This window comes from Sarcophilus harrisii, chromosome 5, assembly GCF_902635505.1.
Source record: "Sarcophilus harrisii chromosome 5, mSarHar1.11, whole genome shotgun sequence".
NCBI lineage: Eukaryota > Metazoa > Chordata > Mammalia > Dasyuromorphia > Dasyuridae > Sarcophilus > Sarcophilus harrisii.
This window is the reverse complement of record NC_045430.1, coordinates 206,028,409-206,316,766: the sequence shown is the minus strand read 5'-3', so window position 1 is coordinate 206,316,766 and position 288,358 is coordinate 206,028,409. Positions and strand designations below refer to the sequence as shown.

The 288,358-nt window shown below is 35.8% G+C and overlaps 2 protein-coding genes across 10 annotated transcripts; one reads left to right on the top strand and one right to left on the bottom strand.

The window, feature by feature from the left end:
* The first annotated feature begins 13,567 nt into the window (after window positions 1-13,567).
* On the top strand, window positions 13,568-25,899 carry SHH (sonic hedgehog signaling molecule). The gene is made up of 3 exons (XM_031939527.1): window positions 13,568-14,265; window positions 21,177-21,438; window positions 24,987-25,899. The coding sequence occupies exons 1-3, from the start codon at window positions 13,957-13,959 to the stop codon at window positions 25,856-25,858; spliced, it is 1,443 nt and encodes a 480-aa protein (XP_031795387.1). The 5' UTR covers window positions 13,568-13,956; the 3' UTR covers window positions 25,859-25,899.
* A 35,945-nt stretch (window positions 25,900-61,844) lies between these two features.
* On the bottom strand, window positions 61,845-230,323 carry RBM33 (RNA binding motif protein 33). Of its 9 annotated transcripts, none has more exons than XM_031939523.1 (20): window positions 230,038-230,323; window positions 211,461-211,539; window positions 198,402-198,450; window positions 196,331-196,407; window positions 194,368-194,680; window positions 190,770-190,886; window positions 181,451-181,622; window positions 178,575-178,783; window positions 174,976-175,285; window positions 156,381-156,439; window positions 138,354-138,486; window positions 137,450-137,793; window positions 136,126-136,560; window positions 133,399-133,686; window positions 128,984-129,625; window positions 100,393-100,605; window positions 95,103-95,291; window positions 85,639-85,676; window positions 69,333-69,421; window positions 61,845-62,385 (listed from the first exon to the last, which is right to left on the bottom strand). In XM_031939523.1, exons 1-19 carry the CDS (start codon window positions 230,084-230,086, stop codon window positions 69,355-69,357), a joined length of 3,783 nt encoding a protein of 1,260 aa, XP_031795383.1. In that variant the 5' UTR covers window positions 230,087-230,323; the 3' UTR covers window positions 61,845-62,385; window positions 69,333-69,354. The 9 variants fall into 9 exon arrangements, with proteins under 9 accessions (XP_031795383.1, XP_031795380.1, XP_031795382.1 ...); XM_031939522.1 differs by lacking the exon at window positions 61,845-62,385 and adding an exon at window positions 65,803-68,808; XM_031939520.1 differs by lacking the exon at window positions 85,639-85,676.
* Window positions 230,324-288,358: the final 58,035 nt, after the last annotated feature.

The window sequence follows — 288,358 nt, the reverse complement described above, 5'->3', positions numbered from 1 at the left end:
ACTTTAAATGCCAAAAATAGAAGTATGCATTTCATTATAGAAATAAAACAGGGAGCCACTGAGGTGCCTTAAGTAAAGGAATAATGGACAGATCTATGCTTAAGGAATATCAGCTATGTGCAGCTATATTGTAAATGAATTAGAAAAACAAAAGTAGATGGATCCACATCAAGGCCAATTAGAAGATTAGTGCAAAAGTAAGTGTAAAGTAGTGAAGGTCTAAATTAGGATAGCTGGAGAGAAGGAAATAGATGCAAAAGATGTTGAGGAATTAGAATCTACAAACCTTTGTGACTGATAGGCTATGGGGAGATGAAGGGGGATGAAGTAAAGGTGGTAATTCCTAGGCTTCAAATCTAGATAATAGAAAGAATGATGGCATCCTCAAATCAAATAGGGAGTTTATGAGGAGAGAGTTTGGGAAATAGATAATGAATTTGATGTTTATCCATTGTTTGTGATGCCTGTGACAAATGAAGATGCCCTTGAATTGGAAATGCAGGACAACATGCTCTCTGTGATCTCTTCCAAATATAAAATCCTATAATTCTCCTTAACAATCTGATCCTTGAATTAGAGTCCATTACCAAACTACCTGATAGTGAACATTTTTAAATAATATTGAAAGAGACAATGATAAAATTCCAGTGAAGTTCTAAGATCCTTTTTTCAATTCTAGAATACATAACAAAGGAAATTTATAGAAGTTTCAAATAATGGAGAATAAAGTGGTGTTGAGAAACTTTGATAAGTAAGGGGACATAAGGCATAGATGTGATATATTTGGGGTACATAGGCATGGACTTCCTTGAAGATGGGCAGAAAAGGATACCCAAGATCCCTGATATAAAATAAAAGATTTGCTATTATTCTAGTTTCCTTAGTACAATCCATGGTAGAATATGGCTTTGATTAATTGGCTGGTTAATTTTACTCCCATAAAGAAACAGTCCTTGTATTTCTTTGTGTCAGGGTTGCACAATTTTTTTTCTAGAGAACATTTGGACAGAGGCTGCAGTGATGATGTAAGCACAGTGCTGAATGCCAAGAGGGGTCATGGCCACCCCCATCCACCTCCACTCTTATAGAGAGAGGAACATGAGCTTTGTAAAAATAAAGGGCAAGAGGGACAAGCTGCCTGGAAAAGAAGAGATGGAGAAATAATGTGATATTTGGCTCCTCTGGTATTTAATCATCCAAGCTGGGGAAACAAAGGCAGATGGAAAATCAAAAATTCTCCTGCTCAGCCTCAGGGCTAGCTCACTGGACACAGGGAAATGATTGCAGGGCAACATTTTGAAAATGTGCTGTCATGAAAATGATGTTTTTCTTCTTTTAATCTTGTTCTTTTCATCTTATTTTTGAGACACAAGCTTTAACTGGTGATAACTTTACTATCAGTGCTCACTCTAGGCAAAATGGCAAAAAGGCTCCAGTTGATTTCAGTTGTCCCCACTCTGTACCCTTGGACCTCTTAAGGAGTATCCTGTGTCTCAGTTTAAGTACTCCTTTCACTCTTCTCACCCCTATCATAATCTAATCTCAGAAAACCAACAGTCAATCAATTGACATACATTTACTAAGCGCATTCTATATGCCAAGTACTGGATTAGGTGTTGGAGATGTAAGAAGAACTATTGGGGAAGACTACCTGCATATATATGAAAGGCATTGCAACACTTAGATTTTCTTCTCTTTTCTGCCTACAAAGGATCCCCAACCATCTACCCACTGAGAAGCCCACAGAAACTTCTGCCCATCACTTAAAAGCAGGAAAGAAAACAAGGTTAAATCACTGGGGCCTTTTGTATGCATGCTTAGCTCTAGGACAGAAGCCAATTTGCCTTACATGTGGTAAATGGACCAAAACATAGAATACTAGTGCATCCTTTCGAGTTCACGTGGGAAACTAGCTGAACACTCTTGGAATGCTCATGAGGGCTGGGTTTTTTTGAGTATGAGAGTAACATTGTCAGATCTGCAACTTTAGGAAAATCACTTTCAAGAATGGATTGGAGTGGGCAGAAAATTGTAACAGGGAAACCAATTAAGAGACTATTACAATAGATCAGGTGAAAGGTGATGAGGGCTGGACTAAGGTAGTTGTTATGTGGGTGGAGAGAGGGAAATGAAGATGCAGTGAAGGTAGAAATGATAAGATCTGGCAACTGATTAAATAATGTGAGGTGAGAGTGAGGAGCCAAGGATAACAATGATATTGAGAATGAAGTCACCCGGAAGAATGGCAGTGCCTCAACAGAAATGGGAAAGTCTAAAAGACAGAAGGGTTTTGAAGAGAAAGATAATGACTTCTATTTTGGACCTGTTGGGTTGGATATTCCTATGTGACATTTGATTCTAGAGGTACAAAAGGCAACTTATAAAACAGGACTAGAAATCAAGAGAGAAGTTAAATAAAAAAATGCTCTAAATCACTATTGATTAGAGAAATGCAAATTAAGACAACTCTTAGGTAATACTTCACAACTCTCAGAATGACTAAAATGACAGAAAAAGATAATGGTGAATGCTGGAGGGGATGTGGAGAAACTAATGCATTGTTGGTGGAGCTGTGAAATGATCCATTCTGGAGAGCAATTTGGCACTATGACCAAAGGATTATCAAACTGTGCATACACTTTGATCCAGCAGAATCTTCTGTTGGATCTGTATCCCACACGTGCAAAAGCACTTATATGCAAAAATGTCTGTAGTAGCCCTTTTGTAGTTGCAAGGAACTAGAAACTGAGCAGCTACCCATCAGTTAGAGAATGGCTGAATAAGTTATGGTATATAAATGTAATAGAACATTATTGTTCTATAAGAAATGTTGAGCAGGCTGATTTCAGAAAGGTATGGAAAGACTTCCATGAACTTATCCCGAGTGGTAGAACCAAAAGAAGATTGTACACAGCAACAACAAGATTATGTGATGATAAGCTGTGAAGGACTTGGCTCTTCAACAATAAGGTGATTCAAAACAATTCTAGTAGATTTGTAATGGAAAGTGCCATCTACATCTAGAGAGAGAATTCTAGAAACTGAATGTGGATCAGAGTATAATATTTCCACCTTTTTTGTTGTTGTTTGTTTGTCCTCTTGGTTTTGTTTTTCTCCTTTCTTGTTTTTCCCTTTTGATCTGATTTTTCTTGTGCAACACATGTGAATATGAAAATGTGTTTAGAAGAATTGCACCTGTTTAACCTCTATCAGATTGCCTGGTGCCTTGAAGAGAGGGAAGGAGGTAGAAGAGGGAGAAAAATTTGGAACATGACGTTTTGCAAAGGTGAATGTTGAAAGCTATTATTGCATGTATTTGGGAAAATAAAAAAGCTAATCTTAAAGAAAAGAGTCTTATAAAATTTAGAATTGCAAGAAATAAAAATAGTAGCTCATAACTATTTACTGATCAAAATACATTATCTCATTTATACGATAACCCCTGAGGTAAATAGGAGAAATATTATCATCATTTCCATTTTACAGATAAGGAGAATGAGGTTTAGACTGCCCAAGTGACTTCCCTGTGGCCATATAGTTGAAAAGTATCTGACCCAGAATTGAAACCTGGGACTTCTTGACTCCAGGCTTTCTAAGGAACCTCAGAGGTTACTTGGAACCCTTTATTTGGCAGTATGATTTTCTCATAATAGAGATTATAATAATAGTTTATGTTATAACATCTTAAAGTTTGCAAAATGATATACATGTATATATGTGCACACATATACATATATAAATACATACATATGTGACTATATACATATATACATACACAAAGATATAGATATATAATTTTTGTTCCCCAACATCTCTTTAAGAGGAATTACTTTAATTACTTTGAGAGGGTTGGATGACTTGGGGATTAGATTTATGATTTCATTAGTGAAAGGAACTCCTAGTGAAGACTATCCTCTATCAAACTTCCTCTGCTACAGAGGTTATTATCCCCATTTTACAGATCAAGAAAATGAGGCCAGTGAAACTAAGGGATTTGCCTTAAGTCACAGAGGTAGGAAATGAAATAACTGGATGAAAATGAAAGACTTTAAAACCAGTATCCCTTCTACCACAATAGTACTTCAAAGTAGAGGACGCAAACTCTGCCAAACTAAATTGAAGCTTTAGCAGGGAAATGAGGAAGTTGAGGGTACAATGCTATCCCAGCATTCTCCAAATCACAACACGCTTGTCAGAGAGAGACAGAAAGAGATAAAGACAGAGAGAAACAGAAAAAGAGAGACAGAAAGAGACAGAAACAGAGAGAGAAAGACAGAGAGAGACAGAGAGAGACAGAGACAGAAACAGAGAGAGACAGAGAGAGACAGACAGAGAGAAAGACAGAGACAGAGAGAGAGAGAAAGAGAGAGAGAGACAGAGAGAGACAGAGAGAGACAGAGAGAGAGAAAAAAACAGAGAGAGAAAGAGAGAAAGAGAGAGAGAGAGAGAGAGATGACTATGCTTTTCCTATGTGTAAAATTAATCCTGTTGGGATAATTGGTGCCACTGTGAGCATATTCCTCTAAAAGAAACTTTTCCTGGTTTTTATTCTCTCTAGGGAAATAAAACAGGCACAGCCAAAGCAGGAGCTCTCTTTAGTTCCCCCTCCCATCCTTACTACTTAGCACAGTATATGGCACATAGTAGACAGTTAACAAGTGTTTATTGACTGACTGGCTGGGCCTGCTAAGAGTATCCCCGGCAACCTCCAGAATTAATTGGCAGGGTTACCTGGGTAGGCCATTCTTTATTCTTCCTTTCTGGAAAATTCACAAGAACGCTACACAACACAATAAAGCAACATGATATTAGCATATAGCTATCCAGATTTCTCCAATTCTAGGATCTCCACTCTGCCACCAACCCGTTGCTGCCCTCAGGAATCTCCCTGGTATCTACGTGTACCTTAAATTCCCATGGGCGGCTTTCAGAATTTAGTCCTTTCCTTTTGTCCATGTATTTACAGCATCTAATGGTGGTGAGCAGTAATATTACATCCCCAGTAGGGGTGGTGTTAGGGTGTCATGGGATCATAAGATTTAACGCTGAAAGAGACATCTGAAATCATCCAAAGCAATCCCTTCATTTCACTGTTGAGAGAACTGAGACCCCAAGAGGCAAATGGATTCACCCAAAGGTCAGAGAAAGGTGTTGGGCAACATCTTCAAATCTGAAAATTCCATAAGTTCAAGATTTGAGGGTTACATAAGATTAGCTAATTTCTCCCAGTCACTTTAAAGCCTCTATCCCAAGTTTAATTAAACTCGTACTCAGTAAAGATAAGGGAGGGGCCTGTGCTTTAAACACATGTGCACAAGGCAGCATATTTCAAGTTGAGTGTTCATCCTTAATTATTTCCTGTCTTTGTTGGCCTGTTATTTCAAAGGGCCTCTTATATTTGTCACTAACAAGCTGTGTGGCCTTAAGCAAGTCACTTAGCCTCTATCTTAGTCTCCTTATCTGTAAAATGGGAACCTGCTCTACCTACCTCACCAGATTATTGTGTGGCTCAGATGAGATCACATCTCTGAAGGTGTTTTGAAAAGTGTAAAGCACCGTAGAAAAATAAGGTTTATGATCATACTGGCTTTACATTACTGGTTTAAGCCTCCCTCATGTATAATGGAGTATACTATGAGGGAATGGCAGATCTATTAAAAATCATACATCATAACCTTAATGAGTATGTATTTTCCAACAAAGGTCAGGTATTATTTCACAGAGGAGGAAACTGAGACTCGGGAAAGTTAAAATAGTTTTTCCCACTAGTGTTATGTGGGAGTATGTATCTGTGTGTGTGAGAGAGAGAGACAGACAGATATAGAGAGATAGAAACAGAGACAAAGAGAGAGAGAGAGAGAGAGAGAGAGAGAGAGAGAGAGAGAGAGAGAGAGAGAATAAAAAAAAAAGACAAAGACAGAGAGGAAGAGGGAGAGAGGAAGATGGGGGAAAGGATAAAAGAAAGAAAGAGAAAGAGACTCTGTGTGTGTGTGTGTGTGTGTGTGTGTGTGTGTGTGTAAGAAGAGGGAAAACAGAGAGAGTAGGAAATCAAGACTAAAATGCAGGTTTCCTCTCTTTTGGTACTGGATTTTTTCTGCCAAAACCACATTGTCCCTTAGTATACAATTAGCAAGCAAACACCACATAAACACAAACTGTAGGACCAATCAGAACCAGAACTCTTTTCATTGTCTCAGGCTTCAATAGAACTCTATCCCAGTACAAGTGGGAATGAGGGACTAACCTGCTGCTGTGATAACACTGTGTTCCATAGATGCTGCTGTTCCTAACAACTGCATCTCTGTGGTCATAAGAATGGGATACCAAGAAGCCGTTTGTGTCCAATTGAATCCCAACTATGGGAATGGAAGGGAGCAGAGCAGAGCTGTGTGACTGCTACAGCCCCTCATTTCAGTGGGAGTTAAAAGGAAAAGAGTATTACTATTTGCCTAGTTCTCAGCCACAGTTAATGAAGAGCCAAAACCACCCACCAATGGGTGATTCTCCCTAATAATCTAAAGTGCTTTGCATGTTTTTTTGACCTGATAGTGATGGAAGAAGTTCAGATGCAATAAGGACCGTTTGGAGGGGTTAGCTGCTTTAAAAGTCAGCTTATTCCCATTAAACCCAAGGACCAAGTGCTTAAAGAGCTCTTTCTAGGATACATGAAGTGTGATTCCATGGACAATAGCACTAGACATGGAGGGAAAGGAGTTCAAACCTCAGGCTGGTGACTGACTACCTATACTAGAAAGAGTTTTGGTAAGATCAGAGTTCTGGACCCAGAAAGTATCTCAGAGGACAGTTAAAATTAAAAAACTTCTTACATATAAAGAAACTAAGGCCCGGGGAAGTAAAACAAATTCCTTAAAAATCCAGTTAGTAAATATCAAAGACAGATTTTGAAGCTAGCTCCTTTGAACTCCAGATCCAGTGTTCTTTCTCCATGATAGCATACTGTCAGTTCTTTGAATTCAAGGACTGTTTCATTTCTGTCTTTGTATTCTGAGTACCTTTGTTTAAAAGATGGATGACCAATGGGACCCAGTTGAACAGAAGAAAAGAAATCTGGGTTGCCTTTATAAATTGCCAAGTTTCTTTAATGACTTCAAACTTCCTACGAAGACAAAAACCCATTTTAATACCAACATTCTACCAATATTGCAGTGTGGTAGAGATATGTAATAGCTCTTTCCAAAGAGTCAAAAACTAACAAAAAAGCAATGGAGATTTGCCTGATGGATGTGAGGAGGTTGCAAGAAATAATCGCTGATTGCATATGTTTAACCTATATCAGGTTTATATATATATATATATACACAGAGAGAGTAGGAAATCAGGACTAAAATGCAGGTTTCCTCCCTTTTGGCCCTGGATCTTTTCTGCCAAAACCACATTGTCCCTCAATATACAATTAACAAGCAAATACCACATAAACACAAACTGTAGCAGATGGAGCACCAGCCCTAAAGTCAAGAGGACCTGAGTTCAAATTTAGCCTCATCAACCAAATCATTTCCAATGGAGCAGTAATGAACTGAACCAGCTACGCCCAGAGAAAGAACTCTGGGAGATGACTAAAAACCATTACATTGAATTCCCAATCCCTATATTTATGCCCACCTGCATTTTTGATTTCCTTCACAAGCTAATTGTACAATATTTCAGAGTCTGATTCTTTTTATACAGCAAAATAACGGTTTGATCATGTAAAAAAAAAAAGAGAATTGTTTGGCATTGGATTTATGTTTGGAGCACACAATTAATACCATTAATAAGATGATTGCAAAGTTTCCCATAAAAAAAAATTTAGCCTCAGACACTTAACACATCCTAGCTGTATGACCCTGGGTAAGTCACTTAACTCCAATTGCCTCAGCAAAATAAATAAATAAAATTTAAAATAAATGTTGAAAACTGTCTTTACATGTATTTGGAAAAAATAAAATACCATTGAAGAAAAAAGGAAATAATCATAGAGAAATTCTGAAGGAAAAGAGTAAAAGATATTACCAAGGAATTGTAAGAAAGGAAGGATCTGGGCATGCTTTTATCAAGATGAAAATGGATGGTTGGAAAGCTCCCATAAGACCCTTATATTATAAGAAGAAGTTGAAGAAGGCCTCTAATACATTGGGCAAATTTTATGTGGATCAGAGTAGAACAGAATTGGCAGACATGAATGGGCTGCTCTCTGCACTATTGGAGGGAACTTCAAAATCTATGAAATCATAGATCTATTTGAGTATATTCAGCCCACCCCAGGAATATAGTTGGAACCTGCTAAATGTTTATGGATTGATTAATATATAAAATTAGAGGGATGGACTTGTAACCAGGGATTCTCAAACTGGGGTCTATGAATGTTTCTTTAATCATTTGGTGATTATATTTCAATATAATTTGTTTCCTTTGTCATCCTATGTATGTTATTTTCTGCACTTAAAAACATTAATATGAGAAGAGACCTAGATTTTACCAAACTGCCAAAAGAGCCCACCATGTACATAAACACACACACATACACATAAAGGTTAAAAGTTTTGGGGCTCAATTATCTCTGCCTTCTATGATCTTGGGACCTGTCATGGGTAGAGTATTGTCAAAATCATGAGTTCAATAGCACTTCTTCAATCTATGATTTCATTAATGTATTTCTATAGCCAATAAAAAATGTAGTCCCTTAGCAGACAGTCTCCAAAAGCCAAATTTCACCCAGACTGGTAAACAAGCCAGTCTTGCCGAATTAGTCAAATCACCACCACCTTGAAGATCACCTCCCCTCAGACCCCAGTGGGGGCAATCCAGGACTCTAAGACCAAGTTTAGCAATAGCAGTGCTTCCAACTCAGCATCTTCAACCAAAATCAGCCCATCATTCTGGGAAGAGGTCCTTATGGAAATGCAGCCTGGCAGCTGTTCGTACAAGAGCTACAGCCAAGCTATTAAGACCTAGTAAAGAAAGTTCTTAGCACCAAAGTCCTTGGCACTGTTGAGCAGTTCAACATCAGAAGTTGATATAATGACATTCGAGAAGAGGCATTAATGTCTACTTTGCTATGGCACCCTAAGGACTATGGGACCTTTCCATTTGACTTGAATCTGAAACTTTGAACTCCTTGAGATCAGTCTGTCTTTATTGTTTCTTTGTATCACACTATAAAGCACTTAATGAATACTGTATCCATTCATTTATAGCTGTAGTAAAAAAAAAAAAAAAAAAAAAAAAAAAAAGTATAACTTAGTATCCTCTCTGGAGATGATGAGTCTATCTAGACCTATCTAGATCCTTGGTTGATAGAAGCACTGAGATGGCTTTTCAACTTGGTGGGACCATCAAGGACTTCTTTCTGCTGGTCTAGCCATCACTTCTACACCAATATTGAAGCATGTATTTTAATGGAAGTAGGAATCAGTTACATTCTTCAGAAATCCATACAAGACATCCCTAAGAGTAGAGCTGAGGGGAAAGAAGTTTAAGATCCATGAAAATCAGAGCTGATGAAGCTGAGACAAGATTGAGAAGGTCATTACTGAAGGGAAGGGGAACAGAGAGAAGTAACGGGGAGATGCTAAAGGAGGGCACTTCAATTTATCGTTGTAAAGCTGGAGCTGGAGACTGAAGAATGGAAGTAAATGGCAAGAAGGATGGGAGCCCTCTAGAAAAAAGCCCGTGGCATAAAGGGAAAGAGCAGTTGACATGATGGTGTTTGGGGGTTACCCTAAATGAAGAGGGGAGGGGAAAGGGAGAGTTGATCTATCTTCCCAAGGCTTTCCATGACAAAGTCAGTCTTTCTTCTTAGGGCCTTCAGGTTACCTCAGGCACCTTGTTGTGGTTTGGAAAACCAGACCAAGGGTTGAGCCCTCCATGTTTAATTTGAAGGCAGAGTGAGGGGGCCATCTAGTGTCTGGGGCTGAAAGGGGGAGACAGAAGGAACTGTCCCAATGAAGGGCGCCATCTGGGGGTCTGGGGGTAGAACCCAGAGGGAGGTCACCTGTCCTCTAGTGGGATAGATGGATCGGGTGCATGGATGGAGGCATGAGGAGAACCCAGGTAGATTGGAAGCAGAGAATGGGATTTGGCTGACAGGCAGAGGGAATAGGCTGGGATTTGGGGCTGACAGTCAGGCAAAGGGAGGGGCCTGGTTTGTCTGGAAGTGGGTGGGGGAGGCAATGGGAGAGAGCCATCTGGTGTCTGGAGGTGGAAGACAGAAAGAGTGTCTGGTGTCTGGGAAATGGGAAGGGTGTCGGTGAGATGAAAGGGAGGGGGGAGAGAGACAGTAGGGGGAGGAGGTCTGGGACGAAGAGGAACTGTTTGCCCCTGCTTCATCCACCTCCAGCACTTCGGCTAAACGTCTTTCCCAAGAAACTGAACCAGACAATGAGAATGTGGCTATTTTTTCTCTTTTCCCCTTTTTTTTTACCCCCCCCCTCCTAAATTCATGACGGAGAGATCAATGCAACTGAAGAAAGCATCAGTTCTGAGTCCTATCGGGGCTTTCCCTTCCTCCTCATTATCCTCATCATTATTTTAAGACTTGACGGTCCATCCAGCTCCTGACATCATTGTTTCCCGGTCTAGGGGAAGGTGGGGGAGAGGAAGATGATAGGAGGGAGGGTTGGGGAGAAGGCAGGGATGTCGCATTGCTACGGACAGAAGCTGTGAAGGATCCTGGCGGCTTTAAATCAACCTTTGCGCAATCCGATGGGCCACGCCAAGACGGGTCTCCTTCCCGTTCTCCCCTGGGGAGGCAGACGAGGAATAGGCAATATAGAAAGAGTACTTGAGCGTTATAGTAGTGCTCTTTCCAGATCCGGGAATGTCTGGGCTGGGCACCCGAATTGAAACTGCACAGTGCTGAACCCCGATCCTTCCTCCTCCCATCCAGACCTCTCCTTTCTCTAACTTCTGACTTGAGATAAGACTAATTTTCAAGTCTTGGCTTTTACACACACAAACACGCACGCACACACACTTAAAAAAAAAAAAAAGCCAACCCTCTATGTTGTCGGTTTGGGGTTTTTCCACGTGCATTTATGATTTGCATTTAATTAATTCCTCCTCTGTGTTTCCTTGCCTGTTGCTCTCTGGCTGACTGCTTTGTATATATGGAAAGCCGGTTAATGAGGAGGTTCCCCGGGATTCTAGACTTCACTCCTTCACTGCCGGGCTCGAGGATATAGTGGCCAGTGAGGAAAACGATTCAGTGGTGTATTAATTAATTAATTTATTTGTGAAGTCGAGGGGCGGGTGGGGGGGGGGGACGGAGGAGCGGGGGTGGAAAAAGGGAGGGGAAAGGAAGAGAGACTTGCCAGGGCGGGGGAGGGTGATCAAAAGGTGTGCAATATTCCACACAGGCAGGATCACTTCTTATTCCCTGGCATTATTTAATCATATTACATCAACACGTGCTGCGCCAGGTAACCACATCAAACGATCCTAGCTTCTTTGGGATATAACGTTATATCTTTCTTGTATCTATTTTCACGAGTTGAGTACACACACACACACACACACGAAAAAAAAAGTTAAAACACCGACTTGTCAGCTGAGGTCTGTCTGAAGTTAACCCCGGGACTTTTAGAACTGATCAGTCCTTTACTTGATAAAGTTGGAAGGTGTTTTCCAGGTGCCCAAGGCCTGATCAAATCTCTTCCTGAGCTTTAGGAAAGGGGTAACTATAAGATAGGAGGACCAGGCTTTGTATTTTGTAAAGATCTGAATGGAGGAGACTATGAAAAAAGAGAAAAAGAGAGGAAAAAGCTTTTGTCCCATTTGGCAATAACATAAGAGTCTTGATTTCCACCATCACCCCCCCCCCTCAAAAGTTATGATAATGGAATATTTCCTAGACCTACTCAACATGCCGCATTGCCGAAGGAGTTAAGACTGCAAAGTTGGGGAAAGTTTACTTTCTTCTTCCTATTCCAGTTATTTGAGGTTCCGTTCTTTTTTGTCTCATTTCTTTCAGGGTATCTGATTATTTTTTTAGTTTACAATTCTACCTCTCTTGTATCCCCACGACCCTTCTTAACCTCGCAGCTCCTTCTACCCCAATAGATTACTTTTTTTAAAAAAAGGGGGTGGATAAAAAAGTCATGTTCTGCAAAGGGGATACTTAAAAATCCCACTTTTTTCTGATTTAGATGGAACTTTCTCTGAAAGATGTGTGGAATACATGGAACTGACTGTAAAGATTCAGAGATCTAAGACCAATACTTCTGGTTCGGGAGTTATTTCTTGTAAAGGGACATGACTGTTCCTTAGGAAAAAATGCTTTTGAATTGAGCCTCCTCCAGCCGCCCCCCCCCCCCCAGCCCCCACTAAGGTTCCTAGCGACCTGGCTTGTCTCTCGTCACCTTAGGTCTGGCAAATAATTTTGAAAACCCACAATAAAGACATCTCTGCACACCGCTGAAGAGAGCCCTGAATTTAACACTGAAGTAGTCCCCTTGCCCTGCACTTTGCTCCGATCGATCTGTGGGGCTGTTTGCGAAGCCCTACCAAAAGACTGCTGTCCTTCAAGAGGAAATGACTCTCTTCCCACACCGATCCCTCCCCCCCCCCAGTCCCCAGCCACGAGACGCACACCTCATATTCCCTTCTTCGTGAAGCTGGAGGGGGGGGTTCCCAATTCTCTAATACTTCTCAGCCTGAACAGACCGCTTTAAGCTGGGCATTGGAAGTCAGATCTGGTCCCATTGTATCTGTTCTCTCACCATCTTTTTCTGTAAGAATTATATATCTATTTCGACTCTGACCGTTTTTCAAGCATTTTGCATAACAGTTAAAGTATTTCAAGTAACAGTCCTCTTAGATATTACCAGTTATAATTACCACCCCCCCCCCAACACAGTCACACTTTTAAGTCCACAGCTAACCTTATTCTACTTCCGAAGATGCTTGCTTCAGTGCCCAAAGCCTCTTTCCTCTGTGGGAAGAGAGCTGATATTGTTTCTTTTTAAACACACATACGCCACAATGAAAGAGAGAAACCCAGAAACCTTTCCTTCTTGATAAAGTCACTAAAAGGGACTGGGATAAATCAGCAGTGTTGCCACTTATAAGTTTAACTGAACATTTGTCTGATGATCAAGGTTTGACTGGGGAGGGGGGGGGATCGAGTAATGAGACAGAAGGAAGTATGAACTGTCTTTTAAAACTGCAGTTGTATCAAACTTCTTAAAAGATTGTCTAACTGGAGCATCTATTTTTTTGCTTGACAAATTTACCTTTCCCAAGAAAGTTTAAGAAAAACCATGTAATTTGTGTTATGCTAATAAACCAGATTCTACCTCGCTGCTATACAACCCTTTTTGTATTTCCCCCCTTCCCCTTTCTTTTCTCTTTTTTTTTCTTTCTTCTCCCCCCCACCCCCACCCCCACCCACCCCCCCGCCCCAGCCCTCAGGTGAAAGTGCGGCGGCAGCAGCAGCAGCAGCAAGCTGCAGCAGCAGCAACAGAAGAAACATTTTGTTGCCTTTTTGAGGGTTAAATCAGAAGACAGGCTGTCTCGCCTCGGCCAATCAGATGTGGTCCCTGCCAGCTATAATATAGTGCTAAAGGCAGGCTTCTCTCACAAGCGTTTCTAGGCTTGCTACCATTAAAATCAGACTCTTTTTGTCTTTTGATTGCTGTCTCGCGACCCAACTCCGATGTGTTCCGTTATCAGCGACCGGCAGCCTGCCATTTCAGCACCTGTCTCGATAGGAATCGGTGGATAGTTGAAGGAACCAGCAAGGAAGCAAAGCTTTATTGAGACAGAGAGAAGGAGAAAAGAGAAAAGGAAAGAGGAGAGAGGGAGGAAGGGAGGAGAGAGAGAGAGAGAGAGAGAGAGAGAGAGAGAGAGACCAACCTAGGGAGACAGCCTGAGATAGACACGCGCACAGGCGCGCACACACACACATACACACACACATACACACACACCAAGGAAGCTTTGAAGTAACTGGATTCAATGGACGAGATGCTGCTGCTGACGAGATTTCTGCTGGTGGTCCTCGTCTCTTCTCTCTTGATGTCCTCGGGGCTGGCATGCGGACCTGGCAGGGGATTTGGGAAGAGGCGGCACCCCAAAAAGCTGACCCCCTTAGCCTACAAGCAGTTTATCCCCAACGTGGCGGAGAAGACCCTAGGGGCTAGTGGAAGATACGAAGGGAAGATCTCCAGAAACTCCGAACGATTTAAAGAACTCACCCCCAATTACAACCCTGACATTATATTTAAGGATGAAGAAAACACCGGAGCGGACCGGCTGATGACTCAGGTAGAAACCCATCCATCCATGTGTGGCGTTTAATGTGTTTCTTTGAAAGGCAAGGAAAACGTGTAAGGAAGCGCTCAGGAGCCTCTGTCCTTTATTTTTCCTTCTCGATTTTAAGATCATAAACCCTTTTCCTCCTCACCCACCTACCCCATCACCCTTCCTCTTTCTCAAAGAGCCCATATTATGAGTACAGCTAAAGAAGTTTGGGGATAGCGATGGGGGTGGGGAGAGTGGCAGTTGAGCTCGGGTTTTATGTCATTGATTTGATTTCTGTGTTATTGGTCTTCTACTCCCAACCCTGTCTCAGCCCTGTCATGCAACTTGCTAGAGAGAGCTCAGCTTTTAGGGCATTCGGCTCCTTGAGTCTGCCCTTATTGCTTGGGGGAGGAGAGGAAGGGGAGAGGAAACAGAAATAGGAGGGATGGGAGAAGGGGAAAATTCGCGGCCCCCCCTCCCTCCATCAATATATACAGTGACCACCAGATAGATAGCGATTACCGTCTCTGGGAGTATTAGATCTTAAGACACTTTTTTCCTGCCTCCTTTTTTATTTCCTTTCTCACCCCCACTCTTCCCACATCCCAAATAAATTCTTAATTCGCCAGGCCAGGAAGGCTGTTCTGACAAAAGGCAGTGTGGCTTCAGCCACAGCTATTGCTCTCCCATTTCTGTATTATGTAGCTTGTATTGCAATACCGTCTTTTGCAATTGTGCCCATCCGAGTGTGAATATATTGATATTTCTTTAAGGATGCTCTCTTTCTCCCGTCGCCCGTGGTACCTTAGGGGAGGGACTTACAACTTATTAGCATTGCATCACTCTCTTTTAAATCAGATTGCTCAAGAATTACAACCGAATAAATATTGGGTGGGGGATGGGGAGAGGGAATAGTGGAAAGATGGAATGCAGAACTATCTTAGGCTTGTTATTTATTTTATTGCAAAAAAGAAAAAGCAAGGAAGAAACCGCAAAACAAACGTTCCCTTCGTGCCTCCTTTCCCACATTGAGACGTCTGAGAAGCAAATTCGACCGCCAGTCACGGAGTTTCTGAAACTCCATGGATCTAACAAGCTAGAAATGGTTTTCCTTGCAAATATAGGTCAATATCATTTTTATTGCCCTATTAAAATATTTAAGTCCCACCTTTGGTGCTAGTAACGCAATGAGGTTGGAGGAGACGCACTAGTGGGGGTGGAAAGTTGGGGGGGTCGGAGTTGGCAAGGATCTTCCCCCCCCTTCCATCCCTACTCAATCCCCCAGGTCGTTGATTTATTGAGGGGCAGGAATAAGCCGGCCCTGGAAGATGACTCTATTTCATTTTCACGAGTGTCCTTGTCGGGCTCTCCTCCAGATCTGCTCTCGACCACCTTAAATCTTACCTAGAGCCTTGACGCGGGCTCTTGTAGGCAGATAAAAGCGTGAGCCTCAATTATGTACAGGCCACAGTGTGCAGGTTGAGTGCAGCGTGGTGGACTGAGTTTGCCAGCTTGGTTGGACAGGAGCTTCCACTCCCCCCCCCCCCATCCCCAACCTCTGTCCCTAGCCTGCCTCTGGCTGCTCATAAACCCGCTGGGGGCGGGGGGCTGGGCCGGGGTGAGATGGCTAGGGATCGGAGGTAGGATTGGGGGGAGGGGGGCCCGAGGGAGGGCTGGAGGTTCCTGGCTCCCAACACTGTTAACAGTTGCTCTTGTTTGTGGAAGACCGACTGACAGACAGCCCGAGCACCCGTTTCACCCATCCCCACCGCCCGCCAGATCTCAGTTCCCCCTGCTTACAGTCCTCAGTCATCGCAGCCTTTTTGAAAAGCTGCAAGGCAGCGGAGCTGTGCGCCAAGTCAGACGCATTTTCAGCTCCACTTACTCCTCCTTTATCGATCGCCACGGCTAGGGTTTCAGCTTGTATCCTTTCGAATACGACAGAGGCTGGGTCTGCTACTGCTGCTGCTACTGGCGCTGCCGCCGCCGCCGTCACAGGTCCAGATTCTCCTAAACCCGAAGGGAAGAAATCCTTCCCCTTCCTTAAAAGATCACGCCCGCGAATTAGCTACATAAGTAGGACGATGGTGATGATAATAATAATACTATAATGATAATAATTAAATAAGGCTGCTGGGGGAGGGGGCTGACTAGGCGAGGGTTGAGGAGGAGCAGGCAGCGGCGGCGGCGGCAGGAGGAGGAGGAGAAGGAGGAGGAGGAGGAGGAGGAGGAGGAGGAGGAGGAGGAGGAGGAGGAGGAGGAGGAGGAGGAGGGAAGAGGGAGGAGGGAAGAGGGAGGAGGGGTGTGGTGATGGTGTTTTAAAGGGCTGGGTGGGTAGCTAGAGAGGGAACTCCGAAGGAGTGCTTGGTGATAGCGTATCTTCTTTCTTTCACTCCTCTGTCTAGTCTGTCCTTCCCCTTCTTTCCTCTTGTGTTTCCTCTTCCCCAGCCTCTTTTGAATCTTGCTCTTCTCTCCCTTTCACGCTCACCCCACTAACTCTGTATCTCCCCCCAAACCATTCCCCCGTCTACCTCTGCGTCTCCTTCCCCGCCCCCCTAACTACTTGCCCTTCCCAGGGAATTCAGCGCGGTGCCTGCTACAGGCTTGACCACTCTCGCTGCCATTGGCTGGCAGCATTTGAACTTCTGACCTTCTGTCAACTTCCCTCAGACGAACGAAACGAAAACAAATAAGTCCCCCCCACACTCGCACACACACCCGAGCATTGGCTATTCCTGTTCCCGACACAAAAGATGGGGGGAGGGGGCAACAGCCAGACGGATTACTGAAGTAAGGGGAACCTAAGTCCCCGTAACCCTGTCATGCAAGTACCCCCCAAAAATGCATTGGTAGTAGGAAGAAGTAAGCGCTCTCTCCCACCCTACTCCCATTCCTAACATTCTGTTCTCTGGCTCCCCAAGTGAAAAGTGTGTTGTTGGGGGGGGGGAGAATGACAGGGAAGAGAGTCGGCATTTGGGGGGATGCTGTTGGTAGAAATAATACTCAGTTGATCTGAAAGACAGGGCGATGGAAGTGGGGGATGGGAGGACTAAAGTAATGAGTTTTCTGCAGAGACATCTTCTGAACTGGGGTTCAGCAGGCGATCTTCCTGAGTTAGATGCAACACACTATAGTGTGTGTGTGTGTGTGTGTGTGTGTGTGTGTGTGTGCTGCTTCACAAATCCCTCAACCATGGCGAAATCTTCCCCAGTGGAACTTTCAGAGCCGTTCCTGAACGCATTAGCTACTGGTTAATATTAACTCTAGGAAAGGTGGAAACACAGACGGACACACATGTACAGGCTCAGGCAGGTCAGCTTCCCAGTCTGAGGGTGACAATGGTCTGAAAAGGGGACAGCGGGGAACTAGTAAGGAAGCGGGATCTGCTCGGAAGGTTACCCGAAGTGGCGGTATTTAGCAAATATCCTGTCTGCTTTAGAGAATGTGGAAATATGGGGGTGGGGGGAGGCGCGGTGTGAGGAGAGGGGAGTTGTATTTAGTTAAGGAAGACAGGAGATGTATGTAGGTTATGATTTGGGGGGCTGTGGCTCTTTTACAGTTTAGGGTCCCCCTCATTATGGGAAACCCACCAGCTTGTTTACAGTGGCAGGTACCTGTTAAGTGTTTCCTCCGAGCATTCATTTGTGTAGGGAGAGGTTAGGCACTTGGCAGAGAGCTGGGGCGTGTTGAACAACTTTGCCTCAGCTGACACAAAAGCCCGAGCTGAGGCGGCCCTGCTGGGCTTCACGGTGAGTGAACAGAATTGGGCTTGATTCGTGGCACACGACCCAGTGAATTAATAAATTGTCTGAGCTTCACGGCTTTTGACTTCGACAATCCAACTCAGCCAGTATAGAGTGAGAGTCCTTCAGGCAGCAACAGCAGCAGCAGCAGCAGGAGGAGGAGGAGGAAGAAGATAAGGAAGTGGAGGAAGAGAAGAAAGAGGAGGAGGAGGGGGAGTGGAAGAGGAGGAAGAAGAGGGAGGAGGGAAGAGGGAGGAGGGAGAAGGAGGCGATTGCGGCGGTGGCGGTGAGGCTGTTGGTACTTCTCCTTTTGCCAGAAAGAATTCATAGGAAACCTGGGGCAGGGGAACGGGGTGGGGATGGTGTATTTGCCCCGTGTTACGCCACCACCGTCTCCATCCACACTCCTTACTCCCCCAACCCGAACCTTCTTTCTCTCCGCGTGTCTCCTGGCGCAGATTTCCCATTTCCTAGCGGCTCCAGCTAAGTCAGAGATCCCGATCCTGGAGTGGAAGCGTTTCCTCCCCACTTCCCTAGATTGCCCCCAGGCTCTTTAAAGCTTCTCTATCCAGTGCGGGCGGGGGTGGCGAAGTGCTGGAGGAAGGATCCGGGGTAGGAAGAGAAGCTGTGCGCGAGTATGTGTGTGTGTGTGTGTGCGCACGTGCACGCGTGACCGCGGGGAGGGCTTATTCTCTCAGTTATAAATCCTCTTGTTTCATCGCTTGTCTTCCACATAAAGTGCGTGTCATCCTTGTAGTGATCTCACTTAAACTCTCTTACGAGGAGAGGAGGGGAACAACAGGAAAATCCCGCGAGGGCTAGCTTTCTCGCCCCCCCCCCTCCAGCGGACTGCTACTTGTTTTTATTTTATGTTTTAACTCCCACAATTATATTACCGTTTTTATTGCTGCCAAATACTCAGACCTTTTCCTGTTAAGCAATCGTGTCAAGTTCCCTTGAAAACTGTAATAAGAATTCTCAGTTTCCTTGCATCTTCACCTCCACTCCCATCCCCACTCCGAACTAACATTCTCCCCCAAAAAAAGGCTTTCTGAAAAGCTGCTAAAAAAAAAAGGGGGGGTCCTTTGTGGTGGGCGATTTTATATATCGATAACCTCTTTGGGGAGAGTTGTCTGGGAAAAGGTCAAACATCTTCTCTATCCCTGGAAGAAGTTAACAGCAAACAGCCCTAGCAGCCGCAGAGAGCCAGTCCAGGTCCCTTGACTAACATCACCTCTGGTTTTCTCAATGTCTCTGCTTCTGCCTCTGATTTCTGACTCTAACTAGAAAAAAAGACATCCTGTCTTTTATCATCTGAAGACACAAAATCCACCATCATCCCCTCTCCAACCTCTTAATCATTATCCTCCATCACCAATTTCTCTTTCAATTTTCCCATTCATTCAGCTAACCTGACTGAAGAAAGAGGAAAGTTTGGAAAGTTATCTGGGAACCCCACTTCCTACACTCTAAAAGCATATTTCAGGTTTTTACTAGAATTCTTTTTGAACTGGTTCAAGACAAATATAAAATTGTAATAATCACAAAGAAAGCATTTTGGCATAAACTTTGTGTGGGGGACGAGGAGATGGATGGATGGATGGATAGATAGATGATAGATAAGTAGTAGACAGATGAAGGAAAAAGAAGCAAAAAGAATGTCATTCTACTTTCTAGATTTTCTTATGGAAACATTTTCCTTCCTTACTTCCTATTCTCCCAGCACACACACACACACACACACACACACACACACACACACCCCTCTTTATACATAGAAACACCACCCCCTCCCTTAAACTCTTCAGTTTGCTCTTCAAACTTGCTGGACACCATTCTAAACTGGGGCCAAGAGAACAAGAGAGGAGGGAAGGGAAGAGGTTAAAGAAAACAAGAAATACAATCAGACCACAGAAAACCTAAGCAGAAAAGAACTCCATAGAGTAAAAAGAATGTGGCTCTCCAGATAAAGAATGTTTGTCATCCTGCCCTAGCCCATATGGAAAATTATAACTCACCTGGTTACTTTTCTTTGTCCCCCGCCCCCTGCTAAACTTTGCTATCAACTTGCAAGCTTTATTTTCCTTTTTTACCTTTGGCTTAATCTTCCCCTTAAAAAGTCTTGAGGTGGGCAGGAAAGGTCCCAGAGATTAATCATGACTTTTCATTCTTTAAGACATGTACAGTGTATTTTGAGTCATATCAATGAAATGCAAGGCCTCTCTCCCATTTCACTATCTACTTCTAATTCTGAGGGCTTTAGGGGGTGATTTGCTCTGAAAGGAGAGTTGATTTTGGGGAGTGACTGGGGGATGCAGAGAAAGACGCTCGTTTGAGAGGGGTCCCGTCAGGGACAGATAAAAGACATGCAAATGTGTGGGAAGCTGTTGTGGCCATAGAAGAGGAACATGAAAAGTTTCAGAGACACATAGGGTGGGAGAGCATCAGAAAGAAAGGGGGGGGGGAGAATAAGGTATGCTTTCTGAAGTCTGAAAATCCAAACAAGTCATATTCTCACAGAGTTCCCTCTTTTTAAACTACTCTGACTTCAAACTGCTGGGAAATGGTATTTTGAAAGTCAAGATCTTAATTTGGAGTCAATGGACCTAATTCACCTTGACCTTAACTTCTCGGTGCCTCAGTTTCCTCATCTGTTTAAACTGAGGTGGTCGGCCTAAGTGATCTTTAAGGTCCCTTCCACCTCAAAAACCTGTCATTCTGGAACTGCTGCCTCAGTGCTTCAAAAAGCCACTCTTCCCAAAAGGAATTTGTTCTCTATAAATTTGCATCCCCAGATGTCCTACACTACAAAAGTGGATCATGAGCCAGTTAGTCCTGAATCCAGGACCTCAGCTCTCCATCCCATCCCCATCCCTCTGTTTTTTCCTACCCTGTCCCCAATACACACATACATGATTAAACTGAGTTGATACAAAATAAGGCCTCCCTCAGACTACCTAGACTTTCCAAATCAAGGAAGTTTTGCTACCTGAGACTACTGGACCCCTAGTGACAGGAAGTTAAAGAGCTGCTTCCTGGGTGTCAAGAGCCACAAGCAAGAGAGGCTGTTGAAAAGAGGGTGGGATAGGGAGAGGGAGGGTATAAGAAGCAGGAATAGTTCTCAGTCCTGTTAACAAGCTCTCCATCTGTCTTCTCCCTCCTCTATGACACCTCTCCCAATTCTATCCCCAGAGGTGTAAGGACAAACTGAATGCCCTGGCTATCTCTGTCATGAACCAGTGGCCCGGGGTGAAACTTCGGGTCACTGAGGGCTGGGATGAGGATGGTCACCACTCTGAAGAGTCGCTGCACTATGAGGGCCGGGCAGTGGACATCACCACCTCAGACCGGGACCGAAGCAAATATGGCATGCTGGCCCGCCTGGCCGTGGAGGCTGGCTTCGACTGGGTCTATTACGAATCTAAAGCCCATATCCACTGCTCTGTGAAAGCAGGTAAGGGAGCAAGCAAGCCAGTCACTCACCCTACCCTCACCCCTACCCTGGTTTCCTATCTCTCAACAATGCCCCCTCCCCCAATAAGCCCTCCCTAGCACCATCAGATCTGCAAGTGAGACTTCCTGAGTTATATTCTTGCCCTCCTCTAGGACCCTGGATACTTTCTATGATTGTAGCCTCTTCTGGGAAAAGATGGGAGGGGCGGAAGGAAGAGAGAGGAAGAGAGACAGACAGAAAGAGAGAGAGAATGTGTGTGTATACAAGAAAAACGAACAGAGAGATACACAGACAGAAAGAGTAGAGACAGAAGACAGGAAGAAAATAATAGAGAAATACATCTGGTAAGGGACTTGATGTCATCAGTTAACATCTCTACTTAAAACCTCTGGGTTTCAACTTCCAGTCCTACCATTCTAAGAATTGTCCCCAATACCATGATTATATGTTATGTAAACACCCAAATTATTTCCAAACACAATTCTAATGGGTCTTCAGCATAGTAGGGAAGTTCCCATCCCTTCCTCTGGTCTTTCCTTCCTCGACTGCTTCCTTATTTCCTTCCTTTCAACCTTCCTTCCCTTTTATATACCTATTCTTGTATTTCAAGCTTGTATTAAGGCAGCTCTAGAAGAGGACAGGGATAGGAACGGAGAGAAGACGGAAGCATTGAGATAGAGTGAAGGGAGATGACAGCTGCTCCAAGGATGTAAATATTCAGCAAAGATATTAAAATAGCAACCAAGCTCAGTGCAGCCACTTAAAGAAAATCCAGTCAGACTAAATTGGTTTTTTCCCTTCCTCTCTAAGAGGTTTAACAACCAACCTACCACACTCACGTCCACATTATGTCATAGTATTCCAGTTTACGGAGAAGATGAGGTCCCAAAGTTTCTTTTAAATGAACTCATATTCAAATCTGTGGATTTAGAAACTAGTGTAAATATATAAATGAATAAATAAATGGGAGAACTTTCGCATGCTCCCAACAAACATTAGTGCTTCCAAACATCTGGATGGCCACACGCTCGGAAGCCCTGATTATTATTATTAGCTCTGCTAAGATTACTTACTGCTGTGGGTGAGGGCCAAGAACTTTGATTTCATCTTGTGGTCTGCAGCTGGTATATCCCCAACCAGAGTGTATTTTTTTTTTTTTTTGGTTTTTTTTTTTTTTTTTTTTTTTTACTTGTGTGGTTTTTTTTTTTCCTCTGGGCTTGCAACGCCACATGCTGTTACAGAGGAGGAATAGCTGTGGGAAAAAAAGGGGGAAAAAAGAAGAAGAAGAAGAGGGCTGGAGGGTGGGAGAGGAAAGCACCCAACTTCAATTCATCACTTGGGATCTCTTTTTAAAGCTTTTTCCACCTATGAACATAAGTTGACACATTTAGTAAAGCAGTTAACGGTGAATTTCAGAAAAGTCGATTTTCTTCACTTTCCTGGCTTTGCCTGCTTGGTTTTTAAACTGTATTTTAATGGCATCTTTTAGTTAAGAAACATTTTAAAAGTGTCAAGACACACTTGGTGGGAAAAGAAAATAATGACTTTTTTTGTTGTTGTTGCAACAACAGAAGGGGGGAGGGAAGGAACCTGAAAATACATGGAGGGTGGTGATGACGTGTATTTATAGCAGAAGGAAAGGACTCACCAAGGGAAAGAAAATTAGCAATATTCACTTCCTTGGATCCAGAGATGAGAAAGTTTCTCACTTCCAAAACTCTATTGAAATTGGGAAGGGTGGGCTTGGGTGGTAGCTCTGTAGTTCACCCTGCAGGGGAACTGGTGAGCCTCTCTCTCTCTAGGCTCTCCTGTCTAGACACTGAAATGACCTCTGAGGCCTTCTCTGTTTTTCATAATGGTTTCCCACCCTTTCCCCTGCTCCTGTCCAAACCTCCTCCCCAATGTAAAGGCATAATCTACCGTGTGGATTTTTCCTAGGGAGAGGAAGAATTCCAAGGGACTAGAAAGCTACTCATTGAAATTCCGAACACACTTGGGGTTTGGGGGTAATATCTAGTGCGTGTCAGGCAGGGTCGTGTGATTCTACTATGGGGTTTTCTAGAGACCAGGTCCTATTTCGAAGACTAAAGCTGGTTTCCAATGGTCAGAGGCTCACTTCATGACGGAGAAACTGATGAGAAGATTAAAACCCCTGTAATTCCAGCAGGAAGATTCTTTATCTCAATCTCTATTTGCAAAAAGCATGATCCTGGAGATTGGAATGCAAAGAAGAGTACAGCCCCCTCTCCTCCGCCCCCTCCCCTTCCAGGCCCCCCTCTAGTCCTCCAAAAGCCTGAATTATTGTCATCTGGATAGAGAGAGACCGAGACAGAGAGGGCGAGAGGCTGGGGTGCTAAAAGGGGGCATTGAAAATGGGCCGCGTCTATCTGGTGCTTAGAGCAGGGTCCTCCATTTAAAATTCAAATACACATCTTGAGTGCCCTGCAAAAGTGGCTTTGCTGTGCAAATAGTGCTTGTGAGGGCCTGGGTTTTTGGAGAGTATGTGTGTGAATTGGCACATGGGGGGCTCTGCACCTGAGCAAATAACGGGGTGGATAGTGAGAGAGTGACACACACACACACACATACACACACACACACAAAAGAAGAAGAAGAAGAGGAGGAGGAGGAGAAAGAGGAGAAAGAGGAGGAGGAGGAGGGGGAGAAAATGGAAGTGTCCTCTCTTCCAAGAGTGCCTCCCATTTATTCGAGGAATCGAAATGACAATGCGTGAGTTCTTTATTAGATTTTAATTAGAGGACCCAAACAAACGCCGGATTTTCCCTCCCAGACCAATTGCCCGGTGTGTTTGTCGAGTTGCTACAACTATTTCAGTTATTTTTCATCAGAGACCCCATGCAACCGACAAACGCAGCGGGGCTTCAGCTCCAGTTCAGCGCTCTCTGTCTAGTCTAGCTCACCCACCCCGGCCCTCCCTACGCCCAAGAAACCCAGAACAGCCACCACCCAGACCGGCCCTTCCCAGAACTAGCCCTTCGCTGGGAATTCGTCCCAGTAAGCCTGGGTGCAAAATCACACCCCGCCCCTCCCCCTCCGCTGTTCAGAGCGCTCCCAGAGTGAGGAGTTGGTGATTGGAGAGTAAGCATCCTTGATTGGGGGGACGGGGAGAAAAAAGAGAGACTTCTAACGTAAAATGAAAAGCCCGACCTCTCCCCAACAAGTGGGAGATAGCTACCTACCTAATCCAGCGGTAAAGAGGAGCGGCGGGGAGGGGCAGGCAGGCAGGAGTCCTTCGGAGGGGAGACGTGACAAATTCCCACTGTGGAGCAATTCCATACCCTTGATGTCCCAGAAGATGATAAAGAATTTGTTCCCGGTCTTCGCGCCGTGGCGTAGGGAATTAAAAAAGGGGAGGGGGGGGAGGGGAGAGTGACCTGTGTTCTGCTCCGGGAACCTGCCCTCACCAGGATTTGCCCATCCCCCGCCTCATTTCTCCCCGCCAGGCTCACCTGTCCCGCGCTGCCTTCCTCTCGGTACTAACAGCCCTCCTTCCCCCCTTTCTTTCTCTTCCCCGCTCCCACCTGCAGAGAACTCAGTGGCCGCCAAGTCGGGCGGCTGCTTCCCGGGCTCGGCCACGGTGCACCTGGAGCAGGGCGGCACGAAGCTGGTGAAGGACCTGAGCCCCGGGGATCGCGTGCTGGCCGCCGATGACCAAGGCCGCCTGCTCTACAGCGATTTCTTGGCCTTCTTGGACCGGGAGGACGGCGCCAAAAAGGTGTTCTACGTGATCGAGACGCGGGAGCCCCGGGAGCGCCTGCTGCTCACCGCCGCGCACCTGCTCTTCATCGCCCCGCACAACGACTCGAGTCCAGAGCCGCTGCCTCCGGGGGAGCCGGGGCTGCCGCCGCCGGAGCAGCCGTCGGGCTGGGCCTGGCAGAAGCCACCGCCCGGGGTCGCGGCCGGACGCCAGTCGCTCTTCGCCAGCCGCGTCCGCCCCGGACAGAGGGTCTACGTGATGGAGGAGCGGGGCGGCGACCGGAGGCTGCTGCCGGCCGCCGTGCACAGCGTGTCCCTGCGCGAAGAGGCCTCGGGAGTTTACGCGCCGCTCACGGCGCAGGGCACCATCCTGATCAACCGCGTGCTGGCCTCTTGCTACGCAGTCATCGAGGAGCACAGCTGGGCGCACTGGGCGTTCGCCCCCTTCCGACTGGCCCACGCCCTGCTGGCCGTGCTCTCCCCCGCGGGCAGGGACTGGGGCCGGGGCGGCGGCGGCCCCGGCGGGGGCGGGGGCGGCCGGGCCGTCCTCCCCGCAGCCTCGCCAGATGTGCCCGATGCTCCAGATGCTGGGGCCACGACGGCCGGCATCCACTGGTACTCGCAGCTGCTCTACCAAATAGGCACCTGGCTGTTGGACAGTGACGCACTGCACCCCCTGGGGATGGCAGTCAAGTCCAGCTGAAACAGAAGGGGATCCTGGGCGGAAGGGGGGCGGGAGGGCGAGGGTGGGGGTAACAACAACAAAAAGAAATTATGAGAGCACGGAATGAGACTTTTAATTATAATAATAATTAATAATAATAATAATAATGATAATAAAGTAGGACAGTCCAAAGTAGACTTTAAGGAAACACAGACCCCGGGAAGTTTTGTTGTTGTGTTTAGTTTTTATATATATATTATATATATTTTAATTTTGTTGGCTTTTTGTTATTGTTTTATTTTTGTTATTATTTTTTCCTCCTCTCCTGGCTATTTATTTGTTTGGTATTTGAATAGATGTTTTAAATAATATGAACCGGACCTTCAAGAGCCTTAAATAGTTTTTTTTTTCTTTGATAACTTATTATTATCATGTGAATTGTACTCACAGGGGGGAAAGATTATTTTGTGAGGCCAAGCAAAACTGCTCAGAGTCTATTTTTCTACATGTCCCGCGTGTCCTGACTTTCAGAAAGCAAAATTCTGTACTTTCCACTCCTCCTTTGCATCGCTCCTGCTTTCCAGCAAGTGTAAAGTAAGACATGCTTCGTGGGGGTCCACAAATTATATTTTTGTACGCAGAATTGTAAATTAGATTTTTTGAGAGATCAATACTTAACAGAATTACATTTTGTTTTTTTTTGAAATAGTGTAAAATATGAGAATATATTATTTTAATTTAACTAGTTTCCACTGTAACAGCCATCTCCTGTATTGTTTTTTGCTTTAATATTTGCATTGTCAGCATCATTATGGCCACGTTCTTGGAAGTCAAGACTGTTACACTTTTTTTTTTTTTTTTTTTTTTTTGCAAACCGCAAGAACTTTGTTATTTTTAACTTCAAAGAATTTATTAGAAAATAATATTTTTTAAAAAAGCGCACATGGTAATGAGCCCACAAAGATGGAGCCTGTAGTTTGTACAGAGGGAAAAAAAAGGATGTTTTGCATTAATAAATTGAGAAATAACTACTGTAAATTTACTAAAATGTATTTTTAAAATATTTTGTAATAGTTTTAATAGTTTTATAGAAATAAAATGTGCCATGCACAATCTGGTTAGTATATAATAACTAAGAGTTATTGTTGCAGCCCTTTTTTTTTTCTTTTTGACTTCTTTGTTTGGGAAACCCCGATACTAAAAGGAATTCCCGATATTCTATTTAGATGTGTTGCTTATACTGTGAATTCAGATAAACTTAAGTAGGTAACCAAATACATCAAATCAACTTGTTTAGCCTCCTCTCTACAGAAACCTCAATCTGTTGTATTTATTTTGTGAAGTTATTTCTATACTCCCCATGGATGGGTGTTATGTGGTGGTAGTGGCATGTGTGGAGGGGCAGGGTTTCCTCTTGATCAAAAAAAAAAACTAATTTGTCAAAGAGGAGTCAACCTCAAAGGGACTTTCAGTGAACTTTCTCCCTTAATGTCCTATTCTGTAGTATATAGTCTGCTCAGTTGGCTCACTTTTGGGGGCCTACAAGTAGGCCCCAACCTGTCCTTTGGATGCCAGAAAATGTCTCATTGCACTTTCTCTGTTTCTGGGTTTTGTGATCCAGTCCCATTATTGCTTCTCTAGATCCTCAAGGCTACATAGCTCCATCCCTGCATGGAGAATGGCCTACTACTATCTGATTCTCCCAGCCACTATCCTTTAGAAATCTCCCAGGATCTCTGAACTAGAGGAAGAACATCCACTTTCTTGAAGAATTGATTCTGAAAGGGGTGGGCATTTTCCCCAATCTGTTCTGGTTTTTGTAGCAGATTCAGGAGATGCTGCTAGTCTTTTCCAGCTCTGTGGGGGTATTGGGGCAAAGACAACAAGGTCTCTCTTTTTTCCATCTGTCCTTTGTGTATGAACCTGGATGGCATGTCCCGGGGTTCTGTTGCAGACTGTTGTAAACAGTCGACAATGTCTCCAGACCTCCCCAAACTTTCATGCCTGGAGCAATGAGGCAGCCCTTTGCTTGGTCCGACTTAGCAGGGCCACTGGCTCCCCAGGACTCAGGATCTGAGGTTTTACAGAGTAGGCCAGCATTGATCCTTTCATGTTTGCAGAATCAGACTGTGAATCGACTTGAGCCTTGGCTATAGCTTGATTAGGGGTTTACCTTTGTCCGGTGTGTGTGGCCAAATCTTTTTGCTTTAGTCCCCAAGTCCTTGTGGTCATCTGGTCTGTGACTACATGGAATTGGAAACTTGATTCTACCTTATAGACAAACCCTTTCTGTTTCTAATCTTTTTCTTCAGATTATTCATGTTTAACTCATCTTCTGGAGTTGGCCCAAATTCCTCAATTTTCTACTGTTCTTCACCTAATTCCATTTGAAAGATGAGGATAGTGAAAGGAAAATGGGTAGATTCCAAGTTGGAAACCCTGAATTCAAATCCCAGCTCTTTCAGTTAATATGATATGATCTTAGATATTTCATCACTTATAAAATAAGAGGGTTGGATTAGATGACCTGCCAGTTTCCTTCCAGCCATAAATCAGTCATCCTATGATATGATTTTATTAAGCAAAGGATGCCATTTTTGGTCCTATGACCAGCACTTGGCCTGTGGGTGATATCTGGGGCATAATCATAACTGACCCATGCAATGAGTTAGTGCTAGAGGATTGGGCCTGTGTCTTCCCCTTCTTATTTTCATACTGGGCCTTGTGGGAAAGAGACTTTTATAGTTTGATAATATTCTATATATTAAAATATTATAGGGTTGGGTTAAAGCAATCAGTGGGAACAGAGGCATCGGGCTACCCACATGCAGTAAAGACAGGGTTGGGTTGGGCGCTTTATCTCTAGGAGGGGGACCCTTCCCAGATTCTGTAAAATTCTATTTCCTTCTCGAGATCATCATGTTTTAAAGACAGAGTTTACAAACTTAAGTGGGGCTTCAAGATTTTAATTAATGTGACTTACACTGACTCAGGACTTGGAGGCAAAAGAGCAAAACTGATCTGTGTGTATAGATCCAGCCAGATACAAGACTGGCAGAAACAGGTTCTTCGCTTCCTCACTCAGTGTGTCTCTAAAGGCTTCAGCAGAACAATCTCTGAGCACAGAATTCAGTTGTGCCATGTGGGCAGCAAACTCTTTTAGCCAGGTGTGTTCTTGTGGCTTGCTTCCCTTAAACACTCTTTATCTTTTCCCTCCATCTTTTAACAATATCTCTAGAGCTTTAGGCGAAAGAATCACTTTTCTTCATGGGCATTGAAAAGATTTAACAGCAAGGAGTCACATGGCAGAAAAGCTAGATGAGAGGAAAAGGGGCCACCATTTGACTTCAACGTGGCACCATCCTCAAGTTGACTCGAGGCTCTCCATGTTCACGATTGACAATGGCAATAGCTTGTATAAAATGTATGCATAATGGTTGCTGCCGACCTAGCGAATGATTAAATACATACCTGTTCTTGTTGAAAATATGTATACAAATGTACTTGAAGCTATTACCCTTGTGCTCTGTTGTTTGAATAATTAAAGAAATTATAGAGACGTTCTGAAATGTCTGTTATGTGGCAGAATTCTCCCATCCCATATTGTCAGTTAGAATTGTCTTTTTTTTTCTCATAAAATTTTAGTGGCAATTAGAAAAGGGGGGGAAAAAGTTCCAATGGAGAATTCAGTTTCCATATCCCTTCAATGAGTGGATAATCACCCAATTGAGGTGCAAAGTTGCAGGTGACTCATTGCATTAGAAACAACTCTGAAACATAAAACTTTTTTGCGTGAAAAGGGGGTGGAGGAAGATAAAGTGAAATGGGGAACATCCCTCTCCTGGGTGAATCCCTTTACACACTTCACAATACCCATGTGTGAAATACCAGGCTGATGTGTCAAGAAAGCCAGTTAGTTGTGAATTTTGACACGGAAGAAACAAAGAACCTATTCATACATCAGCAGAGAGTTACTAGAGCTAACTCTTCCTTTAGTTGGATGTGGAGAAGTCTCAGCAGGCCAGGATTCACTGTTAATGCTGAAGAAAATGTCTTTAGTCTATTCTTCCATGTAAAAAACGTTAATGTCCACTTGGGCTAGGAAGCCTATAGTGATAACCCAAAGAGACCCACCATATTTTGCTTCTTCAGTAGTAAACACATTTATCTGAGCACCTTCTCTATTCAAGATACTCTGCTAGTCCTGAATTTCCCTGGGGTCAGCTAGATCTTCCTCAGTGGTGAGTGTGAAGCTAAAAGTGAATCCAACTTTTGGGACAATATGGACCAGATGAAGTGGTTTGAAATATGATCATGATGTTCTTTCTAATGAGAGTCAAATCCTAATGGTAACCCCCGACCCTGTCATTACTCTAAAATGGGAAAGGATTCAAGTAGTTTTCTCAAGTTTATGACAACTTTTCTTATCGTTCAATCCTGTCTGACATTTCATGATTCCACTTGGGGTTTTCTTGACGAAGATACTGCTGTAGTTTGCCAGCTTGTTTTCCTTTTCCAGCTCGTTTTACAGATGAGGAAATTGAATCAAATCGAGTGAAGTGACTAGCAGAGTGTTACCCAGATAGTAAGTATCTGAGGCTGGATTTGAACTCAGAGAGATGATATTCCCAACTTCAGACTCAGAACTTTATCCACTGTACCACCTAGCTGCCCAACTTTGACAAGTTTGTAATCACTTTCACTTGGTGATTTACTTAACTAGGCAAATCTAAATGTAAACCGAGTTTCAGTAAAGCAAAACAAAACTGAACACACAAACAAATGGAAAGGAACTGGAAGTGATTGAATCTGTTAGAGTTGCAAGCACATGGACCTTTAGGATCTGGAAGAACTTAGAGAAAGAACCAAGGTTTATTCTAGACACAATTACTTCATCCTGAGAAACTAATCTGAATAGGAAATAACTTTCTTCTCTTCTCCCTCCAAATTAGGAGAAAAAACCCAAAAGCTGTGGCTTTGGTTTTACTATGTAAACAAAGTTCAAATCTTTTGAAAAAGCAAATTCTCTACTTTCAGTCTATCATCTTTAGGAAGAGAGTACCTGTAACTGGATAGAGAAAAAAAAAATGTTGGTTCACATCAAATGTCTTAGAAATATAAAATCTAGAAGGCACGCTGAATTGGGACAAATGTTATGCCGGAGAATACGTTAAGATTTCCCAGTGCAGTAGAGACTGAATGCCTTTGAAGAGTTTTGTTTCCTAGCCAAGGAAGGGCTCAGTGTGGTGGTCAATGGGTTTCCTGTGGCTGGGAAAGCTGTTACTTGGATGAGAAAACATGGAGCTCTGCCATTGGACCTCACCCAACTCCTTCTGCAAGAGAAGGGGATAACCCAGATGGGGAATTGCCTTTTCTAGAGGTCAGAGTACCAGCTAAGAAAGCCTGTAAAATACTTTGGGAGATGATTTCACCACAATTGAGGTCTATAGGCATGGAGAAGGACTTGGCCATCTCTGGAAATTACTTTAAGGCCCAGGGACTGCATACACAAGCATATATGCTACAAAAGTCTCACAGGGGTCCTCAAACTATAGCCCACGGGCCAGATGCGGCAGCTGAGGATATTTATCCCCTCACCCAGGGCTATGAAGTTTCTTTATTTAAAGGCCCACAAAACAAAGTTTTTGTTTGTACTATGGTCCGGCCCTCCAAAAGTCTGAGGGACAGTGAACTGGCCCCTATTTAAAAAGTTTGAGGACCCCGGAAAGTATCACATTCCTAGCCAGAATCACCGCTTCTCAATTACCAACAGTTCCTTCCCTAGCTTCTCCACACTGGGTATTTTTCTTTATGCAGTCAGGACTACTTTTTGCAGTTCTATTCTAATCAACAGGTGTCTTCACCCAGATCTGAGAAATTATCTTCCTGGTGTTTGGAGCCCCTTTCCCCAGAGGAGACGGGATATTTGTTATTATTTATCCACGCAATTGGCATTTATTGAGCCCCTCCTATATACCACGCACTGGAATAGGGACGGTGGAAGGAAGGGGGTCTGGTTTACTTGACAGGAGCCGAGGGCCGCATGCTCATGCGGGGGTTTCTGGGTACCCCGCCCTGCCCCAAATGGGGAGGTAGCGATTTCTGAGCCATTCCAAGGGACACCTGGGATGTGGGGGCACTTTTGCCAGCCCTGGCTCCTTGAGTGGAAGGAGCCGCTCACTGCTCCGGAGGGTCCCAGAGACGGTCCGGGGCGGTGGCCGACGCCGTCTCCCCGCTCCCGCCCTAACTGCTGCTGCCGGAGTCCGAGGGTCCGAGCAGCTGCCGGCCACAGCGGGGGAGGAAACGCCCACTCCGACCGGCTGGAGATTTCCCAAGCCCGAGGGCCGGTCTTCTTCCCTACTCTGGATGCTCTTCCTGCAGAACAGGTGGGCGGGATGAGTGGCGGACGCCGCGCCAGGCTCCTCTCCTGCCGTCTCCTCTCCCAAAAGAGGAGGTTTCAGGCAGCCAAGAATCCCTCTCAACCTAGGCAAGGCTGGGAAGGAGAACGAAGTCATCCAAGGCCCATCGGGGGACTCCCTTCACTGAGTGGAGTCCAAGCGCCCTCTAGTGGCTAAGCCAGCTCGTTTGGCGGCCAGGTGCTCAAGGTGACTCATCCAAAGCAAAGAGCGGGTCAGTGGGTTGCCAGGAGTGGTCAATGCGAACTTTTAGCAAAGCGGGCTTGGGCAGATCCCTTGCGTTTTCACACAGGCGGGACCTTATTTAACTGACCTTCAAGAGTCAAAAACAGCTTTAGCTCCCCACTCACTGGCTGAATGCACGGCTGACTGTGTGCTAGACGTGGGAGGGGGAGGAAGAGAGGTTCCTTCAGAAGAATATCTTCTGTGTCTGTAGAATTTCAAATTGACAAAAAATTTTCCTTATAACAACTCACTGAGGTCGATAGTGCCGTCTGCTCCCATTTTACAGATGAGGAAGCTGAGGTTCAATGAGGGTGAGTGACTGGTGCAAAATCATATAACTAGTAAGTGGCCAAATCTGGAACTCATATCCCAACCTTCAGGTTCCAGAACCAGAGTATATTCACCACATAATACCACCGGCTCCTAATTTATATGAGACCATTTTTATTTCCTAAAGGAAAAGTCGTGTTCTTGTACCTAACAGATCATTCCTTCTGGTTAAGATACTAAAAGCTAGGGTTTTAAAAGTCCTTGTTATCTAAGAGGGAGAATATATTACCCTCAGGAGCAATTAACACTTAAGTATTGGCTAGTTAAGTTAGTCTTAAAGATTCTGGAAGGAAGGTAGTTTTGCAGCTGATAGAGTTTGGAGTCAGGAAGAAGCATCTTCCTGAGTTCGAATCTGGCCTTAGAAACTTACTGGCAGTGAGGTCCTGGGCAAGCCACTTAAGCCTGTTTGCCTCAGTTTCCCCCTCTGTAAAATGAGCTGGAAAAGGAAATGGCAAATCTTTCCCGTATCTTTGTCAAGAAAACTCCAAAGAGTTGGACACAACTAAAAACACCTGAATGACGACAATCAGACACGAGGGAGTGACAGTAATTAAGATTCCATCTTTGAGTTAGTCGCCATGGAATCAGGTAGCACAGTGCTGGGCACATAATATTTACTTAATAAATGGTTGTTGATGGGTTGATAGAATGAGACCCAGAACCAGGAGGTTCTGGTGCAGGAAAGGGTAGAGGGAAAAGTCTGCCACATGATGGGAGAGGATTTGAATGATAATAGGGACTGACTAGTCCTGTGCTGCTCCTAGCATACTTAAGGGTTAAGTAGGATCAGCCAGTAAAGAGAAAACAAAATAGGAAAGACTTTTACAACAGGAGTTGTGGAATCCCGCTCCATAACACTTTCCTTCTCCATTGTTGTTAGCTCTCCTTGTATCATGGACCCCTATGGAAGCATGGTGAAGTCTAAGGATCCCATCTCAGGACTGCTTTTAATGTTTTTAAATTCAAACAATAAAATAGAAAATGATTTCAAAGGAAATCAAAGGTTAGTGAAAATAAAAATATAGGGGCTTTTTATTCCATATCCAAGTTCACAGACCCCTCAAATCTCTCCATGGCTCTTAAAGGTCTGTGGCTAGGAGAGAGAAGATGTTTTAATTGGGGCCAGCAGATTACAGATGATAGGATCATTCTTAGCTAGGTAATGAATATGCCAATCTTACTATAAATTGAATTCCCAACTAGATGGGCCATCAAGAGATTCATTAGCTCAATGACATGTAAATCTATCAATTAATGACTTGTACAGAATAAAAAGAGAACTTTTAATAATAAACCTAAATATATGTCACACAGAGGATTACAATGGATTATAATGGATACTTGTCCTCAACCCAATAGGCGCTGCCTGGATATAGACACTTGGATTTCTCAAGCCTTCTATAGACAGACAGAAGAGATTTGTAGGGAGCTCTAGATATGAGAGTTAGGAAAATTGGGGTCCACATTCAGACTTCAGACACTTATCAGCTTACTAGCTTCAGGCCCTGGGCAAAAATTTCACTTAATATCTTTCTGCCTCAGTGACTTCTTCTGTAAAATAATAGCATCGTCTTCACACATTTATTGTGGGGATCAAATGAGATAAGATGTGTGCAAACCTAAAAATGTTAGCTATTGTTGTTACTCTTACTATTTATAGGAAGAGAACCAGACCAAGTAGTTCTTACTCAACCTGAGGTGAGAGAGGTAAGGAAAAATAGGGGGAAAGAAAGAAAGAATTGGTACAAGACCTTCTGGTAGAGGGGGAAAGCAAGAGGGAAATTCAATAGCATGGAAGAGTCAAGATCAAAGTGAAGATCAAGCTACACTTCTTCCTACTTCCAGTTGTCCTAGGTCAGACACTGACTCATGTGGGACCCCCAGCTCATTCTGGAAGAAAGCGAGTCATCCCATAGAACCATGGAACCCTCTCCTCACCCCTTGCAGGGGCCACAGGACTACATCTAGTAGAAAAAGTCCCTTTTCTACCTCAGGAGACCATTTCTGTCCTGGCTGGGGTTTGGTGGGAAAAGGGACAAGGTTTTCTAGCCCCACTCCCCTTCATCCCAAATAGCCAAATGGTATCAAACTGCCAAGTAGGACTTCACCCAGGAAAGGGGAACTGAGGAGGCAGCTCTAAAGATATCAATTACTAACTAGGACACTGCCAAAGAAAATGGGGAGAATTCATCACACTTCCTTCATTGGGGGGGGGGGGAATGATATCCATTCTCATGCTCAGCGCCTGACCAAATAGGAGAAACCCCAAAGATACTTTTTAACAGTAACAACAGCTAACTTCTACGACATGTGCCCAAACCAAAAGGTCATCTCTAATAAATAGGGAAGAAAAATGCACAATTGCATATATTTATGGTTAATATTAAGGATGCATGAATAAAAACTCATATTTATATGGCACATTAATCAAAGCAGGGAGGTAGAGGAAGTTATTGTTGTTATTAATCTCATTTTGTAGATGAAGAAACAACATTCTCCAGAGCACACCATTAGGAATTGCTGGAAACCTTAGAAATATTCATCCTGACTTGAAGAATTTTCTTTGCCTATGAATAATTAATGTCTCTAAGAATAGTTGACCAACATTTATTAAGCACCTAATGTGTGCCAGGTCCTGGGGATGTAGAGGCAGGCAAGAAACAAGGATGTTACAATCTAATGGGAAAGACAATGTGTAAATGTATTGGATCAAAGATTGCATATTGGGAAATAAGGTTTAAGACCATTAAAGTAGGAAGGGGCCAGGTTATAAAAGGCTTTCAATGTCAAAGAAAGGATCTTATATTTAATCCTGGAAGCATTAGGGAACCACTAGAGTTAATTGAAGGGGGAGCTGAACAGGAACATGACTTTGACAAGCTAATGGGGAAGAGACTTGAGGTAGATAAACCCACCAACAAGTGATTGCAATAACCCAGGTGAGAGGAGATGAGGGCCTGCACCACTATGGTATCTGTGTCAGAGGAGGAAAGGGAGGTTATATAAGAGACTCTGAGAAGGTAGAAATGATAGAACTTGGTAACTGATGGGATATGGAGAGTGAGAAAGAATGAGGAGTTGAGGATGACACTGGTGACAAGCCCAGATGACTGGGAGTATTGCGGTGCCATCAACAGTAACAGGGTAGTTAGGACACGGGGAGGTTTTAGGGGAAAAGATAATGAGTTCAGTTTTGGAAATGGTGAGATTAAGATGACTACAAGACATCAAATTTGAGATATGTGAAAGATAGTTGAAATTTGTGAGAATGGAGGTCAGGAGAGAGGTTAGGTCTGGATACACAGAATCATCTATATAGAGATCCTAACTGAATCCATGGGAGCTGATGAGATCGACGAGAAAAATAGTATAGAGGGAAAAGAGAAGAGGGCCCAGGACAGAGCTTTAGAGGATTATCTCCCAGGTTATAACCTGGAAGAAGATCCAACAAGAGAAGCCAAGAAGGAGGAATAGAAAAGAGAGAGAGACAGAGTTAGAGAGACAGAGACAGAGACAGAAACAGAGATAGAGAAAGGAAGAGACAGAGAGAGAAAGAGAGATGGAGGGAGAGGGAAAGGGAAGGAGAAGGACAGAAAGAGGGAAAAAGAAGAAGAAGAGAAGAAAAAGGAGAGGAACAAGGAAAAGGAGAGGGAGAAAGAGAAAGGAGATAAAAAGAGGGAAAGGGGGGTAGGAAAAACGATGAGACAGGGTGAGAAAAGAGACAGAGACAGAAAAAGAGAGAGAGAGAGAGAGAGAGAGAGAGAGAGAGAGAGAGAGAGAGAGAGAGCGCGCAGTGTCACAAAAAGCTAGAAAGAAATATCAAAGAGAAGAGCATGTTATAGGTCAAAAGCTTCAGAGAGTTAAGAATTTTGAAAGACCATTGGATAGATGCATAAAATACTATAGATGTATATATTTGTAAAGAATTATAGATGAGAAAATCAAAATGTGGAGATGTTAATCAGACAGACGCAGAAACAGTAAATGGAGGACCCAGATCTCTGTCTCCATTCTTGTCAACTGTCTAATCTTTTTTCCTTAACACTATGCCACCTTTAAAAGTAAACTTGAAAATAAATAAAGATAGGAACACTTAGATGGCCCAGTAGATAGAGCACCAGTCATGGAGTTCAAATCCAACTTCAGACACTTAACACTTATTAGCTGTATAATCCTGGGCAAGTCGCTTAACCCCAGCTGCCTCTTAAAAAAATAAATAAATAAAAATAAACTTAAGCTTAAAAAACAAACAAAATTCTTTTAAGTAGTTAAACAATACCCTTCATGAACTAAAACCCTGTGTTAGTTTTCAAAACACTTTCTTCAAAAACACAGACTTCAGCCTTTCCCAGCTGCAGATCCAAAATGAAAAATTCCAATACAATGAATTTGAAGCATGTTCTTGTATGGAGGTACAAACTTGGGTTAAAACTAGGTCCTTGCCTTCTGTTGGACATTTTTCTTTCGAGGAGATAAGACTACAAGTAGATACTCTATGTATATGTTGTTGTTCTTCGTGGCTGTGTTTAGAGTTTTCTTGGCAAAGATACTGGAGGGGGCTGCCATTTTCTTCTCTAATTCATTTTCAGATGAGAAAACTGAAGGAAACAGGGTTAAAGTGACTACCCCAGGGTCACACAATTAGTAAGTGTCTGAGGCCAGATTTGAACTCAGGAAGATGAGTCTTCTTGACTCCATGTGTTGACTCCATTCTCAGGATTCTATCTATGGCTCTATCTGCCTTCAATGTATGTATATACATATGTATGTATGTGTATAAATGGTCATACATACATGAGTGCATCAGAAAGCAACCCAATAAAATATTATGTGAGATCAAAAGTCATTATCAAAGTGGGAGTGGGGGGTTAAGGAGGGAGAGCAAGAAAGGCTAATGACAATATTGATGGTGAAAAGTGCTCATGTAGATGGAATTAATTTATCACTGACAGGTTATAAGACCATCTTCAGGTCACACAGCAATTTGGAAGAAGGAGTTCCAAATCCCAGCCTCCCCTGCCCCCTCTACTTTCCTCCTCCCAGTTCTAATTTAAGAGTAATCAGTGCAACCTCTCAGACAGTAAAATCTGAGGGACTGATTCCCTGACTGCTTCAATAAACTCTGCCAATCAACCCAAGACTTCCCCCCAGACGCTAGCAGAAGCAGCTTGGGCCCCAGTGGCCCTCATCCTGCTGCCCCCTCCTCCTTTCTTTGAAGTACCAGAAGCCTATTTATAGGCAGGCTTTCTGGTGTAAGTCCTTAAAGACCTAGAGCACTCACCCTCCCTCCCCCTATCCCCCCCCACCACCAAAAAAAATGTCTTTTTAGGTCAGAGGAGTGAGTTTAAAAATACTTTCATTCTGTGAGCGTGCTGGGACCCAGGGCCACAAGTTTTATCTTCTTCCATGATGTGAATGCAACTGACAAACAGATCTCCCAAATTGTGCATGACAGTGGGCATCTTTTATGAGACAGGAAAGCTTTGAATTCCAGTTTCCTGACCCAAGACCCCAGATCTCTCTCATTGCCTCATTCTAACCCTGTGGCTATTCTTATATTTAGAAGAAGAAAGAGAACTTAGGGATTGCTTACACCAAATCTCTCATTTTACAAAAAGAAAGGTCAAAAAGGACCTGTCCAAGGTCACTAAGAAGCATACCTGTACCTTAGAAATGGATGGTAGAGATCTCTTAGGCAGGGATCCTGTGTGTGTGTGTGTGTGTGTGTGTGTGTGCGTGTGTGTGTGTGTGTCCTGCACCCCTTTTCAGACAAACATAAAAATCTATGAACCTCTTCTCAGCAATTTGTTTTTAAATAATTTAATGGAAAACTAAATTTCTGCTAGAAGTTAGTGAAAATAAAGATGTCATTCTCCCCACTGAACTTATAAACCCCATCTATCTGTCTTTCTATATGTCTACTTGTCTTATCTTTTTATCTACTTGTCTGTCTGTCTGATTATTTTTCTAACTGCCTATGTGTCTTTGTTCTATCTTTCTGTCTGCCTACTTATCTACCTGTTTGTCTATCTTTTTAACTATTTGTTTATCTACCTGCTGTCTGTCTGTCTTTCTATCTATCCAAAGACTCCTTCCCCCACTCCCCATCCCATGGACCTCAGGTTAAGAACCTCTGATCTGACAAGGGGATTCTCTTATTAAGAGGGGACACAAGAAAAAGAGTGAGATCATTGCCTTGTCTCCTTTTCCTCATTCATTTTCCCCCTGTCCTCTCCCACTCTCACTCATAGCTTATTAAGTGTCATATCTACTTGCCAAGTCGCAGTTTATACTTCTCATAATGTCTGTTTTGCAGGGGAATTTCACAATTGGTCGTGCCTCCCTTTCCATCAAGCCTCCCCTCTTGGGTCATGGCCAGCTGTATTCTGGCTCTCTAGAGCAGGACAACTTCCACAAAGCAGGCTGGGCAAATTCTTAGGATGCCAGGGGCCAGGGCAGATTTTCCAGGAGAGGCAAGCCACTGGTGCTCCCTCCTCCCTGCTGCCTAAAAAAAATATTAAAAAACTTGATTTATCCTCTCTAAGGGTTAGAGAGTAGGTGACTGGTAGTAGGGAAGGACCTATCTGGATTTAAAGATGAGTTTAAGAACATAAGTTGCTACAATCCTCTCTTCAAATATTTAATAAATAGGTGAGCTTTACCTTCCAGCATCAGTTTCTTCATTTGTAAAATAATAATATATAATGTAAATAATAATATGTAATGTAAAATAAAATAATAATAAGATCTACCTTACCGGGTTGTTGTGACTATCAAACAAAATAAAACAGGTAAGGTGCTTTGCAAATCTTAAAACAATCAATATTTATTAAGCACCTATAATGTGCCAGGCACTGTGCTAAGTTGTGGAAATACAAAAAAGAGGCAGAAGACAGTCCCTGTCTTCAAGGAGTTTACAATCTAATGGAAGCATAAATTTGCTAGCTAGTATTTAGTTAGAATATAAGTCTTCCAAAGAAAATAAGTACCCTACGCCCAATCTTCTTTAACCATATCCAAACATTGAAGAGCCTTCTCATTGTGGGCAGAACCTTCAATCCCCATGAGAGGAAATACAAGGATTTACCTTCTTGCTAAGAAACAAATGCCCCAATATCACAGCATCCCAGCATTTCAGTGCTGGAAAATACCTTCAAAATCATGCTATTCAACCCTTTCATTTTACATATGAGGAAATTGAGACCCTGGGTCTTTTATGAAAACAATTTTGATAGAAGAAAACGGAAAAAGAGGGGAAGGGACTATCCAAGCCTGAAAATAAGAAAGAGGATATCACAACCAGTCAAGAAGCCTTTATTAAACAATTTCCATGTATTCAGAGAGGGATCTTCCCTGATCCTTAAGAGCTTGCTGGGGGAAAAGGGAGTTAAACTTATTCAGAAATTAGTAAATGGAGGATAAATGCAGTTAGATGGATAGATAGACAGATGAAAGAGAGAAAAAAGAAAGAAAGAAAAAGAGAAAAAAGAAAGAAAGAAAAAGAAAGAAAGAAAGAAAGAAAGAAAGAAAAAAAAAGAAAGAAAGAAAAAGAAAGAAAGAAAGAAAAAGAAAGAAAGAAAGAAAGAAAGAAAGAAAGAAAGAAAGAAAGAAAGGAAGGAAGGAAGGAAGGAAGGAAGGAAGAAAGGAAGGAAGAAAGAAGGAAGAGAGAAAGAGAGAGAAAGAAAGAAAAAGAAAGGAAGAAAGAAAGAAAGAAAGAAAGAAAGAAAGAAAGAAAGAAAGAAAGAAAGAAAGAAAGAAAGAAAGAAAGAAAGAAAGAAAGAAAGAAAGAAAGAAAGGAAGGAAGGAAGAAAGGAAGGAAAGAGAGAGAGAGAGAGAGAGAGAGAGAGAGAGAGAGAGAGAGAGAGAATAAATTATTACAAGGTTCAAGAATACAAATCAAGGGAATCTCAGGAAAGTACTCTTGAAGGGAAAGGCATATGAGTTGAGGCTTGAGAGGAGGAATTCTGAAAGGTGGAAATAAGGAGGGAGAACATTTTAGGAATGGGGAATAGTGTTTGAAAAGGCAAGATGTCAGGAGATAGAATGGGTGAGAATGACAAGTAGATTAGGTTGCAGGGATGTAGAGTACATGATAGGGAGTGGAATTAATAATAGTCTACATTTCACCAGTAAATATAGTCTGGGCAAAAGATATCAATAAATACAAATTTTAAGTCAATAAAAATCAATATTTTTTAAATGAAAGAAAGCTAGGCTGGAAGAGCTTTCAGTACCAAAGAGAGCCAAAGGGGAGTCATGGAAGCTTCATAGCAGGAGAGCAGTGTCCAAACTGAACTTTAGGAGCCTCAGTTCTAGAGTTCTGGAAAGACTAAATCCTGAGACTCCAATCAGGACTGGAACATGCAGGTGAGAAGAGATGAGGGTGAGGGGAGAGAAGTCATTGAGTAATTGAGAAAATACCTCAATTTGGAGGGAAGCAGAAGGCTCAGGAGCCACCAGAAGACAAATTTCACCCCCTCAGCATCTTCCCAAGAAGACCATTGTTGCTGGGTAACTTGCATATTCTGCCTTTCTCTGTATCCCACGATGTCCAGCACACAGTAGGTGTTTAATAAATCCTTAGTGACTGACTAAAAGGCAGATATGGAGTGTGGAAAACCATCTTAGAGGCCGGAGAGTCAAGTGCTACCTCTCATCCTTCCTCAGCAGTCTTTTAAGCCTCTAGGCAAGTCTGATGATGTTTCTAAATCATAATTTCTTTATCAGTAAATTAGAACTGACAACGCTTTTACTAGCTGGCCTGGGACTTGCTGTGAGGAAGTCGCCAAAGGACTGTCAGGTAAGATTATGATTCTTTGGTCAGGGACACAGCAGCATCTAAACAAGACAGTGAGTACATTGTTCCTACCAATCTTGCCTTGGGAAAAGGGAGAGGAAGTGACCTAGAATGGTGCAAACTGTGGAATAGCCTCAAAGTCAGTCTATGAGCACTTATTAAACACCTACTATGTGCCAGGAAAGGCAAAAGACGGGACCTGAAGGGCCAGAAATACCAAATTGATTCTCTGAAGCCTGAGTCCCATGGGCAAAGAAATTAATACTAAATTGAAAAAAAAAAATTAAAAAAAAATACTAAATTGAATGACTTCAGACATCAAGATAAATCCCTACCAGGATTCTACAGAGCTGAAGCTAGTGAAAAGGTGTGGTCTGGGTGCTGGGCTAAAAGACTAGATAACCAAATGACAGGGAGAGTCTACCACCCACAGATTCGATTCAATTTGTGGGTAGTTTGTGGCTATGTGTCCACCTTCAGAAGCAGCTGGCAATTCCCTGGGTCTGGAGTCAGGAAATCCCAAGTTCAGATTTACTTTAAAAGCCCTCTTAACTTGTTTGCCTCAATTTCCCCATCTGCAAAATGGGAACAATAATAGCACCTACCTCACAAATGAGATAAGATTTGCAAAACATCTCTTAGTGGAGTGCCCGGCACATAGTGGGGCTATAGGAATACTTAGTCCTTTCCGTTTATGAGTAGGTTTACAGATTTAAATCTGGAAAGGAATTTCCTTCAATCCCTGAGTGAATTGTCCACAGTCACCCAAGCAAGGTAAAGACAGGACTTGGAGGGTAGGTCTCCTGTTGCCCAACCAGAGTTTCTCTTAAATTAGCTCCAAGAAGAGTGTGTCCATTTCACTCAGTCCATATTCTGGGAGGAGTGTTGGAAGGAATTAGCCTGGAAAAGGGAACACTGGTGGGAACCTATAGGGTTTAATTATAAAAGGATTCTGGAAAGAGAAGGATTAAATTTGATCTATCTGGCCCCAGGAGGCAAAACTAGCTTTCCCCATCTGCAGAATAGGACTGATAATGCACTTATTCTCTGCCTTACATGACTTCTGTGAGAATGAATGGAGATAACATATGTAAAGTAGTGTGAGGTTTCATTTAGTATCCCTTTTCTGGTGTTCTTTGCATATATTTAATTTTTATTAAATTCATAACAGAAAAGATGATTGAATCTTTTTCAGCTTATTTACCAATTATCATTATCATTACCAATTATTTATCTACGGTTGTTGTTTAGTCATTTTTCAGTTGTGTTCAATTCTTCATGACAAATTTAGGGGATTTATTGGCAAAAATACTGGAGCAGTTTAGCATTTTCTTCTCCAGCTTAGTTGAAGAAACTGAGATAAGCAGAGTTAAGTGACCTGCCCAGGATCACACAGCTAGTAAGAGTTTGAGCGCAGATTGAAATCGAGAAACAAAGGCTTCCTGACTTTAAGTGCAGTACTCTATCCACCACACCACCTGGCTGCCCACTTTACAGTTACATGGCATTAATATCCCTCAGATAACCAGAAAATTGGATTAGCTAAAACACACCTATTCTCTGACTACGCGACTAACAGAGTGTCCTGTACTTGGTGAGAAGATACTCAGCAAGCAGCTGGCAAACACTTTGATCAAAGCCAGGGAGAAATCTGAGGACAACAGGGCAGGTCTTTATCAGGATTTCAAGGAGGCTTCCAACAACTCCCCTCTGCACTGAGGAAACTCTGTGCAGATAAATGGCCAAGGAGGAAGTGAGCTTCAGGTGGCAGCAGACCCCAATTCAAGGCATTTCTTGCCCTTTTTTGACTATGCCACAAGAAATGCTTCCACAGTATTGAGTTCCCTCTCTGTCTCTCTCTCTCCCTCCCTCTCCCTTTCCCTCTCCATCTCCTTCCTGGAAACAGAATGTAAATCGTGTCTTTTTCCCCCCTCAGGCCTCAGTTTCCTTATCTGTAACATAATAGATAGTTTACAAGTCCCTTCTAGCTGTAATATTCCATTCTTATTTCTCATATATAAAATTTTCTCATATAAAAAAACAAATCAGTGGCACAAAATTACTTGCTTTCTCATACCTCAAAGAACTCTGAAAATTAATTTTAAAAAATCACCCTCCCAATGTAAACTACTCATTTTTATCAGTTTTGTTTAGCTCAGGTGGGAGACAGTCACATGAAGAATAAAACAACCCAACAAGCCTCTGATAGGACAAATTTCCAAATATCTGTTGGGAAGACAGAGGAAAACTACACTCCTCCCTTCTTTCCCATCATCAGGAGAAACACAGCTCATGCAGGTTGCTCTCAGATGTTGCTGCTTCTAGGTTTTCCTTCCCAACATCACTTTTAGTGGAATGACAGGCAATAGAGGAAACACTAAGATTCACATATCTCAGAGATCAAGACACAAAAGTCTGTTAGAGCCTTGGCTGGCCATTTAGAAATTACTTGATCAAAAATTTAAAAGAAAATCCTGGGTTTTAAAAGAAAATTTAAAAGAAAAAAAAGAAAAAAAGAAAAAAATTTAAAAGAAAATCCTTTTCTTTCTTTCTTTTTTTAAATAAAGGGAAAGGATTTAATCATTACTTTCCAAAAAGTATAAACACCTAAGCAAGCATGTCACACCTAATATCCGCTGGTTACTGTTCAATAATGATTATTAAGTTCAATCAATTGTTGTTAACTTATGATAGCTATAATTCATTAGTTGCTGTTAGCACATCAAATTTATGTTAGGAAGAACCTGGGATAGAGATATATTTATTATTTTGTTCCTAAGGCTATTTAGTAATGATTTTTTTTAAAACAACTTTTGATATGATAAAGGTCCATACTTGGGAAAGTTAAACAAAGCAACTATTAGATTGAGAATATATGTGTCAAAATTAACAAAATCCACCCATTTTTTCTGAGATCTCACATAAGATTTTGTTTTATAATTCTGTATGCATTCATGTAATATTCGTTTTAAAATGATTGGTAATGGTATCTTTTTATTTACGATTTTTTAATAATAGAAAAGAATTGGACATAAGATAAATCCCTAGAGCAATGGCAAAACAAGTTTTGAAATACCAATGTAATAAAATATTACCTATGCTATAATAAATTATGAAAACATTTAATACAAAGGAACATGAAAAGAACTACATGAACTTGGGCAAAATGGCATAATAAGAAACATAAAAATATATATGTGTGTGTGTGTGTGTGTGTGTGTGTATGTTTTATATAAGGACCCTTCCTAGTAAAACAGCTCATTTCAAAGGAAACTGAGGTTTTCTTAAGAGATTATTATGTGGCAGGAACTTTGGGAAGTGTTTTATAGATATCGATAAGAGCTAACATTTATATAATGCCTACTGTGTGCTAATACTTTATGATATTATTAGTAAGAACTTATTTATATAGCCCCTCCTATACTTTAGGTACTTCACTAAGTGGTTTCCTGCTATGATCTCACTGATCTCACAATAACCTTAGAAGGTAGGTACTCTTATTATCTATATTTTACAGATGAGGAAGGGGAGCTAGAAGGCATCATAGTACACAGAATGCTGGACCTTCCTGAGTTCAAATCCAGCTTTGGACACTTATTAGCTATCAGCCCTGGGCCAGTCACCTAACCCTGTTTGCCTCCATTTCCTTGTTTGTAAAAATGAGCAGGAGAAATGAGCTGGAGAAGAAATGGCAAACTGCTCCTGAATATCTTCCAAGAAAACCCCAAATGGGATCACAAAAGAGCTGGACGTGACTGAAAAATGAATGACCAACTGACCAACAATAATAAACGAGGAACCTGAGGCAGAGAGAGATGGGATGGTTTGTCCAGAGTCAAACAACCAGGAAATATGGGATGGAGGAAATGATCGTCATAACAACCCAGGGGGGTCAAAAAGATAAGGAAATGGAGTTGAGGTGATTTGATCAAGATCACACTGGCAGGAAATGGCAGATGCAGAATTCATCCTAGTGAATTTAGAATTCACTGAGTTTAGAATCTTCATATTTCTAGACTCTCAACTAGGCACTGTAGGCATCTTTCCAGTTGCCTGGAACCTAGTGGTCGTTCTATCATTCTATCCTTTCAGGTCCCTCATCTTCAATCTCTCCTACTTCTTTTTTTCTTCTCAAGCTGGTCTGACCTCAGACTTCTCTGCCAAGGTGGGTTTCATAATTAATGTTCCCTCCCCTATCCCCATCCCCTCCCAGCCTTCCCATATGCTTCCCTTTACTTCAGACTGGCAACCCCTTTGCATTATTTTCTATGTTGCCAGCCCTAGATGGGAGAAGAAATTAACCTCCTTAGCTAAACATCAGGATCACTCGAATCAATTTTGCTTCTCCTCAGTGTCATCTTTATTCCAATGGAGAGGAAAGCTAAGATGGGTTGGGTAGCTCCCTCCCTTCTTCCCTATCCAATTTGGAAGTATGAGCCTAAAGTACTTCCTCCCTGTTAGCCTGATATCAAACTTGGCTCCAGAAAAGGGCTAAATTGTGTCTGTGAATTGCAATTTTTCTCCTCATCCCCACTGGGCTTGAAACAAGAGTGAAAAAGCTCTGGCTCAGCCTTGAGACCATCCTCACAAACTGTAATTCAAGGGAGGGCTAAATTTTCACCCCAAACCCAGAAATCACCTGTTTCCAGCTTTCAGAGGTCCTTCCTCCACTTGGTCACTGGTCACTGCATGAAATTCCTTCTTTATTCCAGAGCACCATCTGCTGGAAACTTGTAAAATCATAATTTCACGGAGTCTCCTGAAGAAAGGAAATTATCATCTCTGCAATGACAAAACCCTAGGTTTTTAGAGCTGAATGGCCCTTCTGAATCACTTTTACAATTTATTTTTTCCCCACAGTTAAAGAATCCAGAGGATCCAAAAGGATGACTGATCCAAGCAATAAGCAGTAGGGTGAGAATTCAAATCTAGATCTTCTGATTCATCTTCCAAAGTTCTAGTCCCTACTCCACTGTTCCAGGGGCCTCCAGGGGAAAACAGCCAAAACCCCCAGTCCTTGATGGCTCAGTGAATGTCCAGGCCATGGCTCACATCATCATGGTAATCTAAGGTGTTAACCTGAAGCCCCAAAGCTGCTAGCATGGACTTTTGAGCCCATTTCAAGGAAACTAATGTTGAGGACTGTACAGAGGAGAAAATGATGACTAGATGGACCAAGGATTGAGATAAGGTGGAGGCAGAAAGGACCCAGCAATCCTGGGAATAGAAGCCATATGCATGCAAATATGGTAATAATTGGCAAGAGCTTGAATTAATTATTTCTGAGTTTTCAGATTTAAATATGGTCCATGGAAGGAAGGCCCAATAATATGAAAAAACAGGAGAATAATATCATATATTAGATACTGTAAATATTTGTAGACAACAGAACAATAAAGTCAAAAAATAAATTCTTAAAGTTTCCATGACATTACTATTAAATATTATTAATAATCATAAAATTTAAATAGTATTTCAAGGTCTCCTCCAGCGGGAAATGGTGAATCCCTATTCTACCCCTTTGAATATTTGAAGAGAGCTAGCATGTTTCCCCTTACTTTTCTCCATAGGAAACATCTCCATTTCTTTCAAGCGATTTGCAGGGTCCTTTACTCCTCAAAGGGAAAGTACAAGTTACTCAGTCTGATATTTAGGGTTTTCTACAATCTGGTTGCACTTGTCTAGCTTTATTTTATTCTTCTTTATGCATTGCACCGTCTAGACATTTCCTCCAGCTGAAACGGACAGGGTTTACTCATCGCCAGCTCTTCGAATTTGTTTTGAGACTGGGCTCAGGCCATCTCCTCCAGAAAGCCTTCCCTCATCTTCTCATTTGTTAGTGCCCTTGCTTTCCCCAAATTACCTGTTTGGGTATGTGCTGTGTCACCCAAGTAGAATGTAAGATCTCTGCAGACAAGCCCCAGCCCTGAAGTCAGGAGGACCTGAGTTCAAATCTGGTCTCAGACACTTAACATTTCCTAGCTCTGTGATTCTGGGCAAGTCACTTAACCCCAATTGCCTCAGAAAAAAAAACAACAACAACAAAAAAAGATCTCTGCAGTCAGAAATTGTTTCATTATTAGCCCGATCCCTTGAACCAAATAAATACTTAATCAATGTTAAATTGAATGGTCTCAAGTCCCTTCTCTATTCTCATCACACTCTCTTAGGGACAATTTATCGTTGATGTTGTGGTCTACCCCAGGGGTAGAGATAATGGCTAGAGGGGGAGGAGGGGGAGCAGCAGAATTTAACTGCCAACTATATGTCAACAGCTATAATAATCATTTTATAAATATTAATTTGATTTAATTTAATAATTTAATCCTCATCACTACTCCATGAGGTAGGTGCTGCTTTGCTTCCCACTTCCCATTTGAGGAAACTGCAGCCAACAGAAGTTAAAATTGCTCAGGCTCACGTGACTAGGATGTGGCTGCAAGTTGATTGAAATTCAGGTTATCTCCAGGCCCAGTGTTCTATCTGATGCTCACCCAGTTACCTGTCTCAATGATCTAATCCGGCCTGAGCTCCATCTGCCCAATGGTCCCAGGTGCAGGCCGGTCACTACAGCGAGCCTTGGATGCAACCATGTGGGGGCCGAGATGGATTTGGTTAGCAATGATGCTGCTCCCATAACACCCAAGGACTTGTCTCTCATTTAGAAAAGAGCCCAGAGATGTTTATTTGAGCCCCCCTCTAATTTGATTGGTTTCCCCTCCTTAAGTCAAGAAGAGTCAAATTCAGCCTCAAACACTACATAGCTGTGTGACTGGGCAAATCAAACCTCTGTATGAATTTCCTCATCTGTGAAATGGGATAATAAAAGCACGTACCTTCCAGAGTTGTTGTGAAGATCAAATAAGAGAATAATTGTTAAGTGATTAGCACACTGGTCCATAGTAAGTTCTATATATGTTTGATGATGATGATGATGATGATGATGATGATGTCTGGATAGTGTCACCTGAGTCACATCCTGCCCTTCACCCTCAACCCCAATGGAAATATTCTCCTGCTCTATAAGTAAAATCTGTATGGGATTCTCATGCTGGTTTTGCCACAGAGTTGAGGGACAGATGTGTCTGGGTAAATGACAGCTTTGTCAAACAACTAAGGATTGAGTCAAATGTTTATTCAAAAAGCCTGACGAAGGAGCACATCACCTCAAGCCAGCACGGGCTAGACATGTGCCAGTACCACCTTGGCCATCATTTCCCCTTGGGTATAGACAGAGACAGCCCCAAAGCATCAACCCAATCCTCTTGGGAATGGAATCGGCTTCCCAGACCATCGGAGCTGCTTCCTTCCAGCCCAAGAATACCACAGGCAGCAGCAAATGACATCAACAGCAGGTGGACACAACCCTCCAGATCAGCTGTCCCACCTCCAGGCCAGCCTTTGAAGCCAGGTCCTGTAGAGAAGGGCCCACCCAACGCCAACCAACTGCGATTCCTATGATAGGCAAGCCAGCCCAGCTGAAGAAGTAAGGTGCCCCAAAAGAGAGACAAGAGGCAGCTTGTACCAGGCAATTCACGCCACCTGGTCCACATCCCTCAGGTCTCATTAGAGACAGCCCAATATCCGGGGTGCAAAAGTCTTGGGAACAGCCCCACCATTATCCTGGGAAGCAGCTCCTGTAGAGATTCCATTGGACCTGCAAGTGTGGCCACAGATAGTGAAGACCCCAGAAAGGAAGTTCTGGTCACCATGGTCCTTGGAGACGACTCAACACAGAAATGGACAGTGGAAGAATGACAGGAAAGAAGAGGCAGGACCTTCTGCTTTTGCCCCATGGATCTTGGAATCTTTGCATTTATCTCACAGCTTCCCCCTCCCATTAAAATGGGAGCTCCTGGAGAGCAGGAACTGTCTTAATTTTCTATTTGTATCTTCAGTACTCTGTACATAGTAAGTACTGAATAAATGCTTTATTCATTCCTTTATAGTACATTTTCTTCCTTAATAGGCAAAGCCATCTCCAGATTTCAAGCAAGGTATTGAAGGATTTTAGAGGAGTAGATGAGAAATTAAGACTGTAGGAAGTTAAGTTGCTTGCCCATGGTCACATGGATAATGAGCGGCAACTGGGACTAGAACCCGCATCTTCTGACTCCTTGAATGCATTGCTTTCTTCATGTTCCCATGATTTCTCTCTAAATTGGTTTCTAAGGGAAAAGAGTCAAATTTACAATATTTGCATGGAGGAGAAGTAAATGGGGGATAACAGAATATCCATCCTGTGAATGACTAAGCTGGGGTGTATGTGGAAGCTGCAGCTGATAACTCTTAAAGAGAGCAGATTGATTCAGATTTCGGTGGTGTATTTTGTAAACTGGAAAGATGCCTACTGTACCTAGTTGAGAGTCTAGAAATATCAAGATTCTAAAGTCTGCACAAGATTCCCTTGGCTTTATCCAAAAGCTTGAGCTGATACCCTTGTGGCCTTGGCCATGATTCTGCCCAGGATGTGTCTGCCCACTAGTGTGCTCCCCCAACACGGATCCCATCCCCAACCCAAAGGATGCTTCTGTCCCCAGGATTTTGAACTCAAGCCCATGTTCACAGCTCCCAGTTCTCTGGGAACCCACCCACCAGTGGGTCTATAATAAAAACCATTCCTGTCTTCCTTCACCCTATCTATAGGTAATAGCTGGCCTGGCACTCTACCTGTATCTACCATGAGTCAATCTATTGTGCAGGATTTGGAGGATGTAAATTATAACAGCCTCTATTTACAGAGAATTAATGGTGGAGTTGGCCAGTCAATAAGACTCACATTCTCCCACACATTCTGGCTCAATGATCCCTTAACTACCCCACCAGGTGACTTTCTAAGATTACAAACTGCAAAACAGATAGATACTTAACCTGCACTGATAGAATTTTCTTCCTCTGAGTTTCTTATGTTCTAATTTATCCAATTTGGCTTAATTGTGCCTAATTATTTAAATGTACTCACCTCCATCAGGCTGGGAGCTCAAGGACAGGGATTGTCTTGCCAGGCTTATAGTAGGTGCCTGATAAATGTTTATTGACTAAAGTTGTACAATTAGATCACATCTGGCTTCACTCCCAACTCCCATGTTTGTAGTGGCAAATATTTTTAGTTAAAAAGGGCCGCTAGGTGATGCAGTGGATGGAGTACCAGCCCTGAAGTCAGGAGGACCTGAGTTCAACTCTGGCTCAGACATTTAACACTTCTTAGCTCTGTGACCTTGGGCAAGTCACTTAATCCCAGTTGTCAGAGAGAGAGAGAGAGAGAGAGAGAGAGAGAGAGAGAGAGAGAGAGAGAGAGAGAGAGAGAGAGAACATCTATACTTACATAGACCATCACAAGTCAATTCATAAAACCCATAACCAATAACACTTCCATAATTTACAAACAAATCCCATTTACTTATCTCCTCTAAGGCACGGGAGGATCAAATGTGAAGTCTTTGAAAGAGGCTGTAGAAAGTGCACTGAATTTAAATGCCATGAACTCTGAGAACAGATTGATGCATTTAAAAAAAAAAAAAAACTTTATGTTTCTTGCTTTTTTTGTTTTGTTTTTGCAACATAGTATGGAAATAGATATAGATATTGGTTGCTTTCTCAATGGGTAGGGGATGGGTGGGAGAGAAAGACAGAATTTGAAACTCAAAAATCTTTAAATGAATGCTAAAAATTAATAAATAATTTAGGAATTTTAGACCCAGGAACTGAATTCAAACTCCCAGCCCTGAATATGCCTTGCATAGAAATGGAAGGGGTTAGTATTATCCAATATCTAATAAATGCTTTTTGGACCTTATATAAACAAGGAGGGCCCAGGTCAGGAAGGGGGACTATCTTCTATGGAATTTAGAAAATAAACATTTATTAAGTGCCACCTGTATGCCAAAGCACTGAAGATAAGCTCCCAAAAGTCTGTTGGGAGGAAAGGTTGCTCCTTCCTTTCTCAGCAATTAATTATTTCTCAGTCATGGTCTCCCCGTCCTTACCTCCACAAAATGGGAAACACACTTCCACCATTCTAAAGAGGAGGATGGGAATGAGGAAGGGGATAGAACCTAACTGGGCTGAGTGGGTATGGGTTGTCTATCTACCCTCATCGCCCTGGCAAGGCCCCAAGGCAGGTGCCAGGCAGGGATTCAAGATCCTTCGAGCTCCCTGCAGCCCCATTAGCAACCCGCCCCCCTCCAGGAAAAAGGGCCAGACAGCCCAATGCCCCCGGACCCCAGAAGCACCCACTTCCATCTCCGAAGCTGGGCAGGGAGGAGGAGGGCCGGAGGGACACAAGGGGGGAATCGGGACCGGTCAGCTCTAGGAGGCAGGGAGGCCAGAGGCTCAAGGGCCCGGCCTTTGCCAAGAAGCCGGAGGCAGATGGGCTCAGCTCCAACAGCCAGGACTTTCCTCCGAGGCCCTTCATCAGCTGCATTCACCCTGTGAGGAGGTACTTCACCTCCGTGGAGTGGAGGCAATTACTTCTCACCAATTAGGCTCAATCAGGGCACCATAAACAGCTGGTGGTACGTAGCCGTGATCCTCATTTACAAGGCTGACGGCCTTTTAGCCTTTACGAGTCTGCAAGCCGACTCCGAGTCCTTCCCCTCCCCCCTGTCAATCGGAGAATCATAAAAATGTATGAGGACCTGCAGAAAGGCAGGGTGGGGAGCCTCTGGTGGGGACAGGAGAGGGGGCCCGGGAGGGGACCGGCTTCTCGAAACGAGGACAAGAGAGATCTACCACCAGCTGTTCGGGCTCCGTGATTGAGGGGCTAATTGATTGCGGGTGATTATGTCCCCACTGGGGGAAGGTGAAGTGGGCCCTCTGTCTGGGTGCCCCTGATTATGGCCTGTGGAGCCAAAGACCAAGACGGGTGACAGGTTCAATTGGATCTTAATTTTTTAATGGCTGATAGATGTGTTTTTTCAGGCTTTGAGAGCCCAGAAACATCTGGGGTGGAGTGGGGACGGGAGGGGGGAGAGGGAGAGAAGGAAAAGGGAGAAAGGAGGTAAAGCGTCTGCAAGAAGAATGGGCCTGGAAGCCGGTCCTCTGGAAGGCAGATGCCCTGCTGCCCCCTTGGGGTATCTGGCTTCAGAGAATGGTGACCCCAATGCCAACCCCCTCGTCCTTTTCTAGCCTCCTCAGCTCCATATAGCCATTTTCTTTCTGAACTTGTTCAACAATTCAATCCACAGCCCTCACCAGGTACTGGCTGCTTTGTGGGACTGGCGGTCCCCTCTGTAACTGGCTGTGGTGGAGCAGCCCATGCAGATATACCCCTATTCCCATATATACGCGTGTGATGCTCCCAGATACACACATCTACATACGTACGTGTATACACACAGACAGAGCCAGCTCTGCATCCACAAGCTGGCTCCAGGAGAACAAATCCCACGCAGGGGAACAAAGGAAAAGATTCGCAGGTTTGGAAAGTTTTTCAGCCCCAACCTCCCTTATTTTATATCATCTTACCAGGCTGAAGCACCCCTGATTTCATGATAAATTTATTCCATGTTTAAAAGGAATAGGATGTACATGATAGATTTGTAGTTTCATGTGCAATGATCTTTTTATTATATGCTTATTTTATTCCATAGAAAATTTTTTAAAAAAAATAACAATAGCGCCTATTGACATAGCTTTTATTTTTGCCAAAGCTCTTTTTTCCCCAGTGGCTCTCTGTGGTAGGTAGCAGAAGGGTTATTATCCCCACTTTGTACAGAAGAGGAAACCAAGATTTTTGTTCTTGTTCATGGTCACACAACTCCTAAGTGTTGGAGAGAGATCCCAGTCTTGGGCTATTAACTTCAGTTCCCAGGGCTCAGTATTTCTCTCAATAATCCCTGCCCCCAAAGGCTCTAAATCTTTTCCACAAGAATGCTAGGAGGAAAATGACCCACTCTTCTTCCAAAGGTAGAGAAAAGTCTGCAGAAGAAAGTCTGCCTCAAAATGAGAAAAGTGTATATGGTCACAGTTGTTCAGTGGAAACGGAGAGATCTCTTACTGGGCAGTTCCAAGATATCTCCATTAAAGGTCAGCTTCCAAGTGAAACAGGTGATTTCTTAAACTGGGATTGTAGATTTTGGGGATCAGCTCCGGAAGGAAGGAAGGCGGAAGGAAGGAAGGAAGGAAAGAAGGAAGGAAAGAAGGAAGGAAGGAAGGAAGGAAGGAAGGAAGGAAGGAGGAAGGAAGGAAGGAAGGAAGGAAGGAAGGAAGGGGAGAGAGAGATAGAAACAAAAACACAAAAAGACAGAAGAGAGAGAGAGAGAGAGAGAGAGAGAGAGAGAGAGAGAGAGAGAGAGAGAGAGGAAAGAAGGAAGGAAGGAAAAAGAAACAATCTCTATTCTTGAAAGAAAAGCTTACATTCTAATGAGAGAAATAACACAGACATCTATAAATTTATACATATATTTAACATAAATATAATCTGCAGGGTGGGATGGAGAAGGGGGAAGATATGAGCAACAGGGGGGCTCCATAAAGCTCCCTGTAGAAGAGATTACTAGATGGTTCACGAAGGGTTCTCCACGCCCTGTCCCACGAAACAACTTTTGTTATAACCCCACAGTTTCCTGCTTGGACCTCTAAGTGCCTTCCTTCCGAGCCTTCTTGCATGAGGTTCTTTGCATGTTTTCTTCTCTATTGGAACATAAGTTTCTTGAGGGCCATGACTATTGCTTCCTTTCTTTGTATTCCCAGTAAAGTCACAGTACATAATAGGCTCTTAATAAATGCTTGTTAACTTGCTGTTGACCTGCCTCTGAAATTTAAATGAACATGATGGGAGGAGGAGAGTCCAGAACAAGGAACTAGAACCATTCTGTCTGGTCCTACCTGATACCTGGTAGCAGAATGCGACCTTGGGATTCTCTATCCTCCCAATAAATGCCACCACTACCTGTTTCCTGAGTTTATCCTGTTTTATCTCTTTTCAAATCCTCCTCTTCCTCCAAGATCTACCTAGCTCAGGGGCCCCCTTCTCCATAAATCCTTTCCTTTCCTCACAGGGCTTAACATAATCTCTACCTTATCAGATTTATAGAGAATTCTTTGTGGCCTTTTTCTGTTTGTTTCTCCTTCTGCTCCCCTTTTCACTGTCCCTCCCCCACTCTTTTTTATCTTTATATTCTAATACCTTATATAAAGTAAAATAGATTTAGAAGATTCTAATTAGTTCAAACTCCTCTTTGAGTGATAGAAAACTGGAACCCGAGGTGGCTAAAAGATTTGGCCAAGTAATTGTATAGCACAAGTATTAATCAGGAATATCTGAGTTCAAAAACCAGTAAAAAATGTAACAATAATAATTAAGGGCTTATCTATCCCAGATTGAATTTGTGTTTTGACACATCTTTTCTAGACACACAATACCTTCTTAGTGTCCATCATAATGTCTTGCAAATAGTAGAAACTCAATAAATATTGATGAACAACTGTGATGGACTTGGCTTTTTTCAACAACATGGTGCTATGAGGCAATTCCAATAGACTTGGGATGAAAAGAGCCATCCCCATCCAAAAAGAGAACTAAGGACACCGGATATGGATCAAAGCATAGTATTTTCACTTTTTTGTTGTCGTTTGCTTGTTTTTTTTCTCATGGTTTTTTTTTTTTCTTTCACCTTTTGATCTGATTTTTCTTGTGCAGCATGATGAATGTGGGAATGTTTAGAAGAACTGCACATATTTAACTTATATTGGATTGCTTTCTGTCTATGGGAGAGGGTAGGAGGGAAGAAGGTAGAAAGATTTGGAATACGAGGTTTTGCAAAGATGAATGTTGAAAATTATCTTTGCACGTATTTAAAAAATAAAAAGCTATTTTAAAAATATTAAATAAATATTGATTAAATCAGACACTCTGGTAAGGTTAGCAATGAGTGTGAAGGCGGGAAGGGCAGAATCTGCCTCCTCCCCTCAGCCAATTGAAATGTGAGCTCTTTGAGGACAAAGAACTAAGTTTCTGATTTCTTTCATTCCCTATCCTTAGCACGGGAGGCTGCCGGCACTCAATAAATGCTTTTTTGACTTGAATCACTTTGATTCCTATCTATGGAAATCCTTTTTCATGTCAGCTACCTTTGCACTGCCTTCCATGTATATATGTAGCAAAATGGTCAGACCAAAGCATCCATTCTTTGTGAGAAAGTCACAGCATATATGGGAGAGTAGAGAAAAGCTCAGCAAGCTTAGAGAAGTCCATGCTTTCTAGTAGCAGTTCTTATGGCCTTAAGTTGTTGAATCTCTTGGGAAGGCTTCATCAGGTTGCATCCCATGTTTCCCAGGTGATACATGCATCTGGCTTTCCATCACTTCTATGACTGGGGAACAGCTTTATGACTTAAGGGAATATTGCAAGGGAGCTGCTAGGTGGTGCAGTGGATAGAACACCACCCTGAAGTCAGGAGGACCTGAGTTCAAATTTGACCTCAGACACTTAACACTTCCCCCAGTTATGTGACCTTGGGCAAGTCACTTAACCCCAATTGCCTCAGAGGGGAAAAAAAGAAAAAAGAATTTAAAAAAAGAGAGAATATTGTAGGGACTTTCATTGACTGATGTGGAAGATTTTTCTAGGCAAACACTATGTGGGTGGCTGCCAGTGCTGTTTAAATCTAGGGTGGATCTTAATCCCTTACATCATTAAGAGAGAAGAGAGTCTTTTCTGAAAATACAGTGAATTCTGCCCACCATGTTGTTCCACAGAACTATGACAATGGGCCTGGCTCTTGATTAATATTAAAGGCCTTTAATACACACACATTCACCCAGCATTTTTCACCACTGCTATGAATCATACTTATTTGTGTTTTGCTGTTAAATTGTAAACTCCTTTCAGACAGGGACTATTAGGTCATTAAAAGAAAATCTCAAAAGTTTAGCATTTATATAACACATTACACATATCTCACTTTATTCTCAACAGCTCTGGGAGGTAGGTTTTATGATCTCCCATTTTACAGGAGGAAACTGAGGCAGGTTTTTAAGTTAAATGATTTGCTTAGGTATTTTTTTTTGGGGGGGGGGTAAGCATCCGAGACGGAATTTGAACTCACTTAGCATGTTCATCACTTCAATGTCGAATTTAATTAGCCAATGCTTCTCCCACTTTTCCTGCTTCCCTGCTATTCTAAGGGCAGGCTATTCATGGAATCAGCCAAAAACACAGAGGAATCATGCTTGAATTCCTTATATTCCTTTGGTTTTTTGAAAGGATTTTAAAGCAGGTGATGAGGTCTCATGGAAAAAGCAATAGATTTGGAGTCAGAAGTAGTTGTTCAATGGTTTCAATCATGTCCAATTCCTTTAAGATCCCATGTGGAATTTGCTTAGCAAAGATACTGGGATTCCTTCACAAGAGGAAACTTGAGGCAAATGAGATTTTAAGAGACTCACCCAGGCTCACACAGCTAGTCATGTCTGAGGCTGGATCTGAACTGTTCCTGAACTCCAGGTCCAGCACTTTATTCACTAAGCCAAGTACTTGCCCTACCTGGTGCTTAACAAACATTTGTTCTCTTGCTTCTGAGTTCCCTTCTAGCTTTAAATCCCATGTTTTGTGAAGCCAAACTAATCATAATCTTATTAGTTCCTTGATCTAACCCATTAAACAGAGTTGAACTGTGCTGCAATATACAAATTTGCCACAAGCCACTTTAATATTATCTTACTATTTTCTGCATCTTAACTCTAGAGCCTGAGCACGATGTAGTTCTCGAATATTTTGGTCTCAGGACTCCTTTTTACTTTGAGGACCCCAAAGAATTTCTGTTTATGTGAGTGATATCTATGAATATTTAATGTATTAGAAAAGAAAACTGACACATTTTAAAAAATATATTCATTTGAAAATAATAATTATATTACATCTTAATATCAATAACTTTAATGAAAAATACATTTTCAAAACAAAATTAATAAGAAGTACGACACTGCGTCTTTTTGGAAATCTTTTTAATGTGAGACTTAATAGAAGGCAGCCAGATTCTTGTAGTGACTTCAGCATTCAGGCAGTTGTAATGTGTCTGTGTCGAAGGATCCTTAGAAAAATCTAACCACACAGATGTAGTGGGGGAAAAAAAAAAGAATTCTAAAATAAGCAACTAACATTCCATTTCATGTTATGTGTATATTATGGAAATAGCTTTGACCTCAGGGATTTCCCCCCTGACCCCCCAATACAAGGGTCTTCTTAGGGCTTACAGATCATACTTTGAGAACTGCTGACCTCTCTTTGTTGTCATTCAGTCTTTTAGTTGTTTTTAACCCTGAGACCCCCATCTAGGGTTTTCTTGGCAAAGACCCTAGAGAAACTTACTATTTCCTTCTCCAGCTCATTTTATGAGGAAATACGGATAAGTGATGCTAGGAAGCATCCAAGGCCACATCTGAACTCGGGTCTTCCTGATTACAGTCCTGGAGTTTTATTCCCGGCACAACCTAGCTGCCCTAGCACTGTAGTGCAGCAAACATTTGCTGACCAGTCGCAAACAGTCCTTGACTAAGTCTAAGGCAGTTGTGTAGTCACTGACCTAGAGAGATTCGATGGTTTGATGAGGTCACAGGGAGTAATGTTAGAGGGATTTTTCAAACCTGGGTCCTCCGACTTTGGAGCTATTTCTCTTTCCACTGCACCAGTTCCCTCCCGTAATGTGAAGTGGAGTGACCCTAAGGAAATTCCCAGTATTACCTGGGGCAGGTGAGCAGTTCTTGAAGATGATCACAAGGGAAATGCACTCTCTAGGTGGCCCAAGTCTTGATAAGCCTTGTCATCTTGACCGCTTCTCATGTGTGGATAATGGCCCACCTATCAGTTCACATCAAAGGCAGGAGATATCGGTTCAAATCTTGCCTCATATGAAGTAGCCCTTTGACCATGAGCAAAACTGATAAAATGGAAGCAACCTCGTATTGTGAAAGGGCATTGTCTCTGGTAATAAGGACCTGGGTTCATATACCAGCTCTGAGACCTAGCATTTGTGTGACCTTGAGAAAAATCACTTCATATTCAGTTTGCTTATCTATCAAATAAGGGAGTTGAACTACATGGCCTCTGCAGATCCATCTAGAACAATGATTCTATGAAATTACAGGTCCAGGAAAAAAAAATATTGAGCACAGTAGACATACATAAATCAGGAAGGCAACGAGCATTCATTAAGCACCTATTATCTCTCAGGCATTGTGCTAAGCATTTTAAAAACATTTGCTTCTCATAATAACCCTGGGAGATAGGGGCTATTATGATCCCCATTTTGCAGAGGAGGAAACTGAGGAAAACAGATTAAATCACAGTATCTGAGGTCAGCTTTGAACACAATGCAATTTTTGTGTTGACTACAGCACCTGTCCTATCACAGTGAAATGGTATTTCCAAGGGCAGAGGAGTCAAACTCTCATCCCTATACCCCTGTGCATTGAGTCAGATTAAAATGTAACTGGGAAATGTTTAACAAATCAAAATACAACATAGGCAATGTTCATTTAAGGTAGTCTTAGTCAATATGCAGCCATAGAGATCTGTTTCTATTTGAGTTTGACACTAGTATCCTAAGATAACAAACCTTGCCTATAATCAGCCCTGTCTTTCATTGCTGGTATATTAAACAATCCCTAGTTATATTCTTAGGGGAAAATAAGTTTAATTAGAAGGAAGGTAGTTTGCAAGAAGGCAGCATGAAGGCTGGTTGATGTCTAATAGAGTGAGAGTAAAAATCAGGAAGGCTTGGAAAATGAAGAAGCATTTCTAATGAATAAATGATCAATCTGATTAATTTGAGTAGGATTCAATTAGATTTTTCGGTAACCTAAATTACAGTATGATCAAAGAGAAAGTACATTTCTCACACCTCAGAATAAGCCAGTAGCCGTTTGTTTGAAATCTACCCTATAATTGCTACAAGCCCTTTAAATTTCTGAGGCTCATTTCTATGACACATAGACGAGTTGTTTCCAAAGGCTCCAGGAAGTTTCTGAAGGAACCTTTTCTTTCCTCTGTTTCTGTGACTCCCACTTTCTAGACATACTGTACACACAAAAAATAATGTGTGCCTTATTTATTTAATGTGTGAAACCTCTTCAGGATGGACAAAGTTTGGAGAAATTTCCGAAACATTCTATTTTCTCAAATCATTTTTGTCAAAATGCAACAACTAAGTCATGAACCTGACCAGAAAATTGCTGGATTTTTATCTGTTTCCAACTGTGATGAGATGGTACACTCAGTCTATTTTCTTACATTTAATGGATACATCTGAGGTTTTCTTCAGAAAGGAAATATTTCTAAAATAAATAACAGATGAGTTATACCCACAAGCTACAGTGCTGAAGGATAAAAATTTACAAATAAAATCCCAATCCAGATTAATTGTAATATTAGTCTCAGCAAAGAAAAGTTTGATACATGGATCTTGGTAAAAGTGAAGGACTTCTGCAGGCGTGAAATAATCTACTGTCTGATGTAGTCATTGTTGGTTGTTTTTCCTTAAAATTTTCTTTATTACAATGAAATACAATGGAGAAGGGTATGTTGGACAATATTATGCAAAAAATAAAAAATAAAAATGGGTGATTGTGGGGAAATTCAAGGCATTCACACTCATTAAAAGTTTGAAAAGACCTTAGCAGCCAGTTAGACCAACTAATAAAGGAATCCCTGATGCAGCATGCCTGATAAGATGGTTGATTCAGCTCCAGCTTGAAAACTCTAATGAAGTGGAACCCACCACTCTTCAAAGCAGCCCATTTTATTTATTAATAGGTCTAACTGTTAAAAAGTTTTTCTTGACAAGCCTAAATCTGTCTCTTTGCAATTTCTACTTATTCTTCCTGGTTCTGACCCCTAGGAATAAAGAGAAAAAAATATATTTCCTTCCCAGCCTAACAATCCTGTAAATACTTAGAGATAGTTGGATGCTTCATCTTCTCTGCTCTTCCATCTCTGGGCCAAACATTTCCAGTGTCTTTAACCAGTTTTCATCGAGTACAGACTCAAAAGGACGTCTTCAGATTCTTCCCAGCTTATTAGCATTCTTCCTAAACTTGAGGTTGCTCAAGAAATACTCCTGATTAGGTGTGACCAGGGCATGATTTCCCTTTGCCTGAAAAGTTTAACCTCATTTAATGTAGATTTGTCTACCTGCTTTATCCCACTGTTCATAATGAGTTTCTATTGTTGTTCAGTCGTTTTTTGGCTACATCCAATTCTTCATGACGCTATCTGGGATTTTCTGAAAATATCCTTCTCCAGCTCATTTTACAGATGAAGAAATTGAGGCAAACAACAAAGAAGAGACTTGCCCAGAGTCACCCAACCTGGAAGTATCAGAAACAGATTCCAATTCATCAAGTTTAGTCTTCCTTACTCTGGGCCAGGTACTCTAGCCAATGTACCCACCTGATTGCCCTGATCTTAGTTTTTCTGCCTGCTATATTCCACTGTTTATAATGAATCTTTAAGATCATTATAAAACCCCTATATCTTTTTTCAAGAAGAAAAATCTATCTAGCCATTCTTCTTATGAAATTAATTTCTTTTCTTTTTTGCTGAGGTAACTGGGGTAAGTGACTTGCCCAGGGTCACACAGCTAGGAAGTGCTAAGTATCTGAGGCCACATTTGAACTCAGGTCCTCCTGATTTCAGGGCTGGTGCTCTATCCCGCTGTACCAAATAGCTGCCCCAAAGTTATTTTTTAAAATACAAGTGTATTCTTTATTAAATTTTCACCATGTTAGATTTTTGCCCAATGTTCTAATCTAAGAACTCTTTGGCCTGGGGACCAGATTGAGCTTGCTGCCCCCATTTTTGTATAAACTCATGACTAAGTAGGATTATTCTCCATTCTATAGCCAAAGTGTGCCTCCCCCATATCCTCAACCTATCAAGACCTTTTAGTTAGCTATCCCTCCAGCTTTGTACCATCTGCAAATATGATAAGATAATAGAGTAAGAAAATGAATCTAAATCTTTAGATTTTTAAAAAGGGAAAAAATACCCTGACATGGGTTGTCAATAAAAAATTATAAAAAAATAAAAAAATAAAAAAAAAAGGAAAAAAAACTGGTTTGCATACCAGTTAAGAAGATTCACTTGAATAACTTCAAGAGTCCAGAATGAATTCAGGAAGTTGCCTATTAAGAAAAAATGACATGTAACCCCCATTATGTACAACTGAACAAATATGTAAGCAAATTATTACACGTGTTGAGTGCATTCTTGGTGACAATGTAAAATGAAACAACAAAAACCCCAACATTTTCAAAGTGGAAAATGAACATTTTATTTAGATGCCCATCAAGTTACAATATATTTCATTATACACAAACATTTTTCATCATGAAATCACAAATGATACAGTTGTACATTATCGATTCTCCCACTGTTACTTTTCACACGTATTCCTTGACAGAGTTGATACAATGGCTAATGCAAAGTGGAGAATATAGTTTAACATTATTTTTCTCAAAGGAAGCCATAATTTATTTCTGTAGGCTTTGGTTGGGAGAAAACATGAAATGGAGGAACCCAAAAGAAAGTCAGGGTTGTGACAAACGTTTCTCTTTATTTGTGAACTTTCAATGCACGCCCTCCCAAAAACATAAGCTTCATAGTCCATATCAGAATGATACCTCTGACGTAAATGCTCCCATCTACCCAAATACAGCATGTACACTGTACAGACATTACAGGTTAGGAAGGATCACAGTCAGTGAAAGTAATAGAGTAAGGTCAAATAAGCCATCACATCCAGTGGCAACAATATGGCGCACTAATCCTATCCTGAACTCAACAAGAACCAGAGCTCCTACAAAAGGAGAGGAAATAAAAACAAAGAAAATGGGTGAGTAATTACATCTTCATTGTTATACTTCAGACAAGAAGGTCCTTGCTAAAGGACCAACGCACAACCCTATAGAAAAAAGGCAAAACTGCAAAACAAGAGAATTAAAAATGTTACTCCCTCTACACGGCAACCTAGAGAAATCAATTAAGAGCAGAAACCTGTCAAAGCAATAGGTTTAGATGAAAACACTTAAATACTGCACATCAAAATTAAAAGCATATTTTTTGTTCAAATGAAGGGGAGGAATACAGTGGTAGTGAAAAATTATTTTTAACTGAAAAGAAGCAAAAATTGAGGTGAATGTGAAGCAGGCAGATGAGATAGATTCAGAGTGAGAAGTAAGATAGAAAGAAGGTCCAATGAGAATGAAAAGAGCCAAAATCAAAAAGAGAACTTCAGAATGAAATGAGGGGCTAGCAGAATGAAATGGTTGGCCAATTTCTGCAAGATGCCAAGTGGGTAAAAAAAGAAGTGTGAGGAGGGAGGCATCTTGCCAAGCTAACCCAATGAATGTTAGTGATGTAGCAAGAATGATAACAGAAAAGTCCAGAATGAAAAAAGTAAAAAACAAGTGGGAATAAATCAGAATTCTTGCATTTTCTTTGTTGTACCTGCAAATGAAGTAGGGGAGTTATAACTCTAGAAGTAAAAATCTTCAGAGGGGGAAAAAAATTTAAAATTCTGGATCCCCACCTGTGAAAAGCAAAGCTGAATTATTAATGTAAAGTTGCTATTTTATTCCATTTAAAAAGTCAAAACAAAATTCCTAAATATCAATTATCGCTATCTCCAATTGAATTTTATATATGTGTATGTATGTGTGTGTGTATATATATTCTTAAGAAATTGTTAAAATGAACTATCTGCCTGAATAAATTATGTAAAAAAGCAAAATCAGATCATAGGAATATTTCCTAAAATTAAAAACTAGATTTTTTTTTAAAAGTCATACTAAATGACTATATAAATAGGCTTGCTTATAGAACATATTCAATATGAAATCTACATGATGAAAACATCATCCCCCTAAGGGGTGCTGAGCTGAATGAAGCCCATCACATTTTCCAAATATTACTTTACTTTTACACAACTTGGTAAAATTTGTATCATCAAATCAAACCAAAATGACTCAATGAGCCCTTTCCATTTCATTTGGTTAAGATGTGAAAGGAAAATGTAAGCTCTCAACAGAAAGCCTTGGAGGGCAGCTGGTGTCCCTCCTCCTATGCTCAAAAGCATAAACTATATCCCCCCCCAAAACAAGAGCATAGAAATGGAGAGTGGATACCTTAACACATCTTCTACAAAAAGCAGGGTGAAACAAATGATCCTTCCCAACCATATTACACCCTAAGAAGGTGGTATACATGAGGATCCAATATGAATCAGTGTTTTTGTTTTGTTTTACACAATACCATGGGGCTTATGTGGCTAATATGTGGTAATTATTTTTAAGTTAAAACTTAAATAGGTCACAAAATACCTTACAAAAAATCCTTAGGATTTAATACTGAATTAAGGTTAAATACCTTTGGTGAATCCATATTAAAGAATGATCAACATAACATTTCATTCATATTAAAGGGGGTGGAGGTGAGGGGAAGAGAAGAATCGAGAGATCACATTGGACACTCTTTATTTGTATTAGATGCAATTTGGTTAGTGTCCTGTCCCTACAGAGTATCTCTGGTTCCATTTCCCTTTCCTCATGTCAACCTCCTACCCCCAGAAGATTTTTTGAACTATCTCACTTAGAGGGTTCTTTTTTTATCAAGTTTTTTATTTGGTTTTTTTTTGTTTGTTTGTTTTTAAGTACCAAAAACACCCTCAAGTATTTTATTGGAAGGGGAAAAAAACTGTGCTTCGTGAATAAAAGTAAGAGTTTGGGCTAATAAACTGAAACTTCTAAGAAAAAGCATAGAAAAGAAAAACTAGACTACTGGAGAAATTAATACAACTACTGTGGAGGAAATATCAGGGATAAAAAATTAAGTCACTTACTTGTTACTTTTAATACATAAAGCTCTCTTGACTCATATCTTATTAACATGTGGTGGGTAAACACAGGGATGGGGACAGGGATGGGGATGGGTAAGGGTGAAGTATGGGGTCAGAAAATAGTCATAAATAAAACTAATGCAGTTTCTAATATACTCAAAAGCATAGAAAAGAAAGCACTCAGACAAAAAAAAAAAAAAAAAAAAAAAAAAAAGCTTTTGTTTCCCCCAGTGTCACAAAGATGACGAATGTCCCATCTATGCCAACGCAGCAGTGAACATGGTGAGCTTACCTTCCAATTCAACAAAACAAAACAAACAAACAACAAAAACAAAACAAAACAAAACAAAGGTGATATGGAAAACAAACTCAGAAACCCAATCTTTGTGAAACACCCTTTTGGGGAAACAGAACAGCCCTGGGATTTAACACTCATTTATAATCCAACGTGGGCCCAAAGTATAAGCACTTTATTAAATGATTCAGTTAGAAAAACTGAAGAAGGTAAGGAGAATCCAGTTAGTCAGCTGGAGCCCTTTGCATTCTACATAGTAGGGTGCTAATTGGGACAGAACTGAGTCACTCATTCAATATCTGTTACTTTAAAATACCAATCCATATAGAGTTCTCATTTTCCTTTTGTGTTCTTAGGAACTTGTTTTCTAGAACTTATTTTATTCTAAATTCCTGATTTAGGATTTCATATTTCTGCAAATTTCTTCCTCCTGATCCCTATCCCCTCACTATAGGCATTGGAAAAGCCTTACATACTAACACTTTCTGTTCTTTTGATCAAAATTGAATGTCTTTAAAAAAAATTTTTTTAGCACCATGACCAGAAGGATGAAAACCTATTGTGTCTCAACTCAGAACTGTGGGAAAAGTAGACTGAAATGACTTTCCATCTGAGCTTCACAAAAATAATAATAATAATAATGAAAACCAACATAACAAGAACAACCCTCCCCATTTTTGTGTCCATAAATAGTTCAATCCAATAAAAGCCAGTTACCTATGAATTTCATAAATGGTTTGTGCCCCAAAGGGAAAACCCTTCAAAGTTTTTTTTTCCCCCAGAAAAAAAAGAGTACCCTCCCCCCCCCCCACAAAAAAAAAACCTCAAAGGAAGACAAACCTAAGAAATTCCCAAAGCACCATGGCCAAACCAATGCTACTGGACAGTTTTGCTTATTAAAGGAACAGCACAAGACCAAAAACAAGGTAAAGCCAAAAGAAAAAGGTGGGGTGGGGTAGAAGTGTGTGGACTGGCTCCACGTAATCACCTCATGTATTGATTGAATGAGATATATTGGTATTAATTCCTAATTAAGTTCAAGTTTCTGGATTTTGTGAACAAATAATACACAGGTCAGGATAAAAGTATTGACTTACTACCATCTTTATAAAAATCGAAGATACACACAAAAAACACATCCACATTTATGGAACGGTATCCATTCAACTTTGATATGACAACACAAAAACTAACAAATAGCTAAGAGGTTGCTGAATAATATCCATCTTGAATAACATTTTAATTTTAAAAGGTCCATATTTACAGAGTACAGTTAGATGCAACGACTTGCAATCTGCATCTCCCTTTAAATGCATGATTAAGAAAGAACAAAGATAATGGTTGCCACAGATCTTCCAAGAGGGTTAAGTTTGGGGAGCTGATTTCAACTGCTAGATGGGCTCCAAGAATGGAAACTGACATCCTTTGCTAATTCGGCATCCCTTCTACTTTTCCTTTATGAGAGAAATCACAACCAGGAATTGAACCTTGATTCTGCTGCTCAAGTTGCTTTATACCAGGAGAATTCATCTGCACTGGCTAGGTAGTGATTCTAACAAATATCTCAATAAAAATCCATATTTATTCTATCAATTATATTATTTGGGGGGGCAGGGAGGAGGAACACCTTGTTTAGGAATAGCCTGTTTATGGCTGTGTGCATATCACCGGCACATACAAGATAGTTCTCACCTAAAATACCCAGATAATACAAAAAATGGACTTGAAAACAACTACAAAATCTGTGGTGCATTTCCTATTAAGTTATTTTCAATGGTGACTTATAATCCACTTATAAGCTACTTACTAGACAGTGTCCAGATTATTTGCTAAACTGGAAAAAGAAAAAAAAATCTTCAACTTTCAAGAGACATTAAAACTAATCAAACTGTCTCTGGGGGATCACCAGGGTCCTCCAAAGTTCTGCTTCAAGTTCCCATTAAAATAAAGCTCACTAAGTTATACGCCAATCTATTACCTACGGTCAGTGAATTGAAAACTTTCAGGTGGCTCCTACCTAAAGTGTGCCTGCTATGCCTGCTATCATTACGCTCCTTTTAATGCAGCCCTCTGGACACAAGAATAATGTGGTAGGGCTCTCTTTAATGTCAGTGTGAGCATCCATTCTCACGAAAGGTACACCGGAGATAGGAAGTGATAATCTCTCTCAGGTAGAGCAAAGCCATGTGCATGGTCTTTCATATGGAAAGGTATAGTGAAAGCAGCAAGCTTCCTGTCCTGTAATGAACCTTGCCACTGCCAGGATTTGGGAGTGGAGGCGTCCAATTAAACCAAATGGACCCATAATGGTTGTGGAAACAGAGAGCTATCTATTAATTTCCCTTTTGATGGAGATATTATCCGTCTCGGTTAGTAAGTCCCTATGCTGAGATGCAAATTTTGGGACAAGAAGTCATCAAAAAAACAATACTTAAGACTACTTTCTAGTCTCTAACATCGTAACATGATGTTCTTTCAGAATCAACTTTATTGAAAGACTTAACAAGGTCTGAAATGTCATAATTCCAGGATATATAACCTTAAAAAAATTTTTTTTAATAACTTAATTTGAAAAATAATACAAAATCTACGCTGTGAGAAAACAGATGACAAAGGCTGTGTGAATTCTGTCTCCTCTAAGAAAGAATATGAGGCATAAAGGACCACTCATGTGTGGGGAATTCCACAGTCTGACCCTTTTGCCAGATATCTAGTGAATGTATCAAAGTACATTGAGTTATTTTCCACTTCTCTCATGTGATAGGCTTATTACCATGATCAGGGAGCTTTCAGTACAAAAACTAAATCAAAAGTCCAAGGATGTTGGTCTAAGTTTAGATCTCCATTGCAATATCAATCCCAAATGATAAAGATCCTTCACAAAATATGGGAGGAAAGATGGAACTAAGGCACTAAAGTTTGCCCAGAATCAACATATAGCTTGCTCCTCTGGAAAGAATAAGGTTCTTATCAAAAGAAAACAGGCCAAAATACTCACTAAAAGCAATCCGAGTGGGGGATTCACAGTTTGTGTTGTGTTGGTTATGCTTCCACAACAATTAGAGATTCATCTCTTTGTGTGGAATTACACTTCACATTAAAGTTATCTTTGCTGCTAAATCTATCAAATGGTGGTGCACACCAAGGCCTTCCCAAAAAGACTTGATGATAATCAGAACAGTGATGGCCAGTGTTATTACCCCAATGTGTTCCATCTTAGAAAAGAAGTGGCTCATACTAGTAGGGAACCAATTTAGGGATTTGCAAGTGAAGTTTTAAAATGATAAGCCAATGAGAAAAATCACAGTTATACCTATTTAATTCTGGGATTGAGAACTGAGGGGAGGGGATATTTCAGCTAGGAACCAAGAAAATGTGAGGCTGGACTTTCGCTTATTTACAAGAATAAGAACAAGAACCTGCCTCTTCAACTGGTACAACTCCCAACCCAATACCTCTTATCTCCAAGCCCTTTAGGCTAAACAAATATCAGACTTATCCCCCAAATTTTTGATCTGTGTTTAACATACAACTTCTGAGGTCTTTCTAAGAAGATATGAATGTGTGTAAAAGGAAATAATTTTCTAGCCTATCCTGAAGATAAGAGCAACCATTATCAAATATTCTTTACTAGTAAAAAAAAAAAATCTTGAGGATGGGGGACATGTTAATGTTCTTTCCTCAATCCAAGTCACTGTGATCACACAGTCAGATTTTGAAGAACAAAGTCTACATGCATCATAAGCACTTGAAAAAAAAAGAAAAACAAAACAGAAACAAAACAAAAAACCAAAACTATAGTTCCTTGTGGCTACAACAGTACAGGGAGCAAGTGGACACCAAACTCCTATTTGCTTCTGGGTCCTCTAAGTTCAGTTTTTCTTGGCATCCATTGCGCTTTTGGCAGCTCCAGACCACAGTTAAGCAAGATTGTAGACTGCCAAGTTCTTGGCTCCTGATGTGACTCTGCTCCCATCGCCTCTCCTTGGGAAAATTCCACAGTAGTTTCTATAGCATAAGGGTCGGTTATTCTTAGTGGAAATCATTCAACAATCAGTGCCACATTTATGTGGGACAAATCTATCATATGCCTGTGGAAGGTTAAAGAAATGGTCAATAATCAGTCAACTCTGAGTATCACCAGTAAAGTCACGGAGGCCAAAGAAAGCAATATTTTAATGGTGGGCCCTGTGTTAAGAAAACTTGAGATACAAAACCAAAACAAAACAAAAATCCAAATGTACAAAAAAAAAAAAAAAAAAAACAGATCAAGAAGTGCATTTCCATTTTACAAAACAGATTCCAAAAGTTCATACAAAAGTTTCACTGACTGGTTTTGGTTTTTGTTTGTTTTTGTTTTAAAATAATGGGCGCCTTGCCCCTGATCCTCTGCATTTAAGAAAGGATGATTCGGTGAACAACTCATTGGCCCCTGCCTCCCCCAAAACAAATGAAAAAACAAAAACTCAAATTGATACACAGCTTTACAAGAACACATCTATTGTGCAAAGCAAGGCAATGGATACAGAGCAGATCACATAAGGGTACGAGGTGTTCCCTCCCACCCTTAAGCCATAGTAACTTCAGAGGCTCCACTTAAGAATACGATGGCTACCTGTGGAACTTCTGTTGAAATGCTAAAGCGTGGGCTGGCTCCTTAAACTTCGCGATGGCTTTCCGTTGCTGGGGAAGCATCTGTAAACTCTGCATGGGGAAGGAGAGAAAGGGAGAGAGATTGTGAGGACAGCACCATTTTCATTGACAACACGATGCTTTTAAGAACAACAATATCTGATGGTTTAATTTTTAAGGTTGGCAAATGCATTCTCATATATGATTTGAGCTCTGCAACAAGCCTATAAGACAGGTGCTATCTGTTATTTTCATTTTACACTTGAGGAAACTGAGGGGCTGTCATTTACTCAGAATCCTATATGCAATTAGTAAGTATCTAGGATAGGATCTAATTCTATGTCTTCCAAGTCCAAAATATAGCTTTCTCTCCACTGTGCCATGTTGTCTCTCATCAATGTATTAGTAACCTCTAACCAGGGAAAGCATGTGTGTATGCCTTCAGAAGATACACTATAACCTGATGTGGGGATAACAACAATCTACCTTCTTAGGTCTACTGTGTGGGATATTTTATTTTGTTTTTCTCCATTTTTTTTTTTTGTTTATTTTTTTTTTTGCTGAGGTAATTGGGGGGTTAAGTGACTTGCCCAGGGTCACACAGCTAAGAGGTGTTAAGTGTCTGAGGCTGGATTTGAACTCAGATACTCCTGACTTCAGGGATGGTGCTCTATCCACTACATCACCTAGCTGAGAGCTAGTCATGGGTAAGGCTAGAAAGTTCTGACTCCTATACTTAAATGACTCTGTAACTCTGGTCAAATTCCAATTATTAACCAACTAACCAATTCTCTTCTAGAGAAGGTGCCGACCTGTATTGAGAGTGAGATATTTCCTCATTCAGGAGTTCCTTCTATCCAAGATATAATATTCTTAATGATAAACTATCTTATAATAATAGTTTGTCATTATTACAGTGTTGTAGATTTCTAAATGGATTTATGTGGGAGAGGTGGAGAAAGATATACTGGGAAACAAACAAATTCTATTTCAATTCTTGTTCTATTATTCTTTGTTTAAAACCCTGAGATATAATTCTATATTATTTGCAATAACAGTAAAGTGGAAAAACACCAAAAGCTTCAACAAGTTATCTCCCTCATAACAAAAAGAGGTGAATATGGTAAGACCCACTTACCACCAGAAATTCTTAACAGTCAATTTTTCAACAGAGTCAACTTAATAAAAGTGAGGTAGATTTTAAAACCCCTTAAACTTGAAAAGTCCAAGTTGTGGTTCCAGTACTCTGTTACTCTGAAATATCCTTGGATTAAAAAATTTTCTGGATAATCATTTATACTGAAAATAAGACTGTCTCCACTAAAGAAAAACATATTCTTGCTTAAAAAAAAAAATTAAATTATTTGTCAAGATTCCTAAAACTCACAAACATATAAACATTTTTGTAAAAAGTGATTTCTTACTCTGGAGCACATGGGAAACACTTTTTAATAAATCAAAATATTGATGTGGTTTTCAGCACACAACTTGATTTTTATGAAGTATTTCAGGGAATGTCTGAATTGTATATGTTTAAGTAATACTTTGATATTTGAATATTTAATAGAATGATAATTTTAAAGTTTGTAAAAAACTTTATAGACATTATTTCATTTCTTTATAACTCCATGAGGAAGGTACTATGCATATTATTATTCATTCCCATTTTACAAAAGAAACTGAGGTTGGAACAAGTCATAGTCATAGGTAGTCCCTGTCTGAGATTTTGAAATCAGGTCCTAAAATCCTGAAATCAGATCCTGATTTCAATTTAATCCTATCAATTATGTGATGCTTTCAACAAGTAACTTGAATACTTAAAGCAAAATCAAGTGTGATTTAAAGACTTCCATAAGCTTAGGAGTTCAGATAGGGAAACAAGCTGGAAGATACAAAAACTAATCTTGTTAACTTTCCCCCATTTGGAAAAATGTTCTGCTTAGGAGACCCAAATTCTTATCTACATGTGGGCCAAATATGTAAGGCTAAAAAGAAGCATATGGAGCTCATGGAAAAGCATAAAGGGAAAGAATTTTGACTTCAGAAAAACTGGGCTCTCCTTCTTCTTTCCTTACTTACCAAACTGATAAAAATCACACAAAAGTCAGAGTGCAGGGCAAAAATTAAGGAAGAAAAATAAAATTCTTTGAGATGCCTGAAGATGGGCAAGAGTAGCAAGATGTGGGCATTCAAAAGTGTTATTGCCATTCAGGAACTGTGTCAAGTTCATAAGCTGTTTTATTCCAAATATTCACATTCTAACACCATTGTCTTTAAAAGAAGACTTCTGAAGGCAGTTCTGAGGTGGTCTTAGAGCCAAAAAATATAGGTTCAAGTCCTCCTGCTGACACATATGGGGGTAATGAGTCCCTCAATCTCTTAAAGCTCTGAGCAATTCTTAACACTACCAATGCAGGATTGATACTGAAAGGCCTAGGGAGACTGTTTCTCAACAAGAACTATATATATATCTCAAGATATAGTTACCTATATCAATGGAACCCAAAACTCAGTCCCTTTCCTAGAATCATTTTATTGTAAAAGGATGCTTTTTGGTTCATTATATCTCTCCAAGATCTGTTGTGAGCTTAGGATCATAGACTGAAAGGTGGATGGAGCCTCCAAAATCATCCTGGATTTACAAATGAGGAAGCGAAAGACTTGTGGAAAGAGGCAGTGAGAAATGCAGGTGAGATTCAGACAAGGGTCCTTTAATGAAAAATCCAGCATTCTTTCCCAACTTTCAAAAACAAAACTCCTCTCACATGCCTGTGTCAAAGCGTTCTGCACTGGAAAAAAATCTGTATTGTATCATAGTATTCAGGTGGAAAAAGAATGCGATTCTTTGCCCGTTTTTAAAATCTTCCTTTGGTTCCTTCTCTTGCTTCCCAGGGGGCTGACTGCTCATTCTGCACAGAGAACTGCCAATCTAGACATCTACTTCCAACCCCTCCCAAGAGCTGAAAGCTCAGTTAAAAGGCCCTGAGAAATGAAATGACTTAATTAACAAGGGCATAAAGTATTTGTTAAACATTTCCCAGTTATATTTGGGGAGGGGGTACAAGGAGGGAGGGAAAAAGCAATTGGGGTTAAGTGACTTGCTCAGGGTCACAGAGCTACTAAGTGTCTGAGGCCATTTGAACTTGGGCTCTGGACTCCACAATTGTGCATTATCTACTGAGCCCACCTAATTACACTTTAATCTGGATGGTCTCACTTAGAATGCTGCCTTTGAATGTGATTAGCCCCAGTTTGACACCTCTGAGCTAGGTGATTCTCCAATTCTATATAAATTGCAGAAAACGTAGAAACCTGCATTGTTAGAGGGATTTCCTCATCAGGAATTTGTCACCATAACGAAATCACAAGCCCAGTTCCAATCCCTCTTTTTAAGGTTTGCAAAATACTTAATAACCCTATGAAGCAGGTATTATTATCCCCATTTTACAAATGAAGAAACTGAGACTGAGACTGACCTAAGGTCACAATACCACTAATGGTCTTCCTGACTGCAAACACTCTATTCTCCCTAGCTGCCCATCCCACCACAACACACTTGTGTCCAAGACCTTTGACTCATGAGTCTTCCCTTCTGCACTGCCACCTGTTATAGCTGGTTGACTATTTCTAAACCAATCTTCCTATCAATCACCCACTTCAAAGATCAGCACCCTCACTCAGGTCCTTATAAGCTCTTGCACAATTAGGAAAGGTCCAAAACAACATCCTTGCTTCAGTCTTTTACCACCCCTCGTGTTGCCCCCCTTACCCCCAGCGCCCCTACATGCTCTCCTCTCAGTCTCTTCTACATCTCATCCTTCAACTGGAACTATCCTCTCCATTTACCAGTGATCTCTTGCCAAGGTTTACGGCCTTCTCTGTGGTCTATCTCCAGAGCTCACCTCCACCAATATGCTCTCTCCTCTCAAGGTTTTTGTGACTCTGCTCTCCCCTGATTCTCCTCCATCTCTTTTGTAAGTCCTTCTTCATTGTCACACCCACTAATCACAGCTGTTTGATCTCTCTTTTTTATACACTCGCTTATGGCTTGTCCTTCCTTCTGGAAGAGGTCCACAACCTCAGGGAGGGGATGCCATGAAACACAAGTGAGTTGGATTTAAGGGAGGGAGAACTGGGTAAGGTGACCTGCCTCACTTCCTCCTGCACAGCCCTTTGGATCCAGTGAGCAGATACAAATCAGGATGACTGGAGATGGCCCTTGGTGATCTCATTAACTCCTAATTATCATCTCTTTGCATATGATTCACCAATCCAAAGACCCAGCCTCTCCTGAGTTAGTTACAAAGCACAGATTTGGCCCTTATACATCTCAAATTCACTCTGTCCAAAACAGAGTTCGTGTCCCCCACCTTCTCTACTTCCAAAATTCTCTTATTACTGTCAGAGTCACTACCATCTTTTCAGTTTAACCTCATCTTCTCTCATCACTCCACAGATCCAATCCATTGTCACGTTTCATTCTTTCTACCTTCACTACATCTCTCATATATCTCCCTCTCCATTCACATGGTCACACCACCAGTTTAGGCCCTCACATGGATGGGCAGCTTTTGAGAACCAATTACTAAATTTTCAGTATGAGATGGAAATCATCAAATGCTATACATTTGTTGATTGTCTACATGTAAGAAAATGGTAAAAGACTAATAATGTACATTAAACTTAAAGAATATCATGTGTACTTATTTTCCCCATCAGAGAATGTTGTTAAACATTTGCAGTGAATCGCTGGCCCTTCATTACTTCTTGTCTTATTATTATAATGGCCATTTAACTGGCTCCCCTACCTTAAATCTCTCCCCACTCCAATCTATCATTTAAAAGTGATTTTAAAAAAATGTTTAGGGCTAACTATGTCTCACTGCACACCCTGCTCCCAAAAGTTCCGTGTTGCCTCCAGGATCAAATATAAAATCTTTTATTTGAGATTTAAAGCTTGTTGTCATCTAGCCCCTTCTAATTTTCTATTCTAATTCTTAAACTGATTCCCCTCCATTCCTGGCATTGCTATAATCCACCCATCCCAGCCTGCTAGTTACTCCTCCCATGTGATGTTCCAGCTTGTCTCCTTGCTTTTGCAAAATCTCTGTAGCTAAAATGACTTCTGCCTCTTGGCTTTCAGGGCTTCAGGATTCTACTCAAATCTCCCTCACAAATGCTCTTCTCTTCCCTACAAATGCCTTCTTCTCTGAGATTATAGTGTTTATTCTGCCCAGAAACTGTATGATCCTTGATGTGTGCATGCTGGCTCTTCCCATAAGAGTGAGCTCCCCGAGGTAAAGGATGTTTTTGCCTTTCTTTGTTATTAATGCAGGAGTGGAGGGAGGTGAGTAGATGCTGATTTTATTCAGGTCCTCCTCATCTCACAAAGCCCTCTAATCATGGCTGAAAGTATTCTCTCCTCCTAAGTTTTCACAGACTTTGTCCAACTTCTGCTTTTGCCTCACTCATTGCTCTCTACCTGGGACTGCATTTATCTGTCGCTAACTTCTCCCCATTCCTCAAGATCAAGGACAGTTTACTTTTCCATCACTGTATTCTACTTGTCCAATCCACCTTAGGAAACTAGATACATTTTTTTGCTCAATGTCAAGGAGGCAGCTAGGTGCTGCTGCTGTGCACAGTGTTGGGCCTGGAGTGAGCTGGAAGATGTGGCATCAGGTACTTACTGGCTATGTGACTTGACAGGTCACTCAGTCACTGTCTGCCTCAGTTCCTCCACTTGTAAACGGAGTATCACTTACTTCACAAGGTTGTGAGGTTTAAATGCGATATGTGTAAAATGCTTAGCACAGCACCTCACATATAACAGGGACTTAATACTTGTTCCCATCCTTCCCCTCAACTTCTCTTTAAGTTTTCCAAGCAGTTATTCCATTCAGCAGAGATCCTGGGATACTTGGGTAATTATTGAATAAAAATGGAATTCAAATCAGTTTTTATTCTTTTATGCTTCATTCATCTAAACCACAAATTTATTTTAAGGATGTAATAACTCAATTGCTGTCAAAAGAGTAACATTTAAAGGGATGAAAACAATGTGGTACAAAGTTTTGTAGTGTAAGGTCAAAGAAAAAGTGCTGATGAGGACTAAGAGGACCTGGATTGTAGCTCAGCTCCCCATGACCTATGTGATCGTGGGCAAATCACTTTATCTCAGTAAGCCCCAGGAAATGAAAGGGCTTGGACTTTAGGACTCCAGAGCATCCCTCCATTTCCAAATTATGATTCTATCATAACGTGCTTTACGTCTGATTTTGGTCTCTAGCACATCATGGACAGAAAGAAATACTTTCCATAGAGAAAGAATACTTTCCATAGCTCAAAATTCTACTCTAAGTTCTAAAAGTGGGCAGGCAGTTTGCCAGAATGTGAGGAACCCCAATATGGGGTTCCTCATCTCCAGTTGAGGATCAGCCACTTCCCAAACCTACATCGTGATCAAATCCTTTAGCCTAACCAAGCAACACAGGCAATGCTGATGTGATTCTTTGGAGCTTTACAAACTACTTCACAAACCCAAGTTGTTTTTAACAGAGCTTCCCTCATCTTCAAAAGAGAACCAAAACAAAAGCTAATTTGTGTGTAATGGGTTTTTTTTTCCCCCTAATGCTTCATAATTCTTTTCTGTAAGACAAAATTCTGTTGACATTTCTACTTATATTAATAGTAATCAAGATCAGAGATTTAGTCATAAAAGTTCCAAGAGGCCATCTAGTCCCACCCTCCTTAATTTCTCACCTTAGGAGGGTTGCACCACACATATAGTAAATGCTTCATGAAGCTCAGATTCAAACTGAAGTTCTAAGGCTCTTTGGAATCTGAGGATCTCCACACTTTTTAACCACTGAGTAATGACATGAATTCTAATTGATGAATGAATGGTCTGTGAAGGCTCTTAAAGAAAACACTTTGGAAACTGTTCAAAAGTAGTAGTTCTGAAGGAAACATTAATTGATAGGAAACTGGGCCTTTCTGATATAACCTACAAACAAAATACTCAACTCTACAATGGAAAAGTCATAAATCTCTAATTCCTGATAAAGGAAATCTATCAAAACCACAAGTTGAGTTTTATTGTTGACAAGATTAGTACTGTTCTTATGGAATCAATGCAAGAGATCAATCAAACTTCTCCAGAGTAAAATGCTTAAGTGCTTTTGAGATTCTGCGTGATCCAAAGCTGGACGTTTGCAGTGAAGCAGGCACTTAATGCTCATTGATGATTGGCTTCTCCACGTTGCAGCTTTTAATGAACTTTTTACAAATCAGTTTTGGGTTCTAATGGATTGCCCACAATTTTTGTTTTAAGACTTGGGGCACCATTTGGCATGACTGAAATGTATCCCTTACCAGAAGAATCCCTTGTAGGCAAGGACTTTCATTTTTTTCATTGTTACCCCATCATCCCCTTGTAGATAGTAGCTGCTTAAATCAAATGTCTGCTGAATTGAATACAGACATGCAACCATAGATGGTATTCAGAAGATGATGAAGAATATAAGCCAATTCCAAAAGTACAAGTGTAAAAAATTGTCTCAATCAACAATACTGATGAAAAGTTTACAGCTTCTCAATGCAGACAATGAATGATAATCATTTTAAAGTGTAAAATTTGGTATGTTACCAAAAAATTTTATTTTAATCACACAATATGTGTATATGTGTGCATGTGTTCACTTCCAGTGATCCAGTATCAGATAATTTACATTTTTAATATTAAATTTCACTGCTGTTCACAAATGCTATTAATGTAAATTTCAATGACTGGCTTCATCAGCCCAGGAAGCTCTGTTCAGTTTCATAGACATAGATTACATCTGTATTCTCTGTCTCGTAAACAGAAGCAATTACTCAAAGGAACGCCAAGTAAAAATGTGGAAGGGTTTGTACAAACAAAGGAAAAATTCAAACGGCATGCCAGAGAGATAGAAGGCCAGCCACATTTATGTATAAAATCTTTTTTCCCCAAAGAGCTACTCTGGACTAAGTAATTTATGGAAAGAGGGAAGGCACTCAATTTCAATGAAGTACAGAGTCATAGGCACTCTCCCCCTCCCCAGCCCCCAGGTACTGTGTGTCAGATGACAAGAGGCTCTTTCTTGGCTTATGTCTTCAAAAGGTGGGTTCCTAAAAAAGTTGGGCATGGAACTAATTTTTTATTTTTTTTGGTAAATAGACTTATTTTGAACAAATGTGAACAGCTTACTAATAAAATATTGTGTATATTCTTTTAAAGCAATTAATCACTAATTATTTTGTAATATCTGAAAAATTAGGATTTTCACATATCCAGTGTCCTTAGATTGATGTATATAACTGAATCATAAAGAAGATGAGGAAGGAAAAATAATGTCTAAAGAATCTATCAAAATATTAATATTATATGTATATGTACATACATACACACACACATTTATTTAATCAAGAAAGACTTTGGAGGGGAAAAAAATTATAACACAAGTTTCCAATCTTTTTGGTGGATATGTTTTTTGGTAAAGGGTTGAATGAAGCCATGATATATGAAGACAACAATGGAAATGAGACAGTTAAATGCCTTCTGACTATGCTTCCCAGGTTCATCTTTACAAGCCTCAAGGAGAGGGGTAAAGAAATAAGGAACCAGTCAGTAAATGTATGTGTGAGGCTGTTTGATTCTAATCAATAGAATGAGGAATTTCAACTATAACTGCATTTGCACATATGGCACCACATTCACCTAACTGGGAAGAACAAAACTAGGTGCAAAACCTTTATTTTTTAAAAGATTCATTGAATTGAAGCTGTTACCAAAAACAAAACCAAAAACAAACAAACAAAAAAACCCAACCCAACTAACCAACCAAAAGAAAAAACACCCAAAGCTATTTATTTAATAATCTCCCAGTACTGGATACAGTATTTTCTTTCCTTTGTCCTTTCCTTTTTTTTTTTTTTTTTTGGGGGGGGGGGGCACAAATCATAACTTTGTTGCTCTTGATTTGTAATGGAAGAAAAAAATGACTGATAGAAATATTAACTTCATAACAAACTTTATTACTACATACTCTTGTTTAAATTTTACTGATGTAACATTTTATTTTAAAGCCTCAGCAAATGGCTTGCTGAAACAAGAAAACACAAGGTTAAAAAATGTTTGGTTCTTTGGTAACTACTATTAAAGTTCATAGTACAAAAATAAGTACATCAGGCTTTAATAACCATAGAAATCCTATCAATTACCATGACTAGAAGAGATCTAAAAGTACTAAAACATTTCCCCCAATAATGGCCACGTATAAAATTAACTTTTTCTCTGCTTTTATAAATCATAACATAGAAATAAAAAGTTTTTCTAAATTAAATAGCATGGATAACAATTTGCAAATTGGTTATCATTCAAAAGTTAAATGCTTTCTAATTTTTCCAGAGTATGTTACCAATATTAAAAAAAGAAGCAATACAAGTAATGAAGGCAGAAAAAAAAATAAAGGGCTTTTTTTTAAAGTTCATTCATTTACTTTAAAATTAAAGTCAGTAGAATCCCACCAAGCTTTCCTTTTCTTCCTAAGTAAAGAAAAGGTTTGGGAAGGAGGAAGTGTATATCAGAAGTCATCAGGATAGTTTACCAGTAAATTATCAGGTAAAGTAAAATCAATTGTGGTGCCTTAAATAAAAGTGTGTGCTCCCTCTGAATATCTCAGAGAAAAACTGTGCTATGGCCCTCAAGATTCTTCAATTTCCAACATAAACAGAGACAGAAGTCAAATTCTCTTTTGAGGCAACTGTCAAACTTCAAGATTACTCCTTCCCACAAATGACTTTAGTTTACTTCAGTTACATTTGAACTGTTTTAACCTAAGGATGCTATTCTCCCCGGCAACCACATGAGGGCAGTGGAGAATGTGAAATTGTCATTTCTCAGACAGCTTTAATGAATAATGATCAAATTCAAATCAATTTTGCCTAGTAAAACCTGCTCCTCTCCACCTGCTACTCTCATTTTCAAGTCTTTTTCTCTCACAGTTCATCTCTCTTTTTCACTTGTGTTTTAATTTTCTTTTTTTCTTCTGGCAGAATTTTTCCAATGCCTCTGTTACTTCAGGGGCTTAGGCATGTTATTGTTGCTAATGCTTATTTAAATTTAAGTTAAAAACTAAGTTCAAAAGAAGCAGTAGTGTTTGATAATTTATCTTAGACAACAATATGCAAAATTCCCAATTGAGAGGCCAACGAGAAAAAAGTATTATCTTATGATTTCCACTGAATGCTGCAGACTCACAGACTCACAAAGGGTCCTTGGAGATGCTGGTCTGCCCCCTTGGTCCATTCTCTAATAAATTAAGCTCTGTGATAGCAGGCATTAGAGAGTTTTTCACTTTTTGTCACCTCATGGTCTTGCAAATGATAGACACTAAAGGCACCTAATAAGTGGCAGCCAATTATGTGAGGAAATTGAATCCCAGAGAGAAGTGACTTGTTCAAGGTCAAGGCACCAGACAGTGGAAGAAATGGGTTCAGAATGCAGTCTCATACCCTTTACAATTATACATCACTTTTTGAATAATGGGTAATATAAAACCTGAGTTTAAACTACTGTGCTTCTCTTTCCAGGGGGGGGAAAAAGAAAATAATTAGAATCCTAATCATGAATTCATTTCTCCCAGTTTAAAGATTCATGGATTATTTTACTTTCTTGGGCTGACCAAGCACATACTATGAAAACGAAGGCTTGTAACATTCAATAATAACTGCTAGATGAAAAGAAGATAATTTAATTATTCATTATTTTAAAAAGATTTAACCAATTAATCGAGGAGGGTTGAGTCAAGAGAAAAAAAAAAATCATTAACCTTTTTTGAAATGGGAGTGGGAAGAGAGAGATATTCAAGTTTCATATAACCAATGAAAATGATGCCAGTAGCTTTTCTTCAGATGCTTTTTAACTGTTCTTGAGCTTCCTCCAGGATCTCTCTCTCTCTCTTCTGAATTTCTCCTCCCCTCCAATAAAAATTACTCTCAATTGTAAAGTATTAATGATTTTTGGTGACAAGGCCAATGTGAGAAAAAAAAACTGATTAAAACCATTTGCTTCTAATTAAAGTCATGTGACACTGCATGATTTTTGAGGGAAATTTTAAAGTTTGTCTATTTAAACCATAACAAATACTTTAAATGGCCCACTTCAAATAATTGGGTAGATGTGGCCAACAATACCTTATAGTGAAACTAAAGTTAGGAATTAAAATACTAATAAGTTCAGTTTAAAAAAAAAAAAAAAAAGGCAAGCAGGCCAGCTTAGAGGAAAAAGGATACAAAATGGCTTTGAATTTTGTCCTGATTTACATTTCATTTTTCAGACACCACCTCTCCAGATGATTTCTGAGAGTTTATTATACTAACATAAGCAGTAAAATGCTTAAAAGTGAATGCCACTTTAGTTAGTAACCTTTTGAATTTATATTCAATGATCCCAATTATAATCTGCACAATCATTCACTTATATGCTAAACTTCACCACTATTAACCATGAAAATCCTCACAATCTATAATTCTGTGTAATTTTAGGATAATTTACATGCTATTAAGAGTCTACGCTTATTCCTAATTTAGGGTAACTTAGTCCCCTTTGCTGTGGAAATCCAATCTATGTTTTTAGCTTGTTTTTGAATGGCCCCAATAAAATTTTACAAAAAGACTAAAGCAATTTTAATGTCTTGAACACCATTTCTTGCTAACACAACACCTCACTACATTAAGAAAACATCACTCTTACAGGAACAAAGCTGTCTATGCTGCTTAAAATTCTGTTTTAAAAATAAATAAGCTGCATTCTAAGGCACCTAGTTTTTTAGAAAACTGAAGTACAGATTCTACAGTGTCCATTTATCAGAATCTGAACAGAAGCTGCTTCGCTAGGGTTTCCTGGGACCAATGAGACAGATTTATATCACATATCTGAGGATAACGAACATCTCTCTTCCCTACCACATTTTAGTTACCTCTGGCAACATTTAAAAGTGGTATAACCTGGAGGAAAGAAAGTGAGAATCTTCGAGGAAGTAGAAAGAACAAAGTTAAAACAGATCCCACATGCTTATTATTATTACCCCCATCACTTTGGTGTCACTTACAGAGGAAAAAGATTTTACATATATGGGATCAGAAACTACACTAAAATGTTTCAACTTTTTTCTCCTCAATTAATACAGAAAATTACAATTATATACAATCAATACCTGCTTATCTAAAGTAGTTGGGAAGTAGAGTATTTTGGCTGAAAGAATTAGTATTGCTCCCGTTAAGGGATTTTAATAATTTTTTAAATCAACATACAGTAAAAATAAACTTTGAAACTACATGAAACATAATTCAACCTTTCATTTCTTTTTTTTTTAAGGATCAAAGGGCACTTTGGAATCTTACCATTATAATTGACATCAGTTATTACTGTACAATTGTGTGTGTGTGTGTGTGTGTGTGTGTGTGTGTGTGTGTGAGGGGGGGGTGAGTGTGTGTGTGTGTGTGTGTGTGTGTATGTATGTGTGTATGCGGGGGTAAGAGAGGAAATGAGTCTGCTTAAATGACTTTTTGATTTTTAAATTTTGGATAAGTTGTATTCTATTTTCTGACTTGGCACTCTCACCTTATCCATGTATCGGCACTAATTTGAAGGTAGCACTGTGGAACACTTAAAAACATATTTTATTGTAACAATCACTAATTTAGAGCATTTCTCAAACTTTCCCCACCTGTATCTATTACTAAGGAAATTTTCCACACCCCACTAAACCCATCAAAATGAAAATAAATTAAAAGCCTAGGAACACCATACTCTATGCTACTCACCACCCTGGACAGAGAAGAACTCTGCCATAAGCAGTTGCAGTTGCCTGAGGAAGACGCACCATTTGGGGAAAGATAGCATTTTGGCAGAAGTAGTTGGTACCAAGAGAGTAGTAGGCTCTAAGACTAAGAGTAGATGGGCCCTAATAGGCAGGAAGTCAGGCACAGCAGGCCGCAAGGAGCTGGTGTTCACAATCTCCTAGCAACTTCTTTTTGAAGGAATGATCCCCATTTTGAGAGACAATGATCAAGAGGAAATAAAAGATTTCTATCAATTACATGGCATTTACCATGGCAAAATTACAAAAGTAGGCTGACTTTGCAAATTAGTCACTATTTGGCCCTCTGTGAGAAATTATTTCTAGTAGGAAAAAACAATATAAATAAAACATGTCACTGTAAAACAGCCACAAAGTCTTTGCTTGTAATCACAGGTGCAGACTTTACAGATATTCTTAAAAAAAAAAAAAAAATTAAACTTAGAGTAAAAGGGAAGGGGGAAGAAGCTAATAATTACAAATAGGCATCTAAACAAACACATATTATTTCACTAGTTAAAAAAAAAAAAAGCCTGCCCATTTTAATACTTTTTTTTTTTTTAAGTTTTTTTGGGAAAAAATCAGAACCCTAGACCGTACCTTTGCTTTAAAAATATTGACATAGGACAGTGTGGAACTAGCTCATTTAACATTTGTTTAACATAGTCATAAATTCTGTTCTTAGAAACTGAACTTTTTTGGTATCTTAATAGTCACAAATGAAATATCATCTTGACCATTTAAAACTTAAAGAGTATCCCTCGCTAAAAAAAAAAAAAAAATACATTAAAAAATGCTAACAAGTAGTTTTATGCTTTCTTACCCTCTGTGCTGTGCTGTGTGTAATCATATAAGAGAAGCAGGTCATTTTATCATGCTTTTATTTGTAACAACCCTTTACAACAAAGAGTGCTACAAAAACCTTAGTCATTCAGAATTTTCCAACTGTTTTGGACGGAGAACTTATTTTTAAGTCAAGGGCACAAACAAATCAAATCACTGTCCATTCAGGATTTCTGAACTTCCAAGTTCACTCCTAGATAGGCACCATGTTTAGCCAATAAATTTAGAGTGATGCTTTGTTATCAAAATCTTTCTTGGTACTAATAAAGAAATCCCAAAGACAATGTTATGGTGTACTAAGAAAACTTTGAGCAAATTATTTTAAAAGTATCCAGAAAGGACTTTGTAAGTAAGATAAATTAGACAAAGCAAATAATCTGTCCTCATGTTATAACAACATTTCCTCACATTTGGCATATTTACATGAAAAAAAAAAAATATATATATATATATTTATATATATATTTATATACTGGTTTAGCTCACTGAGAGGATAAAACACAAAGGTTCTTTTTCTTCCAGGAAAAAAAAGGAAAATCTGAATTTTTGAGAGTAAATGTGAAAATCAGTTATCCAATCAGCTGCACTCTGTCAGTCCTCTGCCTTTGGCTGCTCTGCTCTCCCCTTCCTGAGCCATCTTCAGCTCTTTAGCTAATAACTGATCCTCACAACAACGTTAGGGTTCTTTGTCTCAACTACCGCAGGGCACTCTCCCAATGTTTTAGGCTCCAGCCTCCTGTCACAACCAATTAGGGAAAAAAGAAGAAGAAGCTATATTTAGCCACTGAAAATCTTAATACAATGTTGATGAATGTGATTACTTAGACAAATATCTCTATAATGCTTAGTCAATGTAACACAAAGCAATGAACTCTAAACTAGACTACATCCATTTGTGACTCCATCTGAATTTTTACACAGAAATGACTTGTCTTTATTAACAGAATAGATCATTTAAAATAATGGCTGATATACTTTTTTTTTTTTTTTTTGGGGGGGGGGGGAGGGGGTTCTCCTGAAGCTCAACCAGAAAGGATAAGTAGGCCAGAATTACATTGAATGTGGGGGTAAAGGTTAAATTCTTGAGAATGAGTGGAAAGTTAAAGCATTTCACAAGGCAGAGATGGGGAGAAAACAAAACAAGTAAGGTACATCTCTGATTCCACCATCCTAATTTTTAGGAAAAGTAATTATTTGCTACTAGGGATCAAACTAAGGATAATTGATACCTTCTCAGAACAAGCCATTAAATACTGTTTGTTAATGTGGGGAAGTTTAAGAGATGATCCTAAAGATTGATAGTTCATCTTCAGGTCACCTTCAGTCAGGAAATAACTTAGTAGAAGCCTATAAAAGGCTTGTTTCATTCAAAACTCAGACACACTGAGGGAGGGAAAGGGAAGAGTAAGATTAGTAGACCTTAAGGGTCAAAGGTATCAGAGAAATCTGTTCAGAGCTAATTGGGGTGGTAGTGACTGAGAGTTATAAAAAGCAAGCATGGAAAACATAAATAAACAAACTTGACTACACTTATATATTAAAATTACAAACTATGATGGAAATTCACTTTTAGCTAAAGTACTTTATAATTAAATGGGTTTAATAAAGAATAATTCTACTGCAATATAACTTCAGCATGCCTATCACACCAAATATTTCCTACTATAATGTGAACAAATGCAAATATTGTTTGTTTGGTTTTTTTTAAGCATAATAGATTTTTAAGGTCAATTATACAGAACCAATAACAAATTACTAAATGTATTCTGAAAATGCTTTAAACAGAAACATTTTATACGTTAAATGAATACATTAACATAAAACCTAATGAAAGCCACTTGCTTTTGCTAGTAAATATTTTATAGAAATCCAAATGGTAAATCTAAATATAACATTGCAGAAACCATAAATAATAAGAGAAGAAAATCTCTGAGCACAAAAGTTTACTTTAAAAAAGAGAACTGATATAGCCAAGGTAAATTATGTTATTTTATATTTCTTTAAACCTGGACCAAGCTCTGCAGGCTTTCAATTCATAAAAATCTTCTCAGTTAAGAATAAAAAGGGAGGGAGAGGGAAGAATTAAATTACACAATATCTTTTAAAAAACAAAATACCCCAAAACATATATATGTATAAATTTATATCTTTTACATATAAACTTTTTCAACTTTTGGAAATATTTCTAACTTAGGAATTATCTAAATAGTCTGTTGCACAGTCAACTTTTGATTATGTAAGAATAATCCCGTTACAGATTATTCAGAACCTTCTTTACCCTTTTGGATGTTTGCTTTCAGATGGCTTCACTGTTTATCAGCACATGGGCAGAAGACATAAAAAAGTGCCGAAATTCAAGTCAGAAATTTGTATCACTTGTTCAAAACTTTGATATAAGCTTTTTTTGGTGGGAGAGAAGACTAAAAATATTGCCTGTGGCTGAGGTTTGGGGATTTTTGTCAATTTCACTTATTTATGCTCTCACCTATTCCCCATTAATTCAAATAATCAAGAGTTGGCTGTACTTTGCTCCACAGCAGTAAAAATAGCCTAAAAACTTACTTCACTAGGTTCTGTCTTTTGGATTCCAAATACAGGTGCTAGGAAAATACACATAAAATTGATTAATTCCAAGGTTACTTAATTTGGAATTTAGAGTTTAACTTTCTATTTTCTTCCAGAAGATTTTCTTTCTATATTAATTTCACAGTAGTTACTCATTATTAGAACACATATTGACTTTCAATATTAATCTTATGTTTAAAGTAAGGCACATAGTTACAAAAACTTTACTAGTTATATATTTTTCTCCAAATAATGTTAAAAACCTCACATAAAAATCAGGTAAAAGTTTTAAGGTTACTGGAATCAATTTTACCTGCCACATAAAACTTACCTATTTTTAAACACCAGTTTTCATAAAATGCACATTTCTCATTAAAGCAATCCTATTTCTAAGGCCTACCCAATATTCTAATTAAACTTTTAAAAAAGTAGAGTTTCATTTAATTCAGCTTCTTTTACAGAATTCAAATGACATGTGTTCAAGCCATAACTGGCACAGTTAGAAAGTGGCAATCTATGCTAGACTTCCAAGAACCCTTGGAAAGCATTGCCCTGAGCTGACTGCCAGACCTAATCTGAAGGAAAGATTAGTTTTGGTTTGATTTGAAAAACTATTTAATGCTCTGGTTATGTTTCAATTCAACTATTTGGGGGGGAGGGGGGGGAGAAGAAAGCGAAGATAACAGCTTTGCTTATTGTATCACTGGGGTTTTGGTGAGAGGGTAAGAGAAACAAATCTTTGATTTGGTTAATGCCTCTATTCAGATCAAATAGTTAATGGTGCCATAAGTTGGGATAACTTTTTCTGAGTTTGGTTTTAGTACCATTCATTCTCTGATTCCTCAAGGTGAAGAATAAACAGAAAAAGAGCCAAGATGAAACTTCTCTTACTCTGCTGTTAGTCCCTACTTTCTCCAACATGGAGTCATTTATCTCTTACTAGACTTAAGAAAATCATGTACCATCAAAATAGATTTTTGGGTTTGTTTTTTTTTTTAAACTATGTAGCTAAAACCCAGGAGGGAAAAAAGAGTTAAAGGTACACCCTTCATAAGGTTGTCTTTTAACAATAGGGAATCTGTAGCTGTCAAAGAATAAAAGTGAATGGTCATCTGATAAGTATGATTTAGTGAACCTTAAACTTATCGATTCTTTTTCATACAAGTCTTCAAAACCAGACATGTTCTCCCCATAAAAAGGAAGAAAGAAAACTATGATGGTAGCAACCATCAAATTTAATGCTTTATAATTACAAAAGCATATACATTATTTCATTTGATAAACAATTGTAGTGATTTAATTAACCAGTTTATAATCCAGGGGGAAAGTATGCTTGCCTCTCCATTTCCTATTTATTGTTTTGTATGAGTAAAAACTCTCTCTTTTGGAGGGATTAAAAATATAAAACCTTCAAATTGTATAATTCATGACCTATCTTGGGCATGGTCAATAGAATTTTTTTGTTTTATATTATCTTTGAAAAAAAGCTCATAAGCTCTTCAAAAATATTGGGGCAAAAAACCCCAAGAAAAGTATGGATATGGAAAGTTCCTAGTTCTTTTAACACTTTTCTGAAGTGTTTTATATATATATAGTTATATAGTTATATAGTTATATATAGTTATATAGTTCTTCTGAACTATATAAAATAAGACTGGAAAATACTATTTATATAACTTAAATTTTTGGTTGGTTGATGAGAGGTAAGTGGAAAAATTAAATATTTATTTTGGAAAAGAGAGATACTAACATTTAAATGACTGACTTTTTTTTTTTAAAAGTCAATGTGGAGTGATGAGTTCAATTACACAGAAGTTATAATCTACTGTTATAAAGTCAAAGTCAAACTATAAAGTTTAGCTAATATTTAATTTAGTATTTTCCCTGAGAAAATCTTTAAATACTCATCTAGTACATGGTATTAATTGTTGTACTTATTTAAGATACAATGGAACAGAATTTCAACTGCATGCTTATCAACAGATTTCCACAAGAGACAATGTGATAGAGGAAAAAGAATCTTGGAGGGAAAAGACCGGGTCTTGTTCTAACTCTACCATTAACTACTATAAATGCAACCTTGAGTAAATAAAAACTATTCTATTCTTTAATTTCCTCATCTGTCAAGTGATAATTAATTATCTATATTTTATTACTTGAAAAAGTAAACTAAGAAAACAAAGGAATCAGATAATAATCCCCCCAAAACAACTCCCAAGATTCAGTAGAACTTGGTACAGAAATCAGAGTCAATGAAAACTCGCCACTCTGGAACCCCCGTGAATAAAAGAACATAATATCATTCAAACTATCCTTCTGAATATAAACATATTTTCCCATAAATACAAGGAATATAAACTAACCCAGGTTCCTAAAGTAGATTTTTGTTCATTTCTCAGGTTTGGGGATTTTTGTCAATTTCGATTTTGTCAATTTCACTTATTTAGGCTCTAAACAAACAAAGAGATTGAATCAAATTCAATCCAATATGCTACTGTAAGATTTTTTTTTTTTTTTGGGGGGGGGGGAGGCGTCACACTCTTATTTGGATGACACATGTAAAAATATTAGTTTGCATTTTAAGATCTTTTAAGGCTTCTCCGGATTGATTACATAAATGTAACTTCAGTTTTACAGAAGGTAGTGGTTTTTGTCACTTGATATGTCACAGATTTCAGGATCTTAATCTATCTTCAGGATTTCCAAATGTATTAAAACTCTGATCTGCTTCAAGGTCTGGTAACATGAGAGGGAATCTGGAGGGCCATATGCTATTACAGCACAAGGCTTAAAGAAACAAACAGAATTAATTGAATTCTGCCTATGATTAGGGAATATAGCTTGTTCAACTTGGGAATCACTCTCCAACACATGAAAAATTTATTTTTTTTTAAAGCACAGATCCTGAAAAAGGGACCTAGAGCTTCAAAGAAAAATCAGATATAAAGAAGATAGAACTACATGAGAATGGTAAGTGCTCTAGAGGATATTTAGACTAACCCAATGATATTTTACCAAATGAACCTGTCATCAGGAAGCTCAACTTTTATATGTACTGAAATCTCAAAGGTGAATGAAACTCACCAATGATTTACCAGTAGAAGCAATTTTCTGATCCCTTCCCCCCCATTGCTTTTTTATGATTTTCCTTTTTTTTTTCCTGGTTAAACATGTACATTAATTTTTTAAAAAATACACATTTCTTTATGAATCATGTTGGGAGAGAAAAATCAGATTAAAAGGGAAAAACCACGAGATCTCTGATGCTTTAAAATATCTATAGGACTGATAGACTACTGCTTCAAGGGCACAATTTATATGAGAACCATGCTGATCAGCATTCAGGCTGAGAACCAAGTCATTCACTTCTTACTCAACTGGGCAGAACATAAACTGTTAAGCAAAAAAACACTAAAATGAGGAAATGGGGACGATAATTACATGGACAGTCCTCTTCACTAAACAGGAGAGGCAAATGAAGGAGAACAAAGAAAGATATGAGGAAAAGGAAGGATTTTTTTATGTTTAACAAAAGTTTAAAAAAAAAAAAAAGTGCCAACAGCTATCATGAACATTAATGGGCTGTTGTAAAGCAGACCAGTAGCTCTAACAAAAATGAAAACTAGACAGCATATATGCATGCTGAAAGTCTACCAAAAAAAGAAAAAGGATTGTGAAAGCACAGTGATGCCTCTACTAACAAAATCCCTCGAACTAAGTTCTTTCATACAAAGTCAGCTGTTGAAAAAACAAAACAAGTCAAGCACAACAGCTGATTGCCATTTGCAGCAATATAACAAAAATATCAAAGCAAAGGGCAGAGCTTCTGCCTAGCTGACAGTTAACCAGGCTGGTCCTGGGAAAAGCAGTTTGCTTTGTTTTTTTAAGTATTGGCTTTCTTGATCAGAGTAGAGGTATATCATTACTCACAGGCTTGATTCTATAACCAATCAACGGAGGTTTTACCAGCTCCATTCCTGACCTTAACTGGGTTGCACGTCTTAAGTACTCTTGGTTTCAGATGTTACTCTATCATCGCTAGGCTCATCCAGCTTAGCTAATTGTACCTCACAAATTCTGAACTCAAGTAATAAACTAGCCCCAACTTACTTAAAGCAGTGTGCTACATACAATGCACAGCCCAGAAGTGTTATGAGTATAAGAGTATCTCCTATACCTAGTATCTAACCTCTTACAAATTCTCAATGCCCCATGCCCTTATGCTCGCTTCACCTTCTATTCCCTTTTGAAATAATACTCTACCCTTCAAGGAGTTTACTAATACCTGGACAATTATTTGATGATTGACTAGATGATTGTACAGCAGATACTTGAGGGAAGGGATTGTCTTGCTTTTGTCCTTGTAGTTCCAGAATCTAGCACAGGTTCAGGCACATAATAAATGCTTGATGAATTAAATTTATCAAGCATCTGAATTCTAAACATTGTGAAAATGCTTTAATCTCATTTACTTTCTATTTCGATCACTTCAATTTTAGATGTAAGCAAGCAATAAGAAGGTGGTTTAGGCAGAAATCCATGTTCTCCTCTCCTCCCTTCACCTCATTAGGCCATTTAGCCAGCCCTAGAGAAAAAGTTAAATCTTTTAAAATGTAATCTGAGGGTGGTATATCAAAAATGCATTCTATATCCACTCCTCACTTCCCAGACTCTTCCAGGACTCTGAAAATATATTTATACATCTATTGATAGCATGCTTGCCTCCAGGTACCCTTCACTCTTTTGCCCTGTTTTCAATTACCTTCCTGCCGACGCTGTCCTCGATGCTGCTCCCCTGAATTCTCTATCCTCTGCCTTGATGACTATACATATTTTCAATTTCATAGCACATTTGACATTTTTACTTAATATTTTATCATCTTAACTACTTTAAAGTAGTAAGACATATATCTAATGACATATTATGAAATTTCTTTATATTACAGATATATATATCTATATTATAAATATCTTTATATTAGTGGTGGCATTACTGTCTAAATTCAACCACAACTGGCAATACGGTATTGTAGAGAAAGCCTTAATAAGATCTGAGTTTAATTTATACCTCAGATAGTAACTATGTGATCTTCAGCAAATCATGACACTTCTGTGAGTCTGTTTCTTAATCTGTTGCTGTCATTCAGTCATTTCAATAGTATCCAACTTTATATGACTCCATTTTGGATTTTCTTGGCAAAGAACCATCTCCAAATCATTTGACAGATGAGGAAACTGAGACAGAGTTAAAGACTTGCCCAGGGTCACACTGCTAGTAAGTGTCTGAGGCTAGATCTGACATCAGATCTTCCTGACTCCAGGCCCAGTACTAATTTGTAAATGGGGAACAAAATACTTCAAAAAGCATTGAGGGTCAAATTAAAAAAAAAAAATACTAGGTATTAATGCTTATTATATACCAAGCATTGTTCTAAAGTATTGAAGACACAAAGAAAGGGAAAGACAAATTCTGTCCTAAGGGAGTTCACATTCTAATGAAGATGACTGTGTAAATAGGTAGGCATAGAAAGAGACTATGGACAGAGTAGACAGAAGGTCTTCTCAGGGAGGAAGGCACTAAGTGAGGGTGGCAATGGAGTCAGAAAAGTCATGAAGAGAGGAAGATTTGAGCTGAATCTTGAAGGGTGTGAGAGAAACTATGAGGTGGAGGTAAGAAGGGAGATCATTCCAGATATGAAAGTAAGTTATTGAAAAGGCAAGGTGACCAGAAACGCACTGTGATCTAAGAGGAGTTACAAGTTGGTGAGTGTAACTGGATTATAAAAGGGTGACAGGAACAGCAAATGTGTAAAATGTATGACGTCTGGAAAGGTAGGAAGGAACTAGGTTATGAAGAGCTTTAAATGTCAAATGGAGAACTATTCTATTCTGATGGTTCAAAAATAGGGAACCACTAAAATTCATTAAACAGCTTGGGAGAAGATGCCATAGTCTGTGCTTTAGGAAAAGTCATTCCAGATGAAGTGGAGGAAGGTCTATTGCTGTGGGATGAGATTTGAGGAAGAGAGATCAGATCCATTAGCCTGGGTGAGTGTGAGTGATGACTGTGTGAGCAGAGAAAGGGCTCTCAGATGACAAAACAACAACAGATTAGACTATAGAGTGAATGAGAGTTAGGAGTCAAAGATAACCTAGTATTGTAAAAGTCTAGGTAGTGCTCTAAGTAATAACAAAGAAAGTAGAAAAGGCAATTTGTAAAGCCTTAAAGTGTTATATAAATATGAGGTATTGTTAATATTAAAATTAAACTGTTATTTCCAATACTGTTCAGAGATGTAAAACATTTTAAACGTTTTATTCTCAACTATATTGGTTGTTTCTATCTACTGTAATGGAATAGTTCTTAGTTTTCCCATGCAAAACAATATAATCTACAAATTATTTAATTATTCAAGTTACTCTATTATTAAGATTTTCTATTACAGTAGTATTATCTAATTATGATTAATTATTAACATGCAATTGCCCTAAGTGAACACTAGGCAGTGCCATAAGCTTAAGGAAACAAAATATTTAATAGGCACACATTTTCCTTCTTAAACAACTTAAGTCAGGAGACGCTTACTGAAAAATCTGATGTTCTATGGCCTAAGATAATCTATATTTAAATTATAATGAGTTCATGTTACATGAAAAACTCAGTGCAGTACCATGATGAACCAAATTCTTTATCTGTTATAATAATAATGCTAAAAATTTAAATAAGCTTTTTTTGAGGGGGAGGGAAGAAGGAGAGAAGTCAACATCCTAGTGCAATAGAGTTGTGTTTTTTTTTTTAAATCTATAAAATCCTACTTAAGTTATTTTGCTGGGTTGACTGACAAAAAGATCACTCTGCTTTATTCTTAATAACTGACTTCAGAATAAGAGAAAAATAAATTCATCATTTTTTTTTGTTTGTATTTAGAACCAATTAGGTAAACTGGAAAACTGTTTTTGAAAATAATGTAGCAAATTTAGGTTGGTAACTACACATCAACACTTTTCTTCTTTCAGGAAGAAAGAGAAAGGAGGAGGAGGAGGGAGAGGAGAAAGAAGAGGAGAAGAGGGAGAAAGGACAAGAAAAGGAAAAAGGGCAAAGGGAAAGGAGAAGAGGAAGGGAAAAAAGAAAGGAAAGGAAAGAAGGGGGAAGAGGAGGAAGAGGAGGAGGAAGGGGAGAGGAGGAAGGAGGAGGAAGAAGGGGGAAGCAAGGTGGAAAGGAGAAAGGCAGGGGAGTGGGAGAAGGGGGAAGGGAAGGTGGAGATATTAAATGACTAAACACTAGCAATCTTGTTATGTATTCTCAATAGCCTGGTTACATATTTTTAGAATATAGTGTTTTCTTATGCTTTTCAATTGAGAGAATCGGTAGATTATGATGGAGAGGGAAAGGGAGTTAAAAGGGGAGTGGTGATCTCAAAAGGTAATTAGGTTACAAATATACATTGTTCTATTTACACAAAGATTTGTTCTTAGCACAAGCCAAGAGAGACACTAGAGAGATATCATTTTTACTTTAAGAGTTTTTAGTATTCTAAACTTCCCAGACTGTCACCCTGCGGGTTATCTATTTCTCATAGTCTAGAAGAGAGGAGAAGTACCTCCTTGGAATTTCAGTTACTCATTACAATCTGTGTATTATAAATACTTCCTTCAATTATATTGAATCCTTGCCTTTGGTCAGGTTAGAAGGTAATCCATCCTTGCTTCTGTCTCTGAAAGGCTCCATACTTTCTTCCAAAACTCAATTCAAGGCCCACCTCATTTTGACAGTAGCTAATGTCACCTTCCCCAAATGATTTTTTATTTTGTAAATATTTATATGTATATTGTACCCAAGTACTTGAAACAGTGTCAGGAATAATAAATACAAGCTTGTTGGCTAATTGATGGAAATTAGACCAGTTGATGTCAAGGTTCAAGGACACAACATATAAAAGGATGAGTCACCTCAAACAGGGAACATTGGTACTTTATCACAATTCAAAACTTTTAAACTGTATTCCAGACCTGGCTCTGTTGTAATCGCGCGTGTGCGTGTGCGTGTGTGTGTGTGTGTGTGTGCGCACGCGCGCACAAGCACACACACATACATGCATTGATGCATGTGTATTGCATGGACGTGTGTGTAAACTTGCATGTTTGTGTGTGTATGACAATATAAAAACAAGTTCTCAGTGCTCAATTTTGTTGTTGAAAACTGCTATTAGCTGACTTTGCTAGACACAAAATTATTCTTAAGCACACTCTTTGGATCACGATATTTAAGTATTGTTTTTAAGGCTAACTAGTAACAATCTCTACTAAATGAAGTTTCCAAAGGCATTTTAGATAACCCAGTCATGTAAGAACAAGTCATTATATATGATAGAAAAATGTAACATATGAAAGTAAGAGAATATTAAGTCACACTTAATATTCCACAGGCACAATTTGGAGAAGGGCTGTAGCTTTGAGAAATGTCAATAGGTAGATTTTTTTAAATTGTTATAAATTAATTGCATTTTTTACTCTGAGTAAGTTTTAAAATTCATCTAAATTACCTTCCTCAGATACTTGACTTCTTAATACAACATTCATATTCCACCTCCTAAATTTTATATTTATATATCTATGTTTGTTAATATTTTATAAATATTTACACAGATATATGAATTTATTATATTTATATATAAATATGTTTATATTATAGATGCCGCTTATTAAACTGATTCCACTCTCACAGATAAACATGAAAGTGGAATGGGGTATGTATTGGTAGACATGAAGTAAAGGGCAGATCCAAATCTAGAAAGGGTTTCTTTCAAGGAAAAATTCAATGGTATATATATTTGTACTCTCATTGACATAATGGTTGCTGTAGCTGTGCCGTGCAAGAGAATTTTGATGGCTAACTTTAAGTTTTCACTATAACAGTGCTGGAGAAGTTTTTATAGCTAGCTTACAACAATATAGAACAACAACAACAAAAAAGAGGTCTAAACTTGGGAAAATTGTCATAGAAGATCAAAGTGGATTCCTATAAACTTACAAATATAAAAGGAATTTTCTTATGAATGCACAGGTTAGACAGTGAAATATTACTTAAGAAAAAATGTTAACAGTAAAAAAAAAAGTTTTTTTTATTCTTCCACTACTACTAAATATATAATAACAAACATACTGAAGACCTTAATATAAAATTTTAGAATGGTCTTCTGTATAAAACAACTGATTTGAATTGATTTTTTTAAAAAAATCTTATGTCTAAAATGTGTGCCTGAATTTGTAAGTAATAAATGTTTCAACTGATTATCTAGTGTCTCAAAGTAAACTAAACATCTATCTTTCCTTTCTCAAAGATTATTTTAAACTAAAGTAACCAACCCTTAAAGAACATAGCATTTGATATCACAGAATTAATTTGGCTTAGGGGTATGTAAGACTTTTGGCATATAGATGATAAATTAAGGGTGACCTACCTGAATGGGTCCTACTGACATCAGCAGGTTTTTCAGTTGGACATCAGTAGTTGATGAAGAAAGCCCTTCAACTGACACAATACAAGGCTGAGGTTTGCACTCCACCACGCGCAGGTTCTGTTTATTTGGCATCAAGCGTCCCCGGCCCATCTGGCCTGCAACTCCTCTGCCTCTCCCATGCATAATGACCTGCCAACAACAAAGAGTAAGAGTGTTGTGATTTACTAAATTTGAGCTTTGGTTATTTTCAAAGATATCAAGATATGAAAAGTAAGCAATCAGCTCAGAAAAAACTGAAATACACAACAGCTGACAAAGGCAAGTGAGTTAATTTTCTCTTTGGCAGATTCCTGTCCACTGTCATTCAGCTTTCCAGACTATTTTACTATCTAATCATTAGTGTGCAGCACTTTGGAAGTGGAAGGAGTGTAAGATATCAGCTCTAGTTAGACTTACTTGTTTTGCAGGGGAAAAAAAAAAATCAAGGTCCGGAGTCAGAGTTAAAATTCCTGGATCACCCAAAGTTCTCTCTACTCTAACATACTGTTGCCTGAGACACATCAATACTGAAGACTCGATTTAAATTTGAGAGGTAGCCTAGTTGATATAAAATGCAGTTGTTTTAAGAGCAGAAGTCTTACTTAAAATTCCTAAGGAACTCATGAAACCCCTGTAAATTTCAGTGCTCTCATCTGAAAATTGGGAAAATGATAATGGCACTTTTATTGTCACACAGGGCTATTACCAAGCAAACATAATCTATCTCTTAAGCATTATATAAATGTGAGCTAATACAAGCTAATGAAAAGAGCTAAATATAATCTGTTCACAGGGGTTATCAGGTCATTTGCTTGATGGTTAAAGCCTATAAACGTGACTATGAACCATAAAAGTCCCCCAAATGAAGTCAATATCTGTTCAACTCTTTTTTAAAAATATTTTACCTGCCATGTTGGAAACTGGATTGGGAAGGAGTCCACAAAAACTGATAGTAGAGCAAATAGCATTTTTAAGCTTTTGGACCATAGTTCACTAAACAGAGCTCTCCTAAAATGCCTATGGTTAGGCTTTTTTAAGTATAACTTTTTAGATATAATTCAGTTGCCCTACTCTAGTAGGCAGTACTACTGGAGTAAAGAGGACTAAAATTTATTTAATAGCTACCTACTAAGAAAATCAGAGAAGAGAGAAAAAGAAATATAGTGGGGAAAATTTTAAATTGAACTCTTGAGACCTATGTGAGTTTCAATGAGAAGTAATAATTATATAAAAACACAATATTCCTTAAAATTTTAATGAAGTTATTTCATTTGAATTATGTGTAAGGGAAAATAAGGAGGTTTCAAAAGAAGTCAGAACTGTAGTTAAATAAAGGTGGTAAACAAGATTTAATGAAAATCAAATAATAATATTTTCATATGTAGGAAATTGGTTTCATTCAACAGTTATTAGCTACACGAAATCAACTATAAGATTTCTTGTGAAAAACATGTGAAATTTAAAATCCTCATTGTAATATTACTAACAAAACTGTAATTTTCAAAAATTTGGAAAAAATTAGTACAAGTGTTCAAGAAATAGCTGATTGCTAAAACAAAGCTCCAAGGTCAATTTAAGGTATATGATATTTATCACTAACATCAGGGATCCTCAACCAATGGATTAGGATCTATCATCAGAGAATGTGAGAGTTAAATGGGATGTCATTAAGTCTAAATCATTTAGAAGAAAGAAGAAGAAAGAGGGAGAGGGAGAGGGAGGGGGAGGGGGAGAGAGAGGGGGAGGGGGAGGAGGAGGAGGAGGAGGAGGAGGAGGAGAAGAAGAAGAAACCTCTACTATTACCTCGTCAACTGTTAACAGCAGACTTCAAGTGCTCAACTGATAGATGATAAAACCTGGTACAGATGTCATATGCTTTTATTTGTCCCTTCTCACTTGCTCTGCTAAAATGTTTTTCCTTGTGGTTGAACCATCTCTTTTTCTGAATATGATCAGGTATTTTCCTATTTCCAATAATCTCAATGTTTAAGGAAATACAATTAACTTTTCAGAGAAAGACTGGCGTCTACAGCAAACACCACATAATGTGAAAAATGAGTACTTTGTTATTTAGAAAAGGCATCAAGTTGCCAACTATGTAACTTCTTCACTTGGGAGACAATACATTTAGATAAATAATTTTTGTTTAATCAATTATTAGGAGAAAAGCAAGAAAAATACCAGTATAAGCACAGGGGAAGAATGATCGCATTATTAGGGATTATCACTCTCCTTGAATTCATTTAAAAATTATATAACTATATCAAGGGTACCATAAAGGTATATACATGAAGCTAGAATATTACCTTAATTCTAAGGAAATCCCAATGGCTCTGCACAAAGGATCAATGTTTTCAGGATTTATCTAAAGAAAGAAAATCTCAACCTAAATTTGGTAAATTATTAATAGGAACTTTAGAATTACAGAACCACAGAATTTTGAGAGTTTTGAAGGGGCTTTAAAACTGTGATGATTTACAATTATTTCCAAAGCTGAAGTCCAGAAAGGGAATGCCTCACACCATGATACAAGGGTCAGGTTTAGCAAAACCAGAACTAATAAATTATTGGTGGATTTGTGAAACGATTCAACCACTCTGGAAATCAATTTGGAACTGCATCACAACAAAATCATAAAAGAGGGAAAAAAATTAACATGTACAAAAATATGAGAGAGGGGGGGGGGGGGGAGACTGAATGTGGATCAAAGCATAAAACATAGTATTTTCAAACCTTTTGGGCTTTTTTTTCCTTTCTCATTTTTTCCCCCTTTTGGTCTGATTTTTCTTGCACAACATGATAAATATGTTAGTGTTTAAAGGGCCTGTACACATTTAACCTGTATTAGATTGCTTGTTGTCTTGGGGATAGGAAGGCGAGGGAAGGAAAAAGGTTTGGAACACAAAGTCTTACAAAAATGAATGTTGAAAACTTATCTTTACAAGCATTTTGGAAAAATAAAACACTATTGAGAACAAAAAAAAGAAGAAAAAGCCAGAACTAAAGTCAGAATCTGCTGATGCACCATACTTGTGCAGCATTCTGACCATTACTAAACAGTGACACATTTAACTTAAGCAAAAATTCAAATAGATGAATGGTTTTTACTCTGCCAAAGGAAGAAAACATATTTTAATACCAAAGATTGTTTAGAAACAATTCATAAGCCTTAATGGAAGAAATCATTAATTAATCATTAATTTATACAAAATTAATTTATACAAAAGTATAAATTTCAGCTAGAGAGACTCTCAGGTGAAGAAGAGGAGGCTAAGTATAAAAAGTTCCAAATGTGGGTGTTGAAGGCCAAAGTCAATGCCTCAAACTGAACACATTTTAAACTTAAAATCCATGTGGATACTAAGTTGGGTTGTCCCATTAGGAAAATGTTGAAGAAAACTTATCTATAGTCATTTTTAGGATCAAAGAATCATAGCTTTATATCTGGAAGAAATCTAAAAGACCATCAAGACCAGCCCTTGAGGAAATTGATAATGAGAGGCGTTATATAACTTTCCCAGAGTCAAAGATCAAACTTATGAAGAAGGATATGAACTTATTCTGATTTCACTGTATACCCCAGCTAGTGAGATGCATCATGGTGTAGATAGTGGATCTCGTAGAAGTATAAGAAACCTAGATTTAAAATATCCTTCTAACACTTAAGAGTTGTGTGATCATGGCAAAATCTGAAGCCTCAGGTTGCACAACTATAAAATAAGGATAACAAAACACCTGTAGTAACTATCAATCAATTAACAAGCATTTATTAAACATCCACAATATAGTAGAAACTGTGCTAGGATACAAATAAAGTAAGAGGTTCATGTTCACCTGGGGGGAAAGGGCAAATGTGCATGAATTGATGCTTTTAGCCTGTTGTTTATTAACAACTAGAGGAATGAAGAAGTGCTTTTATATGGATAGCAGTTCTTGAGCTAGGGCTTTGAAGAAGTAGAGGTAAGAAGGAAGGACCATCCCAGAATAAAAAGCATCCTTTCCAAAGACATGGAGGAAGGAAATAAAAGGCAGTGTGTGTTATGGGGAAGAAAATGGAGGCCTGGTGGAATGCAATGTCATGTATGTGAAAAATTACTATATAATCAATCAGTTTAGAATGGAGCCTGACAGTGAAGGGCTTCAAACTCCAAAGAGAAGTTTATTATTTTATCTTAAGTACAATGGATAATCAACAACTTCTTAAGGAAAAAAAAATTATAGTTAGAGGTATACATTAGAAATATCAAATTGGCAGCTATGTGAAGGGATGAGCTAGAGACGGGAAAGCCAGTATTGTGGTTAGACTTGGACAAATGGGGTCCTGGCCCAGACTAAATTTGTGGCTCAGCTCCCTGCCTGCTCTGGAGGACAACAGCAGCTTTTCAGAGTCCCAGTGATTCTGACCTGTGATTGTTCAGAGACCTAACTAATTTGAGACAAAGACATTATTACCAGAATTGACTATGTCCTTGACCTTAGCCCGGAATCTGACACTCCAAATTAGGTGGCTGAGAAAAGACTCTAGATATCCTGGCTACCCTGAGTCTTCTGGTTTAGATATTTGGGAATGGCCTCAGTAGCTGTCTCCTTCAATCTCACTAACTTTCATTATCTTTTCAGACCTGCTAAGAGGGAACAGCCACTACATGAACTTTTCATAGACCTATATACCTATAGACACCAACAAGGTTTCAAATATTTCAGCTGATGAGGCACACTTCAGCACAAACAACATCCAATCAGACCCTTCTGAGGAGGCTGGCCCCTTCGCACCCATTGAATAGCTTAAAGCTTCACCTATCTCACCCCACCTAGATACTCCAGGAATCTGTATTTCACTAATTGACTGGACATTAAACAAATATTTTATTTGGCATCATATTATTCTTACTCATTATTTTAAATCTTGGAAAAAATCAGTGTGACTCACATGGGCCCATGAATTTTACAATATATTTTTAACCAAGCTGTATTCAAATAATTCTCCAACACTATTCCTCTATCATCCACCCTTTCTACACACCCTAGGAGTAATTGTGAGGATAACCATCTACTTTATAAGATGGTGGGGATCAAGTGAGATCATGTATGCAAAATATTTTTCAAGCCTTAACACACTGTATCAAGATCAGGTAATAGATATTTCTAAATTCCTAAATGACTAGTTTTTTAAAAAAAAAAGTCTAGTGTTTATTAAATACATTCTTCACTTTGCTGAAAGGGCCAACTGATTCTAAAGAAAAAATGTTACCTTCTTTGCTGGGTGAATTCCTTGGATGTTTTTAACTCCTGGAGGAACAGTTGAGTGTATGTGAGCTGCAACTGGAGATTGCTGTTGTTGATGAAGTGTTGTTCCCTTTGTCAGTGTGACTTTGCGAACAGGATGCTGTCTTAGTTCTGGAGATTGAGGAAGTCGTTGGGGCTGACCCTCTGGGTGAAAAAAGCCAACATTCTCTCCCCCCTGCTGAAATTAACAAGGTATCATGCTGTTCAGTATCTATTCAATCAAATATTAGCTTCTGAGAAACCTACTAGGAAGTATAATTTTATTAATAAATAACTAAGAACTAAAACAATTATCAAACAAATCTGACACTTTAATGTGTGTGGGAGGAACAGAAAATCCTCTGCCTAATTTTAAATAATAATAAGTAATTCAACATTTGATATAAAAACATTTGTGATACCTTTATCTTTATATATGTATCTATTAAACTTTGGGGAAGTCTAGGACTTTAAAAAATCCCCTACTTTATACTGCTGAAGTTTAAAAGAAATATGTTCAACATCGGGACCATTTCACTTATGCTGCCTAAAGGTTCATTCATTGTTTGTTAAAACCTGGCAATTTACATAAACGACTATGCATCCTTACCTGGAGCTCAAGCCACATTACTATCCCATAAATATTTCAACTCATTCCACTGTCTTAAGAAAAATGGGATTGTAACTATCTAAACATAAATGGCACAGTGAATAGATTAAGGAAGACCTGAATTCAAATCAGGCTTCAAACACTTGCTGATTATATAACCTTAGGCAAATAAGTCATTTGATTTTTGTCTGTCTCAGCTTTCTCATCTGTAAAATGAAGCTAATAGTAGCACTTATTCCTAGGATTGTTATGAAGATAAAATGAAATTTTTTAAAGCACCTTTAAATCCTAAAAAACTAAATAAATGCTAGCTATTATTACACCTAGTAAACAGAAACACATGCTCAAATCTTAGAAATTGATTATGTTCTTTTTTATCAGGTAGCTATGATGAAAATGAGCAGCAGCTAGATGGCTCAGTGAAAAAAAGGCTGGGTTTTTAGGGTCAGAAAACCTAAATTTAAATCCTGTCTCAAACACTGATTAGCTAGGTATCCCAGGAAGTCACTTAACCTCTGCTTGCCTTAATCCACCAGAGAAGGAAATGGAAAATCATTTTAATATTTGCCAAGAAAATATTATGGAAAGCACTAGTGTCCACGGGGTCACCAAGAGTCAGATATGAATGAACAACAAAATAATGTAAATAAATGTTCTTGCAGTTTATTTTACTGAACAATTTTCCTAAGAGTAGAAGACTGATTTAGTAGTGGTGATGGCCAGCAATTATGTTGTAACATTATAACAACTGATTACCACCATCATCTCCATTCCTAAGTAGCTGCATTTCTGGGATGTACTTATTAATTAATAAACTTAACTGACTTCATTCTACATAATCTTTCCCTTATTCCTTGCTGAATTAGACAGACAATCGAGAAGTACAAATACCTTTCATGCACTGATACTATACAATAACTGCCTGATAAGCAACATGAAGAACACAAAATAACGTTTAGACCCTTGTCCATCAACAGGTGGCAAGAGTTCCAAATCTGCAGAGCAATGAAAACTACAAAACAGAACTAAGAAGAAAATCTGAGACAATGATAGGTACCAAGGTAAATACTGTGAAAGCCAGACTGAAGAGTTAGATATGTTATCTGCAGTAAGTGCTTAAATGCTTTGAATTACAGAATGAAAATATCTGAAGAGCAGGGATTGTCTTTTATGTGTTAAGTCCTTAGTGCCTAGATCCTAAGGTTTTGATCAATAAGTAAATAAAATTCCCCAAATGAGTACATTTAAAACCTTTCAGATGAAATACCATGTAATCACTTTGTCTCAGTTGTGACCAATAATGTAGGATTAAAAAAAAAACCCAAACAAACAAAAACACCAATAACCAAGCAAAGGATAATTGAAAACAGAGAATCTTCAAGAAGGCTAATGAACTTCAGAAAACAAGCCTTCAAAAAGGGTGTAAAAATTATAGCTTACAATGAAATTCAAATCAATTTATCCTTGCTAGCACCCTATGAACACTTCAAAGTTTAAACATACAAGATTCTATGTACCAAGGTATAATCTAACGACTGTTATCTGGAACCCCCATCCCTAATGTCTTGGATAATATAAACTCAGAAGTGAAAACTCTTGATAACTGATAAGCCCAAGTTTAATTTTCATCTATTTTGTGACCTCACCAATCATTTAAGGTTATTCTACAGAGAGTGGCAATTAAGTAGACAGGCTATATTAACAAAAAGAGAATATGAAGATTAAATTTTAAAAGTGGGTAACTTAAAGTGGTACTAAACATTTCCCATCAGTAATTCTTAAAACTAAATATAGAAGTGATACAATTTGTGTATTATCCATGGCTGGGTTTTCAACTATAGGTCAGTTTCCCATATCATATATGCAGAGTTAGTCCAAGGTTATGAACCTATACCATTATTATTCTGGTAACATTTGATGTATTTAATTGAAAGGAAGGGTACAAAAGAAGCTTAGATAGGATTATCATCTCTCCTTCCAAAATGCAGACCTCTCAATTTTAGAGACAAAAGCAGCAGGAACTACCACCTGTAGGTGATATGGAGGGGAAGGGGTGGGATGAGAACTTAGACCACATTCATACAGAAGCAGTCAACAGTGCTTTCTTTTATCGAAAAGTCGATCAGGTAAAATCATTATTCTCTCTTTCTTTGACAGTGGCATAAGAAAACACTTTGGGGGAAGGTAACATCAATACTAAAGTAATTTTATATTGTTTTTTGTTGCTCAGTTGTATCCAACTCTTCCTGACCCCATTTGGAGTTTTCTTGGCAAAGATATTGAAATGAATGGCCATTTCTTTCTTTAGTTCCATTTTACAGACAAGGAAACTAAGGTAAATGGGGTCTTATGACTTGACCAGAGTCATACAACCAGTAGTGTCTGATCAAGTCTTCCCAATCCAGGTCCCCTAGCTTCCTGACTACACATTTTTCTCCCTTAATGAACTCTACATCTTAGCCAAACTGGTCTATTATTTGATATTCCTAGTATATATAACAGCAGTCCATCTTGACACATCCCTGGATAGGCTGGCCCAGCCTAGCTTTCAAATGCTTTCCTTCCATACGTGTGTCTTATAGAACCCCTGGCTACTTTCAAGAATCAACTAAACCTCGAAGAGACCTCTCATGATTTCCTCAGTTGTTGGTTTTTCCCTATATATTTTGTGCTTACTGTATCTGTGTATATATTATTTATTCCCAGTGGGACACAAGCTCTTTGATGCTACATTTCTTTTTTTGCCTTTGAATTTACAAAGCTTGACACATAGTACACTCAGTGCTTGTTAAACTGAAGTAAATTTAAGAAAAGTTAAATGGCAAAAAATAGTGACATAGCCAGGTCACCTGAATTTCACTGTCAAGTTGTTTAATTTTTAACTACTGCCCTTCTAAAAAGTCAGAAACCTAATAATAATTAAAGTATTGAAATTCAACTTAAAATTGGATCAGCTCAGTAGTAGTAATAGTAGTAGTAGCAGCAACAGAGAAATTAAACAGCATGAGAATATAGCACTCACTTTGTGCCAGATATTTTCTAAAGCACTTTACAAATGTTACCCTATTTAATCCTCATAATAACCTTGGTAGGCAAGTGCTATTATTATCTCCATTTTACAGGTGAGGAAATGGAGGTAAATACAAGTTAAATGACTTGCCCAGGGTCACAAAAAGTAGAAAGTTATTTGAGGCCTGATTAGTTCTGATGACCAAGTGACTGGCCTTTTCGGGGGGAGGAGGGATGTGCTATGTAAAGACGACAAAAGGATTTATATCAGAGGTGGGGAACCTTCTTTTTTTTGAAGGGCCCTTTAGATATTTATAATGTTACATAACACGACATATATATATTATATATGTTATTATAATATATATATTATGTAATGTAATATAATAATTTGGAGTCCATACAAAATTATTAATGTAAAAACTCAAACAATGGGAGTTTGTTGTACCTAGTTTTCAGCTCATTATTGTCTGCACTTGCCTTGGTAAGGCCATACCAAATGATTTTGCAGGCTTTATATGGCCCATGGACCAGACATTCCCCATTCCTGGTTTACAGGAAATATTCCTCACAGATTATTCAGATATAAAAAGTTTCTATCTTTAACATGGACATCCAATTTTTACTTGTTATCAAAAGTCTTCCATTTTGCACATCTGATCCTGGATAGCCATTACTCAATTCAATCTTAATAACAAATTTCCTGATATTCAATGAATTATGTAAAATTCTATTAATAACCAGAGTATTACTGTCTTACAAATCAGCTATCCAATTCATGATGAATTCTTTAGTAAGGATAGGAGGTGTAACATCTTCATAGAAGACTAGGTGAAATGGACAAAACAAAAGCTGAAGATACTCTGGGATTGCAACAACGAAAAAGTATTTACTAAACAAATATTATATGAGTAGCACCTAAAATGTAGATCTAAAATGCTAAACTCTAATCCAAAAGTATTATACTTAGTTATCACTCTCAAAGTGATAAAGGAAATTAAGGGAACATATTCAATTCTATGCATGTGTATTGGAAACCATGTTATGTAGAAATAACTATGAGAATGATATATAACAAATTTGATAGGTGCATTTTTGTAAAATGATTTATGTCAATGCCTTTTTTTCTTCAGCCACTTCACATAGGTCTACATGACACACATTAGCAGAGAGGGGGAAATCTCAGGTAAATACTGTTTGGCTAACGTTACTATGAACTAATGTGTTATCACAAAATATTAAAGCAATTAATTCTAGCAGATGGCTTTTAAATAAAAAGAGAACTGGCATGCTCAACTTCATATCTAGGCTAGACATGAAATTTGGCATAGTTAGTTGTTTATTTAGGTCAGAGGTTAGCAATTCTGACAACCCCAAAGTACTCATTTTTAATTTGCCTCTGCTTTTGAACCATAAGGTATACTTCAAGTTTGGGGATCAATGCTTCAACTCTCTCTCTTTCATCAGGATGACATATAATATAAAAATAATCATTTTTTATTTAGACTAGAGGTTATATAGAGGCCCTGAAGGAAAAATTCTAATTTGCTAAGTGCTATTTCTTTAGATAAAATAACACAATTATTAGCAGTTAAGAGTCTTTTTAAAAATTATGCATTCCAGAATTTATTAAAAGTGTATGGCACAATTCCCGCACAGGAAGACAGTTTGGAATTAAATTTTAATTGTGATTTAATTCCAACATGGATAATAATTAAAAGTAACACTTAATAGTCATTTTCTCAGAGAAAATTGTGGTCTTTAAAAATATATCAACCAAAAATACTAATCTATCCAGAGACAGATAGCTAAAACAAAAATAAAAAACAAAATCAAACCAATATTTGAAAGACTGACTTAAGCAGTTTTCTGCAATGCATATTTAAAAACAAAACATAAAAACAAACGACCTAATGTCAAACATTTCCTTAAAACAAATCACTTCAAATGCATGTTTATAGACCACTCCATGAGTAAAAGCACTAAAAAGCCAGGTCTTGTGGAATTTATATCCCAAAGAAACTAATTCAACAAGCATTTATGACAAGTCTATTACATACACATAAAGAAGGGACGCAGAGGGAGAAAGAAGCAAGAGAGGGAAGAAAAAAGGAAGGAAATCACATTGTGAACACAGCCACACAACTAAAACAGGTAAAATATAAACAAAGATAAATAAATATGAAGTAATTTGAGGAAAAACAGAACACTCAAAAGTTGGGAGACTAGGAAAGAAGGTGGAGACACATGAGCCAAGTCATGAAGCAGCTTAGTAGAAGAGGAAGACATTACATCCTGACCCACAGGGGAAAACCTGAACAAAGGCAAGGAGGTCGGAGATGGGATACTGAGAATGAGCTACAGGAAAATGTAGTCCTGTCTGGTTGAAACATAAAGAGTGCCCAAAGGTTTATTAACATGAAATAAGTCTAGAAAGAATAGGACCAAATTGAGAAGAATATTGAGCAATGGAGTGATGTGGTGGTCTTAAGCTTTAAGAAGATTATTTTTATAGCTATGAGAACATGAAATGTAGAAGAAAATGCCTTTAGGCTGGGAGACCAATTAGAAGGCTATTTCAAAATTGTTGATTGTCATTTTTTAAGACAACCAATGTCATAACTTGCTTGAGAACTGATTTTACATAAGGTATAAAGTCTTCAGCCTCACTCGCTCTTCCTGAGTTATCAAAGTCCAATGGCAGGACATAAGTCAGGATGACTGATGATGCAATGGATGACCTTGGTTGTCCTGGATGTCTGAACAAGCTCTAAGCACTCCATAGCATTTGCTTCAGCTGCTTTCAAACTGTTCTCTCCTGCCCGCTCTGCTTGGAAATGCTTGAAGTAAATACCACTCTACATCACTGACAGATTTGAGGTCTATCAGTTACCCTCAACCCGGTTTAGCCCATCAACAAAGAGAGTTTACCAGGGCCTGGCCAATGTAGGTGCTACAGCTTCTTGGAGAGGTTTTTGCAATAGTTCAAGTGAGAAATAAAGGCCTGAACAAGGTTGGTAAATAAAGAGTAGAGCATAAGGCACATCAACCATATAGATATAGAGAGAGAAAAGGAAGAATTAAGAATAATGCTACGATTGAATATAGATGCCTGGAAAGATGATGATCAAATCAACACAAACAAGAATATTTTTCTGACTGGCAGATTTAGGGGGAAATATAGGAAATATAATTTCTATTTGGATGTGTTTCAGAGGCTAAAATGCCAGTTAAGAATTTTCTAAAATGCAATGGTAACATGGAACTGCTTTTAGGTGAGATATAAGAACCAGATAGCTAGATTGGAAGGCATCTATGTAAATAACTGAACCCATTAGAACTGATGAGATCACTGTTAGAGAAGAGAAAAAGGAGAAAAAAACCCAGAAATCAAACCATGGTTAAAAGAGTAGGAGATAGGTGATGACGGAACAAGAAAGAATGAGAATAACCTAGATGGGCAAAGAGAAGAAATAGGTAAGGACCATTATCAAAAAACCAATGGAAAAAGGGGTATCAGGGAAAGGAGACTGGTAACCTTGCCAAAACCTACAAAGAGATCAAAAGTGAAAAATTTTAAGAAATAAGAAAAGTTCACTGGATTTATCAATTAAGAGAACTTTAATTTAAGAGGCCTTGAAAAGAGGGCAGTTTTAGTCAAGAATCAAATCAGAAACCATATTAAAAGTGAAGAATTCTATATGTTTAACCTATAGTGGATCGCTTGCTGTCTAGGAGAGAGGGGAGGAAGAAAATGAGGAACAAAAATTTGGAACACAAGGTTTTGCAAAAATGAATGGTGAAAACCATCTTTGCATGTATTTGGAAAAATAGAAAGCTATTATAAAAAATGAATTAAGAAATTATGGGAGTTAGTTAAGAAAGAGGGAGCAAGAAATATACAAATATCTTTTTCTAAAAGTTTGACCATGAAAAGGAAGAACATTATAGGATCTACTTGAAGAGATAGCAAAAGAGTAGACAGAGGCAAGTATATAGTCACAGAAAAATTCACACTAGAATTAAATCAACCAGACCATCCCTTTTAAACAAATGAGATTTTGCAGTTATGTGATGCTTTTAAATTTATAATGAATGGTTATCGAGTTATTTTTTGTAGATTATTAACAAAATATCAGTTGTGTTTTGCAAACAACATTAAGTTGTCTAAAAGTAGAACTTCCTATCTACTTTCAAATGAAAGACCTGATTTTGGGTCTCAGACTTTGCATTTCATTTACCACCAGGATATATATCAAGAGCATAGAGTATAATTTTCTACTTGAATTGTTCAAAACTTAAAAATGTGAATGATTACGTATACTTTAATAGACATGCCTCAAATATGTAAGTTTTCTTAAAGGTCAACAGAGAATAACCAACAAATACTGAAAGAGACCTCGAAATATTAATCTTTTGTGATATACAATCTACATTCAAAATAAACAGCATTGTTTTGCATTCTTAATACAGGGAAAGAAAAAAATCTCCATAAATGTGAAAAATACTTCAAGTTCACAATCTTCACAAGAGGTTGAACAAGAAAAACTGCATTTCACAAAATGCTCTACGACTGTACATAGTTAGAGAAGCAGTTTTCCTCTTTCTCTGGAAAGAGAAAGAGTGAAGTTTTTCTTTCCTTCTACTAAACCACATTTTTCTTTCAGAAACGAAGACCCTTTAATGAACTGTGAAAGCAACAATATATCTTGGGGGGGAGGGGAAAGATAGGAGGGATGCTATTGTTTTTAAAAGGAAAACTGACTTCAGTAAGCTGATAGTATTCTTTTAAGAGTTATATCATGGACAAATCTTACAAAAAGATGGTTTGTTTGCCATCAACATTAGCAGGACAAATTTATTTATAACAAATGCTTTAAATGTACAGATAAAAATGCCTATTGATAGTGTCAGCACTTCTTACAATTTGACAGATCAAATCTTATTTTCATTCTTAAACCCCATGAAGGAGTGATATCACTGACTTGCATTCAGTAGTGAGCAAATTGATTAATCCTTCTCTATAGAAATCTCAACTCTTGATTACACCTATCAGACGTTAAGCAGTATTATTCTAGAGTGACAACACTTGACAAATTCCCCAACCATTTTTCTCAGCCTTTGTGGCTCTGCTAGCTTGTATTAACCCTGATGAAAAATTAATTTTCCTTATCTTCTGCTAAACCCCAAAATCCAAATCCGCCAAACTGGCAACTCTTTCTGTAAAGGTATTATGAAAACCTCTAAAAGATTAATTGCATGTCTTCAGGTGACATTAAATTAATTTCTGTACTCATGACAGACATTTGATACTCCGTACTGAGAGGACAGATAACATTGTCAGGATACACAGAAGGACAGTGGTGTAGTGTCCCAGGGCAGCCTCTTATGAATTCTCCTTTTGATAAGGCCATATTTCACTGTCATTGGCACTGTTACTGATCTTGAAGCCCACAGACCTCACTGAACAGGTTTCTATTAACTATGACAATGCTGGTCTATCTGTATAATCTTTATAAAGCTAATTCAAAAGTTTGACAGAAATAAATTAGGTGTGTGCTGTATGAAGCACAAATTATAAAAACAAATTTATACTATTTTCTCTCCTTTTTTTAAGTAAGGAGAAAACAAAAGAAAGAAAGCCTTTTCCTGTCTATCATTTAGGTTGATTAATCCTTTAAATGTGCTGTTTCAACAAAGGATAAGGTTAGACCATCAAGGGCTAAAAAACTGTAACTTAAAGCTTGAATAAATCTCTGGAACACACAAATTTTCAAATATCAAATACTGAATAAAATACCTGTAACACTTTCCAAAAAAATTATAATGGCTCTATTCAAAATGAATTTAGAAAAGATATGTAAAAAGTTAAGAGAGAATGCTTCTCATAGTAAGGCTAATGGGTTATCTTTTAAGCAAGAATAGTTATTACTGATCAATAGGCCATGGAATTTTGACTTATTTTATAATCAACAATCAATAGAAAGACATCACTACCCTCTAGAAGCCTAAAATCTAAGAGTGAGGACAACATGCACATATATAATTATATACACAACTCAGAGAGACAAAGCACCCTTGGAAGAAAAGGCCTTCTTGTAAAATGTGATATTTGAGCAATGTTTTGAAGACCAGGGATTCTTCTTCACTGATGAAGGTGTTAAGGGAGTAAATTAAAGGCATTGAGCTGTCAGTACCAAGGTGGAAAGCTGAAAGATGGAGAAGTGTGTGTGTGAGGAAAAGCCAAGTAAACCAATGATTGGAAAGTAGAAATACGGATGGATGAATGTGTAATTAACCTGGAAAAAGATGAAGCAAGGTTGTGAAGAGCCATAAAGAGCGATTTTTTTTAAATTTCCTTCATATCTCCAGAGATTAGCAAAATATCTGGCTATTGTTGGAACTTAATTAATGAAAGCATTAATGAATGCTTGACTGACTGATGAATGACTACTAAACAGGAATTTATACTTGTTCTCCAAAGTATAAGAGATCTACTAGAGTCTGAATAGGGGAGTGAGATGGTCAGATCTGTGCTTTAGGAAAATCACTTTGGCAGTATAGTGGGGTTTAGAATGAATGAGACAGATTGAAGCAGGGAAACCAATTAGATGGTTACAGCAATACTCCAGATGAAGCATAATGAAGCCTTGAACAAGGATGATGGCTGGGTTATGGGAAGAAGGAAATATAGTCAAGAAATTAGTCACATGAAGTGAGAGAAAATGAGAAACTGAATATAACTCTGAATTTGTGAACCTGGATAAACAGAAAGATGATGACACCTTCTGATGAAAAGAAGGCTACTAGGATAAAATATAATGAGCTTTGTTAAGTTACAGTGATAAACATACATATGCACAAGAGCATTTTCCAAAGTTCTGAAATTCAGCAAAATCCAGATAATCTTTGGTAAAATACAAATCAATGTATTTTATGAAATTACCTATATGAAATCAAAATTACAGAATTTTTTCTTCTCTACAACACAACTTGTGATTGATTACAGGAAGGAGAATGACTACAAGGAGTCCTATGGTTCTCTGGCTTGGGAGACTCCTAGATAGTATCTAAGGGCTGAAGCTACATTATAGAGCATCTCTGACACACTGAAAATACAGAGAAGCTAATTCTCAGCTAGATCTAAGGTGAGAAGTATATAATCCACAGAAGTTGTTCTTATAGCAATCAGGCTGTTCAACAAGGAATGGGGTAAAAATGTAGTTCCAAGATTAGGATGCTGAGTGATGCCCACTTCATATCACCAAATAATTGATGCATCATTGAGAGTGGACAACAGTAGGCTCCACAGCTTCTATTCTTGGCAGATTATTTGAGAAAGTTGGTACAAAGGACAGAATTCTTCTTTATGGGGACACTCAAAAACAAATATGAATATTCTCATTCTTTTATAACCTATCTTGACCTTTATCCTTAAATAGGGAAGCTATATGCCTAATTTTAAAATCTAGAGTCTTTTAAGTGCAGTTAAACATTAGTGAAATTTGATTACACTTAAATATAAATATACTTCCTTCTCAAGAATTAAGATTCTGAAATCTATATCTAATACAAAAATCCATTATTTAGGGCCTATCTACTATTACAATATAGCATGAGTTTCCCTTCCTGCTGCTGCCTGCATTTTGATCATTTTAACACTAGCTAGCACCTAGATGCGGCTAAGTGGCACAATGGAGAACCTGGAGTTAGAGGATTCTTCTTCCTGAGTTTAAATCTGGTCTCAGACACTAACTGTGCAATTCTAGGAAAATCACTTCACCCTGTTTGCCTCAATTTTCTTATCTGTAAAATGATCTGAAGAAGTGAATGGAAGACCATTTCAGTATCTTTGTCAAGAAAACTGCAAGTGAGATCACAAAGAGTTGGACAGGGACGAGAAAAAGAAAAGAGGTCATATTTTAGTCTTTTTTTTTTTTTTTTTCTTTTTGACTTTCAGCTCTAGGAAAGTTTGGCAGGATAAGAAGCTGAAATATCAGTTAACATGAAATCTAATACTTTTTTTTTTTTTAACAAAACAAAAACAAAAAAACCCTGTTTTTCTGGCTAATTTCTCCTCTTTCATGCACTTGTCACTATCATGCCATTTCTCTATCCTGTGCCCTAGGTCTCAGCTCTGATTTGATGACTTGTCTTTCTTGGATCACAATCATTGCCATTCCAAACTCCATGCCCTTTAACAATTTTCTCATTTAAGAGTTGGTTGTTAGAACCTTAAAGTCATATACTTTCTTGCCCTGCTCCGAAAGTCCTACTGGCATCTGTTGGCTAAGTTTGTGCACAAGACCCCACCTGTTTTGGCATCTTTCTAATGTACTTATTAAATATTTTTCTAATTATAGTCATCTTTGTTGTCTCAAACTGTATATGGCAAACTTCATGGAAGCGTGGTATATTTCTCAAATTCCATGTGTCTTCCAGCACAAGGTTTCGCATGCAAAAATAAATTTTTTTTCTTACCTGAATTTACACTACTTTATCTGTTCTTCATAAAGTTTGTCTAAGAATCTTTGTTTAGGCAAATTCAAATTGAGATGAGTCCCAGGAATGGATTCATTTCAAGTTTTCTCCAAGATCGGCCCAGGAAAGCTAATCAATCACAAGTTTCAACTTGGAGAAAAGACAAATCCTGGTTTTACTTTTTAAAAATACTTTAACTCCTAGGTTTACTTTTGACTGATAAAAACATTGCCATTTGGACCTAGATCCCCAAAGATACCCTTGGAATTGTAGGGAAAAGGAACAGAGGCATCCTCCAGTTATTTGTCAACTAAATAGCTTTCTCCAGATAATTACACAGTCATACATCTTTGCTTGAACTTCATTAAGCCACAATACCATATAATTCAGTAGCAGAGATTTCTTATCCTGTGATTCTCATCATTAAAAAAAAAATAAATCAATTTACACTGAAATCTATCATGCTGTCTCCTTCCTCTGGTTCTTAACAAGAAATTCAGCTTTTTTTTTTTTCTTTTAAACCTATTTAACTTCACTCTACTGCTTCTGTAATTTTTTTTCATATTATCCTTTCCTTATTTATAGTATTTAGAATCTATAGCATTAGAATGATTATTTGAATAACCATTCCTGAGTTATTTTATTTTGAAGCACCTAAAATATTAAGAAAAGTCTATAAAGTAACCCAACATAGGTACCAAAAAAAATTGTACAACAAAAATATTTCCATGTGATTTATGGCAACTACTTGGACAGACTTTTCATAAACAAACTTCAACTTCAATTTTGAATCATTCATGGCCAGTAGCGGATATAAATGAACTTTATGAAAAACAAATAAAATAGTGCAAATTCAAAAAAGAGAAATATTTACTAAACATTTATGTGCAAAACCATGTATTGGAAAAAGACAAAAAATTTGGAAAATACACTGCCTCTATGAAGTTTACTTTTTACAGGATAAGATAAAAAAGATAACTATGTTGTATTTTTATTTAGTTTGTTAAATATTTCCCCCATTTACATTTTGATCTGGTTTGGGCAGCACAGGGAAGTTGTGGAGGCTGGCAGCTGCCTAAACCCTCAAGTCTACATTTGTGATAGTGGAAAGAAAATTGGTCTCTGAGCTGATGATCCAGATTCAAATTACTGCCTCTAACATAGACTGGCTATGTAACCCTGGGTAAGTCAATTCTCTTTTCAGTGCTCCAAGACTAAATTCCACTACTGGCATTAGGAGGAAATTGCTGACTGGGAGTTCCCTTCGCTGACAAATATGGTTTAAAACAAAATAAAAGTGTAAGGAGCAAAAGAAGGCATTCCAGGTGGAAGGAGCAACACAAACAATGAAAAATTATCCCAGAGCTCTGTCCTGGATCTTCCCTCTACACTCCCTCAGTTGGTGACTTGATCAGTGTTCCCACTACTATAATCATCCCTACACAGATAACTCCCAAATCTAAAACATATAGCCCTGCTTTTGCTCCTGAACTTCAATCTTGCATCATAAACTAACTGCCTTTTTAATATTTCCAAATGAAAGCTCCAAAGGCATTTCAAACCCAATGTATCCAAATGAGATTTTCTCCTAAACTCATGCTTCTTTCAACCTTTCCTATCACTGTTAGGTAACCACCACTGTTTCTATCACCCAAATTTCCAATGTCAAAGTTATCTCCAATTCCTCTTCCTCCACACACCTGTCAGTTATTAAACTTTAAAGTTCCTACTTCCATTAAATGTATTTTCTATTCCTTTCTTCCCAATCACATAGCCTCAACCCTACTTCTGGGCTTCATCACCTTGCATTTGGATTACTGCAAAAGCCACCTTTCTCTTCACTGCAATCCATCTTCTTTTAACATACTTATCTGAAGGCATAATCTTGACTACATCATTGCATACTCAATAAACTTCAGTGCTTTCCTATTCCTCCAGTATCAAAATTCTCTTATTGCCATTTAAAGCTCTTCACAATTTGAACCTACATTAATCTTTTTGGTCTCATTATACATTATTTCCTTTCATATACTCTGGATAATATGACTTTCCTACTATTTCTCTTTATACATGGCACTTCATTATTCCCATCTCCATGTCTTTGAATTGGTTATTCCCCATATGTCCGTCCTAATTTACTTAAGGATCCACTCAAGCACTCTACACGAAGCCTTTTTTGATCCCTTCAGCAGTCTGTGGTATTCTTCCTCAATAAATCACATTGCATCCTCTATACCTACATATGTGTATGTAATCTCCCATGCTACAATGTAAGGTCCTTGAAAGATCTGTTTTGTCTTGCCCCAGCACCCAAAACAGGATCTAGTAAGTGTTTAATGCTTATCATCAAACACAGATAAAGAATATATATTCTACCATGTGTTGCAGAACCAAGAGCGGCTACAATAAAGCCCTAATCTGAGCAGTACTATGAGGCAATTCCAAGAAGGTAGAGTGGCATCAGATTATGAAGGGAACCACAAAAGCCAAACAAAAGTGTCTGAATTTTGATTAATAAGCAACAGGAAATCAATGGGGATTTTTGAGGTGAGAAACATGATGAGAAGAATAAGTCTTGTCTGAAGGACACAAGAGTATGAAGGGGTTGCTACAAGAGTTGGCAAGCATGGTAATGAGATCCTGTACTAATATGTAGTAGCTAAGATTGACAGAACAGGGCAGATGCTAGAAATATTGTGAAGGCTAAATAAACAAGACCAATAACTAATTGGTCTACTAAGTAGGGGATAGGAAAGAATGAACACTGGGGGAAACTGGAAGGTTTAGGTGAAGAGATTATTTAATAACCATGGTTTGGGACACGTTGATTTTGAAATGTAGTAGAAGAAACAAGAAGAGATATCCTGTAGGGAGTTGGACTGGGAAGCTCTGAAGAGAAACCGAAAGTGGAGATAAAGATTTGGGCATCATCTGTTAAATGTGACAACTGAAAACATAGAAATGTAGTAGACTTCCAAGAAAAAGAGAAAAGCAACAAGGAAAGACTCTTTTGGGGTACACCCACCTTAAGGGGAAAGGACTTAACAAGGATTATGAGGAATCTGAGGAGGTTTTGAAGAGGCTGGAGAATCAGGAGATTTACAAGAAAGATGACATAAAGGGAGGGAGTAAAGAAGGAGAAAATAGAGTGAAAGAAGAAGAGAGCAGACAGAGAGACAGACATTAATAAATGTTGTAGAGTTTTTTATTGTAAGAACTGATTAATTTTATTGTTGCATCACTGTTAAATCTAGGATTCAAAGATTGTGAAAAATAAGAGAGGTATGCAGAGGTCTAGTTAAAATATCCTGTTTTCCAACAATCAGCAAACTATAGGTGAATACATTTGTCTTCAATTGCTGGGAAAGTGCTAAAATATATTATTAAAGAGATATATACAAATTTGAAAAGGAAGTAGTAACTTCTAAAAGCCTGCATAGCTTAATCAAAAACATGTCATGCCAGACAAACCTCATTTATTTTTTGGCAGTTTTACTAGGATGATGGATCAGGAGAATGTAGTCTCCCAAGATTTCAGCAAATTATTTGTAAATTCCTCATACTATCCTTATGTATATATGGGAGATGAACTAGTCAAAAATAAAGTTAGTTGGATCTGAAATCAGTTGAATGATCCATTCCTAATCTCATAGAATGCTAAAGGAATGTTCATATTCCTGTGCTGTTCAACAGTTTTATTAACGACTTGGACAAAGGTGATTATGTTTATTATATTAACAAAAAACAAAGTTGAAAAGATGGCTAAGATGGTAAATAACAAAACAAAGACAGATGAGAAAAATAAACAAGATCTATTCAGATAAAATTTAAAAGGCATAAACGGTAAGTCCCACAATGAATCAAAAATTCAACTTTAAAAATTCAAAACTGAGATGTACCTATATAAACAATACTGAGATTTTTAGCAGGACTGAAAGGTCAACATGAGTGGAGCATGAATTGGAAACTGAAACAAATAAAAACTAGTATATTATACTGCTTTCAAGGGCATTGTATCTAGAGCATGATAAGTGATAGTCCCACTTCATTCTAGCCTGGTTCAACTATTATGCTATGTTCAGTTTTAAACATAACATTTTAGCAGGGGACCACAGGAGGAAACAGTAACAGCTAATTTCAAATTTTGAAAGGAACGGGGGAATTGTGTTTTTCTTAGCCCCAAAAGGTGGAACTTAGAGCAAGGATGGAAGCTAACGAGAAACAGATTTTTGGCTAAATGTAAAGAAAAACTTTCTTTAAAAGTTTAGAAATGGAATATATTGGTGCAGAAGCCATATAATGGGTTCTCCACAATCTTCACTCAAAAGCTAGATCAACATTTCTTGGGTTAGTTCTAAAAGGGATTCAAGGGATTCCACGGGTTTGAGTAAATGGCTTCTGAAGGTTCTTTCTAAATCAATTCTTTGAGATCAAGGGTATCAGGGCTGAAAAATGGCCACTTAATACTGTCATTAGTTAGTATATCACTGGTGAACTCTGAGTTCATCAGTAGGATAGTAGGAATTATAGCCAAATTGGAAACAGTTAAGGAATTAACAAGGAGTAAATTTGAGAAATGGTGGCACTGGGTACAGAAACTTTTTTCCAAAGTTTGATAGTGAAGGGAAAAAGTAGATGGATAGAAAAAAGAATTAAAGAAAACTTCTTTTGGATCGTGAATATCTATTCAAGTTTGTAAGTTGCTGAGAAGGACACAGTGACAAAAAAGAGAATAAAAATAAATGGGAGAGGAAAAAAATAAATGAGAAAAGAAGATTGTTGTTAAGAAAAGCTCCTAAAAGAAATAGGAAAGACTGGGATCAAATAATAAAATTTATATTTATACCATATTGTACATAACATGTTATATAATTATATGATATATATTATATAATATATTATAATATAATAAAAATAACAAAATTTAAAAATTAAAAAGGGACCAGTTTCAAGAATATCTCCTGTCATGACCAGAAGGAACCAGAAAAGACTGGTTTATGCTGATAAGTTCAGAAGAGATAAACTGTTCATTCTACTTGGTCACATATCATCACAACATATATCATTACAGATTTTCATTACAAACAACAACCCACTGAACTAATACTTTGTTAAAATCACAGAATGATAAAATTTTAGAGCTGTTTTTCTTTTTTGTTAAGGCAATTGGGGCTAAATGACTTGCCCAGGGTCATACAGCTAAGAAGTGTTAAATGTCTTAGACCAGATTTGAACTCAGGTCTTCCTGACTTCAGGGCTGGTGTTCTATCCACTGCGTCACCTAGCTGCCCCAGAGCTGTTTTTAAAAATGAGAAAACTAACATTAAGTAACATGTTCAACAGGCATACAACACTAGTAATTGGAATAGCTTTTGATGTAGTATTCTTTCCATTGAATTACTTTTGCAATAAGTACTGACTCACAAAAGGTAAAAAGCATTCGTGGCCTAGTCACATTCAAAGAATTTCCCAAGTTTTTCTATAATTTGGTAACTGTTACTGAAAATGGAAATAAGCATGCCATTGAAGAAAGCAAAGCCAATGGTGGAATAAAGACAAGAAGTGTGCCATCACCACTAAGCCACTCAAAAAACCCATCTGTGAGTATATGTGAGAAGAACCCCAAGTAAATGATCAAAAAGAGTTTATAGCGGCTTGAATAGTTCAGTATTTTGGGAATGGAACTGTAAGCAAACCTTAAAGACTTGATCAATTGTCCAAATTTTCATAAAAATATCTGATTGTGAAAGGAAAATGTAGCTAGATAGAAAGAAGGTATAAAAGAAAATTCTTTTGGATGGTGAATACTTATTCATGTTTGTAAATTGTTGCATCAAGGTTGGCTTTGACAAATATAAGCAAGCTTTCTATGATTTATCCTGAAGATAACTAAAGAGTTTGAGAGAAGTTTTAAAATATCAGGAAATGGTTGCCAGAAGCCTTTGGCATCAGCTATTGGAATGAGACTTCAATTCTCAAATTAGAGTTTCTGCCTATGAAGTTGAATCTTCTATGACATGGGTGTGAAGCTGGGTTATAAGATTCTAATTATCTGTTATTTTCTTTTGACATGGATGCTCTAAAACCACTAAGAGATACAACCACATCATTAATCATATTGGTATAACATAGTTCACTATAAAAGATATTCTTCTCTATGATTAATCCATATGTAATAATTAATTTTCCTCTAGTTAAATTGAGGATGTAGCAGTTATCCCCATCCCCATTCATAATAATGGTGCTTTTCAAACCACAGTTCCTTCTGGGCTCACTGTCACCAGGAACAGGAATAATGTTTCCTGACTATTTATCTATCTTTTGAATAGCATCAAAAAACAAGCATAAAGATAAAAAGATCTCTGACCAGCAGTAGTTGCTTAAGCATGAGAATAAAATTTAGTTGGAAAGACTCAGCTGCTGGTACAAACACAAGCATATATACTACAATTTGGAGTTTGAACTCTGTAGCTGCCAAAACTGAGATTCTTAAAGCCACAAACATCAGTTTCAGCCAAGCTAATTCTTATTTTTATTACTATATAATACCACATAAAATGATGTCTTTATTTACATAGAAAAAGAATTTAGCAGAATCATCAAATTAACATGGATATCACAGATTCAGAAAAGTCTGTGACACCTACTGACCTCTTACTATTCATTTTCAATTCAAATCCACATTTATTTATTAAGTATCTACTATGTGAAAAGTGTGGGCAACATAAAGACAAAATCAAAAATAATCCTTGACCTTAATGGAAATGAGAAAGAAACTGAATGCATAGTTCTGCGACCTTAAGAAAGTTGTGTGATTTCTTGAGAACCAAGGTTTAGCAACAACATAGTAAGACATTTGGCTCAGATATTCTTTAAAGCTCCTTCAAGCTCTAAAAAACTAATACAGGGTTAGCATCTTCTTGTGTTGGCAATAACAAATCTTAGATATAAAAAATAATAAATCCAACTCTTCAAAAATTCTACTTTCTACACAGAAAACTAAATAATTAAAATTCTATTAAAAATAAAAACACTAAAAAATCAAACATAGAAAACTTTGATACAACAGAAAAGGCCAAAGGCCAATAGTCCACTAATTTTAGGCAATTTTTAGTAGAACAAATCTGCAGTTCAATAAAGAATCTGAACAGTCTCACTGAAGTTGAATGCAATAGAAATGAACATATATCAAGTAAATCTGGGGCTCACTTTTAAGTAGAAAAGGAAGGGGGAAATGAAGGAAGAGATGTCAGTAGAGGTTGTTACTCAATAACTTTCATTTAACCATCTACAAATGAAGTAATTCTCAACACTAAAGTCACATAAATGTATTGGGACCTTGCACTTGCAGAGTTTTGACAGATTTCAACATAAAACACAGCATCAAAATAGGACAGCTTGCTCTCCTGCTGGGACATTCTGTACTACTTTTTTCTCTGTAAAACTAATAGAATAAAGTAACATTTTATTTAGTTTCCTGCCAAATCATTAAAAAATTCATTACTCTGATCAAAGGAAAACAACAAAATTCAGTAACAGCTTTAACTTTTCAGTAAAAAAGTAGAGAGAGGCATTTCAGAGGGGCAAGAAAAGGAAAAAAAAATTACTGTAGGTAATTCTATCTTCAATCACGATATAAGATATGTTTAAAAAAACTCTTTAGGGCCCCTGGTTTAACACTGCAAATGATTAAAATAAATCAAGTTAAAAGCTACTAGATGCTTTACCCATGTTATATAGGTATTTAAAAGAAATCACAGAAATAAGGTCATATTTATAAAAACCAATCAATTTTATTTACGAATTATGCCCGTTATAATTTATCTAAGAACATAAAAAGAGGATCATAGGTTATGAAGATAGTATAACGATTCAAGGACCTGCACCTAGTCCAACAACCTTTTCCAGTAAATTAACCCACCTAAATATGTGAAATGATTTGCCCATTACAATCATGATTTTATCCTATGATAACTCCTTTCAACAATACATATGAACACAATTATATTTATAGGATTAAAACTTACAGCATTGAATAGGTACTTAGCTAACATCAGCTAGATACAGATTCAGGTCTTCCTAAATCCAGCTTCAGAACTGTGACTCACTATACTATGCAGTCATGACTAGGTTAAATATATAGCAGAAGTAGTTTTTGAACCCAGATCTGAAATCCAGATTCAGTTCTACTGCTATAAACTTCTATATAATATCCTAAATTTAATGGGAAACATTATTATTTATTTTAAAAAGTGCCATATAGTAAGTTATCATGTAAGTTTATCAAGTTTAAGAAAAACTAATTTAAATAACAGATTAGGAACTGACAAAAATATTTATGAGCTCTCCTCCCCCTTCAAATAAAGAGCTCCATTAAATTCTTATAGTTAAATTTTATGCATTAAGTCCACACTGTTCTATCACTTGTTATCCTTCTCTTTCTTCTTTGGAGGAGTGGAAGTGGGGTGGCAAAAGATGAGGAGATGGAACAAAGAAGGGAAGAGAAGTAGCAGTGGTAACATGAGCTCTAGGATCCAAAAGGCTACATTGCCAGTACCTTTGCAAAGAACTTTATGTCTGTTATCTCATTCAACTATCAACACAGTGCTATGAAGTAAGTACCATTATTATCACCATTTTACAGATGAAGAAGCTAAGGCTAAAAAAAGTGAAACCATCTGCTAGTCACTCACATATGTAGTAACATCTAAGGCAGGATTCAAGTCTTTATTAATTCAAAGACCAGTTCTAGTGATGATACCAGGGTTCCTAACCTGGAGTATGTATTATCCCAGGCAGATCTGAGAACTACTTGGTAAACAACTTTGGTAAACAACTAGTAGACTAGTGTTAGAGAGAAAAATCTGTAGACTGTAGAAGGAAGGAGAATTATAGAGCAATTGGAAAAAAAAAATTCAGTTTAAGAAATAATTCTTAATGGCCCAAAATTCAATAAAATGAGATCAGAACATGAAAAGCTAGAAAAAGTGACAACAATCCAGGGAATACTAGCTAAATGATCTTCAAAAATAACCAGAAACTTCTAATTCATTTCCAATCTACAAGAGGTACAAAATCTTTGATGTACTTCTGAAGAAAACATATCTCATTCTTATTAAAAATGTTCATCCAATGATTTAAGTTTAGAAAACTTCTCTCTCTGAATCAGGATTCTCAGACCTATTCTCAATCAAATCCAAAACAAAAAAATCCTGAAGGCTAAGCAGAATATATTTTTATTTCTTTCAAAAACCATAGAACAAAACAAAACTGTTAGTAGAAAAAAAAAAAAAAAAAAGAGAGAGAGAAACTAATTTGTGTTCTATAATTCACTTAATAACCTATGATATTAAAACACATTAGGTATTCAACAAAGTTTATTTTATGAAAAATACATGCATATGTATGGTAAAATAAATTCTAAAATTTGTTTCCTTTCATAATAAATAGGTAATAAGGAAAGGTTTACAAAAAGCCCAGAAATATAGGTGTTGAAAAAGGTTGAGAACCTCTGTACTAAAAAGTCACTTGACTTGTTCTTTCCTGAAGATCAAAGTTATAAATTTAAAGCTTGAAGGGAACTAATTTTTATATAAGGGAACTTTATTTTTTATATTTTTATATAAATTTTTTTTATATATTTTATATAAGGGAACTTATTTTTATAGAGAAGAGGCTAGAATAACCATAATGGACAACAAACAGTAATTAAGAGGTGGAAGCACCATCATCAATACACAATGTTTCATCTTCACTTAGTTTATCCTTTAGAGAAAACTAGTATAAAAATATAAATCAATATTTCTATTGATATCTAAATAGTAAAGAAAATTAGAATAAGGAATATAAAAATGTAAATCGATATTTCTACTGATATCTAAATAGTAAAGAAATTAGAATAAGGAGTATAAAAATGTAAATCAATATTTATATTGATATCTAAGTATTAGAGAAAATTAGAAGAGGAATTTTGTAACAGAGTAAACTCAACAGTTATTGCATACACAATGCACTATGCTAAGCACTAGGCATTAAAAAAAGGCAGAAAAAGATCCCTGCCCTAAAGTTTACAATCTAATGAAGAAATTAACATGCACATACCATGTTCTCTCTCATCCTCTGTTTCTCTTTCTAATACATACACACACACACACACACACACACAATAAATTATATAGAAACAAAAACAAAACAAAACAAACAAAAAGTTAAAAGTTAAGGCACTATGGAAAACCAGTGAAGAATTCTTATAGATGGGGGGATTCTTAGATAAGATTTGAAGAAGTCAAGATGCAGAGATAAGGAGGAAGAACGTTCTAGGGATGAGGAAAATGCAATGTCTTTTGCAAGGAACAATAAAGATACATGGTGGGGCTGAGGAGGAAGAAGGTAGAAGAATAGTGGAAAGGGGGGGGGGGGGGGAGAGAGAGAAAAGAGGTAAGAAACAGAGTAGTAAAGGCTTTAAAAGCCAGAAAAATTTCTTTCTGATCCTAGAGATAAGAAGAAGCCATTGGACTTGATTGAATGGGGGTGGGAGGTGGAGGGTGGGGAAAGGGGGAGTGAAGAACCACTAAAGACCTGTGCTTTAGGAAAAGTATTTTGAGGGGAGGATGACCTGGAATTAGGTCAAATTTCAGGCAAGGAGAACAGCCCAAAGATTATTACAAGGCAATGAGAACCTCCACCAGAGTAATAGCAATGTCAGAGCAAGGGGGAGTGAGATGTATATGACAGATGTTTGTTTAACCAACAGGACTTGGCAAATGATCTGACTGGGAAGGAGGTGGCACAGCAGAAAATAAGGAATAAAAGATGGTGCCCAGGTGATAATGGAAATAGGGAATGTTCACAAATTATAGGAAAGTTAATGAGTGGGCAGGGTTTTGGGGAAAAAGGTAATGAGTTTGTCCGGATTGAAGGTAAAATGTCCATTAGAGATATAAGACCAAAGGTCAGAGCTGGATAAGTAGACCTGCATAGAAAAGATAACTGAATCCAAAGGAGCTGATGAGGTCACCAAGACAAGTAGTAGAGGAGGAAAAAAGAAGAGGACCCTAAGCCCACCAGAGAGCCTTGGGAGATGTTCAAGGTTAGCTGATATAAACTGGGTGAAGAGCCAGCAAGAGACTGAGAAGTAGTCCAGGGAGGATAGAGAAACAAGAGAAAGAAATATAAAAACCTAGAGAGAAGACAATTATTAAGAAGGTGATGAAAACTAAGAGATTATTAACTTTAAAATGTCAGTTTCGCTGAGTGATAATGTTAGAAGCAATGCTGAAGAGAATTACAGCAAACAACATGGAGGCTAACCCAGCTAATAGTTGCGAAAAGAAGATCTAGCAAAAGAGCTAGGAGGGTCACATGTATTGAGTAAGGGGCTTAGTGAGGGGAGAGTAACAAATGGGCAGGTTTACAGATAGCAGGGAAACCAGCAGACAGGGAATGAGAGAATAAGAAAGATAAAGCCAATTCGTAGAAGATCATCAAATGGAATGCAATTATTTGTGCATGTCAGGACTTGCATTGGCACATTCTTACATGAACTCTTCATGTAAGAAAGGAATGAAGGAGGAAATGGTGGAAGAAGACATCTTCCAAGAGATGAGCAGAAGATGAAAGGGACCTCTCAAGAAATGGCTCAAATACCAACAAGGATATTTGAGTTTAAGAGTACTATTTTATGTGGGAACTGATATGGTTCACAACATAGCATTTTAACTCTTTTTTTGTTGTTTGGTTGCATTTCGTTTTACTTCTCTTTTTGTCTTGTGTAGCACAATCGTATAAATATGTATGCATATATTGGATTTAACATATATTTTTCTACAATATTTAACATATATTGGACTACTTGCAATTTAGGGAAGGATGTGGAGAAAGGGCGGGGGGGCGGGGGAATTGATTTGCAAGGGCTGATGTTGAAAAACTGTCCATCCAAATGTTCTGAAAAATAAAAAGCTTTAATAAAAAAAAAAAATTTACTATATTTTTTGCCTCCTAAACTCATCTTATAAGGCCAAAATACCTGAGTATATTCGAAGAAATAGTGTCATGGCATCTTCTTATTCAAGATTTTGTTAAAGAATAATTTGCATGTTAGTAGAATAGGCACTAATTATTTTTTTTATTAGTTTGTTTTTAGGGTAGGTATAAGAAAAAAAACTAAGATAAGGCAAATGTTCCTGTTTTGAGAGGAAAAAAAACAACATAAAGGAGTTAGGGAAGAAGAGAGGGAGAGGAAACGAGAAAAGGAGTGAGAGAAGGGGGAGACAGAACAAGACAGGAAGAAGAAGCTTCTTCACTTAGTCTTCCCTACACCAATGAATGGATAAACAAAATAAGAGATTCAAAAACAATGTGTCTCAAGAATTATTATCTGCACCACTCCCTCAAAAGCTAAATAAAATTAAACGCTACGAGCAGTTAAGGACAGAAAATATGGATTGTTTTGATTCATAATTGACTCATTAAATATAACTACATTCACAACAATTTAATTAAGTGATAAGATTTTCCCCATGTGGATATCAGAACAAGAATTCAAAATAGTTCTGGCTCACTAAATAAGTGAAAAGTACACTTGAAATTTTTAAAAATAGTGATCATTCACCAGAGTATAATTTCTTGGCAGGTATTGTTTACTGAGAAAGTTCCAAGTTTTTCCTAGACATTGAATACTGGAATAAACAGATTTTTACATGCAAAGAACAACTCAATTATACTTATTAAGGGCAAGTTCAGGCTTTGTATAAAGTGAAGAAAATAAAATTGCTTCTTCTCCTCATAGTTAAGGCTCATAAATACAAAATGACTAACTCTGGGACTTAAAAGAGTCACAGCAAGCTAGAAGATAAATAAAAAATACAAAGGAATACTCTTATGAAACATTACTTGAAATGCCCAAATACTGTGGATCAGCAACATGATGCAATCCTTCCAAAAGTTTAGTACAGCCAAGTGTTTACTAGAGACCCATTCTAAACTTTCCAATTTGAAAGCTTCCCATTAGCTTTATAGCATAAAAGATAATCTTCGGATGCAACACATATTTTTATTAATTACAATTAATAAAGATTCCTTAAAATAAACTCCAAAATACATGATAAATTATGGTCATGAAGGCAATGTCAGAAGGATATAAAAGTATTCTTAATAGGAAAATATTTTTCTTCCAACTTTGGCTCAGTCAATATTTTATCTATGTTGGAAGGTATATTACAAATTATTGCCAAGGAAAAATAAGATAAAATTAAATTATATAGGTAATTTGTTATTCATAATATCTTACTGAAAATCTATCTCCATAAAGATGATTCTTTTGGGTTCTATTTTGTAAACAAAATTATACAAGTTACTTTTAGTATCATTCATTGTGAAAATGATCTCCAATTCTACAGTAAACAATACAGCAAAATTCGAAGACATTCAATTTTCAATAAAGGAAAAATGAAGACCCCTTCTTAACTCCTCCAAAGTATCTGGGATAGTGCTCTCTTTAAATAACATTATGTTTAAATGAGAGCTTTTGTGGGAAAAGATGTGGACAAACACAACTTTGTACTACTTCTTAAAATTATCATCTAAATAAAATAAACCAGTAATAACAATTATGGGCAATTACATGAGCAAAAAATTGTGAATAAAAAAGACATCTTTTCTCTGGAAAACCAGAAACATTAATAGTCTTTGGGTTTCATATTAAAAAGAAGTCAACCTGAACTTACAAATTATCATCTATTTTCATCTAGTGTTCAACTGCCAAAATGCAACAACTTTCCTTTTCCTTGATCAGAGAACTAATTCTGGTAAGGCTAATCCTATTCTTCCTGAAAATCTCTTTTCTCTTGATTTACAATGACATTACATCATACTTGTTCTTTTACTATCTGTTCCTTCTCATTTTACTTCAGTAGTCCGTTTTCTTCCTTGGACATACTAAATATTGTCATCACCTAAAATTCTGTTCTTCACTCTCTCTTCTGTTTCTACATTTACTTGATGATCTGAGTGGTGTCCACCTATAAAGATAATTACCAAATCTCTTTTTCAAGTTCTGACCAATTTGCTCGGCTAGTTCCATACTGACAGTTGTCTGAGGAACATCTCCATCTAGGTGTCCTACTAGCACTTCAAACTCAACAAATCAATTCAAATTAACTTATCATTTGTTCTTTCCTCAAACAGAGCCTTCCTCCTAACTTCCTTGATTCTGTAAAAAAAAAAACATCACTCATGCTCAAATATTTGAGTCATCTATAAATGACTGTTTTTTGCCTCTTTTTGAATCCATAGTGCTTAAAACAGTGCCTGGTATACAACAGGTAATTAATAGATGTTTATTGATTGACTGATTGCTTTTCTCAACTTGTTCCTCTCTTCAGATGTCTCCCCTCTTCATTTCTCCTAAGAAATTCCACCCATCCTTCCAAGACAGCTGAAATGATGCCTCCTTTTGGGGGGCAGGGAGGAGGAAATCACCTGAATCCATCCCTCCCAAATTTAATCTCTCTCATGCTCTGAAACACAAAACTGTCCAAGCAATTGCTGTATCTACTTTGTTTTATAATTATTTGTGGAGTGGTTGCCTCCCTACTGGATTCTTAAGTTCTTTGAGGCCTAGGACTATCTATTTTTTTGATATATTATCTTACACACACATTGCTTTGCAAACAGCAGGTGCTCAGTATTTGGTCAATTTAACTATCATGTTCCTATTAGATCTCTATTCCAAAGAGATCAAAGAAAAGGATTTATATATACAATATTCATAGCAGATTTTTTTTTGGAGGAGGCAAAAAACTGGAAAATGAGGGGATGCTCATCATTTGGGGAATGGCTGAACAAGCTGTGCATGATTGTGATAGAATACTTTCTAGCTATAAGAAATGAACAGAAGGATGTTTACAGACATGGCAAGATCTATATGAACAGATGCAAACTGAAATGAGAAGAACCAGGAGATCAATGTGGACATAAACTGCAATGCTATAACCATGATCAACTAAGAAAGATATGAGTACTCTGATCAATACAATGATCCAACATGAACTCTGAATGCAAACTATGAGAGAAATAATTTTCTCTCATCGTTAGAATAAAGGAGGAGTGGCTAATGTGGAAATGTTATGCATAATTTCACACATAATTAATATGCTGCTTGCCTTCTTGGTGGGTGACACAAGGGTGGGAGGAAGAGAATTTGGAACTCAAAATTACAAAGAAAAAATTTTTTTAAATAATGTTTTTAAAAATTTAATTACATATGCTCTAGATATTAACCATATTTTGTCTCTAGGACCCACAGACTGAAAATGTGATTTAAAAAAAAAAAATGAACATGTATATTGTGACAAATTGTTATAATGGAATGCTACCAAAATTTTTGCAGCCAAATTCAGTGTTCTGTTTACATTTATTTAATTATGGTTCAAAACACTAGGGATTTCATTAACATTTTAAAAGTTTGAATCCAGGAAGAGGAAAGAAGAAGACATCAATCTAATTTTATTTTTACTAACTATAATGTTTTATGGCCATTTAATTTCTTCTGTCTGGAGAGTTCAATTTTTACAATCAGAAAGGTAAGAAAAGCTAACAGTAATGATTATTTAAGAGCTTGATTTAAAAAAAAAAACCTTTAAGTAGTCTGGCTTACTCTCTAATTTTTTTTACATAAATAGCATGTAATCAAGTATTGTTATTTATAGAACTTGACTTATGGAGAAAAGTCCCAGAGAAAGAAGTTATTTTAGAAAATTTACTTAAAACTAGATTGAAAAATGCTATTACTTTGGATCTTGGCAAAGACAATTTTTATACACAAAGGTATTTTTATAACGGGATTCTTCATATCTAAAAGGTCTTTATTTTGTGGTACCATAAATAAAGTCTCTCTAAGCTACTTTACAAGAAAATAGTGAAATTAATCACTAAATACTATTCAAAAGTCACGATGACAGATAAATAGTAATTCTGGAAAAGAGTACAATCCTTCTCTCACCTAGGTCCATGATGAAATCACCTATAAATTAAAATCAATTTAGTCCACACATTCTACAGCCTAAATGATTCACTTTCTGTCTATTTTTAGGGATGTATGGGAGAAGAAAGTTCAAGACAATAAGATGAACCCAAGTATACTAAAAACCTTTGCAATTTAGAAGAAGACTTCAGAAAATTTTGGGCTCACTGGATCTGAGTATATGACATATCAATTTTTCTCTCTGGTACATCCTTAGCATATTGACATTCATTAAAACACAAAAGCAAAACAAAAGCAACCCAATGTAAACTGGGATTAATAGTAAATTTTTTTTTTTAACCAACTAAAAGTAAGCTGATTCACATGACTATAACAGAGGCAAATTGTTTCACTCAATTTTTTTATTTTCTTCAATAAAGTTCTCTGTGTCTTTTAGGATTGTGCTAAATGAAACCCCAAATCAAAGAGAAACACTCACAAAATTTGTAAACTTACCCCTCCTGACAACTTAATCACCCTGACTTTGGAGCTGACATGTGGCCCATCTCCACTACCACTGTTCGCCCGCTGCATGACAGTCCTTTTCATTCCAGGTTTCATTTCCTGGGGCTGGCCTTGTATCGATGCCACTCTAGTAGTCTGTACTGGGGCTGGCAATTCGTCCATGTCAGGAGGCTTTGTTTGAAGTACTTTGTGAGATGGCTGGGCCGGAGTTTGAGGTACTGTTCTATTCTGTCTCAACTGTTTCATTGGTTTCATTGGTTGTCCTTGGTATTGCAAATTAGCACCAGCTTGTACAAAATTTGAAGTTTTGGGCTGAACATTTGTAATAGTGATGTCTTGCTTTTTTACAAGAAGTCTGTTTTTTACATTTTGCCTAACTTGTGCACCAGGATAAGGGAGCAAGGGACTCCCATTGGTGGGCGAGAGTGACGGCTGCTCCTCCTGCTGTACTGGGGGCTGTGGGGTATAAGGCTGCTGTTGCTGTTGTGCAAGTCTTTCAAGTAATTCCCTCTTTCTAGCACCAGCCTGCTGCTGCCGTCTTAGTTCCTTTTGTTTCAAGATTTCTTCTCTTAAACGTTTCTGTTCTTCTATCTTTAAACGATACAACCTGGTTTCTTCATCTTCATCAGGGAACTAAATAAGGAACATACATTTTTTTGTTAATATAGTGTAATGCATATGGCCAATCCAAATAACCAATCAGAACTACTAAAAATCGTATCTACTCAAAACCTTCATTCACTATTTGTGTAAAACCATTCAAAATCTGCTTTAAGATTTCCCCCCCCAGGATGTATTTCCCATTCAAATACAACTTCCTTGCCTCTGGAAGGGAAAGGTTACCCCCTAGCTAAAGCTAATTTGGGAATCTTATCAGAATATTAAAAATGAAAGCATGTAAATTTCTACTCATTTAGAAGTTTCTGAAACCAATTAAAGTATTCATTTAAGTTATCAAAATATGTTTCAAATGGAAATGGCAACATACCAAAGCAACCCGCTGTCACACACAGGTTTTATCTTGCTCTTTTCTGACAAACTAACAAAAGGTAGGGTAGTAAATGACCTGAAAGGCCCTGATTAGAACTATTGATTTTTCTTACAGAATTTTCAGGCTGATCTCAAACTCATTTGTCACACAATAATTGGTTATAATGAACAGCACAAGTCAATCTCTCTGACCTTGAACTCATGCACTCTCTTCAGAATCAAAATGTTGCCAAATGCAGTGTTGGAATATTAATGGTATATATAGAATCTTTTAATATTCTAGTCAACAGCCTTTCTGAAATCAACTTTACTGTGTGCCAAATAACCTTTGTAGAGGCTTTACAACTTTCCAAAAAAGTACTCATGAGAAAACAAAAACAAAATATTTAAAAACATTCTGATTATATATATTCTAAAAAATTTACATTTTCCCTTCCCCCCCCAGAATATTCATAACAAAATACTACCTCATCCATCCATTACTTATTTGGCAAACAATTTGAAACATGGTCAAAAACCAGGAAGCAAAATAAAAAGGTCTTTGCACAAACAAATTTAATACCCAAACCAAAAAACTGAAGCATTTTATTCATTCTCACTAAAGGTCTTTTTACTCTTACTTAAAACACAATACTGACAAGATTGGTTATTCAGCTTCTAAGTTTATAACAGACGAAGAACAGTAAATTAGGAGGAGGGAGTAAGGTAAACCTACAAAAATTAGAGAAGGACAACAGAAAAACCATTAAAAGTAGAAAAGAAAGTAGCCTAGGGCTGTATATGGTGACCAGATCTACATACTTCAATGGCTCCTAAAAGAGCTTATTGTACTACCAGAGTATATAGTAAGTTACATTAATAAGATGATACTAAGTCATCAAGAAAAAAGATTAAAACATGGACAGTCAATGTGCTCTCTTAGGAAAGCACAGAAATCTTTGATAACATTTAAAAAGGCTTCCATCAGATATGCTTATGCTCAAGGAGTAAATTCTTCAGGTATCCAGAAGAACTCAGTCCCTATGGATTTGAAATAGTTCTGCTTACACTGCAATGAGAATTGTCAACTATCTGTTTTGTCATCAATTAGTCACAACAATATATTAGCTTCATTCTGTGTGCCATCACTATTAACCATTTGTGCAAGTTTTGGGAAGTTAAGTCAATGGCAATATTAACCTGAATAAAAAAAAAAAGAGGAATATTAATTTTTTTTAATGTCAAATACAAACAATGCTGTCTGGGAGCTATTACTTTCCTTCAATAATGCAGTAAAACATTTTAAGTTATTAAGACTGCCCAAATTAGCATCTGTGATCATAGTTAAATAAATAACTTCTCATTGTTCATTAGGCAAATTCTAATTGGCCCTGAAAAATTTGTCTTCAATACTCTCATAAAAACTGCCTTAGAAAGCAAACTACTATTATGAAATTGGTAGAATCATATATAAATATTTATTATCAAGATAAATAAACCATTCCAAGAGACAAGCTGGGAAAAAAAGTTTAAAGTGGTAATCATTTTTATTTATCTTAATGTTTCTTTCTTTGTAATTATACCTCAAAGTAGAAGTTTCCCAAACCAGTATAGTTTTTAATCTACAGGGAAATTTATCACTATATGATGAAAAGTAATACGATGATGAAACCTTTTATAAAAGAATTATTTCTACAAAGCAAATAATCATCAACATATTTTGTTAATCCTATTACAAACTTGTTTAGCTTTACAATAAGCAAAATAATGGTCACTTTTTTCCATGAAGATGTTATGAATATTAAATTTGACAGCTAAAGGTAAAGAGACTAACATTAAGCATTAATAAAATGTGTGTAGAACAATCTGACTCAAATTATATTTTTGGATCTGTGATAAATGCCATAAAGTTGCTAGAAGTCCTCAGAGATGTTTTTAATGAAAAAAGATGATTTTCATTCACATGAACCAAATTAAAAGTCACTAGTGAAATATAAAAATATTAGTATTTTAAGATCAACAAAGCTCTAGGCTAAGGAGAAAAAATAGAATTTTAGTAGTTTCCTAGAATCTTGAATTTCAAAGATACTGAACACTGATCACACACACAGACACAGACAGACACACACACACACACACAAGAGTTTTCTAAAAGGCGCTTAATGCTAGCCTTGAAATAATATCACCAAAAATATCTTTGATATAAATAAAAATTTAATTGTATCAAAGGACAGATTCTATTGGTATCATTCAGATTGCCTTGATGCTTAACTCTGGCAACACATATGAATTTTATTAAATGAAAAGTTAAAGATACAATTTATCAATTACCTTCTTCACCTAAGACATCTATGTCAGCCCCTCCAAATTAAGCAAATTCAAAAAATTCCCCAAATCACCCTATCTTCTCCTAATGCATCTCTGTAAATAAATTGGCAAGAAAAAATAAATTTATAGGATATATCAGATTTACAAAATTTAGAATTTTTTTGCTTATTCATTTTATACTACATTTATTCCTTTTGTATACAAGTTATGCATTACATAGCTACATAAATATCACCAATAAATTTTTTTATCCAGTAAATAATTAGTGGCCAAAACCATATCAGGTGTGACAATACACAAAAATAAGGAATAAAGACCAAATGTACAAATAAACGAATCCAATGGAATATTTATCCATAGATGAAAGGTGCTATCTGATTTGATCTAAAATGATTCAAAAGAATTACAAGCTTGGAGAAGGTGAAGCTAGAGAATATTTCACCAATTCATTTCCAATTATAAGAGTCAGGAAAGAAATGTAAATGAGATAAGGTTGAACTAGATTAGGTTTCTGAAACTCCTTCCAGTCTTCCCATTTATAACCCTCTAACTTTAAAAATTTAAAAAAAAAAAAAAAAAAAAAAAAGGATTTCATGGAGCATTTGAATAAAGGAGGGAACTGACAAATTGAGTACATGATAGCTTTCCAAACAAGGGTTACATATTGAAAAGAGATCTATTTGTAGAAGTAAGCCTTCACAGAGGAGCAGAAGAGAAAGCTTAGAGGTTTAGACCTCAGCCAAAAATGACAGGAAGCCATGGATATTTTAGAGTGAGTGACACAGTCAAAACTACGCAGATATTCACTTTGCTTTCACAGGACCACTCCTAGAGATATCAATGTGAAAACTGAATATGCAATATACAGGAAAATAGTCAAGACAATAAATTAGGCCTCATGATGATTAGTAGTAACTTGTACATCTTAACGGATAAATGGTTAAAAGATAAATAACAGGAAAAGAAAGGACTAACTCATTTTGAGAAAAGGAAAATCCAGGAAAAAGTGGCAGGATCTTTTTGAGGAAAGCAAGACAGTGAAGAACTAATATATATGAATAGAAGATTTTGGTTTGACAGGTAGAAATGTATTAAAACAACAATCTTACCTCTGGTTCTGTTTTTACTTCTACTTTAGCTTGAACCACGGGACTGACTGGTTTAACTTTCATTTCAGTCTTTCCCTGTGGGGTTCTGACACCTACAACAGATCTTGAAGGGGGTGGGGTGCTTGTAATTGGTTTCACTTGTGCTGCAGGTGTAGTAGAGCAACGGTTGTTACTCATTTCTATAACATGGGATGGTGCTATTGGTAATTCACGCAAATTGCTATTTCTTGGAGCAGTTGGCTGCATTTGCTGAATTGGCCGCTTGACAACATTCTGTGAAGCTGCACTCTGTCATAAGAAAAAAGATACCTACTAATCAGAAGTAGATATTAGGGAAAAAATGTACATAAATAAGAAAACAGTACTATAATCAGGGTAATTCTCCTCACCCCCAGTCCCTCTGTTTATACTATTATTTACCCAAAACGTTGAAATCTCTGACATAATGAAGCACATAAATATTTTGTAATTCTATGCAAGAGATTTCCAGCTATGTTTTTTAAAACTTATGCAGTACCAGCTGAAACAATAGAGACAATGGTAACCAGTGTCAGACCAGCCAGTAGAGACATTATCAATAATAGGCTCATACTTCTACCCAAATTGGAAAAGCCAATTTGTCAGCATCAAACATGTGATTTAATATTCGTTTAGTATGAAAAAGAAAGTTGACTATCACAAGAGATGAACCTCATTGAAGGATAAGTATTTTAATAAAAATGGCCACTGATGGGCAAAAAACAAAAACACAAACACAAACATCCAGTAGACAAGGTAATTTTCCAAGAAGGTATGTCTCTTAGAAGAGGAAAAATATTCCAAAAGATGTGTACAGAGCCCACAACACTAATAAGCATGGCCTGAACCACATTAAAATATAATCGAGAGGGACAGCTAGGTGGCGCAGTAGATAAAACACCAGCTCTGAAGTCTAGAGGACCCGAGTTCAAATCTCATCTCTGACACAATACTTCCTAGCTGTGTGACCCTGGGCAAGTCACTTAATCCCAATTGCCTCAGCAAAAAAAAAAATAAATAAATAAAATAAAATATAATTGAGAAATACTTAACAATAAATTATGCAGCCTGCAGGGATGCTTTTGGACAGCATAGTGCCCTCCTCTCCAATTCCTATTTGATTTTGACAGCAATGCTTCAACGCAACATTTCTTAAACTAAGGGTCTAGACTCTAAAGTTTGGCAACAGTAAAGGCATCAAATATTCCGCCAAGATTTAATTCTTTATGCAAAAATAAACAAGCAATCCATCTCATTAGTATGCAAATGTGTTTTTGTGTTTAATAAATGACAAAAGTATATGCATACCAAAGAACTGTTTTAAAATAAATTTCTTTAGAATTTCTTGTCAATAAATGTTTGATTTGACTATTTTATTTACCTATATACATGGGGTCAATAAAAATATTTCAGACAAAAAAAGGTCATGAACAGAAAAAGTTTAAGAATTCCCATACTTTTAATAACATATCTTAGAATGGAAATATACACAGACAAGTTGTACACACAACACAGCCTTCTCCCATTAGAGTACAGTATATCTGAAGAGAGAAAGTGGGAAAAGTCATATCTTAGTGTAAGGATTATATTTTAGAGGGAGGTACTATGTGTGCAGTGTGAGAGTTCCAGAGTCTGAATTTGAATCCCATTTTTTGCTCGATACCTGTGAGGACCTTTCAAAAATCACCACCTCCCTCAGTCTTAAGTTTCCCTCTCTGCAAAATAAAGTCCATTTAATCTCTATATCTTTGATCTTAATAATGACAAAGGTCATACAAATAAGAGATGTTTTCCAGAAGATTCCTGAGGGAGATGGGAAACTGAAATAGCATTTTTTAATCAACAGGAACAGGAATAAAAAATTTCATTCTTTATACTGGTATTTTCAGTGCCTACCACAGTGTAAATGCTTAAGAGCTATTGCGCTCTGAGATGATTCAGTTTGCATGTTTTACACATAGAACTTATGAAATCTATCATTGTTTTAAAAAAGTTATGGATCATAACAATCCATCTTCCCATTAGAGCCCCATAACATTCACCGAGGGGATAAAAGAATAGCTTTTCAATAGTAGTCACAGCAGCTAATTTCTTCCTGAGATAAGGATTGTTAATAGTCATCTTTTTTACTTATAAGAAGAGACCAAAGTGGTAAATGTTCAAAACTGTAAGCCTTAAATAAAAGTGGAGACCACCTAAAAAGCATAGAATATGTATTTTAACATATTTAACATATATTGGACTACCTCCCAGCTCGAGGAGAGGTGGAGGGAAGGAGGGGGAAATTTTGGAACAAAAGGATTTGCAAGGCTCAATGATGGAAAAATTACCCATGCATATGTTTTGTAAATAAAAAGCTTTAATTTAAAAAAAAAAGTAACAGTTTTCTAATACTCTATTTTTTGTACCCCTCTCTATATGTATAGCCATTCTTTTTTAAAAATCTGAAGCTGAAACAAGAAAACAACTATAAAAATATTGGTTTTTCTTCAGAAAGTGTATGTGTTACATTTGAATACATATATGTAATAAGCACATGCATACATGCATGTGCATGCATATACACAACTGAAGTCATAAGTTTTCTAAATATTATCAATGAGAATATACGGGGCTGTTGGGGGGGAAGGAGGAAGAACTTAGGAGAAATATAATAAAAGTCTGTATAACAATGATTTAAAAGCATTCAAAATATTGATTTATACTTACATGTCTTGGACCCTGTCGCTGAGGGCACTGCATTCTATTGTTATTTTGCTGGGGCTGAGAAGTCTGCATGTGAGGCCTAAATGGTGGCTGAGACATGGGCATCAGAGGTGGTGGTGGGACAGAAAGGTGGTGGTGATGCTGATGCTGAGGCTGATGCTGCTGAGGTTGGTGCTGAGGCTGGTGTGGTGGTTGGTGCTGAGGTTGGTGCTGGGGTTGATGTTGGGGCTGGTGTGGAGGCTGATGCTGGGGTGGAGGCTGATGTGGAGGTTGGTGAGGAGGTTGGTGTTGGGGCTGAAGCGGGGGCTGGTGTTGGGGCTGATGCTGATGATGTTGTGGTTGATGCTGGGGCTGTTGTTGTTGATGTTGGGGCTGCTGCTGCTGTTGAGGCTGAGGCTGGGGTTGATGTGGTGGTGGTAATGGCGGATGCAAGGGTCCCTTCAAAATTCAATGAGAAAAAGAAAAAAAAATTAAGATACATATTTGCATTTATTTTACTCTAACATCAATTTCTTAGAAAAACCCAATCTTTGGGGGGACAAATTTTAGATGGTCCTAATTAAGTTTCATTTTAAGGTCTTTATTAATGATTGTAATATATTCTCATTTATGCTCAAGTATAACCTTAAAGTTTAATAATAATTATCCCTACTTTAATATGACTAAAATTTGGTTCTCTTCTAAGATAAATTCCATTCTTCAATATAAATATGCATGTTGAATCTATAAAATGTGTTGAATTTGAACTTATAAGAAACCAAAAATATCATATCTCTGATATTTTTATGGTGAACTTGAAGGAAAAAAAGATTCTTCTGTCAAAAAGGCTCTATAAAGACAGGGCATTATATCACACTCAAGATTCATTTTTATCAGCAGAGGGCACTCAAGACTTTCAAATAGTAATATTAAGTGGCCAGCATTATCAATATTTCTTATCCAGAATACATACAAATCTTTCCAGTACATCCTTTAGAAGAGTAATTTTAAATAACTTCACAATCCTCCCAGAATTAACTAACTTAAAAAATCATTTCAATGGTGAAAATAAAAAAAATTCTAATTTAATTAGCAGTAATATAAAATCTTAACATTAATTTGTTCATTTCCCAAAGAAGGTCATTGCTTTTGATTTTCAAATACTATTGCCACAAGTTAAATTATAGGGACATAGATTATATTTATAAAGTCCAGCAAATAAAGTATTAATAAGATTATTAAGCTAATCATCATTTTCTCAATGGCTACAAGATATATATCACTCTAAATGTCAAATTTGCCTAAATTTGATTGAAATGAAAGCAGTTTTATTATTCACCTTCCATACCTGCATGTTAGGCTGTGTGTGTGTTGGAAGAAATGGCTGTCCTGGGCCAGGTAAAAATGGTTGTCTAGGAGGAATGAAAGGCCGTGTATTTGCGGAGCCTGGTTGGTTGAAGTGAAGAATCCCCACTGGACCTGGAGGTTGAATGTTTGGTCTTACAGGCCTTTCTCTGGGAAATACTGGTTGCTGTCCCTGTTGATTAAATGCTGGTCCAGGCTGAGTAAAAGGCAAGGGATTCTGGGTAGGAACAGGATGACTGCTATTAAGAATCGTGGGAGGTGGTGGTGGTGGAGGGGGACTTCGTTGCTCAAACAAAGGATGGCTCGGGAACCTTGGTTCTCCTGAAACTGAATGATATTAAAAACATTATCTTCTTGATAGAGAATATGAACTTCTTAGTATCATTTTAAGATGAAACAGAATTAGGTTAACTATTACTGACTATAGGGTTGAAAGTTCAACTCAGACTCAAAGAACAAATTTTCCCCTTTCCGACCAAATCATGTCACTAGATGTGTTCTTCTTTTAAAATAACAGGTATAAACCAATTAAATTCAAATATATAGCTTAACATGTTACTCTAATTATGTTTCTGTTACTTTTCTTTAAAGGTTCTATGTTGACTTGGATAGTACTTCATTTTTTTCCTGATGATACATTTGAATGCTTATGACGAAAATTCATTTTAAAAATATAAACAAAATAAACAATTATTAAATATTTTCTATCTATTCATCCCTTTCTTGTTCAACATCTTAAAAAAAAAAAAAGGAAAGAAAGAAATCCCACATGCCTGGTGGAATGGAATTAAAACAACATATAAGTAACAAATTTAATACTAAGAACATAACTAGTAGACTTATATTAACAAAATTATTTGAAATCACGTAATTCCTTCTTAATATACCTCCTAAGAAGAAATGGTCTCTGTCCTGAGGAGGTGGTGGGGCTCTCCATTGGTCCTGGAGAGGAAGCCGTGGGGGCTGGCTAAAACTCGTAGGAACAGGCCCAGGAGTATGTTGTGGAAATTCTGGAGGAACCTAGTAAATAAAATAAAATTAAAAAAAAAAAAAAAAAAAAGAAATATAACCAAATTATGAAAAGGCTTGAAAATTTCTGAAATATTCACACAGAATATAAAGTTTTTCCTTGAAAATATTTATTGATTTATTAGTTATTTTTGATATTCTACATAAGTAGGCAATCAAAATGGGAAATGATACCTCTATATTAAATGGTATATCTAGAAGTGAATTCACTGTTTTAATAACATAGTTGTACATTCCACTATATGTACCACATGCTATTTTTCCCAAGCTTTATTGAAATCCATGTAATTATTGATCTTCTTTCCCATTAAAAAGCTGGATGTCTACTTTAGAAAATGCACCTGATATTTATCTGCTTAACTTTGCCACCTATTTGGTCAACCCTAAGCTACAGAAATGAAGCAGCTTTAGTTCAAAGAGGGAAAAAAAAATCAATTTGTAGAATAATAAAATTAAAAATATTGAATAAAATCATGGCTATTTTTGAAAATGTGTATATAGTTTTTAAAAACCAAATTACTCTAAATATTTAATAACCAATACAAAATGGTTTGACTGACAATAACAGTAACAGCTAATACAGCATACAAAGCCTTTTACATGTGTATATTATCTCTGTTGGTCCTCATAACAAACTTTTAAGGTAGTTATTCTTATTGTCTCACTTTAAGGATAAGAAAACGGAAGTTCAGGGTGGTTAAATGACCTACCCCATTGGTTACATATTTAGTAAGTTAAGGAAAAAAGCTCTTTTAAATAATTAAGCTATTAAGAATATTGCTTATATTCAGACTTATTAAGCAGTTAGAATTGGAAGTCTTTAGAGATCTTCTAGTCACAACTGCTTCATGTTAGTCAGCAGAGCCTGCAGGACATACCATATAAACAAATAAGCAAAAATATGATCATTTCAGAAGGAAGTGAATACTAAGTGGAGTAACAAGGAAGGTGCATTTTGAATAAAGCTTGGAAAACTAAGAGATAAGAGGACAGTACATTTCAGGTAGTAGGGCCATCCCACCCATGCCAAAAAATGGAGTTAGGAGATGGAATGACAAATTTGAAGGAAAGGACATTGGCCAATTTGGCTGGGAGGCAGAGTATGTGAAAGGTGATAAGGAATACATCGGAATAAGTAGGCTTAAGAAAGCTGAGGAATCTGCATTTAATTCTAGAAGAAACAGGAAATTACTGAATAGGGTTAGGTGCTTTAAGATAGACTCCAACTCCCTTCTGAAATACCATATTTTTAAAATATAGAGCTCCCATATAATTTCAGATGGCAAATAAATCAGTAGAAATGAATATTAGTAGCTAAAGATGAAAAGAACTTTACAAATGAGAATATACGCTTACTTATAAACTTTTTCACCTCTAACAAACATGTTATTTAATAAAATTACTTAATACAAATTGAAGACTACAAAAATACCTTGCTTTTTTATGTAATACTTCATAAATCATAATTTTATTTTGATTAGAATACACTGGGGAAAAAAAAAAAACAAGATTGCTTCACTATCTCTTGCTAAATATCTACTGGGAATTTCAAAACAGGTCCAATTTGTACTCACCTTTCTTCTGCCACTAATGAAGTCTTTATTCTACAACTGAAACTCTTCTGGTTCTTATAATTCATCAAGTGTATATATATGCATACATACAAACGTATATGTTCATATATACGTATCAATAAACAATGAGCAAATTCTTATTTATATAAAGAATAAATTTTGTAATTCATTTGCATGTTTATGTATAGAAAATAAACCATCATAATTTATTCATTTAAATTTATATAGTGACAAGAAAGATATTAAATATCAAAACTGGTATACCAACTAAGACTCTGATTCTAAAGAAATAGGATTCTTTCCTTCATGTCATGCTGTATCTCTAAATTTCTCCCTCAGTCCATTTCCCCTCCTACAATATTAACCCTTCTCTTACTATCAAGTGACTCCCTTTTACTTTATAACACACCTCTTCTCCTTAAGAAACTTTCATATCAATCTACCCTTTTTCTCAAAGCTTTAGTCGCATCTCTCTCTTCCCTCTTACAGTCAAGTCTTTAATTAAAAATAAATAAATAAATAAATGAAAATTTTAAAACAAAAAAACCACCAACAATCCACACTTACTGCCTCGAGGGCAAAAACTGATTCTTTTTTTGTGTCAGAAACATTTAATACAGTGTGTATCTCTCTCTTTCCCCCTGATCCCTCCATTCCCCTCCTCTTCTCCCTCTCTTCTCTCTACAAAGCACATTAGCTTGAAATGAGTCTTACTAAATTATACTACTTCCAAACCATGTAATTCAATTGCCATAGTATCAAATGCCTATATCTGACTAAAATAAACTGGGGAGAAAACTAAAATAAAGCTCAGTAACTTCAGTGTCTTTCGAATTAACTATCTGTAAAATTTCAATTTGTAGATCTGAAAAGTCTAAATACATGCATGTTAATTTATTTACTTGCTTACTTTATTTAGGGTAGAAGTTACATGTTATTGATAAATTACAACTAATGGATCTAGTTAAAAAATGTTTATTAATATTCTGATCTAAAAAAGAATTAGAAGTCTACTAATATGCCAGAGATCTCCGTCTTAGTATCTCTTATTTTGTTTAAGTCACCCTCAAAATCCCTCAACATCATTCTCCATTAGCTACTCATTTGCTCTTTCAAATTTGTGATGAGGTAGTCCTTCTCTTGGTTTAGTCCAACCCCACTCTATGTTTCTGCTTTTGATCCCTTTTCCCCTACTATTTCTTCCAAGAGCTTGCTATTTTGATCACTGCTTCACACCCCACTTCAACTTTTCACCTTTTTGTCTATTTCTTTCTTCCCAGATTCCTATAAATCCAAAAGTCCCAATATCCTGACCACCTTTGCATGGTCCTTACCACCCTCTCAAAGTTAACACCTTAAATTTTTCTCCTCTGTTTAATATCCAACCTCCTAGAAAAGCCATTGATATTCATTGTTTTTATTTCCCCTGATCCCCTCTTGACTTTGATTTCTAGTTTCACCACTAACGTGAAACTACTTTCTATGCTTATGAATAGAGAGCAGCCTTTTTTTCTTAGTTCTCATTTTTCTTGATCTCTTTGGCATTATTTGACATTGTTGATTGTTTCCTCCCTCTTTTACTCTCTCCTCTCTGGATTTTCATTAGACTGCTCATTCCAGTTCTTCTCCTTGTTTGACTACTCCTTAATCTCCCTTGCTAGATTATCATCAATGTCTCATGTTATAATGGCAGGTGGATTCCACGCCCACTTGGGAAGGCTCAGATATGGGTATATCTGTCTCTCTAACATCTCATCTCATGAGCTCAATCCAGACAAAATGGCAATCAATTTAATTCTCACATTGAGCTATCTTAACTCTGTCCTTTTACCTCATGTTTTCTTTCCCTTTTTCAAAGTATCAGAAAATAACCACTGCCTCATTCAAGTCATCTGCCATTAAAATTTTAATTCCCTCAATATCCTTTGAGGACATTAAGTTTTTAGGGGAATAGTTTTTTCTTTTTCCCTTGTTAGAATGTTAACAAAACATGTTCATATAGTTCCGTTTAGTTGCTCAAATAAGCCTACTTTTATAAGTTTCTCTGGAATCTTTCCCTGGTCTTTTTAACTGGACTACTCAAATATCATCTACTACACTAACAATCTTTATTATTGCCCCTCTGGGATCATGTATAACTTTGCATTAAATTATTCTTATTTTTAAGCTGAAATCTTTTTTTGGGGGGAGGGGAATGTTCTCATGTTGGTTTTTCAATGCAACTTCTAAAAAACTACGATGCTAATAAAGAGAATCCAACATCTCCTTTTCAGAAAAAAGTTCTAGGTCTGTAGATCCTGACTTATTTCCTTGTTACTTTGTTTCTTTCTGGATGCTTACAATATTTTTTCAGTGGTGAGGGTTATGCTATTCTTAGTAATCTTCAACTTGTGATTCTTTCTAGAAACTAGTGAATTTTTACTGCCTTATTATCTTCTAGTTTTATTATTATTAGTTACTATCTTATTATCCTCTGATTTTAAGAAATCTGAGCAGTTTTCATTGATGATTTCTTAACACAGTATGCAGCCTTTAAAAAAAAAAAAATTATGGATTTTAGAATCCAAAAATTATTACCTCCTTTGTTTTCTATGTCATTTTTAAGATAACAAATATCTTACATTTTCTGTTCTTACAATCTTCTGATTTTGTTCTGATAGTCTAACTGTCTTTTAAATCACTGATTAGTCTAGTGTGATTTTCAAGGAGTGATTTTCTTGTGAGTTTTATTAATTTATCTTCTACGCTATTAATTCTCCTTTCAATTCTTTCTTTAAAAGCTTTATTTCATTCCCCCCCCCCCCCCCCTTGGTTTACTTCTAGATATTTATGTACTCTGAATGGAAAATCCACTTTTTCCTTAGGGACTCTTTATAGTTATTGAGACAATTTTTAAGGGATCTTTAGACTTATAATATTTTTAAAATAATGATCATTATTTCCTCTTGATTTGCTCATGTTTTCAGTTTTATTTCCTAAATTGGGATTTAATAAATACTTTTCTGCTGATCTTTTACTCAATTCCTTTTTCATCCTACATATACAACCACAAGCCAAGTCTTCTCCTAGTCAAAAAACTCCAACAGCTCTCTATTACCTCTAAAAGAGCCTTATTTGGGCCCTTAAAAGCCTTTCATGATCTTACTCCAGCTCATCTTTCCAAGTTTGTGTCACATTACTTCCCTTCAAGCATTCTACAATGCAAGCAACTTAGCTCCCTTCCTTTTAAAAATAGGAAGATGCCCTTTCACATCTGTGTCTTTGCACTATCCCTATTTCCAGAATGTATTCCCTCTTCCCCTCTACTTTTAGAACTTCAGATGAATCTTATCTCATGGGTTATCATCTTCAGGAAACCTTTTCTAATCTCTTAAATATTAGTAGTTTTAATGAACTTTGACTTTTAAATGTCTTCTCCTTCTTTCCCTCCTTTCCTCTGTGAGAATGGAAGCTGCCTTAGAAATGGAATTGTTTTTCATTTTGCCTTTGTATATACATCATTTTTAACAAACTATAGATGATTCATAAATATATGTTACCTTAGCTTGTTCCATGAATGAATGAGAGAAGTATGAGGGATATCTAATATGATAAATCAAGATCAAGTTTCAAGATCCTTGTGTCAGGTTGGAATGCTGGGGTAAAATCAATAATCTTAAATTTCACAGGAGGAAAATGTAAAGTTTAAATTTAAGTATTAAAATTCAACTGTCAAAGAATAAGGGAAGCAATTCATATATATATATACAAAACCATGAAATAAGCCACACAATTTTTAATGTCTGCAAAGAGCTGAAATTTTAAAGGTAATTCTTAAAGTTGCCTAGCATAAAACTCAATTTCTATAAATTCAAAGGATATAGATTTGAGTCAAATCTACTGGAATTTGAATTTGAGAATCTGGACTACTTGGATTTTTCAACCTCAGTCTTTTCGCTGAATAAAGATTTACTTAGCACTGTTTAAGAAATATTAAAATGGATAATTAGGCTAAGATTTTTATAAGATAATTAAGCCTAAAGAAAAACATGAGTGTTAGAGGTCTGTAAAGGTTCTATTAAGTGAGGAAAAACCTAATATATATTAAAATATGAAAAGAAGGATTTTGATAGCTTTTAAGATATAGTCAACATTCATATATATGCATACACACACACACACATACATGTATATGCATATAAAAGTGCTGAATAACTCATGAATCATCAGAACATGAAAAGATCATATGGGAAGAGATCAACAAAACCAAAATTCCAAAAGATGAAATATTTATGGTCCAAAATGCATTTCAGTTCATTCAAAGGAGTATTTTAAAATGTCTATAGAATTAGTAAGCATTCAAATAATCTCTCAGCAAATCCCTGCAATCCTTAGAAACCCAAGCAGTAACATATTTTTGTAGCAGTCTGAGATTTTTATTAAAAACTAACGGTGTCCCTCTCGTTCTCTCTAAAATGTCTCTAAAATGGCTATTTTAGGAACAACTAGTTTTGAGAAAAGGATGAAAAGGATGAGAAGATTTTCCTCAGATTTAACCTTGAAGGTAAGTTTTTTAAAAATTAGCAGGACTTCCAAAGGAGAAGAAGCCACTCAAGTTTTTCTTGTTAAATTTTACCTTATCTATAATGAGAAAGTTTATCTTTGAGGGGGAACTTGAAATAAACTCTCTAATGGAAGGAACTGAAAGCAACCATGAGGGGATCCCATAAAAGGTTAAGTATGAGATCTCATGTGTCCAATATAATGAAAGCTTTTGCATTAGGGCACCTAATCGCTAAAATGAAGTCAGAGAATTCATAAATAATTACAATTTTCATTAAATAACTAAAGTTAAGCCCCATTCGTTAGGTAACTCCAGAGTTATATGACCTCTTAGGGAATTTAGATATCAAATAAAAGATAAATGTTATACATGTACATGCACATTGAAGGACAGACAAAGAGAGAAAAAGAAAGACGAAAGAAGAAAGGAAGGGCTTATCCTTCAGAATGCATTTAGAACCTGATTTAAACTATTCCAGCAGCCATGGATGAAAACAGAAAAGCAGATGAAAGAAAACTCAACTGCCTAACTGCAGAAGAAAAGGAAAAAATTTCTATGATTTGGAATGCTAAAGAATTCAACTCTTTGAATTAGTTTGTCCTCTGCACCTATAAAAAGAAAAAAATGACATAAACTAGAAAGTTTTTAATTGGCAGTTAATCTGGAAGTAAGCTGGGTATCATACCAAGAGAATTACAGAATAAAACCTGACTTCTATAAATTTATAATCTGAAATGTGAACAGAGTACAGTCAATAATATACATTTTTAACAGAATAAAAAACTTTAAATTACATAAATTTAAAGCTTTTATAGTACAAATATTAGTAACATAATAATATTAGTGTTTGCTGTCTTATTACTTTAGCATTACATTGAATGACTATATACACAAAGAACTGTACTTATTAAAAGTGCAGTTAAGTAACTATAAAATCAGATGGAAATCAAAAACAATAACCATTGGGATTTCAGGTCCAGACTAGATGGGTTAAATTAAACAGTTATCTGATTAATATGGAAAGATTTCCCAAAAGGACACAGGATTTCAGAAGTTCATGACTTTATAAAGAAATGGCTTTGCAGGATAGATGGCAAAGTATACAAATAAATCACTCTGGAGAAAACTTAAGATAATAGTATATTATCCAGAATGGTTTTAAGTACTCGAATGAGGAATTTGTGTTTTGGCACCCCTTTAAGAATATTGTTTTGGTAGTTGTGGGGAAGACAAATTAGGAAGGGGACTATATGCAAAGAAACTAATTAAGGGACTGATTAGATGAAAAGAGGTGAAGAGGGCCTGAATTAGGGTAGTAGTCACATGAATAGAGAAAAAGAATTGAATTCTAGAGATCTTGTGGAGAAAGAATTAACAAGATATAGTAGGGGAGGAAAGTAAAGAGCCATAGATGGTTCTAAGACTGGTTGCCTGGAAGACTGGAGGTATTTTCAAAAGAATCAGAGAAGTTTTGGAGAGGCATAGATAGAAGAGGGAATATAAAGTTCCCTTTTAGGCATACTCTATTTGAGAAGTCCAATAGAAATCCCAGTTAAGATTTCCAATGTTGAAATTAAAATTCAGGAATATCAGACATGCATCTATAAAATCTATGATAACTGAACACTTGGAAGCTGATAAAATCTTCAAGAAAGGCTAAAGAGAGTGAAGAATGCCCTGGTTATACAGCTATTAAGTGGCAGATACAGGATTAGGAACCATTTTTTTTCCAACTCTGTTCAGAGCTTTTTATCCTAACATTATTTACAAATTTACTATGGCAAACTTGTCTTTATGTTAAAAAGTGAAAGATTAGCAATCTAAAGACTAGTCAAAATGTAATCTTCATTAACTTTTCTTTTTTAATGTGTGAGACATAACTACATAGAATTTGATATTTATTATTTGATATTATTTGATAATTATTTCTACCAAAACTATAATGTGGTTATTTTCCATAATTCATCACATAGTCACAAATCCTTCCTTCAACATGACTTTTATACACTTAAGCAATCCTGTCTCCTAACAGAACATAAGATATGGCTACTTTAATCCTTTCAAAAAATTGTATTATTTTGTATTTTCTTTTTATCCCTTTAAATATCCTTCCTAGTTAAGAAATTAACATTCTCTCATATAATTCCTATACAAATTGTACTTTTACTTTTCTACATCTCTTGTTAATTACATGATTTTATCTGTAATAATCTATTCATAGGATGCTGATAACTTTGGTTGCCAACCCCCCCCCCCCACCAAAAAAGACGAAAACTCTGCATAAATTGCTTAGCACAAAGTTAATCTTATAATACAAGGCATAAAGAGGATCTAAAGGCTATTATATGACTTATCAGCCTGCCTGAAAGGGTCACTCTGTACACTTTCATAAGACTAATTAAATACCTTAACAATGTCATTGAAACTTCATGAATCTTTCAATAAATTACAGCCTTCCTCTACAACATGTTTTCATTTATTAATCTAACTTAAAATGCAAAGTGCTATATAAAAAACCCTTCCACAGTTAAGTAGGGCCACTCAGTTAATACTGATTATATGGTTTAAATGCAAAGAATAATGATCCCTGTAACCTATGACACAATTAAAACTTATCACAATCTTTCACAAGATGTTAATCCTCTTATTTCAACACTGACCACAGTTTTTGCTTTTTTAAAAATCTTTCCCTAAAAACCTATTTTGGAAGATATTTTGCAACTCATAAGGCAAGAAGAAAGCTGTATATGGAATAGTTCTAGAAACTTAAAAATAAATAGGTATCAGCCAATCTTAGTCTTCACACTATAACTAAAATTGTAAAGTGAATTGACAGTTCATAAATGAGCACAATACTGATACCACAGGCTCCCAACTCTTATAAGGGCTCTACTAAGGACTGAAATGTTTCTTGATGACAGGAAAGTACTGGCTAGCAAATACACAAAGTCATCTTTGTTTTCATTTAAGTGTTATACGTATATGCTTTTCAACGACAGCTTATTTCATACATGCTAAAACTGATATTCAATGCTTAAGCAATTTTATTCTAGCCACAAATTTCTAATACAATTAAGATTCAAAATATCAGATATAATCTTACTTCTAGCCATTTCGCTAAAGTACAGTTTATAATTAATCCAGTCTTCAGATAGTCTTCATTAAAAATACACATTTCCATAACACCCACTACAATAAATAGAAATATAAAAACTATTTGAAGTTTTAGAAAATTCTACTTATTTTCAGGATTATAGAAACTAAAGGTTTTATGCCATTACTAAGTAGCTTGTACATACAATGCCTATTTCAAAAAAGAGAATTTGACTTGACATAGGAGATAATGTTAAGTTCAAAATTAACCAATTTTAAATTCCATTTTTACTAGAAGAGAGGGGAAAAAAAGCAGAGGTAGCTAGCAAAGCAGTTTGTAGAGTCAGAAAAGACTACAAGGTTCTCTTTAAATCTTCTATAAGAAAAGAAAGGTCAGTCTTTAATATTTAAAAAAGATCAGTGATTTTAACTCTGTAGCCACTTTGTCCACTGATATAAGATGACAACTTACTACCATCTCCAACTTAGGCCCTTCTTTCCTCTGACACTGCCACCATCCAGGTACAGGCCTCATCACATCATCCCTGGACTAGTGCAGTAGCCTGGCTGGTGGGTCAGCCAGCCTCAAGTCTCTTCTCACTCTAATTCATCTTGAGCTACCAAAACAATGTTCGTAAAATGAAGTGCCACCCCTCTTCATATCTGCCTTCTGGCTTCACTGGCTTCCTTCAAGTCTCGGCTAAAATCTACTCTTCTACAGGATGCCTTTACCAATCTTTTAAATTCTAGTTCCTCCCCTCTACTAATTATTTCCAATTTATTTTGAATATAATTTTTTGGTACATAGTTGTTGGTATGTTGTTACTTGAGAGCAGGCACTGTGATCTGCCTTTTTCTGTATCCTTAAGCCCTTCACATAGTACCAAGACATAGTACCATTAGTTATTGGGTAACCCAAAACCTATGATGTGACATCCAGTAATCTAGCAATGAACCTCTGCCAACTTCACTGGGCTAATTCTCAGGAAAGATACAAGTACATAAATCTACAGATATATTCAAGTTTACTCTGACCTGCAGAACTCAGTGCTGCTTTTGAGAATTCTAGGCCATTTCCACACTACACATAGATATTAAAATTCAATTTTTATCAACATCTTCCCCTAAAAAAAAATCCCAAATAATTACATATTTTGGTGCTTCACCAATTTGAGTTTTGAAGCTTATTACTTCCTTCCATAATACAAAATAAAACATCAGCTCACATAAATAGCTCTAAAATAGAAGTACTATGCACGCCAATTGGAGAAAGATACATATCTTTACATATCATATACAAAATATGTATATACATATCATATATAAAACTTCTAAATCCAATCCAGAAACTGTACCAAAAATGAACTCCCATGCATGTTCCTTCCTTAGTAATTCCGCTCAAGATAAGAAAGCACTAATCCTTCCCTATACAACCTTGAATAAAGTATCGACCATAATTTTTATACAGAATGTGGCAATATTTCTAACATGAATCACCAGATTATCATGTGGAGAGAAATATGATTAGTTATAGTTAAAAAACAAGAAACCACATTTTATCATCAGAATTCTTGCTAATTTTTAGTTTGTGTAGTTTTTGCTTTAGAGTTATGTATGTATGTATATTTTTGTGATAATCTGCAAAAATTTCAATGTGTTTGGAAATATATATGCAACTGTTATGACAGGTAAGTCAACTGGACAACAAGGCAAGAAAATGGGAAGTTACTGATGACTAAAAATATTTAATCTACTACCTGAATAACTAAACCAATAGTTGAAGTAAATAAAGTCAGCTTTTCATTAAAGAAGGTATGACTTTCTAGGCCAGGATTTTTCAAAAATGACCAGGAATGAAAAAACCCATCCCAAAACAAAATCCAACAACAATTACTTCAAAAACCAAACAAAGCAACCAACCACCAGAGACACTAAAGGCAGCAGGACTGAGAAAAGATAAAAACACTATTATATTATTAGTTACTATGAATTTGCCTAACTGTAATGGATATAAATTTTGAATTATGACAAACTATTTGTGTACATTTTAATTCAGCATTCCCATTACAGGTACAATACCTCAAAGAAATCAAAAGAAAAGTGAAGTTCTGATATGTACAATATTACTAAAAAAGCAGAATTCTTTGATATATTAAGCAACTGGAATAAAGTTGATGCTCATCATCTGAGGAATGGCTGAAAAGACTACTATATATTAATATAATGGATTAGTATTGAGTAATAAGACATGATGATTAAGATTTCAGAAAAACGTGGGAAAAAATATATAAACTGATGTACAGAGAAACAAGAGATGGGGCACTACCTGCACTTCAGGTACAACTGGTATACAGAATTTTTAGATCAGGAAACAACCTCTGTTGATGAAGATTTTATTGGTAGGATACTGAATGGTTAAATGATGTACCCAAGCTGACATGGCCAGCAAGTGTCAGAGACTGAACTTAAACTCAGGGCCTTCTAACTCTAAGACCAGATCTCTATTCATTACCCAACTTCAGGAGAATTAAGAGCATAAATAACATGACAACAATGCAAATTAAAAGATCACAGTTAGAAGAAAGATGCACAATAAATAGTAGGAAAACCACTGAAGGTGCCAGGAAATATATAGTGAAATGTACATTCCTTCTCACAACAGAAAAATGAGAAAATAGTGCGCGTGTGTGTGTGTGTGTGTGTGTGTGTGTGTATATATATATATGATAAATTGAAGGGGTTTGCTTAATTGTTTTTCTTTGTTTCCAGAAACAATTTCAATTTGGGAGGTAGGAAGGGAGATGACTATGATATGAAGACAAAAGACACAACTAAAAGGTATTCAATAAACATAGTCCATTTCATGACTACAAAATGTTTGGAAACCTCTGAACTATGTTTAGATGAATGTTTTTTACTTTTTTTTTTCTTTACGAAAGATTCGATAAAGAAAGAAGTCACATTTGGACTAAAATTAATAAACTGTTATATAATAGATGCTTTTAAGATATTCTAAATATTGCCCATTGGGTGGAAAAGGAAGAAAAGCTGCTTTTGTTTATATAAAATGAAAAGCCTTCAGCATATTTAATTAGCTATATTTCTCTAATTATCTTTTAAATAATTATAAATCAGTAACATGATTGACTGATATAAGTTGTGCATTTAATAACAATAATTACCTGGGTTAAAAACATTATGTAATTTTCTTTGTACAGTGCTGTAAACTTGCTTTAAAAATCTATGAGATTTCTGATCAATACCCATATTTATACATAATCAATATGCATATTTTGATGATACTTGGATAGTACTTTAGGTACTTTGAGCACAGAGTATTTGTAATTTATTACTTATTTTATATAAACCTTAAATATTTTCACAGGTTATTATAAATGTTTATTTAAACATAGCATGCCTACTACTTGTGGGGCATGTTATAGCGAGAATTCTTTTTGTGTATGGATTAGAGTAAACTCTCACTCAATCCTTCCAATTTCAAATTTTACAATTATGTAGTGTTAAGCTAAAGATTAAAGCTATAATACAAAACCTTATTCTAAGAATATAATTTTAAAATCAGAACTTAAGAGTTCTAATATTACCTTACAAGCAACTGGGCTAATACATTATAAAAGCATATTAATTTTTTTGGGTTACTAAGGAAATGAGTTATTCTTTTTCTTGATATGAATCATGGGGCAAGGTATTCCCGTAAAACAGCAAGTAAAGTTAAAGGGTTAGTGAATTTTAGAAACCATCTTATTTAATAGCTGTTACCATAGTGTTTAGCTGCTGCTGTTCTTGCTGCAGATGGGAATTCATTGATATGATTAAATTTGATGGTATGATAATATATGGTAATCGTGATTAATCAGAAACCCACTAGCAAATGGAGGATGTTGGGCATTATGTCACCTGCATTTTAAACTGCATTCCTTCCATGCCAGCCTGACAATATCTGACAGCTGGAGGGGATCTCATACTACATCTGCTTACTACTACTTATACTTCAGATAGGAAAAAAACGCCCATCATTCCTTCGTTGTCTTTAATACTATAATTATTGGGCTTTGCAGACAAGTAGTGAAAACACCAAGTGTTCCAAAAGAAAGCATTTTTTTTCTCACTATAATACATCCTCAATTCACATCTGCAAAGACCATAATCTGAAAGAAATGTAATTTGATGCAGCAGTCTCATTCAAACATGATTTGCATGAAATGCCGTATAAAGCACAATCCAAAGAATGTCAATCAGCACCACCTGATACCATGTACCCTGCTAAATGAAAACAAAATACATTAAAAACTACCTGTGATTTGCTACTGCTACATAGTAAATAGAAAATTTCATTTAATGGTACTATTAGAAATAGTAAGGCCAAAGCCAAACAGAATAACTTAAAAATCAAATGCACGATAGCATCATTCCTATATCTAATATTTCAGTGTTTTAAACAAGCACACCATTCTGACACTTTTCAGTGGCTAATTTTTTTTTATCTTTAACTGGGCCACTGGCCAATTTTTTTTTTTTATTTTCAACTGGATCACTGGTTTTCAAAGGATAATCAATGAAATGAAAAGATATTAAAAGATGATAGCCAAGATGCTTTAAAACATCATCATTTAAAATCATGAGACTTTACTATTTGTAAGCAATATAAAGGGAACAAGAGTTAATTTAAGAACTCAAAACTTAAAATGCTACTTTGTAAACCTTTACTATGATGAAGCTATTTTTATGATAGTTTCAAGTAGCAAGTTTTAATATAACCTTTGCTCAAAGATGTAACAATAATAGGAAAGAAGGGAACTAAGTTTTAATAAGAAAAAAAATGATAGTTAATAAAATAGATGGAAAAACCTGAATTTATAAATTTATTATTTTGTTTAAAACAAAGAAAGCTCCTTGGAAATGAAAACAAAACTCACAAAGAAATGAAAATAGATGTTTACTAATGTTAAGGCAATTCAAAATAATTAGCAAAATATAAAACGGGTCTGGGAAATGAGATTTCAAAGCCTAAGTGGCTGATAGAGCACATTTTAACCCCCAGGGGTATATGCTAGCTGCCTAAGCCAATCAGCCATGTTAAGAATCTGTTATTTAAATAACTGAAGTACATCTACTGTCCCAAAAAGATTCAATTCCCAGATAGTATGTTTGAAAACATTAAATGATAGACAAAAAGATAAGAGCACAAGGGGGGTGCTTCTGTTCTCTTAGTCCATTTATTTTGTGCAAAATGTTAGGTTGTCCTAGGTCCTTCTGGTCATGGTTATTTAAATATGCATCTACTCAGAATAAAAGTATGTGTATAAGTAAGAAAATATTTGAGTCTCTGAATCCTTTAAATGTTACAGTCCCAGAACAGAATATGGGAAAGTCCTAATAAAATTCCAGCAGAAGCACAAAGCTCTGATAAAGAAAATTCCCATGATCTCTAGACATTCATTTCTCAAATATAATTTTGTTCTTTCAGACCACTTAGAAAGCATTTCTAAAGCATATTTATTCAAACTCCTAAATTTCTATTAAAAATTTTCATACAATTCAGTTTTATGGTCAACAGAACTAAAACAGAATCTGGTTTTAATATTCCAAATTATTTTAAATAAACTTACACGTTTAACTTCAATGGTAGCTATTCCTAAGTAAACAGCATAAACACAAGCACAAATGATAACACTGATGGAATAATAAACTCCTCCTCTAAATTTGAAATAGTGATTTACTACAAAGGTCCTTGTATAAAGGTCTATGAACTTTCTTTCTTTGTATTTTGATAACTTATTTCAACATAATTAGTTCCCTATACAATCCAATGTATTTTATTTTATATATACATTCAAGAGCATTATTCTGATAAATCCAGATGCTTCATGAGACTATCAAATAGTTCCATAAGACAAAAAAGGCTAAGAAAAGCTTATAAAGTATTTTCCTTTTCAACTACCCTGATGAAAAATTGTGAAAATATTATCTTCATTTATAGATTTAAAAAAGTTAAGTGATTTACTCATGATCTTACGAGCAAATTTGTCTGTCATTCCTTGAAACCAAGTATCCTGCATTCCAAGACCAGAAGAGTACATACATTATGTCAAAATGACTCCTCAATCTCAATTCCTTTTCTCCTTCAAATGAATATAAGTGAATAATAAAAATTCATTCTTATTACTAGAAGTTACTGTTCATGATGTATACTGATAATTTTACAGTAATTATCAAAATAATGTTCCACATTATAATCTTAGGATATATCCTTTTTAAAAAAAGAAAGCTACTATAATTACATACGTTATTTTGTGATATTCACTTATTTTAAAATAATTGTTATTAAAACAACAAATGTTAAACATATACCTATATTTAAAATATAATGTATGTTAATTTTGCATTTATTTTATGGTCCTTAAAATAATGAACATGTTTGAACACTTAAAGGATAACAATAAAAACAATTCAATTGTTCCTCTCAATTCAATCTGTTTACTGTTTGTTAACTATAGGCAAGATAGCAGCTTTTGCATATAAGCGTGCCATGCTTTGAACAATAGCTAAGTTAAAAGTAACTCCAAAATCATGTTTTTATAAGGCAAACTAGTTTTAACTGGTCATAAAGACTAAACATAGGCTAACCATCTAACGATACAAAAGAACTATCCTCTGATTTCTCAGTGTATCTAATTTTTATCTTTGCATAAAAGGGCCTTTTTTTGTTTTGTGAAGTGAAACATACCCAACTGTGAGATATCAATTCTCTATAATTTCATTTCCCAAGGGAGTTAATTTTATGTAACTAATTTCACTTTATTTGAAGCTACACATTGATTTAAAAATATCTTTAAAATATTGTAAACTAGGATTCATAATATCAATCTAATCAAGTTTAGTAGTAGAAAGTAAATGAATGTAACCCAAAAAAGACAAATTGAAAACATTATAAAAAAGTGGAGTTTCATAACCATAATAAAAGTATTTTTCCTTTCACACAATATTCTGAATGTCATTTTGAAAATATTTCATCTTCAATACATTGAAACAGATATCAGATTTAATTACTTTTGTTTAAAAAAATATGCAACTGAGGTAAGGAGAGCCTGACTTAACCTGAAGACCGGTTTCCATGCTTAAGAGATCAAAGTTAGGATAGGTAATACCTCCTAAATATTACTAAATATCTCCAAATAAAAGCTATAATGTATTATCACTCAATTTTCTAAATCACTAGGGAAGTACATCCTAATACAGGAAAATATTAAAAATCATTTCTGAGAGTGCTTTTTTAGAAGAAAAAAATTTTCATATTCAGAATACAATAAATTAAAGAAAAGCCAAATGTCTCACAAAATGTAATTAACTATATTGTACTATAAAGCTGTATCTGAACTTTTTTCCTCCAATTTATCATGTAAATTTATTCAAGTACAGTTGGAAAAACTGCATATTTTCAAAACTGAAAGTGACTATTCTAATTTTATAGTTGTTATAAATACGTTTTTTACAAGAATATCAATTACAAAATTGACATGTTTATTCCATTTAGAATTTCTTGTTCATTTTTAATTTTAGCTTATATCATGTTATTGCTGTAATGAGAATGAAATAAACATGAAAACTAATTCAATAATAGTTTTGATACAAACCTTAAGCTTTTTCATACAGAAATACTTGTATTTAGAAATACTCAAAATATTTCTGCTTTTCAATAAACTAGCTTTCAAACCTATTCCTCAGAAGAAATATAATCTGCAATTTAAATTATAGAAATATTTACTCCAATCATATAGCCCACTGGTTGATAAAACAATTCTCTAAATCACCAAGAGTGATTATTTGAGTAATATTAATAGTAAATAAAAAGAATAAAAAATAAAATAATCACAAGTATTCTTAAATAATAGCTCATATTTACATAGCACTTTATGGGTTTAAAAGTACTAGACAGCTGCACCCTTTTTTGATATATTATACTTACAGACAGGAGTAAAGTTATTTTCTTTTTCTGTGGACGTTTACAATTTAACTATTTATTTAAAAGACCAATATTTATATTTTAGGATTTCTTTCTGTTCAACATAACCATGTATCTACATATTTTTACTTGTTATAAACTCATAATTACAATTATAATAAAAGCTTTATAAAACCCTATACAACAAACTCAAGGAAATATTTTTTCCAACAAACCATTTAAGTCAATAAAGTGAAAGAAGATATGGAATAGTTCTGAAATGTATTTTTAAAATTATTTTTTTTAATGTCATTAAATCACGTGACTGGGCATCTTATTTTGTTGTTGTTCCAGAAAAACAATTTCTTAAGTTCCACATACACGACAACCTTTAATAATGGAAGGATCTTTGCACTTAATACAAGAAGGCAATAATAAAATAAAAATCCATATTCTTTAAACTAAAATGCGTTTGAACTTCCCACTGGTGACTCTGATCCAACAATTTTACAGTTAAACAAAATTAATTCTGCTCTCAAAAATCCATTGACCTTAAGCTTTTAACAAACATTTTCAACTGCACAGATTATTGTCAATATTTACAAATCCTTAAAATTATATTTAGCTGGAGTCACTTTTATTTGCTATATTAATATTTCTTTGCAAATGTATGCTTATCCATATCACAGCAGAAGTACCAGCTGCTACTCACTGGGAATCTCTGGGGTCCTACAGCAGGTCTGGGCTGGCTGGGTACTGGTAACAACGGCACTAAAAGAAGAAAAACACCTTTCATTAAGAATTTGTTTTGGTTAACAATGGTAGCTATCTGAAAAAGGAATAATACAATTTACTAAACAGCTAAAAAGTTGAGACTTAGGCCAAATTTTTGAGCTGCCCCATCTCCCCCCCCACATACATCCCTGTATTTTTTTTTAATGCCTACCAAACATATTTCATATTTCAAAACACTAAGAAATTTAGATTTCACTAGTCAAATACTTATAGATTACATTTTTTTTCCCCAGAGATGAGTCATTTCATGTCTATTTTTTGAAATAAGTAAAGATAAAAGAACCTAAAAGAATCTCTAATTCTGGTGCTCCCAGTCACCCAAAATCTAAGTACAAGTAACTTTATTAATCAGAGAGGAAAAAGGAAACAAAATTACAATAGAAATGATTTTTATATGGAAGCCTAAAGTATCATATATTTTACTCCATTTAAAAATAGACTAATATAAATTGATACCAAATGGATTACATACTATACTTAAAATTTGTTAAATCTTTTTTATGAAAACAAAGCAAAATCCAATAACAAAAGAAATTTTGCTAACAAGTTCTAGTCTAAAATTTCAACCAAAAAGTAGTAGTATTATTTGGAGACACCAGAAAATTAAGAAAAAATAAATCTTTAGAATATAATGATTAAAGGTATTAGAGGAAAAAATTTAATTTTTAAATAAATGACCTCCCCACATAAATTACTTAGGGAATTCAGCACATTATATTTCTTACCTATCAAAAAGGTTCCATAGTTCAAACTTAAAAGAGCTACTAGACTACTTAAGCCTGTCTTTGAGAGTCTGACTCAAAAAGGCTCCCTCCTGTTAAAACAAGATTTGCTGCCAGAAAAAAACTTAAGAGGATAGGAGTGGCAGAAGAGTGGAGGAGAGGGCAGGAGGGTCATTTCTCACAAGAAAGTAACATGCAGAACTCTGAATTTTAATGTCAGTAGGTTAATCTGGAATATCTTTTTCTTTTCTCTTTTACCTAACTAACTAAATAGCCTTTTTAATATGTGTGTACTCTATCTGAGGGCAGCTAAGTGGCATAGTAGACAGAGCACCCAAACCTGGACTCAGGAAGACTCATCTTCCTGACTCAAATGTGACTTGAGAAACTTGTTAGCTGTATGATCATGGAAAAGTCACTTAAGTCTGTTTATCTTAACTTCTTTACCTGGAAAATGAGTTGGAAAAGGAAATGGCTAACCAACCACCAGTACCCTTGCCAAAAAAACTTCAATGGATCATTAAGTAGGATCTGAGTAAAAACTAATAACAACACTCTATCTGAGGCATTGGATCAAGGATCAGTAAAGAAAATAATGTCTTTAAGGAACATGAAATCTAGTTGAAGAAAGAAAACAAAGAAAGTGAAAACAATTATAAAGATATCAGGAAATAAAAGATCAATTCATAAAATCAGAAATCTCAGCTAAAAAGAATCTCAGAGGTCATCTGGAACATTAAGAATCCCCTCTCCGATTATAAAGAAGGGAAAGGGACCTGTATGTGCACGAATGTTTGTGGCAGCCCTTTTTGTAGTGGCTAGAAACTGGAAACTGAATGGATGTCCATCAGTTGGAGAATGGCTGAATAAATTGTGGTATATGAAAATTATGGAATATTACTGTTTCTGTAAGAAATGACCAACAGGATGATTTCAGAAAGGCCTGGAGAGAATTACACGAACTGATGCTGAGTGAAATGAGCAGGACCAGGAGATCATTATATACTTCAACAACAATACTAGATGATGACCAGTTCTGATGGATCAGGCCATCCTCAGCAACAAGATCAACCAAATCATTTCTAATGGAGCAGTAATGAACTGAACTAGCTATACCCAGAAAAAGAACTCTGGGAGATGACTAAAAACCATTACATTGAATTCCCAATCCCTATATTTATGCACACCTGCATTTTTGATTTCCTTCACAAGCTAATTGTACAATAATTCAGAGTCTGATTCTTTTTGTACAGCAAAATAATGTTTTGGTCATGTATACTTATTGTGTATCTAAGTTATATTTTAATATATTTAACATCTACTGGTCATCCTGCCATTTAGGGGAGGGGGTGGGGGGGTAAGAGGTGAAAAATTGGAACAAGAGGTTTGGCAATTGTTAATGCTATAAAGTTACCCATGTATATATCCTGTAAATAAAAGGCTATTAAATTAAAAAAAAAAAAAAAAAAAAAGAATCCCCTCTCCAACATGCCCATGTGGTCATCTAACTTTTGCTTTAAAAATGTGTGTAGGGTGTAATGAAGAGAGCCCTCTGCACCCAGAAAGAGGACTGTGGGAACTGAGTATGGATCACAATCTGGTCTCAGACACTTACCACTTCCTAGCTGTGTGACCCTGGGCAAGTCACTAAACCCCAATTGCCTTGGCAAAAACAAAAATAAAAGCAAAACTTTTGTTGTACAAAACAATATGCTAAGCACTAGGTAAAATCTAAACATTCTACTTTCAATCACAGTGGTTAAAAAAAAATACAGAAATAAAGTTGGTCATCTAAGTGCATGAAGAGCCATATACAAAATGTCAACTTGAAGTAGAAATGAAATCATTATTGGTGGAGGTGGGAGGATAAAGTAATGAGAGGAGGTTTCATTAAGGAAGTGAGCTTTTATAGGGTAGGAATTTGGGAGGAGAATGGGATACTGGACATTCCTGAAAGGAAAAGGAAAGGGTGAGTTATTTATGTGAAAAATCACTGTACCAACTTAACTGTAATATAGTATGCCTAGAAAAGGTAATTTTAAAAGACTCTAAAGGTAAAGTGAAGAGGAGGAGGCAAGTTGTCTCAATAAAAATTCTTAAATTTAAGGAAAATCAGCACAGATATATAGATCCATATAACCCATAAGGGTTTAATAGAGAACAGAGCAGACCAATGAATAAAGAAAAAATGAGGTAAAACCCAGAATCAAATTCCAGGTACTAAGTCTCCAAATTCAGTATTATTTCCACTTTATCTTCCTGTGGCTCACCTAATCTACTGTATTTTAGGTCCTTTCAACACAATGATTTTTTCGTTTTGTGCCAACCTACCTTCCTCCCCCCCCCCCTCCACCCACAATAGCTGCATTCCCTTCTAACAGATCCATATTTAAATGCATTACCATTTTAAAGGGAAAATAACAAAACTTGCTATCACAAATTATTAGAATTCAATAAAGTGATTATGAATAAAACCTCTGCTACCCAAAATACAGAAGACTAGGTGTTCTAAACAGCTGAGAGCTAATCCTTTACATCCAAAAATTAAACTTTTTTAAAAATGGAAATGATTCTGCAAAATACAAAGTGTTCCCATAAATATCCTCTACACTTTTGCACAAATTGGCTCCATTTCCCTCTGTCTCCCCCAGTATATCCAGTGTATGAAAACTTGCTCTCTAAGTCTGAAAATCTTAATACATCAATGTATCATTTCTAGATCTCACTCCAGTCACAAAATTAGCTCCATCTCCTTTAGCAGACATATAAAAATCTTCACTATTGTTTTCTACCATTTCTAGCATGTAAACTGCCATTGCTAACAAGTTGCAGATGTCAGAGAAAAAGGCAGCAAAGCTCAAAGGTCCAATCAATGAACAGGCAATTTATAAATGCTTACAATGAGCCAAGAACTATGCCAGACACAGGGCATCCAAGAAAATAACTGAAATAATTCTTGTCATAAAAAGTACATTTTTTCAGAGGAGACAAAATAAACATATACAATAAGTAGACCTAGAATTTTAAAAATGAATAAATACAAGGTAGTTAAGGGAGGTACTAGTAATTATAGGGAGTAGGGGATTAGGAAAATATAAGGTCAACCCTCCACACAAGAAAGTAAAGGATTCTACAAGGTGAGGGAGAAGCACATTGCACACATGAAGTAAATTCAGTGGAAAGGATGGAACAAGGATGGCAAAATTAAGAACAGTAAGAATTCCAGGCTAACTGGATCAAAGAATGTTGGAAGGGGAATCATGTGCAATGAAGATGAAATGGAAGGAGGGGACCAGATTATAAAGAATTTTAAAACTCAGGACTTTATAGGCAATAGAGAGACACTGGAGGTTATTGAATCGGGAAGTGGCATGATCATTATTGTGTTTATGGTAAATAATTTTAACAAATAACCAAGGCAGGAATCCCAGACCAAAAGAGAATCTGTAATTCTGCTATGAATACAAAAGGATTTGTTGATAAGAGGTGGAGTCCAGCAGCACTTTACTCCTTCAACAGAGTTGGGGGAAGTTTGGAAGTAGGGGGCCAGGATCAGCTATCAGATTTTACCCTGAATCAGACTACTGTGGGGAGCACTGAAATCTTGCCAATTCCCAGTTTTTCCCTGCAAGCCACAAATAACACAGTATTCAATACCAAAAAAAAAAAAAAAAGTAGTAGAAAAAGGATCAACCCAAGTAGGGGTTATCTCTATCAAGATTATCTCCAAACATCAAGTCCAAAACTAGGAAGTAAGCTAGAACAAAAAAAAAAAAAAAAAAAAAAAAAAAAAAAAAAAAAACTCCATCATACCAAGTGAAAAAAGTTTAAAATGTTTTTATAAATAGAATGAGAGCACTTGCCAAAAAAGAATTATAAAAGAAATAAGAAACATGGAAAAAATAGAAAGACTGACACAAGAGGTAAACAATGTTACCTAAGCAACAAACTCCTGAAAACTCAAAATGACCAAACAAAAAACAGTAATTTCATAAGGCATCAAGAAATATTAAAACAAAATCAAATGGCTAGAAAAAATAGAATATATAAAGTATCTCATAGTGAAAACTGATCTGGTAAACAGTTCAAGGAAAATAATTTAAAACCATAGACTATCTGAATATCACAACCAAAAAAAGAACCTGGACAGCATATTTCAATAAATCTTGAAAAAAAAATTCCCAAATCTCTTAGAAGCTGAAGGCAAAGTGGAGATAAAAAGAATACACTGACCACCCCAAATGAAAACTCCCAAGAATATCATACCTCCAAACCAGGACTTCCCAGTCAAAGAAAAAATACTAGTAGCCAGAAAAAAGGAAAGTACCAAGGAGTCATAGTCAGGATCACACATGAATGAACCATGACAAAACAAGGAAAAACTGTTTTATACTCAAATATGGGAAGATAATGTTCTCTCTAAACTCCATTATCATCATCTCAATTCAAAGAGGTAACCTAATTAAACCAGGCCTAGAAATGTTTGTGTTATAGTTTGATGAGCTTAAAGAAAAGAATGGAAAAAGAGGGGAATAGAAATATGCTGTGTGTGTTTGGGGAGGAAGTGAAGAGAGTTAAAATGCTATCACGTAATCATTATGCACATGGAAAACGGGGTAGAAGGAGTTCAAGCTGACACTTTAACTTCTTTCTCACCTGAAATGGTCAAAGAAAAATATATACACACACAAACTTACAGAAATACATTTAATTCAAGAAGGTAGAAGGAATTAGTGGAAAGGTGGGTTAAGGGAAACAAAACAAAGTTTAATACACAAAAATATTTACATCTCTTTTTAAGGTGATAGAGAATGAGAATTCAAGAGGATACGCCCTAAAACGGGGAATAGTTGAAAAAAAAAAGTTGCGATACATAAATATGATAGAATATTATCACCATAATGATCAACCTGGATTCCAGGGTACTAATGAAGAAATTGGCTCCTCTCCTTCTGATAGAGAAATAAAGGACTCAGAATACAGAATGAGTCAAAAAAAATTTGGATAGAAAATTGTTTTGATTAATACTTCACATTTTCTCAATTGGTTTTGTTTTTTCTATTTTCTAAATTGGGGTTTGGGAAGGAGAAATGTGGATCTTGGTTGATTAAATCAAATAAAATATTAAAAAAAAAAATAAATGTCCAACAAGTACTTGGTAACATGAAAATGGAGCTCAGAGGAGAGACTGGGAAATATAGACCAATAGGCTATGGTAGAGGCGATAATCAAATTAAACTTACTCACTATATGAAAAAAATGGAGAGTATCCAGGACAGAATTAGGAAACACCTCCAATATGAAAACATCATTTGGATGATAAACCACCAAAGAAAATTAACGAGTGATCACAAAGGTAAAAAGGAACAGTGTCACAAAACCCCAGAAAAATGTTTCCAATGAGAGGAAGATGAACAACAGCAAATGCTTGATAAAGGAATCAAGGAGGATGAAGACTGAGAAGAAACAATCAGATCTAGCGATTTAAAAAGCATTCCAAAGTTCAAAGAACAATTTTTGTTGAGTGATGAATTTGGAAGCCAGATCTTGAAAGGTTGTAAAATAAGCAAGAAGAGAGAAAGTAGACACATCTATTTCAGAATTTTTTCCCCTTTCCTTTTCAGAAGAGAAAAAGAATAAAATCAGGTCATAAATATTCAAAAATGAAAGCATCTTGGGGATTGAATAAACATTACTAACCTGACTTTAAATTAATTAATGTGCTTAGGAATCATTAAAAGAAAATGGATCTATTATATGTAATAAAACTTACCTATATATGGTAATGAATAGAAAAGGAACAAGAACAGTATAGAGAGTTGGACAACCAGGCAAATCGCAAGGGAAAAGGTATAATTAAATATACAATGTTGAGGATTCTGGGATGTTTTTCCTTATGTCCCAACAATGTTAAATATGGACATTCACAGGTACTTATAAACTAATGTGAAATAACCTCAACACTGTTACTGAGACACAAAAAAGGAGCAACATAAAAATGAAACTGTATTTCCCTACTCATATTAGAGATTCCTTACTGACTACCAATTCTACCTTTTCTTCCCAATTCCTAGTAGACAAGAAAAGGGAGAGAACAAATTATTAAAATTAACTATATGCCAGATTCTATGCTAAGTACTTTATAAATATTATCTCATTTAATCCTAACAATCTTGAGAGGAAAGTACAAGGGACAATGGTTATATAACAATGATCTGTGCATCATTCCATCATCATTTATGAGCATAATTCTTCTAAAATTAAAATATTCTAGAACTGGCAATCACTTAGCGTCACCGAAAGAATACTGATGATGATCAAGGCAAACATTTATAGCAGCAAAAAATTTGCAATTACTAAAAACAGCATAATTTTCCAAGTGACCATGCAGCTTAATTTTTATTTCTTACCTAATTCTAGGCTAAGTGCAATGATTCTCTGTAACATTTGTTCAAAATAAGCCCAACGATATAAATTCAAGTGAACTAGGCACTTTTAGGTTTATAGAGTACTACCTTTACAAAAGCACATAAAACAAGTTTTATTTTTATTTTACAGGTGAAAAAATGTATGCTCCTCAATGAATTGTTCACAGTCATATGGCTAATTGAGTGTTGAAATTAGGGTTAATATAAGAAACTACTTTTTTTTCAATCCACTTTGTTCTCACTAATGCTATAAAAACTATTTTACAATATTTTGGATTTTATCTTCAGTTAAGAATTAAAGTCTATAAAGATAAGTTCAGATACTATTTTCTGCATGAATTCTTTCCTGAGCCCTCTAAATGTTAGGGCCCTTGTTCCTCAACTACTTTGTAATCAAGTCAGTAAGCATTTACTAAGTACTTTACTGTGTGACCTGTACTGTGCTAAGCTCTTAAAATACAAAGAAAAGTAAAACAAACAAAAAAGGTCAATAATAAAACTAGATCTTGCTCTCAAAGAACTCATAGATTAATGGAGGAGACCACATGCAAACAACTATGCAGAAACAAGATAGATACACAGTTTGAATCAAACATAATGATGGAGGGAATGCACTTATATTAAGGTGAGTCAGGAAAGCCTTGTTAAGCGGAATGTTGGAGGGGATGTGGGAAAACAGGGACTCTGATACATTGTTGGTGGAATTGTGAACACATCCAGTCATTCTGGAGAGCAATTTGGAACTATGCTCAAAAAATTATCAAACTGTGCATACCCTTTGATCCAGCAGTGTTTCACCTGGGCTTATACCCCAAAGAGATACTAAAGAAGGAAAAGGGACCTATATGTGCCAAAATGTTTGTGGCAGCCCTGTTTGTAGTGGCTAGAAGCTGGAAAATGAATGGATGCCCATCAATTGGAGAATGGTTGGGTAAATTGTGGTATATGAATGTTATGGAATATTATTGTTCTGTAAGAAATGACCAGCAGGATAAATACAGAGAGGATTGGCGAGACTTACATCAACTGATGCTGAGTGAAATGAGCAGAACCAGGAGATCATTATATATGATACTGTATGAGGATGTATTCTGATGGAAGTGGATTTCTTCAACAAAGAGAAGATCTAACTTAGTTTCAATTGATCAAGGATGGACAGAAGCAGCTACACCCAAAGAAAGAACACTAGGAAATGAATGTAAACCGCTTGCATTTTTGTTCTTTTTCCCAGGTTATTTATACCTTCTAAATCAAATTTTCCCTGAGCAACAAGAGAACTGTTCGGTTCTGCACACATATATTGTATCCAAGATCTACTGTAACCTATTTAACATGTATAGGACTGCTTGCCATCTGGGAGAGGGGGTGGAGTGAGGGAGGGGAAAAATCGCAACAGAAGTGAGTACAAGGGATAATGTAGTAAAAAAAATTACCCTGGCATGGGTTCTGTCAATAAAAAGTTATTTTAAAAAAAATGGAATTTTGGGGGCAGCTATACGGTGCAGTGGATAGAGCACCAGCCCTGAAGTCAGGAGGACCCGAGTTCAAATCTGGTCTCAGACACTTAACACTTCCTAGTTGTGTGACCCTAGGCAAGTCACTTAAGCCCAATTGCCTCAGAGGGGAGAAAAATGGAATTTTTATATGGAACTTGAAGGAAGCAATAAGATATATTAGAAGGAGAGAATTTCAAGTACAGAGAAGGGCCAATTAACATGCACCAAGTAGGGTGATAAGAATATTGTGTTCAAGAGGTAGCAAGGAGCCTTGTGTCACTGGACCACAAAATATATGGGAAATAAAGTATATAAAGACTGGAAAGGTAGAAGATGCTAGGTGACAATAGGCTTTAAAAGTCAAACAGACAATTTTATATCTGATCCTAGAGTAGTTTATTATTAGAGTTCATTTATATTTAACTATCTTGTAAAAATTTCTTTTTACTATATAAATATTTTTATATGTATTCTCCTCTCCCATTTGAATGGGAGTTGGGATTGCTGATTCTTTGTATGTGCCTGGTACTGAGTAAGCAATCTTTTATTTGGACCTCATGTATCACATACTCCACAACATTGGGCAATGTCTTTGGAGAAAAAAAATTAAAAAACACAAAAATGTTTCCCTGTTTGATACCATGGATTACAGCAAAATTCCCCAGTGCACTTGAATTTTCTCTAAAGTAAAGGCTGTAATAAAATTTTGCATAATTCTAATGTGCATAAGAGAAGCAACTTGTGTAAGGAGAGCTCTTAAAGTTACATTTTGCTTAGTAAAATACTTGCTTAAATCAACAAATAAGGAGGATTTTTTGCATAATCAACTGTGCAGATGACCATAAAAATGTGGTCCACATATAAAGTCAGATGTGAAATCTTCAAACTGAATACCCCTACTCCTCATAATATTTTTATAGACAAGAATGAAGTATATGGGTCAGTACTTGTCAATGATTCTTCAGTAGCTTTTATTTCTCTGTTCATTTTGATATATTCTGAAAACAGAACATTTTAATCAAATAAACACAACAAGCATTTATCAAGCACTTATTATGTACAAAGGACTGTGCTAGTACTAGAGATACTGGAAAAAACAACCCCAACTCTCGAGGAAACTCACAATCTAATGGGAGAAACAACATGCAAACATGTACAAACAAGACACACAGTCTAAACTGGGAATAACAGAAGGAATACATTAACATTAAGGAGGACTAAGAATGGCTCCTTGCAAAAGCTGCATAATTTTAGACTTCTGTCTCCTCTAGCATTTATTTCTTCCACATATATTTGGACAGGTTCAGCCTTTTTCCCTGTCTTGCTGTTGCCTTTTGAAATAAATCATTTTTGTGAATGACTCAAGTTTATTTTTATGTGATATAGTATAGTTGACTATAATTTGGAATACAGATATAGAGGCTGACTCAGTAAGATTACATCAGATAAGACAATGGCCATTTCCAAACAATACCCCTTCTTCAAGGTGAACAAACTCTAAACTTATGGAATGATACAATTACCTGGCAATAAAATATATATCCTAAGGCTCATATGACCCTATGATGTACCATTTTAAGGGTTAATAAAAGGGTTACCAGGATCTTCATCTGTCCGTAATATAGAAATGCCCATAGCATGGCACAAAGTCTATAGTATGACTGAGATCTCAAATATTATCCCAACACTACAGAACTACTCTACAAATGATATAATTTCAGCAGAACAGAATTAAAGCAACTGATACTACTAAACAAACTACCTAAAAACTTTCTTCTGACTTGTTTTTGCCCCCCTTCCATCTGACTAGTTTTTCTCAATCTTCTATCCAGTAGCATCATCCACGTTTTAACCCTAATTACAGATTTCAAAATGCTTTTTTCTAGGAGGGCCCCCTTGTACTCTCTGTGATTTCACAAGCTCCAATAGATTCAGTAATCATCTTTATGCAAATGATGCCCAGATTTAGATATCCAATTTTAGTATAATTCTTGATATTCAGTACATCACCATCTATTAGACATTTTCAAATGGATTCCTCATAGACATCTCAAAACCTTTTTTGTTCTCTTTCTGTGATCTCTGACTCTTCATGACCCCATGAACACCAGGCTCTTCTATCCTCCATTATATCTGGAAGTTTGTCCAAGCTAATGTTCCTTGCTTCCATGACACTATCCATCTCTCACATCTCCTTCTCCTTTAGCCTTCAATCTTTGCTAACATCAGTCTTTTCCAATGAATCCTGTCTTTTCACTTTGCACTCTATATATTGAAGATATATCTTCAGTAGTTGTACTTTCAATGAAGAGTCTGAATTAATTCCTCTAAGTATTGCCCAATTTGATTTTATTGCTGTCCAAAGGTTCTCAAGAGTTCTCCAGTACCACAATTCAAAAGCATTGATTCTGTAGTGCTCAGTTTCCTTAATAGTCCAACTCTCACAGTCATACATTACTACTGGAAAAACCACAACTTTTGACTATAAAAAATTTTGTTGGAAATGTTGTTTAAACCAAAACTTATTATCTTTTCCTAACATGCTTATTTCTGTTGAGGGATGTCCCTTCTTTCTAGAAATATAGTAAGTTCTTGAGAGTTGGATCTGTTCTGTTTTTATTTATTTCATTTCAATAAGTGTGAGTACAATACTTGATACACAGTATGTATTTAATTAATAACTAAACTGGTTTTGGCTTCTGAGCTGCAGAAAGCAGTTTGCCTCTAGTTTTCAGAAAAACTCTATCTTCTGTCTCATCACCATCAACTTTTTTTCTCTCCTACTATGTAGTATATGTTGCCAGCCACCCCCAATCCTGTTATTTCTAATTTCTGTGGCATTTTACTTCATTTTCTCCCTTCCCATCTCTTTTGATTTCTGGTGCTTTTACCATTCTCAGAATTATTAATTAAAAAAAAAAAAAGAAAGAAAAAGAAAAGAAAATTGGTCTTTTAGACACACTGCTCATTTACAAAGAGAACTCCTTTCCTTCCATAATGTGAATCAAAACTTTGACTTTTTTCAAAAGCTTTTTTTTTTGTTAACAACTCAGGAGCCTGCAAAAAAGTGTGAGATTTTGTTGGCTATGGAGGGAATTGAGGGAAACAAAGATTCCTTTGTCTGGACCAGGTGTATTCTAGATACATAATACAGTACTGTGTACAGACTCAGGACAAAATAGCCTGAATGTTACAATTCAATATTAAGATGTAGAAATATTGATATATTTATTAATGCCTACTATAGATAAATCACTATGCTAGCTAAGCAAGGGGCAATGCAACAAGTAGACAAGTCAGTATTCACTGCCCTTTAGGAACAATGAATGGGTCTCTCTAGTAAATGCAAAGAAAGAACAAAGTCCATATACTAATATTCTACTGCGAACAATCCCTTCATGGAACTTTTTTTATGCAAAAAGATTTTGACTGATAAAATGCAGACTCCATTATTTATAAGCAAATGAGGTTACAGCCAAAATCTTACAGGTATCACTGACTTAATGTGCAGCAATCATTCCTTGAAGTAATTTTAACATAAACAATTTGTATGTTTTTCAGATAAAAACTGCCAATTATGATTGGAAAAAATCTTTTAAGAAGTCTTTAAAGTATAAGCAGAAAAATAACTTACTTTTCTTTTCAAATGAGCATGCTCAAAGAAAGCCTGCTTATTCAAAACACACAATTGTTTTAAGGTACAACCACATAAAATGCATCCAAGTCACAATACTAAGTACTTAACCATATGTATAGCCCTATGCTAGGCAGATAAGAATAGAAGTGAGAAAAGGCAGAGAGAAAAGTTATACAATCAAAAATCTAATTTGTTTTGATCTAGATCTATAACTTTACTGGCGTAAGGCACATTTTTGGGAGATGAAAACCTAAACTTACATATTTATTTATATACCAATCTTAAGTTCTTTTTGCCCATAGCTCCTTAATTGCTCTTTTTAATTTTTTTAATAATAGGTTTTGGCTTTTCAACTACATAGTTTTCAACATTCACCCTTGCAAAACCCTACATTACAAATTTTTCTCCTTATCTATATCCCTTCATCCCTCTCCTAGATAGCAGGTAATCCACTATAAGCTAAACATACGTAATTTTTCTAAATGTATTTCCACATTCATTATGCTGCTCAAGAAAAATCAGATCAAATGGGGAAAAAAACACAAAGAAAAAAACAAGCAAACAATACCACCATTAAAAAAAAAAGTGAATACACAATGCTTTCATCTACATTCAGTCTTCACAGTTCTCTCTCTTGATGCAGATGGCTCCTTCCATCCCAAATCCATTAAAAATGCCTTGAATCACTTCACTGTTAAAAAGAGCCAAGTCCATCACAATTGATCATCAAATGACCTTGCTGCTATGTACAATGTTCTCTTGGATCTACTCACTTCACTCAGTACAGTACTTATAAGTCTTTCCACGTATTTCTGAAATCAGCCTGCTGATCATTTCTTGTGTAGAAATAATATTCCATTACATTCAGATACCATATTATCAGATACCATATAAGATACCAACTTACTCAGCCATTCTTCAACTAATGGGCATCAACTCAGTTTCCAGTTCCTTGCCACTACAAAAAGGGGACTACAAACATTTTCGCACATGTGGGTCCTTTTCCCTTTTTTATTATCTCATTGGGATACAGACCCAGTAGAGACATTGCTGTATCACAAGGTATGCACAGTTTGATAGCCCTTTGGGCATAGTTCCAAATTACTCTCCAGAATGGTTAGATCACTTCAAAACTCTACCAACAATGTATTAGTGTTTCAGTTTTTCCACATTCCCTCCAACATTTATCATTATCTTTTCCTGTCATCTTAGCAAACCTGACAGGTGTGAAGTGGTATTTTAGAGTTACCTTAATTTGCATTTCTCTAATAAATAATGATTTAAAGCATTTTTTCATGACTAGAAATAGCTTTAATTTCTTAAGCTGAAAATTGCCTCTTCATATTCTTTGACCATTTATCAACTGGGTAATGGCTTATATTCTTATAAATTTGAGTCAATTTTCTACATATTTTAGAAATAACCCTTTATCAGAAACACTGGTTTTTTTCCAAGTTTTTCTAATTCCAGTCTAATCTTGGCTGCACTGGTTTAATCATGAACTCATATCAAACCTTATTTTGACATAGGGTGTTAGATACTGGTCATTGCCTAGTTTCTATCTTGCTATTTTCCCAACAATGTTTTCAAATATTGATTTCTTTTCCCAGAAGCTAAGAGTCTTTGGATTTATCAAATACTAGATTATTACAGGCATTGATTATTATGTCTGGTGTACCTAACCTATTCTACTGGTCTACTTACTCTATTTCCTAGCCAGTACCAAATGGTTTTGATGACCACTGCTTCGTAATATAGCTTCACGTATGGTACAGCAAGGCCATATTTCCTTCCATTCTTTTTTCCAATCTATTCTCTTGAAATTCTTGATCTTTTGTTTTTCCAGATAAATTTTATTATTATTTTTTCTAGTTCTATAAAGTAATTTATTTGCAGTTTGATTGGTAGGGTACTGAATAAATCGATTAATTTAGGTAAAATTGTCATTTTTATTATATTAACTCACCCTATCCATGAGCACTTGATAGTCTTCCAACTATTTTACATCTAACTTTATTTATGTGAAAAGTGTTTTGTAATTATGTTTATATAAATCCTGGCTTTGTCTTGACAGATAGACTCCCACATATTTTAAATTACCTACAGTTACTTGAGAAAAAAAATTACATTTTGTCAATCCCGGAGGAATACTAACTTCAGGCTGAGCTTGCAGAAAAGTAGCTCTGATTTGTTCATAAAAGTAGAAACATTATAAAAAAACAACTAGAAGCCATGCTCATTCCACAAAGTACTTTATAACATGGAAAAGTGATTAAAAAGAAGGATTTTGAGGATCAAAGAGAGTTGAAGATGCTATTTTCTTGCATATACTCCCAGTTGATGTTACTATTGTAACTCACATTGAGAACAAGAGGTTGGGTGGCAACTAGCCAATAAAATTTATTAAGCACCTATTGTATAGCAGGCACTGTGTGAAACTTTGGAGAAACAAAGATAAAAGACAATCAATGTTCTCAAGAACTTACTAAAAAAACTAATGCAACAATATACAAACAAGATATGAATGGCTTAAATTGGAGAAAATCAACAGAGAAATATGGGCATGTTTGTAGAGCAGTGGGAAATGAATTAGAAGAGAAGAGACCAAAAATAAGCGAAAAGAGCAGAGGTAACAGAGAAGACAATCTGTTGTCAGAGACAGGATGGAATGTGATTTCTGAAGTTAGCCTTGATAAAGCATAAGGTCACTTTACCATGAGGAACAAAAGTAAACGACGAAACAGTGACAGAAAACATCTGACAGAAGATGAATAAAAGGGGAGGAAAGATTAACTCACAGTAAATGACTAATTTTTTCTGTAAAATATGAAGCAAGGTTCTCAGTTGAGAAAGTGGGAGGAAAGGGAGAGGTCATAAGAGGTTTGAAGATGGATTATACATTTGAAAAGCAACTGTGGAGAGTGAAATAGTAAATTAACTGGGGAGGTATAGTAGAACTGTTCCAGCAGCAGTGACAACCCAATTGAAGTTATGAACTTTAAGTAAGTAGTAGATTCAAACAGTTACATGATTTTCTCCATCATGGTTTAACAGCATAAGTGTATGTGCAGATATAATGAGTATCATAAATAGTCCAAGACTGGGCTTGACTACATGTTAATCAGTGTTACAATTAAGGGGATGGAGATACCAAAAAGTAGAAATGGTTAAAAAAAAAAAAAAAAAAAAAGCGGCTAGTGTAAAGGAGATGAGCTGGAGGAAAATTGAAAAGTCAAAGGATTAAGGTCATACTGTGAATGAAGAGTAGGATTACATAGGGGAAGGCAAAGGGAGAGGTGAAAAGACAAAAATTATGATTGGGTGATGGAATTTCAGAATTTTTGAGCATGGAATGATACATTCCTGAACAAAGAAGATCATCTTTGTGTGTGGTTGAGGTGGGATGGAGGAGTAGAGTATGTTGCGGAACTTAGTATTTAGAGTATTTAAGGGAGAATTAAGACATATGGTGAAGTCCCCTCATATCAGAACAGGAACTGTACAGGAGTGAAAAACTGTAAGCCAGGTATAAAATTTAATGAGAAAGGAAAGGGGCAGAACTGTACATCTGTAAGTAATGGCTACCAAAATTTTGATTGGGTGTTAGATATGAATAGCAATGACTTCAAAGGAAGAAAGGTTACTGACTAATGTGAGGAAAGGAAAAAACCTAGAAGTACCAATGGGAAGGAAAGGCTATTTCTCCCACTCAAACAGCGAGCTAAGGAGAGTGAATGAATGAAGATGAAGCCAGTACTGAAAAGAGTGGCCAAGGAAGATGTGTCTTCAAACTAGTAGACAAAAAGAGTGGGAAAGGAAGAAAAATTTAAATGAAGTTAAGTTTTTGGGTATGGAACAGGCATTCCAGAGAGCATAGTGAAAGGATGAAGCAGACTTAGGATAACTCGGAGGGGGATGAGAACAAGGAATCAAATAATAAGGGATGTTGACTGGATATGATAACCTACACCTGGAGAGTCTCTAGGATGTCAAGGATACGAACAAAAGATGTGAGAATGTTTATCGTTGAGTAGAGGGCACCACTCCTCTTCCCTCAAAGAATAGGCACAGCAAGAAATAGGAAGAATAAAATTGAAGAGGAGATTGTTCTTTGCACCAAAGGTTTCTATAACCCAGCTGGGAGATTAGGCTGACAACAAGAAGTAAAAGATGTCTTGTGCTGGGATAGAGACAACTGTCTGATTTAGAACACATGGAAGAGGCCTGCCCTGTCCCTTGGCACCCTTTCCTCAGGGGATATGCCACATCCAGCAGGAGATGGAGGGCTCAGAGCACTAGCATTATCTATGGTCATCTTCTCTCTACAAAAGCATCACATGTAATGGAGATATACTGGTCTTTTCCAATAGGAGTGAAGCTATTCTCCCCTTTATTATCTGATACAGTCCTAGAAATTCTAGCAACAGGAATAAGATAAGAGAAAGAAATTAAATGCATGAAGCTAGGTAGAGGCATACCTATGTTCCTAATAATATGATTTATTCAGAACATGCTAGACAACCAGCAAAAATACTAACTGAAACTATTAACAAATTTACAAGTTAAAAAATAAATCAGCAGCAAGAAGCAATAATAGAATAGAAATTCCCACTTCAAATAATTCCAAAATGTAAAGTATCAGGTCAACCTCCAAAAGCACACAAAAGACTTGTATAGATTCAATTTCTTAAAAAAAAAAAAAATTAAAAACACAACAAGGATATTTCATTAGTAACTCATATTCATGATTCACTGCTTTAACCTGTATTAAAAAAAGATGAGAAGAGCTAAAAAATGTTTTACAAGCTAATAAAACAATCAGCTAACTTGTAAAAAAATTCTAAATACTTATCAAAAACAAGCACTAGTTCTTGAATCATAATGAGCTTTTAGAAATCTTTTTCTCTGTTGGACTAATGTAAAAACTTGCGTCTAACCAATTGTCAGTTTACTTGCCATGCTCTCAACCACTTAGCTACTTGCTTTAAAAAAAAAAAAAAACAAGAAAATGTATAACATTAACAGATGCAGACATAAATAAAATTAATACGACAAATTAGATTTAATGCATTTCCACTGTTATTAAAGCAAGTGAAAGCAGCATCACTTTCAACAGTCCTTCTTTGAGCCATCCATTTTATCTGAAACAAAGGCCAGGCTCTGTTAGATAAAATTTCTTTATTTTTTCCAAGAAGTTAAAGCAAAAATCTGCTATTTAAAAATGGTTTTATTTTTGGTCACTATCTTCCCTTTCACATTCTATTACTGGCCAGAAACTTGTCAGAATCACTTAACTTGTTTTCCCTGTGTGTCTATGCCAGTACCACTGTGGACGGTTTGCATGTCCTAAGAGCCATCACAGCTACAATATCAAATTCCTTGAATTTGATCAAAATCAAAAGGGATCAAAAAATTCCTATGAAAAATAGGAAACCTCTTTTTCTTATTGGAATCACATTCTACATGGCAAGAAACTAGTAATTCCTTAATGCAGAGTAAAGTGTTAACTAGCTTGAACTCAATTTCATAAGAACGTCTTCTGCCACAGGTTGTAGCTAAGCCTCCAAAACAAAAGGATGTCAACTCTGACAAATAAAATATAAAAGACATGAACGTTTTTCACTCTTGTCAGTGAATCTTCCGTGCCTTAAACATAGTACATATTTAACAAATGCTTACTGAATTTCAGATAAAAGGCAAAAATATAAATTTTTCCTCTTTAGTTACATATAGCAACAAAATTTATTTCCCTAAGCTTTGATATCAGAATCACTCACATACAATTATTGAAAAATGAGCTTTTTTTCTAAAGAGCAAAATCAATGTGGTCTACATGGAAAACTATGTGGCAAATAAAAGCATAAAATTCCTTATTAAAAGCAGAATACTAGTTCTTCAAATGTGAAATTAGTCAAACAAAATAAGTATGCACTTTTTTTTAGCAATTCTCTGAAAACATACTTTAAAAATGATAGTAAAGCCACAGCTAGCCATTAAAAAAGCAACATTTTTTTTTAAATTAATCATTTTAATTTGAAAACAAATTAAGACTTTTGCTAAAAAGTCTCTATGAAGCTTAAAGAACAGGAAATCAATAGTAACCTCAGAAGGGAATTTTGTCAATTATAACTTAATAAAGTGAAAAAAAATATAAACTTTATCAGATATATAGTTATCTATTTACTTTATTGCTCCCTCCTCAACAAAAGATGATTACAAAAGGACTTACCTTGCACTGGGGTTACTACTGTTCCTTTGAAATGTGGATTTATATGTATGTTCTTCGGTTGTTGAGGGGTCACTGGTGGTGGGGTCATCATTATCCTAGGTGTTTCCATTTGGGGTGGCATATGCATTCCTTGAGGAGGAGAAGGATGATGTGGATGCTGTAAGGGAAGCAGAGGCTGTAGCTGTTGCTGCTGGAATAGACTTCTAATAGGTTGCTGTTGAGGAGGTGGTGGCGGAGGTGGTGGAGGTGGAGGTTGTGGTTGTGGCTGTGGCTGTGGCTGAGGTGGTGGAATTAACCTCGGTGAGTGAGTCTGAAACCAAAGTAAGAAATAAATCCAAACAAGTCAAAAATCATTTTAGGGGAAAACTAAGGAATTCTGATTAAATGTAAAGTATTATCACTTAGAAAATGTGCCTAATGTATCTTGGACAATTTCTGAAATCTAAATCAATTAAACTCATTCATGGTAAAGGGGTGGGATTATTGGTTTAACATGAAATAAACACTAAGCATGGGGATTTAAGAGAAAGATAAGGTTTTTCTTATTCTGCTGAAGAAAGATCAGTCCAAAACTAACGACCAACTGACTAAATATTCCAGGCCACCCAGGACCATTCTACATTTCTCCTATATCTCTTTAATATTACAGAAATTTTATTATAAATATTGCATTTTGCTTTTTAAATGTTTTCACATTCCCTCACCCTATCAAAATGATGTAAGCTGAACAAGTGATATAGACAAGGAAATTGAGATAAAAAGAAATTAAAGTGTCTTTCCTAAGGTCACATTGGCCAGTAAACCATATGATCAGCATGGTCCAAATTCCTTGTTCTCAGCTAGAGTTTTCTCCACACAATTACACAACACTTTTAAAAATATATACTAAAGAAAAATGATGAAACATTGTGAGGGAAAAACTGTTTCTTTGGGAATTAGGAATAACAACAGACTGAAAAGAGATGGTCTAGCAATTTTCACATTAGAGAATAACAACAATGCAATCTTATAAACATTATTAGAAATTCTGGATATAAACGTTAATCTTCCATTATCCTCAAAATAAATTCCTCATGATAATATTTTTTTATTTTTAGATTTTCAAATTATATGACTGCTAAGAATTTACAAAAGGGAAATATATCTAAACAAACTAGAGGTCAAAATTTTATTTAACTTCAGTTTAACTTAAGCTCTTGAAATGTCAATGACTAAAAAATCAAAAAGCAAAACTATAGCCTAAAAAAATTGTAAATATATTAAAAATACTTAGCTTCTGTGTGTTTCAAAACACATAGAGATAAAATTGACATTAAAATACATTTACAAATGCTAGATCTATATGAAAAATTAAAACTATCCTCCCATACTGAATAAACAATAATAGCACTCCATTACATTAGGGAAAAACTAAGAAATTCTGATTAAAGGTTAAGTGTTATCACCTAGAAAATGTGTCTACTGTATCTTGGGTAATTTCTGAGATCTAAACCAACTAAACCCATTCATGGTAAAGGGGTGGGATTATTGGTTTAACATGAAGTAAACACTCAGCATGGTGATTTAAGAGAAAGGTATATGGTTCTCTTATTCTGCTGAAGAAAGATTAGACCAAAACTAACATAGGATCAAATGTAAAATTCTCTGGTATTCAAAAGTCTTTTGCAACAATTCCCTTCTTATCTTTCAAGGCTGCTTATATTTTTCTTCATTTCACACATTTTATAATACAACTTCAATAGCCTACTTGTTGCTCTTTATCCATGACACTCCATTTCCTATCATCATGACTGTACTATTTCACATGCATGGAATGGTTTCTATCCAGACTTCCACCTTATAACCTGACTAGCTTCCTTCAAGACTCAGCTCAAATCTCAACTTCTGAAGAATTTTCCCAGCTACTACATCTCTCATCCTCATAGCTAAAGCTTTTCCTCTGAGATTACCTTCTATCTCTGAATTTACAATGAAGAAACGAAATTATTTGCATGTTGTATTCTCTACTAGTATGTGAGCTCCTAAAGGACAGGATTAGTGTTTTTGTCTTTGTATCTTGCCCCAACACCCAAAACTTAAAGCAGTTTGGTCACCTAGTAAGTACTTAATAATTTACTGAGTGACTGATTAATAATAACAGTCTGGCCCCAGTTTACAGAAAATGAAATTAAGGCCCAAAGGAGTTAAAATATTTACTCAAAATGAAACAGCTGGAGCATGAAAGTCAAACTAGATTCAATTTCCTGATTGAACTATTACATAAAATAGAAAGGGGGGGGGGGGGGGAATAAATAAACAAGTCGATGTGCATGTGTGTACAAGTGTACATGTGTATGTGTGTATGAGAAAGACATTAACAGGCTAGAGAATTACTGTTGAAAATCTGAACTAAGACTTATAAAATATATAATACTTTACATTGTCTTCACATTCATCTCAAATATCCATGCAATAGACAAAACCCTTTTTATAGCTGAAGAACGATGAAGGTTTGCTTTAGATCATGAGGTCACTTAAGAGTAGAGTCAGAACTAGAAGCCAAACCTTCTTTGGTTTTTCACTTATACCATTTTGGCCTCATTATCCCACACCTTTATTAACTCTGTCTTATCTGAACTTCCGATTTCCTGGAATACCCAGAACAGTAGTTTGCAATAAAGTGAATACTTAATATTTTCAGCAACTGTACTTACAATTAAATCATTATTTATGTTATGGTTTTGAATCTCAATTACTTCTATATAGTCTCCTGGTGACACATTTATAGAAACTTGGCTTACAAACTGATGAGTTAGGGAGTCTGAATTGTTCCCCAAAACAAAAAATGAAAACCCATCAAAATGACATTAAGGCATAATTAGCATAAAAAATATATATATGTATAGATAATTCTTGAAAAATTAAAAACAAATCTCATTTGATGATACTTTTTATGAAAGACATAAAGAAGGCCAAATATCATCAGGGATAATTGCCATGGCTTAATAAAAGTCCTTTTCCCCAAATGTAGCTATCTATTGTTTTTAACAGAAAATTTACTTTTCACTTAAATTCTAACTTTTCTTTAAAAATAATTATTAAAATGTTGCCTCCAATTTCCCTACATATAAGTGTTTCAAAACCATAAGATTATTTTGAAATAAATCCAATATTATGTGAGGTCATATTGCTGGGAATTATAGGTAAAAGTGTTTCAAAAACAAAAATAGGCAATGATGATTAACCATTTTACATAATAAAAAATGGCTATCACAAGAAACCAAGAATATTCAGAAGGCATTTACAAATACATTATTAAAAATTTAATCTTGGGGCAGCTAGCTGGCGCAATGAATAGAACACCAGCCCTGAAATCCGGAGGACTCGAGTTCAAATTTGACCTCAGACACTTAACATTTCCTAGCTGTGTGATCCTGGGCAAGTCACTGATCCCCAATTGCCTCAGCAAAAAAAAAAAAAAAAAAAAAAAAAAAATTAATGTCTTCTTGAGTTTATGAATCTCACAAATAATAAAAAGATAACTAAATCAGATATACAAAAATTAAATATTTTTCTTCAAGGTGTCACTCTGTTAAAGACAAAAGAACCTCAAAAGTTACCACTACAGGAGGCTGTGTAGGTAGAAGACCAGGTCTGTGATCTTTTATTCTTCCTCTTTCACTGTTATCTCTTCTCTGCTCTCCCATTCCACGACACATTAAAGAACCTCCTCTTCTTCCTCCTCGCCTGGAACCATATCGTCCCTGTTTATGTTGCCGTTCCCTTTCTTCAAATTCAAGCAATGCAGCTTTAGCTTCAGCTGAAAGTTCTATATTAAAAGATGCATATGTGTGAGATATGTTTTAAAAGATTTAACTGGAACTAGATGAGAAAGGAATGAGATAAGTAATCATCAAAAGATGAAAGTTGGCTATCTCCCCAACAAATATTTCTGGCATTGAAAACTACCATAGGAAAAAAGATATAATTTATTTACTCTTTAGTTATCTTTCAAGTGTTTATTTTCTTGTGAAAACAAACTAGGCCATCTTTTGCCTCAATTACTTTAAACTTTAAACTTCGCTTTAAACTAGCGAAGGGGCATTGTCTCAGATAACTGAGACCTAGAAAAGACCTTAAATTTAAAAAGGCCAAGCCCTCTCACTGCATTAAGGGCTAGTGACAGGCATCCTGATCTATAATGTGCCATTGGCTTTTGATGATTCTGAAGGAGAGAGTAAAGCTGACAACTCTATACAGCTGTGCCTCACTTAAATCCAATTTACTTGCAAGTCAAGATTATCACTCTGCTAAACTCATTGATCCTCTTCAAGAATGAAAAATGAACAACTTTTCAATGACAATGCAATTTGGCAAAAATGTTAACATAACTCTTGGTATTTGTGGTGTTGTGAAAAGAGTCCTGGATTTAGGAACCAAAAAGTCCTGAGTTTAAGCCACAGACTATATAAATCTCATTTTCATCTTCTGTAAAATAAAGATAAAACTTCCACTACAACAATATCATAGATTATGAGAAATTGCTTTATAAATGACAAACTCTGTGATATAAATGGGAGTTTACCCTCAATATCATCAACTTATGGGAAATTCAATTATTTCAACTTTGAAATACTTAAGCAATCTGAGCAATGCAATGACCAACCAATTACAGAATGAAGTATATTTCTCACCTCTTAAAAGGAGGTGTGAGATTGCAGGTAAAGAATGAGATACAGATTTTCAGATATGATTATCATAAATCAGGTTTATCTGATTACACTTGGGTCCCAAGAGAAAAGTACAAAGTAGAGGCAGTGAGAGCAGAGGATTAAAAATTTGTTGTGAAAGACATCAATATAAAAAGCATCAATTACATATTTTGGAACTATAAAGAAGAAAGTAAAATGAAATTCAGAAAAGGTCAGAAAGGAAAAGCATTGTTAAAAACACCATGTATAATCTGAATTTTAAAAATAAGATAACCATGAGATTCACAACTTCATACACAATTCTGGTTCTCTAACCTTTTGAAATGTTGGAAGTATGTTAATAGTTTTCTAGTTGATAATTTTAATATGTTTTTAAAAGAAATTTAACTGTTAAATCATCTCTTTTCTCATGAGTACAAAAAAGAGATGAGGTTCAATTTACTTTGAAGAATGGTACTAGTTGGAATCTTTTTTAGCCATAAACTAAATAAATTACTCTCCCATTTTAAAAGAAATAAAGAATATGGGAATTAATTTACAAAATTAGGCAAATAACAAAATTCTTTTGGATAAGGCAGAAAGAGGCCTAGAATCTCAAGGGAAATTATGAAGAAAAAAATGCAAATAAAGGAGAAAACTATTATTTTTAGAATTCATATTATATTATAAAGGAGTAATCATCAAAATTATTTGGAATGGATTAAAAAAGAAAAAGAGAACAGGGAAAGAAAAAGCATAGATCTTGATTATGCACACACATTAAAAAATCAAGACAACAAACTTCTGCAGGAAAAATTTCAATTTCCCATTTCACAAGAACTGCTATTCAAAGCACTTTAGGTGTAGAAGGCTTCTAATACTATATGTTACAATAAACAAAAGCAAGTAACCAAAATTTAAAAGGTTCCCTTATTAAATAAAAAAAATTTAAGGTAATAGAAAAAGGTACCTTTCAGGGCCAAAATTAGAGGGAGAATTCATAACCCAACAACACATATAGGAGATCACAAAAGAAAAACAATTGTAAATTTCAATTACATAAAATTAAACTTTCATACAAACAAAAAACAATGGAACGAAACGAAAGTAAACTGTCAAGATGGGGGAGAGGGGAGAATTCTTTAAAAGAGTTCTGGTGGAGCCTCTTTATTCAAACTGCAGAAAATATGTCTACAAAGTAATTTTAATATTTCACTTATTTTTAAACAACATAGATTGGTATTAAATCTTAACTACAGTATTGGTTCACATACAGTTTATGCAGTGAATCAGCAATTATTTTTCTAGTAGCTCTAAGTGTCAAGATTAATTTTGTTATCCTTAGTAATAAAATGGTTTCAAATGACATCTTTAATCAGCAAGTAAGAATACTTTCCTCCAATTGAGACAAGCTGTCACAAAGGTCACCTAAATGTGACAGGATAGAAATTACATTTGTAACTTCAACTGAAATGTTAATTTCACTTTAAAATATTTTCTGAACTGTGTGTCCAGATTGTAAAGCAAAAGGATGTGCAAGGTTACAGTGCTATTCATTTTCTTATATGCTTCAATGTATATAAATTATGTTTGCATGCAAGTAATTTTCACTGAAAATTGTTTACTAAATATATAGACATGTATATATGAAATGTGTTTAGAAAAAGAAAAAAAATTGCAAATTTTGCATGACATTGCTCGGTGGTTTTCTGAAAATTAGCAAAAGCTAGCACTAGCACTTGATACATGTTAACTCATTTAGTCCCCACAACTATCTTGGAAAGAAAGTAGGCAATAAATGTTACCTAAAGTTTCTGGAATGTTTCTTCTCTCTCTAGGTACATCTGAGAGTCTAATAACTGTTCCTTCTTTCCGTTCAGTTTTGAAACGCTGTCGTCCAGATTCTTCATCATCTTCCTCCTCTTCATCAGATTCCTCTTTAATTTCCTTTTGGAGTTCCAGAGTTTCAATAGCTCCCTATATTACAAATGGAACATTAAAAAAACACAATATCACTTTACATTAATAAAAGTGAATGTTAAATTATGAAGGATTTAAGCTAGAAAATACTCCATTTTTAGCCCCATAAGTTAAACATGGAATTCAGTGTAGAAAAACAGTTTCTAAAACTTTTTTTTTTTTGGAGAGAAAGAGAGTCACCAAATAATTTGCTGTCATTAATTTGCAGTTACCAAAGGTTACACCTGGTTATACTTCCGAAAAACTGTTTCATGGTTCTCTAAAAAAAGTAGATACCAGAATCCAAAATATGTTCTTAATATTATCTTATATCATCCCTACTTAAGTCCTAAACCCCATTTTAAGAGACACAAAGAATAAAATTTAATCTCAACATTATTTTTAATGACATACTGTGGCAAGCTGGTAACCTGTGTCTCTCCCTTGACTAGAAGCATTCCCATAATTTTCCTGTTAAATGTTCATCCTAAAGTTCCATGACCTCTGTCACCACCTATCTCTAACTTAATTACCAGATTGTATTGACTGAGTGAAGACTTCACATGTATGTATGTGCATATACAAATCCAACAATGACGAAGGTAAAGGATGAAACTGAACCAAGGTTGTCAAAAGCTATGCCTGTGAAATTCAAGCGCTGGAGGGGTTCTCCCAAGGTACAAAGGCTTCAAACATGGATATCAATTCAAATGGCACTTTGCATGCTTTCTACCTATGTGTCCATGGGCAAGACATTAAACTCCCCCAAACCTCAAGTTCCTCATCTATAAAATGAGGAATTTGAATCATAGGGTTTTTGAGGTACCTTCCAGCTGTAGTGCCCTGATCTTATGGGGTTGGTAGTCAATTAATCAAGAAGCATTTATTAAATAGTTGCCATATGCTAGATACTGTGCTAGAAATTGGGAACACAAAGAAACAGTCATGGCTCCCAAAGAACTACTCTACTGCAGGATATAATATGCACACATAACCACATAAAAAAATATACAAAATAAATAAACGATAATTGGGGAGAAGAACTAACAACTGGTAAAGTGAAAGTAAGTCAGCAATGTTCTCATGGAAAAGTCAATCTTTGAGATAAATCTTAAAGGATGTCTGTGCTTCTAAAAGGTTTGAGTGAGGAAGGAGAAGATTCTAGGTAGGGATAAAAAAATGTAAAGGCACAGAAATTGGAAATGGAATATTATAGGAAGAAGACCTTGGGAGTAAGCTTGGCTGGAATACAAAAGATACACCCTAGGTCATTTAATGGCTAGAGGACAGAACCCAGAATCAAGAACAACTGAGTTCAAATCCCACCTCAAACCCTAATTCCACTCTGGACAAGTGACTTAATCTTGTCTGTCTCAGTTTCCTCATATGTAAAACAAGCTGAAGAAGGAAATGACAAACCACTCCAATAATTTTGCCCAAAAAAAAAAAGGGGGTCACAAAGAGTAGGACTCAACTGAAATGAATGGATAACAACAGCAACAACTCATTTGAGCTCACCAACAACCATGTGAGGTAGGAATTCTAAGTATTATTATTCCCATTTTACTGATGAGGAAATTGAATCTCAGAGAGATTTAGTAACTTACTCAGGATGACACTGTTAGATAGACTTAGTTAGATAGGACCTGAACAGAGGTAATCTGTAGGTTAATGCTAGCTAGAATATGCCAGAAAGTGTACTAGGTATGAGTTTACAAAGTGGGGACATGAAAAGAGAGACAGTTGTGTGTAAGGGGGGAGAGGAGGAGGGGAGGCAGCTAGATGGTACAGTGGATAGAGCACCAGCCCTGGATTCAGGAGGACCCGAGTTCAAATCTGGTCTCAGACACTTTGACACTTCCTAGCAATGTGACCCTAGGCAAGTCACTTAAACCCAATTGCTTCAGGAAAAAAAAAGTGTGTGTGTGTGTGTGTGTGTGTGTGTGTGTGTCTGTCTGTCTGTCTCTATGCACACACACACACAAACACATAAACATATGGAATGTGCAGAATGTGCAAAATTACATGGTAATTTTGTGAGGCAGGGTACTCAAGGAAAGACCTCTGATAGAAGGCAATGCCTAAGCTAAGTCTCAAAGGAAACAAAGAAGTCTAAGAAGCAGCAGTGAGAAAGGGAGAACATTATGGAATTGGGCCCAGACAGTGCAAAGGTTTGGAGATATCAATGTAATATACAAAAGCATTTAAGAAGCCAATATGATTAGGCCATTAAGTCCATGAAATAGAATAAGGCTGAAAAAATAGGAAGGTTGTGAAAGGTTTCAAAAAAAAAAAAAAAAAAAAAAAAAAAAAGGCAGTTTAGGGACAGGGAGCCACTCCATTTTATCAAGCAAGGGAGGAACACATTTTGGCAATGTGTGGTTAATTTAGAGAACAGACTACAGTGGGGAGGGACCTGAGGCAGAGAAAATAATGAGAAGGCCACTGCAATAACCCAGCTGATAGGAGTCTGTTGTACCAACCATGTAAATGGAAAGAAAGATGTAAAAGATGTTTCAAAGATGAAAACAGCAAATCACTGATGAAAAAGAACAGGGCATGGTCAAGGAGAGATCAGGACAATCTACCAGAATCTACAGTTCCAGGGCTACTAATTATACTCATGTCTTTAGGTATAATGGGAAGAGCTCACTGGATTTGAACTCAAGAGGACCTTGCTTTGCTTTACTACAAATTGCTATGACTACGGACAAGTCACTTAATTTTTCAGCACTTTAGTAAAAAGGAACTAAATTTGATGATTACTAAATTTATTATCTGTAGTCTCCAACCTGTTGGCTAGAAACTCTCAGGAGGGTTCTGTTTTTATTTTTCTATCCCTACTGCCTAAGACATAATAGGTGCTTAATAAAGACTTAATGAAATGAATGAATAATTTTGATGGATGTATGCTGTCTCTTAATGATTACTGCTTCCAATTAAAAATATTCTTCAACCAATTATTTAATAATCTACTTTACATTGTATTTTATAATAAAAAGGCCAGCCTAAAAAAGTTCAGGAAACTTCACTAAAAAACACCAAATCCCTAGAAAATGATATTTTTCCAGGTACAAGAACTCATGAAGATTATTACTTTTAGTACAGAATTTGTGACCAGGTCTGGGACAAAGATGCAGGGCAAACTTAGGAGGGGATCCATATACCTATGGGTTCAAGGGTGATGAGCAATCTCCAGAATCATAAAAGGAGTCTAACTAGAGAGGACCTAGGAGTACTTTTTTTGCTTTGATGACTTTAAACAGAGAAGAGAAACAGATCTGTAGGGGTAGGGGGAAAAAAGGATAGAGACAATTATTTAATAATTGAGGTAGGCAAGCAGAAGTTTACAATAAACTGAGTGGAAGGGTGGGAAGGAGTAGTAGTTGACACTTGAACCTTTCTCTCATATGAAATGACCAAAGGAAGAAAAAAAAACACACACACACACACACACACACACACACCCTAGGTACAGAAATATATGTCATTAAGAAGGACAACAGGGGAAAAAAGGAAGAAAAGGAGAGAAGAGGAAGGGGGGTAAATAACAAGGATAGATTAAAGTAAAGATTAGTCCCAAGCAAAATAATCTCTAAGGATGTGCAAAAAAAATTTATAATAATAATAAAATTACCCGCTCTTTTTGTGATAGCAAATAACTGGAAAATGGGAGGGCTACATATAAAGTGAGGATTGGCTGAATGGATTATACGATTAAATGTGATGTAATACTATTGTGGGGGTAAGGAATTATGGAGGGGGTGGTTTTAGAGAAACATAAAAAAGATTTGAACTGATATAGACTGAAGTAAGCAGAACCAGAAGAATAATTTATACAATTTATTATTAAGATAAACTTTGAAAGACTTAAAAATCTTAATCACTATAATGACCAATCACAATTCCAAACAACTTTTGATAGAATATCTTACTTAATAGAAATGAAGGACTCAAGAGTGCAAATTGAGGGTATTTTTTAATGGATATGGCCAAAATGAGAATTTCTGTTGCTTAACTAAACACACATACACACACACACACACACATACACACACACACAATTATATGTACAACATGGACTTTTTTTTTTCCTTTCACAATGGGAGTATATGGGGAGAGAGGAGGAAAAAGAAGAAACAAAAAGGAAGATTTTTGTTAATTGGAAAAAATTTAAGACAATAAAAACAACCATTTCTTGAATCACTCATAAAGACTTTCTCCAAGTCCAATCTCAAAAACTGACTTAAATGAGTTTCATAGTTCTGATTATATAGATTCAATTAATTACCAAATTATAAAAGATTTGAAAGTACAATCAATTTATAGTTTGCGCTTAGATTGAAATCATATTTCCTTCTACCAACAATTTCTCAGAAATATTTCTTAAATGAATCCAAATTTTATTCATTTAATTTAGTCTCTTCACATATTTCGTTCAATTACATTACCATGTATAACAAATACACATCTAAAACTGCCTTCTGCTTCACAAATTTTACTGCATGAACACCATACAATGCAATTAAGGAATTATCACTACTGGCTAAAATATTCACAAGAATAGCATTTCTATAATTTTGTTCAATTAGTTAGTAAAGCACAAATATTATGTGTATATTCATTTTAACAAAACATCTAGAAACTAATCAAACTATTTTCTCTATAAGCTGTTTTATAAAGACTGCAATTGATTCTATAGTCAATTTAAAATTCTCCCTCTTAGAAAAAATTCATTTTTCATAAAATGCAGGCATAAAAAGGATAGCTCAGACATACCATTAATAGAAATCAATTTTTTTTAAACTTTTTTCCCCTATCTTATGCTTTTTCCTGTATGAAAAGATCAACTTTCCAAACATAACCAAAAGCAGCTACAAACACTATCTATTGTAGCTAAAGAAAAGATAGGCAAATATATACTCTATATTAAATGGAAATTTTGTCACATTACACCTCAAATATTAATGCATTTAGTAAAAATATACTATTCATCTCAAAGAATCTGTTTTCCTCCTACCCTGAATAATGAAATTCATTCCCCCACCAAACAAAACAAACAAACAAAAAATCACTGTACACAAACCAAAGAAATTAATTTTAAGATTAAAACTTTCGAAAAGTTCAAATCCTTATTGGTCAAACTGCTAATTTAAAATAAGAGCAGGCAGGAAAAGTAACTGTGAAAAGAATACTGAATGTGAAGTCAGAAAAGTTTTGATTCTTAACTACAAATTTTAATAACTTCAACAAGACTCTGGCCAACACAAAGTAATCCTTTCTTTTCTTCCTTCCCTATAGTCCAAGTGGAAAGGGTAGTCTTCCTTCCTGCTAAACGAACTACTCACAAGATAGTCAATAAAGTGCTGGACCTAGAATATCCACCTTCAAGATTTGCCTCAGACACAAGCAGTGCTAAGTCATGTAACCTCTGCTGTATCAATAATAATAGTCACTACTCTCAGGGTTACTTTGAAGATAAAATAAACTTGTAAAGCACTTTTCAAACTTTAAAGTCTATAGAAATTTTATTTAGGGGTAACAAGGTGGCAGCAGATAAGAGTCTAGGTCTGGAGTTGAGGAAACCAGAATTCAAACATGGCTTCAAATAATTCATTGATTATGTGACCTTGGGCATGTGCCTTCAACTATCTGCCTCATTTATACAACAGAGGTAATAATAGCACCTACCTCCCAATGTTACTATGAATATGAAATTTAGTATTACTTGTAAAGGGCTCTGCAAATCTTAAAGTACTATATATCTTAGCTATTATTATTGTTGTTATTGTTATAACCTTTCCCTCTTGAGTCTTCCCCACGGTCTATGCACACAAACAGAACCTAAACTAATAAACCTGTCTTTGATGCTGCTATGTCTTCAGGCTACCTCCTATTCACCACAAAAACCATAAAGTCAATATGCAATACTGTCAATGGCTAATTATCCATTCTTTGTATTCGGTATGACCTATTGGTGGGCACTTAAGATCACTGTGAAGCAATATCTGGCAAGATTCTCCTCCATGTCCAGGGAGCACAGTGTCACAATCTCAGTAAACAGATGAGATGGCTACAGTGTCAGAGGCCTTACATGGGTGTCATGTTCCATACATGTGCAATCCATTTACACATGTTCCCATGGTAGTTGGTCACAGATTCTGGACTAGAACCCAGGGATCCATTGACTCCTGAGTCAGAAGCTGCCAACTATTTTTTAAGAACCAAGCTTCTTTAAACCTTAGTCACAAGAACATTAAAAGAAATAAAGTACCAGAGTAAATGTGAATGCCTAACTTTGCTCTAGCAAAAAAGCATTTAGACATTAACTGGTCTTTAGACAAGACTATATAAAATTTTGTTAAAAGTCCTCACTAAGACAAAAAAGAATTTGGTTCCAACTAAGTAGGGAAATATCCTGGGAAAGTTAAGAGATGGTGAACTAGAACTATATCTTGAAAAAGTAAAATAAACATTATGAAGAGAATATAATTTTTAAATCTCATTTCTAACGGAATATAAATTCCTTGCAGTATGGGAACTTTTTCATTTTGGCAGCTGTATCCCCAGAACCCAGCACAGTATATATAGCACATAGCACATGGAACTTATTAATACATGTTTACTGGTTTGATTTCTTAGAAAATTCACTGAAGGAGATGTTGAATAGCCAAGGTATTTTAAAAATATTTTAACTGTAAGTTCTAAATATGGTATTTGAAATTGTTTAGGTGATGACCCTAACAAGGTTAAGAAATGCTGCTTTAACCATGGAAGCTAAGTCTGAAAGAAAAGAGAACTCACCTAAATCTGACAAAATATTTTATTTTTCAAGTTTATGCAATCTGCAATACTAAAGTAAACAAATTATGTAAATTATCTTCTACACTTCAGAAAAATATTAAGAAGAGTATCAATGACTGGTAAAACTATTCAAAGAAACCATGGTCACTAGTTTAGGTAGAACATGAAAGATGAATTATCAGTGTTACATGACACACATTTGGGTTACATATACAAAGGTTCCTTAAAAGATGAGTCAACACTATACAAAGTCCAAAGTAAACCACCACCCCAAACTACAACCAAACACACACACACACACACACACACAAAAAAAAAAAAAACCATAAAATGCATTTTATGTTTCTATTCTGTTTCCCAAAGTACCTAGAATAATTGTAAATTCACTAATTCACTTTTAATAGATTAAGTATCTATTACATGCAAAAGCAGTTCTAAACATTAAAGAACTATGAATCATGGAAAAGTAGAATGAATTCCACTGTATTCTCTCATCTAGCAAACAGCCTTGCACACTATAAGCATTTAATGGTTGCTAAACTGTAATAGAATTGGCAATGCAGTTGGATGATCCACAACTGTAATCTTAACTGTATTAGATGAAAAGTACTTGAGATAGAAAATGAAGGACAGAAAGCACTGCTAGGGACAGTCAAAAAAAAGAGAAATACAATTAAGAAAATGGTAGAGCTGGGAAGCTGTCAAGGAGTAAGGGAAGGCTTCCAGAAAGGGGAACCATCTGAGCTCGGTTTATTAAAAGGTATATATCGAACTTTACTTGTAAGTAGTCTCCCACCTCTCTACTCAATGTTCATTACCTCTCTACTCAATGTTCATTTGAGCAATGGCTGCTCAAAATAAAAGGATGAAAATAAAGTACACAGTAAACCATCAACATTTTTCTGTGCTTGTCCTTTTCCAATCATAGACAAATACAAATATTATCTTTCTCTTAAGTTGATCATAATCTTTTTATAATTCTGTTCTTTACACCTTTCACTGAAAGGTTTATCAAAACCAGAGCATCATAAGAAAGCATCTAGCTCCGGTGTAGGGTTTGTGAATATAATGCCATAAAGGCTATGACATCCTGCTGTATTATAACACAACTTTTCCACTATATTATATATTGTAATGCAATACTACTCAAACTGCTGACACCAATAATTACCATAATGCCAACATTTCATTCCCATCTTATTTCAGGATAAATAGAAAATAAAAACACCATGCCTTCAAGGGCACTGGTGGTGGCCACTTAGTTCTAGAAAGTAAAGCCTTAATTTTTGTTGGTAGTTCATTGTCTCCAAGTGATGAAACACATTTTCCTTCTTTCAGTCCAAAGATGGGGAATTATGTATAAGGTATACTGCACATGCTTTCATACTTCCTTGTCTTGGCTAGTTCTGCTCAACTGTATTTCCTTGTTACAAGAAAAGGTTCAATTTGGGGGACTGGGTTAATCAGGTAGGGTTAATATGGATAAATGAAATGCGGTATGAAAAACAAAAGGCATCCATCTTAAATAAAAGCAAACTGTACACTAGAAGTATCATAGCATAATGGATAGGGCTAACCCTATAGTCAGAAAGACCTAGATTCAAGTGCTCCCTCTAACACAGAAGCTATATGATCACGCTGAGTAACTTAACCCCTTCAGTATTTCCAGATAATTCTTTAAAATTACAGGAGAGAAAGAAAAGAGAAAGACACAAATTCAGGCCCTACTTTGTGATATCTGAACTTAAAGGGGGGGTAGTCCAAATTCTTTGCAGAATAAATCACCTAAGATGTAGAAATGCAGAACATTTAATGCACCTGCCTGAATTAAACCACTAGTATCTATCTAAAAAGAAAGAGCCCAGTGACAAATGAATATGCTGAATATGCAATCAATGGACATTTTTGCTTGGCTTTGGTCAAAAAAGATTTTTGCCCTTAGTAAGCTAAATATAACAAGTTATCTATGATCCTATGATCATATGAGGTTACTAAATAATGTTGTGGCTTTTCTCCTCTATAAATAAAAAATTCCAGGGATACTGAAGAGGTTGGTAGCCATCTAGCCAACATTTCACACTATCTGCTTAGTATACTTTAAGAAGGCAGTGAACTTTTATGGCAAGTTTTAAAAGTTGAATAAAATACTTGGGCACTAAAAGTTAACTCAATTTTCAAAAGTTCAGCCATCAGAACTTATTTCTGGAAGGCTCCAAAGGCAAATAAGACTTTTTTTTTTTAATTGCTATTTGTGGGTTATTGTTTTTTTTTTTTTTTTCCAACTAATCCTAAATAGAGGATTTTACTCAAAATCTGAACAATGAGCAACTCTCTGACCTTCTTAAAAGATGAATAAAATACCTCTTCAGATTCAGGAGCGGCTTGGGTATCAGCCATCTCCTCTAATTCATCTTCAGCCACATAGTCTTGCTCTTGCATTCCTTGCGGCCCACCATAAGACTGCATGTATTCTTCATCCTAATAGCCATTAAAGAGAAAAGTTTTTCTCACGCATCTTTTTGGTTTTTTTAAAACATGTTATCATCATGAATCATGCTGTCATTCCAGTAAACTTTTCTGGGAATAATGTACCTAAAGCCAGGTTCAAACAATATAAAGACAACGTCAAATAGGTAGTAAATGAGAATTATATCATGCCATGCTGCCTAAATACTGAGTTTTGAAATAATGATATAGAGTACCCTGTTTAACAACTCATAGTTAACCATGTCCAAAGCTAAGGGAAAGAGTCAGTTCTTTATGTTCAAATGGAAACTGTGAGTACTATCAGACAGAAATGAATAAAACATTAAGACAATTAAAAGTCAACTTTCAATTGCCTGTATAAATATAATCCAAGTCTACAAATTCAATTCTGTTCAACAAGCATTCATTAAAAGCCTACTATGTGGTGCAAGGCTTTATTACTATTTTAGCCATTAGTTTCGATTCATGTTCTGCGGCGGCAAATCTTTTTGGTGTCCCTAGCCACTCTTCAGCGAAGAGTAAAATGACATAAAGGTAGATAACATGAGAAGAAAAGTAAGCAAGCTAAACTATATATTAACTAGACAATCAGTTCTTGAATAACTGAGAATTAGTTGTATCTTCTACCTGTCAGTCATAATCTAGTTCTTCAACATCAAAAATAAATGTGACTTATTATATACCAAAATTCCTCCTTATATATTCCAAGACTGCTTCACAGTTTTTCCCTTTCTAGAAAATACTAACCTGATCCAATTAATCACAATCCGTACCATTAGATATTATTCATAATAAGTGCTATTTCAGGACCTCTGAACAATGTAAAATTATATTTTTAGCCAAGACATAAAGGAATATAGTTCAATTACTTTGGTACTCCATAAATACAATAAAAATCTAATACTCTCTACATCTAAAATTTCATATAAAATTCACTTTTTCTGAAATGTCACACTAATATCAATAGAGGTCCTAAATAACATTTTACATGCAAAAGATCAGAAAACCTAATGACCATGCCCAGTTAATAATAAATTTAATTACTTAATTACCCCAACCTAGACCAAAAACCTAAATTAAAGTCACAATTTCACTGAATAATAAATTCACAAATTCAGTCTGATATCCAAATTTTTGCAAATTTTGATGGTCTTCCACGTCCATCTCGTCCTAAATATTTAGTGCCAAGCAATTCCTCCTGATTTTATGGCCAAATACCAGCACTTGGTAAATAGGCAAGTATCTAAAATGAATAATACTTCAGTAGCAGAACTAATGCTGCTTTTGCCATGCAGACCCTTATCATTTAATTTTTTCAAATCTATTATTAATTTTCTTCACTATTACAAGACAGAATTTTAAACATACCCTTATCCAACCAGGATATTTTCACTGTTAAGCAAAAACCTAACATATTTCACTAAGTTTTGTGTACTGCCTTAAAATCCCCACATTAAAAAAAAACAACAACAAAAACAACAACAACAACAAAAAAAAACCAGGGAATAGCAAGTATCAGAAAATCCATTTTTTTAAAATTACATCATCCATAAAATTAAAATTAAAATGTTAGGGGTGCTCTGAGGCTAGTGAAAGAATCGGCTAAACTGTTTAAAGCTTATTTTACATAGGAATTTATGATAATTTTATTGCCAAGACTAGAAATCTTAGACTAAAAGTCAATAAATTTAAATTCAATTTGAGAATCCTGTCTTTTCCTAAAGAGAATTATAGAATTTTAGAGGTGGAAATGGACCTTAAACATCACCTACAGGGGTTGTTAAGCTAGGACATATGGAAAGATTTTTGAGGAAAAAAGGAAGTCAGCGTATTTGTTTAGGAAAAAAAACTGCATTTTTATTTTCATTAATTGACATTTAACTTTCCCTTCAATTTTGAATGTAGGCAACAAACAATATTCTGAGAAGAGATCACCAGACTTAATCAGACTCCCTCCCCCCAAAAAAAAGATTATGGTTAAGAACAACTGGTCTAATATAATTCCCTCATTTTACAGACAAAGAAACTGAGTCAAACAGTCTCTAAATCAAAATAATTTAGCACATTTAAAAGATCTCAGAGTTGAAATCATAGCTCTCTTCCCTCTCCCCTTTAAGAAAACAATTAAAAAGGACATACTTTCGCTTTGCACACTCCTACCAGAGTTTCTAAACTTCAATCCAGGAGATATGACTATAGGGTCAGGAAAAAATTCAAGGCAACTTCCTTCCAATACTCAGGGAAGGGAAAAGATGTCTTGATGACAGCAGTGGAACTAGATAACCAATGAGGGAAGACGAATAAACCATATGGAAAGGTGACCAGTCAGAATAGTTTTGAAGCAAGGATTGGAGGGCCAAGAAGACAACCAATTACCACAAAATCAAAAAGAGCTCCAAATGCCCAGAAAATGCTACTACAGACACCATCATCCCTCTCGTCCCCAAACAGCAATTCTATTTCCTCTCCATCTGCCCATCATCCCTCATTCATTCACAACAATCTCTTAATCATTCCCTGAACCAACCAATTTCATCATCCCCACTACTAACTATTGTTTCATCATCTTTTCTCATTCACACAATTTCTTCCCTTCCTTAATGCAAACCTAGCTAAAATTTTGGAATTTCATCATTAAAACACCCACTGTTTAAAGAAAGACCTTAATATATGCAGATGTTCACATTAGGAGTCAAATATTAAACACAATTATTTAAAATATATAGGCTATGCCACCTTTATCTGACAAAATAACCCATAACTTATTTTAAAACTCAAGTTACACCTAAACAATTCCATTTCAATACTATCTTAAGATGGAAGATTGGACTAAATGACCACTGTTGCAGTATCTGAAATAGGTAAAATTTTATTACAAATATGATCCCTGTTTTTGAAGTTAAACTTCATGTAACTATTTATTTAGACATTTCTTTGTATCTCTGCCACCTTGATGAGAGATAGCAAATTATGTGTGGGACATTTTCTAAACTAACCTCCAATCTCTTTATTCTGTTTTAGACAGTGCTCAGCTACAAAAAGATGAATGAGCAGGACATCAATCACTTTGGAATATTAGCACCTTAAAGATGTCTTTAGCAGGTCAATAATCTTTTCACCTTGGAAGGACTTTATCAGATCTTGTCTAAAGCCTGGATAAAAGCTTCTGCATTAAGTACATTTAACAATTGGCAGTGTATCTCTACCACACAAAGCTGTTTTCTTCCTTATGGACACAATCCTCAAGGTCATGATTCTCAGCAGCTTTCCAGTATGACAAAGAAGCATTACCTACCGCCAAACAAGCTGTCAACACAAACTTTGTCATAGCCTAGATAAAGAAACTGGCAGACAGTGATAATAGGTCTAATTTCCCTCTCTCCCAAGGGAAGTAAATAGATTTCAAATCAGTCTAAAAACCTATGCAAGGAAAGAAATGTTATCTTTGGAGGTACAAAAGAAAAAGACTCACTGGAAATTCATCTAGAGGTTCATTGATTTCAATGTCTAGCACTTCATCATTGTCAATTTCTTCCTCCCCTTGTTCTTCCACATATTCTATTTGGTCTTCTGTCAACTCAGCATCATGGCCTTCATACTGTTCTTCTTCAGTATAGTCTTGTGGGTACAACTCAGATCCATCAGATTTGTGATAAATCATTTCATCCTCTCCTTGTTCATATTCCGATTCATGTTCTACAGACTGATCATTAGTATTGTCGGAGAGTTCAAATGATGTAACCATGCCAGATGTAGTATTAAGACTAATTGTGACACCCTGAGAACTAGAGTGGACAAACACATAGAAAATGAACCATACAATTAAACTTTAGCACAAGAAGTTTATCAATTATTTGCTACAAAGATTTAAACCATATCTAGTAAGACTTTAATATATAATAGGCAAATGATTAATATTTTCTTAAGCAATGACCTAAAATGAAATTTCACATAGTGTATGATTCATTTCAATAAACCCATCCCTCTCTCCTCCCCCTCCTTCCCATCAGCTGCAGGCTATTTGATCAAGATAATCAAATCAACCAGATGGTCTAACTGATACATATGGCAAAAATCCATCCTGGTAGCTGGAACATTAAACCCAATTTCAACTTTTCAGAATAAAAAGTAAAGAAAATTGCTAAAACTAAATTTCTTTTCAAATGTTTTGAATCAAAAACTAAATACAGTATACTATTAAAAGAAATATTTTTATTTTAAGTACTTCTAAGCATAATATTTTAAATGTAGGGTTTACACAATAACTAATTCCCTATATCTATTACAAATTTTCAAGCATTTTAAAACTTACTTATAATAAAACCTATTTCTGAGCACGTTCAAGATTTAAAATATTGATAATTTTCGGCCCAGAAAATCAGTTCATTCCACTCAACATTGTAATAACAGAATTATTATAAGCACGAAATAATCATTTTACACAAAGAATCATAAAAGATAAAACAGAAAAAAGTCAAATGTCAAATTTTTAAAAATCCTATAATACTTTAAAAACATGAATAACTTTTATTCCACATGTTTTAATATATCATATAAACAATGAAAAATCTGAAATCAAAGAAATTCAGAAAAAAGTAACTTGGCTTAAAAAAAACAATATATTGTTAATATTCAAGTAAAAATTAAATAACAAATATCTACTGAACTATAATAGTTAAATATGATTTAAAATATCTTCAAGATAACAAAAATACACAGCACCATAACAAAATACAAGATTTACTTTTCTATATTAATAACTGTTAGATTCTTTCCCAAAGACTTTTCCCTTAAAAACTTAACAAAAAATTAGTAAGTAATCAATTACTCATTTTTCTAAAACATACTAATAATTCAATTTCTCATACATACCTACAAAGTAGTTCAACAAATTAAAAAAAAAAAAAAGACTACAAGGTAACAATGACCATAATAAAACATATTATGAATATGAAGGCACATTTCCAAAATGTTCATTCTTAACAAAACTAAAATAGTAAAGAAAGGTATTAAGAGAGAACCATCACAGGTCATTAGCTACAATTTATGTTAAATGGTTATGATAACAGTATCATATATATTTTCAAAAATTTCTTAAATTTGTTTATCTATCCTCACTCAATATCCCAATAAAGTAATTCAATCTGAAATTTTCCTTAATTTTTAAAAATAATCTGTTTAGATATACCATATAAACATAAATATACAGACTACATATTTATAAGTTGGAGAATATATAAACAGATTTTAAAATATTCATTTGGACACAATCATCAGAATAAACCTTTTAAGCATAGTTTAAGTGTATCACTTTGTCATGGAGTTTTAAGCATATAATATATGTGTGTGTGTGTATATGTATATATATATATTCACACAAACTCTTCTTTACTCAAATTAAATGAAACTGTAAAAACCTGAATTTAATAAATTACCTGAAATTTAGTTCATCTTCATTATCACTCTGCAAAAGATCATCATTCAGTTCTTCATCTGACAAATCTGACTGATTCTGGATGAAAAAACAATTATTAATATTTTGTCCTCATAAAGAAATTACAAAAATTACTAGTTGCATTTATAATTAATATATTACTAGTTGCATTTATAATTTATAGTTGCAAATAATTGCATTTATCTTAATTTTTTGTAATTAAACATGTCATCTAAATATAAAAATCATGGGACCAATGATTCAGAATTGATTTCATCAAGTCCACCCCTTCATTTTAAGGATGAAGAAATGAGACCCTCATTTCTACTTAAGTAACTTTTCCAAGACCCCTAAGAGGCGCTGCCTGAATATGAAAACTTAGGACTTTGGATTATCAGATCCAACACACTTTCCACAGCACTACAACACAACTATTGAGTAAGCCAGCTAACTGACTAAACAAATTTCTAGGTTCCAAAAGAAGCCAAACATTGAGAAATAAAATTGGAGTTCAACAATTATTCTAAGTTTAAGAAACTACTAGACCAAGACAAAATGAAAACAGTCCTTGCCCTCATTAAGTTTTAAAAGTTTTAATTTTCATTTAAGTGAATAAGCACATGCACAAATATATGTGAACAATCTGATTTGAATGGGGGGAGAGGGGAGTTTGGAAAGGGGAGAAAAAACTGCAAGATTTGGCAAATAGTACAAAATCAGACAAAAGCTAGTTGAAGCCAGATTTGAAGTCTCTTAAATAATCTGTTTGAATTGTTTCTTTTCTGTCCTAAAAAGGCAGTAATGGGACAGTCAGATACATCCATTAACAAAAATATTTTGGTAGTATTGTGGAAGATGGATTACAGATGGGAAAAAATTGAAACAGAAAAATCAATTAGGAGCTATTAAAATAGGCCAGTCAAGAATGATAAGGGCCTGAATTTATAGCATATATGAACATATAGCAACTATATGACTTGAGAGGGTTCCAAAGATGTTATTCAAATATAAAATTTAACAAATGGCTGTTACAAGGTAATGACTCAATTGTTTTGGAACATCTCTAACATTTAGGAATTTTTCTTTCCCTCATTATCTTTTGCCTTATTCCATTTCTAATTAAATGATATCCTGTCAATTTTTAAAGAATATATTACTGCACATATGCATAGTTCAAACTTAGAAGACAATGTTCCCTCAAAGCCAGCATGGGTTCATCAGGGGTAAATCATGCAAGATTATGCTAATTTCATTTTTGCCAAGGTTACTATGCTGATACTGAAGAACACCAATGCATTTAACAACATGTAGAGGGTGAAAAAGAAAAAAGACAAAGTTAATAAGGAATTTAAGTTATGAATGTAACTGGGAAGATGATAATACCCTCAAAGAAATAAGCTAAATTTTAGGGAGGTAAGAAATAGTTCTGTTTCAGGAGCTCAAACACTGAATTTAGGATGCTAATGAAACCTACAATAAATAGTTCTAGATATAGGAATAAGATAGGATGCACAAGAAGGATCAGGGATTCAATTGAGAGTCAAATGTGCAGAGATGGATATTTTATATTTCCTTGTTCACCCATTTCCAATGTTATCATATATAAGAATAAATATATCTATTTTGCTCAAAAGTATGGTATGGAAAAAAATTGCTGTGAAATGCTTTCCAGGAGTTTTTCTATATCTAAAGAATATACTTTATCAGTCTAGTAACCTTGTCAGAAATGAAATTAGTTAATACTCCAAATTTAGTTTTTTACACATAACTTTTCAAATATGACTTCAGGGATTTTGGCCTTGTATGAAGGAAAGGAAGTCCAAATCTGTGATTTCATCATGGTAGGGAACTAAACTCCCTTTTACAAATTTGAATAGCAGAACAATTATTTAACCTAAGTATTAAGTTGTCTATGACAGAGATGAGATCAAAATACCCAGAATCACATAACTAGGATGGATGCCTTCCTGACTCCAAAGGGCAACCCTTTATTCTTATGGCACATTAATTCTCACTATTTAAAATAAATTAAACTTCAAGGACTCACTTTCAAAAAGAATCTTGTTTCTTACCTTTTTGCCAGACAGCAAATCTTCTCCAAGCAAATCATCTTCAAGTTCACTAGGAAAAAAGTGGTAAGTCAGTATTTCTATTACAAAACATCTCAAGACACTATCATTTCCTATATAAAAACAGCAGTATACAATAAGACTTAACCAGTAGCTCTATGGGTTACACAAAGTTTCTGGTTTTACAATATTAATTTGGATAGATTTCCTTCTCTTGCCTTTCACATATCTTCCAATAAGGTACAGACAGATGGAATGACAATAGATTGTGATAGGAGTTCACAAAAATAGAAATGGTACATATGTGATCATATGAAGTGAGTAAACTGAGAAATTGTGAGATTATAGTGTTTGAAAGAATACCAAATATGTATATCAAAGCCCTCTAATATGACAGAAATTAAGAAAAAGAGAAAGTCAGAGGCAAGCATTGAACCCTACAGCAAAAGCCCCTGAGGACACAGAAAACAACTACCAGGATTCTGACTGGGTGATAGATATAAAATGAACCAACATATCTCAGGTCTTATTTTTAGTGCTTTAAGGGTTGGTTTGGTTTTTTTTTTTTTTTTTGGTTGGTTGGTTTTGTTTTTGTTTTTTTAGTTTAAATACCAAATAAATATACATACAGAGTTATTCATCCATTAACACCCCACAAACAGCACATTTCCTTTTGTAACCATACAAATATTCATAAGTTCTTTTTAGAGAAAAAATAAGATAGTAGCAGATTAAGAATAGCTTTGAGTGTGACTTTTATTGGTGGATGATAAGAAACCAATGAAAAATTTGAATAATAGCGATATAATCATATCAATGATTAAGGAAGAAAAGGGTTTAGATGGCATGGAAGGAAAAGAAACCAGAAAACATACTGAGATCACTTTTTGTTATAGCAAAGAACCAGAAACAAAGAGATGCCTATTCACTGGAACTAAATAATTTGTATAACATGAATAAAATAGAATGTCATTTCAAAATAAGACACAATAAATATGAAGAATATAGGGAGGTCTGAGAAGACATATAAAATGAAACAAAGCAAAGTAAAAATTAACAGGAAAACAGCATACTATTACATAATTTTTTTAAAAAATCTAAACTGAGGAGTATAAAATATAAGCACCAATAGAGAAGGCCTAAGAATTTACTTTCCTCCATTATCTTCAGAAATAGAACATAGCATATACTACTGGACTTGGCTGAGAACTAGCTGATTTTAGCAAACTGATTTTTTTCTCTTTTATTTTTTTACTTATCGTAGGGATTCTAGGTGAAGGGAAAATGAGGAACATATTAAGAAATGAAGGAAATGTAACAACAGTAAGTATACATAAAAACTTAGCAATAAAGAGGAAATGACAGTCCAAAACAGTGACTATAGCAATAGTAATATGATTAAAAAAGATGAATCTTGGGCAATAGTACAGATGTAGAAGTGATAGAATTTGGTGGGTAATTAGACATGACAGGAAAGAATAGGAAGAATTAATAGCAGATTCAAGATTTTAAAAATAAAAGTATGAGTGAAAAAAATTAGTAAAGGTTATCAATCAAGTTCTAGGAAAAGATAGTAAACCTAGTTTCAAATATATTAAATCTGAAATGCGAGAAACCCAAATGAAAATGCCCTACTGGCATTTGTAGGATGAAGGTCTCAACATTAAAAAAAAAAAAAAAAAAAAAAATGTCTCAAATATATCATTAGCATAAATTTGAGTTTAAATTATAGAAGTTAACAAGAACATAAAAAGGAGGACAAGAAAATAGGAAAAGAAACAAAAACCAAGTGTGTGATGGTTTAAAAGTAAAGAAGGAAAAAAGACTTATCTCAGGAAGAATCAATAAGAGAAAAAGAACAATCATCCAGGGGCTTAAAAAAGGGAGAGGGGAGAGAATTTGAACAAAAAGGCTTGGATTAGATTAGTTCATAAAAGAAAAGGAACTACTTTTGACAAGATGTGAAGTAAGTAGCAAAGATTAATCCCAATTCTCCTGTACTACCTCAAAAGAATGACAATAATCCAAAGCAAAGAATGATGTCAACAATGAACAAAAAAAGGTGGGAGGTATGGGGGGAGATATGCCAAGTAAATTGAACAAAACTGATAAATTACAAGCAAGAGATGTCCAATGAAATGAATATATGAAATAAAAAAAGAGATGAAATTCCTACAAAGCAAAATCAAGGCTGGCATAACCATATACCCTCAAGAACAAATAATCAATATGTCAAGAACTTTCAAAATAATTCTAAACAAGAATATAAATAACACTGATAGAAGAGGAATAAGATTAGCAATAAAGAATTAATAAAGATAAATCTGTGAATTGAGAAACCATAAAAGATAGTAGAAAAATTAAATGGTTGTCTCTGAAGAATAGGCAAAAATAAAGTGTGCAGAGACAGAGTAACAAACAGGACAAAAAAAAAAAATACAGAAACAGAAGGTATCATTAGAATTTTAGAAAACAAAAGGAAGAAATCTAGAGGATAGAATTCAATAAAACAATTGTTGAGTGCCAAAACAAAAACAAACCCCACTCCAAAAAAAAAAAAAAAACTACATGCTATATTCTAAGAATCTTACCTAAAAAAGTCATTCTAAATATTGCAGAGAAAGTAGTAGAAATTATTTGGTTCATAGATTATCAGCAGAGAAAGATCCTAATTTTAAAACATCAGGCTATAAAGTTACCAAAATCCAGTTTCTCAGAAAAAGGGATGCTTAAACCTAAATTAGTAGGAAATAATATATATATATGAAAAAGCATCAATTAAAATTACAACAAGAAAACTCAATAAGAGTTAAAAACGAAAGCTAAAATCCAATACATCTTAACATTAATTAAAATGGCCACTACTCCAAGATTACCTATCCCAAAGAACCAAATACAATCCATCAAAGAAAAATCTGGTTCTTCAATGAAGTTATTTCTTTTCTAATAAGAAATTCAATTTCAGGCAAAACTTTTAACATATAAAACTTAACAGATGAAATTTTAACAAGGAAATTTAATCCAATTAAAGAATAAAAGATTATTCAAGATTATTTTCCTGTTAGATATAAGCTTACTGCAGCTTTTAAGTCCCGGTATAAGATAAAATCTAGCATAAGGATCATTTTTTAAAAGGCTAGCAACTAACAGAAGTAAGCAGAACCAGGAGAACATTGTACACAGTAATAGCAAGTTTATGTGATGATGAACTATGGACTTGGCTCTTTTCAGCAATGCGATTCCAATAAGAGTTCCAATAGACTTGGAATGGAAAACATCATCTGCATTCAAAGAGAGAACTATGGAGACTGAATGTGGTTCAAAGCATAAAATTTTCAACTTTTTTGTTTGATCTTTTTTTACTTGTATTTTTTTCCGTTTTGGTCTGATTTTTCTTGTACAACATGATAAATATGGAAATATCTTTAAAAGGATTGTACATGTATCAACTGTATCAGATTGCTTGCTATCTTGGAGAGGGGGGGAGGTAAAAAAGGAAGGGAGAAAAAAATAGGAACAAATTAATACAAAAACAAATGTTGAAAACTATCTTTATATGTATTTGGAAAATAAAATACTATTGAAAATTCTTTTTAAAAGTCCAAAAGGGGAGGGGGGAGGGGAAAAAAAAGACTTTTAAGTTACAAAGTTATATGCCAACACATAACTGCTATAGGCAGTTTCAGAACCCAGAACATTTCTGATATCAACATAGTCACAGATCTAGACGAATATAAAACCTTACTTCCTCACGCCTCAAAAAAGATAAAGAAATTAGTTTTTATCAATCAAGTTCTTAAAAGAACTTAAAAGAAAATGAGAAAAGGCAATACGGGTAGAGGGATTAACCTTAGTAAAGTGTGGTTTGGCAGGTAGAATCAAGTACTTCATACTAAATGTAATTTCAAATGGAATTCCTCTTGCTAGTTCTTTCTGTTGAGTTTTGATGGCAACATATAGGTGGGTTTATTTCATAACCTAAAATTCTGCTGATGTTAACTGTTTCAATTAGTTTTTAAATTGATTCTCTAGGGTTATCTAAGTAAGCCATTGTATTGACTGCAAAAGTGATAGTGTTGTTTCCTTTTTGTCTATGTGAATTCCACATAGCCAATCTGTTTCTTGTTTTACTGCATGTAGCTAGCATTTCTAATACAATGTTAAAATAGTAATGGTGATAAGATATCATTGCTTCACCTCTAATCTTACTAGAAAGGCTGCTAGTTTATCCCCGTTACTAATATTTGCTCTTGATTTTAGATAGATACTTTTTCTTTTAACAAAAGTTCTTTATTATTGATCTATAAGAAACAATCAGCAGGATGATTTCAGAAAGACCTGGAGAGACTTACATGAATTGATGCTATTTGCAGTGAGTAGAACCAAAAGAACATTGTACACAGCAGCAGGATTTTACAATTATCAATCTGATGTGGACGTGGTTCTTTTCAACAATGAGGTGATGGCCCTGAGAGAGCCATCTTCATCCAAAGAGAAGACTGGAGACTGAGTGTGAATCACAACATAGTATTGTCATTTTTTTTTTTTTTTGGCTGTTGTTTGCTTGTGTTTTGTTTTCTTTCTCAATTTTTATCTGATTTTTTTTGTGCAGCCTGATAATTGTGGAACCGTGCAGAAGAATTGCACATGTTTTAACATATATTGGATTAGTTGCCAGGGGAGGGAGAGGGGGAAAAAAGGGAGGAAAAAATTTTGCAATACAAAGTTTTGCAAGGGTCAATTTGCAAGTTTTAAAAAACTATCTATGTATATGTTTTGAATATAAAATGTTTTAGAATAAAAAAAAAAATCAAGTCCATAATTGTATCATAAAATTTGATAGTATCACTCATTTTCTTATTTTTCTTCAAAAAATTACATAATATTCAAATTAAATTTACTTTGATAAAAATCTACCTTCAAATTTAAAAAAAAAAGTAAGTTCCGTTTATTCCTATGCTTTTCATAGAAATGAGTATTGTATTTTGTCAAGATTTTTCCTGCATCTATTAAAATGTTACTTATTGTTGATTTTGCCATGTTAACTATGCTTTTTGCCATGTAAATATGCTATAATTTTCCTAACACTGAAGCAGTCCTACCTTCCAGTTACAAATCCAGCCTGGTCATAATATATAATCTACATATTACTGCAATTTTCTTATCAACATTTTATTTAAAATTTTTGCATCTATATTTATTAGGGAAAACGATGCACAGATTTCTTTCTGTTTTTTTAAGTTTCTGTAGTTTCAGTATCAAGACCACATTTGTCACAGAAGCAATTTCATGGGTCTTCTTTATTTTTTTCAAACAGTTCACCTAGCATTGTAATTAAAAGTTACTTAAATGTTTTGTAGAATAAATTTATAAATCCACCTGATCCTGAAGTACTTTTTTCTTGGGGAGTTCATTCATGATTTGTTCCATTTCTTTTTTTTAAGAAAGGGTTATTTAAATATTCTGTTTAGCATTCTGTTAATCTAGGCAATGTATATTTTTGTAAATAACTGTCCATTTATTGGCACATAGTTGGGAATTTGTTTTGCTGTGCTGTGTATATTTATAGAAAGTGTTTCAGGGCAGCTAGTTTGTGCAGTGGATAGAGCACCAGCTCTGAAGACAGGAGGACCTGAGTTCAAATCTGATCTCAGACGCTTAACAATTCTTAGCTGTGTGACCAAGTCAGTTAACCCCAAGTGCCCCAGCCAAAAAAAAAGAGAGAGAGGGAGAGAGAGGATTTTATTTTTTGTTTGTTTCGTTAAATTATAATGTTCTTGTTTGGTTTTCTGGAGGCCTTTGAGAAGCCTTTGTTTCAGTAGATGAATCACCATAAGAATAGCCAGATGTTAAAGTCCAAATCCTTTATTATCTCCTTCACAATCTAGTTTCCTTGCCTGGGATCAGCTAGCTTTCTGGAGAACCTTTCAGACTAGCCTTGGTCTCAGTGTCGGGGAAGTGCAGGAAGCCAGGCCAACCACAGTGGTAATGAAGATGGAATTGAATCTGGCTCCTTGGCTCCGAGAGCTTATGCTCCTGCCTCCAGTCCTCATGTCTTCTCTGGCTTTCTCTCCAAGCCTTCTCGGTCCCCCCAGAGAGCCACCAAGAACCTGACCAAGATGGAATGAATCTTGTCCAGTCCATGCTGGCTGTTATATACTCCATTATCATAGGTGTGAATCTTGTGGAACTATATTAAGTACTAAGTACATGTACTGAACTAGAGAACTATTAAGCACCATGCTAAACTAGATAACCATTTTCTATCAATTTCACTAACTTAACACCTTGTAAGAATCCTTGTGTCAGAGTTCTGGCCCATAACATTAAAGTGAAGGGAAATTGAGAACAGCAGGCAGGAGAGGCAATTATAAAGAAAAAAAATGTTTTCATGTCTAATATATGATTGATGGTATGAGTCTGAAGCTGAAGAGAGATAATGATAAAACCTGCATAGAAGTTTTAATCAAACCTATATGTAAAGAAATCACTGAGAGAGAATGTATATACAAAGAGAAGGTTGGCTTAGGAAAAGGACAAGATTAGGGGAGCTAATATGAATAATAAGCCAGAAGAGAAAGAAGTAGTCAAGCAGGAGAGCAGCAATACACTAACACCTATAAAGAAGAGAATACTTGGGAGGGTCAAATGCTACAAAGAGTACAAAAAGAATGAGAAGAGGGGGAAAAAACCATAGGATTTCATAATTAATATGCCATTTGGAACTTTGAAAAGAGTTGAATGAAGAATTGAGAAATCAGACTGTAAAGGATTGAGAAGTGAAAGAAGAGGAAGAAGATAGCAATATGTGTAAACACTGGAGTTTAGTTGAGAAATGAGAGGCAGGATGATAGTGTAAAGGGATAGAAGAATTTAGTGAGGGCTTTTAAAATATAGAGGATATGAACTGATACAAGGTTAAGTGAGCAGAACTAGGACAACAGTGTCTACATAGTAATAGTAATATTTTAAGGATGATCAACTATGAAAGACTTAGCTACTCCAATCGAGTTAATTTCAAAGGATTCATTAAAAAATCCTCCCATGTCTAGAGAGAAAACTGATGAAGTCTTAAGTACAAATTGAAGCATATTTTTTAAACTTTTATTTTTCTTGTATGAGTATTTTCTTTTGCAACAAAATGTTTTGCATGAGTTCACATGCATAATCTGTATCATATTGTTTGCCTTTTATAAATTTTATTATTATAACTTCTTATTTACAAACATATGATTGGGTAATTTTTCAACACTAACCCTTGCAAAACCTTCTGTTCCAACTTTTCCCCTCATTCCTCTCACCCCCTCCCCTAAATTGGACTACCGTCCAATACATGTTAAATATGTTAAATCCAATATATATGTATACATATTTATACAGTTATCTTGCTGCATAAGAAAAATTGGATCTACAAAGAAAGAAAACTGAGAAGGAAAACAAAAATGCAAGCAAACAATAACAGAAAGAATGGAAATGCTATGTTGTGGTCCATACTCGTTTCCCATAGTTCTTTCTCTGCGTGTAACTGATTCTCTTCTTTACTGAACAATTGGAACTGATCAGAATCATCTCATTGTTGAAAAGAGCCACATCCATCAGAGTTGATCATCTTATAATCTTGTTGTTGCCATGTATAATGATCTCCCAGTTCTGCTTATTTCACTTAGCATCAGTTCATATAAGTCTCTCCAAATTTCTCTGTATTTATCCTGCTGGTCATTTCTTACAGAACAATAATATTCCATAATATTCATATACACAATTTATTCAGCCATTCTCCAATTGATGGGCATCCATTTAATTTCCAGTTTCTAGCCATTACAAAAAGGGCTGCCACAAACATTTTTGCACATGCGAGTCCCTTTCCCTTCTTTAAGATCTCTTTGGGATATAAACCCAGTAGTAACACTGCTGGATCAAAGGGTATACTGCCTGCCTTCTCAAAGGACAGGGGAGAAGTGGCAGAGAGAAAATTTGAAACTCATTTAAAAAAAAAATTCTAAAAATTGTCCATGTAATTTGAAAATATTTACAAAAGAAAATTATAGTAAAAAAAATGAAGGAGACAGGCATGTTTATAGGAAACAGGAAAGAAAAACGGCAAAAGTGAAGAGAGATAAAAGGGAATTATGAGGGCAATTTGCTGTGAAGATACATGTATAGGGACACGTCTTGGTAAAGAGTTCTTCATGACACTGAATTAAAGCAGAGGATAGGGATATGTCAAGGGGTTTTGAGATGTAGAAGGAAAAAAAAGGACCTCAACATTGATAGCTTTTATTTTTTCAGTCCCAGATTGTAGAAATCTATAAAGCAAAGTGCTTAACTGAAAAGATGAAGGGAAGGCATGGGTTATTTGAAGAGAGTAAAAACAATATAAAATAGCCCTCTTGGGAAATAAGACAGAGAATCAATTAAGAAGAAAATAGGATTGCCTGGCTATAGGGATTGAGATTAACAAAACTGAAGATTAGAAGGTTTAGAAAGATAAAAAGTATGGTGGGAACAAGGGATTCCTGATAAGTGGCTAATGTTTCATTTTAGTGAAAGACATCCCGGTCAAAGCTCATTGTAAAGAAGCAAATGTCTCATACCTGGGGAGTAGCTAAACAAGCTGTGGCACATGCATGCAATGGAATATTACTGTATGAGATGAAACAAGGTATAAGAATTCAGAAACATGGGAATTCTTTTTTTTTAAGAAAAAACTGTACATGGGGAAAAATAAACTCCCAAACAAAAAATGTGGCATTATAATGAATAAATACATCCCTGAAAGATTTTTTTTAAAAATACACTTCCCTCTCTTCACTGGTCAAATGAGTCAATTACTCAACAAGTATTTATTAAAAACTTACTGTGACACACGCTATGCTAACAAAGTCCCTGTACTCAGAAAACTCAGTCTAAAAGGGAGAAAACATGCAAGTAACTATAGGCCTACAAAATATACCTAGTATAAATTCAAGGAAGGCACTAGAAATGCCAGGAACAATCTCTTACAGAAGATAGGATTTAAGTTCAGTCTGATAGAGGTAGCTGGAGGTTAGAAGAAAGAATATTCCAGGTATAGGAGATAATCCTAAGTAAATAAGCACTGAATCAGGAAATAGAATGCCAAGTATATAAGGAATAAGTTGATCAATGATCACACAATATGTGAATATGTGAATAGAGTAAAATTTGAGACAGAAAAAGAGAAAGGGGCCAGGGTATGAAGAGTGTTAAATGTCAGGGGGGACTTTGTATTTGATCCTAAAAATAATTCGTCAGAATCAGAGTAGGAGTGATGATCTGTACTTTAGGAAAATCTTTATCTTCCAATTAGAAAAAACAAAGTGGATAGAGACACAGAGAAATCAAGCAAAAAACTAATAGTCCAAGCACAAGTTTTAAAGGCCTATATGAGAGTGCTAGTTGTGGGAGTAGAAAAGGATTATTGTGAAGATAGAAATGACAACAGTTGACAATCAATGGGATATATAGAATGGGTACAAATGAAAAGTAGAATATGATACCCAAATTGCAAACTTAGATGAATGGGAGAGTGGCGGTACTCTAAGAGTAACTCTAAATTGTGAAGTAGAGAGCTTTTCTAGAGAAAGATAATGAATGAGTTCAAATCTGAATGTGTTGAGCTTAAGATGTCTACTGGACAACCATGATGAAATGTTCAGCAAAGAAGACTAGGAACGAACAATTAGGAAAATAGGAGAACCAGTATACAGTAATGTCATGGAAACCTAGAGAGGGGAGAGAGTATCAATGAGCAAAAAGTAATTAATTAACAGTGACAACAGCTTTAAAGAGGTCAACCGGGATAAGAATTGAGAAAAGGTTCTTTAACTTGCCATTTTCCTCTTTGAATCTCCTGTACCTAACACAGTACCTCACACACAACAGAAGGTATTTAATAAATGACTGTTAAATTGAGGAAAAACAATAATGAAGGATATTTAAGAATCTAGAAGTATAACAGCCTTCTATTTTATTAGGATGTCTTCCAGTTCAAATGTAAAATTCCATGACTGTATAAAATAGTGCTTCCCAAACTAGAATTTATTCCTGACAGATAAAAAGATCTCAATTTTCAATCCCTAAACATTACAGTCTCCAAAGCAAGCCACTTCTGGTCAAAAAGGCATAAAGCAAGTTCAAATTTTTGCCTTTTTCTCTAATAAAAACCAAGGGTGTAGACCCTTAAAAGTTCGTAAGACTGGAGTTCCATCATTTGCAGTAAAAATTTAAAATGTTATAAAATACAAGGAAGTAGGTGGTACAATGGATAAAGCAACAGCCCTGGAGTCAGAAAAACCTGAATTCAAATTCGACCTCAGATACTTTCTAGCTATTGATCCCTGGACAAGCCACTTAATCTCACTGTTCCCCCCCTGCAAAAACAAACACACACACACACACACGAAATAAAACTGATTAATGAAAGTGTTTGAATAAGTTATATTTAACATTTATTTTAATGTCAACATGATAACTGAGTAAATTAAGTATACAAATCTCCATTGCTCATACTTAAAGGAGCTATGATCTCTTCAGTGTGACATTTTTTTTTAAAACAAAAAATTAATTTAGGTTAGACTGTTACATCCTAACAAAGAGAGCTAACCAAAACTAGAATAGGATTCTTTGGAAAATACACTATTTTCATAAACATGAAATCTCTCTATCACTATACTGTGGCAGAACTGTCTTTATGAATAATAGCTAAAAACATTCAGTACCTGATGGCCAACTTTTAGTGACTAAAACCTTTCCAAACCTAAGTAGCCAAGTCCTCTCCTGAGAAAATCTACCACCAAACATATATATGGAAAAATTTCAGACATAATAGGGTCTTTTAGAGCTTATGATCCACTAATATGCTTTCAAAAATCCAAGGTCATCACCATATCAAAATAAGACATCAGTGTAAGATATTAATATAGGAAAGTGATTTTAGATATATTTAACAATTATTAACATATCCTTTCAATTTCCCCTAAATTTTCAAGTTCAAATACTGTATCTAAGCCTCCTAGAAGTGAGCCACGAGGACTAACTATAGTCCCCTTCCCCTGATAATATCACAATTTAGGAAAATCTTATACCTTTATTTTTCTCTCTTCCTGCCATCTTCTCTTCTAAATGTATTTTGGTTTTCCTTCACAACAACATAAAAAGAAAGTCTAATACACAATATGAAATAGAAAGTTGTGGTTGTGATTAGATAGCTAAAAGGTGGCCAGCTCCTGTCTAGAAATCAAGAAAGCAATAGTGAAGAGTGAACAAGAGCAGTTTATATGTCTATTGAGGTACAAACATTCTATACAGAATTTAGTGTGATCTCTCAATATTCAATGGAAATAACACTTTAGTTAAAAAATAAAGAAAATAATGCTTTCGGTATAAAATATTACTTTTTTATAAGTAAAATTCCTTCACAGATATATGAAAGGAATAAAACTTATTCTTTCTGTCCTCAGAAGGAAGAAAAAGAAGCAAAGGCCAGAAGTTACAAAAATGTAAATTTAGACTGGATACAACATCCTAATAATGAGAATGACCAAACTAGAATAGACTTCTTTCAGAAATACCAGGTTCTCCCTTATTGAAAGTGTTCAGACAAAAGCTGGATAACCACATGTTGGTATGATGATAAATGATAGAGAGCTATTGATATCTTCATTCTTTAGTAGATTTCCCAAAGTCTACTAAAGATAGGAATAAAAATTGTACTCAGGAATGATCAAACAAAAAGAATCAATTCTACAAAAAAGTATAAAATCAGTTGTACAAAAGTTATTCTTTATCAAATATGTCTTTTCAAAATCTAGTGATAATTATGTAAGATGTATTGGTAAATTTATTTATTTTTTCTAATTTATATTATGTCATTAGCTATTCAATAGCTAATAATAATAACACACAAGTTATATAACAGAACATTACATTAATTTCTGGGAAAAAAGTAAATTTATCAAGGAAGATTAAGCACATTATTATTATTAAGCTACAGATTTTACATAGATTTAGGCCCAGACTCATGATAAGATAAACTTCCAGCTTTCAAACTTCTTCTATCAATGCATATTAATAAATCTTGTATCTCAGTCTTAAAGAATTAACTTTGGAACTAAGAAGTTAAGTATCTTCTCTATAGTTACAGAATCAGAACAACACAAAGGTAGGAATTTAACCAAGTCTTCCTGACTCCAAAGTCCTTTAATCACTATGATATGCTGCCTTCTACTTTAAAATTACTACAATTGTTTTCAACAATAAGATATACACACACACTCACATACATGTATACAAGTATCATATGTAATGATATATATAAAACCAATAAAATCATGTGAGACACATTAACTAAAAACAGTTGCTTAGGCAATAATGCTAAAGATGACCAACTCCTGACTACAAAATCAAATGATCTAGTCAACATTTAAACATCTTCAATAATGTTTCCCTAATAAGTACATCTTAATAAAATGTGATATTATGTAATTTTGTATCATACTGTGAACTGTTTATTTTGTAAATAAGATATTAAAAGTCATTTTCCTTAAGCAAAGATCTAACAACTCTGTGACTTCCCATTTCAATTGATGTCAGGAGTTTCCTAATGCTTCTAGAACAAAATATAAACTCGCCTTTTTAAGTTTTTAAACCCCCTACTACACAACCCAGACCCAATTTTTTTAGATTAAGCACCATCTTCTGCATGAAGCATTTCTAAATTCCAATCCATTAGTGTCCTCTCTCTCAAACTACTTTGTATTTAACTATTTATATATATTTATTCACTGTATATTTTTGCAATGTGTGTACCCACACACAGACACACACACACAATTTTATAGATATATACACACATATATACGTTAAATGTCATTTTTGTCCATTAAAATAGTTTTTATATACACAAAGAACTACAGAGAACACATTAACATGTATCTAACCTTTCATTTGTATGTGAACTTTTATTAACATTAGAGTACAAATTGCTAGTCCAGGGGCCATAAAATTAATATATAGCATCTGAATATAAAAAATTTTAAGTACCTGTCCCAGTCATCATCCCCAGTTCTTCTTCTCCATGACCGTTCTGCACCAGGTTTATCAAACTGATCAAAGTCATCATCTGTAAAGAAAACTTAATTAAAAATAGTTCTTACCAGAATAAAACAGATATATAATGTAAATAAATATAATGCAAATAATAATGAGTTTTGGAAATCTATATAAAAGTTTATTTTGAACTCTATATTTTTCAGGCTAATATAAAGGTTTGAAAAAGCTAATCAGCAATAATTAAGGTACTATTAGAGGAATACAATTCTTTATTTGATACCATTAAGAGTAAGAAAATATCACTAAGTATAGGCACTAACTGGAGAAAATTATGGCTTTGTAAGAAAAAATGTAGGGGAAAAAAAACAAGGAAAATAACAACACAATGAAAAGAACATCATATTTAAGATCATACGATCCAGATTTAAGCCCTAGTTTAATCATCAGTTAGGTGACGACCCATTTTTCCCCTCTGAACTTCAATTTCCTCATCTGTAAAATATAGATAACAAATGATTAAGAGGATCAAATAAGAATATATAGAAAGCACTTTGTAAACTCTAAAATGCTATACAAAATCTAAACTATTTCTTATTTTCTAAAAAATCAATAAAATGGACATACTGTCTATGAGAGGGAATTTCAACTGTATCCTGCTTGGAAAATAAAACAAAGTATGTAAATTTTATGAAGGGGATTAGCAGCAAACATTCTTCCCCAAAGGGGCTGCAGGTTTATGATAGCTAAGATAGGAGTCTGACCAAAGAATACGGAAAAAAATGGGCTTCTTAATAACATAAAGTGAAACTGAGACAACATACAATCAAGTTCTATACTTTCTTATTTCATAACACCAAAGAGATTAAAGAAAGGAAGAAAATAAGCATTTATTAAATGCCTATTATGTGGCAGGTGCTTTACAAATATTATATCATTTGATCCTTACAACTGGGAAGATGATGCTTTTATCATCATTTTTTACAATAAAGAAAGTGAATCAAACTGAAGTTAAATGATTTGCCCAAAGTCACACAGCTAGTAAGGATCTGAGGACAGACTTGAATTTGTGTCTTGAATGATTCCAACATTCATTACACTCCACCAGGTGGATAAAGTAATTGGAACCCATGGATAAAAAGCGCTTAAGAACAGGAAATTTTAGTTTGGACTCAACAGAATGAGAAAGACTAATTAGTTTGGGCTCAACAGAATAAAAAGAATAAGAGAAGTAACAGCCACAGAATAATAATGACAATAATATCTCTAAATTTATTCTTAAGTGAATCTTACTTTCAATATGCACTTAAACCAAAATCTTGCTTACTAAATGTAAAACTTTTCCTATTTTTTCCCCTCTGCTGCTTATAGACAGACCAAATAAGAAGCAAAATCAAAAGTGGAATCCACTTCGTGCCTCTGACACAAAATTGGGGGGCTTCACTCATTATACCATACTGGCTCATTTCACTTCTATTTCAAATGCAACTTCTTCATCTTCAAGATGTAAGACTCGCCACAAAAAGCAAATGTGTTCTAGAATTCTTTCTACTTCCACTCTATTCTCCAAAACGGAAATGCACGCATGCGTGTGCACACACACACACACACACATCCAAAATTACATTCATTCATAAAACCCGACTCCTGTTTGCTCTTTCTACTAAAAAAAACAAAACAAAACAATAAATTACATAGCCTGAAAAGATAAAAAACTTGAGTTTCTTATTCTACAATGCCACCAGGTTTTTGTTGTTCAAGTGTCACAGAGTAAATGACATCCAATAAACTGGATTTTTAAAAATAGACAAATTTCTCTTCCAGTCATTTTGACAAAGAAACTTTCTCAACTACTAAAAAAAAAAAAAACCTATTTTAATATTTTCAAAATGCCTTTGAAGGCATCATGGAAACAAGAGTATAAGTGAGGTTCTTCCATATTAAAACTGGTGATCATTCAATCCACTGGAGACTTACTTCTTGATAAGTAATCCTTTGACTATATATTGAAGAACTCAAAAAGAACAGAAAGGAAGGTCTTTCAAAAGGCTTTGAAAAGTTCTCCTAGTACAATTTGCTTACTTAAAAGGTATAGAATCACACTAAGAAGGTGAATGAATATGCTTGGATTTAAAAAAAAAAAAAAAAAAAAAAAGGTATAAAAGAATTCCTAAATCTGGTCCTACCCCATCTTCTCATACAACACAGCTCTTTCTATTTGGTTGGCCTGTTTCAGCAAAACAAAACCACATTTAACTAGGGCATTTAAACCCCTTCAGTGAAAAAATTCAAAAATCCAGTTCTACTGTATTTTTTTCCACACTAAGAATCATCTAAAGTATCCCTGGGGAGCTAATGTCTAAGTATCTACAGAAACACTAGCTTAGAAGAAAACAACTTATAACACTTTTCCACTCCAAATCATATGCATACTTCCTTCTATTTTAATCCCTGTTCATTTCCCACCAGTCCCTTCTTTTTCCTCTGCTTTTTAAATCTGTCATAGATTTTCCAGTAGTGTCCAAATCATATGCATACTTCCTTCTATTTTAATCCCTGTTCATTCCCCACAAGTCCCTTCTTTTTCCTCTGCTTTTTAAATCTGTCATAGATTTTCCAGTAGTGCACAAGGACACTGCTTAACCACACTGGCAATCAAAATTACAGAGATGCTGACCTCTGAACTAAATGAAGGTTCCAAGGATGAAAGAGCTGATTTTGAGGAGAGGGAAAATAGAAAAGAAAACCACCAAGAATTACAATCAATATAACTGCCAAGACAAAGGTCATGGAGGATGTAGCAAAGGATCCAAAGAGCAATTGCATGTGACTAAATTAAAGATGAACTTTTTTTTTTTCACTTTTAGAAAAAGAAAAGGGGGACTAGGAAGGGAGTGGAGGTAGAGTTTAGATTCTGAAACATTAAAATTTCCAAAATGTTGCAAAAATTGTTTGAAAACACAAAAGCATAAAAAGAATGATTGACAACTATTGTTAAATTTAGCTTTATTGACAAAGGTGTGAGTTAGATAAAATTACTTCTAAAAACAAAGTAGTATATAACTTTAAAAAAAAAAACAGCTAAATTGTAGGTTTTCATGTTATATTATCAAGCATTTACCATATATTTTATATAACCTTCACATACACACACAGAGAAGATGATCTTGCCAAACACTTCACTGAATTAATGATATAAAGCACACATTTCAAAGGATTTCAAGGAGGATTTAAGTACCATAAACAGACTATATTTAATACAATTTTATCTAGATACCCATTATTTAGAACTCATAATGCCAAATAGTATACCAACTTTAAAAAAATATCCAGGGGCACCTAGGTAGCTAGGTAGTGCAGTGGATAAAGCATCAGTCCAGAAGTCTGGAGGACTGGAGTTCAAATTGGATCTCAGACACTTAAAACTTCCTAGCTGTGTGACCCTCCCCTAGGTAAGTCACTTAATCCCAACTGCCTCGGGGGGGGGGGGGGAAAAAAAGACTAATAAAAATAATCTTGAAAAAAGGTTTTCAATAAATTGATAGACAAGAGAAAAGGGGGGCAGAACTATGATTCCATAGATTTGGAGAACTCCTGGTACAATTAATGGAATTTGGAAATATTTGGTATATGCCAAACAAAGTGACTCTAACCATCTTGAAGGTGTACTTCTAACCACAGTCATCTCTGAGGGGGAGCAATCCTTATAAATAAGGGGCCAGTCATTAATGCCATCACCATACCCAGAACCCTGTTAATTAGGGAAGCCCATGATCTCTGTGGACAATAGTGCCCCTGAGACCACCAATCCTTCTAGCCCAGGTCCTGAAGCCATCAGCCATCATCTTGGTAAGCAATCTTTGTGAAGAAAATATAACCTGTTATTTTTAATCTGATTTTACTTGGGCAGTAAAATAATTGTATAAATATGTTTATTTTGGATTTAACATATATTTTTAACATGTTTAACATATATTGGATTACATGCCATCTAGAAGAGGGTGGGGAGGGGGAGAAATTCAAACACAAGGTTTTTCTAGGGTCATTATTGAAAAAATTATCCTTGCATGTTTTGAAAATAAAAAACTCCAATTAAAAAAAATGCAACCTGGAAACTACATCCCTCTTTCCCTGAATAATCAAAACTAGAAGAGCCAGAAAACAAAGTCTTCACCAACAAAGTCCTTCCTAGGCAACATTAAATGATGCAACATCAAAAATTGATAAGATTTTTTCACTGGGTATGACAATAAAGGAGATGCATTACTTTTTGCTGCTGTATACTGAGATCATGGGACCTTTCTATCTGACTTGCAGTTGAAACCTTCTCTTAAGTACTGTCTCCCCCATTAGAATATGAACTCCTTGGGAAAACATTGTCTTGCTTTTTTCTATTTGTATCTCCAGTACTTAGTACTAATTTGCATGTACTACATGCTTAATCTAGAGCATGTGTTGTCATTCATTCCCATACAAAATGTTTCCTAGTAACATTGTATAATTCAATTTAACAAATATTTCAGCTAATCAATGGTGTCATTTCAGTCTCTTTCATCAGTATGCTATAGTGGAAAGAAAACTGAACTTGGAGTCAGTTCTGGAGTCAGGACTGGGATATTCAAATCTCAACTCTACTTTTCTTCTCCTAGTTAACTGTGACCCTAGACTGATCACTTAAGCTCTCTGGGTTTTAGTTCCCTCATTTATAAAATAACAATATTGACTCAAATTGTCTCTAACATCAACAAAGATTGGTGGATTATGATGGTACTCAGGAACCACCTCTTTTCCTGTATTATAGATGAAAATAAGGGTGAGTGTACTAAAGTTACTCTCTAAAGTGAATTTTCTGAACCAAGAAAAAATTTGAAGAAAAGATCCTTTTATCATGTAACTTAAAAAGAGACTTTAATTCTCCTGTCAGCACTTCCAGAATCACTTTCAAACATATTAGTGAGTGAGTGCCTGGATGAAATCTACCTTAAATGTGTGCATATGTGTGTGTATTTTTTCCCCCAGAATGTTAGCTTGTTAATTATTATTAATAATGACACTTTTCCTAAAGATTCTAGGTGCTCATTTTAAAAATTTCTTACAGATGGGTTTGTTCATTCAACAATTAAGTGCCTACTATGTCACACTAAGGATCCTGGCCCCAAAGATAACATACTCTATCTTTAAGCAGTTTAAAACTCAATTTCAACATATAAAAACAACATATACAAAGTGATTTGGATGATAGAACAATCAGAGGTATGAGGACAAGCTACAGATAAGAGGAACTTGAACTGAGATCCATTTCTGGAGATTCCAAGAACCAGAGGTGAGAAGGGGGAAAAAAATCTGGTGACGAAAGACAGTTTGCAAAAAGATACAAACACAGGAGATAAAATATGAATGAGAGACACCAAGTAATTTGGCTGAAACACAGAGCCGGTGAATTGAAATAATGTGTAGTAAATGTAAAAAGAGGTAGATTGGTTAAAGATTCCAAACAAGAGAGTCACTAGAGCATTTGTATGGTTAATGGATTGGAGAAGGGACACACTTGAAGCAGGCAGAAGTTCCTGCTTGTAGTTCCTGCAAGAATCTAGGTACAAAGTTAAAAGAAACTTAATTAGGGAAGTGGCTGCAAACAAAGAAAAGTAAACAAACTCACTTTTGAAGTTTAAGGAAAGCAAGTAAGGATTACAGAAAGAAAGACTTATCTGTGTACATATTGCAACACCCCCAGTATAATGTAAAACTCCATAAATGCAGAAACAATTTCCCTTTTGTCTATATTACCAGCATTCAGCACAGTGTTTTAAACAAAGGAGGCAATATATAAATATTTGTTAAACTGAATTTTCAGTTTAGCTATCATAAGTATTTTTATTTCTAAAAACATAACTAACTTAACTAACCCAAGTCCTGAGTATTGGCTAATTTGTGGAAGCTCACAATATAGTTTGTAACTTCCCCTAAATTGTTTTGCTAATAAGAAAGTATTACAGGTTTCTTAGTCTAAAGCTTACATACAAAAAAATTCCAAGGTGTGTTATACCCAAAATGAAGGCTTCAAGCAGAGTATGAAATCAGATCATAACTGAGACTCCTTCAAACACTAGGATTATGTGATTCAACTATACAACTGCAACTGAGCAGGGAATCTTGAAAAAAACCAAGCAGAGCCAAGATAAAGATAAAGCATGGGGCAAACAATAATGACCCACATCACCACCCTCATTCCTCATTTTCTAGGAACAGGACATACCTGTCTATAGGTTACAACCCTCGGCCATTAAGTCAATTTATAGAGCTGCCAATTGTAATACATGATTTAAAATGTGGGGGAAAATAAAAGAACCCTCACTATGCCTCCCTATTGGTAAAATAAAAGACGTGTCCTTCACCCCAGCTCTGCCCACAAATGAAGTTTCAATAACAAAGGTATCTGACCAGTTCTTCTCAACAGAGGTACAAAGCACAATTTGGAAAACAATAGAGACTTACAAATCTTTACTATATACATAAGAGAGAAAAAAGCAGGAAAAGAAGATCAAAGTATTATAGTTTACAATGAAAAAGAAAAATCCTTGAACTTTTAAAGGTATAAAGGTATCTGCTCTGGAATCTCTAATAGCCATAACTCCTATGTTTCAGTTACAAAACCTTTAAGAAAAGATGTAATATTATGCTTTCAAGTGCTGATCAAAAAGCCTATTATCTCTTTAAACCCTCTGAAAATTCAAATTTAAACACAGAGATCAGAAAACACAGTCAAATCTAATACAAAGTTTTCAAGTTTGTTACTTCAGTGGATCTGATTCTCACAGGACTTTTTCCATGACGTATTAAGATCCTTCCAAGACTTTCTCCTTAATCTTTTCACCTTAAGGAAATACTGTTGAGGAATATGAGCTGTCCACTGATTACTACTTCATATAGAATAGGACTACTTCTTTTCTCTAGTCATAAAGTCCTCCAATGACATACTTATACTACTTATGCTATTCTTTGCTTAAGACAGAGCAACCTATTTAATTTATGTGCCTCTCCACTGCACAAAGAGTAAGTCACAATTTTAATTCTTAAGTAATTGTAGTATTACATAAATCACAACTATACAGTCTCAACAAAAAGTAAAAATAGTAAATTTTGAAAAAACAGATCCTTGTTTCAGGGGAAAGTTTTAGGTCAATAAAAACACATTATTTAAAAAGTAATCCCACTTTTCCCTGGTTCAGTTCTGGACCTAGTTAAGTTCACTATGTATTTGGGTTATCTGTAGAATATACTTATTGGACTTATTCTTTGTCCACTTGGTTTTATTTGTGAAGATAGTTAAGCAAAACTTCTGACTGATAATGGATTTGATTTAGGAAATTCTGCAATGTTCCAAAGTTTGACATAATCAGCATAATTGGTATGTTTGGAGATAGTAACCATCAATAGGGAATCCTACTTTAATTTGGACACTCTCCATGATCACAGAAAACATCTTGGACAAATAAATGTTTCTCTGTTTAATGCTTTACTTAAGGATCAAAGTTTTCTCTTATGTTCTATTTTTAAGGAATCTAGCATGATTTTAGCATATAAATGGGAGACAACCCACAGGGTAAAAGACTTTTAAGGAAATAGTAACCCCAAAAATATTTTCCCAAATAGGTCAACCAACGGTAAGGACAGTGGAATCTTATATGCTTTATATATTTCAATTAATTGCATAACTATTAAAATGTGATTTGTTTTAGAATATTAATCATTTTCTTTTCAAACTTTTATCAATACACTTCAGAAATTTCTCAACTTTTTGTAGATCTGGAATAATGCTATATAAGAGTTATTTTTATTTTCTCAGGCATTTTTCTCTGGTAATGATAAAGTCTCTGATTTTTTCCCTAATTTTTCAAATTGATAAACAGGCAGTAGATGCAAAACAAAACAAAACAAAACAAAACAAAAAAACTAGTAAGAAAGTACTTAACTGCTCTGGTTGAAATTTAAGTCAACTGGTCCAGATGAACTATATCTTTAGGTACTGCCACCAGTTGTTACTGCTAAGCAATGTCAATAATATTTGCAAAACCATGGAAAGTAAGGTATACCACAAGAATGGAGAAAAGAAAATATATGAATTTAAAAAAGAAAGAAAGAAAGAAAAGAATAAAATTTTAATTATAAGCCACTGAGTATATAACTTCAATATCTGGGGAAATTTTATATTAAATATGTCAAACATCTAAAAAGGGAAGCAATGATGATAAAGAGACAGCAAGGCTTCATCAAGAATAGGCCAAGTTATTAGTAAATGAGAGGAAAGCCATCGACATGCATTACCTAGATTTTAACAAAGTTTTTGAAAAAAATATCTTGCAGACATACATTTGGGGACATGGGCAATGAAAAATTATTTTTACTTAACTACAACTATTTGTAACAAAATTTCGGTTTTCCTTTTTTCCAACGGGGAGAGGAGAGAGCAAAAAAAAATGCTTACTTAAAAATGTTTTGGGGCAGCTAGGTGATGCAATGGATACAGCATCAGCCCTGAAGTCAGGAGGACGTGAGTTCAAATCTGGTCTCAGACATTTAATACTTCCTAGCTGAATGACCGTGGGCAAGTCACTTAAAACCAATTGCCTCAGCAAAAAAAAAAAAAAAAAAAGTTTTAAAACACCTAAAAAATATCATTGTGGAGAAAACAGAAAGAAAAGAATTAGACAGTAATATGAATAGATGTATTCAGAACGGCTTGGACAGCCAGACTCAAAGAATATTTGAATGGGTCAATGTCAACGTGGCACTAGGTCTCCAGAGGAATACCCCCAAAGATCTGTGATTTGCCTTATACTACATAAAAATTTTATCAATGATTTTAATAGATATAGGGGATGATCATCAAATATGCAAAGGACACAAAACTAGGAAGGATAGTTCATATGCTCATGATAAAGTTAAGAACAACAAAATGTATCTTGACAGTCTAGAGAAGAGGGTCAGCAAATTAAAGTCTGCAGCCAATGAGGACAAGCTGGCTTTTAAGCAGGATATTTTCTGCATTTTTAAATAAAATTTTATTGTACTTTAAAATGTAAAAAAAAAGTTATTAGCTCTGGGCTAGATTTGGGCCTCAGGCCAATGGTATACCTAGGCTACAACATTATATTTAATATAGCAAGAAGAAATTCAATAATGGTAAATGTACAGGTTTATACTTCAAAAAAATATCAACTGCATAAGCATGAGATGCAGGAAAGATGGTTAGAAAGCAGTTTTTCTAAAAAATATCTACTTGCTTTGGTATACTAAAAGTTTAATATGAGTAAGTACAGTGATATAGCAGAAAGAAAAGTAAACATAATCTTTGTTGAATTAAGAGAGCCATACCTTCCAAGAATAAGGAGGTGATCACAGTACTTGGTCTTCAACAGACCTCATTTGGGATATGGTGTCCAATTCTGTGTACCACAGTTTAGGTTTGGATACTTTCCAGGGAAAGGCAACCACACTGGTGGATTATCTGGAGTTTATGATATATAAGGTCCAGTTAGAAAAAATGGGGAATACTGAGCCTGTAGAAAAACTTCAGAAAGGACAAAACTGTTTTCAAGTACTTAATAGGACTTTTGCATGTATAGAGAAGGGATTATTATACTTGTTTCATTTGGCAGAAAACAGAAACAATGAGCACAGGCTGCAAATAGCAATTTATTGTTAAAGTAAAAAAATTTTTCTAAAAATTAGAGGTGTCCAAAAGTGGAATGGACTGCTTTGAAAAGTGATTAAGATTTTCACTTTTTGGAGATCTTCAAATAGAGGTAAAATGACCATGGTATCAAAAACATAGTAGGAATTCTATTTACATCTAAATTCATCTACATGACCACCAAGATTCCTTCCAATTCTTTCATTCAGTGCAAATTATGTAGAATTATGAAGTAGAATTATGAACCATAGGATTCACCTTCAAACATTCCCAATGAATAATGTTCAATATATGTGTTTATATATACATACAGATTATGCATGTATATCTATATCTATACATACCTAGACAAATATATGTTTTTAGTAAGCACATCAATTCATTGTCAAAAAAAAAAGTAGGATCGACGTCACCAAACACTGGAAGTCTATGAAGGTTCTGATAAAAGACATTTAATTTGGATATACTTATGTCTTTCCTTTTAATGAAATAAAGTAATTCTAGGAATTGTCTCACTTTATTTTCATAATACTCCTGTGAGATAGAGAGGAATGAGTATTATTACATGTGGAAAAATAGAAACTAAACAACTTGTTCCAGGAAAAACACAGGCAATGGCAGAAACCAAAGCCCTTGGACTTTAGCAGATAAGCTGCTATGGCAGAAACAGCACTGGATTTGGGTTCTGAATACTCATAAGTGAATCCCAAATATATGACGATTACAATGAGTTGCAGGCTCAGATTCATCATCTTACTATAAAATGGAGATTATAATAATTACACTATCTTTGTGATAATTGCACTATCTATCTTATAGGATTCATTGTGACAGGCAAATAAGAATGAATGAAAGTAAACAAAAATGAAAGAAGGGGCAGCTAGATGGTTCAGTAGATAAGAGTGTCAGCCTTTAAGCCTCCTGACTTAAAGCCTCCTGAGTTCAAATCCAACCTCAGACACTTAGTACTTCCTAGCTGTGTGACCCTGGGCAAGTCACTTAACCCCAATTGCCTCAGTCCAAAAAAAAAAAAAAAAAAAAAAAAAAAAAAAGAATGAAAGAAAATGCATGTGTTAAAGTTTATGTACCTATTTTTTGTATTTTATTGTAAATTTTGTAAAATAATCATGCAAATATAAGCTTTTATTATATGCATCCATATTTTAAGTTTCACTCAATAATAATGAAATATCTTAGTTGTGGCATCTTTTAAGGAATCTTATGTAATTTTTGACATACATGACACCTTTTTAGTATATAACTTCAAAGGTCATATTCTACTGAATAAAATATTTTTAAAACCATCAACATGCAATAATTATAGTAGGACTTTTTTTATATATTCCCTACATCTTTCAGTCAATCATATGTCGATAAAGAAGGATGGGATGGGCTCTGCACAATTAAAGCTAATATTCACATCGAAGACATCATAAATCCATGAGTATTTTTATTACATCTATATAAGGATTCGATTAAATTCAACATTTATGAAAGCCCAATAGGCTTTGATAACAAGTGGAAGGGAGAGAAGAAAAGACAAAAACTTCTGACCTCAGGTTTACCTTCATCTTCTACTGAGGATTATAGTAAGACTACAGATACATAAAAAGAAAATTTGGGAAAAGAAAATGAGCACTGGTGACTTGGGAGAAGGCAGGTCAGAAAAGTTTTGTTGACAAATGAGTGACACCTGAGCCATTAAAGAAGATAAGGATTCTGGAAGGCAAAAATGAGGAAGTGACAAAATAGATAAGATTATTAGACTAGGATTCAAGAAGCTCTAAGCTGAAATATAGCCTCAAGCACTTAGGAGCAATATGAAGCTGAGCAAGTCACATAACTATCTCCTCAATTTCCTCACTCCTAAAATAGGGATAATAATAGCACTTACATCCAAAAGTTGTTTGCAAACCTTTATTAAGTTATATATAGATGCTAGATGATGTTATTATTAGGAAGACAAGGAAAGTGAAGGAAAGAGAGAAAAAAGATAGTGGTAAAAAGGTAAACCCATCCATAAAGGTCAAATAGCAGGAAGAACCACCATTGGGAGCATTATTCAAACCTCCCTTAGTCTAAGATGCTTTATTACTCATAGTGCTTAAATGAAATGAAAGTCAACTCTATTACTTCTAAAGAGATGAAAAATGACCAAGATTACTATTCACATTACCACCACCTCCTAAGATCCTCCAGGCCTTCTGTCTTTACTACTTTTATGAATGCTCTATCATTTTAATTTCTTAAGTAAACTATGGGCCATGCAATTTCTTAAGTAAACTCTGATGCCAGGCAATTCACTACTGTAACCTTAAAATTTTCAGACCTTTCCATCATACAGTAGTTGTAGTGTTCTTCTTTTCTAAAATATGATCGTTCTCTGGGATCAGGTTGCTTGGGGGACTTCTGGAGGCAGCCATAGTTTCAGTTCAAAGTAATAATCATCTCAAATGCAGCCAACTGTTAAAGTCCAGTAAACTTTCCTTGGTTCTGAGAGCTCTTGTTGCTAGTCCTTTGCCTCTGCCAGCTTCAGCCTCCAGCTCTTTCTGAATCCTAGCTCTGAATCTCCTGATTGAGGCTTGTACTTTTATATGCTCTTTTAGAAATGTGAACTCAAAGGTTGACTCCTCCTCCAAGAGAATGGGATTGTGGGTTCCTGACTTATGAATTTCCTGACTTGTGAACTCTAATGTATGAACTCTCAAAAGTGTAAACTTAAGTACATAAGCATTGTTTCTATCAATTCCAGTGAGTTAACAGTTTGTAAAGATCCTAACAAGTAGCACTAATTCCTAGAGTAGGAGTTACTTGAGATCAGTGCACTTAACATAGTACTTGGCATATGGTAAGCACTTAACAAAAGCTTCTGCATTTTTTCATTCATTCATTCATATTTACATAAAACATTTTATGAGTGAAATGTTTTTGTCAATTGGTTTAGGAAACTGCCATTGCTGCCCTATATTCATTTCTCAAGTGAAATAATATTTGTAAAGCACTATGCAAACCTTAAGGCATCAAATGATATTCAGGAGTCCCATCACTTCCCAAAACAATATAAAGCTAATTTTTTTTTTAACTCCAAACAGCTAGAAAACAATCACATCTAAATTAGGAACTATTTGTACAAAGGACAGCAATTTAACTGGCTTAAAAATGATTCTTTCCTAAATATTTTTCTATTCCTTATTCTTCATAATTAAGTAAAACCAGATGAAAACTTGTCACCATCTAAAACAATTGTTGCATTTAAATTTTTCTACAACATATACCATCCCTAAGAGTTACACTCTGACAAGTTTAGCCCTCCCCCCCATATCTCTGAACCCCAACAACTTAATAATTATGTTGCTAAACAAAACATCCTTACCAATAGTTTTAAATGAGAGCTATGTTAACAGATCAAGGGCTATGGGGGAAAAAAAACTTTTGAACATCAAGTTCCGCCGCCCCCCCCCCAAAAAAAAAAACCCAGATAAGGATAATAGGAAAATATTATATACTCCAATATTATATTCTCATTCTGAGGGTACAACTTTGTAATAATTGTGTTTTTCTGAAGAAAACTACTGATTGCTTTAATGGAAATGAAAAGATAAACATGTAAATGAATCAAAACTTGGTTTTTGTGCCACCTTTGTCAAAAAATGTTTATAGCAACCAATGATATAGCCATGGTTAAAGTATGGAGGTGTCATCTTTAAAACAATCCAAATCTAGATCAGTTTTATACATCTTTTATAACAAAAATTGGTTTATATAAATAGCAAATGAAGAACACAAAAAACCTCAAGAACATTAAAAAGACTACTAGCAGTGTAGAGCAAGAGAAAAATTTTGATTAAAGAGAAGAACTAACTTTGAATACTGGCTTACCTAGTTACTAGCTACGTAACTTTGGATAACAACCACTTCATCATTTATTATAAATACCTCCTGTGTGTAAGGGCTGGAGATGACATTAAGTTTAGATAAGACAACCTCTGTCCTCATAAAACATACGGTATAAAAGAAGATATATGTATCCATAGCATAAATACACACTATTACATGAAACACTTAAGAGGATTGGAAGAAGGATATTGGTATAAAACCAAGGAAAGCGTCAACCCAATCTATAGACACAGTACAATACAGTATTTGGAATGTATTAGATATTAAATGAGGATATAAATACAAAGAATGAAACGATTTCTATTCTGAAGGAACTGAAGGATTACATCTGTATATAAAAAAAACTATTACCTGAATGATCTTAAGCAAATCATATAACCTCTCTTTACTCAAGTTTCCTCATAATGAAATGAGCATATTAGATTAAATGATGTCTCATATGATTTCCATCAATGAATCTAAGAGCCTATGATCCTACATGTATGAAAACTTGGGGGGAAATGGCAGTGGCAAAAGCTGGTAAAGAGTTATTTCAAAACTAGTGTTTAGAAAATATACAATAATACAATATTCAACAATAAGGTGAAAATAAGGTGTTGACAAAAATTAATACAAAAACTTGAAAATGGTTCCTCAGAAATTAGGTTTGGATCAACACTTCACACTAAGTATCACAATAAGCCCAAAATGGATAAACAACTTAAATATAAAAGACAGACATTTATTTTAAAAATCAGATCATATCACGTACTTTTCATAGCTGTGGCAAGGAGGAAAATTCTTAACCAAATAGGAAACAAAGGCAATTCAAAAAAGATAAAAGAGATAATTTTGATTATATGAAATCGAAAAGACTTTTTTATTGTTCAGTTATTTTCAGTTATCCTATTCTTCATAACTCCATTTGGGGTTTTCTTAGAGATACTAAAGTGGTGTGCCATTTCCTTCTCTAGCAAGTTGAGGCAAACAGGGTTAAGTGATTTGATGAAATTTACAGAGCTAGGAAATCACCTAAGGTCAAATTTGAACTCAGGAAGATGTCTTTCTGACTCCAAATGCTCTATCCATTGCGCCACACCTAGCTGCATCAGTAAAGTTACATAGATAGTGTAAAAATTTTTATGCTAAGCAAATCCGTACAACTAGAAAGAAGCTGTCAAGCAGAAATAAAATCTTTGCATTAAATAAATCCGACAAGATTTGAAATGCAATCTATAGAAATCAAATATATAAGACCAAAAGCTATTCACAAATAGATAAATGGTCAAAGATAGGAACAACAGTTTACAAAATAATTATTACAAATTTCACAAACATGAAATTGCTAATCCAAGTCACTAATAAGAAAAATGTAGATCTAAACCACCACAAGATTTTCCCTTTCCCAAGAAAATGAAAATAACATAATTTGAGAATAGTCAATATTGGAAGAGTTGTAGAAAGACACTAATCCACTGCTGGAAGAACTGTGGGTTGGTTTTATCATTCTAGAATTTTATTTGAAAATTACTAAAATGACCACACTTCTTGTTCCAGAGAGGTTATTGTTGGCCATTTAGGCCTCCAAGGACTTCAAAGAAAGGTTCCCCATATACACCAAAATATTACTTTTTGTGGTAGCAAGGAGCTAGAAACAAGGTAGGGAATAGCTAAACAAACTGGGATAACAAACATAGAGGAATATTACTGCACATCATGTTAAAAAATAAGGAATAAGAAAAATCCAAAGGCATAGATATATATGAAAGAAAGTAATAGACACAATTATACAAATATGAAAAAAATCTCCCTTCCCTCCACAAAATTGGTAACTGCAAATTTTATTGAGCAGCTTGATGAGAAAATATATTTCACTTTTCTTCCTCCAATTGTTTTTACAAATCTTTCTTTTTCAATCTTTGTTAGGAAGGATAGTTCATTAAGTGGGGAAGAAGGGAAGGATCAAAGCATGAAAAGAACATAAAATAAATAAAAAGACATCAATATGAAAAAGAATTTTAAAGAAGCCACTGCATTAGCCTACAACAGAGGAGAAATGAGAAAAGGAGAATATAAGAGTCATCTATAAAATGAGGGAAGGATCTCTTCCATTTATGTGATCCTTTGTTAAATGATCTTTATTTAAAAATCTTTAACATTATCTTTACACAGCTCATAAAATACAAACAAAACTTAGTTACTAATTTTCAAGAGCAGTTTATATTTTTCTAAGTCAAACTATCTATTCTTCCAAGTTATTATCTGTGATTTTGTCAAAACTAAGTATTATTTCATACAACTATAATTAGAAATAGTTCTTAGCTTACATTTATATTTAGCATAACATAATATTTGAGAATTTAAGAATAAAATCAAAAGTAGATTAAAAATCAAAATTCAGTATTAGGTTTTAAGAGTGCACAACTATGGATATTACTAAATGCTCTTTTAGCCCTATTATTAAGCAAGTACAATGTTACTGTCCTCATGAAGTACTCACCAGAAGATCAAAAGAAGAAAATTTTACTCTTGTGTACCCTATGCAATCTAGTTCATTTCAAAATTATGAAATTTTGGAGAACTGCAAAATCACTCTATAAAACTCAAAGATGATTTTTTACTCCACTATATTAAAGATATAGGAATTCATTGTGACATTCCTTCCACAAATCAAGACAAGCAACCCTTTCTATCTCAGTAGAACATCTTTGGGGATGTGCATAATTGGGGATATGCATAATTTTTGACTTGTAATTTTAAGAGTTATCCATAAAGACCTTTATGAACTCATACAAAGGGACATATGCATTAGCAGAACATTTTACACAGTAAAAGCAATAGTGTAAGGATGATCAACTGTGAAAAATTTACTCTTTTTTCCTTACTTTGATCAATACAAAGATCCATGACAATTCCAAAGGATCCATGATGAAAAATGTGATCTACCTCCAAAGAGAGAACTGATATATTCTGAATGCAGACTGAAGAATATTTAATTTAACCTTTTTATCTTACTTTTTTTGTCTTTGTTGTCTTTTGCAGCTTGGCTAATATGGAAATATGTTTTGAATGACTTTACATGTATAGTCAAAATTAAATTGCTTGGCTTCTCAAAGAGTGGGGATAAAAAGAAAAAAATTGGAACTGGGGATAAAAAGAAAAAAATTGGAACTCAACATTTTTTAATTGGTTGTTAAATTTCTTTACATATGATTGGGAAATATTTAATGAAACGTATACAAAAAGAGTTGTCCATATTTTTATTTTTACAAGAGTTGTCCATAAGAGAATGGTGAACTTCATACTGAATACAAATATTTAAGAAGTACCCTTAAGAGGAAAATGAATGAGCTTCGTGAAACCTATTTTTATTGCTAAAAGACCTTTTTTTTGTCTCCTTATAATACAGGATCATAGGTGAAGAACTGAAAGAAACCTAGGAGGTTAGCTAATCTAAGCCCTTATTAAAGGTAAAAGAAATTTAAAGGAAGGTTATACAAGTCTTGCCTAAGAAATAAAAAATGTATGATTTGAATACAATTCCTCTCTCTAAAACTACACTAATTCAAGTTGCTGAAAAAGTCCTGGACACTTGAGTTCACTAGGTACATTAACTCTCATTAAACCAAATAAACTATTACTGAAATATAGGACTTTCCATAATTTACAACTATTTCAATAGAAGCACCCTATAGACATCGACAGAAAAGAATACAGAAAGAAAGAAAAGCAAATGCCCAAATACCAATGTCTTATTTTTCCACTTTAAAAGGGGGAAGGAATGTTTAAAGTGTAGAAGTCACACCTATTTTCAACACCTACTAAACACCTTCAAATTAAATCTTGAATCGTATGATTTCATTTAAAAAAAAAAAAAAGAAAGAAAATGAACATATCAAAAAGATCCAAAATGCTACTATTTCTAGTTAACTTTTTAAAAAAAAATTACATATTGCAAGAAAATTTTTATTATAGACTAAATTGACCCCAAAATGTCTAAGACGTAAATTAACGAGACTACTGTTAATTGATGCGTGAACTCCAAAGGAACTTTCTTCAATCCTTCCTCTCCAAACTGCTTTTGTTTAATGTACTGTGTCCTATTTCTCAAGTTCTTTTTGAAAAATCATTTTCAAAGATATTAATTTTCCACATGGAATTGGGGAGGGAGAACAATTTCAGCCAAAATGTTCAAAAGTTCATTTATTTTTAGACTTATGCTAGATGAGAAAATATCTTGTAAAGAGAACCTAAGAGACAAACTGACAACATCCTAATCAAAATACTGCCATCCCGCCCCGCAGTGAGAAGGCACAGATAACTAAACATAAGGAGAAAATCAAGTTTCCTTCCATTCAAGAATTTGACATGGGTAAAGGCACAAAAGGGAATCGCACTTTTAAAAGAGTTCTCGCTTTTTCAAAAGCACTAATACAACATCCTCGACATTCCTCACCACTGATCCATGGTGCTGCCTGCGGAATTGGGGGCTGTCCGTTTTCAGTAAAGGGACAAGTTTCGCCTGTATGTGCAAGGCTTCTCAACACTGCCCATTAAAACGACCCCTGACCTGCCTTGCAGCTGCCAAGCACCTAATGAGCGCGCTGCCCAAAGTGACATTTCGGGCCTACAGAAGCTGGGGGCGGGGTAGGCGTCCGAGGTTTTCTACCAGCGACCCCGACACAGACCCAGCCGCTCACTCCTCCCTAACCCCCGCCCCTCCCCAGCGTAATGACAAGTCAGAAGCAAAAGTTCCGGGCCAAATCAGCAGCGGGGGGAGGGGGGACTTGCATGGCGGGAGGAGCAGGAGCCGCTTCTCCTCCCCCCCCCCCCCAAGTGACAATAGGGGATGGGGATGGATGGGGGGCTGGACAGAGGGAAGACACCAACTAGTCAACTCGGCCCGCGAACTCTTCGGCTCCCCGCTGCCCCTGCCTACCAGCGTCCTAGCCGCCATTCCCCGGCCTCCCCCCGGGCCCCGAGCGGGGCGACCTGACTCACCTCCGGCTCCGGTTCCCGCTCCTCCGCCCGCACCCAGGGCGGCCGCCATGGTGACTCCCGAGCTCGGCTCTCGGCCTCACCCCCACCAAACCAGCTGGCGGGGAGAACAGGCCTGATCCCGGGCCGGAGGGAGGGTGAAAGGTGGGGAAGGGACGACCCGAGGACCGGGGCGGGGTGGGAGGGGGAGGAGAGAGGAGAGGCCGGGGCGGTTCGTTGTCCACACCGGCCCCTTCTCCTCCGCAGGAAGAAAACAACAAACTATCCCAACATGGCCGCCGACTGCGCTCCCTCCGCCGCCGCGGTGCACTCCGGGATGGTGGCGGACTGCAGGAGCCTGTCCCGGGTTGGCTCCCGTGAGCACGTACTTCCGAGCGTGAGGTGAGAACTGCAGCCGACTCAATGCGCACGCGCGAGGGGCGATGAAAAGCTGCGCGCGCCGGTCTGGCCTGCCGGCGAAAAACAGATTTCTCTGGGACAGAGTGGGTTTGAAAGTATTGGGAAGACTTAGGAATTCCCTCTTAGAGCCCAGACTGTCCGAATGCCGGAAGGCGCCCCCGAAAGCCGAAAAACCGGGACTAAAGCCCCACCCCCATCCCCAGTTAGAAGAGTCTATCGTAAACTGCTTTGCGGCTTTCCGTTTTGTGCTTTACGGCAGGCACGCGTCGCCAGTGGTGATAGAGAGCTGCAGATGGGGCGAGGAAGGGGAGGCGGCCTCGTCCCTTGTCCTTGAGTCGTACTTTGGGCAGGGAAACCGAGGGGTCTGCCTTCTCTTCCTCTGCTCTTCACAGAGCCTCGAGGGCCGTGCACTGGGTGCTCCTCCTGCCCTCTGGTAGCTTCCAGTCTTAACTCGCGGTCGCGGGTGGAAACCCTGCTTCGGTCCTTTTACCGAACTGTATCGGGACTTAGAACTGGGAATCTCCCAGCGACTATGAAGTGTTGAAACAGCGTGTCAGTACAGTATTCTTTTTTTTAAAGACCAGAAGTAATCGTTACAGAATGCTGGAGCAAGAGCCAAATTAATACTATCTAACAGTTCCTTCCATAGCGCCTCCTATGTGCCGTGCGCGGCCCTTAGTGCTTTACGGTTAATTCATTGGGTCCTCACAACAACCTGGGGGGAGGGGTGATAGCTGCTAGTATTGTCCCCATTTTACCGATGGAAAAACTGAGGCCAGTGGGTCACGTGACTTGCCCTAAATCACACCGTCAATGTGTCAGACCGTATTCAGCATAACTGTAATCACTAAGTATTTATTAAGTGGCTACTATAGGCTAGGTCTTGTGCTAAATTAATGAAAAATATTCATTTTAACAGAGACCTTATTTAGATGCTTTTTGAGTTGCCCTGCAATAAAACCTCCTGATCTTCCAAAATTTAGCTGCCTTTCTTGGATAGGCGCCTGCCCAAGTTTGCCACTGTCCTAGGATCATCTCCATGGCACAGTAAGACCTCAGATTCAGTCTTTAGTGGAGCTTTGAGTAACAAAAGCAACGTCAGGGAAAGGCCTTGGGGTAAACTGAGAAGGTAGTTAGAGTAGAAAGAAAGGCAAACTAAGTAAAACATGATGGTCTCTGGAATTAGACCAGTAAAGTCACTAACCTGTCAATAACTTTTGATCCAACAATTCTACATCTAGACATAGAAACCCAAGAAGTACAAGAATAAAAAAGGTCCCTATATAGATAAAAATCCTTACTCGTTACTTTTTTGGGGGGTAGCTAACAATTGAAAGTAGATAAAGCACCAGCCCTGAACTCAGGAGTTCAAATCTGAACTCAGACCCTTAACACTTCCTAGCTGGGTGACCCTGGGCAAAACACCAATTGCCTCAACAACAACAACAACAAAAATTTAAAAGAAAGTAGGTGTCCATCTATTCTCAAGTGGTCAACTTTATTCTCAACTTTATAAAAAAAAAATGTAATGGAATAGTATTGCACAGAAAAAAAATTTATAAGCATTTATAAAAATAAAGAATTCAGGGAAATTTGAGAGGACTTACATGACCTGAAGCAAAGTAAAGTGAGTAAAAGCAGGAGGTTAAATCAAAGAAAAATAACCCTGTTAGACTTCCAAACTCCCCATTCAGCTCTTAAGAAGAAGGACCATAGGGGGCGCGAGTATTAAGTGTTTAGTATTTGTCAAGCACTGCACTAAGCCCTTTTGATTCTCCCACAACAATCCTGGGATATTGGTGCTGTTGTTATCCTCATTTCACAAAGGAGGAAATACAAAAAGAGGTAATGGTGTCTTACCCAGGGACACACAGTTAATGTCTGAGGCAGAATTTGAACTCAGGGCTTACAGAACACAGGAACCGCTCACTTTTATTCACTGTAATACGTTGTTAACTTTACTTAAATTCTTCTGAACTGCTCAGCAGTTTTCTACCTTGCTACTATACAGCTCTCCCTTTCCCTTATCTCCTTTTGCTCATCTTGCTCTGAGAACTATATTTGAACCAATACTTTGATTATCCTGCTGTTCTCTCACCTGAACCATATAATTTAATTACATAAAAACAATTCGGTAATACCTTTCTTACATGTGTTAGAATGTAAGCACTTTATAGGCAAAGAATGTATCGCTTTTATATTTGTATGCGCAACAATTGACACATAGTAAACATTTAATGTTTTTTTCAAAATTCATTAAGCAAACCCCAATACATTCACATCAATCAGACATCAACTTTTGGTGAAGAGTTGGTATATTCTTGGTTCAAAATGTGATATACCTTCTTAGACATGTGTTGATTTGTTTTGCTTTTTTTATGCTTATTTGAAAGAGTGACATCTGGAAGTAACTGTTCTGCATAATTTTAAACATTGACATAAAAAAGATAAACCAAGTACTTTTTAAAGGATAGAGGATAGTATATAGGAAAGTTCTGGAGTTAAGAATGGAAGAATCATTTCAATCCAAAATTGGCAACAACAAAAAAAAAAAAAAAAATAGGGATGGGGAGAAATAGAGGGAAGGATCAAGAAGATAGGAAGATCTGATATGGACCACCAGCAGACAGGTACCATCTATGTGCCATGCATCATATTAAGCAAAATTCTATTTCTGACTTTCTATATGAATTTATTTCCCTTTGCTTGTTTCCATGTTTACAAAATGGGTTTTATATTCTCTGTTATTTTTAAAGGGAATATATTAAAAATCTTTTATGTTTCTCTTTTAAAAATCCAACGTAAGTTGTTTTTACTCTTATTGTCATTCATTAATTTTTTTTTCCTATAAGGTTAATAGTCCTCAGGAAAACAGTAATAACAGGAATAACATGTTTGCAATTCCAATACTATACCTAAGGAGCAACATGTAGAATAGATTATAGGAGGATGGTGGATGCTTTGGAGGATTCAAATAGGCCACCAAAGAGTTGATAATAGCAATCTAGTCTGGAAATTATTAGATTTTCAAATTCATCAACAAACTAATCTCCCAACAAGCATCCTTAAAATCTTTGCCTGTGATTCTACCTGAATTTTTCATCAAAACAATTATCTTCTAACTAGAGATCATTATTGATCACAAAATAGAAAATTTTGATTATATCAAATTAAAAAGCTTTTGTACAAACAAAACTAATGCAGACAAGATCAGAAGGGAAGCAAAAACTGGGAAAGCCATTCTCCAATTGATAAATGGTCAAAGGATATGAACAGACAATTTTCAGATGAAGAAATAGAAACTATTTCTAGCCATACGGAAAGATTCTCCAAATCATTATTAATCAGAGAAATGCAAATTAAGACAACTCTGAGATACCATTATACACCTCTCAGACTGGCTAGAATGACAGGAAAAGATAATGCTGAATGTTGGAGGGGATGTGGGAAAAGTGGGACACTGATACATTGTTGGTGGAATTGTGAATGCATCCAACCATTCTGGAGAGCAATTTGGAACTATGCTCAAAAAGTTATCAAACTGTGCATACCCTTTGATCCAGCAGTGTTACTACTGGGCTTATATCCCAAAGAGATCTTAAAGAAGGGAAAGGGTCTTGTACGTGCAAAAATGTTTGTGGCAGCCCTTTTTGTAGTGGCCAGAAACTGGAGATGAATCAAATCAGTTCCATTTGTTCAATAATGAAGAGAACCAACTACCCAGCAAAAGAACTATGGGAAATGATTGTGAACCACAACACAGCATTTCCACTCCCTCTGTTTTTGTCCGCTTGCATTTTTGATTCCCTTCTCAGGTTATTTTTACCTTATTTCTAAGTCCAATTTTTCTTATGCAGTAAAATAACTGTATTGATATGTATACATATAATGTATTTAACATATACTTTAACATATTTAACATGTATTTCTCTACCTGCCATCTAGAGGAGGGGGTGGGGGGAAGGAGGGGAAAAGTTGGAACAGAAGGGTCATTGCAAGGGTCAGTGCTGAGAAATTACCCATGCATATATCTTGTAAATAAAAAGCTATAATAAAAAAGAAAGAAAGAAAGAAAAACCAAGTATCTTCTCCTGAAAATAATTCTATAACCCATGAAAGGCTCCAAGAGGCCCTCAGCTCTGTTTGGAATAATAAATTGGGGTATAACCATATCTATTAATACAACCTGAAGTATAAGGTATCTAACCCAAAATAACTTTTATTAAAAAATTGGTTTTTTTAAGTTTTTCTTGGGAGATGGGAATTTATTTGTGAGGACATTCTGAATATGTTTTCTTCAGGCAGAAGCTTGTGGACTCTCGCTAAGATGAAATAACAGATGGGTAATATAGCTAGGATGGACAAAGGTAGAATTAGTAAGAGTGCAACCATTGAGAAATTATCCTGGTTGAGGTGAAGAATCAGGAATCGGAGATTAAGCAAACCAAAGCATTCTACTAAGAGGACAAAATAGATTGCTCACAACCAAGTCAGTCTTGTTTACATCAGGCAAGAAAGAAACACAGTATTACCAAGGGAAACTAAAGACAAAGTCCAGAGTACAGATCAGCCAGTTTTGTTCATGATGGTGATGAGCAGCCAAGTGGTAAAGCCTGAAGTTCAGAGAGAACTCTAATCCTAGGAATTTTACTTTCTATCTTCTACTTTTCCATTTTAACCTATGAAAACAATCCAGAAAATGTATGATTGTAAACAATGTAGAAATGAAGCTTGGGTAACCTCTTATCTCTCTCTCCACAATCTCCCTTCTTCCCTCCCTCCCACTTTGCCTCCTCTGGCCCACACACACAATCTCACACTAAGGAAAAGTCATTAAAAAATTGAAATAATCTGGAGGTTTGCCTGACATGGTCTATCCTAGAGTGGGAGTCCTAAGCAGCTATGCTATGGAGATATGAGTAGTAACAGGAAAACAGGAATACCTTCCCCTGACTCAGAGGAAGCAGAAGACCAAGAATGGCCTTGAAGGTAGGAATGAGGAAGGAAAACCTGTATCTATCAGAGTAACCTTTGATGTTGAACCAGTAAGAAACTAAGGTTTTGCATCATATGTCTGAAACTAATGTTGGCTTATTCTTTTAATAAATTTTTTTTGTGATATTCTAAACTACATGCTTTCAAATATGTATGGAATATGAAGACAATCTAAATGTGTGCTCTTTGTCTTATGTCCACCATCACTAAATCTATCCTAAGATTCTTGAATGAACACAAAAGACAAAGAGTTTGTAACTAAAGATAGCTTACCAAGGCCAAAAAGAGAATTAAAAAAAGGTACATTAAAAATCAACAAAAGTGCTCGTGCCAAAGGCAACAAGATTCTTATTAACTAAGAAAAATACCATAAAGATATTTGCAGCAGATAGGCTAACATTAATAATAAAAAATGAAGAAATAGAGAAATTCTGTAAAGACTTGATTTAAAGAATTTAATGGACTCTGGGAAGAATACAGAAAAATATTTTGGAAAGTACATTCCAGGAGGAAGAAATATAAAGCGTTAAAGACTTATATTGCTACACCAAAGGCTGCTGTCCTCAAGAAGACAATTGGAGAGATTGGAACTGGACTATTTCAAGCAAAACTAACTGCAGATATTTACTGCTTTGTTTATGTATAGGTTTGTATGTACACATGTAGGGGTATGTGTGTGTGCGTGTGTATGGGTGTGTGTATAAATAGAATTGGATGGTGGCAGAAAATGATGAGTTGAAATGTCACTTGATACTTGAAAGAATCTACAGACTAGATTAGAAAATAAAATTTGACAATTCACTGTACAAAAGAAAAACCAAAGAAAGATTCAACTTAAGTTGAAATGAGGGAATGAATTTATTGGTTCAGCTGAATCTAAAAGTAGAAGTGATAATCATTATTTCAGGATAAAAAAACAATAAGAAAAGCTTGCTATCAAGAGAAACAAACAGGGGAAAAAACATTTCTGCCAAAAGGTGACATAATAAAAATATCAAATACAAATAAACTCAATAGCATAGCATCTAAGTTCTCTCTCTCTCTCTCTTTCTCTCTCTCTCTCCCTCTCTCTCTCTCTCTCTAAAGCAAATTAAATTGCAAAAAATCCTAAGCATTTAGACAAGTTCGGTTTCATTCAATGTCCCTCTGTTTGGGACAGCTAGGTGGTGCAGTAGATAAAGCACCAGCCATGAGTCAGGAGGACCCGAGTTCAAATCTGCCCTCAGACACTTCACACTTACTAGCTATGTGACCTTGGGCAAGTCACTTAACCTCAATTGCCTCAAGCAGAAAAAAGAAAAGAAAAGCTCTAATGTCCCTCTGCCTGATCTAACAGCAAAAGATTAAAAAGTATTATGGCTCTTAACAAAATGTTAATATAGCATATGGGCTTGGTCTAATTATGATGGACAATCCTATAACACTGCACACAGGGAGATATGATTCCTCATTGGAAAGATTTCTAGGAAAAAAAGCAAAAAAGAAGAAAAGTGTTAGAATTGGAATGGTAAATGGGAAGCCTGTGGGCCCACTGGCACATGTCTTTCTATGCTTCTTTCCCATAAGTTTCTCTTAAAGTCAGAAGTCTCATGTCCCTATATGCATACTGTTTCACGGAGTCATTCTTAAGAGGATCATGGAGCCTGTTGCACTATGTGGTAAAAATAATGCCATAGACCTTTCAAGATCATCAAAAAGTAGTCAAAGAATATACCTTTTTTTAAAATATAAAAATTGATCACAATCTGGGGTATCAAGAACTTTTATTTTAAAAAGGTAGAAATTCTAAATATATCCTTTACAGATTACAAGGTAAAAATATTGTTTAATAAAGGAAATATGAAGTAGACACACAGACTAAAATATTATATTAAGTAATAAGTGGGTCAAAGAACAAGACAGGAAAACTATGTTAAAATTATAATAAGCTACTTCCTAGTTGTGTGACCCTAGGCAAGTCACTTAACCCCAATTGCCTCAGCAAATAATAATAATAAGTTACTTATTGTACTTGCTATGTGGTAAACACTGTAATGCATGCTAGGCATAAGTCTCTGCCTTTGAGGAATTTGTATACTCTTATGGGAAGATAAAATGGACTTCTATAAAGTTATCTAGAATATAATCAAAATAGATAAGAGAGAGTTTTGAGAGGGAGACCATCAGCATCTTAGGGAACTAAAATCTTTCAGAAAGGGATGCTTTAGATAGGCCTTGAATGAAATAATTAATTTTAAATTGGAGGTCAAAAAAAAATTTGTGCATTCCAAACATGATGAGAGTCAGTGCAAAGTTGTGGAGATGGAAAGTGGGTTATCACATAAGGAACAGCAAGGTCAGGTTGACTAGACCTCAGAGGTCAAAATGGAAAGTAATACAGCTAAAAAGATAGGGTGGAGATGTTTTCAAAGGCTTTAAATGCCAGATAAATTTTAATTTTATCTTAGGTGCAATAAGGAACCATTGATATATATATATATAGATATATATCTATATATCTATATATATATGTATCAGAAGGAATGATAGAATCAGATCTGAGATTAAGGAAAATCACTTTGGAAACTATGTGAAAGGTGAAGTGGAAGGGAAAGAAGGCTATAGCAATGAAAAAACAGAAATGTAATTTAATCATAGTAATAATACTAACATTATTTCAAGGAGTTCATTAAAAGTGTAGGTAGTCATACTTTCAATAAACTTGGGTTGGAAAATGCCATTTGCATCCAGAGAAAGAACTATGAAGACTGAATGTGGATCAAAACATTCTATTTTCACCTTATTTTATTTTTCTCATGGTTTTGCCCTTTTCTTCTGATTTTTCTTTCCTAATAAGACTAATATGGAAATATGTTTAAAATGATTGTTCATGTATGACCTATTCAGATTGCTTGCTATCTTGGGAAGGGGGAAGGCAAGGGAGGGAGGGAGAAAAAAATTTGGAACTCAAAAATTCTTACAAAAATGAATGTTGAAAACTATTTTTACATGTAATTGGAAAAATGAAATACTATAAAAATGGGGGGGGGGTGGAGAAGTATATGTAGTCATCAGACTGGTAAAATTAACACACAACAAGAAAAAAAAAAAAAAGGAAAATTAGCAACTGGGAAAATAGGTACCTTAATTCACTGTCAGTAGAATTGTAAACTAATCCAGCCATTCTGGAAAGCAATTTGGAACTATTCTCAAGAGCAGCTATTAAAAATAAACAGCTATTAAACTGTGCATACCCTTGACTTAGCAATACTATTATTAGTTCTACTCTCAAAGAGATTAAAAAGGAAAAGAACTCATGTATACAGAAATACAGCAGCTTTTTCTGTGGTGACAAAGAATTAGCAATGGAAGTGATCCATCAATTGGGAAAAGACTGAATGAGCTATGATATAAATGGAATACTGTTGTTCTATAAAAATGATGAAAGAAATTGTTTCAGAGAAACCTGGAAAGGCATATATAAACTGATGCAAAGTGAAATTAGTAGAACCAGGGGAACAATATACCAAACTACAATTTTATAGGACTCATGATGAACCATACTACCCACATCCAGAGAAAAAACCAATGAAATCAAAATATAAATTGAAGCTTTAAAAAAAAAAAAAAAAAAAAAAGGTCATTGCAAGAATTTGTTTTGTTTGACTATACTAGTTTGTAATGGGTTTTGCTTTTCTTATTCTCTCAGTGGAAAGGGTGAAAAAGAAAAGAATAATGAGAGACAGAGAAAAAAAGAGGAGTGACAAAGAACATAGATTTGAAAATAAACATTGATTTTTTTAAAAAAGATAGGTACTATGGGGCAGCTAAGTGGATAGAGCACCAACCCTGAAGTCAGGAGGACCTGAGTTTAAACCTGATCTCAGACACTTAACACTTCCTGGCTGTGTGACCCTGGGCAAGTCACTTAATCTTGATTGCCTCAGGGGAGAGAAAAAAAAAGATAGATTAAAATTTTACAGAGGAAGTCATGCCAAGAAGTTCAGAAGTTCTCAAAAATGAAATTCTGAATCCATAATTCTGATGAAGGTGGTATAAACAGTTTAGTGTGTTTTCTCATGTAATTACAAATTTTTTTTCTTAGACTAATTCACAAATCTGCCACAATCCATTGATCTGTCTTTCCATAAACCCTCTAACATTTACTCTTTCCATAATCCTTTACTTTTGCAGAATTTTCAGTACACATCTGTCATTGGGGACTTATATGTTATTCTTTATTTATATTGCATATTTCAGATGTACATATAATTTCCTCCACAACTAGATGTATTAAAATACTGTTAACAAATCCTATAACTCAAGAAAGATGTTTATTAAGTGTCAAGTGTTATTTTTAATGACATAATTAGGTGGATAGAATTATGTACTCTTGGAGAGTATATCACTCCAACTTTTCTTTTAGCATATCTGTTGAGCAAGCATATCTAATATAAACTTTATCTTTTGCCAACCCTAACATAACTGTCTCTTATTCTGGAACAGGAAGAGATGAGTTGACCCTTGCAGGGGAAAACTATATAGGATCTGGCATCAAAAGTCTGAATTTGAATCCTGGCTCTATAACTTGCTCCTTGGATGACCTTATGGAAGTCACTTAACTTCTTCCGGCCCTTATTTCTCCATCTGTATAAAGAAGGGGTTAAACTAGGTGACATCTTAATCAATAAATCTTTTGATAACAAGCAGAGGTTGTCCATGAGGAAAATAGGGCTAGCTCATGGTGATTTAGCTTTAAAATCCACATACTCCTACCTAACAGAACAACAAATCACCATATGACTTTTTCTATTCCTAGAAACTCCTTCTCTTGACCTATCTCATTTGTCTTAGTCATCTTTGCAATTTTAAGTTCTGTTTGTCTCTCTTTACCCTGGTGTTACTCAATTTTCTGATCTTTTGATACATGTACAGAAATGACTTTTTGCCTCCTTAATTTCAGACTTTTAGTTGATTGTTTGCCAAATCTTTGCTATAGACAAATCCCTAGTTCCTTCCCCTTTTCCCAACCAATTGGGATTGGGACAACATATGTAAAATATTTTGTAAATTATAAAGAACTGTAGTAAGACATATTATAAAATATAAAAATATTATAAAATACACTTATGTATTGTGCAGTATGGGTGCTGAGAATTTGGGCCCTACTTATTTGGGATATGACAGATCATGAGAAATGGGAAAGAAATGAGAAGGCACCACAGACATCAATCTATTTCAGAATTGAGCCTGTTGACCTGAAGAGAGAAAGTAACCCCTCATCTTTCTCTTTTTATGTTTACTTGCAATATTTCTGTGCCTTAATACATAATCAATAAAGAATCCATATGGAACCCTTACAAAATACATTTTTCTTTATTAATCATATTCAGAAGGCACCATATGATTTTAGTTCTAACTTCTCCAGCAACTTTTTTTCAGTTTTTTATTTTTCCTTCTTCTTGTCTTTGTTTTAGATTTATTTGCCCAACTCAGAGAGAAATTAAAATCTCTTGGTATAAATGAATTAATATACATATATATATATATATAATATATATATTGCAATTCAGTTTATTTCCCTTTTTGAATTTAAATGCTATAGTGCTTTGAGCACATAAGATTTATATTAATATTGATTTGTTGACTGGTTTCCTTCAGCAAAATGTGAGTTCCTTGTGTAGCTTGGTTTATGTTGTGAAGCAGGAGTTCCAGTCAGTATGACCTTGGAGCCAGGATTGCAAGTGGGGGATGGTATAGCCAGCCTGTCTAGTATGAAAGCCATGAGAAGCCAGGATGCCTGGGACTCAAGCCAGGTAATTTTGTACTTAAAACAGGTACTGTGCTGTATAGGAACCAAACTAAGCTATGAATCTAATATTTTGTTCCCTCTCCAAAGACTCAAGTGCAGGTGGGATAGGTACAAGAATTAAGCTAAGGGAATGGGGAAGTTTGTATATTTATTATCATACCTTTGAAAATAAATATTTCTATGGAAAAGTTAATTTGATGGTTAGTGACTAAATGGAACCAGAGTGCAGGGAACCATCTCTTACTATTGAGGAAACACCACATTCTAATATATTTGTGCCTAGGAATCATTTTATTCACCTCTTACCAATTTTTCCTTACAACTTCCTGTTAGGATTCTTACAAAGGGACAAGTCAGTTGTCTAATTTTAGCATCGGTGCTTAGCAGTTTTCTAGTTCAGAGTTCACACCTTTCACATCTTTAAGAGTTCACACATTAGTTCACACATTAGTTCACACATTAGCATTCAAGATTCACAAGTCACAGCTCCCACAATCCCACTCTCAGAGGAGGAGTCAACTTTTGAGTTCACACCTCTAAAAGAGCATATAAAAGGACAAGCCTCAGTCAGGAGTCAGTTGAGGAGATTGAGAAAGCAGGATTCATTTGGGCAGAATGAAGGATTCGGAAGAAGAGGCTGAAGCTGGCAGAGGCAAAAGAACTAGCAATAGGAGCTCTTGGAGGCAAGGAGAGAGATAGGTCTCTAGGAAAACTAACCGGACTGTTTTGGAAGAGATAATAAAGGATTTGAACTTTTAGCACCTGGCTTCATTTGAAGTGATTATTACTCTGAACTGAAACTAAGGCTGCCTCCAGAGGCTCCCCAAAAAAACCTGCTCCCAGAGAACTATCAAATTTTAGAAAAGAACACTACAACTTCCCCTAATACAACTCCATCACCAATATAACAATCACCTTCAGTAGTGACTCACTATATAATAAGAAAACTCAAGTGACCTAGTGTGAACTCTAGCCTCTCAATATTTCCACACTTTAAGATCTCTCTATATTTTCTGCCTCTTCTTCCTCTTTTCTCTATTTTCAGAACTAACTTCTTCTCTTACATCCTTAATCTCATCCATACCTGCTGTCTCCAAGACTGTAATTCATCAGTCAACAATATGATGCCATTGAAATAATACTGCAATTGGAGTCAGAAGACATAGATTCAAATCCCAGATCTTCTGATTATTTACATGAATTTAGATAAGTTATTTAACTTTTTTAGACCTCAGTTTCCTCATCTGACCAGCCCCACTCACCTGAATCTGTCCCAGGGCCACAGCATGCTTTCTAGCCAAATTTCCATCTTAGAAACTCCTTCAATATTTCTTTTGCCAGAAAGATTGAGGTAGAGTTAAATATGATCTGATCCTAGAAAGCAAAATCATGTAGGAAAAGGTAAAAAGAGCAATCTGTTTATATAAAATTCATACTAGTTCAAAATCAAAAATACTTAATAAAGCGACATAGAAAGATAAACTAACAAGGAAAATCCCCTTCTCCACACACATAGGGCTACACTATCCTATAGATTCCCACAATCAACAGAAAAGTAAACACATGTAGAAAACATGCAGGATCAGGAAACATGCAGGGAGTATATACATATAGGGAATCTACATGGAGAGACCCTCACAAAAGAAAAATACATGAAAAATAACATATATAATCTGAACAATTCATTATCTAAGTCTGCATTTCCAAAGATACTATTCTTTGCCTGAGGCTAGTGCTCTCTTTGCCACAGAACCACCTATGTCATGTGCTTTTGTCCTCAAGTCATGTCTTTGCTAAGCTGCTCTACCGTCTCTGCTGCCACCTCCTGGTAATATGGAGAACTGCAACTTCTATGTACAGCCTTTTCTCCAAGGGTGAAATGTCATAGGTCTTTAGCTGGTAGCCCCATGGGCTATCTCAGCTCTTATAGATCAAACCTACAGTCAGCCGGAAAAGTCTTAAAGCATTACATTTATTCTTACTGACTTCTTTTTCTGCTTCAGCTGCTACTCCTTGTACTGTCTCCTGAAAAAGATTGACCATTATATTTCTAGACCATGACAATCACACTTTGGGGCTTCATTTTCCAATATTAAAAATGGGTGGGTGGAGTTGATAATTTTCTTTCTGTTTTATTATCTTCTTCCCTACATGCAAAATGAAGGGTATTAAATTAGATGCTTTCTAAAGCACCTGTAGCTTTAAATGCCTCTCTCTCTCTCTCTCTCGCTCTCTCTCTCTCTCTCGCTCTCTCTCTCTCCCCTTCCCCTCTCTCTCTCTGTCTTTCTCTCCCCTTCTCCTTTCTGTCTCTGTCTCTCTCGCTCTCTCGCTCTCTCCCTCTCTCTCTCTCTGTCTCTCTCTCTTTCTCTCTCTCTCTCTCCTCTCTCCTCTCTATCTCCCTCTCTCTCTCTGTCTCTGTCTCTATCTCTGTCTCTTTTTCTCTGTGTGTGTGTGTCAACATTTACTCTTTGTCATAACACCATTTATACATTAGCATAGTTCTCTATCCTGTTGCTTCTAATAATTAGGATCTATGTTTCAATTATATCTTCTTTTAAAGGCACTATTACTTCTCTCCATTATAGCCAAAACAGATCGCATCTATCATCTAAATTTTTCTGTTGACATGCTTCCTACAGTATATTCTTAAAACAAAATAAACAAAGTAATTGTAAATATCACTGAAGGATTTTCTACTTGTCATACTTAAGTTTTATATAGCCCAACCTGGGCAAGGACCTTAACCTTTAGTCATGTTAGCCTCTTGGCTAGTAAAACCCCATGGGACTAGAGTTGCAGCCAAAAATATAATACTCAGCAAAGTTAAGCATAATCCTGAGTGAAAAAAATAATGAACATTCAATGAATTATCAGACTTTGAGGACTTTGTTGCAAAAAGACCTGAACTTAATAGAAAATATGACATATAAAATCCAACAGAAATAGCAAATAAACATCAAAATTCATTTCAAGGGACTCAGTAAGGACAAACTTTATGCTATATACCTGGAAATGTAAACCACATATCTGATTGTCAGTAGCAATTCAAAAGAAAGATTGAGGTAGAGCTAAATATGATCTGATCCTAGAAAGCAAAATCATGTAAGAAAAGGTAAAAGGAGCAATCTGTTTATATAAATGAGGTGTGAGAGCAAAAACTGAAACAGGGGACTTGGATTGGGAAAAAAGGGCTGGCAATTCTGAAATCCCACTCACATCAGGAATGAGTTAAAGAGGAAACAATATATATGGGATTAAAGTTTTCTTTTAGGAGGGGAGGTGGTATAGAAAGATGTGTAGATCAATGAAAATGGGAAAAGATGTGTAGATTAATGGGAATGGGCTAAAGAGGGAGGGAAAGAATGGAAGGAAAAGTGTGGGGAAGAGGATAAGGGGGAGAGGAAAGGGATAGGGGAGAAGATAAGGGAGGGATCCATGGAGGGTGGTGTAAGTTAATAGCAATGCAATGTAGTGGGTAGAAGTAAAGTAGAGTCAACAGGAATAGGAAACAAGATACACTCAAATATAGTGATCAGGAGCAGAATTTATTAGAAAAAAAAAACAAGAGTAAAAAAAGCATGGGTAATCATTGATCTCAGACAAAGTTAAAGTTAAAATAGATTTATTCAAAAAGAAAAATAGGGAAACTATGTTATATGTCAGCTATTTTAAGCAATATTGTTTTAGACTATTTAAAACAACTAGATAAGGTTGGAATATTGTTGTGGTGTAGGAAATGAGTTGGTAGATTTAGAAAAATGTAGAAAGATGGATCTAAGAATGATATTATCCACCTTCAGAGAAAGAGAACAAACAAGCATAATATAACCTTACATATATATGTGTGTGTGTGTGTGTTTACATACATGATTATAGATATCTACATTTATGTTTATGTATTATATAGCTGTATGTATGTATGTATGTAAATACATACATATATGTATAAATACATATAGCTATATCTGTGCTTAACTCTAGCCTGAGTGGAAGAGGTTAGGAAGGTAGATAGAGGGGAAGAAAGGGGGAAAAAATAAAATAAAAAGTGCATAACAGAGAACAAAAGAAAATCTACAAAGAAACAAAGAAAAGATGGACAGTTCTGAAGTTCTAAATATATGTAGTATTATTCTATACATTTTCTTGAAATGGACATTTATTGTTTCATATTTTGAATCTTCTCATGTCTTGCTGTGCACATGATTTGTTTTTCTATTTTGTATTTAAGTTTTAAATAAATACATTTATAAAAAAAAAAGAAAAATCATGCAGGGAAAATAGTACTTTCTTTTTTTGTTGTTGTTAAAGCTTTTTATTTTCAAAATATATACTTGGATAATTTTCAACATTTACCCTTGCAAAACTTTGTGTTCCAAATTTTTCCCTCCCTTCCCCCACCCCATCTCCTAGACAGCAAGTAATCCAATATATGTTAAATATGTGCACTTCTTCTGTACATATTTCCAAAAATACCATGTTGTACAAGAAAAATCTGATCAAAAGGAAAAAGTGAAAAAAAAATGCAAGCAAACAAACAATAAAGATGAAAATACTACGCTCTGATCGGCACTTAGTTCCCATAGTCCTCTCTCCGGGTATATATGTCTCTCTTCATCACTGAACAATTAGAACTGGTTTGAATCATCTCATTGCTGAAGAGAGCCACATCCATCAGAATTGAATATCATATAATATTGCTGTTGCTGCATATAATGATCTCCTGGTTCTGCTCATTTCATTTAGCATCAGTTCATGTGAGTCTCTCCAGGCTTCTCTGAAATCATCCTGCTGGTCATTTCTTACAGAACAATAACATTCATATACCATAACTTATTCAGCCATTCTCCAATTGATGGACATCCACTAAGTTTCCAGTTTCTTGCCACTACAAAAAGGGCTGCCACAAACATTTTTGCACATGTAGGTCCCTTTCCCTCCTTTAAAATCTCTTTGGGATAGAAGCCCAGCACAATCACTGCTGGATCAAAGGGTATGCACAGTTTGATATCCTTTTAGGCATAGTTTCAATTGCTCTCCAGAATGATTGGATCGGTTCACAACTCCACCAATAATGTATTATTGTCCCAGTTTTCCTATATCCCCTCCAACATTCATCATTATCAAAAAAAAAAAAAATGGCACTTTCAAATGTTAATTATAGATAGGAATAAAATTCACAATCATCATATTTGCTATAGTTTAATCATATTTGGAGAAGTTGAAATTGACCCCAATCATTGTAGGATAGAACAAGAATTTTGGGTTGTATAATAAATGAAGTATATTCTTAATAGCCTCAATCTCCTCTTTCACTGTATTTTCATTCTCTCCATAGCACTTCAAATTCCTTACCACATATCTTCATCAAAACTCCATTTTAGGAAAGTATCTGCTAATTATCTGCTAATCATATCAAGTAAAAAATAATTGATAGTGCTAAATGTTGTTATTTCTCCAAGGAGAATTACATTTTAACTTTTCAAATAGATTGTGTTTTAAAAATTAATTTTTAAATAAGTTGATTGGATTCAAGTATTCATTATCTATAATGTAGTAATAACAATTGTAAATCATGGTTAGATAGTCAGATCAACCCCAAAGTCTTTTTTTAACTCATGCAAACAAAATGCTGTACAATATAGAAGAATTGTACATGTTTAACATATATTGGATTACTTGCTATCTAGGGGAAAGAGTAGGGGCAGGGGAGGGAGAAAAATTTGGAACACAAGGTTTTGCAAGGGTAAATGTTGAAAATTATCCTGGCATATGTTTTGAAAATAAAAAGCTATTATTTTTTTAAATGCTATACAATAAAATAGGAATATAAAACTCATTTTGGATAGTTGTTTTCCAAATTTCTAAAAGTTTACCCTTTAAAACACTGCATCTTAAAGATTTAAGCATTTTGGATGAGATTCACCCTAAAGTGCATTATATAAGTCTTTGTCTTCTTCAATAGAATATGTTAAATTAAACTTTTTAAGGATTATAGCTCATAATCAATGCAATGTTTATAGGTCCTATTGAGTGGCATAGGATCAATTGCCCCTATACTAAATAGTCCTAGACTACATAATGCTTTTTAAGGTTTTGTATCTTTTTATAGTTTTTCTGAGTCCTTTATTATTGTCAATTGTCATTTCTTGCTTTTATCAGTGTACCTTTCTCTGATTACATCTCTCTTCCTTCTAATTTGGTGCTTCAAATTTTCTGTGAGCTTGGAAACCAATCCCCTTTCCCAAATACTAAGACTATATGAAAAATTTTAATTTTTCTTAGAGAGGACCTGATGATCTCTCCTATGAATGAACTGTATATTCCTTCTATTTTGTATACAAAAGTCTTTTTTGTTAGTTTAGTAGTTAATATTTCTATAGCTCTGCAAAAGTTTGCATTTTACATTTATTATCTCAAGTGACCATTCTAGCTGTTTTCTATTCAACAAGGATTGCCTGATATTGAAGTTCTCAATAAATGAGCTATTTCTATAGACCAGGACTTTCTTAAACTTATTGCACTTATGACCCCTTTTCAACCAAGAAGTTTTTACATGACTCCGGATATATAGGTATATAAAATAAGTATACAAATCAAACATTTACTGATAGTAAATTATAAAGAATTGAAAAAAAAAACAATACTTTAGTATCTATATAATTTTATAATTTGTTAAAAACCAAAGCAAATTTACATCCTAATTAGACGGATGTGCTTATTTATTTTTACACAAAGAATTTACATAAAGAATTTCTTATGTAAAAAAATTAAATCTTGGCAGAATATTTGATACTACAGGATGTAGAGCATCTTCATCTTTTTCAGAGTTGATTGATAATTTACTTTGCAACCCACAGTTTAAGAAGTTTTTCTATATAAAACCATCATTTGAATTTTTTGGCAAAATGCATTCCATGTTTTGACTATAGATGCCACCTTCATTACTGTCAAATCCTCTGGCCACCATATGAGAAAGCAGAGGCTTTATTTGTGATTTGGTAGATTTAGTTTCCTAAGAGAAGGCATCTCTCTAGATCCAGAATTCTACTGCTACACCATAATGTGGAAGCCCTAAACTTAGCTCTCTCTGCCTCATCTGAACAAATTGTTACTAAATGCTTTTAGGTTACTAAATGTCTTAATGATTTTGAAATTTCAGGGAATCAGGGAGCTTGAATGAAGGGGTATTTTAGGGAGCCTGAGCCTTATCAGATCACCCAATGATCTATTATGTTTTAGATATGAAAAGGAATATAGTGATCATCTAATCTAACCCCCTAATTTTACAGATTAGGAAAGAGAAAGATAAAATATTGTGCCTTAATTTACATAGCTAGTAAGTAGTAGAAATAGGATCAGAACTCAGTTTCTCCACACCTGATCTGCTTCTATGACACCCCACTGCTTCTGAGGTAACCCCACAGATATAGAGACAAAAGTGAAAAAATTGAAAGCGAAAAAAACTCGGAAAGAAAGAACAGAGGTTTTCATTTTGGTAGGCTGAGTTTGAGGTCATCTAGATACACATGTTCTGAAGAGAAGGAGAAATTCAAAACTAGAGGCCAAAGGATTTGGCTCTAAGTAAAGGTGGTAATTAAAGCCATGTAAGTGAGCTCCTTCAAGGAGAGAATACAGAGCGGAAAGAATAGAAGTGAGGCTAGATCCTTGAGAGAGAAATGTGAATAATGGGCCCATGCATAAACTATATCTTGCCAAAAGAAAACATTTTAATAAAGCAATACTTTTTAATTTAAATAGCACCATTCCCTCACCCTCACCTTAACCTCACGGAGGTGTAGGGAACCAATTTTGCCAACATGTCCTTATTTATCTACACATGGTTATCTATGAGATGGGAAAATCTGTTAATCTCAGTTAACAGTTTAAGAAGCAGGGGCTCAGAGAAGGTATTAACTTGTTTCATAGAACTCTATGCTATCATTCAGGCTCCATTACAACTTGAGCAATCAATACAGTACTCAATTCCTTGGTCTCTATGGGTCTCCTAAGATACAGAGGTAGGGCAAAGAGGAAGACACAACTTTCCTTTCTCAAAGCTTTTCCTTAGATCATAGAGCTGATCTACAGAGATCCCAACCCACTGTATTGAGATGGAGCAGAAATTTAAGCCATGACAAGCAAATTTTAGATTCAGAAGCCATATATTAATTCTAGATTTAAGAGGACTTCTAACCCCTTATCTAAAAAAGAAATAAAGTTCATATTTTTCTTTCCCATCTTACTTTGTAGTTGACAGAATCACTTTCAGCCATAACTAGTTGTCTTATCTCACTCAATATGTATCCTTAGCCTATTTTTAGTATTCAAGAAAGAGCTTATTTCTTATGTGCTTATATCATGCATACTAATAAGAGTGAAAAATGATTAATACAAATTATTTTTAGAACTTGAGATTTTATTTTAATTATGTATTTAATAATGGAAAGTATGCACAGAGGTGTCACATATCTTAACCATTTAGTGAATAAATGCTTATTGGATCAGATTGGAATTTAGGCTACCCCACAGCATCATACAGATCCAAGTTCACTTGAATTTCAACCAAATTTAAAGACTCAACTAGTGGGAGTTCAACAAATCTTTATTAAGCAACTAGGCACTGTAACACCTTAAGCCCTAATATAGTCCAGAGTAGGTCACTGTCATCTTCAAAAAGTACCAACAACTCCTTATTGCCTCCAGAATAAAATATAAACTCTTCCATTTGGCATGTAAAGCTCCAACCAATCTTTCAAAGTTAAACTCATATTAACTGCCTCTCACATACTCTATGCTCCAGCCAAACTGGCTTATTTGCTATTCCCCACACCCTACATTCCATTTCCCAGCTTTCTGTTTTCACAGGCTGTCTACCCATGACTGCAATGCACTCCTTCCTTGCTGTCTCCAGCTTCCTTCAAGGGTTACCTCCTATATTAAGCTTTTCTTCATCTTCTCAGTTATAGTTACTGGTATCTCTGTCCATATTATTTATTTTGTATTTGCTCATATGGAAACACATGAATTCCTCCATTAGAACATAAGCTCCTTGAAGGCTGGAATTGCATCGTTTTTATCTCTATCCCTCCTACATAGCATTACAGATATTTCATTATTAAATGAATGAGATGGATTGTAAGGAAATGGTCATCATCCTTCTGTTTCAAACAAAAAGTTAATGTTACTAATCATAGCAAATTATGTTACCAAATTATCAATATAATCTTAGATTGTGTGTATATATGAAACATATATTTGCTAATGATACCATATCATACTACCATGATGAATTCTGAAATAAAAATTCATACCTTTGAATTAATGATGTTTGATTATTTAATGTACAAAAGTTCTGTGGTATTTATGCTGGTTAAGAGATTGTTTCTAATCATGTCTCAGATATATGTTTGTAAACTGTTCATCTATGAGTCAGAGCTTGCCAGGAACACAGATGGTGTGCCTGTTGGCTCTTTCAAACTTGTGGCCCTCCTTTTTTTTTTTTTTTTTTTTTTTTTGGTTTATTTCATAAAAGAAAAACAGTGAGAGGAGCCATAGAGAAACCAAGGGGAGTTTAAGGAGAAAACTCACAGATAAGAAATACTCCTATGCAATGTTCAGTCTGCCTGTGGGATATCTCTCTTATGATGTTCAGTATTGTCAATAACTGTCAAAAGGCTCCAGGTAATGTTATGAATAACATTAAAATTTTTAGTAAAAATAGCATCAGCCTTGGGAATTTTCTAAAGAAAGTAAAATGATGCACCTGAATGTTAAAAGCTCCAAAGAATTTTATGAACTATAACTAATCTTTTTATCTGCTTAACTTTCCATAAGCTGCCCAAAGCACTTAGCATCTGTCTTCAGGTATTTTCTCTAAGTAACTTGTTTGCTTCTAAATATAACTAGGAATAATAAAGGTAAACCTTACCCTCACCCCAATCTTCTAATGTGGGATACCTCCTAAGAAATTGGACTTGTGTATTCTGGCTCCATGGGGAGAAATATATATATTCTAGCTTAGTACTGAAGAATTTAGCACTTTGAAATGATGCGAAAACCCCTTTTTGATCCCTGTGGAAGTAAGCTTTGAAATGGTATCCAATTCCTTATTGGTTCCTGTGGTTCCTGACACTGTGGGCTCTTCTGACAGGTAAGTAAGCCAGGAAGAATTACCAACTTGTTGGTATTAAAAGATGAAACCAAAATTTTCAACTTTCTCTTTCCCTCTTTCAGATATGAGGCTTATTCTCTGATAGCTTTCCCTTAGATTTCTTAGGGGGGTGGAAGAGGTCAGGATCTCTCCAGGATTAAACCTGATCTTGGATTTGGAGGCTAATCTCCTTGTCCCACCCAAGCCATGGGTGACACAAAAATAACTTGGACCTCAGTTTTAGCCTGTGATGGCCTACATTGGGAACCAGCTGTAAAGACCAATGGATAGAACAATTCACATCTTTACATCTGTACTAGCTTTTTATTGTTCAGTCATATTTGACTTATTGTGACCCTGTAGATCATAGCATACCAATACTAAGGCGTTTTCTTGGCAAAGATATTGGAAGAGTTTGCCTTTCCTTCTCCAGTGGGTTAAAGCAAATAAAGATTAAATGACTTGCCTAGGATCACACATCTCATAAGTGCCTGAGTGCTCAATGCTCTCTGTCCATTGAATCATCTAGCTGCCTCCTGGTAAATAACAGATACTATATAAATGCTGGCTATTCTTATTTTAAAATGACAAAAGAAAGTGTTGTGCAGCTGAGTGCAAACAGAGCGGTAATAGTCTTCATGAGGAATTTTTTAAAGTAAGCTAGAGATCAAGAAACTGTCAGCATTTATCCATCACTGTCAAAAGAAAATAAAAAGATAGTGTGTCTGGTAGAAATCAGTGGAACAGGAAATTCATATTCTACTATGGAAATAGGGACAAGGCTTATGATTTCATGGATAAAAGGAGCTCCAGGAAGCTCCAGCCTCCCTTTCTTCTGTTCAATTTGGGGCCTATGTCAGAGTTCTTCAGACTTAATGATAGCCATCATTTCGATTCTTCTCAGAAGCGGCCACTCCCCTTCCTTGCCATTAGGACTGGGATAATTGAGTCAGGAAAAACCTTGAAGCTCTGACCACTTTACATACCATTGTATCATAAAAACTCTAGGTGCCTTATCTCAATTTTTGCTGGGAAGCAATTCTTGCTTCCCCCTCCTTTTGAGTATTGCCCCTCACCTCGTTGTCTTCTGCCCTTGACCTTCTTATCTTGACCTTTGTCCCATCAGGATTAAGTTATGAGCCTTTTCTGGAATTATGGCTTGCCCATTCACCCAGTGTCCTTGCCCCACTTATCTATCTTTGTTTCCCCTGAAAGATTGTATACTCGGGTAATATATCTGTTTGCAAACCCTAGTTAGTTATATAAGTTCCCTGCCTCAGTTCCTCGGGGCAGAATGATTTTTTAACATGAGTTCCATTTGGCTGGCTAGCCTAAAATTCTCCACATTTAAAAGATTAAAAACCAATCTGTGTCTTGCCTCAGTTTCTCTGGCATTACAAGGAAACTGAGGCAAATAGAGGTTACATGAAAGAAGTGAAGTCAGCACTTCCTGACTCCAGATCCAGTTCTCTATCTCTACCAACTGAACTTTTGAGAGTACAAGAATGAGTCACCCAGGATGGGCAGGCAAGGATGAGTTAAGATATAGATCATTGGAAAGAAAAGCTGCCTTGAGATCATGGATCCATTGCAGCATTCGAGAATTTTAGGTGGAATTGGCAAGAAAAACTGAAGTTCTGACAAGATTTATTCCCAAGGTAAGCAGGAAAGGACACTTATGGGGATCAGTTCAACCTTATAGTCATACTTTCTGTGAAAATCTCCCACTTGGCTTGCAGCCAGAAATCCAAATAATGTCAAACCCCTCAGTTAAATTTTCCCTATACATCTGTCTATGGCCCACACCCTCTTTGTTGGACCCCTTTGGATTAAGCCTACCATTTTGCTTTATGGAGTCTTTTCCTTCCCTGTTTTCCCATAGTGTCTTTCTCCTTCTTATAACTAACTAGCTCTTTTAGGTCCTAAACTCCTCTGTGGATGTAGCCTGCCAACTAAGGGATACTGCCACCTCATGGTGTATTCCCTTTCTCCTGGTTAATTATGAGTTCCACTAAGGAACTTGTCTTTTCCATTGTTAATTGTTATATATTTTCCCAACTCTATTCATATTTACCACTCCTGGTATCTATTGTACCTCTTCATTTTGTCTGTAACTCTTCTCCTAAATAACCTTTTACCAGAGAGAATGGCCATTGTGAATTCTTCACATGACTGAACCCCAACATTTGATGCTGAACCCCCCACATATTATCTGGAACTAGGAATTGCTACTGTGAGCACATCATGCCTATGGCCCATACTGAATGAATTGTGAAAACTATCTCACAAGATGGAGACAGTGTTCTAAAAATTGAATGAAGGTCGACTGTGCCCGAGGCCCAAGTTTCTTTCTCCAGAAATCACAGTGGTTCCCAAAGAACCCTTCTCTTTGTGAGACTAAGTTAGGGCCACCTTGGCATTAAAACTCCCACATAAGGTAATTTAGTAATCCTAAAGATAAGTTTTTCCTCATTTATGACTTAGAATGTAAGGTCATTTGTCCTGACTAATCAGGAAAAAGTCCAGACCATAGGGAATGTTAACCCAGACCCGTATATAATCCTTGTCTGTTAAGTGGGACTGGCTTTTCCTTGTCTAACTACTTGTGGAGAGGGAGACGCCCTTTCTTGCGAGATTGTAATAAAATTCCTTTCTGCTTTTACTTTGAGAAATCTCCTTGATTTACTTGAGCCGGTGGTCTTTGTCCCATACAATTCCATCTTTGCTGAACCCCCTTTGGGTTAGCTCTCCATGATGGCATTCTGCTTCATGGTGCTTTTCTCCTCATCCATCCCCAATGCCTCATGGTATTTTTCCTCCTCTCCCCCTACCATGTCTCATGGTATCTTTCTATTTCTAATAGTTTACTAACTCTTTTAGGGTGCTAAACCTTCTTTAGGATTATAGCCTGCCAGTCAATGGTATACTCCCACTGCATGTAGTATTTCTTTTCTCCTAGTAAATTGTGAGTTACACTATGTCTGGTCCATTGTTAATTATTAAAAATTCCTTCCTTCATTAGCTATATGCTCTCCCAACTCTATTTCGTATTTATCACTCCTGGTGTCTATTCTATCTCTTCATTTTGTCTGTAGCCTCTTCTCCTAAATAAACCTGCCTTTTGCCAAAGGGAATGGCCATTGTGAATTCTTCACATGACTGAACCCCAATATTTGGTGCCTGAATACCAATGTTATCATTTGGTGCTAAACCTCAAAAATTGATATTGTTTAATCACATTAAAAATTCTGACTCATAATTGTTGTATGTTAACATGAAAATCTAGTTTACAAATTTATCTAATTTATGTCTATAAATTTATTCTACTTTCTGATATGTTCTATGAGAAGACTCTTCTATACTTTTTTCATCACGCTTCTCTCTTCTAGAGTTCCTTCTCTCCCTTTTACCTTTGCCTCCTCTAGAAACCCTTCCATGAATTTTCTACATCTTACTGAACATTCTTCCTGAGCTCCTTGTTTGAACAGATAAACTGAATATGAGATTTTTGTAGTGGTGGTGGTGGGAAGGTCTAATGTTAAAATTATAGATGATTAGGAAGATAATTGTTGAGATAAATCAAGCTAATATCTTGAAAAGGCCTTGGTAAAAGTTGCTTTTTAATTGTTTTTATGACCAAAGACAACATGGAGATTGTTACATCAAGTGTATTGGTGAACGGGGGTCTAGCAGAGACCTGGAAATCCTGCATGTTACTCAGTATACCCATGTTCAAGTTCTTCTCCTATATTCCCCTCTTGCTACCTTTCTTTTGTTATTAAAGTCATATACTTAGGTAATAAAACTACTTCATTTAGTATTCAAAGTCCTTTGGGCACTAAGGTGAGTTTTATATTTTTACAGTCACCTCTGCCTATATGGAAATTCATTAATGCTTCTATAATGTGGAAACAACAATCCTTAAATCAGATGATAGATAAACACTTTGAGGGAATTGTAGAGAAGATTCCTACATCAACCCAGGAGTTACTACACATGACAGAGAATTGAAAGTTAAAAGAAATTGAGAGAGAGAAATACCGTGAGCTCATCAACAAGCTGAAATGAGAACAATGGAACTCATTAAATAATTTGATTTCATCTTGTGTGCATATGTTTTATCAGCTAAATAAAATCCTCATTCCCCAGCAAGGACAGAGAGTTTATTGGATAAGGAATCAAAGTGAAGCATCTGAAGATCAGAGACAAAATAAAACAAGGAGGCTAGAACTCACCCGGTATCTTGTGCTCTTTCTCCCTAAATTACCTGTTACTCCCTCTGGACTACTTCCCCAACATGTACTCACCCTAATGGGTGGAGCCTCCAGAAGGTGACTGCTACCTCAGTTTCCAAAGGTAACTGTAGAATTGTATTCTTAAAAGTATGATAAACCAGCTTTCCCTTCCCCATCTCCCCAATTACTTCCCATTAACTATCAGCCAGTAGACTCTGCTCTTAGTTAAGGGCATTCGTTTAATTGGTATAGAAGGAAGAGTAATTATAAAACATTTCCCTCCTAAAAATTGAATTCACTCTCCCACATATACACAGTGTCAACTGGAAAAGAAGGCTCAACTTTGGGGAAGAATATTTGTAAGACACATAGTAGTATATACATGTGGTAAAGGTATTTCATAACTCTTAGTCTTCTACAGTATGGAAGTCTTTTCTTTGTTGAGTCCTCATGTAACTGTCCTTCAGACTGCAGCCAGGAGATATACTACTAGAAGCTGTTTCCTTCATTGAATGTCTGCTTTTCTTAATCTTTCTGGTGCATATGTCTCTGTTCCCTGCTAGATGAAATGTCTCCTGTTGGGTAGGGGTGGGGAACTCTTTGAAGAGACATTCTCTTCCCTGCAGAGGTCTCCTCACCAGGCAGCTCCTAGCTTTCAATCTCTCTTACTCTAGAGCTGCTGAAATTCATCTGGTGCTTCCCTTCTTGACCCAGAGAGATGTTTAATAAACACTTGTTGATTGAGTTCTTGTAAATAATAGTTTGTCACATTAATTAACCATAAGGTTTATCTAAGAAGGCTACTAAAAAGAAGGCAAAGGACTATGAATCTTGATTCAAGCAAATATGGAAAGGAGAATTTTGCAGTGACCTGAAAAGAATGAGATATATTTGTGTTTCTATTTGTACTATGAAGTACTTATACAAGTAGAGGGATCTGGAAAGGTTTATTGCAGAAGGTGGGATTTGATCTAAGTTTTTTAGGAAACAAGGGAAGCCAGTAGGCAAATTAAGGAAGGAGAGTATTCCAACAATGGGATATTAAGCAAAAAGACATTGAATCCAGAAATGGAGCATCAGGTACAAGAAATAGCAAATAAGCCAGTGTCATTGGACTGTAATTATTATGCCTCAGTTTCCCTGCTTCAGTTTCCTTGAATTGTTCTGTCTCAGTTTCCTCCCCCTCTTCCTAGCCATTAGGACTGAGATAATTAGGGCTGCGGAACTCTGGCCACTCTGGCATTCCAGAGTCATAAAACTTCAGATGGCTTATCTTAAATGCTTGGGCATCGCCTGGGCCCAGACTTCCTGTCTCCTAGCTTCTTCACTCCCAACTTATCAGAATTTATGATCTTTCCTTTTTCACCCACAACCTGTCAGAATTAAAAAGTTATGGTTCTTCCTGGAATTTCCACTCTACCAGTGCTCTGTTCCCACTTTGCCTTTGTTTCCCTGATCACTGGAGCCCTATATAAGTCTCTGGAATTACTCGCTCATCCCTGGATGCTTTGAGACAAGAGTCCCATCCAAGCCGTTTGGCTAATATGGTTTTGCCAGTCCAACTTCTCCGCTGTTGAAATATTAAAAACTTCTCATCTCTGTCTTGCCTCAGTTTCTCTGGAATTACATAATGAAATATAAAGGATAGATTTTAAGAAGTTTTGGAAAGAAACCATGTTGTGAAGGACTTTAAATGGCAAACAGTGTTTGTTTTTGTCTTCAAGTTTTTTTCCCTTTTATTATGTCCCTTTTGGTTTAATTTTTCTTGTACAACATAACAAATATGGAAATATGCACTTTAAAAATTGCACACAACCTTTTTCAGATTGTTTGCTGGCTTGGGGAAAGGGAGATCAGGAAGGGAGGGAGGGAGAAAAAATTTAAAACACAAATTCTTAAAAATGAATGTTGAAAATTATCTTTACATATATTTGAAAAAATAAAATACTATTGAAAAATTTTTAAAATGGCAAACAGGATTTTATATTTGATCATGTAGGTAATAGGTAATGACTGAAGTTTGTTGAGTAGGGTGGTAACCTGTTCAGGACTGTGCTTTTGGAAGGATCATGACAACATGGGTAGGAATGGAGAAAGATTTGAGACAAGGAAGCCAACCGGCAAGCAATTACAATGATCTAGGCGTGATGTTATAACAGCCTGTCCCAGTGTGGTGACTGTGTTGGTAGAGATAAGGAAAAGTAAATGAGAAATGTTGTGAAGATAGAAATGACAAGACTTGTCAATAAAAGGATATCTGCAGTGAATGTAAGAGAGAAGTAGAAAATGACCCTGTTGTTGTGGACCTGAGATCTTGAGATAATGTTGATGCCCTTCATACTAATAGGTAAGCTTGGAAGAGGGGGTTTGGAGAAAAGATAATGAGTTGAACACATTAATTCTAAAATACTTGTATGGTATGCGGTTCAAGAAGTCCAAAAAGCAAGTGGTGATAAGAGATTTTCAGGAAAGAAGTGTATATGTGTGTATGTATATTTATATATATATATATATATATATGTATATATATATATAGATAGAGAGATAGATAGATAGATATATCTGGGAACTATCAGTATAGATATAATAATTGAACTCATGGGAGCCAATGAGATCTCCAACCATCATAAGGTAGAGGAAGAAGAAAAGAAAGCCCAGGGCAGAGCCTTGGGAAACAGACATAGTTATCTATGAATAAAGAACCTGCAAAGGAGCCCAAAGCATAATTAGACAAAGAGGAACAGTGTCACAAAAACCTAGAAAGGTGAAAGTGTCTAGGAGAGAGTGATTGACTGTGGTGAAGGTTTCAGAGAAGCCGAGAGGAAAAAAAGTCCATTATTTTTAGCAATTAAGAGATCATTGGTGACTTGGAAAGGGCACTTTCAATTTAATGATGAAGTTGAAAGCCTGATTACAAAAAAATTTAGAAAAGAGTGAGAGGAAGTAGAGACAGAGAATTTAGATGCCTTTCCCAAGGTATTTAGGGGAGAAGAGGAGAAATGTATAGTGACAGCTAGCTTGTCAGTTAGTTGCTAGAATCAGTAATGAATTAGGAGCTTATTACATAGAAATGTAGTGTATATTTATGTCTTTGGAATACAAAGTTCTGCTTAAATACATGTCCCTATTTATTTACTCATCTTGCACCCCTAGGTATTAGTATTCATCTCTGTACTGTTTAACACTTCTATCAATGATCTGAATACAGGCCTAGATGGCACAATTATCAAATTTTCCAAAAACACAAAGCTTCAGGGAAAAACTAAAATGTTGGAAAACAGAATCAAGATCCAAACATATCTCAACAGGTTACAAAGTTGAGCCAAATCTAACAATTAAATTTAATAGAGGTAAATATAACCTCTGAAGAGATAGTTGTGGAATTGCAATTGTAGAGAGCATTTACTCTCCAGCATTTATCTTTACCAGTGAAATCATAGGTCTCTTGCAAATATGTTAGCATTGTGCCAGACCTTAGGACACAAAGACAAAAATGAAAACAATCCCTGGTTTCTAAAAGGTTGCATTCTCGATATTACCCACATGAACATGGGCAAGTGATGTAACCTCAAGTTGCCCATCTACTTCACTGGTGGGAGTTCCTGCACTGAAAGTTCATTATACTGTAAAATAAAAGTTCATTATACTGTAACTGAACCTTTGTCTCCCACCTACTATACAAAAGTATTTATGTTCAAAAAAAGTCAATTTTAAACATATAAAATGGGGGAGGTATGACTAGACAAAATAGAAGTTTGCCTGGAAAAAATCTAAATGTTTTAGTAGGTAATAAAACTTGATGTGCATCAGTGGTATGTTATTTTTTTTAGAGTTTAGAAAACTAATGGCTACAGTAAAAGAGGCACAGAAACCAGGAAGAAATCAATGACAGCTGTTGATGAAATGATATATTGATTCAACCATTCTCTAGAGGATTTTGAAACGATGTCCAAAAGTCCATAACACCATGCATATCCTGGAAATACTACTACTAGATCTGTATCCTAAAGAGACAAAAAACAAAAAACAAAAACAAAAAAAGAAAAGAAAAAAGGCCCATATGTACAAAAACATTTATTGCAATTCTTTTTGAGGTGGTAAAAATTGGAAATTGAGGGGATGTCCATCCAAGGGAGAATGGCTAAATAAGTTATTATATGTGGTTGCAAGGGAATACTATTATGCTATAAGAAATGACAAGCAGGATGCTCTCAGGAAAACCTGGATAAGACTTACAAGAACTGATGCAGAGTAAAATGAGTAGAACCAGGGGAACGCTGTATATAATAACAGAAATATTATATGATGATCAACTGTGAATCAGTTAGCTATTCTGAGCAATACAATAATCCAAGACAATTTTGAAGAATTTTTGATGAAAAATACTATCTGTTGCCAGAGAAAGAACTGATGGAGTCTGAATGCAGATTGAAGCATACTATTTCTTTATGTTTATCGGGGGTCTTTTGTCTGTATTTTCTTTCACAACATGACCAATGGAAATATGTTTTGCATTGCTGCACATAGATAACCTATATTAAATTGTTCATGTTCTCAATGTGTGTATAGGTTTGTGTGTGTATAAGAGAGAGTGAGAGAGAGATAGCCACAGAGAGAGAGACAGAGATGGGGAGAGACAGAGAGATGGGGGTTGGGTCGAGAATCTAGAACTCAAAAATTTTTAGAAACAAATGTTAAAAATTGTTTTTACATGTAAGTGGGGGGGAAACTTTTTAAAAGAAGGCAGTGATAGGCTTGCTGTGCCCTGCTCTAATATGCCACGTTGGAATATTGTGTTCTATTTTGGGCATCCCATCTTAGGAAAGATTATCTGGAGAGGGTTCAGGACAGGGCAAATGGATAGTGAAGGGATTCATACTTATGCAATATGTAGGTTGATTAAAAGAAATGGGACTGTTTAGTCTAGAGATGAGAAGACTTAGGGGGAACAAAACAGCCTTCTTCAAGTTTTTGGGCTGTCATAAGATTATTCCACTTGGCACCAAATTGTAGAACTCAGAGCAAGGGGGAAAAGTTGAAAATTTAGATTTGATGTCAGGAAAACTTCTTGGTACTATCCAAAAACAGAATGGGTTGCTTTTGGAAATAGTGAGTCACCCTTCACCAAAAGTCTTTAAGCAAAGGCTTATGATCTTTTCTCAGGTAGATTATAGAGGTGCTTCCTTTCCTTCTTCTATATTTTGGTAGTTAGAGATCTCATCAGCTCCCATGGATTCAGTTACCATATCTATACTATGATTCACAAATCTATATATACAGTCCTAAATAATCTTTCCTGAACCTCAGTCATATATAAGATATATAGAAAGTAATATCAAAAGGAAGGTGAGAGATTTTGTAGGTGGATAAAGGAAGCAAATGGGAAAGGTCTTCCATAAAAATTGCAAAGTGAACTGAATCTTGAAGGAGGCCAAAGAAAAAAAACTAAGACTGTAGATGAGAAGGAAAAGCATTCAGACATGGCAGACGGTGCAAAAACCCTGAATTGGAAAGGGGAATTCATGTCAGAGAAATTGCAAATAAGAAGGGATTCTGGGAAGATGGGCCCAGGTGCACAGATGCTGTGGCTGTGGGCAAGGAGGAGCAAGCACAAGCTGATAGGGCGGTTGGATAGGGGCTCTGCTGGCTATGGTCACTCACAAGAGAATGGAATCCCTGGTTTTGATTTTAGGACAGAGGAGTGAGCTGAAGCTTACAGTCCTCCTGAAGGACAGGAGGGAGTAAGAGTTTTTACAGTAATAGTGCTGCTGAGGGACCTGATTGTGGCTCAGAGGAGGAGAGAAGTTTCTGAGGTCATGCTCCTAGGATAAAACTTAAAAAAAAAGAATAGCACAAAAAACCTGAAGCTTAAGACATTATCTCCCACACCTCAGAATATGAGCTTGATTCTAACAGAGAGATAACAGTCAAGAATTAGGCTGCTAAAAAAATGAGTAAGCAAAAGAGAATTGTGGTCAGTTTATTAGCTACACACAATTAGCTACTTTGAAGGTAGAGAAAATCAAGATTCAAACTCAGAAGATGTTGAAATCAAAACAGCTACTTCTGATGTAAAGCCCCAAAAAGACTTCTTAGTAAAGCTTAAAAAAGATTTTAAAATCAAATGAGAAAAGTTAAGGAAAAGGAGCTGGAAAAGAGACTCAATCAAGGAAAAGAGAATTGAAAAACCCATACAATTAGAATTGGATGGGGCAGCTAGATGGTGCAGTGGATTAGTCCTGAAGTCAAGAGGATCTGCGTTTAAATCTGACCTCAAACACTTAATACTCACTAGCTGTGTGATCCTGGGCAAGTCACTTAATCCCAATTGCCTTGCAAAAAAAAAAATCACCAAAAAAAAAAAAATTAGAATTGGGCAAGGGGAAGCTAATGAATTCAAGACACCAAAAAATAATAAAGCAAAATCAAAAGAATAAAAAAATAAAGGAGAATATAAAATACCTCATTACAAAAACGGACCTAAAAAAACAGATTTAGGAGAAACAATATAAAAATTGTTGGACTACCTCAAAGTTATTGTTTTTAAAAAAAGAGTCTAGACATTATACTTCAAGGAATCATTCAGGAAAATTGCTGGAACTTTAGAACTAAAGAGTAAAATAGAAATGGAAAAAAAAATCCATTGATCACCAACTGATAGAAATCCCAAGATGAAAACTCACAGGAATATTACAACTAATTTTTGGAGTTCCCAGGTCAAGGAGTCAATACTACATGCAACTAGAAAGAAGTAACTTAAATATTATAGAGCTGCAGTCAGAATAACACAAGATTTAGCAGCTTCTACGGTGAAAAACTGAAGGATATGGATTTTTCAAAAAGCAAAGGAACTAGGTTTGCAAGCAAGAATAATTTGCCTAGCAAACCTAAATCCTGAAAGGAAAAAAAAAAGATAATTAATTAAAGGACTTTCAGATATCTTTAAGGAAAAGACCAAAACTGAATAAAAAATTTTACCTACAATAATTAGGAGAAACATAAGAAAGTATACATGAAAGACTAATAATATGAGATTTAATAAAGTCAAACTCTTTACTTTTTGTACAAGATAAGTTCTGAAACTCTTAATAATGTTATCACTATTAGAGTAGTTTGAAAGTGTATAAATAGAAGACATGAGGTTGAGTTAATTATCATGAGATGATTCTAAAAAATAAAATTGGGTAGGGAAAGGTAAAATGTGGCAATTATCTCATATGAATGAGTCATGAATTGAAGAACTGTTACGGTAGAGGGCAAGAGAAAGTTGAGGGCTGGTAGTGCTAGAACTTTATTCTCATCAGAACTGGATTAAAGAAGGAATGATATACTTCTGGAAGGGTATAAAATTCTTCTTAACATTCAGGGAAATAAGAAATATAGGAGATACAATAAGGGAGGGATTCTTAGAAGGGGTCTGGATTAGGGAGATAGTGATAAGTAAATTAGATGTCTGAGAATGAGAGAAGGATAAAGAGTAAGGAAAAATAGAATGGAGGAAAATACACAACTAGTAATTATAATTTAGAGTGTAAATGGGATAGACTCCCTCATAAAACAGAAAAGGGTAGCAGAATGGATCAAAAACCAGAATCCAACAATGTAGTTTATAAGAAACATATTTGAAAATGGCACACACACACACACACACACACACACAAATGAGAGACACCATAAAGTAAAAATAAAAAGCCAGCATAGAATTGATTATGGTTCAACTGAAGCAAAAAAACAAAACAAAACAAAACAAAAAAACAGAGGTAGCAATTATGAGCTCAAGCAAAGTTAAATCTAAAATAGATTTAATTAAAAGAGATAAATAGGAAAACTACATTATGTTAAAAGGTAACAGATAATAAAGTAGTATTGATACCAAACCTATATGTACAGAATGCTATAGCATCCCAATTTTATTTTTTTTAATTATAGCTTTTTATTTTAAATATATGCAAAGATATTTTTCAGCATTCACCCTGCAAAACTTTCTGTTCCAAATTTTTCTCCTTCCCTTCTGCCATCCCTCTCCCCTAGATAGCAAGCAATCCTATATAGGTTAAACATGTAAAATTCTTCTAAACATACCTCTACATTTAACATGCTGCAGATCAAAAAGGAAAAAAAATTAGAAAGAGTTTAAAAAAGCAAACAAACAACAAAAATGGTGGAAATACTATGTTGTCAATATTCAGTCCCCATGGTCCACTTTCTGGATGCATATGGCTCTCTCCATCACAAGTCTATTGGAAATGACCTGAATCATCTCTTTGTTGACAAGAGCCAAGTTCATCAGAGTTGATCATTATGTAATTTTATTGTTAGCATCCAAATTTTAAAGGAAAAAAAACTTAATAAATTACAGATGAAAATAGATAGCAAAACTATAATTGTGGGGGACTTCAACTCACCCCTCTCAGAACTAGATTAATCTGGCCAAAAAATAAATGTCAAGAAGATGGATGGAATCTTAGATAAGTTAGATGTAATAGCTATCTGGAAATAATTGAATGGGAATAGAAATAAATATAACTTTTCCTCAGTAGCACATGGTACCTTTGCAAAAATAGGCCAAATATTAAAGCATAAAAACTTTTTTTTTAAAAAAAACTCCTTTTATGAAACAAGTATATACTGATACCTAAACTAGGAAGGGCAAAACAGAGAAAAAAATTACAGACCGTTCTATAAATATAAAAAATATAGACCTTTCAGGATTATAAATTATAATTTCACTAATGAATATGAATACAAAAATTCTAAATAAAATACTAGCTAGGACTAATTTATATAAGGAATGCAGAGATGGTTTACTATAAGGAAAACTATTAACATAATTTATTATATCAATAGCAAAAGTAACAAAAACAATGTGATTATATTAATAAATTCAGGAAAAGATTTTTACAAAGGACAATATTCATTTCTATTTAAAAGATAAGGCATAGGTAGAAATGGATTTTTCCTTAAAATGGTAAGAAACATTTATCTGAAACTACTAGCAAGCATTATTTGTAATGAGGATAAGCTAGAAGCTTTTCCAGTGAGATCAGAAGTGAAACAAGTATGCTCATTATTCCTGGTATTGAATATTGTGTTAGAAATGCTGGCAATTAAATAATTTTAGCAAAGTTTCAGGAAGCAAAATAAGCTCACATAAATCATCAGCATTTCTATGTATCACCAACAAACCCCTGCAAGAAGAGATAGTTAAGAGATACCCCATTTAAGATAATAGCATAAAATACTTAGGAGTATATTTGTCAGTACAAACCCAGGAACTACATATCATAATTATAGAATACTTTTGATATAAATAAAGTCAGATTTACATAGTTGAGAAACTATTAATTGTTCAATGGGTAGGCAGAGCAATAAAATAAAAATGATAACTACCTAAACTAATCAACTCAATTGCCAAAAAATTATATTGAACCAGAAAAATCAATAGTCCTAGCTCAGCTGCCCTGTGGCTCAAAAGGCTAGCTGTGAGACCTTTAATCCCAGTGTAAAAGGCAAATTGTGAGCCCCTGAATCCCTGTAAAACAGGCCAGGCCAATTCAGGGCAGGAAAGCTGCCAGCATTTCTGGCCCCAGCATGGTAAACTAGTGAGAGGCTCCTGTCCTCCTGCAAAAGAGGCTTGAGATAGTGTCCTCTGTGCCCTAGGAGCAGAGCTCAACTTTTAAAAATGAGCAAAAAAGCAAAAGGAACCTTGACCATAGAAAGTTTCTATGGCAACAGAGAAGATTAGAATACAAATTCAGAAGAGGACAGCAGTGGCAAAATGCTTATATGTGAAGCCTTAAAGAAAAATATGAATTGGTCTCAAGTTCAAAAGGTCCTTTTGGAAGAACTTAAAAAGGATTATTTAAGTCATGTAAGAAGGACAGAAGAAAAATTAGGAAAAGAAATGAGAATTATGATAAAAACAGCTTGGAAAAGGAAGCAAATATACATATATATATATATATATATATATATATATATATATATTGAAGAAAACAACTCTTAAAAAATAGATTTGGCAAAATGGAAAAAATATAGACTGAAGAAAATAACTCCTTTAAAAGAAGAACTGACCAGATGGAAAGAACTGAAGAAATAATTCATTAAAAGTTAGAATTGGACAAGTGGAAGCAAATGACTCAATAAGACATCAAGAATAAATAAATTAGAAGAATGTGGAACATATTGACTCTAAGGCTTAAGGATAGGAGAAAATTTTATGAATATAAGGATTTTACAAACAAAGAGTATTATAAGATATAAGTGGATATTTTTGTAAATATTCATCCATTTCATTTGTTGGAATATTATTGAGCAAAATAGTCTTTAATAATGTTCTTTATTACCTGTTCATTTCCTTTCCCCATAGATTAACTTCCATACAATTGGCATATATATTCTGTTTTTTGTTAATTGCATGTTGTCTCCCTGTGAGCTTCTTAAAGGGGACATTTTCACCCTTGTATCTCAAGCACTTAACACAGTGCCTGGCACATAGTAGGTGTTTAATAAATGCTTGTTAACTGACTGACTTGACCCTAATTATCTCTTTTAATCATTTTAATTTATGTATTTATTTGTTTTATTGTTGCCTTGTCAAAAATTACTGTCTTTGCTTTTTAAAATTTGCCTAAAGCATAATTTTTTCAACCTTTTAACTCTCTTTGAATCTTTTATGTTTCAAGTGCATCTTGCAAGCAGTGTTAGTCAGATTCTGTTTCCTAATTCATTCTTCTACCTTCTTTAGTTTTATGGATGAGTTCAGGCTATTCACATTCATGACTATGACTATTTTTCGTTATCACGGTCTCTTATTCTTTTTTAAAATCTCTTTACAGTGAAGTAAAGAAACCAAATTTTATCCAGAGATCTGTTCAGCAGGGCATGTAATTGCAAAACAAAAATAGTAGCAGCACAAAAGACCCCAAAACCTGGTTTCTCCCCCAGTTAATATACAATTAAGAGTGGGTGCAAGAGAGAAATGCAAATTAAGACAACTCTGAGGTACCACTGTACTACACATCTAGCAGATTGGCTAAGATGACAGGAAAAAATAATGACGAATGTTGGAGAGGATGTGGGAAACTGGGACACTAATACATTGTTGGTGGAGTTGTAAAATGATTCAACCATTCTGAAAAGCAATTTGGAACTATGCACAAAGGGCTATCAAACTGTGCATATCCTGTAATCCAGCAGTGTCTCCACTGGGCCTGTATCCCAAAGAGATCATAAAGGAGGAAAAGTGACCCACATGTGCAAAAAGTTTGTGGCAGCCCTTTTTGTAGTGGCTAGAAATTGGAAACTGAGTGGATGCCCATCAGTTGGAGAATGACTGAATAAGTTATGGTATATTAATGTTATGGAATATTTTATTCTATAAGAATTGATCAGCCGGATGATTTCAGAGAAGCCTAGAGAGGATTACATGAACTGAGTAGAACCAGGAGATCATTGTACATAGCAACAGCAATATTTTTTTTATTCAAGCTTTTTATTTTCCAAACATATGCATGGATAATTTTTCAATATTAATCCTTGCAAAACCTTGTGTTCCAGTTTTCCCTCCTCTTTCCCCTACTCTTTCCCCTAGATGGTAAGTAATCTAATGTATGTTAAACATGGTAGAAATATGTGCTAAATCCAATAATCCAATTAACTTGCTGCACAAGAAAAATCAGATCAAACAGGGAAAACAAATGAAAAAGAAAATAAAATGTAAGCAAACAACAAAAAGAGTGAAAACACTATGTTGTGGTCCACACTCAGCTCCCACAGTCCTCTCTCTGGGTATAGATGACTCTCTTCATCACAAGATCATTGGAAGTGGTTTAAATCATCTCATTGTTGAAGAGAGTCATGTCCATCAGAATTGATGATTGTATAATCTGTTTGAGCAACAACAGTAATGATCAATTCTGATGGATGTGGCTCTCTTCAACAATGAGATGAAATAATTCAGGCCATTTCCAATGATCTTGTGATGGAGAGAGTCATCTATACCCAGAGAGAGGACTGTGGAAACTGAATGTGGATTACAGCATATTATTTTCACTCTTTTTGTTATTTGCTTGAATTTTATTTTCTTAGTTTTTTTCATTTTTTGATCTGATTTTTCTTATGTAGCATAATTGTGGAAATTAGTATAGATGGATTGCAATTGTTTAACATATATTGTGTGAGAGTAGTATGAAAGGAGGGGGAAAGTTTGGAATACAGGGTTTTGCAAGAGTGAATGTTGAAACTTATCTATATATATATATGTTTTGAAAATAAAAAGCTTTAATTAAAAAAAATGAGTGAAAAAACAAAATTTAAAGATTAAGATATCTGATTTCCTGTTGGTTCAAGGGGATAAGGAGACAGATGAAGACTAGAGGTGACTGGGTAATAGTAAGCAGAGACAGTAAACTTGTGCAATCTCTAAAATCAATTGATTTACATGAAGATGAAACAACTTCACAAAATGGTGGATTAAAAAATGGAATTACACCATTTTTAATGTAACATTCCCCATCCTCCTCTTTATAAAGAAGAGAGAAAAAATTAATCAATACTATTATTTTATCATTGAAAAGCTCTGTTTCTATTTCTTTGTCCTTTGTCTATTCTCTAAACTTAGATCTGATCTCTCATTATTAGACTTTTTTCCTTCCTTCCAATCTCCATGTCACCTCTTAACCATATATGTAATGTGAGAGAATAGGAAACAGGTTGAACAACTTCGACTTTATCTCTCTTGTGGAAGATTGGAATGGAGTGAGGGACAAAGTTTGTAGGTAGGATATGTCAAAAACCGCATCTTTCTTCTTTTTGGGGTGGTATCTGTTATCTAGAATAATCTGATGAGATTTTTTGCAGCATCATTCTTTCTCATTAAATAATTGCCTACAGGTTTGATTCTTCTCTGATTCTTTTTCTTTAGCTGTACCATATATATTTTTCCCCTGTCAGCCTATGGTTAGCATGCAGAGAATATTGTTAGATGGTAAATAATTTCTAGTCTAAGGTTTTGCCATTTACATATTTATGTTTGCAACAATGGAGTAAATCCTCTGTGAATAAATCTTATTATCTTTGAATCTCTTCTTACAGGATGATAGAACCAGAAAGTTATTAAGCAGTTTCAGGTATGCCCCCACTTTTAACAATGATCTGGACACACATTTTCAAAAGTTCCATGCTGTTAACAGAGTATTCAACCCTCAGGCTCAGTGCCCTACTTAAATATGAAAATGTACAGGAAAAATGAAGTCTTCATAATGAAGGTTGAAGAGAGATAGTTTCTGGAATTTTAATAAACATTTTAAATAAAAATCTAATAAGCAGTGAGAGGGAAAGAAGAAAGGGAGGGGGGGAATGTGGAAAGGCATTCCCTAGACCAAGTCTAAGTTGCCATGGTGCAGTTCCTGGGAGGGAGACATACACATACCCAACGATGCTTTTGGCATCATTATACACATTTTTGTGGAAGAGGAAGAGGGGGAATAACTCCTTTTCTCTCCCACTCCCCCATCATTCCCAGGGCCCGGGTACACTGTGCAGGAGTTCCTATTGCCCTAGGCTGCATCCCCAAAAGTGGATGTTGCCTTGAGGGGCGGAAAAGAAAAAGGGGAAGGAATGTCATAGAAGCATAAACTTCCACCTCCCAAATGTAGCATGGGATATATTTGTAAGTAGGAGAATGGAACTCCTACCCCTTAGGGCAATGTTTGCCATCTTTGTAAGAAAATCTTTTCATCTTATGTCTTCCATATCTATCTTTCCTTGTTGGAAACCATCCATTCCTCAAAAAAGAAAAAGAAAAAAGAAAAAAAGGTGAGTGTTTTTATTTCAGTCTGTGGGGTTTTTATGTAGTGTCCAGATTACAATTCTTTCTAGGGGCCTTAGCATTTTCCTATTCAGCTGCTCTCATTCCCCAACAGGTTTGACATTGAGTACAGTTAAAAGTAAGTATAGATGGGCTTTTTTCCAGAGTTACAACGCACACCACAAAACATACACAGAAAGATGTCTTTATGTCAATATTTTTAAATTAATTAAGTTGAGGAGGAGGAGGAGTGGGAAGACCTCAGACGATGGACAAAAGATTTCTTGATGAGCGGGGTGGGGGGAGGAACCATCTGACATTGACCTATGATTTCTATCCCTTGGGCAGGAAATCATAAGATTGTTGCTGGAGAGGCTGCTGTTAGGAGAGGGAACAAGGCAGGTGGCCTGAGAAAGCCCTCACCAGGGGTGCCATTGTCAAGAAGAATGGGCTGGTTTCTATTTTTGCTAATTACTCTGGCTAACTAGATGCTAAGCTCAGTTATTTCTACCTAATAAAAGAGTATAAAGGCTTTTAGCTGTCCTCTAAATTTTGGCAGCCTGGCAAAAAGTCCAAGTTATTCTACTCTAGTTATGACTTTGTTCTTTCTCCTAAGACTCTACAGCTGGAAACTAGCAGGTGATTAATGAGCCTGGCTGACTCAGAAATTATCAGAGAAGGATAGGCATTTCTAATTCTTCTCTTGACACTGGGGAAAGTGCACAACAAGGGAACTCCTACCCTCCATCACGTGGCAGCTGAGGACATGGGATGGGGTCAGTGTTGGGAATGCCTAAACCCTATTTTTTAAAATTTTATTTATTTTTTATTTACAAAGCATATGCATGGCATATTGCATTGACAATTGCAAAACCTTTTATTCCAAATTTTCCCCTCCTTCTCCCCACCCCCAGCTGGCAGGTAGTCCAATACATATTAAAATACATGTTAAATCCAATATATGTATATACATTTATACAGTTATCTTGCTGCACAAGAAAAATCAGATCAAAAAGGAAAGAAAAGAAAAACTGAGAAAGAAAAAGAATGCAAGTAAATAAGTGAGAATGCTATGTTGTGGTCCACACTCTGTTCCCATGTTTCTCTCTCTGGGTATAGATGGCTTTCTTCATCACTAAACAAGTGGAACTGGTTTGAATCATTTCATTTTTGAGGAGAGCCACGTCCATGAGAATTGAATCATCATAGTCTTGTGGTTGCCGTGTATAATGACCTCCTGGTTCTGCTCATTTCACAAAGCATCAGTTCATAAAAGTCTCTCCAAACCTCTCTGTATTCATCCTGGTGGTCATTTCTTACAGAACAATAATATTCCATAATATTCATATACCACAACTTATTCAGCTATTCTCCAATTGATGGGCATTCACTCAGTTTCCAGTTTCTGGCCACTACAAAAAGGGCTGCCAACAAACATTTTTGACCATAATGGTCCTTTTCCCTCCTTTAAGATCTCCCTGGGATACAAGCTCAGGAGAAACACTGCTAATAAAAGTGTATGCACAGTTTGATAACTTTTTGAACATGGTTCCAAACCGCTCTCCAGAATGGTTGGGTCCGTTCACAATTCCACCAACAATGTATCAGTATCCCAGCTAAAACCTATCTTCTAGATACAAGAGAAAGCAGGGAAGGGTAGTCCTGAAATCCAGCTTTCTGGTGAGAGAATGGGAGTTCCTGAACAACTCCTCATTCCTGGAGAAGTCCCCAAAGCTAAAAGAATCTCAGTTTAGTTTGAATTCAGACAAGTGAGAACAAAAAGACCCTACCCTGCCTTTGCCACGATTGTGAGAGGATTAAATTCTGAAGGTATGAGGGGAAGGGATTTACCTTTCTCTAGCAATATTTAGGTTATCTTTGTAGTCCAGAAGACATGCAAATCCTCAGGACAGTACCATAAAGCTGACTGCCTGTATGGGCTGAAAGGAAACTTGCCAGAATGGCAGGGAGTTGCTTTCTAGAAACACTAAGTTCTTTTCCTTGATGTGAATCCAAACTACAGGGACTATGGTCCTAGAAGATTGTAGGGCCCTAAGGAAAGTTGCAATCAATGGAACGGCATGATAATTATATTGATTATTTGTAATTAACTTCTATGAATCATTAAAATTGCATGGTCAGACTAGCTGTGTGACCTTGAGCAAGTTATCTGTCCCATCTAAGCCACAGTTTCTTCATCTGCCTAAGGATAAAGTAAGACTAGATCTTTTGGGTCTCTTCTACTCCAGTTTTCTAATTCTGGGATCCTCTATCAGAGATTTCATTTTCAGTTACTTTTCTAGTCCTTAAGTTACTGATAATTTTTTAAAAAGCTTGTTATTTATAACATTTTTTCTTTTTAAATTTTGAGTTCCAAATCCTCTCCCTCCCTCCTATCCCCTTCCCCATTCACTGTGAAGACAAGCAATGTGATATCAATTAATTATACATGTGAAATCATGGAAAACATATTTTTACATTAGCCATATTTCAGAAAAAGCAAGAAAAATATTAACTTACTTTTTTGTTAATATCTGAGCTAGAACTAGAATCGAGGTCTCCCAACTTCCAGTCCAAGATTTTTCGTTATTATGTTTCATAGCCTTACAACATTATCTTCTGATGTATTGAAAACATCTCCACCAAAATTAAACTATATTATTAAATATGCAAGAACCAAAGATGGAGAAATTAGAGAAAATAACCATCAGACATGTGATAATGATTTTCAAACGTTTATTAGTCAACAGACTGTTTCATAGATTTTGTCAAAGTAATTGTTTTGTGTCAGTCACTGTGCTAAGTGCTAGAGATAAAAAAAGAGACAAAAGTCAGTGCCTTCCCTCAAGAAATTTACAATCTATTAGGAGAGACTACAAACAAGCAAATATATACAGAGCAAGCTATATATTGGATAAATATGAAATAATTAAGAGGAGGAAGGCACTAAAACTGAGAAGAATTAGGGAAGGCTTCCTGTAGAAGATGGGATTTTAATTAAGAATTAAAGGAACTAAAAAAGCCAATAAAGATGAGGGGGGAGAACATTCCAGACATGGGGAACAACCAGAGAAAATGCCCAGAGCTAAGAGATGGAGTGTCTCTTTTGGAGAACAGTCAGGAGGGCAACAACCAGAAGGGCAAATCACTGGATTTAAGAGGAGTCAGGGAGTAAGGAATAAGAAAACTGGAAGGGTACAAGGGAATTAGAGTGTGAAGGGGGTTAAATACCAAGTAGAGGATTATATTAAAAATATAAATGTAATTATGGAATTTATTGAATTGACTTCAGGAAAGTCACTCTAGTAGCTGAATGAAGAATGGATTGAAGTGGGGAGAGACTTGAGGCAGACAGTCTCATTATCAGCCTGTTTCTACAATCGAGGGATAAGGTGATGAGGGCCTGTACCAGTGTTGTAGCACTGTCAGTATATTTGAGAGAGATTGCAAAGGTAAAATTGAGAGATTTGAACTTGCTCTTACAATCCCATATGAATCTACAGATTCATAGTCACTTTAACACATGATTACAATGACTGGTCATTGCTGGCAAGTTAACATGTAATATCTGTTGACAGGAGCACAGTTTTTCGACTGAAGTCAGGAAGATGTGGGATCAGTTCTACCTTTGCCACAAATGGCATCGTGATCCTGAATAAGTCCCTTAACTTCTCAGTGCCCCAGGCAACTTTACAAGCCTGTGAGTTACAGACAAATTACTCATCTGCATTGGTAGACAATTCCTTATGTCTATGAAATCACAGGTCCAAAACCTAGGTCTTACCCACCCTCCAATTAAAAACCAAAAAAACTAAATAAGTATCTATTGCTATGCAAAAGAAATATTATTAAATTTATGGTTCATATTGCCTACTGCCTTATGAGATAATTGAATCATTTTGAATGCAACTTAATGTGAAGAATTTCTCATTTTCTATGATCACGCCCCTACACTAGGACATTAAGGAGAAAGCAGTCTTTTCCTTTTTCTCTCACCCTCCCGAGACTAGAGTAACACTATTTCAAGAAATGCTGGTGAAAAAACAAAGGGAACATATTTTGTGAATAATTTCCTTAAATTCTATATCCTTGCCCCTGCAATAAAAAGATAAAACAGGGTAATTTAATGAATCTGGTTCATTAGTTGAAATTGAACTCTAGATCTCATTATTTTAAAAGTTACTACTTGGGAAACAGCAAAATCAGGAAATGATGTGGGTTCAATATTCAGGGACTGGCAGAATAGCTTTCTCTAAGCTTATTTCTTTGCCATCAATCTCAGCAGAAAATATAATTTTATATCTCAGCTGTCTCTTCCTTATCCGATAGGTTGGAAGTATAGAAGAAGGCAAAGAGCCTGGGACTGGGAATTAGGAAACCTGGATTCTGTCCAGATCTGGCTTTGTAACTAATTATGTGATTCTAATCAAATTAAGATTCTGAGGGCCTTCAGTTTCCTGATCTCTGAAATGGATGTAATAATTCCTCTTCTTCATACTTTTCAAGATTGTTATAGCAAATGAAATGAGATCTTTTTAAAAAATAGTTTGATAAAATCATTCTATCATTCCTAAAATAATCCCCACCACTCCAATAAAGCCCTCTCTTGTACGGAAGAAATGTAATCTCAGAGTAGCATGGCAGCACAGTGGATAGCACACTGGCCCTGGAGTCAGGAAGACCCGAGTTCAATTTCAGCACTTTTTTGGTTGCAATGAATTCAGAGTAAACTACATATCTGTCAGTTGGGAAATGGTTGAACAAACAGTAATAGATGGATGTGATATAATATTTTTATACCAGGAGAAAAGACTTAACTTTTAACTTAAGTTAAAAGAAATCAGATAAATTTTGGAAGACTTGCATGAACTGATACTGAGCCCAGTAGGTAGAATTAGGAGAATGCTTTAATAAGTATTTAATAAGTATATAAAGAAAACAGGATTGAAAGTCATCAGAACTCTGATCAATATAATCCTAACTTCAGGGGATCAATGGAGGACAGGTGATGGAAAATAGGCATACCCTGTCAGACATTGCCAATACATTAATTAATTTTACATTACAGGGCAGCTGGGTGGCACAGTAAATAGAGCACCAGCCCTGAAGTCAGGAGGACCTAGGTTCAAATTTAGCCTCAGATACTTCATACTTCCTGGTTGTGTGACCCTGGGCAAGTTACTTAACCCCTTTGTCTCAGAAAAAAAAAAAATTACATTACCACATTTCTTTTTGGAGGCATTCAGGATTAAGTTCCATATCTAGGGTCACACTGATAGTAAAAAGAAAAAAATAAAAAGGCTATGGTTGAATTGAACTTAGATCCTCCACCTAGCTGCCCTATGACTACATTTTTTACCTATAAATTAGACCTTTCCCTTTATCTTTTTTTTTTTCCTGAAGGTTGGGAGGGGAAGAAAGGAGCAGTATACCTCCCAGAAGTAGTATCATGGAATCAAAGATTATTTAGAGTTCAGTGATTTTTTTTTAATAGTATGGGGTTTCAAATAATTTTATACTGTGGTGGTAGCAATAGGGGTTACTGATAAAAGTCAAAATGCTATACAAATATAATGAAGTATTGTTATTAATCATATAGAAAAGGGAGGACACGTTGCTCAGGAGAGAAAAAGAGCAATACATGGACAGTGCTGTCAACTTGATGTCTTTACCAACAAAGGGAAAAAATGTATTTCTATCAATCTTTGAGTCATCTCTTGATTGTTTGAATAAAGGGAAACAAAGTTCTTTGACCTTTGAATTTTTCAATTACAATGCCAAGTTTCTGAGACAAATAAGACATAAATCTTGTTTGGATAGCATCTTGTTCTCAAACCCATGATTGATGCCCTAGCAGAAAACATGATAGTGGCGTCTTCAAGGAACAAATCTCTCTCCAGAGAACTGGGGGATAGTGGATAATAAAATAGAAAAAATACTGGATTGGAAATGAGAGGATCTGAGTTCAAATGACAGTTCTACTATTTAAGTTATATTTCTAGACCAGGACTTCCATCATTTATAAAATGAAAGATTTGGAGCAAATGAATTTTAAGGCCCATTTCAGCTCTGAGTATCTTTTGATGAAATTAAACACCTTAATTTTAAAATATAGAATTCGGTTTGAGAGTTTGCATAGAGGGAATGAGACATTTATCAGAAGATGAAGAATATTGTCTTTCGCTTTAAGTATTCTGGAAAATGTCATTACAGTAACTTCCCAAACCCCTTTTCTTAAAATTTGACTTTAATTCCTGTCCTGGTCATTGTTCTGTTTATAATTTTGGTGATGACACCTGCTGGTAATAGAAAGTACTACATTTTATATTTAAGTTGCTAAGGGGAAGATGGGTCATTTTCTGAGTCTGGAAGAAGGGAAGGTAGAGAAGTGTTGTAACTGAGGAATTAAATATGTTGATTCTCACTTCTGCGTGATACAGGGACAATCTTAATTTTATAAACAATTAAATTAGTGTCATGACATGACAAATCCACTTTTTACCATAAAGTAAAAAAAATAAATTCCATTTTCCATGTGTCGCTTGTCTCCATTACTTCTTAACAGAGAGATAAGTAGTTTATACTCTCTAGAACTTAATATCAAACACCGTGCACTTTCTTCGAGTCCCCATTTATTTATAGATTTATAGATATGGAAGGAACCTTAAAAACGATCCAAGTCCAGTGATTCTTAAACCTTTTAGTCTTAAGGTCCCCTTTAACACTATTAAAAATTAAAATGTCTGAATTATTGTGAAAATAGTTTTGACTTTACAGATGATCTGAAAGGGTCTCAGAAAGACCCAGGAGTGCTCATTCAGACTATATTTGGAGAACTGTGGATCTAGTTCAATCCCTTTGCTTTAAAGATGAGGCCTAAAGAGGTGAATGAGTTGACATAGCTGGTGGAAAGCTGGGAGCCAAATAGTGTCTTGATTTTTAGTAATAATAAATGGAGAACAGGGATGGGAAGAATAGATCAAGTCATTCTGTAATGTAGACCACTTAGCAAACTACATCTACTCAAGATCCAGTTAACCAAATTCCCTGGGGCTAAGAATTAGGAGACTTGAGTTCAGTCTAGGACTGCCTTTGCAGCTAATTAATTATATGATCCTAATCAAATTAAGATTCTGAAATATTTCCATTTGTATTAAAAATGATTCTTTACTTTAAAAAAAATTCATTGTGTGTCTTCTTAAAGAGCAGCTTCTTTAGTTCACTTAAAACGTGACTCAATTTACAACTCTTTCAGGACCCCCTCTATGTGTAAAGCCGAGGATATTAAAGCTACTTTGAAATCTCAGATAAAAGGAGTGACAGTATATAACTGTGAAATATCACAATCCTCTACCTTCCTTTTATACTTCCAGAATATTTTTAACATGGGTTAACCTCCTTAAGAAAAGGAAGGATAGAAGAAACCCTCACGCTGCAATTCACTTCCTATCTGAAACATGACTCATCAACATTCATACTTTATAATTTGTGCAAGATACACATTTTTCTTTTGCCCTCTAGTCAGAATGGTTTTTCAGTACATATCCTGCTGTGAGAGTATTAGGGCTGATCTCTAGGAGCAGAACAAACCCCTTTAAACCATTTTAACAATTCAATATGCATGGCACAGCTAAAGTCTGTGAACTAGCTAATGTTCTTCAAGGATCAGCAAATTAGAAGATTGTGCCTGTATTGACAGGTAAGGAGGTCTCACCCTCATTGTTTATATCATGGAGAATGACTGTCTCTTTGGAGATGCTACACCTCCCAGAGGTATTAAAAATGTGGACACAATCACTCCCAAATTAGCCTTGGGAACAAAAAGAACAGACACGAGCAAAATGTATCACTTCACTAACTTCATTATACAGTTTCACCTGTTTTTGACCAATGAAGAATTCCAAAATGAGGGCTTCCTCCAACAAATAATTAAGCCAGGTATTAGACTGAAGAAAGAGATCCTAGACAAGCTGTAATCTAATTTGTTGATATTGATGGGCATTACGGTAGTACACAGTTGTGAAGCAAGCATAGAAACCGACTCCCCTACTAGAACCTTGATTGATAACTATTCCTGTGACTGTTACTAGCTTGTGTCTAAATGAAATTGAATTTCTTAAATAGTCAAATGTAGAAATTTTGTATTAATGGGATTCCAGAAATAATTATGGGGCAGATAAAAATATTATATCTCTGTGTTTAGGAGAGGACTTCCATTTAGGACTTGGGCATCTCTAAGTGGAAAAAAAAAACCTTGTTTACCATTTTGATAATATCCTGGCTAATCAAAAACAAACTAACCCAAAACCTGAGATTGGCAAAACACATTTAAAGAAAACGTGTATGACAGAGTTCAATCTCTCAATCATTTTTGCCTAGTTGAAGCAGTGAAAGAAACAATTTATTCCTTCTTGAAAGGGAATTGTAGAATATTATATATACTGCAAAGTAAAGTGCTTTTGAAATACTTCTATTTCAAAACCAAATCATGTTTATGATTGAAAGGCAAGTAGCCTCCTCTAAGGTAATATTCCCACTATACCTTAATGCTCTTTGAAGGAATAGAAAATAAGTCAAATCCTAACAAGCTAGATAAGTTTTAAGTATTCCTAGAAATTAATTGTACACTTGATATCTGAGGATTAATATGTGATCGGAATAGTTCATCACAACGATCCCTTCTTGTTGACCACTGTGTGGTGAATTTTTTTGGCATGAAACTTTCTACTAAGTCATGAAGAGGTTGAGTTTACTTTGGAGGCACTGAGACATAGAGTATTGAATATGGAGTTTGGAACACCTGAGTTTGAATCTTACTTTGGGCATTTATTAATTAGATGACCCATAGGCAAGCTCAGTTTCCTCATCTATAATATGAAGATAACCAATAATAGCCATTTTACCAGGTTGTTATAAGGCTGAATTTAGACAATGTATGTAAAATACTTTATAATAACAATAGCTACCACTTCTATAGCCCTTTTAAGCTTGCAAAGTCATTTATAAGTATTGCCTCATTTGTTTCTCACAACAACCAGGAGGTAGGGGCTGTTATTCTCATCCTCATTTTTAGAGATGAAGAAACAAGATGAAAGTTAAGAGAGTTCCCAGTGTCGCATAGTATGGTCATATTTGAACTCAGATCTTCCTGTTTCCATATCAATGTGCACTCTCTCTCTCTTCCCTCTGACTGTGTGTGTGGGTGCGTCTTTCTGTCTCTCATGGTCTCTCTCTCTCTCTCTCTCTTTCTCTCTCATCCCCCCCCCCCTCTCTCTTTCTCTCTCTCTCTTTTATTAGAGAAGTACCATACAGTTTACCTACATTTTAGCAAAGCCTTTGATAGGGTTTCTCCTGCTATTCTTATGAAAAAGATGGAGAAATGTGGATGAGAATGGTATAATTATGTGAATCTAGAGCTGGTTGCATAATCACACCTAAAGAGTGAATGTTAAAGGTTCAATATCAACTGTGAAGGAGATTTTCAATGTTGAAACCCACTGATCATTTTTTTTTAATTTTTTTAATAGCTTTTTATTTACAAGTTATATGTATGGGTAATTTTACAGCATTGACAATTGCCAAACCTTTTGTTCCAATTTTTCCCCTCCTTCCCCCCATACCCTCCCCCAGATGGCAGGATGATCAGTAGATGTTAAATATATTAAAGTATAAATTAGATACACAATAAGTATACATGACCAAACCGTTATTTTGCTGTACAAAAAGAATTGGACTCTGAAATATTATACAATCAGACTATGAAGGAAATCCAAAATGCAGGCAGGCAAAAATATAGGGATTAGGAATTCAATGTAATGGTTCATAGTCATCTCCCACAGTTCTTTCGCTGGGCATAGCTAGTTCAGTTCATTATTGCTCCATTAGAACTGATTTGATTCATCTCATTGCTGAGGATGGCCAGGTCCATCAGAATTGATCATCATATAGTATTGTTGTTGAAGTATATAATGATCTCCTGGCCCTGCTCATTTCACTCAGCATCAGTTCATATAAGTCTCTCCAGGCCTCTCTGAAATCATCCTGCTGATAGTTTCTTACAGAACAATAATATTCCATAACATTCATATACCACAATTTATTCAGTCATTCTCCAACTGATGGGCATCCACTCAGTTTCCAGTTTCTGGCCACTACAAAGAGGGCTGCCACAAACATTTTGGCACATACAGGTCCCTTTCCCTTCTTTAGTATCTCTTTGGGATATAAGCCCAGTAGAAACACTGCTGGGTCAAAGGATATGCACAGTTTGATAACTTTTTGAGCATAGTTCCAAATTGCTCTCCAGAATGGCTGGATGTGTTCACAATTCCACCAACAATGTATTAGTGTCCCTGTTTTCCCACATCCCCTCCAACATTCCGCATTATCTTTTCCTGTCACTCTAGCCAGTCTGACAAGTGTGTCCCACTGATCATTGTGTGTAGTCTTGTGTACTTAATATTTTTGTTAATGACTTGAGTCAAAAAATAGATAATATACTTTTAAAATAGTGTTTTATTTTTTCCAATTACATGTAAAGATAAATTTTAACATTCATTTACAAATTCTTTTGAATTCCAAATTTTCTTCTCTCCCCTCACCTTTTCCCTCTCTAAGACAATAAGCAATGTTTTTATTATAGCTTTTTATTGACAAAACATATGCATGGGCAATTTTTCAACATTGACCCTTGCAAAAACTTCCAACTTTTCCCTTCCTTAACTCCACCCCCTCCCCTTGATGGCAGGTAGTCCCATACATGTTAAACATGTTAAAGTTTATGTTAAATACAATATATGTATACATATTTATATAGTTATCTTGCTACACAAGAAAAATCAGATTTAGAAAGAAGGTAAAAATAACTTGGGAAGAAAGATTAAAATGCAAGCAAACTAGAACTGAAAGAGTGTAAATGCTAGGTTGTGGTCTACACTCATTTCCTAGTGTTCGTTCCCTGGGTGTAGCTGATTCTGTTCATTACTGCTCTATTGGAACTGATTGGTTCATCTCATCGTTGAAGAGGGCCACATCCATTAGAATTGATGCATCCATATCAATATGATTCTCATGTTGTTGAAGTGTATAATGATCTTCTGGCTCTGTCATTTCACTCAGCATCAGTTTATGTAAGTCTCTCCAGGACTCTCTGAAATCATCCCACTGGTTATTTATTACAGAACAATAATATTCCCTAACATTCATATACCACAATTTACTCAACCATTCTCCAATTGATGGGCATCTATTCAGTTTCCAGTTTCTAGCCACTACAAACAGGGCTGCTGCAAACATTTTTGCACATGTGGGTCTCTTTCCTTCCTTTAAGATCTCTTTGGGATATAAGCTCAGTAGTAACACTGCTGGATTGAAGGGTATGCACATTTTGATAACTTTTGGGGCATAATTCCAGATTGCTCTCCAGAATGGCTAGGTCCATTCACAGTTCCACCAACAATGTATCAGTATCCCAGTTTTCCCACATCCCCTCTAACATTCCTCATTATCTTTTCTTGTCATCTTATCCAATCTGACAGGTGTGTAATCGTATCTCAGAGTTGTCTTAATTTGCATTTCTCTGATCAATAATGATTCGGAGCACCTTTTCATGTGATTAGAGTTAGTTTCAATTTCATCATCTGAAAATTGCTCATATCATTTGACAATCATTTATTAATTGGAGAATGGCTTGATTTCTTATAAATTAGAGTCAACTTTCTATATATTTTGGAAATGAGGCCTTTATCAGAACCTTTAGACAGTAAGCAATTTGATAAAAGTTATATATATATATGTAATTATGTAGAACATTTCCATAATAGTCATGTTGTAAAAGCAGGGACATACCAAAAGTAAAGGAAACAAACAAACAAAAAAATAAAGTAAAAACAGTATGCCTTGATCTGCATTCAGACTCTTATTAGTTCTTTTCTCTAGATGTGGATGAAAAATGTTTCATCATGAATCTTTTAAAATTATCTTGGATAAATGGATAGTTGAGAACAACTATTTTTTATAGTTGTCATCATAACATGTTGCTGTTACTGTGTATAATATTCTCCTGGATTTTCTCACTTCACTTTGCATCAGTTGTGTGTCTTTTTAGATTTTTCTGAAATTCAACTGCTGGCTATTTCTTATAGCACAATAGCATTCTATTACATTCATATGCCACAACTTATTCAGCCCAATGAATGAACATCCCCCCAATTTCCAATTCTTTGTCACCACAAAAAGAAATGGTATAAATACTTTTATACAAGTTAATCCTATTCCTTTTTTGATAGTGACTTGCTCTATTCTTCCCTGGTCAGAGGATATTTGAGCATAGTGTTCAGTTGTGGGGTCCACATTTTAGCAAAGACATTAAGAATGTCCAGAGGAGGACAACCAGGTTGACAAAAGGCCATAAATTCATGTAACATGCAAATCAATCAGGTTTAACTGAGAAAAGACCTAGAATCAAAGTGATCGTTTTCTCCAAATATAAATGAAAGGTTGTTGTATGAAAGAAGGATTCAACTTACTCTTTTTTACTCCAGACTTCAAAACTCAGCAATAAGTAGAAGCTGCAAAAATGCAAATTTAGTTTGGATATCAGGAAAAACCTTTCAGCTATTAAGCCTTTCCAAAACAGGGGATGGATCACCTTGAGAGATAATGAATTATTGTTTAAACAAAGATTTGGTGACCATTTGTTAAATATTTTCAAGAGAGGATTCTTGTCCAAAATTGAATTAGACTAAATGGCCTTTTCAACTCTGAGAGCCTGTGATTCTGTGAAACTGTATATTTATTAGTTTCTGGAAACTTCATATACCACCTCTACCTTCACAAATCACAAATGAATTTTCCCCAAAAACAGACATTGCTTTCATTTGTTCCTGAATAACATATTTTTACATACAGTTAATAGCTAGGATATTTGTTGTATGAATTCTGTCCTAGAACACTGGCTTGCCCAGAGCAGGCATTCAATAAACATTTGTTAAATTCAATTAAATTACATAAAAAGAATGCTTGATTAAAATAGTCTAATGAGGAAAAATAGATTTTTACAAATGGTAACTTCCTTTCAATGACATATACATTGTATGAAAATGTATTGTTAAAATCATAATTTGTTGTCCAATTCTATATCAAAGGGAACAAAGATTGATTAAAATATGCAAATTGGTGCAAAGACTTTCTGAAAAACTAAGTGCTTTTCATAACCAGGTACACCTGACAATAACACAAAAACAAACTTCAGACATCTGAGCCCCAGCCCTCTAGGGAATAGAGTAATCACCAAATGATTAGGTGATGAAGATAGTGGGAAGGAAATCCAGCTGAAACAGATTCACAGACACGTCTCCAAGTAGATAGAGGCAAAAAAAACTTTCAAGCAGCAGAGTTGTAAACTCAGATATAAGTGTGTATATTGGGGATAGAGGTGGGATCTAGTCATATGGACAAGGCACCAAGCAAAGAGAAGCTTGTATTTCCAAAGTTGGTTTCTTTATTAAAAAAAGAAAGAAGAAAAAAGGTCTTTTTTTTTTTAAATCACCATTTCTAAATAAGACATTCTTTGAAATAAAAAACTAAACCAACCAAAGTATCCATTTAGTCTTATATAAAATGTTATATTTTCTAAATTATTTTCTTGAAACCAAATTTGACTCTAATTTTTATTTTATTTATTGCATTTTATTTTCACTTAGTGAACATTGGAAAAAAAAAACACCCAAATAACATTTCCATATACAAATGAAAAATGCATGCTGGGCCCATGTAAGCTATATTTCTTCATATGGATAGCCTAACTAAAGCTCATGGGAGGTATTTAATAGAGGCTACCTGAAAGTTGGACTGTCCATGCAGAGAGGAGGAGAGCCAAAATGATAGCTGCAGAGAGGATCAAGTAAACCTTTAGACTGAATGCTCCTTCTTCTAGACTATGGGCATCAGAATGGAATTATTTCTATATGTTTCCCTTAATATTACTAGGTTAGGGGTATAGTAGGTTAAAAACAAAAGTCATTCACTGACCATTATTACTTACAGGGAAGAAAGTTACTCCAGATCTGGATTCAACTTTTTCTGTGTTTGCACAAAAGATCAGCACAAATAATGAATAGTAGGGGAGAGGAAATAAGATAAAATGGGATATAGGAAGATGTTTAGGTTAATAGAAGTGGGATAAGGTGAGTAGATGAATGGAAATGGGATAAAGAAGGGAAAAAGTTGGGGGAGAGGATAAGGGAGAAGTTCGTGGGGAGGGAGAGGCAGGGAGACTAAGTAATAGCAAGGCAAGTTAATGAGTGGAAGTAAAATAGAAGAGTTAGCAGGGATAGGAAATAAGAGATATACACAAACATAGTAACAATGATTAAGAGTAGAATTTATTAGGAAAAAAAGTTGAGGTGATAATCATTGATCTCAGAAAAAGACAAAGTTAAAGATTCAAACAAGAGAGAAATTTACATTAATTTACATTACATTATCAGCAATATTACTGTTGTTTTAGATATGTTTAAAGATACATGTTTAGATATATTCCTTTTCCTCTTTCTTTGACATTCTAAAGTATAGGCCTCTTAATGGTATCACTTAGTCAAAAATTATATTAAGACTTTGGGGTCACTCTGTATTTTAACCAATTATATGCATATGTTACATATGCATTTGCTACAAAGATTTTTCTCAGTTATCACTTTTCTTTCTAATTTTAACTGTAATGATTTTGTTGGTACACAAACTTTTAAAGTTTTCTGCAATCAAAATTGTTCATTTTACCTTCTGTGATCCTCTCTAACCTTTGTTTGGTCATGAAATCTTCCCCTGTATATAGCTGCAAAAGATTTTCTTCCTTAATGTAATTTGTTTTTATTATGATAATAACCTTTCATATCTAGGTCATATGTCTATTTGGAATTTATTATCATATAGCTCTTTGTCTAAACTTTTTCTGCCAGTCTGCTTTCCAGTTCCTACCATAGTAGTTGAGGTCTTTCATTTATTGACTATAATGTTACTATTGCTACATATCTTGATCTGTTCCATTGATTGTTCCACTGTTTCTAAGCAAATTATCAAATCTTTTTAAAAAATGATTAGTATCTCATAATACAGCTTGAATTTAGTGTTGTATTATTGTTTTTAACATTTACAATATTTATATTTTTTCATGGTTCTCTTTCACTCATTTGGCATCTGTTTATAGAAGTCTTTCTATGCTTTTTTGAATTCTTTATGTTTATTATTTCTTACAGGATAATATTATTCCATCATAACTTTTAAAAATATATTTATTTAAAATTTAAATACAATTTTTTAAAAAGAAAAAAAAAACACTGTTGTGCATAGCAGAACCTAAGAGAAGATTCAAAATATGTAACAATAAATTTCCATTTCAAGAAAGTATATATTGTAAGAGAATGCATTGTATTCAGAACTGTCCATCTTTGCTTCTTTTGTTTTCTGCTATGCACTTTTTACTCTATTCTTTTTTTCCCTTTCATCTCCTCTTCACCTTCCCCAGGCACAGTATAGTTAAGCACAGATATATTTGTGTATACATATATACATATATATAATACATATGCATGGACATATGTGTTATACATAGATACCTCTAATCTTATACACATATATACATCTATTTATTTGTACTCTGTTTCTCTGAAGATGGACAACATTATCCTTCTTAAATTCAAAATTTTCCATATTTTTCTAAAGTAATCAACAAATTTTCTATGCCAGAGCCAATGAAGTATTTTATATTTTAATTTTTTAAATTTTTTGACTAATTCTTGATGTCTTATTGAATCACTTCCAATTGTCCAATTCTAATTTTTAGTAAATTATTTTCTTCAGTTAGTTTTTTTACTTCCATTTGCAATTGGCCAATTGTACTTTTAAAGGAGTTGTTTTGTTTGGTGGATTTTTTTTTTCTATTTTGACAATTCTGTTTTTTAAGAAGTTGTTTACTTTTTCCATTTTGCTAATTCTCATAACAGTATTTCAACCTTATATTACCTAGTATATACTGAATAGTCTATAACAATATTAATATGGCTAACATATAACAAAGATTTCTCTTTTTTGAGCAAATCTTTTTTTTAACTTTGACTTGTCTAAAATCATTGATTACCACTCCTACTTTTTTTTCTGATAAGTTCTACTCCTGATCATTATGATTATGATTGTATTTATCTTCTGTTTCCTATCATTGTTAACTCTTATACTTTACTTCTATTCCTAGTTTACCTTGCTATTACTTAACCTCTCCCCCACCCCCAAGGACCTTTCCCTTATCTTCTTCCCTTACTCTTTCCTTTCCTCTTCATCCATTCCCATTAATTTATACACCTTATACCACTCCTATTAATCTACATACCTTTTATACCCCAACTTATTCTGTCCCTTATCCTTCTTGTTGTTTTTTTTTTTAAATAAATTTTGGAAAGTTTTATACTTAGATAGATAGATAGATGTACACATACACAGATTGAACCTTCTTTAACATATTTCCTATGTGATTACTATCGCTCTTCCTCCCCCATCCAATTACTCTGTATCAGGCTTTGCTCTTGCACCTTATTCATATAACATATTACTGTTTTTATCTTTTCTTACTCTGTTTTGCTTCTTAGACTCACATCATACTCAGTTTTATTCCAATCTTTCTTTTGAACTACCCAATTACTAATGAAAATCTTAGACATATAGTTTACATTTCTATGTATAAAACTTAAACAGTTTGTCATTGTTGAATCCTTTGAAATTAGTCTTTGATGCTTACTTAATAGTTCCCTTGGTTCTAGGAACAGCTAGGTGGTACAGTGGATAGAGAGCATCAGCCCTGAAGTCGGGAAGACAAATCTGGCCTCAGATACTTAACACTTCCTAGCTGTGTGACCCTGGGCAAGTCACTTAACCCCAATTGCCTCAGCAAAAAAAAAAAAAAAAAAAAAAAATATATATATATATATGTTTCTCTTAGCTCTTATATGTTAAATTCTCTATTAAGTTCAAAATCCTGACAATCTGGTAATTTGCTGAATATTCTTTTTTTTTTTCATTCAGGATAATGCTTAATTTTGTTGGACATGCTATTTCTAGCCATAACCCTAGTTCTTTTGATCTGCATTATATAGTAGTCTAAGAACTATGGTCTTTTGTTGTAGCTATTATAGATAAGTCTTGTATGATTCTAATTGTGGATCAAGAATATTTGAATTGTTTTGTTGTTATTGCCACTGGTAAAATGTTCTTTTTGTTCTGGAGGTTTCAAAATAACAATGATCTTCCTGTAGCTTTTCCTTGCAAGATCCCTTCAGGTGGTGATCAGTCTAATTTTTCTATATCTCTCTTGCTTAAGTTGTTCTAATACTTAAGGACAATTTTCTTTTAACTATTTCTTATATTACTGTATCATGATAGCTTTTAGATAGTCCAATTATTCTTATGATTTCTCTTTTTGATCTATTCACTAGATCTGTTGTTTTTTTTCTTATCGGAATCACATTCTTGTAATGGGCTGAGGTTTGAGTTGATGCACTGAGGTCCCAAGTACGTGAGGCTAAATAGTAATTGGGCTATTAATTAATATTTAATCTATTATCTATTTATTATCTATTATCTATTTATCTATTAATATACATGCTTGGATAAAGAATGATCCCTGCCCACTCTCCATGCAAGTTCTGATGTGTTGTATAGGAAATGACGATTTTGGTGGGTGGAGACAGGGAGACAGGAAGAGAAGCTGGGAGAGATTGGGCCTGGGTTCCATACTCCTAGCTGCTGGTCGTGTGGCTGCTGGTCTAGCTAGCTTCTTGATTCAGCTGCACACATTGCTATTGCCCATTCTCTTCCACCTCCGATCTTTCTTCGCTGAGAATAAAGACTGACAATTTTCCCCTAACCTGAATTCCTGACTCCGGCTGATTTTAAAATACGCGGTCTTCACACATTCTCTTCTACTTTTTCACTTTTTATATTTTGTTTTTATTATTTCTTGGTTCCTTCCAACTTCATTGGCTTCCCCTTGCTCAATTCTCATTTTCAAATAATCATTTTCTTACTCAAGACTGCATTTTCTTTTCTAACCGGTTGACTTTTTTTTCATAATCTTGTTTTTCTTGGATTCTTGATCAAGGATCCCTCTTATTTTTTTTTTTTTCTTTTAGTTTTTCCTCAATTTCTCTCATTTGATTTTTAATTTTATTTTAAAGCTTTTTGTTTTCAAAACATATGCATAGATATTTTTCAGCATTCACCCTTGCAAAATCTTGCATTCCAAAACTTTTTTCTCCCTCCCTTCTCCCCACCCCTCTCAAGGCAAGTAATCCAATATATGTTAAACATATGCAGTTCTTCTATACATATTTCCATAATTATCATGCTCCACAAGAAAAATCAGATCCAAAAGGAAAAAAATGAAAAAGTAAACAAAATGCAAGCAAATAACAACAAAAAAAGTTAAAACACAATGTTGTGATCCACACTCAGTCCCCACAGGCCGCTCTCTGGGTGCAGAAGACTCCATCACAAGACCATAGGAACTGGCCTGAATCACCTTGAAAAGAGCCACATCCGTCAAAATTTTCATTTCATTTTTAAAGTCCTTTTTTGGTTTTCTAAATTCTTTTTGGGTGGGTAACCATTTAATGTTACTCCTTGGGGGGAAGATTAATCCGGGTCTTCTCTATTCCCACAGTACTTTCTATGGTTGAGTTCTTTCCCCTTTGCTCATTTTTTAAAAGTAAGACCTTGTTAGTGTGATTACCTTTAGTCCTATGGTGGGGAGTGAGTGGAGAGTGGTGCCTCTGGGATTTTCCTTCTGAGGTCCCCTCTGGCATGGACCTCAAAACCAAGAACTCCACCCTCTTGTAAGTGTCTGCCGCCAGCAGCATCCTATCCCTCTGCTTTTGCACTCACCTGGTGAGTGCTGCTTG

Excerpts from the sequence above, each read along its gene's own strand:
- SHH (XM_031939527.1), top strand. The coding sequence starts at position 13,957 with ATGGACGAGATGCTGCTGCTGACGAGATTTCTGCTGGTGGTCCTCGTC. Across the intron at positions 14,266-21,176 it reads CGGACCGGCTGATGACTCAG|AGGTGTAAGGACAAACTGAA; the intron begins GTAGAAACCCAT and ends TTCTATCCCCAG. Across the intron at positions 21,439-24,986 it reads CCACTGCTCTGTGAAAGCAG|AGAACTCAGTGGCCGCCAAG; the intron begins GTAAGGGAGCAA and ends TCCCACCTGCAG.
- RBM33 (XM_031939518.1), bottom strand. The coding sequence starts at position 230,086 with ATGGCGGCCGCCCTGGGTGCGGGCGGAGGAGCGGGAACCGGAGCCGGA. Across the intron at positions 175,286-178,574 it reads CTACACAGCCTCCTGTAGTG|ACTCACTCACCGAGGTTAAT; the intron begins GTAACTTTTGAG and ends CTTTGGTTTCAG. Across the intron at positions 156,440-174,975 it reads AGTAGTAACCCCAGTGCAAG|TGCCGTTGTTACCAGTACCC; the intron begins GTAAGTCCTTTT and ends TTCTTCTTTTAG.